Source organism: Paramormyrops kingsleyae, chromosome 5 (genome assembly GCF_048594095.1).
Source record: "Paramormyrops kingsleyae isolate MSU_618 chromosome 5, PKINGS_0.4, whole genome shotgun sequence".
Classification (NCBI taxonomy): domain Eukaryota; kingdom Metazoa; phylum Chordata; class Actinopteri; order Osteoglossiformes; family Mormyridae; genus Paramormyrops; species Paramormyrops kingsleyae.
The window spans coordinates 16,122,259-16,362,258 of NC_132801.1; the positions used below are offsets into that span (position 1 = coordinate 16,122,259).

The following is a 240,000-nucleotide window of genomic DNA, read 5'->3' on the forward strand; positions in this document are numbered from 1 at the left end:
GATTTTTTTTTTGCCTGCTAAAAAAAATACTGTCCATGGATTCCTATGCTATTTCTAGTAATGGTCAACTACTAGGCTATATAGTTGGATGATCAGATGTATTGACGAGACACATACACCAGTGCTGCATAGTTGGAACCTTTACTTGAAGAAACTGCCATTACACACGTTACTATTAGCAGGCTTATAACCAAATGTCACACTGCCCACTAGTGGTGGAACTACACATAGCACATTACATATCAATACATCTCCCCTTTTGTTGTTTTAAATCAGGGGTGGCCAATCTTATCTGCAAAGGGCCGGTGTGTATGCAGGTTTTTTGTGATAACCTGTAGGTCTGCTGTTCAAACCCAGGTGTGAGGACTCTTCAGCCAATCAGTCCTCTAATTAGTAATCTAATTAGGGAGTTTCAGCGAAAACCCGCATACACATTGGCCCTTTGCGGATAACATTGGCCACCCCTGTTTTCTCAAAGATATTTTTATTGATTTTAAAACATGAAAAAGACACCAGCAACAAAACAAAAAGCACACACGTTATTTCAAAAGACCTCACTAAATATGACCTCACTAAATACGTCAATTCTGAAAGGGTTGCATGAAGAAATCAGATAACATTGCAGTAGAGTATTATAGGAAAAAATGATAATTTAGACATATTCAAAAAACAGTAATGATAACAAGGTCTGCAACTCTAAACCCAAAAACCTTACCACATAATAACCCCATCCTCTTGCCAGATTGATTAATTAAAAAGAACACGACGACAATATTGTTTCTGGAACCTTACTGGGTATTACTAATAGACGGAGTCTGAGACCGAAGACTTGAAAAATACTCCAGGAAGGGCCCCCATAACTTCTGAAATTCTTTGCTGGTATCACTAATCGAGTAGCGTATCTTTTCGAGGCTTAAACAGGACATAAGGTCCATCATCCATTGAGCATGGGTGGGTGGAGCAGCACCTTTCCATCTGAGTAAGACTGCACGTCTGGCTAGAAGGGAAGCAAAGGATAGTGTCCGGCGTTTCACCGGGGTCAGACATGTATCAGCATCACTGAGGCCAAAGAGCGCGATCAAAGGGTCGGGGTGTATAGGCTGTTTGAGGACTAAGGACAGGGTTTGAAATATCCCCCTCCAGTATTCTTCAAGACTAGGACACGACCAGTACATGTGAATAAGCGAAGCATCCTCATTTCCACATTTGTCACAGCGGGGATCCACATTCGGGTAAATACGCGATAGTTTGACTTTGGACATATGAACTCTGTGCACAATTTTAAACTGTAAAAGACAATGGCGGGCACATAAAGATGTTGAATTAACCAACTTAAATATTGAGTCCCAAGTGTCCTCACTCAATGACACGTTAAAATCCTGTTCCCAAGCAGTTTTGATTCTATTAATAGAAGGACATTTCATACCAGCCAGTTTGTCATAAATAACGGATATTAACCCTTTGCGCGTTGGTTGCAAAGTAAGAAACATATCAGCTGCATTCATAACTGGTGACTCAGGGAAAGTCCGAATTAGAGATTTGAGAAAGTGTCTAATCTGCAGATATCTAAAAAAATGAGTATTTGGGAGATCAAATTTATCAGAAAGTTGAGTAAAAGATGCGAAGCTATTGTTGAAAAACAAATCATTAAAACACACAATTCCCTTTCTATGCCAATCATAAAATACAGGGTCGGATAAAGAGGGCTGAAAAAGATGATTTGATAAAATTGGACTCAAAAGAGAAAAACCAGTTAAATTGAAGTGTTTTCTCATCTGAGCCCATACTCTCACAGTACGCCAGACAACCGGATTATCAATTGACTTGTTTCGGGCTAAAGGAAGTGAGGATCCAAGAAGTGCCAAAACAGAAGATTCTTTAGCTGAATTCAATTCCAATGACACCCAGGATGGACAATTATCTTTGTTTTGGGAATAGAACCAAAACACAATACAGCGTATATTAGCTGCCCAATAGTAATAACGGAAATTAGGCAAAGCCAGGCCCCCATAACGCCTAGATTTCTGGAGATGAGCTTTATTCAAACGGGGATGCCTTCCTCTCCATATATAAGAGGATATATCTGAATCTAAAGAAACAAAAAAAGATTTAGGAATAAAGGTAGGTATTGACTGGAACAGATACAAAAATTTAGGTAGTACGTTCATTTTAACGGAATTAATTCTCCCCACTAAAGATACAGAAAGAGGGGACCATTGTGTCAAGGACTGTTTTGTATGATTCAATAGCGTAAGAAAATTTTCTTTAAAAGAGCCATTTGTGCTTCCTTGTAACTGTTATACCCAGGTAAGTACATTGGTCCTGTGCCAATTTAAATGGGAAATTAGAATATTCAGAAATTGGTGCTCCATCCACAGGGAACAACTGACTTTTGTGCAAGTTCAATTTATATCCTGAAAAACTACCAAATTGAGTAAATATTGAAATCATGGAAGGCAGAGATATTCTCGGGTTTGACACATAAATCAACAAGTCGTCTGCGTACAGGGATACTTTATGCTCAACTCCTCTCCTCCAGATACCTGAAACATCCCCACAGCTTCGAAGTGCAATAGCAAGTGGCTCTATAGCCAGATCAAAAAGCAATGGACTTAAGGGGCACCCTTGACGTGTTCCCCGTTGAAGATTAAAGGGTTGTGACTGTTGTGAATTAGTAAGAACAGAAGCGTACGGGCACAGATATAATAGCTTTATCCAAGAGATAAATTTAGATCCAAAATTGAATTTTTCTAAAGTTGCAAATAAATATTCAAATGCCTTTTCTGCATCTAGACAGAGGATACATTCAGGAATCTGACCGGAAGGGGAATATAATATATCAAATAAACGACGGATATTAAAATAGGAATAATGATTTTTTATAAAGCCGGTTTGATCCTCAGATATAGAGGGTATAATATTTTCCAGCCTGCGGGCTAAAACTTTGGCTAAAATTTTAACGTCAACATTTAACAAGGAAATTGGCCTATATGACGAACATTCAACAGGATCTTTACCTTTTTTTGGGACAAGGGTGATGCATGCCTCATTAAAAGATGAAGGCAGTTTACCACACATAAGGGAATCAGTCAAAACTAAACATAATTGAGGTGATAGCAGCGATGAAAATGCTTTAAAAAATTCAACAGGAAAACCGTCAGATCCTGGGGATTTACCAGACTGCAGAGAAGAAATGGCTGCCTCTATTTCCTCCTGTGAAATAGGTTCATCTAATCTCATCCTATTGTCAGAGGAAAGCATAGGAATATTCAAAGAGTTTAAAAAATTCTCCATCAGAGTACCATCTTGTGGAGCTTCAGAAGTATAGAGTTGAGAGTAGAAAGTCCGGAAAGTATCATTAATTTTAGAATAGTCAGAAGTGATGTTACCATTATCCAATCGAATTTTTGTGATATGCCGTTTTGCCTGGACACCTTTCAGCTGGTTGGCTAGCATCTTGCCCGATTTATCACTATGAATATAAAACGAACTCTTACTCCTCAAAAGCTGGCGTTCAATTGAATATGTCGAGAGGAGGCCAAATTTAGCCTGGAGCTCCACTCGTTTATCATACAGCTGAGGATTTTTGAACTTAGCATAAAGCTGATCTATTTCTTTAATTTGACTGGCCAACTCAAGCCGCTCTGCATGTGCCTTTTTCTTCAGGTTAACGGTATAAGAAATAATTTGTCCCATAAGGTAGGCTTTTAACGTATCCCATATTACCAGGGTGGAGATCCCAGGTGTAGAATTTGTTTGGTAAAAGAATATTATTTGCTCTGCCATGAATTTCAAAAAGTTCTTATCTGTCAGGAGAGTTGAGTTAAAACGCCAATGTCTCTTGTATTGGGAGACATCGGGAAAGGTCATGGATAACACAACAGGGGCATGATCAGATATTACTATGCCCCGGTAATCACAAGAGAGAACTAGTGAGATCAACTGACTATCAATTAGGAAATAATCAATCCTAGAATAAGTACGGTGGACCTGTGAGAAGAACGAGTACCCTCTATCATTAGGATGGAGAAAACGCCATACATCAGAGACACCATAATTAGATAAAAAGGACTGAATAAATGAAGCAGATTTACTAATTGTAACAGGGTTAGCAGAAGATCGATCTAGCACAGGATCCAGCCAACAGTTAAAATCACTGCCAAGTATGAGAGAGTATGAGCTCAGATCCGGTAGTAGAGAGAAAACACGCTCAAAAAAATCTACATTATCAGCATTGGGGGCATATACATTGGCCAGTATTACTTTGGTGTTATATAGTTTTCCTGAAACAAAAACATACCGACCATTGTCATCCGAGATTACATTATGTTTCTCAAAGGGAATGTTTTGGCTGATAAGAATTGAGACACCTCTAGCCTTAGCCTGAAAAGTAGAATGAAAATGTTGACCCCACCACCGGGACATAAGACGAGAGTTATCAGATCCTCGAATGTGTGTTTCTTGTAAAAAAGCAACTGCTGCTTTATACTGTTTGAGGTGTGAGAACACCTTCCTTCTTTTAACGGGGTGGTTTAAACCCTTGACATTTCAACTCACCAAGTTTAAATGACTACCCATTCTCCATCTTAAAAAAGCAGGTTAACATGTACATTGAAAGACAAGGTTCCAGATATGGATAACAAAATAGTCCTGACATAACCAAAACGATCTCCTGAGATTTGACTGGCACTAGAGGATGTCTCCCCCCCCCCCCCCCCCCCGCACCCACTACCCACCCCCCTACCCATCAACAGGAAAGCTGCCAAAAAAACTAGCAGCAAGCTCACCAAGACACCTATTGTGTACCCTCACAAAGAAACTCTTCCTGTCTCACTCAAAAAATCTCCAGCTCCCAAATAAATTTTGGGTACTCAAATACACTCCAAGGTTAACTATGAACTTCTTGAAAAAACATATCCATAACAAAACCAACGCAAAATATATTACCAAGTTTACATACTGCTGAAAATTGGCAAAGTATATTAACAATGTACCAAAATAACAGAAATACAAACCATTAGGTTCAAGACTGCCTATAAGCGTCCTTGCACAATCCGAAAACAACAGGGAGAAAGAAAGAAAAAAAAAGTAAATAAATTCAGGCAAAGTACTCACGTAACTACCATGCGGATAAACGTGGTAGCTACCACAGCAATCTGAGCGAGTCCGCCATAGACATCCAAATTCTGTACCATAAAGGCAAACACGAAGAAGGTAGTAATATTCAGTTTAATACGATCCAAGCAGACGTTCACGAAGATTCCAACGTAGTAGGTAGGCCATCCACAAATTTCCTCGCCTCGGCGACCGAGCGTAGCCACTTCCTGTCACCGTTGAGAAGGGTGATGCGGAGTCGTGCAGGGTACAACGAGGCAGGTTTGAGTCCGCGTTTATACAACTCGGCCATCACTTCTCTGTATTCTACGCGTTGACCCAAAACCTCCGGGCAATAGTCCTCCACGATGCGGATCTGCTGACCATGGTACTCGAGCTTCCCCCTCCGTCGGGCTTCTCGGATCAGAGTATCCTTTGTCTGATAGCGATGGAGGCGGATGATAACAGGCCGTGGTCTCCGTCCTGGATCCGGCTTTGCTACAGGTGACCGATGGGCTCTATCAATCTCCGGCGGGGTGGGTAGCGTACCATTTCCAAAAACGTCGCACAGTAGACCCGCAAAAAACTCTGTAGGACGCCCACCTTCGACAGACTCCGCCAGCCCCAAGATGCGCAGGTTTTGTCGTCTGCTTCGGCTCTCCAAATCGGTAACTTTGGCCAGTAGTTTAGTATTGCTGTCGCTGAGGCCGGAGCAAACATTCTCTAGTTCTTTAAAACGCTGGCTTAGATCCTCCGAGACAAGCTCCAGAGACCCGAGCCGTTGCCCATGGTCTTGCACTGCAGACCGAACTTCGTCGAGTTTAGTTTCCATTGAACTAAAAGACGTTCTGAACTCGGTCGCTAGCGTTTCTCTGTGCTGCTCTAAAAGCAAGGTGATGGCCGCCATATTTAAGCCAGGTGTCGCGTCCTCCTTTTCCCCCGCTTTGACGCGTTTTGAGGTCATTTAAGCGCAATTAAAAAACAAAAAACGAGAAAAAAAAAGAAGAAAAAAATGAAACCGAGCAAAATATAACACTTTAGTTATGGATTGAAAGATTGAGGAGTGGGGACTTTGAAAAAGTTAGCGGGAGCTCCTCTACCTTGTTCCTTTCACATCCCCCTATCGACCGAAAGTCCCCCCCTGTTTTAAATAAAGATCATCTTATACAAACCTTAAAAGGCACAAAAATAGTCATACCCACGTCCATGACATCACAAATGGTCAGATTAGTTCATGAAGGACATTTGGGTGTAGAAAAGTGCAAAAGACGTGCACGGGGTGTTATACTGGCCGGGCATGCACAAGGACATTGAAGCTTATGTACAACACTGTGAGACTTGCCAGCGCTACAGATATCGACGGCCAAAGGAGCCCATGAGGCCACAGGAAAAACCTCGAGATCCATGGAGAGAAGTAGGAATGGATCTTTTCCAATTGCCTGAATAAGGGCTACTGGTATATTCATTATAATTTTGTTATATAACTCCTTAGAACAAACAGTATCATATTTAGCATAAAAATCCTCCAGTCCAAGTATGTTACCATTTCGATCCATATGTACCACTGACTGAATACGTCTTGCCATCCAGTCATCAACACAGATCGAGCAGCGCCTCTCAGTCGGCTGCACAAACTGGAACCGCCTCCATGACGACAGAACTTTGCCCTTATTGGCTGAAGAGTTTAATTACACGAATGACGTTGGTATCCCAGGAAGTTCCGATGCTTTATCTGCTATTTCTCCCGAATATCACCTAAAGCAGTGAGAACTGGTTTTCAGTTAATTTACCTGGTAAAATAAAGTTTAAATAAATGACATAAATGCTCTAATAGTACACGTAAGTTACTGGTTTATTTATTGTTAGTTACTGCAGTGTTGCGCTGCTTTATTTGTTTCATCGTTATCTTCTGGCAGTGCTGCCATTGTAGTCAGCTCTCGCAGATTAGGAGTAGAAGTTGTCCGACTTGGCTGCAGTCAGTTTATACTCCACCCCTGCAGCCGCCGGCAGATCTCGCTCCACGTCACGTCAGCTGCAGACAGACCTAAGGCCAAGTCGAACGCACCCTTAGTTTCCACAGCCCGACTCCCAGCAAGGAGCTTCCCGCGTGGCTCGAGGGCTCCTTGCGGCAAACTGGTCACACAACACATTAACCAGAATATATTGAAGGCATGTTTACTTCGGAAGACAGAACAGAATAGGGCAGGATCGCACGTGTGCACACTGATTCAAGAAGACATTAGGACAAAACGCGCGTTTGTGCGAGAAGTGTATATAATCTGCGTTTGACTAAAATAAACTACTAATAAGCAAAGTGTGGCCCATCACTATTCTGTTCAGTTATTCATATAATTGGTCCAGCACTGTTAAAAGCTGACAGAGTACTAGAGTGAAGCCTACTCCAAATCTAGTACGTGTACTTCATTATACCAGCATAACAATTACAACACGTAGCCGAGATATATTGAAAGCAGGCATACCTGTTGGAGCCGTTCTATTACAAATTTCTTTATTTTTTCATAATCCTTCTCGAGATGGCGAGAAACACTCCGTGCTAAGACTCCTTCGATCTCAATGCAAGTCGCACCGATGAGAAGCAAGTCCTTCGCCACGTCGATGAATTCTTGTCCTTCTATAAAAACAAAAGGTCTCAAATCTTGCCTCCACATGCGAGCCATCGTGTTCCTGAGCCTGATCTTCACAATTTCTGGAACTTCTCGCTGCACTTCATTACCAAGCGATCTGCTGCTACAAGTGTGTCTCGACATGCTAATTGTCCCGGAGTCAGGTGCATATTTGACTATGACTTTGCACGTATTACAAGCAGCGTAGGGAGTTGGTACTCCATCGCACTCTACTCCATCTTACAAACGTCTTTAAAGTTGCGGACTTGCCCAACAGATCCTTAAAAGTCACGCAGGGATCATATATACTCCGACTTTACGTTGCAACGCCGTTTTCTCTGACTCCATGTTTTAAACTGACTGTCGCCGGCCGTTACCCACACGTCACGCGCTAATCAGGTGACCGCTTCCATTCGATCACCAATATTTATCATGATTTTTTTTTCTTCTCCTTTATGTCTCAGGCAGAGACCCATGTAATTGAGATTTGTATATTTATTTCATGGACATAAGGCAATAAAACGGACAGCTTCGCTATTTACTTAATTTTATGAATAATTTCAAAGTACAGTATAGGCTAGCTATTTCGAACAATTTTCAAATTACAGTGCTGTATAAATTAAATTACTGAACTGTGTATTATTCAAATAGGCTATATTAATACAATACAGTATCACTGTACATAAATATTCAATATTCAATTTTATTAACAGCGCATTTTCACGACGCTACGTTGCCTCAAAGGGCTTATTGTAGTTTCGCTGCTGCATCTCGGTGGCTTGTTTTTGGCAGCTTATCATAAGCTTTAATGAGCCTATATTTGTCACTGAGAGAAAATGACTGTCCTGTCATGTTTTCTGTGCACACCGCATTAGCTTCGGGTATCTATAGTCAGAAGCAGATGGGCTACCGCAAGGTAAAGTACTAGTAGGGCGATCAAAGTAAAGTAAAAAATAAAATAAAATACCAGTTTTAATTTGTTATCACGCTTAAAACAAACACTGTAAGCGGACTACTTGATTATTATACGCGAATTATTTAAACAGAATTTGTACAGTAATGATTTTGTCCCAATTGCTTTTTGAGCTATATATGCGACTGATCACTATATGCAGTTTCCACCGTATTTATAAATATATTATGATTCCCGGTTCCGCTGCTCCCCTTTGGATATTATTTGCTTCCCATCCCCAGTCTAGGGGAAGTAATGATTAATCTGCCGGCAACCCCCCTCACCCAAATCGTCAAATTTCACCTCATCGTCAGTCCGTGGCCGATTTTTGTCGCAGGGTTGTCTGGCCGGCACAGATTATCAGCATCGGTACAGGAAACCTTGTTATTGGATCGATTCGGACCGCAAAGAAAGTCATTGTGAGGATGGAAATGTTATTATGTTAAACTTCCCCTAGGCAAGCCATCGCTGTCACAACTAGGTATGTCATTGGCTGCATTTGCCACACGTGACGCTGTCCCGCTGAATTCCATTTCCATGGAGACGATTGTGACGAAGGCGTTCTAAGACTACGTAGGCAATAGCCACGTATAAATTCTGAGGCGCAGTTCCCGAGTCTCAGAACGACCTTTTGCAGCACCATAGCAAGACCCATTCAGTTCTCTCTCTTTAACAATCAATTAAGCATTAAAATGTGCAACCAAATGAAGGCAGTCTGGCGCGTGGAGGTATTTTTTAAAACTACTAATTTCAGCTTCACCGTACACAGAAGCAAATCAAGGTGCTTCATTGTTGAACCGGCGGCTGACATTGCCGACAAGAAGCTCAAGGAGTCTGTGGAGTCTTTGCGGAGAAACATCATTTTGTATTTTCTCCACCTGGACCGCAACCCACCTCATGGTCAGGAAATATGCACCCCTGCTGTCCCTGACGATTTCTGCAGTCCAGCTACAGCAGCCGAGACAGGTACTGTATCACCTGCGGATCGCACACCTTTCAACAGAGTGATTAGCATATGCCCATGGCCAAAGCTCAAGAAGAAGTTAAAGGAAGGTGGTACAAAGGCCTGTACTCATCCTGCATTATTGTTTTCAGGTGATGCAGACTGTGAGGGAGACGCCCAGGCCCCAAAAATTAGATTGGGCAGCAGACATAGGAGGGTCAGCACTTTTATCAAATCCCTCCTCAGGATACCCAAGATGCTCATCAAGGTACTGGGCTTAGTTTTAAGGAGTTAAAATGGTGCTGGATGCATTAGGAGTTATTATGCTTCAGGTAACACTAGTCTGATGGTTGGTGCTGGCTCTGTTCACCACAGAATTTCAAGAAATGGGTTCCATGTTCAACCTAAGAGTCTCCTACCACCAGACCAAGGGCAGCCCCAAATGAAGTCCTCCTGTCGCAGCCTTTTTGCAGCCTATGTTGTGCTGCTCTTCTGGGATATTAATATCCCCGTAACCCTGCGCAGGAAGAGGAACTGTGGCTGCCATGTGCTCAAATAAAATGCACTCTACTTAAAATGTGCATTCAATAAAATCTTGCACCCTACTGTATTGTTGTCTGGTTATATTTCTATACATCACGTAACTATAACTTTTGTCGCTGTTCTGTTAGCATCAGGACAGGTAAAATGTTGATCCCAAGCAGGATTTATCCTTTGCTTGTATTAATGGTTTTATCCATGGCCGCTTCATTTATTCCCAATGAATGCACTTCAAAGATCTGTGTTTTTTAAGGGTATCGCAGCAATTTCTTAAACTTTATCCAGTTCACACTCTTCTTTTCTCTCAAGTGCATGTGGAGAGTCTTCCCTAGCTAACTGCAATTAAAACGCTTCATACCAGAGTGAGTTGGTAGATAGGTTTGAAGTTATACACATTTGTATAATTCGTCGCACAGTGCTGTGCTTGCCACTGTTTCAGACTTTACACCCGAATCTCTATATCTGAAATATAAACATTAAATACACGCAAGATATGACAAAGGACATTTGACTGCTTGTTGTTTGATTGCTTCTCAGTGCATATTAAATATACAGGGAAGCCAACTGTAGAGGCTATGAAAGCAAACATACATCCATTCATCTTTAAATTCATGATTTTCCTCATGTATTTTTAATTCTTCTTGGTAGCCAGTGATAAATAATGTGTGTTGATCCACAGTATTAATGTGTTACATCACACTTTAAACTACTGGTGGTTTTTTAATAGACAGTTAAGTCCACGTAAACTAAACCAGATATGACTGCTTTAACAGTTACGTTTTACTTTCCTCTAATAAAAATGATTAAAATTACTTTGAGTTACGCCTATTTCTTCATTCTTTTTCAAAGCAACAAGGGGGCACTCAAAGAGCCGAATACTGCTCAGGAGCCTCGGGTTGGTCTAGGCCAGAGGGTGACTCGGGAGTGGATTTTCACTCTGGTACCATTCCCCTGCCACGAAAAATTCCTGTACCGTCCCGATCCCATGCAAAATAACGTTTAAAATCCTGTACCGCGCAATCCCAAAACGAATGATTCCTGTCCCATCTTGGTCCGATTTTTTTTTTGCCTGCTAAAAAAAATACTGTCCATGGATTCCTATGCTATTTCTAGTAATGGCCAACTACTAGGCTATATAGTTGGATGATCAGATGTATTGACGAGACACATACACCAGTGCTGCATAGTTGGAACCTTTACTTGAAGAAACTGCCATTACACACGTTACTATTAGCAGGCTTATAACCAAATGTCACACTGCCCACTAGTGGTGGAACTACACATAGCACATTACATATCAATACATCTCCCCTTTTGTTGTTTTAAATCAGGGGTGGCCAATCTTATCTGCAAAGGGCCGGTGTGTATGCAGGTTTTTTGTGATAACCTGTAGGTCTGCTGTTCAAACCCAGGTGTGAGGACTCTTCAGCCAATCAGTCCTCTAATTAGTAATCTAATTAGGGAGTTTCAGCGAAAACCCGCATACACATTGGCCCTTTGCGGATAACATTGGCCACCCCTGTTTTCTCAAAGATATTTTTATTGATTTTAAAACATGAAAAAGACACCAGCAACAAAACAAAAAGCACACACGTTATTTCAAAAGACCTCACTAAATATGACCTCACTAAATACGTCAATTCTGAAAGGGTTGCATGAAGAAATCAGATAACATTGCAGTAGAGTATTATAGGAAAAAATGATAATTTAGACATATTCAAAAAACAGTAATGATAACAAGGTCTGCAACTCTAAACCCAAAAACCTTACCACATAATAACCCCATCCTCTTGCCAGATTGATTAATTAAAAAGAACACGACGACAATATTGTTTCTGGAACCTTACTGGGTATTACTAATAGACGGAGTCTGAGACCGAAGACTTGAAAAATACTCCAGGAAGGGCCCCCATAACTTCTGAAATTCTTTGCTGGTATCACTAATCGAGTAGCGTATCTTTTCGAGGCTTAAACAGGACATAAGGTCCATCATCCATTGAGCATGGGTGGGTGGAGCAGCACCTTTCCATCTGAGTAAGACTGCACGTCTGGCTAGAAGGGAAGCAAAGGATAGTGTCCGGCGTTTCACCGGGGTCAGACATGTATCAGCATCACTGAGGCCAAAGAGCGCGATCAAAGGGTCGGGGTGTATAGGCTGTTTGAGGACTAAGGACAGGGTTTGAAATATCCCCCTCCAGTATTCTTCAAGACTAGGACACGACCAGTACATGTGAATAAGCGAAGCATCCTCATTTCCACATTTGTCACAGCGGGGATCCACATTCGGGTAAATACGCGATAGTTTGACTTTGGACATATGAACTCTGTGCACAATTTTAAACTGTAAAAGACAATGGCGGGCACATAAAGATGTTGAATTAACCAACTTAAATATTGAGTCCCAAGTGTCCTCACTCAATGACACGTTAAAATCCTGTTCCCAAGCAGTTTTGATTCTATTAATAGAAGGACATTTCATACCAGCCAGTTTGTCATAAATAACGGATATTAACCCTTTGCGCGTTGGTTGCAAAGTAAGAAACATATCAGCTGCATTCATAACTGGTGACTCAGGGAAAGTCCGAATTAGAGATTTGAGAAAGTGTCTAATCTGCAGATATCTAAAAAAATGAGTATTTGGGAGATCAAATTTATCAGAAAGTTGAGTAAAAGATGCGAAGCTATTGTTGAAAAACAAATCATTAAAACACACAATTCCCTTTCTATGCCAATCATAAAATACAGGGTCGGATAAAGAGGGCTGAAAAAGATGATTTGATAAAATTGGACTCAAAAGAGAAAAACCAGTTAAATTGAAGTGTTTTCTCATCTGAGCCCATACTCTCACAGTACGCCAGACAACCGGATTATCAATTGACTTGTTTCGGGCTAAAGGAAGTGAGGATCCAAGAAGTGCCAAAACAGAAGATTCTTTAGCTGAATTCAATTCCAATGACACCCAGGATGGACAATTATCTTTGTTTTGGGAATAGAACCAAAACACAATACAGCGTATATTAGCTGCCCAATAGTAATAACGGAAATTAGGCAAAGCCAGGCCCCCATAACGCCTAGATTTCTGGAGATGAGCTTTATTCAAACGGGGATGCCTTCCTCTCCATATATAAGAGGATATATCTGAATCTAAAGAAACAAAAAAAGATTTAGGAATAAAGGTAGGTATTGACTGGAACAGATACAAAAATTTAGGTAGTACGTTCATTTTAACGGAATTAATTCTCCCCACTAAAGATACAGAAAGAGGGGACCATTGTGTCAAGGACTGTTTTGTATGATTCAATAGCGTAAGAAAATTTTCTTTAAAAGAGCCATTTGTGCTTCCTTGTAACTGTTATACCCAGGTAAGTACATTGGTCCTGTGCCAATTTAAATGGGAAATTAGAATATTCAGAAATTGGTGCTCCATCCACAGGGAACAACTGACTTTTGTGCAAGTTCAATTTATATCCTGAAAAACTACCAAATTGAGTAAATATTGAAATCATGGAAGGCAGAGATATTCTCGGGTTTGACACATAAATCAACAAGTCGTCTGCGTACAGGGATACTTTATGCTCAACTCCTCTCCTCCAGATACCTGAAACATCCCCACAGCTTCGAAGTGCAATAGCAAGTGGCTCTATAGCCAGATCAAAAAGCAATGGACTTAAGGGGCACCCTTGACGTGTTCCCCGTTGAAGATTAAAGGGTTGTGACTGTTGTGAATTAGTAAGAACAGAAGCGTACGGGCACAGATATAATAGCTTTATCCAAGAGATAAATTTAGATCCAAAATTGAATTTTTCTAAAGTTGCAAATAAATATTCAAATGCCTTTTCTGCATCTAGACAGAGGATACATTCAGGAGTCTGACCGGAAGGGGAATATAATATATCAAATAAACGACGGATATTAAAATAGGAATAATGATTTTTTATAAAGCCGGTTTGATCCTCAGATATAGAGGGTATAATATTTTCCAGCCTGCGGGCTAAAACTTTGGCTAAAATTTTAACGTCAACATTTAACAAGGAAATTGGCCTATATGACGAACATTCAACAGGATCTTTACCTTTTTTTGGGACAAGGGTGATGCATGCCTCATTAAAAGATGAAGGCAGTTTACCACACATAAGGGAATCAGTCAAAACTAAACATAATTGAGGTGATAGCAGCGATGAAAATGCTTTAAAAAATTCAACAGGAAAACCGTCAGATCCTGGGGATTTACCAGACTGCAGAGAAGAAATGGCTGCCTCTATTTCCTCCTGTGAAATAGGTTCATCTAATCTCATCCTATTGTCAGAGGAAAGCATAGGAATATTCAAAGAGTTTAAAAAATTCTCCATCAGAGTACCATCTTGTGGAGCTTCAGAAGTATAGAGTTGAGAGTAGAAAGTCCGGAAAGTATCATTAATTTTAGAATAGTCAGAAGTGATGTTACCATTATCCAATCGAATTTTTGTGATATGCCGTTTTGCCTGGACACCTTTCAGCTGGTTGGCTAGCATCTTGCCCGATTTATCACTATGAATATAAAACGAACTCTTACTCCTCAAAAGCTGGCGTTCAATTGAATATGTCGAGAGGAGGCCAAATTTAGCCTGGAGCTCCACTCGTTTATCATACAGCTGAGGATTTTTGAACTTAGCATAAAGCTGATCTATTTCTTTAATTTGACTGGCCAACTCAAGCCGCTCTGCATGTGCCTTTTTCTTCAGGTTAACGGTATAAGAAATAATTTGTCCCATAAGGTAGGCTTTTAACGTATCCCATATTACCAGGGTGGAGATCCCAGGTGTAGAATTTGTTTGGTAAAAGAATATTATTTGCTCTGCCATGAATTTCAAAAAGTTCTTATCTGTCAGGAGAGTTGAGTTAAAACGCCAATGTCTCTTGTATTGGGAGACATCGGGAAAGGTCATGGATAACACAACAGGGGCATGATCAGATATTACTATGCCCCGGTAATCACAAGAGAGAACTAGTGAGATCAACTGACTATCAATTAGGAAATAATCAATCCTAGAATAAGTACGGTGGACCTGTGAGAAGAACGAGTACCCTCTATCATTAGGATGGAGAAAACGCCATACATCAGAGACACCATAATTAGATAAAAAGGACTGAATAAATGAAGCAGATTTACTAATTGTAACAGGGTTAGCAGAAGATCGATCTAGCACAGGATCCAGCCAACAGTTAAAATCACTGCCAAGTATGAGAGAGTATGAGCTCAGATCCGGTAGTAGAGAGAAAACACGCTCAAAAAAATCTACATTATCAGCATTGGGGGCATATACATTGGCCAGTATTACTTTGGTGTTATATAGTTTTCCTGAAACAAAAACATACCGACCATTGTCATCCGAGATTACATTATGTTTCTCAAAGGGAATGTTTTGGCTGATAAGAATTGAGACACCTCTAGCCTTAGCCTGAAAAGTAGAATGAAAATGTTGACCCCACCACCGGGACATAAGACGAGAGTTATCAGATCCTCGAATGTGTGTTTCTTGTAAAAAAGCAACTGCTGCTTTATACTGTTTGAGGTGTGAGAACACCTTCCTTCTTTTAACGGGGTGGTTTAAACCCTTGACATTTCAACTCACCAAGTTTAAATGACTACCCATTCTCCATCTTAAAAAAGCAGGTTAACATGTACATTGAAAGACAAGGTTCCAGATATGGATAACAAAATAGTCCTGACATAACCAAAACGATCTCCTGAGATTTGACTGGCACTAGAGGATGTCTCCCCCCCCCCCCCCCCCCGCACCCACTACCCACCCCCCTACCCATCAACAGGAAAGCTGCCAAAAAAACTAGCAGCAAGCTCACCAAGACACCTATTGTGTACCCTCACAAAGAAACTCTTCCTGTCTCACTCAAAAAATCTCCAGCTCCCAAATAAATTTTGGGTACTCAAATACACTCCAAGGTTAACTATGAACTTCTTGAAAAAACATATCCATAACAAAACCAACGCAAAATATATTACCAAGTTTACATACTGCTGAAAATTGGCAAAGTATATTAACAATGTACCAAAATAACAGAAATACAAACCATTAGGTTCAAGACTGCCTATAAGCGTCCTTGCACAATCCGAAAACAACAGGGAGAAAGAAAGAAAAAAAAAGTAAATAAATTCAGGCAAAGTACTCACGTAACTACCATGCGGATAAACGTGGTAGCTACCACAGCAATCTGAGCGAGTCCGCCATAGACATCCAAATTCTGTACCATAAAGGCAAACACGAAGAAGGTAGTAATATTCAGTTTAATACGATCCAAGCAGACGTTCACGAAGATTCCAACGTAGTAGGTAGGCCATCCACAAATTTCCTCGCCTCGGCGACCGAGCGTAGCCACTTCCTGTCACCGTTGAGAAGGGTGATGCGGAGTCGTGCAGGGTACAACGAGGCAGGTTTGAGTCCGCGTTTATACAACTCGGCCATCACTTCTCTGTATTCTACGCGTTGACCCAAAACCTCCGGGCAATAGTCCTCCACGATGCGGATCTGCTGACCATGGTACTCGAGCTTCCCCCTCCGTCGGGCTTCTCGGATCAGAGTATCCTTTGTCTGATAGCGATGGAGGCGGATGATAACAGGCCGTGGTCTCCGTCCTGGATCCGGCTTTGCTACAGGTGACCGATGGGCTCTATCAATCTCCGGCGGGGTGGGTAGCGTACCATTTCCAAAAACGTCGCACAGTAGACCCGCAAAAAACTCTGTAGGACGCCCACCTTCGACAGACTCCGCCAGCCCCAAGATGCGCAGGTTTTGTCGTCTGCTTCGGCTCTCCAAATCGGTAACTTTGGCCAGTAGTTTAGTATTGCTGTCGCTGAGGCCGGAGCAAACATTCTCTAGTTCTTTAAAACGCTGGCTTAGATCCTCCGAGACAAGCTCCAGAGACCCGAGCCGTTGCCCATGGTCTTGCACTGCAGACCGAACTTCGTCGAGTTTAGTTTCCATTGAACTAAAAGACGTTCTGAACTCGGTCGCTAGCGTTTCTCTGTGCTGCTCTAAAAGCAAGGTGATGGCCGCCATATTTAAGCCAGGTGTCGCGTCCTCCTTTTCCCCCGCTTTGACGCGTTTTGAGGTCATTTAAGCGCAATTAAAAAACAAAAAACGAGAAAAAAAAAGAAGAAAAAAATGAAACCGAGCAAAATATAACACTTTAGTTATGGATTGAAAGATTGAGGAGTGGGGACTTTGAAAAAGTTAGCGGGAGCTCCTCTACCTTGTTCCTTTCACATCCCCCTATCGACCGAAAGTCCCCCCCTGTTTTAAATAAAGATCATCTTATACAAACCTTAAAAGGCACAAAAATAGTCATACCCACGTCCATGACATCACAAATGGTCAGATTAGTTCATGAAGGACATTTGGGTGTAGAAAAGTGCAAAAGACGTGCACGGGGTGTTATACTGGCCGGGCATGCACAAGGACATTGAAGCTTATGTACAACACTGTGAGACTTGCCAGCGCTACAGATATCGACGGCCAAAGGAGCCCATGAGGCCACAGGAAAAACCTCGAGATCCATGGAGAGAAGTAGGAATGGATCTTTTCCAATTGCCTGAATAAGGGCTACTGGTATATTCATTATAATTTTGTTATATAACTCCTTAGAACAAACAGTATCATATTTAGCATAAAAATCCTCCAGTCCAAGTATGTTACCATTTCGATCCATATGTACCACTGACTGAATACGTCTTGCCATCCAGTCATCAACACAGATCGAGCAGCGCCTCTCAGTCGGCTGCACAAACTGGAACCGCCTCCATGACGACAGAACTTTGCCCTTATTGGCTGAAGAGTTTAATTACACGAATGACGTTGGTATCCCAGGAAGTTCCGATGCTTTATCTGCTATTTCTCCCGAATATCACCTAAAGCAGTGAGAACTGGTTTTCAGTTAATTTACCTGGTAAAATAAAGTTTAAATAAATGACATAAATGCTCTAATAGTACACGTAAGTTACTGGTTTATTTATTGTTAGTTACTGCAGTGTTGCGCTGCTTTATTTGTTTCATCGTTATCTTCTGGCAGTGCTGCCATTGTAGTCAGCTCTCGCAGATTAGGAGTAGAAGTTGTCCGACTTGGCTGCAGTCAGTTTATACTCCACCCCTGCAGCCGCCGGCAGATCTCGCTCCACGTCACGTCAGCTGCAGACAGACCTAAGGCCAAGTCGAACGCACCCTTAGTTTCCACAGCCCGACTCCCAGCAAGGAGCTTCCCGCGTGGCTCGAGGGCTCCTTGCGGCAAACTGGTCACACAACACATTAACCAGAATATATTGAAGGCATGTTTACTTCGGAAGACAGAACAGAATAGGGCAGGATCGCACGTGTGCACACTGATTCAAGAAGACATTAGGACAAAACGCGCGTTTGTGCGAGAAGTGTATATAATCTGCGTTTGACTAAAATAAACTACTAATAAGCAAAGTGTGGCCCATCACTATTCTGTTCAGTTATTCATATAATTGGTCCAGCACTGTTAAAAGCTGACAGAGTACTAGAGTGAAGCCTACTCCAAATCTAGTACGTGTACTTCATTATACCAGCATAACAATTACAACACGTAGCCGAGATATATTGAAAGCAGGCATACCTGTTGGAGCCGTTCTATTACAAATTTCTTTATTTTTTCATAATCCTTCTCGAGATGGCGAGAAACACTCCGTGCTAAGACTCCTTCGATCTCAATGCAAGTCGCACCGATGAGAAGCAAGTCCTTCGCCACGTCGATGAATTCTTGTCCTTCTATAAAAACAAAAGGTCTCAAATCTTGCCTCCACATGCGAGCCATCGTGTTCCTGAGCCTGATCTTCACAATTTCTGGAACTTCTCGCTGCACTTCATTACCAAGCGATCTGCTGCTACAAGTGTGTCTCGACATGCTAATTGTCCCGGAGTCAGGTGCATATTTGACTATGACTTTGCACGTATTACAAGCAGCGTAGGGAGTTGGTACTCCATCGCACTCTACTCCATCTTACAAACGTCTTTAAAGTTGCGGACTTGCCCAACAGATCCTTAAAAGTCACGCAGGGATCATATATACTCCGACTTTACGTTGCAACGCCGTTTTCTCTGACTCCATGTTTTAAACTGACTGTCGCCGGCCGTTACCCACACGTCACGCGCTAATCAGGTGACCGCTTCCATTCGATCACCAATATTTATCATGATTTTTTTTTCTTCTCCTTTATGTCTCAGGCAGAGACCCATGTAATTGAGATTTGTATATTTATTTCATGGACATAAGGCAATAAAACGGACAGCTTCGCTATTTACTTAATTTTATGAATAATTTCAAAGTACAGTATAGGCTAGCTATTTCGAACAATTTTCAAATTACAGTGCTGTATAAATTAAATTACTGAACTGTGTATTATTCAAATAGGCTATATTAATACAATACAGTATCACTGTACATAAATATTCAATATTCAATTTTATTAACAGCGCATTTTCACGACGCTACGTTGCCTCAAAGGGCTTATTGTAGTTTCGCTGCTGCATCTCGGTGGCTTGTTTTTGGCAGCTTATCATAAGCTTTAATGAGCCTATATTTGTCACTGAGAGAAAATGACTGTCCTGTCATGTTTTCTGTGCACACCGCATTAGCTTCGGGTATCTATAGTCAGAAGCAGATGGGCTACCGCAAGGTAAAGTACTAGTAGGGCGATCAAAGTAAAGTAAAAAATAAAATAAAATACCAGTTTTAATTTGTTATCACGCTTAAAACAAACACTGTAAGCGGACTACTTGATTATTATACGCGAATTATTTAAACAGAATTTGTACAGTAATGATTTTGTCCCAATTGCTTTTTGAGCTATATATGCGACTGATCACTATATGCAGTTTCCACCGTATTTATAAATATATTATGATTCCCGGTTCCGCTGCTCCCCTTTGGATATTATTTGCTTCCCATCCCCAGTCTAGGGGAAGTAATGATTAATCTGCCGGCAACCCCCCTCACCCAAATCGTCAAATTTCACCTCATCGTCAGTCCGTGGCCGATTTTTGTCGCAGGGTTGTCTGGCCGGCACAGATTATCAGCATCGGTACAGGAAACCTTGTTATTGGATCGATTCGGACCGCAAAGAAAGTCATTGTGAGGATGGAAATGTTATTATGTTAAACTTCCCCTAGGCAAGCCATCGCTGTCACAACTAGGTATGTCATTGGCTGCATTTGCCACACGTGACGCTGTCCCGCTGAATTCCATTTCCATGGAGACGATTGTGACGAAGGCGTTCTAAGACTACGTAGGCAATAGCCACGTATAAATTCTGAGGCGCAGTTCCCGAGTCTCAGAACGACCTTTTGCAGCACCATAGCAAGACCCATTCAGTTCTCTCTCTTTAACAATCAATTAAGCATTAAAATGTGCAACCAAATGAAGGCAGTCTGGCGCGTGGAGGTATTTTTTAAAACTACTAATTTCAGCTTCACCGTACACAGAAGCAAATCAAGGTGCTTCATTGTTGAACCGGCGGCTGACATTGCCGACAAGAAGCTCAAGGAGTCTGTGGAGTCTTTGCGGAGAAACATCATTTTGTATTTTCTCCACCTGGACCGCAACCCACCTCATGGTCAGGAAATATGCACCCCTGCTGTCCCTGACGATTTCTGCAGTCCAGCTACAGCAGCCGAGACAGGTACTGTATCACCTGCGGATCGCACACCTTTCAACAGAGTGATTAGCATATGCCCATGGCCAAAGCTCAAGAAGAAGTTAAAGGAAGGTGGTACAAAGGCCTGTACTCATCCTGCATTATTGTTTTCAGGTGATGCAGACTGTGAGGGAGACGCCCAGGCCCCAAAAATTAGATTGGGCAGCAGACATAGGAGGGTCAGCACTTTTATCAAATCCCTCCTCAGGATACCCAAGATGCTCATCAAGGTACTGGGCTTAGTTTTAAGGAGTTAAAATGGTGCTGGATGCATTAGGAGTTATTATGCTTCAGGTAACACTAGTCTGATGGTTGGTGCTGGCTCTGTTCACCACAGAATTTCAAGAAATGGGTTCCATGTTCAACCTAAGAGTCTCCTACCACCAGACCAAGGGCAGCCCCAAATGAAGTCCTCCTGTCGCAGCCTTTTTGCAGCCTATGTTGTGCTGCTCTTCTGGGATATTAATATCCCCGTAACCCTGCGCAGGAAGAGGAACTGTGGCTGCCATGTGCTCAAATAAAATGCACTCTACTTAAAATGTGCATTCAATAAAATCTTGCACCCTACTGTATTGTTGTCTGGTTATATTTCTATACATCACGTAACTATAACTTTTGTCGCTGTTCTGTTAGCATCAGGACAGGTAAAATGTTGATCCCAAGCAGGATTTATCCTTTGCTTGTATTAATGGTTTTATCCATGGCCGCTTCATTTATTCCCAATGAATGCACTTCAAAGATCTGTGTTTTTTAAGGGTATCGCAGCAATTTCTTAAACTTTATCCAGTTCACACTCTTCTTTTCTCTCAAGTGCATGTGGAGAGTCTTCCCTAGCTAACTGCAATTAAAACGCTTCATACCAGAGTGAGTTGGTAGATAGGTTTGAAGTTATACACATTTGTATAATTCGTCGCACAGTGCTGTGCTTGCCACTGTTTCAGACTTTACACCCGAATCTCTATATCTGAAATATAAACATTAAATACACGCAAGATATGACAAAGGACATTTGACTGCTTGTTGTTTGATTGCTTCTCAGTGCATATTAAATATACAGGGAAGCCAACTGTAGAGGCTATGAAAGCAAACATACATCCATTCATCTTTAAATTCATGATTTTCCTCATGTATTTTTAATTCTTCTTGGTAGCCAGTGATAAATAATGTGTGTTGATCCACAGTATTAATGTGTTACATCACACTTTAAACTACTGGTGGTTTTTTAATAGACAGTTAAGTCCACGTAAACTAAACCAGATATGACTGCTTTAACAGTTACGTTTTACTTTCCTCTAATAAAAATGATTAAAATTACTTTGAGTTACGCCTATTTCTTCATTCTTTTTCAAAGCAACAAGGGGGCACTCAAAGAGCCGAATACTGCTCAGGAGCCTCGGGTTGGTCTAGGCCAGAGGGTGACTCGGGAGTGGATTTTCACTCTGGTACCATTCCCCTGCCACGAAAAATTCCTGTACCGTCCCGATCCCATGCAAAATAACGTTTAAAATCCTGTACCGCGCAATCCCAAAACGAATGATTCCTGTCCCATCTTGGTCCGATTTTTTTTTTGCCTGCTAAAAAAAATACTGTCCATGGATTCCTATGCTATTTCTAGTAATGGCCAACTACTAGGCTATATAGTTGGATGATCAGATGTATTGACGAGACACATACACCAGTGCTGCATAGTTGGAACCTTTACTTGAAGAAACTGCCATTACACACGTTACTATTAGCAGGCTTATAACCAAATGTCACACTGCCCACTAGTGGTGGAACTACACATAGCACATTACATATCAATACATCTCCCCTTTTGTTGTTTTAAATCAGGGGTGGCCAATCTTATCTGCAAAGGGCCGGTGTGTATGCAGGTTTTTTGTGATAACCTGTAGGTCTGCTGTTCAAACCCAGGTGTGAGGACTCTTCAGCCAATCAGTCCTCTAATTAGTAATCTAATTAGGGAGTTTCAGCGAAAACCCGCATACACATTGGCCCTTTGCGGATAACATTGGCCACCCCTGTTTTCTCAAAGATATTTTTATTGATTTTAAAACATGAAAAAGACACCAGCAACAAAACAAAAAGCACACACGTTATTTCAAAAGACCTCACTAAATATGACCTCACTAAATACGTCAATTCTGAAAGGGTTGCATGAAGAAATCAGATAACATTGCAGTAGAGTATTATAGGAAAAAATGATAATTTAGACATATTCAAAAAACAGTAATGATAACAAGGTCTGCAACTCTAAACCCAAAAACCTTACCACATAATAACCCCATCCTCTTGCCAGATTGATTAATTAAAAAGAACACGACGACAATATTGTTTCTGGAACCTTACTGGGTATTACTAATAGACGGAGTCTGAGACCGAAGACTTGAAAAATACTCCAGGAAGGGCCCCCATAACTTCTGAAATTCTTTGCTGGTATCACTAATCGAGTAGCGTATCTTTTCGAGGCTTAAACAGGACATAAGGTCCATCATCCATTGAGCATGGGTGGGTGGAGCAGCACCTTTCCATCTGAGTAAGACTGCACGTCTGGCTAGAAGGGAAGCAAAGGATAGTGTCCGGCGTTTCACCGGGGTCAGACATGTATCAGCATCACTGAGGCCAAAGAGCGCGATCAAAGGGTCGGGGTGTATAGGCTGTTTGAGGACTAAGGACAGGGTTTGAAATATCCCCCTCCAGTATTCTTCAAGACTAGGACACGACCAGTACATGTGAATAAGCGAAGCATCCTCATTTCCACATTTGTCACAGCGGGGATCCACATTCGGGTAAATACGCGATAGTTTGACTTTGGACATATGAACTCTGTGCACAATTTTAAACTGTAAAAGACAATGGCGGGCACATAAAGATGTTGAATTAACCAACTTAAATATTGAGTCCCAAGTGTCCTCACTCAATGACACGTTAAAATCCTGTTCCCAAGCAGTTTTGATTCTATTAATAGAAGGACATTTCATACCAGCCAGTTTGTCATAAATAACGGATATTAACCCTTTGCGCGTTGGTTGCAAAGTAAGAAACATATCAGCTGCATTCATAACTGGTGACTCAGGGAAAGTCCGAATTAGAGATTTGAGAAAGTGTCTAATCTGCAGATATCTAAAAAAATGAGTATTTGGGAGATCAAATTTATCAGAAAGTTGAGTAAAAGATGCGAAGCTATTGTTGAAAAACAAATCATTAAAACACACAATTCCCTTTCTATGCCAATCATAAAATACAGGGTCGGATAAAGAGGGCTGAAAAAGATGATTTGATAAAATTGGACTCAAAAGAGAAAAACCAGTTAAATTGAAGTGTTTTCTCATCTGAGCCCATACTCTCACAGTACGCCAGACAACCGGATTATCAATTGACTTGTTTCGGGCTAAAGGAAGTGAGGATCCAAGAAGTGCCAAAACAGAAGATTCTTTAGCTGAATTCAATTCCAATGACACCCAGGATGGACAATTATCTTTGTTTTGGGAATAGAACCAAAACACAATACAGCGTATATTAGCTGCCCAATAGTAATAACGGAAATTAGGCAAAGCCAGGCCCCCATAACGCCTAGATTTCTGGAGATGAGCTTTATTCAAACGGGGATGCCTTCCTCTCCATATATAAGAGGATATATCTGAATCTAAAGAAACAAAAAAAGATTTAGGAATAAAGGTAGGTATTGACTGGAACAGATACAAAAATTTAGGTAGTACGTTCATTTTAACGGAATTAATTCTCCCCACTAAAGATACAGAAAGAGGGGACCATTGTGTCAAGGACTGTTTTGTATGATTCAATAGCGTAAGAAAATTTTCTTTAAAAGAGCCATTTGTGCTTCCTTGTAACTGTTATACCCAGGTAAGTACATTGGTCCTGTGCCAATTTAAATGGGAAATTAGAATATTCAGAAATTGGTGCTCCATCCACAGGGAACAACTGACTTTTGTGCAAGTTCAATTTATATCCTGAAAAACTACCAAATTGAGTAAATATTGAAATCATGGAAGGCAGAGATATTCTCGGGTTTGACACATAAATCAACAAGTCGTCTGCGTACAGGGATACTTTATGCTCAACTCCTCTCCTCCAGATACCTGAAACATCCCCACAGCTTCGAAGTGCAATAGCAAGTGGCTCTATAGCCAGATCAAAAAGCAATGGACTTAAGGGGCACCCTTGACGTGTTCCCCGTTGAAGATTAAAGGGTTGTGACTGTTGTGAATTAGTAAGAACAGAAGCGTACGGGCACAGATATAATAGCTTTATCCAAGAGATAAATTTAGATCCAAAATTGAATTTTTCTAAAGTTGCAAATAAATATTCAAATGCCTTTTCTGCATCTAGACAGAGGATACATTCAGGAGTCTGACCGGAAGGGGAATATAATATATCAAATAAACGACGGATATTAAAATAGGAATAATGATTTTTTATAAAGCCGGTTTGATCCTCAGATATAGAGGGTATAATATTTTCCAGCCTGCGGGCTAAAACTTTGGCTAAAATTTTAACGTCAACATTTAACAAGGAAATTGGCCTATATGACGAACATTCAACAGGATCTTTACCTTTTTTTGGGACAAGGGTGATGCATGCCTCATTAAAAGATGAAGGCAGTTTACCACACATAAGGGAATCAGTCAAAACTAAACATAATTGAGGTGATAGCAGCGATGAAAATGCTTTAAAAAATTCAACAGGAAAACCGTCAGATCCTGGGGATTTACCAGACTGCAGAGAAGAAATGGCTGCCTCTATTTCCTCCTGTGAAATAGGTTCATCTAATCTCATCCTATTGTCAGAGGAAAGCATAGGAATATTCAAAGAGTTTAAAAAATTCTCCATCAGAGTACCATCTTGTGGAGCTTCAGAAGTATAGAGTTGAGAGTAGAAAGTCCGGAAAGTATCATTAATTTTAGAATAGTCAGAAGTGATGTTACCATTATCCAATCGAATTTTTGTGATATGCCGTTTTGCCTGGACACCTTTCAGCTGGTTGGCTAGCATCTTGCCCGATTTATCACTATGAATATAAAACGAACTCTTACTCCTCAAAAGCTGGCGTTCAATTGAATATGTCGAGAGGAGGCCAAATTTAGCCTGGAGCTCCACTCGTTTATCATACAGCTGAGGATTTTTGAACTTAGCATAAAGCTGATCTATTTCTTTAATTTGACTGGCCAACTCAAGCCGCTCTGCATGTGCCTTTTTCTTCAGGTTAACGGTATAAGAAATAATTTGTCCCATAAGGTAGGCTTTTAACGTATCCCATATTACCAGGGTGGAGATCCCAGGTGTAGAATTTGTTTGGTAAAAGAATATTATTTGCTCTGCCATGAATTTCAAAAAGTTCTTATCTGTCAGGAGAGTTGAGTTAAAACGCCAATGTCTCTTGTATTGGGAGACATCGGGAAAGGTCATGGATAACACAACAGGGGCATGATCAGATATTACTATGCCCCGGTAATCACAAGAGAGAACTAGTGAGATCAACTGACTATCAATTAGGAAATAATCAATCCTAGAATAAGTACGGTGGACCTGTGAGAAGAACGAGTACCCTCTATCATTAGGATGGAGAAAACGCCATACATCAGAGACACCATAATTAGATAAAAAGGACTGAATAAATGAAGCAGATTTACTAATTGTAACAGGGTTAGCAGAAGATCGATCTAGCACAGGATCCAGCCAACAGTTAAAATCACTGCCAAGTATGAGAGAGTATGAGCTCAGATCCGGTAGTAGAGAGAAAACACGCTCAAAAAAATCTACATTATCAGCATTGGGGGCATATACATTGGCCAGTATTACTTTGGTGTTATATAGTTTTCCTGAAACAAAAACATACCGACCATTGTCATCCGAGATTACATTATGTTTCTCAAAGGGAATGTTTTGGCTGATAAGAATTGAGACACCTCTAGCCTTAGCCTGAAAAGTAGAATGAAAATGTTGACCCCACCACCGGGACATAAGACGAGAGTTATCAGATCCTCGAATGTGTGTTTCTTGTAAAAAAGCAACTGCTGCTTTATACTGTTTGAGGTGTGAGAACACCTTCCTTCTTTTAACGGGGTGGTTTAAACCCTTGACATTTCAACTCACCAAGTTTAAATGACTACCCATTCTCCATCTTAAAAAAGCAGGTTAACATGTACATTGAAAGACAAGGTTCCAGATATGGATAACAAAATAGTCCTGACATAACCAAAACGATCTCCTGAGATTTGACTGGCACTAGAGGATGTCTCCCCCCCCCCCCCCCCCCGCACCCACTACCCACCCCCCTACCCATCAACAGGAAAGCTGCCAAAAAAACTAGCAGCAAGCTCACCAAGACACCTATTGTGTACCCTCACAAAGAAACTCTTCCTGTCTCACTCAAAAAATCTCCAGCTCCCAAATAAATTTTGGGTACTCAAATACACTCCAAGGTTAACTATGAACTTCTTGAAAAAACATATCCATAACAAAACCAACGCAAAATATATTACCAAGTTTACATACTGCTGAAAATTGGCAAAGTATATTAACAATGTACCAAAATAACAGAAATACAAACCATTAGGTTCAAGACTGCCTATAAGCGTCCTTGCACAATCCGAAAACAACAGGGAGAAAGAAAGAAAAAAAAAGTAAATAAATTCAGGCAAAGTACTCACGTAACTACCATGCGGATAAACGTGGTAGCTACCACAGCAATCTGAGCGAGTCCGCCATAGACATCCAAATTCTGTACCATAAAGGCAAACACGAAGAAGGTAGTAATATTCAGTTTAATACGATCCAAGCAGACGTTCACGAAGATTCCAACGTAGTAGGTAGGCCATCCACAAATTTCCTCGCCTCGGCGACCGAGCGTAGCCACTTCCTGTCACCGTTGAGAAGGGTGATGCGGAGTCGTGCAGGGTACAACGAGGCAGGTTTGAGTCCGCGTTTATACAACTCGGCCATCACTTCTCTGTATTCTACGCGTTGACCCAAAACCTCCGGGCAATAGTCCTCCACGATGCGGATCTGCTGACCATGGTACTCGAGCTTCCCCCTCCGTCGGGCTTCTCGGATCAGAGTATCCTTTGTCTGATAGCGATGGAGGCGGATGATAACAGGCCGTGGTCTCCGTCCTGGATCCGGCTTTGCTACAGGTGACCGATGGGCTCTATCAATCTCCGGCGGGGTGGGTAGCGTACCATTTCCAAAAACGTCGCACAGTAGACCCGCAAAAAACTCTGTAGGACGCCCACCTTCGACAGACTCCGCCAGCCCCAAGATGCGCAGGTTTTGTCGTCTGCTTCGGCTCTCCAAATCGGTAACTTTGGCCAGTAGTTTAGTATTGCTGTCGCTGAGGCCGGAGCAAACATTCTCTAGTTCTTTAAAACGCTGGCTTAGATCCTCCGAGACAAGCTCCAGAGACCCGAGCCGTTGCCCATGGTCTTGCACTGCAGACCGAACTTCGTCGAGTTTAGTTTCCATTGAACTAAAAGACGTTCTGAACTCGGTCGCTAGCGTTTCTCTGTGCTGCTCTAAAAGCAAGGTGATGGCCGCCATATTTAAGCCAGGTGTCGCGTCCTCCTTTTCCCCCGCTTTGACGCGTTTTGAGGTCATTTAAGCGCAATTAAAAAACAAAAAACGAGAAAAAAAAAGAAGAAAAAAATGAAACCGAGCAAAATATAACACTTTAGTTATGGATTGAAAGATTGAGGAGTGGGGACTTTGAAAAAGTTAGCGGGAGCTCCTCTACCTTGTTCCTTTCACATCCCCCTATCGACCGAAAGTCCCCCCGTTTTAAATAAAGATCATCTTATACAAACCTTAAAAGGCACAAAAATAGTCATACCCACGTCCATGACATCACAAATGGTCAGATTAGTTCATGAAGGACATTTGGGTGTAGAAAAGTGCAAAAGACGTGCACGGGGTGTTATACTGGCCGGGCATGCACAAGGACATTGAAGCTTATGTACAACACTGTGAGACTTGCCAGCGCTACAGATATCGACGGCCAAAGGAGCCCATGAGGCCACAGGAAAAACCCCGAGATCCATGGAGAGAAGTAGGAATGGATCTTTTCCAATTGCCTGAATAAGGGCTACTGGTATATTCATTATAATTTTGTTATATAACTCCTTAGAACAAACAGTATCATATTTAGCATAAAAATCCTCCAGTCCAAGTATGTTACCATTTCGATCCATATGTACCACTGACTGAATACGTCTTGCCATCCAGTCATCAACACAGATCGAGCAGCGCCTCTCAGTCGGCTGCACAAACTGGAACCGCCTCCATGACGACAGAACTTTGCCCTTATTGGCTGAAGAGTTTAATTACACGAATGACGTTGGTATCCCAGGAAGTTCCGATGCTTTATCTGCTATTTCTCCCGAATATCACCTAAAGCAGTGAGAACTGGTTTTCAGTTAATTTACCTGGTAAAATAAAGTTTAAATAAATGACATAAATGCTCTAATAGTACACGTAAGTTACTGGTTTATTTATTGTTAGTTACTGCAGTGTTGCGCTGCTTTATTTGTTTCATCGTTATCTTCTGGCAGTGCTGCCATTGTAGTCAGCTCTCGCAGATTAGGAGTAGAAGTTGTCCGACTTGGCTGCAGTCAGTTTATACTCCACCCCTGCAGCCGCCGGCAGATCTCGCTCCACGTCACGTCAGCTGCAGACAGACCTAAGGCCAAGTCGAACGCACCCTTAGTTTCCACAGCCCGACTCCCAGCAAGGAGCTTCCCGCGTGGCTCGAGGGCTCCTTGCGGCAAACTGGTCACACAACACATTAACCAGAATATATTGAAGGCATGTTTACTTCGGAAGACAGAACAGAATAGGGCAGGATCGCACGTGTGCACACTGATTCAAGAAGACATTAGGACAAAACGCGCGTTTGTGCGAGAAGTGTATATAATCTGCGTTTGACTAAAATAAACTACTAATAAGCAAAGTGTGGCCCATCACTATTCTGTTCAGTTATTCATATAATTGGTCCAGCACTGTTAAAAGCTGACAGAGTACTAGAGTGAAGCCTACTCCAAATCTAGTACGTGTACTTCATTATACCAGCATAACAATTACAACACGTAGCCGAGATATATTGAAAGCAGGCATACCTGTTGGAGCCGTTCTATTACAAATTTCTTTATTTTTTCATAATCCTTCTCGAGATGGCGAGAAACACTCCGTGCTAAGACTCCTTCGATCTCAATGCAAGTCGCACCGATGAGAAGCAAGTCCTTCGCCACGTCGATGAATTCTTGTCCTTCTATAAAAACAAAAGGTCTCAAATCTTGCCTCCACATGCGAGCCATCGTGTTCCTGAGCCTGATCTTCACAATTTCTGGAACTTCTCGCTGCACTTCATTACCAAGCGATCTGCTGCTACAAGTGTGTCTCGACATGCTAATTGTCCCGGAGTCAGGTGCATATTTGACTATGACTTTGCACGTATTACAAGCAGCGTAGGGAGTTGGTACTCCATCGCACTCTACTCCATCTTACAAACGTCTTTAAAGTTGCGGACTTGCCCAACAGATCCTTAAAAGTCACGCAGGGATCATATATACTCCGACTTTACGTTGCAACGCCGTTTTCTCTGACTCCATGTTTTAAACTGACTGTCGCCGGCCGTTACCCACACGTCACGCGCTAATCAGGTGACCGCTTCCATTCGATCACCAATATTTATCATGATTTTTTTTTCTTCTCCTTTATGTCTCAGGCAGAGACCCATGTAATTGAGATTTGTATATTTATTTCATGGACATAAGGCAATAAAACGGACAGCTTCGCTATTTACTTAATTTTATGAATAATTTCAAAGTACAGTATAGGCTAGCTATTTCGAACAATTTTCAAATTACAGTGCTGTATAAATTAAATTACTGAACTGTGTATTATTCAAATAGGCTATATTAATACAATACAGTATCACTGTACATAAATATTCAATATTCAATTTTATTAACAGCGCATTTTCACGACGCTACGTTGCCTCAAAGGGCTTATTGTAGTTTCGCTGCTGCATCTCGGTGGCTTGTTTTTGGCAGCTTATCATAAGCTTTAATGAGCCTATATTTGTCACTGAGAGAAAATGACTGTCCTGTCATGTTTTCTGTGCACACCGCATTAGCTTCGGGTATCTATAGTCAGAAGCAGATGGGCTACCGCAAGGTAAAGTACTAGTAGGGCGATCAAAGTAAAGTAAAAAATAAAATAAAATACCAGTTTTAATTTGTTATCACGCTTAAAACAAACACTGTAAGCGGACTACTTGATTATTATACGCGAATTATTTAAACAGAATTTGTACAGTAATGATTTTGTCCCAATTGCTTTTTGAGCTATATATGCGACTGATCACTATATGCAGTTTCCACCGTATTTATAAATATATTATGATTCCCGGTTCCGCTGCTCCCCTTTGGATATTATTTGCTTCCCATCCCCAGTCTAGGGGAAGTAATGATTAATCTGCCGGCAACCCCCCTCACCCAAATCGTCAAATTTCACCTCATCGTCAGTCCGTGGCCGATTTTTGTCGCAGGGTTGTCTGGCCGGCACAGATTATCAGCATCGGTACAGGAAACCTTGTTATTGGATCGATTCGGACCGCAAAGAAAGTCATTGTGAGGATGGAAATGTTATTATGTTAAACTTCCCCTAGGCAAGCCATCGCTGTCACAACTAGGTATGTCATTGGCTGCATTTGCCACACGTGACGCTGTCCCGCTGAATTCCATTTCCATGGAGACGATTGTGACGAAGGCGTTCTAAGACTACGTAGGCAATAGCCACGTATAAATTCTGAGGCGCAGTTCCCGAGTCTCAGAACGACCTTTTGCAGCACCATAGCAAGACCCATTCAGTTCTCTCTCTTTAACAATCAATTAAGCATTAAAATGTGCAACCAAATGAAGGCAGTCTGGCGCGTGGAGGTATTTTTTAAAACTACTAATTTCAGCTTCACCGTACACAGAAGCAAATCAAGGTGCTTCATTGTTGAACCGGCGGCTGACATTGCCGACAAGAAGCTCAAGGAGTCTGTGGAGTCTTTGCGGAGAAACATCATTTTGTATTTTCTCCACCTGGACCGCAACCCACCTCATGGTCAGGAAATATGCACCCCTGCTGTCCCTGACGATTTCTGCAGTCCAGCTACAGCAGCCGAGACAGGTACTGTATCACCTGCGGATCGCACACCTTTCAACAGAGTGATTAGCATATGCCCATGGCCAAAGCTCAAGAAGAAGTTAAAGGAAGGTGGTACAAAGGCCTGTACTCATCCTGCATTATTGTTTTCAGGTGATGCAGACTGTGAGGGAGACGCCCAGGCCCCAAAAATTAGATTGGGCAGCAGACATAGGAGGGTCAGCACTTTTATCAAATCCCTCCTCAGGATACCCAAGATGCTCATCAAGGTACTGGGCTTAGTTTTAAGGAGTTAAAATGGTGCTGGATGCATTAGGAGTTATTATGCTTCAGGTAACACTAGTCTGATGGTTGGTGCTGGCTCTGTTCACCACAGAATTTCAAGAAATGGGTTCCATGTTCAACCTAAGAGTCTCCTACCACCAGACCAAGGGCAGCCCCAAATGAAGTCCTCCTGTCGCAGCCTTTTTGCAGCCTATGTTGTGCTGCTCTTCTGGGATATTAATATCCCCGTAACCCTGCGCAGGAAGAGGAACTGTGGCTGCCATGTGCTCAAATAAAATGCACTCTACTTAAAATGTGCATTCAATAAAATCTTGCACCCTACTGTATTGTTGTCTGGTTATATTTCTATACATCACGTAACTATAACTTTTGTCGCTGTTCTGTTAGCATCAGGACAGGTAAAATGTTGATCCCAAGCAGGATTTATCCTTTGCTTGTATTAATGGTTTTATCCATGGCCGCTTCATTTATTCCCAATGAATGCACTTCAAAGATCTGTGTTTTTTAAGGGTATCGCAGCAATTTCTTAAACTTTATCCAGTTCACACTCTTCTTTTCTCTCAAGTGCATGTGGAGAGTCTTCCCTAGCTAACTGCAATTAAAACGCTTCATACCAGAGTGAGTTGGTAGATAGGTTTGAAGTTATACACATTTGTATAATTCGTCGCACAGTGCTGTGCTTGCCACTGTTTCAGACTTTACACCCGAATCTCTATATCTGAAATATAAACATTAAATACACGCAAGATATGACAAAGGACATTTGACTGCTTGTTGTTTGATTGCTTCTCAGTGCATATTAAATATACAGGGAAGCCAACTGTAGAGGCTATGAAAGCAAACATACATCCATTCATCTTTAAATTCATGATTTTCCTCATGTATTTTTAATTCTTCTTGGTAGCCAGTGATAAATAATGTGTGTTGATCCACAGTATTAATGTGTTACATCACACTTTAAACTACTGGTGGTTTTTTAATAGACAGTTAAGTCCACGTAAACTAAACCAGATATGACTGCTTTAACAGTTACGTTTTACTTTCCTCTAATAAAAATGATTAAAATTACTTTGAGTTACGCCTATTTCTTCATTCTTTTTCAAAGCAACAAGGGGGCACTCAAAGAGCCGAATACTGCTCAGGAGCCTCGGGTTGGTCTAGGCCAGAGGGTGACTCGGGAGTGGATTTTCACTCTGGTACCATTCCCCTGCCACGAAAAATTCCTGTACCGTCCCGATCCCATGCAAAATAACGTTTAAAATCCTGTACCGCGCAATCCCAAAACGAATGATTCCTGTCCCATCTTGGTCCGATTTTTTTTTTGCCTGCTAAAAAAAATACTGTCCATGGATTCCTATGCTATTTCTAGTAATGGCCAACTACTAGGCTATATAGTTGGATGATCAGATGTATTGACGAGACACATACACCAGTGCTGCATAGTTGGAACCTTTACTTGAAGAAACTGCCATTACACACGTTACTATTAGCAGGCTTATAACCAAATGTCACACTGCCCACTAGTGGTGGAACTACACATAGCACATTACATATCAATACATCTCCCCTTTTGTTGTTTTAAATCAGGGGTGGCCAATCTTATCTGCAAAGGGCCGGTGTGTATGCAGGTTTTTTGTGATAACCTGTAGGTCTGCTGTTCAAACCCAGGTGTGAGGACTCTTCAGCCAATCAGTCCTCTAATTAGTAATCTAATTAGGGAGTTTCAGCGAAAACCCGCATACACATTGGCCCTTTGCGGATAACATTGGCCACCCCTGTTTTCTCAAAGATATTTTTATTGATTTTAAAACATGAAAAAGACACCAGCAACAAAACAAAAAGCACACACGTTATTTCAAAAGACCTCACTAAATATGACCTCACTAAATACGTCAATTCTGAAAGGGTTGCATGAAGAAATCAGATAACATTGCAGTAGAGTATTATAGGAAAAAATGATAATTTAGACATATTCAAAAAACAGTAATGATAACAAGGTCTGCAACTCTAAACCCAAAAACCTTACCACATAATAACCCCATCCTCTTGCCAGATTGATTAATTAAAAAGAACACGACGACAATATTGTTTCTGGAACCTTACTGGGTATTACTAATAGACGGAGTCTGAGACCGAAGACTTGAAAAATACTCCAGGAAGGGCCCCCATAACTTCTGAAATTCTTTGCTGGTATCACTAATCGAGTAGCGTATCTTTTCGAGGCTTAAACAGGACATAAGGTCCATCATCCATTGAGCATGGGTGGGTGGAGCAGCACCTTTCCATCTGAGTAAGACTGCACGTCTGGCTAGAAGGGAAGCAAAGGATAGTGTCCGGCGTTTCACCGGGGTCAGACATGTATCAGCATCACTGAGGCCAAAGAGCGCGATCAAAGGGTCGGGGTGTATAGGCTGTTTGAGGACTAAGGACAGGGTTTGAAATATCCCCCTCCAGTATTCTTCAAGACTAGGACACGACCAGTACATGTGAATAAGCGAAGCATCCTCATTTCCACATTTGTCACAGCGGGGATCCACATTCGGGTAAATACGCGATAGTTTGACTTTGGACATATGAACTCTGTGCACAATTTTAAACTGTAAAAGACAATGGCGGGCACATAAAGATGTTGAATTAACCAACTTAAATATTGAGTCCCAAGTGTCCTCACTCAATGACACGTTAAAATCCTGTTCCCAAGCAGTTTTGATTCTATTAATAGAAGGACATTTCATACCAGCCAGTTTGTCATAAATAACGGATATTAACCCTTTGCGCGTTGGTTGCAAAGTAAGAAACATATCAGCTGCATTCATAACTGGTGACTCAGGGAAAGTCCGAATTAGAGATTTGAGAAAGTGTCTAATCTGCAGATATCTAAAAAAATGAGTATTTGGGAGATCAAATTTATCAGAAAGTTGAGTAAAAGATGCGAAGCTATTGTTGAAAAACAAATCATTAAAACACACAATTCCCTTTCTATGCCAATCATAAAATACAGGGTCGGATAAAGAGGGCTGAAAAAGATGATTTGATAAAATTGGACTCAAAAGAGAAAAACCAGTTAAATTGAAGTGTTTTCTCATCTGAGCCCATACTCTCACAGTACGCCAGACAACCGGATTATCAATTGACTTGTTTCGGGCTAAAGGAAGTGAGGATCCAAGAAGTGCCAAAACAGAAGATTCTTTAGCTGAATTCAATTCCAATGACACCCAGGATGGACAATTATCTTTGTTTTGGGAATAGAACCAAAACACAATACAGCGTATATTAGCTGCCCAATAGTAATAACGGAAATTAGGCAAAGCCAGGCCCCCATAACGCCTAGATTTCTGGAGATGAGCTTTATTCAAACGGGGATGCCTTCCTCTCCATATATAAGAGGATATATCTGAATCTAAAGAAACAAAAAAAGATTTAGGAATAAAGGTAGGTATTGACTGGAACAGATACAAAAATTTAGGTAGTACGTTCATTTTAACGGAATTAATTCTCCCCACTAAAGATACAGAAAGAGGGGACCATTGTGTCAAGGACTGTTTTGTATGATTCAATAGCGTAAGAAAATTTTCTTTAAAAGAGCCATTTGTGCTTCCTTGTAACTGTTATACCCAGGTAAGTACATTGGTCCTGTGCCAATTTAAATGGGAAATTAGAATATTCAGAAATTGGTGCTCCATCCACAGGGAACAACTGACTTTTGTGCAAGTTCAATTTATATCCTGAAAAACTACCAAATTGAGTAAATATTGAAATCATGGAAGGCAGAGATATTCTCGGGTTTGACACATAAATCAACAAGTCGTCTGCGTACAGGGATACTTTATGCTCAACTCCTCTCCTCCAGATACCTGAAACATCCCCACAGCTTCGAAGTGCAATAGCAAGTGGCTCTATAGCCAGATCAAAAAGCAATGGACTTAAGGGGCACCCTTGACGTGTTCCCCGTTGAAGATTAAAGGGTTGTGACTGTTGTGAATTAGTAAGAACAGAAGCGTACGGGCACAGATATAATAGCTTTATCCAAGAGATAAATTTAGATCCAAAATTGAATTTTTCTAAAGTTGCAAATAAATATTCAAATGCCTTTTCTGCATCTAGACAGAGGATACATTCAGGAGTCTGACCGGAAGGGGAATATAATATATCAAATAAACGACGGATATTAAAATAGGAATAATGATTTTTTATAAAGCCGGTTTGATCCTCAGATATAGAGGGTATAATATTTTCCAGCCTGCGGGCTAAAACTTTGGCTAAAATTTTAACGTCAACATTTAACAAGGAAATTGGCCTATATGACGAACATTCAACAGGATCTTTACCTTTTTTTGGGACAAGGGTGATGCATGCCTCATTAAAAGATGAAGGCAGTTTACCACACATAAGGGAATCAGTCAAAACTAAACATAATTGAGGTGATAGCAGCGATGAAAATGCTTTAAAAAATTCAACAGGAAAACCGTCAGATCCTGGGGATTTACCAGACTGCAGAGAAGAAATGGCTGCCTCTATTTCCTCCTGTGAAATAGGTTCATCTAATCTCATCCTATTGTCAGAGGAAAGCATAGGAATATTCAAAGAGTTTAAAAAATTCTCCATCAGAGTACCATCTTGTGGAGCTTCAGAAGTATAGAGTTGAGAGTAGAAAGTCCGGAAAGTATCATTAATTTTAGAATAGTCAGAAGTGATGTTACCATTATCCAATCGAATTTTTGTGATATGCCGTTTTGCCTGGACACCTTTCAGCTGGTTGGCTAGCATCTTGCCCGATTTATCACTATGAATATAAAACGAACTCTTACTCCTCAAAAGCTGGCGTTCAATTGAATATGTCGAGAGGAGGCCAAATTTAGCCTGGAGCTCCACTCGTTTATCATACAGCTGAGGATTTTTGAACTTAGCATAAAGCTGATCTATTTCTTTAATTTGACTGGCCAACTCAAGCCGCTCTGCATGTGCCTTTTTCTTCAGGTTAACGGTATAAGAAATAATTTGTCCCATAAGGTAGGCTTTTAACGTATCCCATATTACCAGGGTGGAGATCCCAGGTGTAGAATTTGTTTGGTAAAAGAATATTATTTGCTCTGCCATGAATTTCAAAAAGTTCTTATCTGTCAGGAGAGTTGAGTTAAAACGCCAATGTCTCTTGTATTGGGAGACATCGGGAAAGGTCATGGATAACACAACAGGGGCATGATCAGATATTACTATGCCCCGGTAATCACAAGAGAGAACTAGTGAGATCAACTGACTATCAATTAGGAAATAAATCAATCCTAGAATAAGTACGGTGGACCTGTGAGAAGAACGAGTACCCTCTATCATTAGGATGGAGAAAACGCCATACATCAGAGACACCATAATTAGATAAAAAGGACTGAATAAATGAAGCAGATTTACTAATTGTAACAGGGTTAGCAGAAGATCGATCTAGCACAGGATCCAGCCAACAGTTAAAATCACTGCCAAGTATGAGAGAGTATGAGCTCAGATCCGGTAGTAGAGAGAAAACACGCTCAAAAAAATCTACATTATCAGCATTGGGGGCATATACATTGGCCAGTATTACTTTGGTGTTATATAGTTTTCCTGAAACAAAAACATACCGACCATTGTCATCCGAGATTACATTATGTTTCTCAAAGGGAATGTTTTGGCTGATAAGAATTGAGACACCTCTAGCCTTAGCCTGAAAAGTAGAATGAAAATGTTGACCCCACCACCGGGACATAAGACGAGAGTTATCAGATCCTCGAATGTGTGTTTCTTGTAAAAAAGCAACTGCTGCTTTATACTGTTTGAGGTGTGAGAACACCTTCCTTCTTTTAACGGGGTGGTTTAAACCCTTGACATTTCAACTCACCAAGTTTAAATGACTACCCATTCTCCATCTTAAAAAAGCAGGTTAACATGTACATTGAAAGACAAGGTTCCAGATATGGATAACAAAATAGTCCTGACATAACCAAAACGATCTCCTGAGATTTGACTGGCACTAGAGGATGTCTCCCCCCCCCCCCCCCCCCCGCACCCACTACCCACCCCCCTACCCATCAACAGGAAAGCTGCCAAAAAAACTAGCAGCAAGCTCACCAAGACACCTATTGTGTACCCTCACAAAGAAACTCTTCCTGTCTCACTCAAAAAATCTCCAGCTCCCAAATAAATTTTGGGTACTCAAATACACTCCAAGGTTAACTATGAACTTCTTGAAAAAACATATCCATAACAAAACCAACGCAAAATATATTACCAAGTTTACATACTGCTGAAAATTGGCAAAGTATATTAACAATGTACCAAAATAACAGAAATACAAACCATTAGGTTCAAGACTGCCTATAAGCGTCCTTGCACAATCCGAAAACAACAGGGAGAAAGAAAGAAAAAAAAAGTAAATAAATTCAGGCAAAGTACTCACGTAACTACCATGCGGATAAACGTGGTAGCTACCACAGCAATCTGAGCGAGTCCGCCATAGACATCCAAATTCTGTACCATAAAGGCAAACACGAAGAAGGTAGTAATATTCAGTTTAATACGATCCAAGCAGACGTTCACGAAGATTCCAACGTAGTAGGTAGGCCATCCACAAATTTCCTCGCCTCGGCGACCGAGCGTAGCCACTTCCTGTCACCGTTGAGAAGGGTGATGCGGAGTCGTGCAGGGTACAACGAGGCAGGTTTGAGTCCGCGTTTATACAACTCGGCCATCACTTCTCTGTATTCTACGCGTTGACCCAAAACCTCCGGGCAATAGTCCTCCACGATGCGGATCTGCTGACCATGGTACTCGAGCTTCCCCCTCCGTCGGGCTTCTCGGATCAGAGTATCCTTTGTCTGATAGCGATGGAGGCGGATGATAACAGGCCGTGGTCTCCGTCCTGGATCCGGCTTTGCTACAGGTGACCGATGGGCTCTATCAATCTCCGGCGGGGTGGGTAGCGTACCATTTCCAAAAACGTCGCACAGTAGACCCGCAAAAAACTCTGTAGGACGCCCACCTTCGACAGACTCCGCCAGCCCCAAGATGCGCAGGTTTTGTCGTCTGCTTCGGCTCTCCAAATCGGTAACTTTGGCCAGTAGTTTAGTATTGCTGTCGCTGAGGCCGGAGCAAACATTCTCTAGTTCTTTAAAACGCTGGCTTAGATCCTCCGAGACAAGCTCCAGAGACCCGAGCCGTTGCCCATGGTCTTGCACTGCAGACCGAACTTCGTCGAGTTTAGTTTCCATTGAACTAAAAGACGTTCTGAACTCGGTCGCTAGCGTTTCTCTGTGCTGGTCTAAAAGCAAGGTGATGGCCGCCATATTTAAGCCAGGTGTCGCGTCCTCCTTTTCCCCCGCTTTGACGCGTTTTGAGGTCATTTAAGCGCAATTAAAAAACAAAAAACGAGAAAAAAAAAGAAGAAAAAAATGAAACCGAGCAAAATATAACACTTTAGTTATGGATTGAAAGATTGAGGAGTGGGGACTTTGAAAAAGTTAGCGGGAGCTCCTCTACCTTGTTCCTTTCACATCCCCCTATCGACCGAAAGTCCCCCCGTTTTAAATAAAGATCATCTTATACAAACCTTAAAAGGCACAAAAATAGTCATACCCACGTCCATGACATCACAAATGGTCAGATTAGTTCATGAAGGACATTTGGGTGTAGAAAAGTGCAAAAGACGTGCACGGGGTGTTATACTGGCCGGGCATGCACAAGGACATTGAAGCTTATGTACAACACTGTGAGACTTGCCAGCGCTACAGATATCGACGGCCAAAGGAGCCCATGAGGCCACAGGAAAAACCCCGAGATCCATGGAGAGAAGTAGGAATGGATCTTTTCCAATTGCCTGAATAAGGGCTACTGGTATATTCATTATAATTTTGTTATATAACTCCTTAGAACAAACAGTATCATATTTAGCATAAAAATCCTCCAGTCCAAGTATGTTACCATTTCGATCCATATGTACCACTGACTGAATACGTCTTGCCATCCAGTCATCAACACAGATCGAGCAGCGCCTCTCAGTCGGCTGCACAAACTGGAACCGCCTCCATGACGACAGAACTTTGCCCTTATTGGCTGAAGAGTTTAATTACACGAATGACGTTGGTATCCCAGGAAGTTCCGATGCTTTATCTGCTATTTCTCCCGAATATCACCTAAAGCAGTGAGAACTGGTTTTCAGTTAATTTACCTGGTAAAATAAAGTTTAAATAAATGACATAAATGCTCTAATAGTACACGTAAGTTACTGGTTTATTTATTGTTAGTTACTGCAGTGTTGCGCTGCTTTATTTGTTTCATCGTTATCTTCTGGCAGTGCTGCCATTGTAGTCAGCTCTCGCAGATTAGGAGTAGAAGTTGTCCGACTTGGCTGCAGTCAGTTTATACTCCACCCCTGCAGCCGCCGGCAGATCTCGCTCCACGTCACGTCAGCTGCAGACAGACCTAAGGCCAAGTCGAACGCACCCTTAGTTTCCACAGCCCGACTCCCAGCAAGGAGCTTCCCGCGTGGCTCGAGGGCTCCTTGCGGCAAACTGGTCACACAACACATTAACCAGAATATATTGAAGGCATGTTTACTTCGGAAGACAGAACAGAATAGGGCAGGATCGCACGTGTGCACACTGATTCAAGAAGACATTAGGACAAAACGCGCGTTTGTGCGAGAAGTGTATATAATCTGCGTTTGACTAAAATAAACTACTAATAAGCAAAGTGTGGCCCATCACTATTCTGTTCAGTTATTCATATAATTGGTCCAGCACTGTTAAAAGCTGACAGAGTACTAGAGTGAAGCCTACTCCAAATCTAGTACGTGTACTTCATTATACCAGCATAACAATTACAACACGTAGCCGAGATATATTGAAAGCAGGCATACCTGTTGGAGCCGTTCTATTACAAATTTCTTTATTTTTTCATAATCCTTCTCGAGATGGCGAGAAACACTCCGTGCTAAGACTCCTTCGATCTCAATGCAAGTCGCACCGATGAGAAGCAAGTCCTTCGCCACGTCGATGAATTCTTGTCCTTCTATAAAAACAAAAGGTCTCAAATCTTGCCTCCACATGCGAGCCATCGTGTTCCTGAGCCTGATCTTCACAATTTCTGGAACTTCTCGCTGCACTTCATTACCAAGCGATCTGCTGCTACAAGTGTGTCTCGACATGCTAATTGTCCCGGAGTCAGGTGCATATTTGACTATGACTTTGCACGTATTACAAGCAGCGTAGGGAGTTGGTACTCCATCGCACTCTACTCCATCTTACAAACGTCTTTAAAGTTGCGGACTTGCCCAACAGATCCTTAAAAGTCACGCAGGGATCATATATACTCCGACTTTACGTTGCAACGCCGTTTTCTCTGACTCCATGTTTTAAACTGACTGTCGCCGGCCGTTACCCACACGTCACGCGCTAATCAGGTGACCGCTTCCATTCGATCACCAATATTTATCATGATTTTTTTTTCTTCTCCTTTATGTCTCAGGCAGAGACCCATGTAATTGAGATTTGTATATTTATTTCATGGACATAAGGCAATAAAACGGACAGCTTCGCTATTTACTTAATTTTATGAATAATTTCAAAGTACAGTATAGGCTAGCTATTTCGAACAATTTTCAAATTACAGTGCTGTATAAATTAAATTACTGAACTGTGTATTATTCAAATAGGCTATATTAATACAATACAGTATCACTGTACATAAATATTCAATATTCAATTTTATTAACAGCGCATTTTCACGACGCTACGTTGCCTCAAAGGGCTTATTGTAGTTTCGCTGCTGCATCTCGGTGGCTTGTTTTTGGCAGCTTATCATAAGCTTTAATGAGCCTATATTTGTCACTGAGAGAAAATGACTGTCCTGTCATGTTTTCTGTGCACACCGCATTAGCTTCGGGTATCTATAGTCAGAAGCAGATGGGCTACCGCAAGGTAAAGTACTAGTAGGGCGATCAAAGTAAAGTAAAAAATAAAATAAAATACCAGTTTTAATTTGTTATCACGCTTAAAACAAACACTGTAAGCGGACTACTTGATTATTATACGCGAATTATTTAAACAGAATTTGTACAGTAATGATTTTGTCCCAATTGCTTTTTGAGCTATATATGCGACTGATCACTATATGCAGTTTCCACCGTATTTATAAATATATTATGATTCCCGGTTCCGCTGCTCCCCTTTGGATATTATTTGCTTCCCATCCCCAGTCTAGGGGAAGTAATGATTAATCTGCCGGCAACCCCCCTCACCCAAATCGTCAAATTTCACCTCATCGTCAGTCCGTGGCCGATTTTTGTCGCAGGGTTGTCTGGCCGGCACAGATTATCAGCATCGGTACAGGAAACCTTGTTATTGGATCGATTCGGACCGCAAAGAAAGTCATTGTGAGGATGGAAATGTTATTATGTTAAACTTCCCCTAGGCAAGCCATCGCTGTCACAACTAGGTATGTCATTGGCTGCATTTGCCACACGTGACGCTGTCCCGCTGAATTCCATTTCCATGGAGACGATTGTGACGAAGGCGTTCTAAGACTACGTAGGCAATAGCCACGTATAAATTCTGAGGCGCAGTTCCCGAGTCTCAGAACGACCTTTTGCAGCACCATAGCAAGACCCATTCAGTTCTCTCTCTTTAACAATCAATTAAGCATTAAAATGTGCAACCAAATGAAGGCAGTCTGGCGCGTGGAGGTATTTTTTAAAACTACTAATTTCAGCTTCACCGTACACAGAAGCAAATCAAGGTGCTTCATTGTTGAACCGGCGGCTGACATTGCCGACAAGAAGCTCAAGGAGTCTGTGGAGTCTTTGCGGAGAAACATCATTTTGTATTTTCTCCACCTGGACCGCAACCCACCTCATGGTCAGGAAATATGCACCCCTGCTGTCCCTGACGATTTCTGCAGTCCAGCTACAGCAGCCGAGACAGGTACTGTATCACCTGCGGATCGCACACCTTTCAACAGAGTGATTAGCATATGCCCATGGCCAAAGCTCAAGAAGAAGTTAAAGGAAGGTGGTACAAAGGCCTGTACTCATCCTGCATTATTGTTTTCAGGTGATGCAGACTGTGAGGGAGACGCCCAGGCCCCAAAAATTAGATTGGGCAGCAGACATAGGAGGGTCAGCACTTTTATCAAATCCCTCCTCAGGATACCCAAGATGCTCATCAAGGTACTGGGCTTAGTTTTAAGGAGTTAAAATGGTGCTGGATGCATTAGGAGTTATTATGCTTCAGGTAACACTAGTCTGATGGTTGGTGCTGGCTCTGTTCACCACAGAATTTCAAGAAATGGGTTCCATGTTCAACCTAAGAGTCTCCTACCACCAGACCAAGGGCAGCCCCAAATGAAGTCCTCCTGTCGCAGCCTTTTTGCAGCCTATGTTGTGCTGCTCTTCTGGGATATTAATATCCCCGTAACCCTGCGCAGGAAGAGGAACTGTGGCTGCCATGTGCTCAAATAAAATGCACTCTACTTAAAATGTGCATTCAATAAAATCTTGCACCCTACTGTATTGTTGTCTGGTTATATTTCTATACATCACGTAACTATAACTTTTGTCGCTGTTCTGTTAGCATCAGGACAGGTAAAATGTTGATCCCAAGCAGGATTTATCCTTTGCTTGTATTAATGGTTTTATCCATGGCCGCTTCATTTATTCCCAATGAATGCACTTCAAAGATCTGTGTTTTTTAAGGGTATCGCAGCAATTTCTTAAACTTTATCCAGTTCACACTCTTCTTTTCTCTCAAGTGCATGTGGAGAGTCTTCCCTAGCTAACTGCAATTAAAACGCTTCATACCAGAGTGAGTTGGTAGATAGGTTTGAAGTTATACACATTTGTATAATTCGTCGCACAGTGCTGTGCTTGCCACTGTTTCAGACTTTACACCCGAATCTCTATATCTGAAATATAAACATTAAATACACGCAAGATATGACAAAGGACATTTGACTGCTTGTTGTTTGATTGCTTCTCAGTGCATATTAAATATACAGGGAAGCCAACTGTAGAGGCTATGAAAGCAAACATACATCCATTCATCTTTAAATTCATGATTTTCCTCATGTATTTTTAATTCTTCTTGGTAGCCAGTGATAAATAATGTGTGTTGATCCACAGTATTAATGTGTTACATCACACTTTAAACTACTGGTGGTTTTTTAATAGACAGTTAAGTCCACGTAAACTAAACCAGATATGACTGCTTTAACAGTTACGTTTTACTTTCCTCTAATAAAAATGATTAAAATTACTTTGAGTTACGCCTATTTCTTCATTCTTTTTCAAAGCAACAAGGGGGCACTCAAAGAGCCGAATACTGCTCAGGAGCCTCGGGTTGGTCTAGGCCAGAGGGTGACTCGGGAGTGGATTTTCACTCTGGTACCATTCCCCTGCCACGAAAAATTCCTGTACCGTCCCGATCCCATGCAAAATAACGTTTAAAATCCTGTACCGCGCAATCCCAAAACGAATGATTCCTGTCCCATCTTGGTCCGATTTTTTTTTTGCCTGCTAAAAAAAATACTGTCCATGGATTCCTATGCTATTTCTAGTAATGGCCAACTACTAGGCTATATAGTTGGATGATCAGATGTATTGACGAGACACATACACCAGTGCTGCATAGTTGGAACCTTTACTTGAAGAAACTGCCATTACACACGTTACTATTAGCAGGCTTATAACCAAATGTCACACTGCCCACTAGTGGTGGAACTACACATAGCACATTACATATCAATACATCTCCCCTTTTGTTGTTTTAAATCAGGGGTGGCCAATCTTATCCGCAAAGGGCCGGTGTGTATGCAGGTTTTTTGTGATAACCTGTAGGTCTGCTGTTCAAACCCAGGTGTGAGGACTCTTCAGCCAATCAGTCCTCTAATTAGTAATCTAATTAGGGAGTTTCAGCGAAAACCCGCATACACATTGGCCCTTTGCGGATAACATTGGCCACCCCTGTTTTCTCAAAGATATTTTTATTGATTTTAAAACATGAAAAAGACACCAGCAACAAAACAAAAAGCACACACGTTATTTCAAAAGACCTCACTAAATATGACCTCACTAAATACGTCAATTCTGAAAGGGTTGCATGAAGAAATCAGATAACATTGCAGTAGAGTATTATAGGAAAAAATGATAATTTAGACATATTCAAAAAACAGTAATGATAACAAGGTCTGCAACTCTAAACCCAAAAACCTTACCACATAATAACCCCATCCTCTTGCCAGATTGATTAATTAAAAAGAACACGACGACAATATTGTTTCTGGAACCTTACTGGGTATTACTAATAGACGGAGTCTGAGACCGAAGACTTGAAAAATACTCCAGGAAGGGCCCCCATAACTTCTGAAATTCTTTGCTGGTATCACTAATCGAGTAGCGTATCTTTTCGAGGCTTAAACAGGACATAAGGTCCATCATCCATTGAGCATGGGTGGGTGGAGCAGCACCTTTCCATCTGAGTAAGACTGCACGTCTGGCTAGAAGGGAAGCAAAGGATAGTGTCCGGCGTTTCACCGGGGTCAGACATGTATCAGCATCACTGAGGCCAAAGAGCGCGATCAAAGGGTCGGGGTGTATAGGCTGTTTGAGGACTAAGGACAGGGTTTGAAATATCCCCCTCCAGTATTCTTCAAGACTAGGACACGACCAGTACATGTGAATAAGCGAAGCATCCTCATTTCCACATTTGTCACAGCGGGGATCCACATTCGGGTAAATACGCGATAGTTTGACTTTGGACATATGAACTCTGTGCACAATTTTAAACTGTAAAAGACAATGGCGGGCACATAAAGATGTTGAATTAACCAACTTAAATATTGAGTCCCAAGTGTCCTCACTCAATGACACGTTAAAATCCTGTTCCCAAGCAGTTTTGATTCTATTAATAGAAGGACATTTCATACCAGCCAGTTTGTCATAAATAACGGATATTAACCCTTTGCGCGTTGGTTGCAAAGTAAGAAACATATCAGCTGCATTCATAACTGGTGACTCAGGGAAAGTCCGAATTAGAGATTTGAGAAAGTGTCTAATCTGCAGATATCTAAAAAAATGAGTATTTGGGAGATCAAATTTATCAGAAAGTTGAGTAAAAGATGCGAAGCTATTGTTGAAAAACAAATCATTAAAACACACAATTCCCTTTCTATGCCAATCATAAAATACAGGGTCGGATAAAGAGGGCTGAAAAAGATGATTTGATAAAATTGGACTCAAAAGAGAAAAACCAGTTAAATTGAAGTGTTTTCTCATCTGAGCCCATACTCTCACAGTACGCCAGACAACCGGATTATCAATTGACTTGTTTCGGGCTAAAGGAAGTGAGGATCCAAGAAGTGCCAAAACAGAAGATTCTTTAGCTGAATTCAATTCCAATGACACCCAGGATGGACAATTATCTTTGTTTTGGGAATAGAACCAAAACACAATACAGCGTATATTAGCTGCCCAATAGTAATAACGGAAATTAGGCAAAGCCAGGCCCCCATAACGCCTAGATTTCTGGAGATGAGCTTTATTCAAACGGGGATGCCTTCCTCTCCATATATAAGAGGATATATCTGAATCTAAAGAAACAAAAAAAGATTTAGGAATAAAGGTAGGTATTGACTGGAACAGATACAAAAATTTAGGTAGTACGTTCATTTTAACGGAATTAATTCTCCCCACTAAAGATACAGAAAGAGGGGACCATTGTGTCAAGGACTGTTTTGTATGATTCAATAGCGTAAGAAAATTTTCTTTAAAAGAGCCATTTGTGCTTCCTTGTAACTGTTATACCCAGGTAAGTACATTGGTCCTGTGCCAATTTAAATGGGAAATTAGAATATTCAGAAATTGGTGCTCCATCCACAGGGAACAACTGACTTTTGTGCAAGTTCAATTTATATCCTGAAAAACTACCAAATTGAGTAAATATTGAAATCATGGAAGGCAGAGATATTCTCGGGTTTGACACATAAATCAACAAGTCGTCTGCGTACAGGGATACTTTATGCTCAACTCCTCTCCTCCAGATACCTGAAACATCCCCACAGCTTCGAAGTGCAATAGCAAGTGGCTCTATAGCCAGATCAAAAAGCAATGGACTTAAGGGGCACCCTTGACGTGTTCCCCGTTGAAGATTAAAGGGTTGTGACTGTTGTGAATTAGTAAGAACAGAAGCGTACGGGCACAGATATAATAGCTTTATCCAAGAGATAAATTTAGATCCAAAATTGAATTTTTCTAAAGTTGCAAATAAATATTCAAATGCCTTTTCTGCATCTAGACAGAGGATACATTCAGGAGTCTGACCGGAAGGGGAATATAATATATCAAATAAACGACGGATATTAAAATAGGAATAATGATTTTTTATAAAGCCGGTTTGATCCTCAGATATAGAGGGTATAATATTTTCCAGCCTGCGGGCTAAAACTTTGGCTAAAATTTTAACGTCAACATTTAACAAGGAAATTGGCCTATATGACGAACATTCAACAGGATCTTTACCTTTTTTTGGGACAAGGGTGATGCATGCCTCATTAAAAGATGAAGGCAGTTTACCACACATAAGGGAATCAGTCAAAACTAAACATAATTGAGGTGATAGCAGCGATGAAAATGCTTTAAAAAATTCAACAGGAAAACCGTCAGATCCTGGGGATTTACCAGACTGCAGAGAAGAAATGGCTGCCTCTATTTCCTCCTGTGAAATAGGTTCATCTAATCTCATCCTATTGTCAGAGGAAAGCATAGGAATATTCAAAGAGTTTAAAAAATTCTCCATCAGAGTACCATCTTGTGGAGCTTCAGAAGTATAGAGTTGAGAGTAGAAAGTCCGGAAAGTATCATTAATTTTAGAATAGTCAGAAGTGATGTTACCATTATCCAATCGAATTTTTGTGATATGCCGTTTTGCCTGGACACCTTTCAGCTGGTTGGCTAGCATCTTGCCCGATTTATCACTATGAATATAAAACGAACTCTTACTCCTCAAAAGCTGGCGTTCAATTGAATATGTCGAGAGGAGGCCAAATTTAGCCTGGAGCTCCACTCGTTTATCATACAGCTGAGGATTTTTGAACTTAGCATAAAGCTGATCTATTTCTTTAATTTGACTGGCCAACTCAAGCCGCTCTGCATGTGCCTTTTTCTTCAGGTTAACGGTATAAGAAATAATTTGTCCCATAAGGTAGGCTTTTAACGTATCCCATATTACCAGGGTGGAGATCCCAGGTGTAGAATTTGTTTGGTAAAAGAATATTATTTGCTCTGCCATGAATTTCAAAAAGTTCTTATCTGTCAGGAGAGTTGAGTTAAAACGCCAATGTCTCTTGTATTGGGAGACATCGGGAAAGGTCATGGATAACACAACAGGGGCATGATCAGATATTACTATGCCCCGGTAATCACAAGAGAGAACTAGTGAGATCAACTGACTATCAATTAGGAAATAATCAATCCTAGAATAAGTACGGTGGACCTGTGAGAAGAACGAGTACCCTCTATCATTAGGATGGAGAAAACGCCATACATCAGAGACACCATAATTAGATAAAAAGGACTGAATAAATGAAGCAGATTTACTAATTGTAACAGGGTTAGCAGAAGATCGATCTAGCACAGGATCCAGCCAACAGTTAAAATCACTGCCAAGTATGAGAGAGTATGAGCTCAGATCCGGTAGTAGAGAGAAAACACGCTCAAAAAAATCTACATTATCAGCATTGGGGGCATATACATTGGCCAGTATTACTTTGGTGTTATATAGTTTTCCTGAAACAAAAACATACCGACCATTGTCATCCGAGATTACATTATGTTTCTCAAAGGGAATGTTTTGGCTGATAAGAATTGAGACACCTCTAGCCTTAGCCTGAAAAGTAGAATGAAAATGTTGACCCCACCACCGGGACATAAGACGAGAGTTATCAGATCCTCGAATGTGTGTTTCTTGTAAAAAAGCAACTGCTGCTTTATACTGTTTGAGGTGTGAGAACACCTTCCTTCTTTTAACGGGGTGGTTTAAACCCTTGACATTTCAACTCACCAAGTTTAAATGACTACCCATTCTCCATCTTAAAAAAGCAGGTTAACATGTACATTGAAAGACAAGGTTCCAGATATGGATAACAAAATAGTCCTGACATAACCAAAACGATCTCCTGAGATTTGACTGGCACTAGAGGATGTCTCCCCCCCCCCCCCCCCCCCCCGCACCCACTACCCACCCCCCTACCCATCAACAGGAAAGCTGCCAAAAAAACTAGCAGCAAGCTCACCAAGACACCTATTGTGTACCCTCACAAAGAAACTCTTCCTGTCTCACTCAAAAAATCTCCAGCTCCCAAATAAATTTTGGGTACTCAAATACACTCCAAGGTTAACTATGAACTTCTTGAAAAAACATATCCATAACAAAACCAACGCAAAATATATTACCAAGTTTACATACTGCTGAAAATTGGCAAAGTATATTAACAATGTACCAAAATAACAGAAATACAAACCATTAGGTTCAAGACTGCCTATAAGCGTCCTTGCACAATCCGAAAACAACAGGGAGAAAGAAAGAAAAAAAAAGTAAATAAATTCAGGCAAAGTACTCACGTAACTACCATGCGGATAAACGTGGTAGCTACCACAGCAATCTGAGCGAGTCCGCCATAGACATCCAAATTCTGTACCATAAAGGCAAACACGAAGAAGGTAGTAATATTCAGTTTAATACGATCCAAGCAGACGTTCACGAAGATTCCAACGTAGTAGGTAGGCCATCCACAAATTTCCTCGCCTCGGCGACCGAGCGTAGCCACTTCCTGTCACCGTTGAGAAGGGTGATGCGGAGTCGTGCAGGGTACAACGAGGCAGGTTTGAGTCCGCGTTTATACAACTCGGCCATCACTTCTCTGTATTCTACGCGTTGACCCAAAACCTCCGGGCAATAGTCCTCCACGATGCGGATCTGCTGACCATGGTACTCGAGCTTCCCCCTCCGTCGGGCTTCTCGGATCAGAGTATCCTTTGTCTGATAGCGATGGAGGCGGATGATAACAGGCCGTGGTCTCCGTCCTGGATCCGGCTTTGCTACAGGTGACCGATGGGCTCTATCAATCTCCGGCGGGGTGGGTAGCGTACCATTTCCAAAAACGTCGCACAGTAGACCCGCAAAAAACTCTGTAGGACGCCCACCTTCGACAGACTCCGCCAGCCCCAAGATGCGCAGGTTTTGTCGTCTGCTTCGGCTCTCCAAATCGGTAACTTTGGCCAGTAGTTTAGTATTGCTGTCGCTGAGGCCGGAGCAAACATTCTCTAGTTCTTTAAAACGCTGGCTTAGATCCTCCGAGACAAGCTCCAGAGACCCGAGCCGTTGCCCATGGTCTTGCACTGCAGACCGAACTTCGTCGAGTTTAGTTTCCATTGAACTAAAAGACGTTCTGAACTCGGTCGCTAGCGTTTCTCTGTGCTGCTCTAAAAGCAAGGTGATGGCCGCCATATTTAAGCCAGGTGTCGCGTCCTCCTTTTCCCCCGCTTTGACGCGTTTTGAGGTCATTTAAGCGCAATTAAAAAACAAAAAACGAGAAAAAAAAAGAAGAAAAAAATGAAACCGAGCAAAATATAACACTTTAGTTATGGATTGAAAGATTGAGGAGTGGGGACTTTGAAAAAGTTAGCGGGAGCTCCTCTACCTTGTTCCTTTCACATCCCCCTATCGACCGAAAGTCCCCCCCTGTTTTAAATAAAGATCATCTTATACAAACCTTAAAAGGCACAAAAATAGTCATACCCACGTCCATGACATCACAAATGGTCAGATTAGTTCATGAAGGACATTTGGGTGTAGAAAAGTGCAAAAGACGTGCACGGGGTGTTATACTGGCCGGGCATGCACAAGGACATTGAAGCTTATGTACAACACTGTGAGACTTGCCAGCGCTACAGATATCGACGGCCAAAGGAGCCCATGAGGCCACAGGAAAAACCTCGAGATCCATGGAGAGAAGTAGGAATGGATCTTTTCCAATTGCCTGAATAAGGGCTACTGGTATATTCATTATAATTTTGTTATATAACTCCTTAGAACAAACAGTATCATATTTAGCATAAAAATCCTCCAGTCCAAGTATGTTACCATTTCGATCCATATGTACCACTGACTGAATACGTCTTGCCATCCAGTCATCAACACAGATCGAGCAGCGCCTCTCAGTCGGCTGCACAAACTGGAACCGCCTCCATGACGACAGAACTTTGCCCTTATTGGCTGAAGAGTTTAATTACACGAATGACGTTGGTATCCCAGGAAGTTCCGATGCTTTATCTGCTATTTCTCCCGAATATCACCTAAAGCAGTGAGAACTGGTTTTCAGTTAATTTACCTGGTAAAATAAAGTTTAAATAAATGACATAAATGCTCTAATAGTACACGTAAGTTACTGGTTTATTTATTGTTAGTTACTGCAGTGTTGCGCTGCTTTATTTGTTTCATCGTTATCTTCTGGCAGTGCTGCCATTGTAGTCAGCTCTCGCAGATTAGGAGTAGAAGTTGTCCGACTTGGCTGCAGTCAGTTTATACTCCACCCCTGCAGCCGCCGGCAGATCTCGCTCCACGTCACGTCAGCTGCAGACAGACCTAAGGCCAAGTCGAACGCACCCTTAGTTTCCACAGCCCGACTCCCAGCAAGGAGCTTCCCGCGTGGCTCGAGGGCTCCTTGCGGCAAACTGGTCACACAACACATTAACCAGAATATATTGAAGGCATGTTTACTTCGGAAGACAGAACAGAATAGGGCAGGATCGCACGTGTGCACACTGATTCAAGAAGACATTAGGACAAAACGCGCGTTTGTGCGAGAAGTGTATATAATCTGCGTTTGACTAAAATAAACTACTAATAAGCAAAGTGTGGCCCATCACTATTCTGTTCAGTTATTCATATAATTGGTCCAGCACTGTTAAAAGCTGACAGAGTACTAGAGTGAAGCCTACTCCAAATCTAGTACGTGTACTTCATTATACCAGCATAACAATTACAACACGTAGCCGAGATATATTGAAAGCAGGCATACCTGTTGGAGCCGTTCTATTACAAATTTCTTTATTTTTTCATAATCCTTCTCGAGATGGCGAGAAACACTCCGTGCTAAGACTCCTTCGATCTCAATGCAAGTCGCACCGATGAGAAGCAAGTCCTTCGCCACGTCGATGAATTCTTGTCCTTCTATAAAAACAAAAGGTCTCAAATCTTGCCTCCACATGCGAGCCATCGTGTTCCTGAGCCTGATCTTCACAATTTCTGGAACTTCTCGCTGCACTTCATTACCAAGCGATCTGCTGCTACAAGTGTGTCTCGACATGCTAATTGTCCCGGAGTCAGGTGCATATTTGACTATGACTTTGCACGTATTACAAGCAGCGTAGGGAGTTGGTACTCCATCGCACTCTACTCCATCTTACAAACGTCTTTAAAGTTGCGGACTTGCCCAACAGATCCTTAAAAGTCACGCAGGGATCATATATACTCCGACTTTACGTTGCAACGCCGTTTTCTCTGACTCCATGTTTTAAACTGACTGTCGCCGGCCGTTACCCACACGTCACGCGCTAATCAGGTGACCGCTTCCATTCGATCACCAATATTTATCATGATTTTTTTTTCTTCTCCTTTATGTCTCAGGCAGAGACCCATGTAATTGAGATTTGTATATTTATTTCATGGACATAAGGCAATAAAACGGACAGCTTCGCTATTTACTTAATTTTATGAATAATTTCAAAGTACAGTATAGGCTAGCTATTTCGAACAATTTTCAAATTACAGTGCTGTATAAATTAAATTACTGAACTGTGTATTATTCAAATAGGCTATATTAATACAATACAGTATCACTGTACATAAATATTCAATATTCAATTTTATTAACAGCGCATTTTCACGACGCTACGTTGCCTCAAAGGGCTTATTGTAGTTTCGCTGCTGCATCTCGGTGGCTTGTTTTTGGCAGCTTATCATAAGCTTTAATGAGCCTATATTTGTCACTGAGAGAAAATGACTGTCCTGTCATGTTTTCTGTGCACACCGCATTAGCTTCGGGTATCTATAGTCAGAAGCAGATGGGCTACCGCAAGGTAAAGTACTAGTAGGGCGATCAAAGTAAAGTAAAAAATAAAATAAAATACCAGTTTTAATTTGTTATCACGCTTAAAACAAACACTGTAAGCGGACTACTTGATTATTATACGCGAATTATTTAAACAGAATTTGTACAGTAATGATTTTGTCCCAATTGCTTTTTGAGCTATATATGCGACTGATCACTATATGCAGTTTCCACCGTATTTATAAATATATTATGATTCCCGGTTCCGCTGCTCCCCTTTGGATATTATTTGCTTCCCATCCCCAGTCTAGGGGAAGTAATGATTAATCTGCCGGCAACCCCCCTCACCCAAATCGTCAAATTTCACCTCATCGTCAGTCCGTGGCCGATTTTTGTCGCAGGGTTGTCTGGCCGGCACAGATTATCAGCATCGGTACAGGAAACCTTGTTATTGGATCGATTCGGACCGCAAAGAAAGTCATTGTGAGGATGGAAATGTTATTATGTTAAACTTCCCCTAGGCAAGCCATCGCTGTCACAACTAGGTATGTCATTGGCTGCATTTGCCACACGTGACGCTGTCCCGCTGAATTCCATTTCCATGGAGACGATTGTGACGAAGGCGTTCTAAGACTACGTAGGCAATAGCCACGTATAAATTCTGAGGCGCAGTTCCCGAGTCTCAGAACGACCTTTTGCAGCACCATAGCAAGACCCATTCAGTTCTCTCTCTTTAACAATCAATTAAGCATTAAAATGTGCAACCAAATGAAGGCAGTCTGGCGCGTGGAGGTATTTTTTAAAACTACTAATTTCAGCTTCACCGTACACAGAAGCAAATCAAGGTGCTTCATTGTTGAACCGGCGGCTGACATTGCCGACAAGAAGCTCAAGGAGTCTGTGGAGTCTTTGCGGAGAAACATCATTTTGTATTTTCTCCACCTGGACCGCAACCCACCTCATGGTCAGGAAATATGCACCCCTGCTGTCCCTGACGATTTCTGCAGTCCAGCTACAGCAGCCGAGACAGGTACTGTATCACCTGCGGATCGCACACCTTTCAACAGAGTGATTAGCATATGCCCATGGCCAAAGCTCAAGAAGAAGTTAAAGGAAGGTGGTACAAAGGCCTGTACTCATCCTGCATTATTGTTTTCAGGTGATGCAGACTGTGAGGGAGACGCCCAGGCCCCAAAAATTAGATTGGGCAGCAGACATAGGAGGGTCAGCACTTTTATCAAATCCCTCCTCAGGATACCCAAGATGCTCATCAAGGTACTGGGCTTAGTTTTAAGGAGTTAAAATGGTGCTGGATGCATTAGGAGTTATTATGCTTCAGGTAACACTAGTCTGATGGTTGGTGCTGGCTCTGTTCACCACAGAATTTCAAGAAATGGGTTCCATGTTCAACCTAAGAGTCTCCTACCACCAGACCAAGGGCAGCCCCAAATGAAGTCCTCCTGTCGCAGCCTTTTTGCAGCCTATGTTGTGCTGCTCTTCTGGGATATTAATATCCCCGTAACCCTGCGCAGGAAGAGGAACTGTGGCTGCCATGTGCTCAAATAAAATGCACTCTACTTAAAATGTGCATTCAATAAAATCTTGCACCCTACTGTATTGTTGTCTGGTTATATTTCTATACATCACGTAACTATAACTTTTGTCGCTGTTCTGTTAGCATCAGGACAGGTAAAATGTTGATCCCAAGCAGGATTTATCCTTTGCTTGTATTAATGGTTTTATCCATGGCCGCTTCATTTATTCCCAATGAATGCACTTCAAAGATCTGTGTTTTTTAAGGGTATCGCAGCAATTTCTTAAACTTTATCCAGTTCACACTCTTCTTTTCTCTCAAGTGCATGTGGAGAGTCTTCCCTAGCTAACTGCAATTAAAACGCTTCATACCAGAGTGAGTTGGTAGATAGGTTTGAAGTTATACACATTTGTATAATTCGTCGCACAGTGCTGTGCTTGCCACTGTTTCAGACTTTACACCCGAATCTCTATATCTGAAATATAAACATTAAATACACGCAAGATATGACAAAGGACATTTGACTGCTTGTTGTTTGATTGCTTCTCAGTGCATATTAAATATACAGGGAAGCCAACTGTAGAGGCTATGAAAGCAAACATACATCCATTCATCTTTAAATTCATGATTTTCCTCATGTATTTTTAATTCTTCTTGGTAGCCAGTGATAAATAATGTGTGTTGATCCACAGTATTAATGTGTTACATCACACTTTAAACTACTGGTGGTTTTTTAATAGACAGTTAAGTCCACGTAAACTAAACCAGATATGACTGCTTTAACAGTTACGTTTTACTTTCCTCTAATAAAAATGATTAAAATTACTTTGAGTTACGCCTATTTCTTCATTCTTTTTCAAAGCAACAAGGGGGCACTCAAAGAGCCGAATACTGCTCAGGAGCCTCGGGTTGGTCTAGGCCAGAGGGTGACTCGGGAGTGGATTTTCACTCTGGTACCATTCCCCTGCCACGAAAAATTCCTGTACCGTCCCGATCCCATGCAAAATAACGTTTAAAATCCTGTACCGCGCAATCCCAAAACGAATGATTCCTGTCCCATCTTGGTCCGATTTTTTTTTTGCCTGCTAAAAAAAATACTGTCCATGGATTCCTATGCTATTTCTAGTAATGGCCAACTACTAGGCTATATAGTTGGATGATCAGATGTATTGACGAGACACATACACCAGTGCTGCATAGTTGGAACCTTTACTTGAAGAAACTGCCATTACACACGTTACTATTAGCAGGCTTATAACCAAATGTCACACTGCCCACTAGTGGTGGAACTACACATAGCACATTACATATCAATACATCTCCCCTTTTGTTGTTTTAAATCAGGGGTGGCCAATCTTATCTGCAAAGGGCCGGTGTGTATGCAGGTTTTTTGTGATAACCTGTAGGTCTGCTGTTCAAACCCAGGTGTGAGGACTCTTCAGCCAATCAGTCCTCTAATTAGTAATCTAATTAGGGAGTTTCAGCGAAAACCCGCATACACATTGGCCCTTTGCGGATAACATTGGCCACCCCTGTTTTCTCAAAGATATTTTTATTGATTTTAAAACATGAAAAAGACACCAGCAACAAAACAAAAAGCACACACGTTATTTCAAAAGACCTCACTAAATATGACCTCACTAAATACGTCAATTCTGAAAGGGTTGCATGAAGAAATCAGATAACATTGCAGTAGAGTATTATAGGAAAAAATGATAATTTAGACATATTCAAAAAACAGTAATGATAACAAGGTCTGCAACTCTAAACCCAAAAACCTTACCACATAATAACCCCATCCTCTTGCCAGATTGATTAATTAAAAAGAACACGACGACAATATTGTTTCTGGAACCTTACTGGGTATTACTAATAGACGGAGTCTGAGACCGAAGACTTGAAAAATACTCCAGGAAGGGCCCCCATAACTTCTGAAATTCTTTGCTGGTATCACTAATCGAGTAGCGTATCTTTTCGAGGCTTAAACAGGACATAAGGTCCATCATCCATTGAGCATGGGTGGGTGGAGCAGCACCTTTCCATCTGAGTAAGACTGCACGTCTGGCTAGAAGGGAAGCAAAGGATAGTGTCCGGCGTTTCACCGGGGTCAGACATGTATCAGCATCACTGAGGCCAAAGAGCGCGATCAAAGGGTCGGGGTGTATAGGCTGTTTGAGGACTAAGGACAGGGTTTGAAATATCCCCCTCCAGTATTCTTCAAGACTAGGACACGACCAGTACATGTGAATAAGCGAAGCATCCTCATTTCCACATTTGTCACAGCGGGGATCCACATTCGGGTAAATACGCGATAGTTTGACTTTGGACATATGAACTCTGTGCACAATTTTAAACTGTAAAAGACAATGGCGGGCACATAAAGATGTTGAATTAACCAACTTAAATATTGAGTCCCAAGTGTCCTCACTCAATGACACGTTAAAATCCTGTTCCCAAGCAGTTTTGATTCTATTAATAGAAGGACATTTCATACCAGCCAGTTTGTCATAAATAACGGATATTAACCCTTTGCGCGTTGGTTGCAAAGTAAGAAACATATCAGCTGCATTCATAACTGGTGACTCAGGGAAAGTCCGAATTAGAGATTTGAGAAAGTGTCTAATCTGCAGATATCTAAAAAAATGAGTATTTGGGAGATCAAATTTATCAGAAAGTTGAGTAAAAGATGCGAAGCTATTGTTGAAAAACAAATCATTAAAACACACAATTCCCTTTCTATGCCAATCATAAAATACAGGGTCGGATAAAGAGGGCTGAAAAAGATGATTTGATAAAATTGGACTCAAAAGAGAAAAACCAGTTAAATTGAAGTGTTTTCTCATCTGAGCCCATACTCTCACAGTACGCCAGACAACCGGATTATCAATTGACTTGTTTCGGGCTAAAGGAAGTGAGGATCCAAGAAGTGCCAAAACAGAAGATTCTTTAGCTGAATTCAATTCCAATGACACCCAGGATGGACAATTATCTTTGTTTTGGGAATAGAACCAAAACACAATACAGCGTATATTAGCTGCCCAATAGTAATAACGGAAATTAGGCAAAGCCAGGCCCCCATAACGCCTAGATTTCTGGAGATGAGCTTTATTCAAACGGGGATGCCTTCCTCTCCATATATAAGAGGATATATCTGAATCTAAAGAAACAAAAAAAGATTTAGGAATAAAGGTAGGTATTGACTGGAACAGATACAAAAATTTAGGTAGTACGTTCATTTTAACGGAATTAATTCTCCCCACTAAAGATACAGAAAGAGGGGACCATTGTGTCAAGGACTGTTTTGTATGATTCAATAGCGTAAGAAAATTTTCTTTAAAAGAGCCATTTGTGCTTCCTTGTAACTGTTATACCCAGGTAAGTACATTGGTCCTGTGCCAATTTAAATGGGAAATTAGAATATTCAGAAATTGGTGCTCCATCCACAGGGAACAACTGACTTTTGTGCAAGTTCAATTTATATCCTGAAAAACTACCAAATTGAGTAAATATTGAAATCATGGAAGGCAGAGATATTCTCGGGTTTGACACATAAATCAACAAGTCGTCTGCGTACAGGGATACTTTATGCTCAACTCCTCTCCTCCAGATACCTGAAACATCCCCACAGCTTCGAAGTGCAATAGCAAGTGGCTCTATAGCCAGATCAAAAAGCAATGGACTTAAGGGGCACCCTTGACGTGTTCCCCGTTGAAGATTAAAGGGTTGTGACTGTTGTGAATTAGTAAGAACAGAAGCGTACGGGCACAGATATAATAGCTTTATCCAAGAGATAAATTTAGATCCAAAATTGAATTTTTCTAAAGTTGCAAATAAATATTCAAATGCCTTTTCTGCATCTAGACAGAGGATACATTCAGGAGTCTGACCGGAAGGGGAATATAATATATCAAATAAACGACGGATATTAAAATAGGAATAATGATTTTTTATAAAGCCGGTTTGATCCTCAGATATAGAGGGTATAATATTTTCCAGCCTGCGGGCTAAAACTTTGGCTAAAATTTTAACGTCAACATTTAACAAGGAAATTGGCCTATATGACGAACATTCAACAGGATCTTTACCTTTTTTTGGGACAAGGGTGATGCATGCCTCATTAAAAGATGAAGGCAGTTTACCACACATAAGGGAATCAGTCAAAACTAAACATAATTGAGGTGATAGCAGCGATGAAAATGCTTTAAAAAATTCAACAGGAAAACCGTCAGATCCTGGGGATTTACCAGACTGCAGAGAAGAAATGGCTGCCTCTATTTCCTCCTGTGAAATAGGTTCATCTAATCTCATCCTATTGTCAGAGGAAAGCATAGGAATATTCAAAGAGTTTAAAAAATTCTCCATCAGAGTACCATCTTGTGGAGCTTCAGAAGTATAGAGTTGAGAGTAGAAAGTCCGGAAAGTATCATTAATTTTAGAATAGTCAGAAGTGATGTTACCATTATCCAATCGAATTTTTGTGATATGCCGTTTTGCCTGGACACCTTTCAGCTGGTTGGCTAGCATCTTGCCCGATTTATCACTATGAATATAAAACGAACTCTTACTCCTCAAAAGCTGGCGTTCAATTGAATATGTCGAGAGGAGGCCAAATTTAGCCTGGAGCTCCACTCGTTTATCATACAGCTGAGGATTTTTGAACTTAGCATAAAGCTGATCTATTTCTTTAATTTGACTGGCCAACTCAAGCCGCTCTGCATGTGCCTTTTTCTTCAGGTTAACGGTATAAGAAATAATTTGTCCCATAAGGTAGGCTTTTAACGTATCCCATATTACCAGGGTGGAGATCCCAGGTGTAGAATTTGTTTGGTAAAAGAATATTATTTGCTCTGCCATGAATTTCAAAAAGTTCTTATCTGTCAGGAGAGTTGAGTTAAAACGCCAATGTCTCTTGTATTGGGAGACATCGGGAAAGGTCATGGATAACACAACAGGGGCATGATCAGATATTACTATGCCCCGGTAATCACAAGAGAGAACTAGTGAGATCAACTGACTATCAATTAGGAAATAATCAATCCTAGAATAAGTACGGTGGACCTGTGAGAAGAACGAGTACCCTCTATCATTAGGATGGAGAAAACGCCATACATCAGAGACACCATAATTAGATAAAAAGGACTGAATAAATGAAGCAGATTTACTAATTGTAACAGGGTTAGCAGAAGATCGATCTAGCACAGGATCCAGCCAACAGTTAAAATCACTGCCAAGTATGAGAGAGTATGAGCTCAGATCCGGTAGTAGAGAGAAAACACGCTCAAAAAAATCTACATTATCAGCATTGGGGGCATATACATTGGCCAGTATTACTTTGGTGTTATATAGTTTTCCTGAAACAAAAACATACCGACCATTGTCATCCGAGATTACATTATGTTTCTCAAAGGGAATGTTTTGGCTGATAAGAATTGAGACACCTCTAGCCTTAGCCTGAAAAGTAGAATGAAAATGTTGACCCCACCACCGGGACATAAGACGAGAGTTATCAGATCCTCGAATGTGTGTTTCTTGTAAAAAAGCAACTGCTGCTTTATACTGTTTGAGGTGTGAGAACACCTTCCTTCTTTTAACGGGGTGGTTTAAACCCTTGACATTTCAACTCACCAAGTTTAAATGACTACCCATTCTCCATCTTAAAAAAGCAGGTTAACATGTACATTGAAAGACAAGGTTCCAGATATGGATAACAAAATAGTCCTGACATAACCAAAACGATCTCCTGAGATTTGACTGGCACTAGAGGATGTCTCCCCCCCCCCCCCCCCCCGCACCCACTACCCACCCCCCTACCCATCAACAGGAAAGCTGCCAAAAAAACTAGCAGCAAGCTCACCAAGACACCTATTGTGTACCCTCACAAAGAAACTCTTCCTGTCTCACTCAAAAAATCTCCAGCTCCCAAATAAATTTTGGGTACTCAAATACACTCCAAGGTTAACTATGAACTTCTTGAAAAAACATATCCATAACAAAACCAACGCAAAATATATTACCAAGTTTACATACTGCTGAAAATTGGCAAAGTATATTAACAATGTACCAAAATAACAGAAATACAAACCATTAGGTTCAAGACTGCCTATAAGCGTCCTTGCACAATCCGAAAACAACAGGGAGAAAGAAAGAAAAAAAAAGTAAATAAATTCAGGCAAAGTACTCACGTAACTACCATGCGGATAAACGTGGTAGCTACCACAGCAATCTGAGCGAGTCCGCCATAGACATCCAAATTCTGTACCATAAAGGCAAACACGAAGAAGGTAGTAATATTCAGTTTAATACGATCCAAGCAGACGTTCACGAAGATTCCAACGTAGTAGGTAGGCCATCCACAAATTTCCTCGCCTCGGCGACCGAGCGTAGCCACTTCCTGTCACCGTTGAGAAGGGTGATGCGGAGTCGTGCAGGGTACAACGAGGCAGGTTTGAGTCCGCGTTTATACAACTCGGCCATCACTTCTCTGTATTCTACGCGTTGACCCAAAACCTCCGGGCAATAGTCCTCCACGATGCGGATCTGCTGACCATGGTACTCGAGCTTCCCCCTCCGTCGGGCTTCTCGGATCAGAGTATCCTTTGTCTGATAGCGATGGAGGCGGATGATAACAGGCCGTGGTCTCCGTCCTGGATCCGGCTTTGCTACAGGTGACCGATGGGCTCTATCAATCTCCGGCGGGGTGGGTAGCGTACCATTTCCAAAAACGTCGCACAGTAGACCCGCAAAAAACTCTGTAGGACGCCCACCTTCGACAGACTCCGCCAGCCCCAAGATGCGCAGGTTTTGTCGTCTGCTTCGGCTCTCCAAATCGGTAACTTTGGCCAGTAGTTTAGTATTGCTGTCGCTGAGGCCGGAGCAAACATTCTCTAGTTCTTTAAAACGCTGGCTTAGATCCTCCGAGACAAGCTCCAGAGACCCGAGCCGTTGCCCATGGTCTTGCACTGCAGACCGAACTTCGTCGAGTTTAGTTTCCATTGAACTAAAAGACGTTCTGAACTCGGTCGCTAGCGTTTCTCTGTGCTGCTCTAAAAGCAAGGTGATGGCCGCCATATTTAAGCCAGGTGTCGCGTCCTCCTTTTCCCCCGCTTTGACGCGTTTTGAGGTCATTTAAGCGCAATTAAAAAACAAAAAACGAGAAAAAAAAAGAAGAAAAAAATGAAACCGAGCAAAATATAACACTTTAGTTATGGATTGAAAGATTGAGGAGTGGGGACTTTGAAAAAGTTAGCGGGAGCTCCTCTACCTTGTTCCTTTCACATCCCCCTATCGACCGAAAGTCCCCCCCTGTTTTAAATAAAGATCATCTTATACAAACCTTAAAAGGCACAAAAATAGTCATACCCACGTCCATGACATCACAAATGGTCAGATTAGTTCATGAAGGACATTTGGGTGTAGAAAAGTGCAAAAGACGTGCACGGGGTGTTATACTGGCCGGGCATGCACAAGGACATTGAAGCTTATGTACAACACTGTGAGACTTGCCAGCGCTACAGATATCGACGGCCAAAGGAGCCCATGAGGCCACAGGAAAAACCTCGAGATCCATGGAGAGAAGTAGGAATGGATCTTTTCCAATTGCCTGAATAAGGGCTACTGGTATATTCATTATAATTTTGTTATATAACTCCTTAGAACAAACAGTATCATATTTAGCATAAAAATCCTCCAGTCCAAGTATGTTACCATTTCGATCCATATGTACCACTGACTGAATACGTCTTGCCATCCAGTCATCAACACAGATCGAGCAGCGCCTCTCAGTCGGCTGCACAAACTGGAACCGCCTCCATGACGACAGAACTTTGCCCTTATTGGCTGAAGAGTTTAATTACACGAATGACGTTGGTATCCCAGGAAGTTCCGATGCTTTATCTGCTATTTCTCCCGAATATCACCTAAAGCAGTGAGAACTGGTTTTCAGTTAATTTACCTGGTAAAATAAAGTTTAAATAAATGACATAAATGCTCTAATAGTACACGTAAGTTACTGGTTTATTTATTGTTAGTTACTGCAGTGTTGCGCTGCTTTATTTGTTTCATCGTTATCTTCTGGCAGTGCTGCCATTGTAGTCAGCTCTCGCAGATTAGGAGTAGAAGTTGTCCGACTTGGCTGCAGTCAGTTTATACTCCACCCCTGCAGCCGCCGGCAGATCTCGCTCCACGTCACGTCAGCTGCAGACAGACCTAAGGCCAAGTCGAACGCACCCTTAGTTTCCACAGCCCGACTCCCAGCAAGGAGCTTCCCGCGTGGCTCGAGGGCTCCTTGCGGCAAACTGGTCACACAACACATTAACCAGAATATATTGAAGGCATGTTTACTTCGGAAGACAGAACAGAATAGGGCAGGATCGCACGTGTGCACACTGATTCAAGAAGACATTAGGACAAAACGCGCGTTTGTGCGAGAAGTGTATATAATCTGCGTTTGACTAAAATAAACTACTAATAAGCAAAGTGTGGCCCATCACTATTCTGTTCAGTTATTCATATAATTGGTCCAGCACTGTTAAAAGCTGACAGAGTACTAGAGTGAAGCCTACTCCAAATCTAGTACGTGTACTTCATTATACCAGCATAACAATTACAACACGTAGCCGAGATATATTGAAAGCAGGCATACCTGTTGGAGCCGTTCTATTACAAATTTCTTTATTTTTTCATAATCCTTCTCGAGATGGCGAGAAACACTCCGTGCTAAGACTCCTTCGATCTCAATGCAAGTCGCACCGATGAGAAGCAAGTCCTTCGCCACGTCGATGAATTCTTGTCCTTCTATAAAAACAAAAGGTCTCAAATCTTGCCTCCACATGCGAGCCATCGTGTTCCTGAGCCTGATCTTCACAATTTCTGGAACTTCTCGCTGCACTTCATTACCAAGCGATCTGCTGCTACAAGTGTGTCTCGACATGCTAATTGTCCCGGAGTCAGGTGCATATTTGACTATGACTTTGCACGTATTACAAGCAGCGTAGGGAGTTGGTACTCCATCGCACTCTACTCCATCTTACAAACGTCTTTAAAGTTGCGGACTTGCCCAACAGATCCTTAAAAGTCACGCAGGGATCATATATACTCCGACTTTACGTTGCAACGCCGTTTTCTCTGACTCCATGTTTTAAACTGACTGTCGCCGGCCGTTACCCACACGTCACGCGCTAATCAGGTGACCGCTTCCATTCGATCACCAATATTTATCATGATTTTTTTTTCTTCTCCTTTATGTCTCAGGCAGAGACCCATGTAATTGAGATTTGTATATTTATTTCATGGACATAAGGCAATAAAACGGACAGCTTCGCTATTTACTTAATTTTATGAATAATTTCAAAGTACAGTATAGGCTAGCTATTTCGAACAATTTTCAAATTACAGTGCTGTATAAATTAAATTACTGAACTGTGTATTATTCAAATAGGCTATATTAATACAATACAGTATCACTGTACATAAATATTCAATATTCAATTTTATTAACAGCGCATTTTCACGACGCTACGTTGCCTCAAAGGGCTTATTGTAGTTTCGCTGCTGCATCTCGGTGGCTTGTTTTTGGCAGCTTATCATAAGCTTTAATGAGCCTATATTTGTCACTGAGAGAAAATGACTGTCCTGTCATGTTTTCTGTGCACACCGCATTAGCTTCGGGTATCTATAGTCAGAAGCAGATGGGCTACCGCAAGGTAAAGTACTAGTAGGGCGATCAAAGTAAAGTAAAAAATAAAATAAAATACCAGTTTTAATTTGTTATCACGCTTAAAACAAACACTGTAAGCGGACTACTTGATTATTATACGCGAATTATTTAAACAGAATTTGTACAGTAATGATTTTGTCCCAATTGCTTTTTGAGCTATATATGCGACTGATCACTATATGCAGTTTCCACCGTATTTATAAATATATTATGATTCCCGGTTCCGCTGCTCCCCTTTGGATATTATTTGCTTCCCATTCCCAGTCTAGGGGAAGTAATGATTAATCTGCCGGCAACCCCCCTCACCCAAATCGTCAAATTTCACCTCATCGTCAGTCCGTGGCCGATTTTTGTCGCAGGGTTGTCTGGCCGGCACAGATTATCAGCATCGGTACAGGAAACCTTGTTATTGGATCGATTCGGACCGCAAAGAAAGTCATTGTGAGGATGGAAATGTTATTATGTTAAACTTCCCCTAGGCAAGCCATCGCTGTCACAACTAGGTATGTCATTGGCTGCATTTGCCACACGTGACGCTGTCCCGCTGAATTCCATTTCCATGGAGACGATTGTGACGAAGGCGTTCTAAGACTACGTAGGCAATAGCCACGTATAAATTCTGAGGCGCAGTTCCCGAGTCTCAGAACGACCTTTTGCAGCACCATAGCAAGACCCATTCAGTTCTCTCTCTTTAACAATCAATTAAGCATTAAAATGTGCAACCAAATGAAGGCAGTCTGGCGCGTGGAGGTATTTTTTAAAACTACTAATTTCAGCTTCACCGTACACAGAAGCAAATCAAGGTGCTTCATTGTTGAACCGGCGGCTGACATTGCCGACAAGAAGCTCAAGGAGTCTGTGGAGTCTTTGCGGAGAAACATCATTTTGTATTTTCTCCACCTGGACCGCAACCCACCTCATGGTCAGGAAATATGCACCCCTGCTGTCCCTGACGATTTCTGCAGTCCAGCTACAGCAGCCGAGACAGGTACTGTATCACCTGCGGATCGCACACCTTTCAACAGAGTGATTAGCATATGCCCATGGCCAAAGCTCAAGAAGAAGTTAAAGGAAGGTGGTACAAAGGCCTGTACTCATCCTGCATTATTGTTTTCAGGTGATGCAGACTGTGAGGGAGACGCCCAGGCCCCAAAAATTAGATTGGGCAGCAGACATAGGAGGGTCAGCACTTTTATCAAATCCCTCCTCAGGATACCCAAGATGCTCATCAAGGTACTGGGCTTAGTTTTAAGGAGTTAAAATGGTGCTGGATGCATTAGGAGTTATTATGCTTCAGGTAACACTAGTCTGATGGTTGGTGCTGGCTCTGTTCACCACAGAATTTCAAGAAATGGGTTCCATGTTCAACCTAAGAGTCTCCTACCACCAGACCAAGGGCAGCCCCAAATGAAGTCCTCCTGTCGCAGCCTTTTTGCAGCCTATGTTGTGCTGCTCTTCTGGGATATTAATATCCCCGTAACCCTGCGCAGGAAGAGGAACTGTGGCTGCCATGTGCTCAAATAAAATGCACTCTACTTAAAATGTGCATTCAATAAAATCTTGCACCCTACTGTATTGTTGTCTGGTTATATTTCTATACATCACGTAACTATAACTTTTGTCGCTGTTCTGTTAGCATCAGGACAGGTAAAATGTTGATCCCAAGCAGGATTTATCCTTTGCTTGTATTAATGGTTTTATCCATGGCCGCTTCATTTATTCCCAATGAATGCACTTCAAAGATCTGTGTTTTTTAAGGGTATCGCAGCAATTTCTTAAACTTTATCCAGTTCACACTCTTCTTTTCTCTCAAGTGCATGTGGAGAGTCTTCCCTAGCTAACTGCAATTAAAACGCTTCATACCAGAGTGACTTGGTAGATAGGTTTGAAGTTATACACATTTGTATAATTCGTCGCACAGTGCTGTGCTTGCCACTGTTTCAGACTTTACACCCGAATCTCTATATCTGAAATATAAACATTAAATACACGCAAGATATGACAAAGGACATTTGACTGCTTGTTGTTTGATTGCTTCTCAGTGCATATTAAATATACAGGGAAGCCAACTGTAGAGGCTATGAAAGCAAACATACATCCATTCATCTTTAAATTCATGATTTTCCTCATGTATTTTTAATTCTTCTTGGTAGCCAGTGATAAATAATGTGTGTTGATCCACAGTATTAATGTGTTACATTACACTTTAAACTACTGGTGGTTTTTTAATAGACAGTTAAGTCCACGTAAACTAAACCAGATATGACTGCTTTAACAGTTACGTTTTACTTTCCTCTAATAAAAATGATTAAAATTACTTTGAGTTACGCCTATTTCTTCATTCTTTTTCAAAGCAACAAGGGGGCACTCAAAGAGTTGCATAAATGCTCTAATAGTACACGTAAGGTAGTGTTTTATATATTGTTAGTTACTGTAATGTTGCGCTCTTTTATTTGTTTAATCGTCCAGTCTGTGAAGAGATTATTTTGCCCCTGAGGCTATTCCATTGGTGCGCTCCCCCGCAATACCTCTGCACCCCCCAGTTTGGGAACCACTGAGTTAGAGTATGGAATAGTCTTCCTACTAATGTAGCGCAAGCTAAAACCCTGGATTCCTTTAAATCTGAGCTAGATAAGATGTAAACAACTCTGAGCTATTAGTTAAGTTCTCCCTAAACGAGCTTGATGGGCCGAATGGCCTCCTCCTTTATTATGTTCATGTATGTTCTAATTCGACTTTTTGAACCTTGACCCTGTGTTACATCACTGTTTGTTGTCTGTCTGTCTCAGGACTCTTCTGTTTGTCTGCCATTTTTCTATTATTCTGTCTGATTTGGGATTGTCATGTTTTTGCCTTACTGTCCATGACCTTGGTTTCTTTCTGTGGCACTTTCAGTAAGTGACATCTCTTTCGCCTCATTGTGTTCCCATTTTCTGTGACGACTTCATATGATCTGGGCGTTGTCTCTTTGCCCACCTTAGCCAACGCTCCCCACTGCCACTCACATCTTACCCTCCTGTGCGAGTCGGTCACAGAGGCTTAGCTGTTCTCTTGTACAGTTCAGTCTGTCTCTCATCATGTGTGCTTAATGCACTCCTTTTCATCTGATGTTTTGCTGATGGAAGTCTGGTTCTTAGCTTCCGGTTCATCAGCATTTCTGCTGGTGAAAGACCATTCTCCAGCGGTGATGCTCGGTATTTCAGAATAGCCAGCTAAGGATCTTCTGCTTTTTCTGCAGCTTTTTTCAAAATACGCTTCACAATTTGCACTCCTTTCTCTGCTAACCCATTTGACTGTAGGTAGAGAGGTCTTGAGGTTATATGTTTGAACCCATACTTTTTAGTAAAGTCATTAAAGCATCGGCTCCTGAATTGTAGTCCGTTGTCACTTACAACAGTCATCCATGGCGTGCAAACATGGCTTTTGTACATGCCACGACCCATTCCACTGTCATGTCACTCAGCCCTGCAAATTCAGGGCATGTGGAGTGATAGTCCATGACTAGGAGGTAATCTTTGCCTTTCAATTGGAAAAGATCCATTCCTACTTCTCTCCATGGATCTCGAGGTTTTTCCTGTGGCCTCATGGGCTCCTTTGGCCGTCGATATGTGTAGCGCTGGCAAGTCTCACAGTGTTGTACATAAGCTTCAATGTCCTTGTGCATGCCCGGCCAGTATAACACCCCGTGCACGTCTTTTGCACTTTTCTACACCCAAATGTCCTTCATGAACTAATCTGACCATTTGTGATGTCATGGACGTGGGTATGACTATTTTTGTGCCTTTTAACAGAACTCCATCTAACACTGACAGCTCCCCTTTAAGGTGCTGGTATGGCTTTTCTAACTTCATTTGACCAGGTATCTGTTCTACTACTCTCCTCCAGAGTGTGAATTACCCCTCCATAATTGGGGGGTACTGCCTTCATAACACTTCTATGACCATTACGGTCCGCTACCGCGTCAATACGAATAGCCACCAGGATCAATGATAAGAGTGCAAGATGCACTAGGCATGTTTACTAACATGTATGTAACACACGGTCATGGTCTGGACATGCGACACAATGAGAATCAATACAGAAGATCTCATTATCCTTATGCCTATCCAAAAGAATTTGGATTTGATAACTGCCAGGAATTATCCTAGAAGTAATAAGCCTATACATTTACAAACAGCCTGGTCACGTCCAGCAGTCTGGTGTAATTCCTGCCCTCTCAGTCCCCCCAGCTCCAACAACCTTCAGAAATAAATATTTGCCTATTAGGCTAATATCTGTCTTGATGACACAGTAGATCTTAAAGTACAGCCTAATTTCTAACTCACCTCTTGGTCCTGCGCGCTGTGCTCATCCTGCCATCTTCCTACTGACTGCTCACTGTCCTGCACACTGTCCTGATCCTGCCATCTCCCTGCTAAATGGCGAACTAATTTCAGAAAGGCACAATTTATTCATGATAAAATGAGAATGAAAACATAGGGAGTTCATCTCCTTGGAAAATGACCATGATCGATTTTACCTTCTCCAAATAAGCCTGGTTTAAATAGAGAACTTAGTTTATCTTGCTAGTTAACGTAATTAACGTTGACTGTACCGGCCTCAGAAGGACAATGGCAAGTAATTCAATTTATAAAGACGTCAGCTTGCATTAGTAGATTAAACACTTAAACGAATAAATGAAGGTTGTAAAATAACACATTTTCAACAGGCTTGACTTCTGCTGGCTACTTACATTTACCAATGGACGACAAACAATACCATGACAGACGAACACAATGAACAGGTCACTCAATGAGAATGAATGATGCAACCGACTGGCTGCTTCTAGCGCTGAGGTGGTTAAAATGGTACGGTCCACATTAGGGGTGTCTGAAATCGTTTTACATAAAATTTTCCTACAAGGTGAGGTTATCTTTTTTTTACAACAAAAGAAAAATGTTAAGACCCCCCCCCCCAAACTGCTATTTTTGTCTCTTTGGGGGGGGTCTGGATCTTGATCGGGGGATACTGTACCCCCCGGTACCCCCAGTAATTCGAACCATGCCCGGAGCACCGCCAGCGCCAAAAGCCACCCCCCCCCCAACCTGAAGGGCAGTATGCACTCAAAGACTTGGTGGTGCTCTTGAGTTCACTGTCCTGTTGCATGACCTAACTTCAGCCCAGCTTAAGCTGCTGGACAGAAAGCCTAATCTTGTCTCAAGAATATTCTGGTATAAAGTGGAGTTCATCATTGGCTCAATGACTGAAAGTTTATCAGGTCATGTGGCTTCAAAACAAGTCCACATCATCACTCCTCCACCACCATGATTGACAGCTGATATGAGGTGTTTCTCATAATACACTGTTTTTGATTTTCACCAAACATGAAGCTGTGCATGATGACCATTTTGGTCTTATCATTCAAAGGGATATTGTTCCAGAACTTTGTACTTTGTTCAGATATAAGTATGCAAACCTAACTCATGCTCCATATTCTTTTTGTTGAGAAGGGGCTTTTACCCTACAGTGTTAATTTTGACAGCAGATTTCAATTTAGTCATAGTCATAGTCTTTTGACTAAAATGCAATTTTAGTTTTAGTCATATTTTAGTCATCTGTTTTGTTTTAGTTTTAGTCTAGTTTTAGTCGACTAAAAAGCATAAGATTTTAGTCGACTAAATCTACTGTAGATTTAGTTGACTAAAATATATTGGGTTTAATTTAAATGTAATTTAGTTAAACCGTGGTAATATACAAAATATTCTAACTTAAAATTAAATAAAGCCTAGTCTCATTAAATATGTGGAATATCGTCTTTCCATAAAAACCAAAAATTAGATATGCATTGTTTAGAACTTGCATATGACATTCTTCATTCTGTAAAGCAAAAGTGCAACTCCAAATTATTTAAAAGAAAAACTGTATTTGGCAGTAATGCCATTGCAAATACTGCATGACCTGAAAAAATTACCTGAATCAACAGTTCTCTGTTAATAATAAACTGTTTATTTATATCATAAGGAATACTGTATGTCCTGTGCGACCAATCCATCTTGCTATGGCCTCCTCTTTAGTCTGCTGTTCTTTAGAGTCAATTTTGTACTTTGACGCATTAAAAAGAGCTGTTGAAATACTCTGTTGGGATGTACTAGCTTTATTTGAACTCAGTGGGCCAACCTTCTCATTTGAGGTTTTTTGTATCTGTGAAGTAGAAAGACAGGGAACAAATCAGGTTTAATCATTTTCTGTCTTACTCTCCTCTATCATGCTCACATGCACAAATAGTCTCAAATACATTTCTACTCCTATCACTCCTCTTGTGGTGAAAACATTATCAAACATATAAAAACATTATTTAACAAACATTATATTTGTTAAATCCTTAAATCGTTAACCAAGACACAAATAAATTATAACTATTATAAAAGATTAGTGAACGAAAAATATGAGTCAGTGCATTAAATGAATGAGATTGTTTAGGCCTACCTAAAACTTAAAGGCAGATTCGTTTACAAATGTAACATCACTATCTTGAAAATGAATTTACATAAATTCAACAAATACCATTTATTATCTTTAGCATGTCAATCACTTTTAATGTACGATCTAATGGAGTCACCTCTCTAGTTAGTACAAGTAAGTGAGAGGCAGTTTCAGTTATGCAAAAGCACACCGACCCCGGTAAACTGACAAAACAGCATTAGCAAAAATGTTGTGCTTACCTTTGCGTGAATTTCAGAATGATTCCCTTGCAGATGTCGCTTTAGATTTGTTGTATTTTTACCAGCGATTTCCGCTCCACACGGTTTACACAAGGTCTTGTTTGTCTTGACATCAAACGTGAAATTATTCCATATATCTTCTCTTCTTTTTCTCCCAGCCATTGGCATGTCATTTTAGTTTAAGTCAGACAGACACCCACCAATGTATGCAAGATGTACTGTCGCATCTCGCATCGCAAGGTGGATCAGTATCTTAATTTTCAAATGTGCGTGTGCGTCTTACCGCGCCACGCACCAAGATTAATTCTGATTGGATCATTTCCAAAAACGTCCCTCACTCACATTTTCGTCTCGTTTTTATTAGTTAACGAAAATGTCAATATATTTTTATTATAGTTTTCGTCATCATCACTTAATTTTTATTTAGTTATCGTCTCGTTTTCGTCAGTGAAAATTTGTCGTTGACGAAAATTATAACGAAAATATTTCGTCAACGAAATTATCACTGTTACCCTAACCACAAATCCATACTTGTTTGGTCTGTTTCTGATTATGCTGTCTTGAAAATTTTCATGTGCTTACAGAGGTATGTAGGTCTCAAGATATAGCTCTTTCTTTATAACTCTGTACATTAAATGGTCTGACCTTAAACTGAATTTGCTGGGACGCCCAGTCCTGGGAAGATTTGGAACTGTTTTGAAAGATCTGAATTTGTGAGCTATCCTTATCATTGTAGAATTGTGAATTGTTTGGAGATGGCCTTATGCCCCTTCCCAGACTGATGAGCAGCAACAACTGAGGTCTCTCTGAGGTCTGAGGTCATGACTGATATATTTTCTTATTGCCCTGATGAAGATACACACCCGAGTGCTCCAGAACAATAGACTGTAAAGCTGTCTGCCCTTATTTATATAAATCACATTTCTTGATTTATTAGTCTTGGTCATTTCATTAATAAAACCTCACAGAATCCCACAAAACATAATCATAATAATTATGCTGTTTGATGCATTAGACCTGCAGCTAAAAACATTCACAAAAGCCTCAGTGTTGGTTTTGGTATATTTTTATGAGTTTGTTTTCTGGTTTAGCAAAATGTTCACCAATGTTACGGTATGTCTCTATTTCTTAGTGTTGTTTAGTGTGTGTGGGGTGTTTTTGTTCACTTTTTAGGCAGCATCCATCAAACTTCATATACATGACTGACAGTTTATTAGCTATAAGAATAATAACACTTATCATTTAATGAATGAAATAACTGGCAACAGCTCATGTAAAAATTGTGATGGATTGTGAATTATCAGATTCATAGTTTCTCATACTCTGTATAGTTCTATCTTTCTGAGGAACTAAAGAGTTGTGCAGTGAGAAATGAAAGTTGTTGGTTTGCAGAATATGACCCGCTTTGGAGAAATTTAAATTGTTCCTGGAACTATGACATAGGGACTTTTATATGAGATAATTCCTGTGTGTAAAGGGGATTCTTATCTTATATCTTTCAGTAATTACATCCTACTCTAAGATGGAGTTGCTCGCGGAGAGAGGCCCCGGGCAGGGGTGGGCATACTTATTGCCCCCTGGCTGGGTGCCTGTGCGTTTGGGTTTACCACGGTGGACGAGAGGGTAGCCTCCCTTCGCCTTCGGGTGGGGGGACGGGTCCTGACTGTTGTTTGCGCTTATGTGCCAAGCGGCAGTTCAGAATACCCACCCTTTTTAGAGTCCCTGGAAGGGGTGTTGGAGAGCGCTCCTCCTGGGGACTCTCTTGTTCTACTGGGGGACTTCAATGCTCACGTGGGCAATGACAGTGAGATCTGGAGTGGTGTGATTGGGAGGAACGGCCCCCCCGATCTGAACCCGAGTGGTGTTTTGTTATTGGACTTCTGTCCCTGTCACGGATTGTCCATAATGAACACCATGTTCAAGCATAAGGGTGTCCATATGTGCACCTGGCACCAGGACGCCTTAGGCTGCAGTTCGAAGATTTACTTTGTAGTCGTGTCATCGGACTTGCGGCCGCATGTCTTGGACACTCGGGTGAAGAGAGGGGCGGAGCTGTCAACTTATCACTACCTGGGGGTGGGTTGGCTCTGCTGGTGGGGGAGGAAGCCGGTCAGGCCTGGCAGACCCAAGCATATAGTGGAGGTCTGCTGGGAACGTCTGGCGGAATCCCCTGTCAGAAGAAGCTTCAACTCCTACCTCCGGCAGAACTTCTCCCAAGTCCCGGTGGAGGCAGGGGACATTGAGTCCTAATGGGCCATGTTCCGTGCCTCCATTGTGGAGGCGGCTGACCGGAGCGGTGGCCGTAAGGTGGTCGGTGCCTGTCGCAGCGGCGATCCCCAAACCCGCTGGTGGACACCGGTGGTGAGGGATGCCGTCAAGCTGAAGAAGGAGTCCTATCGGGCCTTTTTGACCTCTGGGACTCCAGATGCGGCTGACAGTTACCAGCGGGCCAAGCGGAACGCGGCTTTGGCGGTCGCCGAGGCAAAAACTTGGGTGTGGGAGGAGTTTGGCAAGGCCATGGAAAATGACTTCCGGACAGCCTTGAGGATATTCTGGTCCACCATCTGGCGGCTCAGGGCGGGAAAGCGGTGCAGCATCAACACTGTTTATGGTGGGGATGGGGTGCTGCTGACCTCAACTCGGGACGTTTTGGGTCGGTGGAGGGAGTACTTCGAAGACCTCCTCAATCCCACCGACACATCTTCCACCAAGGAAGCAGAGTCTGGGGACTTGGGGGTGGACTCCCCTATCTCTGGGGCGGAGGTCGCTGAGGTGGTTAAAAAGCTCCTCGGTGGCCGGGCCCCGGAGGTGGGTGAGATCCGCCCGGAGTTCCTTAAGGCTCATTTGCATAATGTGCAATATGCATGTAATTGTAATGGTCGCTGTAGGAGGGAGGAATATTGTCGTGGGAGAGACAAAAAGTGGTTAAAAACACCCTAAATATGTTTAGAACTACAAATGAACTTTCTTTTGTCGATTCTTGTTTTTTTATATATCACAATTCCAACCCTCCTCCTTTATCCGGCTTGGGACCGGCAAAAGTGACCCCAAAGAGACACTCTGGTAGAGTACATACACACAGGCTGTGCTGGCTCACAGAAAGAGTGGGTCATCATCATTTTGGTCAAGGTCCTCTATGTTAGGTTCAGCAACTGAGGGAGCTGACTTAAATGAGCACTGGCTATAGATCTAGCATCTCCTCCCTCCAACTCAACAAGCCCCAGAAATGTTGACACAATTTTCTGCTTGGTGTCACTAAAGTACCTTATCACAATCCCTACTTACATCTGTGGACTCATCGAGGAGGAGGCTGAAACGATGCTCACCCACATCTGCGGCCAACTTTTTTGGAATGTATTGTGCTAGAACACCATTCATCATTTCTGTGCACTTTATTGTCCTGTGCATTTTGAAGTGGGTAGCAGCAGTGGAGTCTGAGAAAGCAGCTCTACATGCTTCTCCAGTGTGGTCACATGCCAGCATAGAACAGTGTTCAGCGATAGCCAATGCCATGGTGACCTCTGCCTTTTCTGCCGAATCAGTTTTTCTAACAATTGATGGCAGTGTGGTTTGGGTGGAACTGTTATAAGGTTTTGCCTTTTGAGTATGTATTTGAGTTATGTGTTTTTTTACATCACTCAGTTTGGCATAGAAATCAGCCTTACAATACAGGCAGTATGCCTGTGTAGCATACTAGCATCTCCAATAAATGGCTTCAACCAGCCTTTGAATTCAGGGTTTGATTCCCACTCCCTTCTGTATTTCTGAGAGTACAGTTTAGACTGAAGCATGATGAATGTTTAGCGTATGTCACAGAGAGGCGCACACACAGTGGACGAGGTTAGTAAGTGACTGAGGCTGTGTGAGTCAAATCGGTGATTTATTTTATTGCAGTCATTTATTTTAGATGTATATCGATAAAAAGTTTTTCTTCTTCTTTAAACATGTTGGTTAAATGTAATGAATTTAAGTGCTTTCTTCTTTTAAAATACCCCGGGGCGCTTGTGTCTACTGCGGATGGAACTCCCGCTGGCCGTGTACGCGCTACCTTACATTCATCCTGCTATATGTTTTATTATTTCTTAAAACGTAATTAAAAATAACACATTAATAAACACATATTTTAATTTTTATTCTATTATTCTATTAAAGTTTAACGGCAACCCAAACCATGTGCCCCCCCTTATCACGTAGCATAAGCATGTATGATACCATATATGGACATAATCCCCATATTCGCAACCATAGCATAAGCATGTATGATCATAATGATATCATATATGAACATAACCTCTCGACCAATCAGAAAAAGGGATACGCCCCCTTCCCGCTTATGGCATCCAATTTAAGCTCCGCCCACAAAACAGGCCCTGCCCAAGATACCACATAATATCTCTATCCACATAGCAACCGCATTGGATAACATAACAATCAGCTGGTGACACCTTAACAACCCCTAGAAACTCCATAGCAACCACTTGTGATATCAAAGAAATCAAGTAACAAACTAGCAACACCTTGTGATACAAGTCATGTAAGAGTAAAGAGAGGAGAAGGATACAGAATATTTTAATCATGATGCACAAACACCAAAACAACAACAACCCTCAGGCCAAGAACTACCAGAAAACAAGAGCATGATACAGAACTTCATGAATTAATGATACTCAAAATCAAGCAAAGATCTAAACAGAAAACAAAATAAAAATAAGCAAACTAATCAATGTACAAACTGAAAACAAGCATACATGATTAAATGTCTAGCAGTGGTGCAGGGGAAGGGAAGTTCATACCACAGAAATGACCTGGCAACCACCTGCAATACTATAACATGACCTGGCAACCACCTGCAATACTATAACATGACCTAGAAACCACTTAGCAATCATCTGGAATATGAAGGAAATAAATTTGCAGCCACTTAACAACACTCTGGCAACCACCCGCTATAACACAACATCAAACTCTGAAGAACCCTAGCAGTGTCTTGGTAGACCAGAGCAGCCACCTAACAGCACTCTTTTAATTTGTTTGTGATGGTGTCCAGTGTTAGGTCTGTTAAGGTGGAGTAAGGGAATGGGAGTTCCCCTAACCCTAACCCTAACCCCGAGGGCAGGGAGTTTGATGGCTCATCTGATGTTTTAAGACGTGTAGCAGCAGCACTTTGACCTTCTGTCAGTCTCGGCACACTTACTGAAACAGCTCATCATTAGCGCTGTAGATCTTCATTATAACACACATCACTGTTCTTCCCTCTGTGGGTAATTTTGTAATGCACATGAAATGAATCATAAATAACAACTTTCTCCTTCTTTTTATTATGTGACTCTTTTTCTGCATCATACGGAAGAGTGACACACGATACTGAAAGAGGTGAAGAAAGTAAAAGAGTCAAATAAGCTTGAGCTTGAAAATAAATCCTCCCCGAGGGGGTGCAGATTATAACTTTGTCTGACCCTCACATTTATTACATAGAGCATTTACTGCACTGACAAAATGTAGTTTATTGTACATAGTTTATACACATACAGGAAATACAATCTCTATTACGTAATATAGTATCATTAGACATGTCCAGTGTATTTCCAGCCCAATTTAATGAATAGGTTTTGTGTATGATGCACTGAGTTTCCAGGTCTGTTAAAATCAAAACCTGCTGACAGCTTGGGATATGAATCGAAAGTGGACGTTTGCTGGATATAAAAACTCCTGATGCACCTTTTCAGGACACAAACTCAAACTAACGCTAAACTGAAGCCATCACAGGAGAGAAAACAGGTAAGAATCAACACATTTCTACTTTTTATTCAGCACCAATAATATAGTTCAAAAGAAATTAAAAAAGAAAAATCAGCTTTACAACTCACTGGCAGAATGCTGTAACTTAATGAAAGATAATTCAAGTTTAAGATCAATGGTCACTTTTCCCAACAACTCATTTATGTGAATGTTTTGGTGTTAAAATACTGAATGACGTGCGATGATGATGAGTGGTGTGATTTATTTCCCTATAACATTCTGTCCATGAGTGTTTCATTCTCCTTAAACTGCTGCAATTTATCAATGATTAATATTTTTAACTATCAAACAACACACCATACATTATAACCATGTTGTGGAGTTTCCATGAAAGAAAATAGTTCTTGTTCTACTTTTACATTATAGCAACTATAAACAGTCATTCCCTGACCATCTTTCTTTTTCTCTCTTATATGTATTAATAATGAAAAAAATAAAACTGTTCCTCTGTCTGAAAAATGTCAGGAACCTTAAAGTTACAGCTTTCCTACAACGGGCTGACACAGGAGACTCCTTCCATAAATGTTACATAAACATCTCCTTACATAATAAGTGCGTATTTTATTCCTCTTATTAATATAATTACTATAAAGTTGTGATTTGCAGCTGAACTGCTGAATTCAACAGTAAGGTAGTACAATAAAATAATTAAATAACTGTTTAAATATACAAATTTTCGGTAAGTTCTTTATCCCAGTCTGGGCCGTGGTGTATCCGGGGTCTATACCAGGAACTCTGGGAGTGTGGTGGGAGATCACCTGGGATGGAATTTACACACCACACACTCATTCACACACTCATTTATACAATCATTTATACTCATTTATACAATCACGCACTCATTCACATTTAGGGGCAAAAGGCCGACACCTTATCGTGGTGGAGGGGTTTGCGTGTTCCAGTGATCCCAGGAGCTAAGTTGCCCGGGGCTTTATGCCCCTGGTAGGGTCACCCAAGGCAAACAGGTCCGGGGTGAGGAACCAGACGAAGTTCGGCTCAAAAGACCCCATATGATGGAAAAAATTATGGAAACACGTTTTCCCTTGCCCGGACGCGGGTCACCGGGGCCCCCCCCTGGAGCCAGGCCTGGGGTTGGGGCCCGATGGCGAGCGCCTGGTGGCCAGGCCTATACCCATGGGGCCTGGTCGGGCACAGCCCGAACAAGGCACGTGGGTCCCCCTTCCAATGGGCTCACCACCCGTAGGAAGGGCCATAGGGGTCGGGTGCATTGCGAGCTGGGCAGTGGCCAAAGGCGGGGACCTTGGCGGTCCGATCCTCGGCTGCAGAAGCTAGCTCTTGGGACATGGAATGTCACCTCTCTGATGGGGAAGGAGCCTGAGCTGGTGCGCGAGGTTGTGAAATTCCGGCTAGATATAGTCGGGCTCACCTCGACGCACGGCTTGGGCTCTGGAACCAGTCTCCTTGAAGGGGGTTGGACCCTTTTCCACTCTGGAGTTGCCTGCGGGGAGAGGCGCCGAGCGGGGGTGGGCATACTTATTGCCCCCTGGCTGGACGCCTGTACATTGGGGTTTACCGCGGTGGACAAGAGGGTAGCCTCCCTTCGCCTTCGGGTGGGGGGACGGGTTCTGACTGTTGTTTGCGCTTATGCGCCGAGCGGCAGTTCAGAGTACCCACCCTTTTTAGAGTCTCTGGAAGGGGTGTTGGAGAGCACTCCTCCCGGGGACTCTCTTGTTCTGCTGGGGGACTTCAATGCTCACGTGGGCAATGACAGTGAGACCTGGAGGGGCGTGATTGGGAGGAACGGCCCCCCCGATCTGAACCCGAGTGGTGTTTTGTTATTGGACTTCTGTGCTCGTCACGGATTGTCCATAATGAACACCATGTTCAAGCATAAGGGTGTCCATATGTGCACTTGGCACCAGGACACCCTAGGCCGCAGTTCGATGATCGACTTTGTGGTCGTGTCATCGGACTTGCGGCCGCATGTCTTGGACACTCGGGTGAAGAGAGGGGCGGAGCTGTCAACTGATCACTACCTGGTGGTGGGTTGGCTCCGCTGGTGGGGGAGGAAGCCGGCCAGGCCTGGCAGGCCCAAGCGTATAGTGAGGGTCTGCTGGGAACGTCTGGCTGAATCCCCTGTAAGGAGGAGTTTCAACTCCTACCTCCGGCAGAACTTTTCCCATGTCCCGGGGGAGGCGGGGGACATTGAGTCCGAATGGGCCATGTTCCGTGCCTCCATTGTGGAGGCGGCTGACCGGAGCTGTGGCCGTAAGGTAGTCGGTGCCTGTCGCGGCGGCAATCCGCGAACCCGCTGGTGGACACCAGTGGTGAGGGATGCCGTCAAGCTGAAGAAGGAGTCCTATCGGGCCTATTTAGCCTGTGGGACTCCAGAGGCAGCTGACGGGTACCGGCAGGCCAAGCGGGATGCGGCTTCGGCGGTCGCTGAGGCAAAAACTCGGGTTTGGGAGGAGTTCGGTGAGGCCATGGAAAACGACTTCCGGACGGCTTCGAGGCGATTCTGGTCCACCATCCGGCGGCTCCGGGTGGGAAAGCGGTGCAACATCAACACTGTTTATGGTGGGGATGGGGTGCTGCTGACCTCAACCCGGGACGTTTTGGGTCGGTGGAAGGAATACTTCGAAGACCTCCTCAATCCCACCGACACGCCTTCCGATGTGGAAGCAGAGTATGAGGACTTGGGTGTGGACTCCCCTATCTCGGGGGCGGAGGTCGCTGAGGTGGTTAAAAAGCTCCTCGGTGGCCGAGCCCCGGGGGTGGATGAGATCCGCCCAGAGTTCCTGAAGGCTCTGGATGCTGTAGGGCTGTCTTGGTTGACACGCATCTGCAGCATCGCGTGGACATCGGGGGCAGTGCCTCTGGACTGGCAGACCGGGGTGGTGGTCCCCCTCTTCAAGAAGGGGGACCAGAGGGTGTGCTCCAACTATAGGGGGATCACACTCCTCAGCCTCCCTGGTAAGGTCTATTCGGGGGTTCTGGAGAGGAGGGTCCGCCGGATTGTCGAACCTCGGATTCAGGAGGAGCAGTGTGGTTTTCGCCCCGGCCGTGGAACAGTGGACCAGCTCTATACTCTCCGCAGGGTTCTGGAGGGTTCATGGGAGTTTGCCCAACCAGTCTACATGTGTTTTGTGGACTTGGAGAAGGCATTCGACCGTGTCCCTCGGGGAGTCCTGTGGGGGGTGCTCCGGGAGTATGGGGTGCCGGGCTTCCTTTTAAGGGCTGTTCGGTCCCTGTATGACCGGTGCCAGAGTCTGGTCCGCATGAGCGGCAATAAGTCGGACTTGTTTCCGGTGAGGGTTGGACTCCGTCAGGGCTGTCCTTTGTCACCGATTCTGTTCATAACTTTTATGGACAGAATTTCTAGGCGCAGCCAGGGCGTTGAGGGTGTCCGGTTTGGTGACCTCAGGATTAGGTCTCTGCTTTTTGCAGATGATGTGGTCCTGTTGGCTTCATCAGACCGTGACCTTCGGCTCTCGCTGGGACAGTTCGCAGCCGAGTGTGAAGCGGCTGGGATGAGAATCAGCACCTCCAAATCCGAGACCATGGTCCTCAGCCGGAAAAGGGTAGAATGCTCTCTCCGGGTCGGGGATGGGATCCTTCCCCAAGTGGAGGAGTTTAAGTATCTCGGGGTCTTGTTCACGAGTGGGGGGACGATGGAGCGGGAGGTCGACAGGCGGATCGGTGCGGCGTCCGCAGTGATGCGGGCGCTGCATCGGTCTGTCATGGTGAAGAAGGAGCTGAGCCAAAAGGCGAAGCTCTCGATTTACCAGTCGATCTACGTTCCTACCCTCACCTATGGTCACGAGCTGTGGGTAGTGACCGAAAGAACGAGATCGCGAGTGCAAGCGGCCGAAATGAGTTTCCTCCGCAGGGTGGCTGGGCTCTCCCTTAGAGATAGGGTGAGGAGCTCGGTCATTCGGGAGGGACTCAGAGTAGAGCCGCTGCTCCTCCGCATTGAGAGGAGTCAGATGAGGTGGCTCGGGCATCTGATTAGGATGCCTCCTGGGCGCCTCCCTGGTGAGGTGTTCCGGGCATGTCCCACTGGGAGGAGGCCCCGGGGAAGACCCAGGACACGCTGGAGGGACTATGTCTCTCGGCTGGCCTGGGAACGCCTCGGGATCCCCCCAGAGGAGCTGGATGAAGTGGCCGGGGAGAGGGAAGTCTGGGTTTCCCTGCTGAGACTGCTGCCCCCGCGACCCGACCTCGGATAAGCGGGAGGAAATGGATGGATGGATGGAGGTGAAACCAGCGGAAAACCCACACGGACATAAGAAAAACATGCACAGAAACTCTGCTTCAAAATTTTTTTGATAATTCATTTAAATAATAATGCTTTTGCCAAAGCACTTGCTGGCCCAAAATGACACCTGATATTCAGTTTTCTGCTTTGCAGGGGTGTTGACATGGCCAGCAAGGGCAAACAGTGGGTTCTCCTGGCAGCAGGTTCTAATGGTTGGACAGACTACGGTGTCCAGGTGTGAATACTACAGTAAATGCAGTGGCTTACATTTAGTGTTAGATATTGTACACAAGTAATTTTAATATACGTTATATGATAGAATTTTTAAATTGTTTTTATGTTTAAAACTCAGTAAAATAATATCTGTTATTTTATCATCTCTGTTTCAGGCCAATGTGTGCCATGCTTACCAGGTCGCTCACCATAATGGTGTTCCAGATGAGCAGATTGTGGTGATGGTCTATGATGATATTGCTTATAATCAACAGTGAGTATAGTGCAGCAATGAGTGGTCCAAGCAGTCCTAACACCCTGATTTACAGATTTGCCACTGGTTTTGATTGGCAGTGATGGATGAACACTATGCAAATTGAAAAGTCGACACACAACTTTTGTGAGCGTTGGTTCAAAGATCATGTCTGATAAATTTGGTGAAGATTGGCCAAAAATTTGTGGCTTGTGAAAATTTTGTAAACCTTTTGATATAATGCAATATGGTGGCCTTGAGGCCTGCCATGGTATTGCCAGACACATTGTAAGTATTTTGATTCAGGTTCAAATCTCCACCATACTAAGCAACCTTCTCTCTCTCTTTCTTTCTCTCTCATGTGAAGTGCTTGGAGAATGAGCAAACAGACACAGGTTCTCGTTTTTATTGTCAGAGTCTAGAGCAGGGTTCTCCAAATCTGGACCTTGATTCCAAATCCAGGCCTTGTTTTCAGTTCTCCCAGGTAGTTAGTTTAATAATTACTGATTCTGATTGGCCAGAGGCTTCACACCTGACTGACAGGTAAAGGAAGACTGGAAAAGCAGCAGTGCTCGGACCTCGAGGACCGTGATTTGAATAACCCTGGGTTAGAGGCATTTATAGTAAAAAGATCATGAGTCAGGGTACATCATTAAAGGTTGTAGATAACATGTACTTGAGTAATGTGTTTAAACAAGGAACTAACGCAAGTAGAGAATAGATCAAAGATGATTCTAAAGATATTCTAAACATGTCCTAAACAGAACAAAGTCAAACATCGTAGCACAAGATATTTGATGTGAGATATGTGATCTTATACAGGTCAGAGCGCTCTGAGTCATATGGAGAAGAGGTCTCCTCACTTCCTGTTTGGTAGCTTTGGTGATTAATTTGATTTGCTGTAATGGATGAACACTTTGGGAAATCAAAAAGCCAATAAATAACTTTTATGAATATAGTCTGAAGATTTTCAGATTGGACAAAGTTTGTGACCTGTGGCAATTTTTATGTATTTTTAAAATAATCTAAAATGACAGAAAATGCTATATGGCAGAAATGGATGTCATGGTATGTTAATGAATTTGACAAGGATTCCAAAGACATCTGTTTTATTTTTTTAACATCAGGCATATGGTTCAAAAGCTACATTAATACATGCACCTCCAAATTTAACCTTTGGTGCCGCTAAAGCACTCAAGATGCAAACATAAAACATGGAAAGAAGAATCAAGGAACTGTTCCAAACAATGTGCCAAACTTTTAAACGTTTTACTATACAGGTCTATGGGCTGCCATATACACCCTCTCTAGATGAAGAAGATGATGAAGAAGAAGATGATGATGAATAAGAAAAAAGTAGAAAAACAATGGGTGCCTATGCTGCATAATATTGCATAATGTAACATAATTACAGTAATTAATTTATCCTCAGTTATTTATATTAATAAATGGTTTTATTTATAACCATTATATGATGAATATTTTTTAAAAAACATAATACTACTTGTCTATCTTATATTTTTGTGCAGAAATCCCATTCCTGGAAACATAATCAATGTACCAAATGGTCCAAATGTTTACCCGGGGGTTCTAAAGGACTACACTGGAGAGGTAATGACTGTGTTCTGCAACATGTAATAAATAAATAAATTCTCTGACCAGGTTATTAATCATATTAAATGGTCCATTATCAGGAGGTATCAGCTGGAAACTTTCTGGCTGTACTGTGCGGAGATTTGGCTGCTGTCAAGAAAACAGGACCAAAAAAAGTAATACAGAGGTAGAAACCATTTCAGCTTTATTCACCAATTCCACATCGAATTCAGGTGATATTTTAGCCCATAGAAGAAATTTCATATAAGTGTGATAGCTTCTCCATTTCATTTTTGTAGTTTGTAGATTTTGGTTCCTGCAGAACCAAAATCAGCCGGCTCATGAGCTGTTTTATATCTGGGGGAAACGATTTTTCATTTTTTGTATTTTTGAATGATAACATAGCAATGTTCTCTGACAACAAATTGTGGAGTTCCTACTCAAAATGTGGGAAACTTGCTAGGTGTTACAGGAGCAAGGACACTAGGAATCTAAAGGAAAAAGAGCTCATTTACACTCTCCAAACTTTGGAACCTCATGGCAACAATTGTTACAGTATCTTTTGGTTATTTGAATATTTTTTTCTCTTTCAGTGGTGAAAATGATTCTATCTTCATCTACTTATCAGACCATGGAAATAAAGGAATCTTTCACTTTCCTAATTCCACAGTAAGTTTAGTCAGATTTCTCCTACTTATACTTTACTTCCATACACGTTTTGTACATGTTGTTGTAGAGTTGTTACATCATCATGTTGTTTTGATTTCATCAAAAATTTATATGAGTAATGAACAATTTTCAGTAACGTATCCTTATAATTGTATGCATCTGATGTCATAAAAGATTTTTTTTTTCCTGGTACAGCTTTACGCACATGATCTCATTAACACAGTGAAGGAGATGTCAAAGAGTCACAAATTTTCAAAGGTACGTATTTCAACTACTAGTTTACATTTCAGGACATCTCTGTAACCCAGTGTGACGTCACAAGGACCTGATCCATACACACTTTTCCTCCCTATCTCTCTCATGGAAATATTAATGACCATAAAATAAAAAAAAAATCCTAATTATCTATATGTATTTCTATTTGTTTTTATGTTTGTTTGCTGATCTTTTGTACAACCTGGTCCATGTTTGCAGATGGTCATTTATTTGGAAGCGTGTCATGCTGGATCAATGCTGAATCAGCTGTCTGACAGCAACGGTTAGAATGATACCTATTTACTGAAAAGTCATAGTTCTGACATGTTTATCTGTGTTCTTCTCATGTGTCTGAAAAGCCTTTATCCTTTTTTTCCAGTGTATGCAGTTTCTTCATGCAACCCTGATGAATATACCTATGCTTGTTTCTTTGACAAGAAAAGAAATACCTTTCTATCTGATATCTTCAGCTTTAACTGGCTACATCACATGGACACAGTCAGTTATTTTGAGGAATTAATACTTTAATAAAATATTTTTTACACCACAAAGTTGTACTTTGATTTCTTACATCTTAGTAAAGTATTTGAATTAGACACCATTCATTTCTTTTCTGTTCTTCTCTTGACTCTAAAGATAAAACTTACTGCGACTTCATTTGGAGAGCAGTTTTCCTACCTGGAGAAAAACGTGAGTAAGGATGCGAGGAAGGCAGGAGTGACTATGACACCATGTAACTATGGGGACAAGGTATGTACAACAAAAATAAAATGAGCACTTTTAATTTTATTCATAAAAAGTAAATTAAGTAATGTAAATATAGAAAATTCCAAACAATACAAATTCCTTAAAAAATTAGTTTCATAGCAAAACAAATTATTAACACTGACAATGTTTAAATGCATCAGATGTTAACTTCTTTGTAATGTAGTATTTATTCTTCCTTACGTGATGTTATTTAGATCATGCTGAAGTTAATGTTGAGTGAATTTCTTGGAGAATCCCCGGCCTCTGTCAGAGAGACCTACATGTTCCAGCTCCAAGTGTCTGATGTGGTCGACACTACAGAAGTTCCACTGATAATCCAAAAAAACAAGATAAAAAATGAACAGGACCCAGAAAAAAGACAGACCCTGGAAAAACAATATGATGATCTTAAAAAAGTGAGTAAGCCTCTTCTACTGTACTCCATTGTTTACAGTCCCTATTAGTCACACAGTATCTATACCCTGATTCTTATTCATCAACATAGTCCTATATTGTGATTATACACACTGTATGTAGCTGTTACTAAGTGAAGAGGTGGTCTGATAAAGTGGAGTGATCACTAAAAAGTTGATTATTTTCCAATAACAGCACATCCCCAAGTGTGTTATTTCTCTTATACAACATCAATATACCACTGATGTGAACTGCAAGGAAGTGAACCCAAACATAGAACACAGAGAAAGATTAAAGGAATGAAGTATTAATTTTAGTATCATTAATTTTAGCAGTATTAATTTTAGCAGTATTAATTTTAGTTTCATGGAAAAAAAGGGGTGCAGGAGGCATGAGCTTGGCTCATGTGAGGACTGAACCCAATTTCCTAGAATCAGAGACATTCTACAATAAAATGTAGGATATGGTTCAGGATGGACTAGACTAGGATGGGGTAGAGGTGAACTTTTCCTTGAGCTCAGAGAAGTCCAAGTCAGCTCTGGAGTCCACCAGAAAGGGGTAGCAGGGTAGGTGAGTTTGGTAAGGGGAACAGCCTCCCCACACACAAATATACTCCATAATAAAGCAATGACAGCTAGTGAATCGTAAGAATCTGTTTGAGTTATGTGGGCTCTGCCCACTCAGCCACCACATGTATCTTATCTAGATCTGCTCTCACCTGCCTTTTCTCTAGGATATACACCAGAATGCTCACTGAGCTGGCATGTAATCTGGATTTTTCAGCTTTTGTAAAGAACTGATTTTCCAAGAGTTGCTGGAGGACTTAGCAGGCATGAGATATGTGCTCCTGAAGGTTTTGGGAGAAAATCAGGACATTTCCTAAGTATACAAAGACAAAATATTTTGATTAAGTCCCTAAGGATGTCATTCATCAAGTCCTGGAAGACCGCTGGGGCATTGGTCAAGCCAAAGCACATCACAAAATATTTTAAGTGCCCAAGAGGGAGTTAAAAGCAATCTTCCACTCATCTCCCTTCAGTATCCTGAGCAAGTGGTAGGCATTGCACAGATCTAACTCAGTAAAGACAGCAGCTCTCTGGAGAAGTTCCTAAGCAGAGTTGATCAAGGATAACAGATACTTGATTTTTTATGGTGATTGATTAGACCTTGATAGTGAATAAAGGGGCAGAGCGTGTTCTCTTTTGCCACAAAGAAGAACCCAGCACCTATGAGAGAGGAAGAGGGATGAAGAGGAAGTCCACAACTTCTTTTTCCTGCCAGGACAGGTTGAAATGTTGACTGATTGGCAGTGGGGCTCATGGTTCATGGTACAGTTGTAGAGTTGTACTTGTACAGTTGTGGAGGCAGCGACAGGGCCCATTCTTTACTGGCTACTTCCCATATACGATGCAGAAGACGGGCTCAAAGGCTCACAGAGTGGCAGTGGCTCTGAGCAGAGAGCGGGTCGATTGCAAACAGTGGAAGTGGCAGTGTGAGCTCCAGCTGATTATTATTCTCTTGGACCATTCGATGTGAGGACCATGGCGGCATCTGGGTTGCAATTTGCAGGACGTGGGCTAACAATGAATGGAGAGATTCTACTACGTGCTGGAGGATCTGTCCATGCTGGTCATGTCTGCTGGGTCCATGTGGGCCAGATTGTTCTGTGAAATGGGACCCAAATACAGAACACAGACAATGATTAAATACTAGAATTGTAGTTGAATTTTAAATACTTGAATTTTAGATTCGGGGAAGGTTAAGGGAAGAAGAATAGGCAGAGGGAGCAGGTGGCATAAGCTTGGCTAATGTGAGGATCAAACCTGATTTGCTGTGGTAAGAGTGTGGTGTTCAACAGCTGAGATAACTGGGATTGCAGACAAGACTTGAGTGGAGATTGAACTCTGGCCATGGTGGCGAGACCATGACAGACAATGACATAGCCATCAGGAAGTGCAGAGCAAGGTACAGCAGGAAATGCAGAGCAAGGCAGAGCAGGAAATGCAGGGAGAGGCATAAAAATCCTAAGCAGCCAAGAATGTAAGCTACAACATTGGCTGAAGACAACAGACTGGGAATTCATAGGTGAAAAGCAAGGGAGCTTTATGTTGCCATTAGAAGAGGTTCTTGTGCACCACATCAACAAGTGAAAGGAGTGCCATGCACATAATGCTGTTGCACATACACACACAAACACACAGGAAGTGAAACAAAGGGCTCTTTTCCACCGCACCAGGTACCGTACTTTCGGTACTTCCATAAAGTACCAAAAGTATGCCACTTCTTTTCTGTCGGTTTTCCACTGGCGTAAAAACTGGTACCGGCGCCAAATGACATCATCAGTGACCACCCCTGACTGACATAATCACAAAGCGCGGCGTGGTATTAACAGTTGTTATTTCGCTGAATTCAAACATAGAAGACGTGCTGAGACTGGTGTTGTTGATTCATAATTAGAAGCTCGGTCAACCAGCTTTTTGTGATTGTTCGGTATTTTTCGTGTGCCCCATTTCTTCCAAGCAGCTTGTTATTACGGCAAATACTTTTTTATTTTGAGTCGTGCCATCCAAATCTTGCTGGATCTGTTCATCCAATCATATGGCGATTAAGCCTGTGTTTCCTCGTTTGTCCATCTTTCCATTTTTACGTTTTTTTATCTTTTTGCTTCTACTGCTTTTTATTTAATTTCTCACTGTTTGCTGTGTGTTTCGGTTGTATTTTGTGTTTCAGCGGCAGGCTATTTGCATAACTAATCGACAGCAAATAAGTTTGCAAGTCCCACCCCAAAGTACCGAAGTACCAAAGAAGTACCCCAACTGGTTTTCGGTACTGGAACTTTCGGTACTGGATCTCGACCGGAAGTCAATGGAAAAGCGAAAGTACCGTAACGACAGTACCGTACTTTGTGCAGTGGAAAAGCGCCCAAACAGAGGAATAGGCAAACCACAGGGAATATGGAGGATAGAGATGGGACTGTGACAAATTATATTTTTTTTTTAGCAAAGATTGGCAAGACAATTTTGTAAATGAAAATGAATAGCAATAGTTTTGTGATGAATGAATGTAATATAAAAAGACAATTGAATTTTAGAAACAGTTACTTTAGATGTCTTTATAGATTAAATTTTCTGGTCACATTTGTAGAAGAGGAAGACAGTGGATGAAGCACTGCAGAAGATTGCTGAGCGCACAAACACTTCAGGAGCTCTGACTGAAAAACGTGAGGTGACTCGCACATACGAGCTCAAAGTCGTGGCTGAGCATTTTAGGAAAAATCTCTTTAACTGGGAGGAGGAGCCGGTATGTATACAGTACATGTACAGCACGGATGTGTGTGTGTGTTTGTTTGTTTGACTAACATGATTTGAAGGGTAATTGAGTAAGAATGCTAACAAGAAGATAAAGACAGATTAACATTTATGTTCCACTGCACAGTGTTCATCTAATATCAGCAATAATACAACATTAGCAGACTAACTGACACTTTTATTTAGGTTTTTTTTACACTCATACAGTATTCTACAGTTCTTATCATTTTTACACTCATACAGTTCTTATCATTTCTTTCATCACCAAATCAAACAACCAGCATGTTTTTGGTGGTAAAATTTCTAAATGAGGCTGAAAGATGTTACGATGTTTAGACCTGAAGATCAGAGTTGGGTCAGTTAGCTATAGTAACATAACTAAAGGTAATTTTATTTATGCTAAATGAAATGAAATCTTATTAATATACAGTACATGTGAATTAGAGGTGCTGTGATTAATGCAGTGTTTAATTGGTTTAAATGTCACTCTGATGTTCTCCTGCTTGGTTCTTTAGGCAGGTGGGTCATTCTGTGTTCATTTGAATAACATTTTTGCTGCAGGTCTCAGATTTTGTTAATTTTGTTCTATTTGTTTGTTTGTTACTTGTGACTTAAAACCAAAGTATTCTGACTGAATTCTTACATAAAAATATCATATTTTCCAATAAAAAGGCATCTTAAGTGGGAAGCCATGTTTAGGATTTAATATCTCCAGAAATATTATCCAGTCATATGAAACATAAACGTAAAGCAAAGAGAAACTTGTTTTCTATCTATTTCTACATGCTCAGGAATCGCCACAGAAGGCCAGAAGTTTTTTTTTTTGTTATAGGGTTATCAGAACGGCAAAATATAAAAATATGGGTGATATTAGGGGCTTAAGCCTTGCTCACAGTACCTGATTTTAAGGATGTATTTGATTTGCTGACAAAAGCCCTCTATTGGGCACAACTCCAAGTTTGATCGGCAATCAACAATGTCTTTGTGTATAAAGACGTGATCAAACAAGCTCACCGACTGACCAGATATCTAAACAGATCAAACTTTTCATTACAGTGTTGTTTTGCAGACCAAATAGACCAGTCATTCTGAAAGATAGTGTAGTTGTTTACTCCCTGTTGCTGTTCTCTTCACACTACACAACAAAAATCATGTCAAATATGTTTAAAGTATAGTCATGTTATGTTCCAAGTTCAAACTTCCTTCCATGTTGTCTTTGTTCTCCACCTTCAATAAGATACCAGCCCGTGTTCTGCCTTCTGTGGGCCAGAAACAGTCAAGCAAACAATAACAGAACATCATAAAAGTCATGACTACAACATATGGTGTAGTAATATTTCAAGCTCACGTGCAGGAAGTGAATTAAACATGGTGTGTGTTTTGGGTTGCAGTGTTTTCTTGTAGATGTGAGCTGCTAAACTGAGCCAAAGGGCAGAGCTGTAGAGCTGCAGGAACAATAACTGTGAAAGGTTCAAAACTAAAACGAAACAAATACCAAACCAAAGAAAAGAGTCAATTTCACTCTGATTCATAATCAACAAACAGCTCCTGATTTATTAATACATTAATTATTATTATTAATGTTAAAGTTTATGATTTGTTATTGTATGGACCTTAATGAGTTTTCATGAACCTTAACACAAAAAGAAAATTAATATACAGTACATAGTTGTTCAGATCATACTAACTTAATCTCTCTCTCCCTCTGTCTCTCTCTCTGTCTCTCTCTCTCTGCAGTTTGTAGTCACTCGTTCACACCTGCAGGTTTTAGTGAATCTGTGTGAATGTGGGTTGGAGCTTGAGAGGTATGTGACAAGTTTCACTTTTTCAGTACTTAATCTGGAATTAAACGTCCAGTTATTTCTCATGTTATCACTAATTCATTTTATTACTTATTTATTTCCTTCAGCATCACTGACGCCATCACTCACGTGAGCCAGGAAATTACTTTCTGAAGAACACATACACGACTGCACAATGGTCTTCCTTTATGCTTTTTTCAATAATGTGAGGATGTCCTTTAGATCATCTCTCTAAAAGTGATATTTTTTCTTTTCCTACTTTTTAAATGCTGTTACTTTTAAACCAAAAATAGTTGTGATGTATTTACATTGGAAAAATCAATAGAAAGGCATAGGCGTAGTTGGAAAGGCATAGCTTTACAGTACCAGTCAAAAGTTTAGACACCTAGTCATTCACAGGTTTGTCTTTGACTATTTTCTATGTAGAACAACACTGAAGACATCAAAAGTATGAAATAACACATATGGAATGATGTAGTAAATGACATTCCATCATTACTTTAAGAAAATGCATTGATATATCTTTGCAATTAGACATAATTACAACTGGACTATTAATTAAAAAGATAAAAAAGTGAACAGTTTGAATGTCATTAATGTGTGCTCATAATTACTTCTCAACATACTAAAGTGGATTAATCCTATCGATTGGCAATTTATAATTATTTGAGAAGCATTATTAGATACAATATCTCAAAAATCATTAATTGTTTTATAAACACACAAGCAAATTTCAAAAATAATATTGTTTCTCTTCTAATAATCAACATTAGCATCATTACAGTATTATTATTTACAGTGGTATCTCAGATCTCGAATTTAATCCGTATGCCAATATTTTTATTTTGCTTTGTATTAATTTGTATTAATGTGTCTAATAATGCTTTTCAAGTAATTATAAAGTGTTACTTGATATAATTCATTTAAAATATATTAATAATAAATTTTTTAAAACACATTTGGAGGAATGCTTCATTGCTTCAGAAATCTTTATTTTGCCCTGAAGAAAGGGCTAGGTCAAATGCAGATGATCTGGAATCAAACTGTAAGGCTTCATAGTGAAGTTAAGGTCAAAGTTCACATTATACATACATAAAAACAGGAAACTATCACAACAAACTAAGATGTTTACAAATCAAGGGAGGGCAAGGAATTTCCCAGGCTGAATGATCTGCATCATTACATTTTTATAATCAGATTTTTATCAAAACTGGTATAATACTTTACTATTTGAAAAGAGCTAAAGAGCTGTGAAGTAAAAAGTAACTGAAATCTGTACTTGATAAGATAGAATTGCAGAAAAGCTTTAAAAAGTACTTCAAAGCCACAGTTAAACAGAAATCATCAAAGTTAGTCAATGTGTAAATACAAGAAGTCATAAAAGATTAATTAACAACAGTTACATACTTTTACTGTTACAATTCTTTTACCATAACCTAAATTTCAGTTCATTTCCAAAAAAAGAAGCTCCCATCGTTCTGCCGATTGACATGCCACAGCCCAGGACTTTCACTTCTGCGCCATCATCACCAACGCGAGCACCGGTTTCAACCCCAAGACCAACCTTCATTCCAACTGGACCTGCAGAAACTGAGGCACTTGCAATCTCAGCTCCGACCATGATCTGTGCTTCTTTATTATTAGCCACAAACATGGCAGAAGCATTTGGACCACTAGCTTCAGCTGAAACGTCATCCTCTGTTACTCTTATCCGTCCTGCACTAACTTTAGCTCTGGCCTTAGCTAAAAATTCTAGATTTCTTTGTGTTCTTTCAACATTCATGTTTGCCTCTGCCTCAGAATATGGTCCTTCGATATCAACTATGGAGGAACTGTTAGCTTCAGCTGAAACGATGCTCCGCTTTGCTCTGACTCGTCCTGCACTAACCTTAGCTGTGGCTCCAGCTCCAAATCTAAATGTTCCTTGTTTTGTTTCTAAATGCACATATGCTCCTCCCTCTGCATACTTTCCCTCAGCATCAATCTCTGTCACAACTATCTCAGAAGCATCTGAACTGTTAGCTTCAGCTGAAACGATGCTCCGTTTTGCTCTGACTCATCCTGCACTAATCTTAGCTGTAGCTGCAGCTCCAAATATAAACGTTCCTTGTTTTGCTTCTAAATGCACACATTCCTCTGCCTCTGCATATGATCTCTCAGCGTCAATCTCTGTGGTGTTAGCAACAATCATCTCAGAAGCATCTGAACTGTTAGCTTCAGCTGAAACGATGCTCCGCTTTGCTCTGACTCGTCCTGCACTAATCTTAGCTGTAGCTGCAGCTCCAAATATAAATGTTCCTTGTTTTGCTTCTAAATGCACACATTCCTCTGCCTCTGCATATGATCTCTCAGCATCAATCTCTGTGGTGTTAGCAACAATCATCTCAGAAGCATCTGAACTGTTAGCTTCAGCTGAAACGATGCTCCGCTTTGCTCTGACTCGTCCTGCACTAATCTTAGCTGTAGCTGCAGCTCCAAATGTAAACGTTCCTTGTTTTGCTTCTAAATGCATGTGTCGCTCTAGCCCTGCATATGGACTCTGAGCGCACATTTCTTCTGAGACACGTGTTATCTTGGCCTTGGTTCTGGCTCCATCTTTACATACACGCTTTCTTGGTTCACATCCATCAAGGTCTGAGTTGAAAAAACGAAAACATATAACAAACATTTATTATATGTGGGAAAAAATAATATGCTTAATTAGTGCTGATGTAGTTAATGTGTGTTAACTTGACAACACTTTTTAGACTGTACTGAATCACTACTATTTTATAACTGGAATTTATTTCAACTACACTTTATATATGCTACATAGTATACTACACATCCATTACACAATTGGTATATAAAGTTATATACATCCAGGCAGTATATATTAACAAATACATTAAAAAATATTTGCACATATTACTATATTTTGATATACTGAATTATATACGTTCTTTAATGTACTATAGTATACAGTAAACAAGTGAGTAGTGTAAGTCATATACCTCTAGTAAATTTATAACCCATAAAAGCATTTATGTTATAGTCTACAGTGGCCTCCACAATTATTGGCACCCCTTGTAAAGACGAGTAAAATGTTTCTGAACACTTTAATCAACTCAAAAATGTACAATTTAAATTGGAAACATGCTTCGGTTACATTGTGGTCACAATAGTTTCCTGGGGTGCCAATAAATGTTCCACATGCATTTTTCATGAAAATTATTTTTTCAGAGATCAGAGATTTGTTTTTTCCCTGAATCAATTTATTTCAGTTAAAGGCTGGATTTAGTAGATGAAGGTACTTCACAAAAAGTTGCGTTTTAACTAATCTTTAACTAACTGTTTTTTTCTAATCTTCAACAAGGTGTGAGAGTAATTGTGGAGGTCACTGTACTGTACTGAACAGTGATACACACAGTGAAACGTCCCCGTGTAGTTATAAAACAAATATTGGCACCCTTGAAACACAACTGGACCAATCAGATTAGTGAACTGGAATTATTTGTTCTACAACTGAAACAAAATACTTCAAACATTCTGCATACAATTCAAGTAGACTGTCATTTTAAATATACAAGGTAATGTATATACAATAGCACATAGACTATAAAACATGTATTACTATACAACTCTGCTGCATTAATGTTCTTACGTTTTTACTGGATCTGTAAAAGGAAGAAATTTGTTGCTGTGTTTACCTGCTTTTCTCTTCATCTTGATCACTTTGAGTAAAATACTAGTAACTGGGAAATGTAATAACAGTGAAAAGGTGTGTGTCTGAGTGTGTTTGTGTGTGTGTGTGTGTCTGTGTGTGTGTGTGTGTGTGTGTGTGTGAGAGAGAGAGAGAGAGAGAGAGAGAGAGATGTTACTAAAAGCATAACATTGCACAATGCAAATGCAGTTAATTAATAAAGAAGGATATTTTGTACAGATTCTTACCCGCCTCTTCTGCTGGTTTAAGGTCAAATGCACCATCATACAAATCTCTCCTCCTGCATTATTCTCACTTTCACACGGAGTCACTGAGTCAAATAACAAGAACAATAAGATAAACAATATGATCAAATTATCACGTAATTAGGAAGGTGTGTAAATAATGGACGCAATCGCAGGGATCATCAGTGAGAGTTAACAGAAACAGGAACAAACGGAAACTGAAACTGAAACTAGAGGCGACAACTTATCAATGAATGAACATCAACAGGAAAACTCACGGCGTAAGAACACTAGACCTTCGTGACTGAACTCAGGGCATAATCATAAACTAAGGCGGTGGCAATACTGACAATAAACATACAGTACATACAGAGTAAAGAGGGAAGCACTGAGCATGAAACGCTAGGAACTGACGCACGGGCGCGATAGATAGATATATCAAATAATAATTAACGGACATCGGGTGGCAATACGGCATAGAAACGTTAAACATACACATGCAACAAAACCAGCGGCAGAGAGACGCTACAGAATAAACACAGATTACAAACCAGACAATGATAGACAGACAATGCACACGGAAATCGTGCTCGAGCGCGCACAGAGGGCTGCGAAGGGGAGGTGAGAGCGACCTGCGCGCACCGGCTGCACGACAAAAATCCAGTGTTCAATAAATATTTCAATGTATTATTTGAGTACTATATTACATATAGTCTTAGTCCAGACTGATGGTTTGTAATTGTTTTTTCTTTTCACATGCACATGAGTTTGACATGTAAATCCTTCTTCTAGAGAAAATGTTTAAAGTGAATGTGTAAAGGCAAAAAGCCACATAAATTCTGATCAGAGTCTGATCTCATTCATGTTGCATGGCCTCGAATCGGATGAGTATTGGATTTAGGATCACATATGAAAGTGACTCATATCCAATTTGAAAAGATTGGAGCATTATGTGTGCTTTGCCCTGATGAAACTATATCTGAGTGAAATTATTGAATATTTTTCCAAATAAAAACTCCACAGTGCACATTTTTAAAGACTTAGTGTTGTAATATAACCAACAGGAGATCACTGATGTGTGAAGTGATTTTGATATCCTGAGACATGTGGGTTTTAATATCTAATTATCTCTCACTTTCACATTCATGTTCACGGGAATTCAGGAAAAAAATCATTTACACATTAATTTCCATGGAAACACAATGCACTGGGATATACACACAACACTCATACATGCAGTCATACACACAACACTCATACACACAGCACTCATATACACACAACACTCCTTAAAGTAGGCTGGAGATTTTCTCCATTTCTTGAGACATTAGGCTAAAATACTTAACACTTCATCTGCTGTAAATGTATACAACACAGATATCAGCATAACACAATGTATTAAATGCTATAATGGGACAAATGTAAGGCTCAGACAAAGATACAAAATTCACATCCTCTGGGAACAGTGAGGAAAGAATTACAGATTTACTGTATGTAGAAAAATAATACACTGCAAAAACAATGATAGCAAGTTGTCAAGCAGCAGAAACAGACTCAGATGCAGGTAAACAAAAATTACATATAAAGCTTGCAGACAAATCCAAGCCAAGAGACAAAAACAAGGTCAGAGATCAGGCAATGGATGGCCAATATTCAAACAGCAAAGACATGCTCCCTGTGCTTCTCCAGCACTGCTTGACTGATCCCTCCATCTGTCAAGGGACAAGGAAGACATGCATTTAAACTCTTCTCTGTTTTGGCACCTTGGTGGTGGAATGAACTTCTCCTAGATGTCTGAATAGCTGAGTCACTGGCTGTCTTCAAAGGAAGACTAAAGGCCTTCCTCTTTCAGAAATACTTAGATTAGCATTCCTCCACAAATAAAATAAAATCTAATACTTTATCTTCCAATAGAGTCTCTTAACAGATTGCATCCTTAACCTGGGTTCTAGTGAACCAGTATCTGAATGTATTCACAGATCGAAACTTTAAAGCACATATTTAAGTCGCTCTGGATAAGAGCGTCTGCCAAATGCAGTAAATGTGAACTGGACTAGGCCAAAAGCAAAAATGAGGAGACCATGACCTATTAGGGTGTTACATAAGTTGGTAGCCTAGTAAATATCTTTATTTATCAAAACTTTTATTTATCATAACGTTTATCAATCAAGCACAGAGCCAAACAATTTTCATATTCAACATTGCCTTCTATTCTTATTCAATAGTGGAAAAAACTCAACTGAAGCAAAAGACCAAGTTTTTGAAAAGGTGAATTGGAGGTCGATGATAAGCCAGGGAGTGGTAGACCAAAGGAAACGGAAGACAAGGAGCTGCAGACACTGTAGAACGAATATGCAACACAATGGACTCGAGAGGTGCGAGATGTTTGAATATGGATCATTCTACTGTTCTAAGGCATCTGAAGGCAATGGGGAAAGATTCTGAAAGTTGGTAGCTGCTTCCACATGCACTTTCAGAGAGAAATATCACTCAACGACTTCACACCTGCATTACAGGAGCATTAGGGTGATTTAAGGGTGATTGGGACATAAGGTTGAATGGGACAGTATAGCCAAACAGATTTTATTTTTTTGCCTGATGAGTGAAAATATATGTTTTTTTGGCCAAGTCCTTGCTTTGAGACTATTTAATCAATATTGCATACCCTCATTGGTGTGACATCATCTCACTGGGCGGGGCAAGCCTCAAACAGCAAGTTGATGCTGCAGCACATGAGGTGAGGAAATGACATAAGCTTTTGCTAGTTTTCATAATAAGGTAATAAAATTGTTATATCTAAAATATAACAGAAACCTTTGATGGAAACATGAATATGATGTACTACTGCAACAAAATTAGTAAAAAGTTTGTTAATATCATGTTTTCATTTTTAGTATTAGGTGGGTTTTATTTTGTCCCATCCACCCAAACGCAATTTGGGTGGATGGGACAGCATGGTTTTGGGTGATTGGGACAGTGCTAAAAAGCTATGCTAATCAAGAAAAAGATTAAGCTTTATATAGAAAATCATTGTGTATGCTCTGTATGCCTCCTCATTTGTGCAACCCCTAATCAACCACAAAAATCTTACAGTAGTACACCGTATTCATGTTGCTATCAAAGGTTTGTGCAATAGCTAGCTGTGCTAATTAGCCCTAATAAACACACCAAATCTAACAGTAAGTTTTGCCTTGAACATAAATAAACAATCCTAACCAGCCTAGTCTTAATTATGAACAGAACAAATGAAATTCTGGCCTATAACACATCAAACAGCTAACATGAGGAATAAATATGTGTAGATTAATGATAATACATGATGTCCCAATCACCCAAAACCTGTGTCCCAATCACCCAAACATTCCTAAAAAAAATTGTTTTGGCTCAGTTTATACTAAAGTGTATGTCACACCACCTTCTCTTCTGACATAATTATATTTCTTTCACAAATGGATAGATAACATCTGTAGGGTTACAGAAATATATCATACATTGGGCTGATGTTTTTAATTCATTGCAAGAATGATTACATAACGCAGAATTTAAAAAAATGTCCCAATCACCCTTAAATCACCATACGCCTTTATTACCAGCTGCTCCATCCTGGAGAAACTGACACTGATCAACTGATCAAATTAAGTGGAAAAAAAATCAATGAACTACGATCATCCAGCGGCCATTCACAAAAGAACATCATCCTCCTTCATGACAACACAAGACCACATGCTGCAAAAGACACAATTTTAGGTCACTGTAACATACACTCTCTGTACAACATTTCAAAAAAGTCCAGTATACCAAACTGTACAGATTAATTCATTTCCTCAAAATCTGAATTCTTCTTTCATGATAGTATTCATATTTTGCCAGGTAAATGGCATAAAGCCTAAGAATCTGATGGCGATCAGGAATAAAGTTTGATAAAGTCTTATGCACCACGCTCAGAGATCAAACCCAGAGAGACTCTGATTAAATAGAAGACTTGGTAATGAGTAAAATACTTTCTGAAGTAAAAAGAAGTAAAAAGAACTAAACACAAACTTTGCAGTAAATTCTGCAAATGTTAAGGCACAGGTACTTTATATTCAATTAACAGAGAAGCTAAACTAAACTAAACAATTAACTGGATGGATGGATGGATGGATAGATAGATAGATAGATAGATGGATGGATGGATGGATGTCATGTGCAATAGTCTAAACACCCTCAATAAACATGTATTCCTCTAAGCAGGAACTTATTAAACTTATGCCTATAAAAAAGGGCAAAACTATAGAAAGATATTAGTGTGTTTACAGCTCACAATTTCCAGTCAGTTAAGGTGAAGTCATGGCAAACCTTTAGATTGAACTAATCATTTTCATTTCATTTCAGTCTATGCAGTTAATCTCAATATTGTGGCTTTCACATGACACACAGATAAGCATGTTTGAGTGAATATTCAATAAGAATCTGTACACTGTGCTTGTGCACATGAATAAACCTGAACTGAAATGATCTCTGTTAGATTATAATGGTCATGTCGGCTTGTTATATAAACACGTCATTTTGAGAAAGGCCAGAATCCTGTGTGCCTCAGGCTCCGAATCAACACAAGAATTTTTATCAGTCTTTGTGCTCCTTCTCCTAGGCCTTTTGCCTCTCTCTTTTTTTTTTTTTAAATAAAACGGCTTTGCAGAATCTGATATTTGTATCAGTAATAGTTCTATCTTGTGTTGAAATATATGTTTTATATGTGATTAATTATCTCACATAACCTGCAAATCAACAAAATGTAGGTAATAATGAAACAATTCACAATAAAGACTCATATTTTTATTTTTCTGTTTGTGCCTGGATAGACATTGATGTTTTTATTTTTTTTATACAAATAGTAAACCTATTACATTAAATCCTGGTTTAAATAACCTCAACATTTAACTTTATTTATTATGTTAAAACTAATGCTGTCAAACGATTAAAATTTAATCAGATTAATCACAAATGAGAAGTAGTAGTTAAACAGTATAGAACTACAACTTTCCCTTCTGTTGATAAATTTTCTCGGATCTCCGAGAAACGGGAGCGCGCATGTCGTCACTTCCGGCTTCAAAACTCGGAATCCGACTCGGAATACGAGTTCCCAGGGCAAATGGAACGTACCAAAACTGCCCGAAATGGGTTGACAGAGACATTTCAGGGATTTTGAGTCATTCTGCGCTGCAGATAGGTTAGTTGCATTAAAAATTTTAATCAGATTAATCATGATGATGGATTAATCCGCGTTAACCCGTTAATTTTGACAGCCCTAGTTAAAACATAAATACTTGATATTGGACCGCTCTTTTATTCTGACCTGCTGCAGCTCATGACCATAGATTTGGTTGGTTCAGGAAAAAATTAATAATGAAATAGCTCCAGTCAAAATGAATTACACTAGGCTTACTATAGATACTGTATATTACTATAGATTATATATACAGTACTGTACCGTGCCATCCAGAATTATTGGCACCCCTTGTAAAGATTAGAAAAAGGGTTAGAAAAAATCCACCTTCTAGTGAAGGAGCTTAATCTCACACTGAAAAAATGAGAAAAATCCAACCTTTAATTGAAAAACAATTATTCAGAGAAAAACAAATCCCTCAATAATTTTCAACAAATACACATGTGCCACAATTATTGGCACCCCTGCATTTAATACTTTGTACAATCTCCCTTTGCCAATAAAACAGAACTGAGTTTTCTCCTATTACATTTTATTAGATTGGAGATACTGTACAGAGCAGGTCATCTGAGACCATTCCTCTGAACAGAATCATTCAGGGTCCTCAGCCCTCTCTCCCACACAGGTTTCAGGTCAGGGGACTGAGATGGTCATTACATCTTGATTTAAACTGTCCTGGAATTTCATGGGGTCCTTGATGCCATGTACCCTAACAAGATGTCCAGGGCCTTTGGAGGAAAAACAGTCCTCCGCTATTTTACAGTTGGGATAAGGTTCTTTTCATTATAGCCATCCTTCTTTTTATACAAAAACCTATCTTAAGTGTTTGTGGGCAGAAATCTCAATTTTTGTTTCATCACACCACAGACCATTGTTCCAGTCAGTTGTAGAAGTGTTTTACAAACTCCAGAACTATGTTTGTGGTTGACTGACAAATAAAAGGCTTTTTTTTCTGGCATAAAAATCTTGGTGTTCATCAAACCACTTGTGGCAGACTCCCCAAACACATGGAAGAAGGTTCTCTGGTTAGATGAGCCTAAAATGTAACTTATTGGCCATCATGGGAAACTCTATATGTGGGGCAAATCCAACACATCCCATCACCACAAGAAAAAAAAATCCATTTTTATTCCAAGTTGTAATGCAGCAAAACAGGAAAAACAAAAAGAGGGTTGTTGTATTAGTTTATGTAATGAATTTTTATAGTGAACATTAAATAACTGAAATAATTTAAAGCTTTTGTTTGTTTATAAGGTCTATGGTTATAGGTCTATGTTATTACTTTTTTTATCTTTGACTTTCTATGTCTATGTTAAAGGTGGTTTAGGTTTTGCACATACCTTATGTTAAGAATATTTATGGAATAGGTTGATTTAGAGCTTATGTTCCTGGGTCGTTTATAAAGATGTAATTCTTCTGCTTTGGTACATTTGGTACTTTGCTCCCTCCCTTCTTCTCATATATACTACTCCAGTTCAATTCTATTGGTTAAAAGCTGAAGAAGCTTCAAACATGCAAAAAAAAACATGTGAAGGTCAACATGCTCCTGACTCATTACTGCTAAAGTTATATCTAAAGTTCTAGCAAACTGTGTAGTAGACAGCTGAGAATCATCTAACATGCTCGGAAACTCATTTCTGTACTGTTACAGTAACTCTGTTGGTTATAAAGTTGACTGAGCTGCATCCAAGGAGTTTATCCAAGATAGATTAACTCTGAAACTGAAACATACACAGGAGAATAAATCCAAACATGCTACAATATCATTCACTCAGGATAGACCCACAATAACTCAATCCACACCAAGCTTCTCACACAAAAATGAGCACAATAAACAAGGTTTAGTAGGCCTGAGTCATGTTCCTCTCATCATAACTGATACAATTGGATTAATCACATATAGCACCAATCAGATTTGCTCTGTAAGCCCAAAACAGGCTTCCAGGTTTTTCACCTGGCGGAATCTTCAGTCAAAGACAAATTTAACTCACATCTAACATCTATCAAATGATTTCTCCAATTTAACAAGTGAGGTCAGGGAAATGATTCTGAATGGACCATTGGACCAAGCTGCAGCCCTAAGAAGCAAAAATTACCCCAGAACTTCTCAGTGAGAAGTTGAAGAAGGAGGCCTTCAAAATAATGCTCATGGAGGGAGGGTTTAGCATAGAAGGAGTTTGTCTAGACCATGGAAAGACATTTGGGCGGCCCAAAACATGTTCTGGAAAACTGATTGGTGCCTCAGTAAAAGGAATTATTCCTTGTTCTTCATGAAGTACTTGACCTGTAGCAGGAAGAATGGGTCACATATGGGGGTAAATAAAATATACCCCCAGTATGATAGGGTATAGCCGTATAGAATGGAAAATAAACAGAAAATATTTTTTTATATTTTTATATTGTTTATTATATTGCATACAAACTATTTTATAATGAAGGTCTTAATGTGACTTAGGTCTTAAAGCAGAGGGCAGCGTTACATAAAACAAGTTCATAGTTATCAAATGGCCTTTCTTCCAACCTCCAGTACACATTTAAAATACGTGCATCAGCTATAGATAGAGAGAAAGTCGAGCCACATCTAGGGTCAGTTTGACTCATCTCATGGCTTGTGGTTTAAAGAGTTAGGAGACATCTAGTGGCAGTGAAGGGAGTTAGAGTGAGAGAGATAATGAAAATTAACCAGTTAATATCCTCTATATGCAAAATATGAAGGCATACCGGTAACTATTAAAAATGTAAATATCAATTTATTCGATTAGATTTCGTATTACAGGTAATCGTTTATGTGGAAAGGTTTCTTTATTTAATTAACTGTTATAAAAAAAAATCACATTTGGTTACCAATACGGTATTATAACAATACTGGAAATAATCTACTGATTTTTAAAAAAAAATATCAGGGCACGTTAGGCCTACCTGAAATTGATAAATAACTACAAGCGTGAAATAAATGTTATAACAAGACGTTAATCTGTTTAACTTTATTTAATCAATTCGAGCTGTTATGTTTGCCTTACATATGTTTCACAAGCTCGCTGTCACATATAATTTTACTTAAACATTAATTTTCCTCCAAACGGGAATACCTGGGCTATACCTGAGCACGCGCCGACTCCGCAGTGTCACGGCGACGCGCCGGGGACGCGCCGCTTCCGTGCAGTGCCGTGCCCCGGATGTGATCGCGTTCGCGAGCTCCGTCTCTCAGAGACAGAAAGGAGGGGATGCCTCTGCCCGTGCAGGTCTTTAACTTTCAGGTAAACCGGTGCTTCTCACTACTTTCCCATAGAGGGGCTACTCGCGTTAGCGGGCGTCGGGCTGAGCGGCCAACATTTTTCAGTCCTGCCACGACTTAGTTGATGTTGTGGCTGGTAAAAGTTGAAATAATACCAGTAAGCATGACGGCCTCTGACTCCTGATAGATAATGCGGGGGGACGCGTTCGGGTAACTTGTCGGCAGTCCGGTTAAAGCAGGTTCACCACTGCGGGCCGGTGCTTGTGGCCATTGCGAGGAGACGGTCGGCATTTGTCCTACTTCGACAGACATGTTTAGGGGGCACTGTTATGATGGGCAGTACGTCCTGTTAGCCGGCTAGCCGGCTAGCGGCATTTCACAAGCCCCTCTTGGTAATTATGGAGGAAGGAGGCAGGCTGCGGCGAAGCACTGCGACCGGTACCCCCAGCAGCAACCGGGCAGCCCGTTGAAACCTTCAGCCGGCCCGGCTGCCGATAAAGGCGGATGCTAAAGCCACCGCGTCTCCGGCCCACTAAACGTCCATTAGCATACCTGTAGCAGGCTCCTTGGTCTAGTTTAATGTGCTGCTTAGTGTAGAGATGCGACTGTTTGGTAAAATTAAGCCAATCTGCACCTGCCGCTTACGTTAGCCAGTGGCTAACTTGGCCGCCTGAAATGTATGGATTTTTTTCTTAAGCCGTTCACTTTCTTACTCGGATGCGATTAAAACACATACAGGCTTCCTTAAACTCGCATTTTATGTACCTAGCTACCTATTCATGTGTGTCATTGTTAGTTATCCGAGGTACTGTACATAATTGTCTTTTAATGAGTTTTTAGGATAATTTGTTGACGTAAACCAACAGACTGCTATATATATATATATAAATATATACAATTTTAAATCTGGCATTATGAATATTAAAAGGTTTAATAAACGCTGAGTGGTACATATATTATTTACTGTTCAAACTGGATAAACGAAGAGGTACCTTTATTTTGGTTAACTGTGTCCGAGTGACCATGTGCAGGATATGGTGTGACATCTGTTGATGGTCTCGGCATGTCTTACCTAAAGGAGGAATGTGCAGTTCTGATATTGGTCTAAGACTACACCTTACAAGTGTCATCGTATATTATTAATTTTATTATTTTGGGAATCAGTCGGTTGCGGGCTCTTTTTAAATACCGTCGTGGTTCCCTTAACCTGTTTTCATATCAAGATTGACCCTATTTATATAAAGTTTTACAGTCACTTTTTTACATAACAGAATCGTTTTAGTGAGAATCAGCATCTGTTATTGTCATTCATGTATTCATATCACATGTTAAAAAGGCAAATATATATTCCCAAGTCAGAGTGTCTACACCTTTGAGGTGGTACATAGTGCTGTAACATCCCCTTAATATCGCTGTTGCCCTTTGTCATGTTGAGGACGGAATCAGGGATAACTCTGTAGCCTAGCTCTGTCCCCACCACAGGCGCAGACCTGAGCTATGCTGTCCACAGCAATGGGGGATTGGGTAGATGGTGGCTGTTAGATTTGACTAATTGATGTTTTTTTCTGTTATCCTTGGAATGAAGTGTGAAATCTGTTGGGGAAATCAGGACACAACTTGGTTAAGTACAGAAGTGCTACTCAAGATAAATGGGTTGTACCTATTGTTGCAGCGTTTGTTCTGAAAGTATTCAATGTGCCAGTTTTTTTGGCTTTCTGGCTTAAAATGGCATAATGGTTTTGACTTATTCCTCATACTCCTTGCTGTTATTTTCGTGAGGAAGAATGTGTTGCTTTCTTTTCTTTAAGGGGGCTGTGGAGCCTATGCAAATCGATGCAGACCCCCAGGAGGATCAGCAGAATGCACCAGACACCAACTATGTTGTGGAAAATCCAACTCTGGTATGAAGCGGCTTAAATTACATTCATTTGGCTTATTAATAATCTTGCTGGATGAAACGGTCTACATACTAATGATTGCTACATTGATTTTTGCAAAATCCCTGCAGCCATGGTCAGTAAATTAGAGAGATGATCCCCACTCCCCCAAGGCAAAAGAACACCTTCAAATTAAAGATTTTATTATTATTATTATTATTATTATTATTATTATTATTATTATTATTATTATTATATCAAATGCACAAAAGTATAGCAAACGCGGACAGATGCTTTGGTGTTTATTGGTACTTGGTGTTATGTTGATGCTTGTCAGTAAACATTTTGAATTAAGAGAGATGCTGCTGTAAATGCGGGGGGTGAGTAATTTGTGAGATGAGTATACAGTGGAGATCGAAAGTTTGGGCACTCCAAGTAAAAATGTGTATTAATGTGCATAAAGAAGCCAAGAAAAGATGGAAACATCCCCAAAAGCCATCAAAATGCAGATGAGACATTCTTATAATATGTCAAAAAAAGTTGGATTTTATTTTCATCATTTACACTTTCAAAATAACAGAAAACCAAATAATGGTGTCTGCAAAAGTTTGGGCACCCTGCAGAGTTAATACCTTGTACTGCCCCCTTTGGAAAGTATTACAGCTTGTAAACGCTTTTTGTAGCCAGCCAAGAGTCTTTCAATTCTTGTTTGAGGTATCTTCGCCCATTCTTCCTTACAAAAGTCTTTCAGTTGTTTGAGATTTCTGGGCTGCCTGTTATGCACTGCTCTTGTAAGGTCTATCCATAGATTTTCAATTATGTTAAGGTCAGGAGATTGTGAAAGCCATGGCAAAACTTTCAGTTTACGCCTCTTCATGTAATCCACCGTTGATTTTGATTTGTGTTTCGGATCATTATCCATTTGTAGAAGCCATCCTCTCTTTAACTTCAGCTTTTTCACAGATGGCATCAAGTTGGCATCCAAAATTTGCTGAAATTTTATTGAATCCATTTTTCCTTCTACTCGTGAAATGTTCCTTGTGCCACTGGCTGCAATACAACCCCAAAGCATGATTGATCCACCCCCATGCTTAACAGTTGGACAGAGGTGCTTTTCATTAAACTCTGTGCCCTTTTTTCTCCAAATATACCTTTGCTCATTCCGGTGAAAAAGTTCAATTTTAACCTCATCGGTCCACAGAACTTGTTTCCAAAATGCGTCGGGCTTGTCTATATGTTGTTTTGTGAACTTCAAACGCTGATTTTTGTGGTGTGGACGTAGAAGAGGTTTTCTTCGGATGACTCTTCCATGAAGACCATATTTGTACAAGTATCTCTTTATAGTGGAGTAGTGTACCACAACTCCAGTGTCTGCCAGATCTTTCTGGAGGGATCGTGCAGTCAGACGTGGTTCTTGATTTGCTTTTTTCACAATCCTGCGAGCTGTTCTGTCTGATATTTTTCTTGGTCTTCCAGTTCTTGCTTTAACTTCCACTGTTCCTGATGACTGCCATTTCTTAATTACATTCCAAACAGAGGATATTGACATTTGAAAACGCTTTGCTATCTTCTTATAGCCTTCTCCTGCTTTGTGAGCGTCAACTATTTTCAGTTTCAGTGTTCTAGACAACTGCTTTGAAGAACCCATGGTGCTGATTGTTGGAGCAAGGCCAAATGAGTCTGGGCATTTAAAACCTTTGAGATTGACAACGCCTGGTCTTTCCACACAATGATTGTGAACAGTCCCTGACACTGTCAGGTCTCAGCTTGCCAAAGGGGGCAGTACAAGGGATTAACTGTGCAGGGTGCCCAAACTTTTGCAGACACCATTATTTGGTTTTCTGTTATTTTGAAAGTGTAAATGATGAAAATGAAATCCTACTTTTTTGACATATTATAAGAATGTCTCATCTGCATTTTGATGGTTTTTGGGGATGTTTCCATCTTTCCTTGGCTTCTTTATGCACATTAATACACATTTTTACTTGGGGTGCCCAAACTTTCGATCTCCACTGTATATATCATGCTTGATGTATCATTCATCATTGCTTACTGTAATACACTTTTGCTCATGAATTAAAGTGCATGACTCATATTACTTGTATGTGACGGCATAGAAATCTCGTGGGATTGCTGGGTATTATAAGAATACAGGTGGTAGTGCACATGATGGTGGGGGTGTATGAGATACAGTAGGAAGAGTAAATCTCACTTTGTCAGTACTTGTTGTCACCATTCTTGTTTATTGTCAAATGGCATAAGTGTTGGTGAGAAGGCTGCTCTCGGACGGCCAGGCCTTTCACTGAAGCCCCGTGTTCGGCTGCCTGCTGTTTCCTGTTTTAGGACTTGGAGCAGTACGCCTCCTGCTACAGTGGGCTGATGAGGATCGAGCGGCTGCAGTTCATCGCTGAGCACTGTCCCCAACTCCGCGCGGAAGCACTGAAGATGGCCCTGTCATTTGTCCAAAGAACCTTCAATGTCGACGTCTATGAGGAGATCCACCGCAAGCTGACCGAGGCTACAAGGTACTGTCTGCCCACATGCTATCACATAAGCTGTTAATCGTGCGTCAAAATGCAGTGTCAAGAAAATATTTCATTAACCACAGATATAGCAAGTGCTGCAGATGTTTGTGTTTCCTCATCAAAGGAAAACAGTCGTAAATGTGGTGCGTGTGTGAACAGATGTGTGAATTTGCTGTGTTATTGGCACAGAGAGGTCCAGGGGGGGCCAGATGCAGTTGCAGAGGGTGAGGCAGTGCTTCCTCCTCTCGACACGGCGTGGGCAGAGTCAACCAGGAAAAAGGCTCTCCTCAAGCTCGAAAAACTGGACACTGACCTGAAAAACTACAAGGGAAATTCCATCAAAGAGAGCATCAGGTATGTGTCATTGGTTATTATTTAAATTTTTTTTTTGCTAATTCCTCATATTTTTGGTATCCTGGCTTTAGTAAAAGGTGTCAATAAATGAAGGAAAAAAAGGTCAGTTTTGCAATTTATTAAGCTTAAAATTAGGCTTTACATTTGTGTGATTTATAATTTTAGGAATATGAATTTTATCTATTGCTATGGTATAACACAATACAAATCTGTATTAGTCCATTAAAAAGGTAAAAAAAGAAACAATTCTCCTTTAATTCTGAGGAATTCAATTTTTATTTGAATTTAATTTGCTTATGAACTTCAGTGGAAATGTGACGTAGTTTGGCATTGAGTGAAAACTAACTTGCTTAGATAGCCTCTAGCGCCTCTTGCTGGCAATGGTGATGGATACCAGTCTTGATAAATCAGGGGAACATTAGGTGAAGTCACTGTGGCTTTTTTAACCAGTTTTACTTGTGACTTTGTTTTGCTTTAAAGGGTCAACTATCATGTGAGCTTTACGTGAACTACAGGAGCTCATTAATGCTAAAGCCTTGTTACCATGTTTCCCCCCCCCACATAGGAGGGGTCATGATGACCTTGGAGATCACTACTTAGACTGCGGTGACCTCAGCAATGCCTTGAAGTGTTACTCCCGTGCCAGAGATTACTGTACCAGCGCCAAGCACGTCATCAATATGTGTCTTAATGTAATCAAGGTACAGTCACATTGACAGGCAGTGTGAGCAGGGTTGACGTGACTCCTGGTTGACGTGACTCCTGGTTGATGTGACTCCTTAGGCACAGGTACAGGGTATGCTCTTGGACATGGACTGCACATTAGTGATGTGACCAGTGAAAATTTGTCATGGTAGGTGGGTGGCATCGCTCTGTGCCGTCTGTCAGTGTTTTAAATTAATGAGCAGCTGACTGAAGGTCTCTGCTGGGTCTCGCAGGATCAGCTTCCTGTTGGTACTTACAAAGCATCACTTATCAGATAACAAAACAAGTTTTCCCCCACTGCTTTTATGATAGATTTGTAGTAGTGCATATTGCAGTCCAAAAATCTGTAGCATTTACTTATTTAAGGTAGCTTTAGTGTTTTTGCAGTAAAGTAAGGCTTCACTGTGTGTTATGATAGCAGAAAGCGGTGTTGTTCACTTGATTGTATTAAAGTGTTCTGGTGTGTTGATCACACTGGTAAAATGTAACTTTCTGCTTGTCTCGTTTAAGTGGTCTTATGAGAAAGGAGTTACTTGTCCAAATGGGTTACAGCTAAGGTTGTAAACTTGGGTGTTTTTGTCTTCCCCTCACAGGTTAGCGTTTACCTTCAGAACTGGTCCCACGTACTTAGTTATGTCAGCAAGGCCGAGTCCACTCCAGAGATAGCAGAAGTATGTTGTCATCGTGTATCCTAATACGGAGTTTGTGGTTAGAATGATGGCGAAGAGACGTGCATGTCGCTATAAGTTGTTTTCTCGTTTTAGCAACGAGGAGAAAGGGACAGTCAGAACCAAGCAGTCCTCACCAAACTGAAATGTGCTGCAGGTAATGGCAGAATTCACTGTTCAGGATTTGATCCCTCTTCCTCAAGGCTTTTGCATGCTTCATAAATATTGAATGTTTTGATATGTGACTTCTATTCATTTTCAACGAGGCCTAGTTTTATATTTAAAATAACTCTCAAAAAGGTAAATATAAAAATGTTGCTACTTTTCAAGACGACATTGAACTTTTGCTACTGTGATTTGTGCTAAATATAACAGTTTCCATTATTTGTTTCAAACTAGCAAAGTCATGTCAGCGAGATGTATCCATTTCAGATGCTCTTTTATGTGCTCCATTCTGTTATGTAGTGCCAGGTTATTTTTGCATACCTCACACTTGCACAAAACCACCCCCACTTGTGTGTGAAACTGCCAGACCTCTGACTGTTTTGCTCGTTGATGGCGGGCTTGACGTTTCTTTGCCTTTCTTCTGCTGTTTCTTCCTCAGATTTTAATTGACCAACCGCTAAGTGTTGCTGTTTCCACTCTGTGTTAATAATAGACTGAAAGTGGCAAGTTCTGTTATCCATTTGTGGAAGAGTCCAAGTAACTGTTATGGATTACTCAAATGCCTTTTTTATTTGCAAGTTGATCTAATATTTGTTGCAGCCCCATGTAGGTGGGGGCATCTCCCTAACAGTTTTTTTCCCTCTTCCACACCAGGCTTGGCAGAGCTCGCCTCTCGAAAGTACAAACAGGCAGCAAAGTGCTTCCTTCAGGCCTCCTTCGACCACTGTGACTTCCCTGAGGTCAGCTCCCCTACCGACCCAACCACCATTAAAGCCCCTAAGAGCTTTGTTACCCATCCAAGGAGCTCTCTCTACCTCTCTTATGCTTCCCTGGAGTGGTGCGCTACTAAGTGATCCAGAAACAAAGAAATTGTGAGGGCACTGCATACATACAGTGGGACCCCACTATCCACGGTTTCAGTTACCTGCATTTACCGTGGTCTGAAACAAAAGCTTAAAACTGGACTGTTCTAATCTTGGTTCTCATGGTCCCAGCACTGCTCATTTTCCAGCCTTCCTTTACCTATGAGCCAGGTGTGAAGCCTCTGTGGCCAATCAGAATCAGTAATTATTAAAATAACCTAGGAGAACTGAAAACGAATCCTAGATTGGGAATCAAGGTCCAGATTTAAAGAGTCCTGGTTTAAAAATTCCAGAAACGGTTCAAAAGTTTCAAACTGTGTGCCAAGTGAGTACAGGCTGTAAATGTTTCCCATTATGGGTTATGTACTGGTACATGATACAGTATTTTATATTGTAAAATATGTAACAGTATCCGATGTTTCATTGTTTCTTCGACCTTTGACCGGTATAAATGTATGATGTTCATTGCTCCGTCATCTCTTGATGTATATTTATTACTATATCATACTTTGAGAATTAAGCTAAAATTTCTCTTGTTCGAGAGAGTACAGTATTGTACAGTACAATATAATGTACAATGTACTTTTGCTGTATTTAATGTTGGTAATATCTCACTGTGCATAACCAATTAAACGCTACCATATGTATGTACATAAAAAACACGTTTTAGATATCAGCGTCCGGGGATTGTTCACCGTTATCAGCAGTTTTGGCTATCCGCAGTAGGTCTTGGAATGCATCACCCATGCATATGAGTGGACTGCCGCATTTGTTTTATTATGTAGAGTTTCGTATGTTATAGGATGACCAAATTTGCAGAGAAGAGTGTGTATAATGGTAGAGATGTGGCTTGTTTGCAGCATGGGTCCTTACGCTGGTTTCTTCTCGCTGCAGCTTCTCTCTCCCAGTAACGTAGCGGTATATGGGGGGCTGTGTGCCCTGGCCACTTTCGACAGACAGGAGCTGCAGAGGAACGTCATCTCCAGCAGGTCAGCTCACGGCCACGGAGCTCGCGTCTGGGCATGTGACACGACGTCCCGGCTCTCATCAAGGCCTGCCCCGCATTGACCCTCTCTTCCTGTCCGCTTTCAGCTCCTTCAAGCTGTTCCTGGAGCTGGAGCCTCAGGTCCGCGACATCATCTTCAAGTTTTATGAGTCGAAGTACGCATCCTGCCTGAAAATGCTGGACGAGATGAAGGTGAGGGTGGGCGTGGGCTGTGTGTTGATATTACCAACCTGGCCAAGCCGTTTGTTCATCATTAATATGTAACCTGTAACAGTGTTACTTTTTCTTCTCCATATTATGAAAACCAACCCAATAGCAAACTGCAGTTTTATACATGATTGGATTAGTGACGTGCTCTTGGAGGACTCCATGATAAAGGAAATGTGGGGCTCGGTTCTTACATGAGCATCAGGCAGAGCCTTGTTTAGCGGGTATGATCCATACTGATACAGGTCTCCTTATCGCTCACCCATCTGAAGCTCATTATGGGTGTCAGATACTGAACCTGAGCCATCCTCTAAAATGGAGAGAGAACTGTGAACGTGGGCTGTGTGCCGTCGGCGTTTTTAGACATCGTGGGCTTACCGAGCAGATCTCGGAGGATCTGCGGATTTGCATTTAATAATTTAGGAAACGAGAATAGATAAAAGTTGTCCAACCTGTTTTGTTCTGGCATTCAGTTGCATTTCATAAATCTCCCATCCTTTCACTGACATGACACGGGGCTTGTTTATCACTGGTTGTAGTGCAATCAGCTATGCTTTATTTGGATCAGATCAGGTTTCATCCCTCAATTTTAGAAAGGAGACAATGTTTCTCTCTCATTCTGCTGCAACAGTCGCTCCAAACTGCCCAAAAAGAGAAACACCTGGCTTCAGATGAACATTCTTTTGACTTCTGCGGAACATTTTTTATGGTTCTCTATTACGTGTGTAACAGTATACGAAAATCTCTGTTCGGTATGTATCGAAGTCTCGGTTTGGTACATTTTCGGTACAGTGGGGCTAAAACAAACGAAACATGAACTTCTTTTTTTTTATTTAACATTTTTCATTTACTGAACAAAGTATGACTGTCTTAAATAACAAGTCTCTCAATACTGCTGCAACTTACAAATAAAAAACTAAAATTTACTTAATCAAAATAAATATTCTCTCAAGCAAATAAAATAAATATCCATCAAGGTGCACATTTAGAAAATCAGCCGTACCTGATCTATACTGTATTCACATTAGCAGCTTTCAGACATATTGTCTCAAAAAATACAAAGCATAACATAAATATCCATTATGGTGCAGCATTTAAAAATACATGTGCTGTACTTGTATTTACATGAACTGCTTCCAGTTTCACATCAGGACATACGTGTGCTTGCACAGCGGCACGGATTCATCCTCCCCTTTCCGAATGTTGCTCGGGGGAAACACAGAAAGGTCCCTCATTTGCTGCATTAGTTCGGTACATATGCGTAACAAACCAAAAGACACGTACCAAAAATTTTCGCCACAAATACGTGTACCATTACACTCCTATTCCCCATACTCTGCACTTGAGTAAACAAGGTTACAAAAGGTCACAGTGCTTTGTGAAGCAGCCTGAGCTGGCACTGGACCTTTGCTACTAACTGTGAAGGTGTGGGGAGAGTCGCATTCTGCTGCGTTTGTATTTTTAGGTAGGGCACATCAAAGTGTTCCGCTACCCTGCTCTTCCTAATCAGTCCTGTTACAGTGCAGGTTTGTTGTATTTATAATCCTTGTAAGCTGCAGTTCATGCTTTTAAAATAACTTATTTTGTTTACTGCTCCAGTGCCCCCAGGACAGGATAATACCCTTGTTTTAATATAACAGCTTCTGACTGTGTGCTTGGTAGCTGTCTACAGTTTCAGATGGTGCACTTATGTAATACATTTCTGTGCTTCTCTTGTAATGCTGAGAGATGTATTGAATGTGTCTCTCTGTTATGAGAGGTAAGAGTGGTAGCTAATCCCTTTTGCTTATTTATCATGCTGCGGAGAGGTGGTGATGTTCTGGGCTTTACCATCTTTCAGGATAACCTTCTGCTGGACATGTATCTGGCTCCCCATGTGAGGACACTATACATGCAGATTAGGAACAGAGCCCTGATACAGGTGAGACAAGCAGCTTGATACTGCGGGACGTCAGACTGCATTCACACTCTACAGGACTTTTTAATGTGGTGGAATTTCATTCACATTTTAAAGATACATTTTACTTAGACTGGATTTACCTCCCTATACCCTTCAAGACTTTACAGCAAAGAACATATATATATATAGTTTTTTGTTTTTTTGTTTTTTTTGCATAAGTCCCAGATTTACACAAGTCTGTTTTACACAAGTCCTGAGTTGCCTGCATTTGGACCTGCATTTTTGTCTCTTATGGATAGCTGAAATGTGCAGATACTTGAGACACAGAAATCAGAATCCAAATAAATGCTTTATATGAATTCAAAATTAGTTTAGATTTAACTTGATTTAGAAGTCATATTTTATTACTACTTTTAATTGTTGAATCAGGTTCACTGATTGATGCTGTGGTACTGATTACCATTCATTGATTTCCATTATGAGTTAACTGTACATCAGTGTTTCCCAGTCTGTTCCTCAGGGACCCACAGTCGATCCATGTTTTTGCTCCCTCCGTTGTCCCTGCCAGACAGTTCACATTTTTGCTCCCTCCCAGCTACCGGTGGGAGCAAATACATGGACTGTCTGTGGGCCCCTGAGCACCGAATTGGGAAACACTGTTGTACGTTAAGGTAAATTGAAGCTAACTGTTTGTTATTCACATCACCTTTCTTCAGTTAGGAATTTATCATCATAAGGGGAAAACTTCAGCCTCTGTCACACCTCAGCTAAGTGTTTTATTCCCTTTGTCCTCTCCTGGCATCAGTACTTTAGCCCCTATGTGTCTGCTGACATGAACAAGATGGCCATGGCCTTCAACACCTCGGTGGCGGCTCTGGAGGACGAGCTGACGCAGCTGATTCTGGAGGGACTGATCAATGCCAGGATCGACTCCCACAGCAAGGCATGACCCGTCACCCGGCTACAAACCCTCTCTTGACAGCCCTGTCCTTATTTTTTTGAGATTGTATAGCATCATCCAAAAACTGGGAAGGTTGTCTGGCGCTCAATCAGCTGTCACTTTCTCCCAGAATGTGTGATGATTTTTTTTGGTTGAGCAGTCCAAGCGAGGTTTGCAAAACATTTTCAACAAAACATTTATACTTCTTGTGTGTTTCTCATTGCCTCCTGTTGCTAAATTTTGTATGTATGCCCCCCAAACTGAAGTGTACACAAGCATCATTATTTGGCCTGTAAGCAGTAGTGTGCCGCCTACTCCGCTGCTACTGGCAGCAGCCCTAAATGAGCTCTCTTGTAGATCCTGTATGCCAGGGATGTGGATCAGAGAAGCACAACCTTTGAGAAGTCTCTTCAGATGGGCAAAGAGTTTCAGAGAAGAGCCAAAGCTATGATCCTGCGAGCTGCTGTGCTGCGTAACCAGATACACGTCAAGGTAACCGGGTCTCCAGGGTGATGTCTCTTGATTGGTTCCTAACCTTGTGCCCGCCCCTCCGTTTGGTTTGCTTCCAGCAATGCTGTCCAATGCACTTTAGCTATTTTAGTGTCAGAGTAGCTGTCTGGAAACACATTTTTAAAAATGTCTAGTGACTGTCGTGTCACCAGCTGCTGTAAAACTAAACAATATCACGCTTTAAAACTCGACGTTTTCTGAGTGGAGTAATTTATACGCACTATTACTATTAAGAATCAAATCTACTTTCTTAATTTTGCTGTCTAAATTTTGATATACAGCAGTAATATAGTAACTTCAGTCTTTCGCTGAGAAGCAGACGCATGAAGACTAAATTTCCTTGGTTGTTTCTTTTCCTTCCAGTCTCCACCACGGGAAGGCAGCCAGGGCGAGCTCACACCTGCCAACAGCCAAACGCGAATGAGCACCAACATGTGAAGATGGCGGACGTGCGCGGCGTCGGCAGGAGTCTCCTCCCATGGCCCCTGTCCCAACTGCTTCCCAAATTACCAACTAAAGACTTTTATTTAAGTGGGAATTTGTGTGTTACCTAGATCAAACGTGAGCTCCAGTCAGAACCTTTCATTTGATTGTTGCATACGGTGTGTCAGCGCTTGCAGCCATTACTGCCATTCGGGTCTAACGTGCACTGCTACACTCAACTAACAGGTCCCATCTCGTGTTTTGTTTCATTTCTCTGGAAGCTGTAGAAAGTTTATGGGGAAAGCACTCTCCCTACACCTGCAATAACTTTTTTTTTTTAGACGGTCGTGTATTCTGCGGTATATCTCAACTCCATATCCATGCATTTTTTTTAGGATGTATCAGAAATGTACCAGATGATACATTTTTGACAACATCTGTTAAAGTGAGAGGTGACGTAACAGCTGAACTGTTTGGTTGCCCTTTGTAAACGATGCCCTACCCTTTGTGTCATATGACAGACCCTGATCCTGCAGTCACCTCCATGCTTGAAATACGCAGAGCAAGCTAATTTTTAAAATGACTTCACCTGCAACAATTGATGTTTTTTCAGGTTTGTTCCCCCAACCATTTCCATCAGTTTAAGATTGCTAGTACCAACTATAACGCCTTATTCAAGCTGTTTGTATAAGGATATATTTCATAAGCCTTCAAAATAAAATGTTTGTCTCTTAGGCTAATGTTTATGTGAGTATCTCATATTAATTGTCTTCTTTAAAGTTATAATTATCATAGACTCTTTGGGGGGGTGCATTTATTATTTGATGCTCATTTAACTTGAACACGCATAACCTTATTTTTAGAGTTTAATAATCAGTTATTGTGAATTATTACATAGTCTCACTCGTCAATACTGGAAATGTAAAAAGATTTACTCTCATGTTACAACTATTTTGTCATCTATATGTAATCCCTTCAAGAAAGGGATTTAAGGAGTTGAGGGTGCCTGACGGAAATCTGATTTGACTGAAATACAGCAGGTTCTGCCGGAGTCTGTTTCAACAGGGAAGACTTGCCATGCTGTTTGCAAATTGCAGGCAGCGCATATTTGTTACATTGGTGCTCACTGAAATGTGTGTGAGGGTGAAGCACAGTGGTCCGGTGTGTAACCATTAATCAGTAAACAAAACCTTCAGTCCTAATTTTTTTTAGTTTGTGCATTGCAGTGTTTCCCAACCCGATCCTTGGGGACTCCCAGACCGTCCCGGTGGAAGGGAGCAAAAACATGGACTGTCAGGGTACTCAGGGCCCAGTTTGGGAAACACTGGTGTGTAGAATGGTCTGTGGAACTTGCATAACGCAGTGGGGGGGGAGACTTTTTGTACCAGTAAATGACAACTGGATAATGTATTTAATTGCTCAGTTAAAATACTGCTCATTAAGCAAAAATGGGAGGTAGCGACATTCATTGTTTGAGCGAGATTCTGACTGTTAATCAGAATGGTACCCATCATTGCTTTCATTGTTTTCAGATAGCACCAGATGGCTGTTTAGAGGGTACTGGAGGGATGACTAAACCGGCGCTAAAATTTCATACGTTCCTGTGTTATATTGTACCGGCATGTATAACTCAAATAGAACAGCTCTGACTAAGTGCTTGTGAAGCTGTTTTGGCCCTACATTAGTGGTGCAAAAGTTATCCATAAATTTTGCTTTGACTTCAGAGGTGGTCATTGCTAGAGGGTGTCAAGCGGAGGCAGCAGGTTTGTTACCCGGCTGGTCGCGTGGCTCGACGCAGGAGAGCCACTGCAAGAGGAGAGCATGAAAGGAGCTCGACACATCCCTGGAAGGTGCTTGTGCAGCAGCCAGCCAAGGTATTAGATATGCTGCTTTCGGCAGAAAGATTCAGCCTGCACTTTGCTGAGCTAATTATCTGTTATTAATACTGATCGTTGGAAATCAACCATTTCCTTCAGTTTCGTCCAGTTGCGATATAAATTGTATATTGGATACCTTTCATTATACTTGAAATTATTGAGCCGTTACTGAATGCAATCAAATCAACACATTATTAAATCACCTGCATGTGGGAATGAACTTTTTTTTAAACAAAAAAAAAAAAAGCTCTGAATCTGGTTATTACAGTGTTGTTTATGACCATGATCCTGAAGTATTGTTTCTAGTGTTTGAAATGATCTGGTAATCGTCTTCCTTTCTGCCAAAAACAGATGGGAAGAAAGAATGTAAGTTGTCATTTTTTTCTGATTATTCATCTTCAGAATATAGCCACGAAGTATAGACTTTATGATTTGGATCAATGAATGGAATGCAGATATGTTTAGAGTAATTGCCTCGCCCTAGAGGCAACATAGGCAATCGCCTAGGGCGTCATTTGATTAAGGGGTACAAAGAGAGAGTGACAGAATCAGAAAAAAAATACCCCTGCATTCCATGACATTACTTATTCAAACTGATGTTTTATTGCTTTCTTGTGAACTACACGAGTTAGCTGGTCCGCAGCCAGATACTCAGTGCTACTGAAATGTTTTTAATTTAAATAAACTGACAAAATTTGTTTTCTGCTGGGGGGGGCAGAGGTTGGGGCACTCAGCAGAATCTGTCATAGAGTTGCAGAAAACCCATGGCTGGCCCTACATGTTGATCATGTTGAAAACCTGTTAAAAACACAATACACTTCAGACACCAGAATGGTCTAAAATCGCAGAGTGAAGCACAAGAATAAGACATGAAAAAGTGCAATATTTTCTTTGTTCAAAAAATCTGAGATTGCCTAGCTGCAATAACTTCGGCTGCTGTCTTAGGCTGAAGGATGGCTTCTCTCTGGATTCCACTTTAGCCATACTTGTGAGGCTTGAATCAGCCGTTTAGTTATTATTTTTGTATCTTTGAACACTATTCTTTCTGTTGTTCCCACTACTGTTGAGGGGTTTTTCATGAAAACCATGCATCTTTTGAAATTTTCACGGGAAGAATTTCTATAGAGATCAAACAGAACAAAGGCAAACGCTAGTACTAAAAATATGAACTATTTTTAAAATTGGAAAATAGTTGCTGATATAGGCCTACTTTTTAACGTTCAAAAACCAGCTTCTATCTGTTATGTGCAATGTATTTATGCTTTATGCTAATGGTCATTTATTCAGTATGATTATTGATTTCATTATGCCGGTATGGGCAAATTTATATAATTTCCGAGGTAAAATGAGACGGGCATGCGTAGTATCCTGTATATTATAGGGACTGTGTGGCTGTCAGTCTATTTAAGGTTTTTAAAGCTTTTCTTGCTTTCCCCCCACTTTACCTGCTGTTTTGCTTTGATGCTTGGCTCTGATTCCTGCACATCATAATAATCATTCGCCGAACACCCTCTCAAAACATTTTAAGTTCTAAATATCGTTCTATCCGAGGAACTAAAACGGGACCCTTTACCCTTTTCTTCTCTCGAAAGCAATGGACAGCGCAGGATGAGTCAGTAATTGCGTTTTCTAAAAATAAACTGTTATAATAATGGCAAGAATGATAGCAATTTATAAGTATTAGATATTGAATGATCTCTGGGCGAACTATTTTCACAAAACGTATAAATTCTGTGCACATGTGAGAATGGTTTTATCGAACGTCGCAGTGCAAAGATCTGCACTTTGACTTAATCTCAGCCTCAACCACTGTTTCCTGGCCGCAAGTTTGGTTGTCCTTCATTATTAATTTATTTAGGATTCTAACTCTTACAGATTTCCAGTCTTCTTTAATTTCAACTCCATTTTATTAATCTAAAAAAAATTTTTTTTACAAGAATGTGAAGTAGTATGCTGGCCAGAGACAAAATGTTAACGTTCAATATACATTTACAAAAACCTTCGCCGATGTATAACACACACGATAATAGGTGAAATATTTATAATTGCACAGAATTTACAACGGAATTTCTAACAAGGCGTCAACCAGTTATTTCATGGAGTAAATCGAAAATATATCTACGTAATATAATTTTTAAACCGCTAAGGATTCCGCATGTCATCATTCTCTTTCAGAAATGTAAAATACACTAGGAAAGACGGTGGAATGGTTAAAATGTTAAGTTTGAGTTAGCAGCTGTACACCTATAGCCTACCCATACAGCTAGGTAGATTTGCAATTTACCTGAATGAAGGACTGTCGACCAAATAATTACATTTCTCTTCGCTATTTTGTCATACAAATTGCAGGGTCACGTATACAAAAAAAAATACGACATTCAAAATATTTGCCCTTTATTCTCTAATACTCGCACTAAATCTTGTGCATGGTCTCTCAGTCATTTAATCAATATACATTTGTATAATAATAAATAAACACTGGCACAGACAATTCGTTTTATATATCACATAGTTTCTCATTGACAAATGTATTTTGAAATATATAAGCCACATAACTATGAGGATGTTTTCTACAACAAATTTACATGAAATTAGTACATCTTGAATGAATGTAATTTTACTGTACACTGTAATACGCAGCCGTCTATGCGTGTTATAAATTAAAACCGTAGGTAATAAAATAATACGTAGTATAGAGTCCATGTTTTAACAAATCCAAAAGGGTCCCAAATGGAACGTAGCAGATGCAGCGTTAGAAGTTTAAGCACGACTCCCTTTGTCAATCAAACACAGTTTCGCAAACTGTTATGGAGAAGAGACTGCGGGTTTTGGAGAAGCTTTCCCTGAAGCTGGCTTGTCTCCTCCAGCCACACGCTTCGGCGGGACATCTCTCGGAGGAATCGCGTCTGCAGCTTAGGTGCATGGGCGCAGACCTGGTACCCGGCGCCCCTGATAAAGGCATGCTAAAGACTGATGACAGCTTCTTTTTGTAGCTCTTTCTAATTCTTTGAGCCGATCTATAAAGATTTCCCACAAAGCAGTAACAAAGCGGGTTGAGAGCCGAATTGGTCAGACCCATCCAAAGCGCAAAGGGTCTACCTTGCAGGATCCATTGGTGATTGACATGATCCATGTCATATTCTCTTTCTTCTAAAGCATCCGGCATGTTGAAATCAATCCAGATATCCACCACATACAGGGGCAGCCAGGAAAGCGTGAACAGCACGACAAGTGCGACGACCATCTTGGCGACTTTTTTGCGCACCTTGAGTCGGGACGCGGACTGCGCGAAGTAACACTTGTTACATTCTTTGAATTTCTCGTTTACGCGCCACAGTTTGCGCCCCGTCATGAAGCAAATAGCGAGGTTAAATAAAACGGGGAATCCGTATAGGGTGCAGAACAGCAAAAAGTTATAGCCTTGTCGCAGCCTGACTTCCGGCCAGCTCTCCACGCACACTGATATCGCATGGTTGCTTCCCAACAGCACCAGTGTCTTCGTCTTATTCATGAAGATGATCGGCGTGCAAAGTCCCGACGACAGTGCCCACACTGCACAGATCATGCAGAGTATTTTTCTCCCAGTAAAGAAATACCTGGCGTGAAGGGGGTTGTGGACGCTATAGAATCGGTTGAGACTGATGACAGCCAGACTCAGCACACTAGCGGCGACAGAAACGGCTTGGACGAAAGGGACGACCCGGCACAGAAAGTCCCCGAACACCCAGGCGTTGTGCAGCTGGTGGCCGAGATTGACTGGCATGCACACACACACCACCATCATATCACAGACAGACAAATTTATCAGCAGTCTTCTGGTTGCTGAACCGCCGACAAGACGATTTCTCCTCCTGGTTAAAACCATCAATGCCATAACATTGCCCCCTAAGCCAATGAAGAAGGACAAAGTGTACATCACTACCAAAACGATAGTGCCTGGCTCGTTCCCCGAAAACAGCACATCATCCGTGAACAGAAGTGCATCCTGAAGGCTATGGTTCATTTTGCCATCATTTCCCCAAAACGAGAAGTTCCTGTAGAAAAGGTGTCCAAATTTTAAATATAACTTGGTTAGATTCATCTTCACTTCTTTTCAGGTGATGCTTCTTTGCATGCTTTATCCTCGCCCGGAGAGTTGCGTGCGCGACTATCGTGAAACGTATTTGTGCATTTCAGCCTTTCTAAAGAGGAGCTCAGATGCACTTATCCGGAGGGTCGTCACGATGTCTGGTGGGGAACAAGGGGCTGCTCTGCGCCGGAGGGACGAGCTCATTCTGCAACCGCAGACGGCGATCGAGAGCTGCGCCTAGCAGCCTCTTTTCCTGCTGTTAACTCGCCCTTTGTTAATTGTGAGAGTAAACGAATTGCGCAGGCCTGTAACTTTTCAGAGAAGGTCTGGGCTAAACTCCGCTACGTTTACCGTTTAAGTAAAAACGCCGAGTCATTAAAAATACACGTACATTTAGCACATCATCGGACTGCCACGAGAAAATATTTATAATAATATGTATATTCCAATACTAAAAAAAGTGGAATTACCTTAGGGATCAATAAAGTATTAGCCTACTACTACTACTAAACTTAAGTCGAGAGCAAATAGGCGTTTGAAACAAAAGTATTTATCATTTGGTTTCAAATGGGCTTTTCATCAGCTGAACTTGGGTACTTCATTTATAAATAGCATAGCTAATGTATTTCTTGGGGTTTGGGTTAATAAACCCATCTATACTTTTCTGATGGCTGTAATATCTACTGGTGAATAATTGCAGCTCCCCAAACACCAGCTAAAGTTATATTCAACATTACACTGCAGAATATACGTCACATAGTAATACCATAGTAGCAATTTCACATCTATTCTCTCCTGTATTCCTTACAATTTTGCCAAATCCTTTAAGGTTGTTTACAATAGATCTATCAATCATCCAGTAGTCAATGTATTGTGTGAAATATATTGACCTCAGATAGTGTATTACTGTAATATATCTTATTACTATTAAACTCTGGGCAAAAATTAAAAGTCAGTCTGTTTCCAACTACCCAGCTATCTACCTGTTCATCTGTTTATCTATATATCTTTCTATTAACCCATCCATCCATCCATCCATCCAGGTTAGGGTCATGGGGGACCTGGAGCCTATACCATGCAGCAAAGGGCATAGGGCATGGCAGTGCTCTGAGTGGGATGCGAGACCATCACAGAGCACAAACTCATACACACATAAGCCCCATTTTTTCCCTTCACTAAATTACAAACATGACTAAAGTCACAGACAAACGTCTTAGGGTTAACATACCAGGGCTTTCCCAGCATCACACAAAGGTCCCAAGATAAGAGTCTGACTTCCTGCAACAAGAGAACAGCTGCAGTACCCCTTGCAAACAGGCCCTCTCAGGCTCTCATCAGGCAGGTTTGGACCCGGTAATGACGGGCCAGCAACAGAAGGACAGAGAAAGGAACACCTATTGGAATGATCCATCCTACCCAGGCATTGACACGTCCAATTTATTTCAAGAGTTTCAAATCACACGGTGTGAGACATTTCATCATCACACAGAATTACAGCTGGGACATTGTCTTTTTATTTTCATTCTCTATTCCCAAACCTTACCTGCAAAATGTGCCCTCTTACCAGAGCACAGGGATACAATGACTGGTTTAAATTGTTTTTGACCATACTGACAGTATTTCAGTTCATGAAAAACTTTTTTTGTGCAAAACAAACCCATTAAGCAAAATACCAGCATTTTTAAAGGCGTTCAACTGGTATAATTAAGCCCCTTAAAACCTTCAACATTTTTATCCACTGACGTCAGAAACTGAAGCAAAAAACCATAGAAAAGCTTAAAAAAAAAAATCAACAGTTCTGATCACTGTAATCAGTCTGTTGTCCCTTAACATTCCAAACCCTAACCCTCATCTGCGTTACAGACGTAAGGAATATAATCCCAGAGACCAAGGCTGGAACATCAGTCCATTGCAGGGCGCACACACACATGTAGTTGCATGCAAAAGTTTGGGCACCCTTGCTTAAAATGTCTGTTAATGTGAATAGTTGTAAAGAAGAAGAACTGATCACCAAAAAGAATAAAGTTAAAGACGACTCATTTCTTAAAAATATAATCTTGCTTAAAATTTTAATTTCCATCAATCACAGGTACAAAATACCAAAAGAGTTAAAAGGCTCTGAAGTTTGGGCACCCCAAGATATTTGAGGAGAAAGATACAAGAAGATAGCAAAGTGTTTCCACTTTCCAAGTAGATGTTTCCTCAGTCCGTATTGTTAAAAAGAAATGGCAGTTAAAAGAAATGGTGGAGCTGATGTTGAGGTCTGTCAGATCATGAACGCTTTCTGAAAGAACTGCTCGTAGGATTGCTGCAAAGGCAAATAAAAAGCCCCATCTGACTGAGAAAGACCTCCAGGAAGATTTAGCAGACACTGGAGCGGCGGTGCACCATTCTACTGTGCAGCAATACCTGAATAAATATGACCTTCATGGAAGAGTCTGCAGATGAAAACCTTTCCTGCATCCTAACCACAAAACTCAGTGTCTGAAGTTTGCAAATGAACATCTAAACAAGCCTGATGTATTTTGGAAACAAGACCCGTGGACTGATGAAGTCAAAATAGAACTTTTTGGCCACAATGTGCAAAGGTATGTTTGGAGAAAAAAGGTGCCGAATTCCAGAAGAACATGCTTTGGGCTTGTGATGTAGCCAGTGGCACAGGGAACATGTCATTGGTAGAGGGAAGAATGGATTTGATTAAATACTAGCAAATTCTGGCAGCAAACATCACAACATCTGTAAAAAAAGTTGTTGTTAAATAGAGGATGGGTCATACAACAAGACAATGATCTGAATCACACCTCAATATCTACAATGGAATACCTCAAGAGGCACAAGCTGAAGGTTTTCCATGGCCCTCACAGTCCCCCAACCTAAACATCATTGAAAATCTGCGGATAGATCTCAAAAGAGCAGTGTATGCAAGACAGCCCAAGAATCTTGCAAAAACAGGAGCATTCGTGTCAGAATTGAAAGACTTAGCTGGCTACAAAAATCATTTAAAAGCTGTGATATCTACCAAAGTGGGTGTTAAGTACTGACCATGTCGGACGTCCAATCTTTTCATTCAGGTCCTTATCATTTTTTTGGTATCTTGTACTGGTGATTGATGGAAATAAAAATGTAATCTTGTTTACAATATTAAAGAAACATGTGATCTTTAACTTTACACCTTTTGGTGAACAGTTCATCTTCTGCTGACTTAACTACTCACAGTAACAGATGTTTTAAGCAAGGGTGCCCAAACTATTTCATGCCACTGTACTGTGGGCCATTCAGCAGCTCCAATTAGTCAACCTGGAAGGCTTTGGACGGTGCAGGGAAACCCACACAGCATGGTGAGGACAGACAGACAAGGCAGGATTCAAACCCCTGTCTCTAGGGATGCAAGGCAACAGTCCGAGCCACTGCGCCACCCACTGGCCTATCGAATAATAACATAATTCCCAAGCCTGCATAAAACCAACAGCCCCCAAAATGATCTGGCCTCTAGACAAGGCTCAGGCAGAGGGACCTTCTCTCATAGCCGCTTCTACTGGAGCACAAACCTGTAAAGTGAAACGTGCACCTCCCGCTTTATGAACATGTCCTTCATTTCACAGGAAAAAGCCCATAAATCCTCTCCCTCATATCGCAATGCCTCTGATGCTGATCAACGGATCCAATAATCTAACAATATAAGGTTTCTCTAAATATTGCGTTGGAAAAATTTAGTTACAAGGAATAGAAAGAAAAGATGATCTACATTCTGTTTTTTTTGAATAATTACCACTGTTGAATATTATTTTTTTGGTTTAATGATATATTCATGATATTCAAGTAATTTAATACATGCAATAAAGACTTCTCCAAATAACTGTAATGCAAAGCGAAGGATCCCTATATTGCAGAATAAGACACTCACAGGGGAAGGGTGTAACACTACCAGCTTTCTCCGTTTTTTTCATTTATACTGGGGATGGTTGGTTATTGCTGTCTATCCACTAGCTGTATTAATAGAGTGTAGCGGGTCCAATGAAGATGTCGACCTCTCCTTCATCATAATTAAACATATAAAAAATAGCCTTTGTTAATTGTATTTACCTGTTTTGTTGGTAACTGATGCAGGCACGTGTATGCTGCACTTTTACCATGATGAAGCAAGGGAATAAATAAATAGGTCAGATCATATATATATATATATATATATATATATACTATGTCAGGCACATTTCTGTTCTGTCATTTAGAGCAATCAATCAGAGAGGGGTCTTGGGGCCAATGTCTTTCGAAGGTCTTCGAGTCAGGGAAAAAAAAAACACTTTCACTGATTTCATTGCAGGGTATAAATTGAAGCCTTTGGGTTATGGGAACGACCTATGGCGCAGAACACTGACAGTAGAAAGAGAAAGGAAAGAGAGCTTTCTTTCAAAAATTTTATTCCGATCGACAGGGACAAATATTTCTACAACCTGAGGACCATAAATACTACTGTAAGAAATATCCAGCAGGATTAAAAACAGAGGCAGGCATTATTTAACCTGCACTTGGCGGACCATCTTCTTGCATAAATTACAGGCTAAAGGCGCAGTCAGTTAAGCCATGGCGCAGGCTGATGCTGCAAAGAGCGGCTTAGCTACTGCACAGTGCGATCCACCAAGTGCAGTGCACTGCATGTCACTGAGCCCCAGTATTAACTAGACACTGTTACCTACAGTAAAGCCCCCTCAACCACAGGCCTCGGTTGGACACATTCCTGTAAAAAGTGGTAAAACCCCCTGACACACAAGGAGCCCCGCAAGTAGATTTTGTTCCAAAGCTTTGCCAACACCATCCATGACGTGACGTTCGTGTGAAACATTCAGGATGTGCTAACTTGGCAATAAATGCATTAAAACAGTTGCAATCTTTCAATAAGAAGCTGCAAATGTCAAACTTCCTGCAATAAAAAAACGGACTGGATCTGACAAGACGTGATAGAAAAGCTGTCAGAACAACTAAACAACTAAGTTTCCCAGCAACTGATTTGTGTTACTATAGCAATCCACAATAGCACACGTAACCACATCCATTGTATGAAAGTCTATTTCCTTAATTTTTTATTGCTAGCTTAACTGGAAAAAAAACAAATTAAATGGTTTTTAAAATGTGCAATTGGCTGTCCATTTGGCTTTAGCTGTGAATTGCTTTTCTATGTGACTTTCCCAATCACCGGAACATTCTAAGAAGCTCACAATCCAGTTTTCCTTCGTGTTCACAGTGTAGTTTGAAGGGAGTGTTTCCTATCAGGGAAAAGCACAGATCTTTTGAAATCCTACAAAATTTCCAAAGATTTTTACCAAGATTTTGTTCAAAATGAAGTCTTCTGCGATACATACTTATGCTTTTTTTGGAGTGAAGCTTATAATATGTCAGGTGTTTGCTTCCGGCTAATGTGCCGTAAGAATGACCCTCCCCAACATCATTTAGCAAACCCCAGAACAAAAGCCAGATACTAGAATAGCCTCCAATTTGTCATATTCAATTTGCTTTTTTAGGGATAAAACTGAGGTGAAGTACATTTTGTTTAGAAGAAGTGGCCAATTTTTTGACCATGAAGTACCATCTGTAATAGCAAGGAGTTGAGCCAACTTGCCTTTGGCTGAAATGATTCAGCTGAATGGGCAAAAAAAAAAAATGGTGACAGAAGCAGCCATACTGATGTCCTGTCAAACGTACGTCATCGACGCGTCATCCTCAGCAGAACCTGACTGTCACGCTCCTTTCCCTCTGTCTGGGGACAGCTCTCCCTGTTCAGCACCCCTCAGGGGTGTGTGGTGGCTCACATGTCCTTAGGGGGGGGCGCCCTCAGGCCACAGGGTCTCTGCTGGGCTGCTCGGGTGAGGCTGGGGGCAATGTGGGGCACGTCTGCGTGACGGACTCCCCGTTGGCCTGTCTGTTGGGCTCGCTGGCCTTCTGTCGCTGAGCTTTCTCAAACTTGGTCTTAAACAACAACCCATGGCCTGTGGGGAAGAGAGGAGAAAGGATTTTTTAGGAAGGTGGGGAGTTACTGATTCAGAGAGCAATGTGTAGATTTGTTAACCTGGCCAAGTGGCAGCTTGATATATAACCTGAAATAGCACAATGACAATTAAAGATAGCCAGCAAAATCTGGTTGTTGTTGCAAAATCTGACCACTAGCTTCTGACAACCATTATTATAATGGGAATAAACAATGAATTTCTACCTTTGGATTGACTTTCTTATTCATCGTAATGAATTATTACAGTTTAGCCTAAAAGACAGATTATTGATAGTATTCTGCTATAATCCTCCATCAACAAGATAAAGATACTTCGGAATTTTGTAAACTTTCCTATCTTTTATTCATTTTGTATACATTATTCTGTCAGATTAATGTATCAATAGCATCCCCTTAATGTTCCAGCCACTAATAATAGACCAATGTTTTATTTCTCTTGGTAAAAAAAATGGATGCCTCAAAAAGTCAGTTTAAATGACCTGAGCGAATTTAGAGAAACTTTTCTATTGCATACAGATATAAGGTGACCATTGTTATTCGGAATGTGTTTCCTTGTGGAAAAAATTTCCCAGGAGACACTCAGTTTGCAGGAACAAGGGTGGAAGACAAATGCACAGCCAGCAACACAGAGTAACATGCAGTCTGTGAACAGCATCAGAGCTTTTGGGGGAAAAAGACAAGGTGGAATGGTTATGCTCTGTGTGTGGTAGCCTGCCTCAACAGCTTGGGGGGGCACTCATTGCATTTTTAGCAGGCACTTATATCCAAAGCAATGGACATTTCTGAAAAAGCATGGACAGACAACCCCAACTTAAGGGCCTTGCTCAAGTCCCCAACAGTGTAATCACACTGCAAATTGAGAGATTCAAACCAATGACCTTCCAACAACAAGCACAGCCTGCTAACCCACTAAGCCACACAGGGCCTCACAGTCATCCTTAGCTTGCAGCCCGTCTAAGTGCCACAAAAGACTGAAGGACACTTTTGGCATTGATGTTATTTACCACACCCAGGTGAGTCCATCTCAAGTCAAGTCCTCAGAAGCTGTCACTTAATGCCCCCACATCAGTCATCCACCATCAGTCATCACCCATCAGTAATCACCCAGCCAGGGTCTCAAACAGAGGAACAGTTCTTGGACCACTTTCTGTTTATCCATCATCATTTATTTTGTCAACAGAGTGGCATTGTGCAGAATACCGATAAATGGCAATGCACACTCATTATATTCCTGCCGTTACAGGACGATGGCGCACCACAGGGGCGTTCACACAGCACACAGCTGGCCCTTTCTATATAAGAAGCCCTCTCTGGGAGCGTAGGGGGAAGAGGCCGAGCGCACTCATTTTATGGGTGAAGGTTGTCTGGAGGCAGAGGGTGTGGTACAGCACACTGGTGAAAGGGCTCACCTGGACAATCAGCTGTAGCCTTGAACGCCGCCTTCTTACAGCACCCCCGACACAGGTTGAAGACACACTTACTGCCCTGCAGAAACACAGAACGGAAAATGTTAGATGTTTCATGTGCCATTTGTACAAGTACATGAGAGCTCACCGACTTTGACAGATAATCAGACAGTCAGAGCACAGGGTCAGGCATCATGTTAAGGACAGATGGCAGTATGATCACTCAGCCAGATGCCAAATTTGAACCTGTGACCTTCAGGAAGACAGCAGCGATTCACAACAGGCTGAGCCACTCATCACACCAAAAAGGAACAACCCATGACTGGGTTAGAACCGCGAACGAAACAATGACAATGCCACATGACTAATAAAATATCAGTCATGTGACTAGCTTTATGGCAGACACAAGGTCTTCTAATGGGTTTGTGTGTACAATATATGCACATATAACAAGTAACATATATACAAATACACGTATCTTCACCAAAGCCACAGATAGTTCATATGAATGGAAATCGCCACATTAGTGTCTAATGGAAGTTCATTAGGTTAAGGCATGCTTCTAACCTAAGGGTGCCACACACTGATGTAGAGCCGTCACGATTATTAGATTAAACGATAATTAAAACGCATCGATTAAAAAATTCCTTCGCGATTACTTGGCAATATGGCGGAAGGAAGACGGCGCACAGCGGACGGAGGTTCAAATAAAGAGCAAAAGCATCAACTGTGTGGGAGCACGTCACATTAAAAGTGAATGAAGGTGCAGTTGTATATAAGTATTGCAAAGCAGAACTTAAACATCACCACAGGACAACTGCAATACAAATACATCTTAATTAAAAGTAGGTATTTAGGTTTGACAAACTCACCCAATAATGCGAGGTTAGCCATATATAGATACGTGCCATTTAGCCTCTCGGAGTAGCCTAGCCTGACTTTGTCATTATTTTGACTTAATCCATTTCGCTTCATTTACTTTCTACTATTCCTATATGTGAAAATAATTGCCTGCTAAAACATGATTTCCCCCGTCCATTAGCCACACCATTACATTGTACAGTATATAATAACCATATAATATACTTTTCTTGTGAACGTATTGTGCGTTCTATGGCTGCACAATATTGAGAAAATATCATATATTTGAAGTTTTTAGTATATTTAGGAGTTGAAAATATTACTATATAGCCAAATAGAATTTATGTAGCAGCAGAGTATCTAATAAGCTGGTGATGTTGCCGTAAGTTGTGCCATTAATACACACAAAGCGGTGTCGACAAATTTCTTGCTTTTGCTCAATATCGTCTCTTTGAAGTGCAAAACAGCGGTATTCCCATTAAGCGAAAGACAAAATGTGTTTTCGTGACCGCGTCCTTGTTCGACTCTCCTTCTCACTCATTTTAGTTTCTCACTTAAACACGGACACGCCGCACGGTCTATGAGCGAATCGCTCAGCAAGGACGAGAATGATTCTCGGAAAGTATATGCAAAAGAACGGGCAGTAAAAATGTACTAGATAATGTTGAAAATGAGCCATTATTAAAATTGCATAGCTTGGTAAGTTGCATAGCGAGGCCAGTCTCCCTTAAAAGAAAAAAGTCACGCCCCAGGTAAACTTGACTTAATCCATGATTTTTTTTTCCAATGGCCAGAAACGCCCCTGGTTTGAACCCAGCAGACAATCGCGGTCCCTGCGATGTCAGTTGCACGTGCATGAAATGACACGTCGATATTAACATCGCACATCATGCAAACCCAAGGCAGCCAGGCACAGTGGCGCACTGGGTAGCGCTGTCACTGCATACCGACACTTTGTGCGTGTGGACTTTTCATGCCTGTGTCTGGGTGCCTTTTCAGCTGATTTGCCGGTTTCCTTTCACTGCCCAAAAATATGCTACTTAAGTGAACTGGAGTGCTTGTATTATATATAAACGATTACTCGAACTGTCATATTAATCGATAGATTTTTGGACGTTTTGCTTCTGAAATTCTTTAAAAATGTGAACACAATAAGAAATTTGACATTTCATGAAGAACCCAACATGCCAGAACAACAGCACTGTTAAAATGTACCAATCAGGGATATCCCGGGGAGATAGAGGCTTTATCTGTGTATTCCAGACGGTTCACAGTACTTCTGCAGGTTCATGAATGAAGCTCTTCCAGCACTTGCATAATCACTTGCTTACCGACAAGATTCAGCAAAGCTGAGGGATTTTAGTTGACCAGACGTCTGCACAAAAATGCAGACATTTACACTGAATGATAACATCAATAATAAATTGATGTCTCGCAGGTGAAAGAGTAAAACCCCAAGAGACCAATGTTTAAAAGTCTGAAAAGGACTGTTTGATTCTCCAGACCTTCAAAAGCCAAGGTATCTTACCTGTTCTCCTATCTAATCCTACAGTTACAAAAAAACCAAACACCCCCGCTTACTCTGTCTGGTTTTGTTCATGTTTAAAAAAAAAAAATCATAGAAAGGAATTAATTTTGTTCTCAGTGACTTCAAACACCTCAACTTCTGGAAAGTCATTCACATTTTCTTAAACTAAGAGTATACTGAAAGTATACCATGGAGCGCAGACTTTTCAAGTTCTCCTTTTAGTTTAAGCGTTTTTCACTCGTTCAGCCCTTCAGCTGGCAGTTGGCTCTCAGGCTTTAATACGTGAGAACCACGTCTGGTTCTGTTCCTCTCATGGACACTTCCCAGAGTCCTTACATCAAAAATGACACCCAGAGAAAGGGCATTAAGCGGTGACCCCCATTTCACGGTGACGCTGCGTTTCATGACACGGCATATGAAGAATCTTATAAAGTGACACATAAACACTTCTTGTAAGATTCGGTGTTAAACACTAAACAATAAATCAGGGGTATTAAGATAATGTTATAATTAATGCTTCAGAGTAAACAAAACTGGTCACATTTACTTCCTCCTGAACACAAGGGGGCACTGTCTTTGTTCTACTTGGGCGGGGCCCTTTCAGCATCCATCCTGCTGCAGAAACGGCCACCTGTCTAGCTATTAGCCAAAGCACCCCTTGAACACAATTCCACCTCACAGTCACTTTTAAGAGCTCACGTCTGGCTCAGGAGCAACAGGTTTTTTGGGAAGGCAGTATGTTCAGGATGGTATCAACCAACAGGTCCAGTGTATCACTTAACACCCTCCCAACTAGCCAAAGGGGGCTCGACCAATCTGATTACTCTGGCCAAGCTACTAAATGCATTTAATGCACATAGTTATGGACTATTTTAAATTAGGGGGAAAATGTCAATGAATCTCTAGAAACACAAGTTTAAAAATACAAATAAGCACCAAAAGCTACTTAACAACCCGCATAGTGCGACGGGTCTGTGAGTAAGGTGGCTATCCTACAGTGCTCAAGGTTGTGGGTTCAAACCCAGCCTAAGACTCCTGGAGTGGGTCTTTAATTTGTGCAAAGCAACATCAACAAATAGTCCTTATTGTCAAAAGGCCTTTAATGCAGCAACATAAATGGATTAAATTTAAAGCATCCTTACTCTGCCATCCTACATCGGGGCAGGAGCTGGCTAATTGTCTTACATTCCCCAGTTAATTTAATCGCTCGTGAAAAACATAACTAGTTAATTATGATTTTTTTAAATTTGGTCATAAAAATACCAGACACTCCAAACATATCAACCACTGATCTACTTGGTGTTAATCATGGCTACATGATCAACCTTACAAAGAACACCTTACCTTAAACTTCAAATTATAAGGCTGTGCGCATAAACACAACAATATCTTAATCACCACATTACTGGTAAATACCAGTTTCAAAGCCAAAACAATGTATTTTTAAATAGCCCTCAAATCTTTAGTCTACTTTCATGTAGATGTAAGTCAACAGGCCTGCTGCAGTCACAATTTTTTATGCTGAAAAGGAAATTATTTTCAGGGAACTGAAGAGCGAGAGAGTGATTGTGGAGTACTAGTTGGAGAGCACTACGAGGCTACTTTAGGGCTGCTGGTGAAATTCTGGAATGTAATTCTGAAGCGTGATAGCAGCGAGCAGGATGGTGGAGAGCGGAGAAATGACTCCTGCTTCATTCAATAGCTCAATGGAGACCATTCTATTTTCCGAGGCTGGCACAGACGACCGCATGAGGGTAAACAAACCTTCAGGTCCGCGTTGGCCAACGTGGGCAGCACTTGAGTTCAGAATGAAAAGCGCTCGGCCGCAGGAATCAAACCAATCACGGCACGCAGAAGACAATGTGTGTTTACATGCTGTAGCTAAATCTGTCAAATCCAAGTTCACAGGACATTCTCTTGCCATGTTAATATTGTAATGTCACATTGTTGTAAAAGGCATTTCATAAACAACTGCAGGGGGAAAAAAAATCAAGCAATGGAAATATCCATGAAATGCATTTGTTTGCCATTGATAGCACATATTCAGAAAACTATTACTTGCCCACTGAACAGTCAACTAGCTACTTTTCCCCCCATCATCTGCTTATGTCAACACGAGAGAAGATTCCATGAAAAGTTTGATGAAAGCAGCATCTATGCACTTTGTGAATCACACTTTTCAGTTGTGTTCATTGTTTAAAACTACATTGTATTAATTTCAGTCAGCACTGTGTTCTTCTGAAAGGGCAGATACACAATGCTGTAAATATAATTGGGGATTATGCGAAAACAACATCCACTTCACGTTATAAACGTCCCAAGAAATCAGCAGGAAAAGCTGGTTTTATTACTTAAGAAAGACAATAGCGTTTTAAAGCATGAATCACCAGAAGCAATAATGTCAACAGCGTCAGAGCTTTTGGGGGAAACAGACAAATTAGAAGGGTTACACTCTGTGTGTGGTAGCCTGCTTCAACAGTCTGGAGGGGGGGCACTACATTATTTATTTAGCAGGCACTTATATCCAAAGCAATGGACATTTCTGAGAAAGCAGGGACATACAACCCCGACTTAAAGGCGTTACTCAAGGCCCCAACGGTGTAATCACACTGTCGACCGATGGATTTGAACCAATGTGAGACTTCGTAAATAAATATGTTAAGAATTTTACACGCACACATACAGTTCACGCACAAAAGTATCATGTACTACAAATTACTTTCATCTTTCCTAACTAGTTTGGCAGTAAAATAATCATGCTAAGTTTTGAAGTGAATGGATTTGTCACCAAGTGATGAGAGATCCATCTGGACACAGATAGCTTTGTGTACAATGTGGTGACGTATCGGAGAGCTATCTAGGCATAACTCCTCGATCATTATGAGGTGTTTTTCCATTATTTGAAGAACACCTCTGGGATCTTCCCTGGCCTTTATTGACACCACCTGCTGCTCTCCATGAGCGCTGATTACACTCCTGAGTGGAGTGGCACGTTTGAAGGGTCTCCATATATTTATTCCAACTAGTAAAACATAACAGTCTGTATCTACAGGCTGTCTGAGTGAATCTTGGATAGTCGTCTGCATTCAGTGTGACTGGCCCGTAGCAGGACCCCGACTCTGCTACCCACCACAGACTCCGCCAGCCAAGTCCCAGGAAACCGATATCTGGCGCTAACATTAACCAGATTATGCTTTATTCATACCTCCTTCAACTGCATATGGGCCCGATATGCATCAAGGCTCAAAATCGAATCAGGCAAAAGGCCCAGTCCAATCAGTGACAGCAAGCTAAATCCGCTCATTTATCCATCGCCCGTAATAAAGATTCATCAACTGCCCGCCGTCGCAGTGCCGACTCAGTCTTAAGCTGAGACATCGCATTCATTAATTAGCCGTTGAGCGCTGGGGTGAATGTTCAAATAAGGGAACTGTTCACATTTTGAGACCTAAGACTAAACAAAAGTATCAGATTGCAAGTATCAGATTTTACACTCTGGTACCCAGAACTACAAAGAACCAAAGCCAGTGTCAAACACATCACGCAATATAAATGGCTTTTTATGACCCTAGTATAACTACAAACTGCAACTCAAACTAGCTGGTGAAATAAGGAGCTTTCAGGTGATGTACTGAAGTCCAAATTCAACAATTACAATGGCAACCTATTTTGTAAAATACTAAATTATGTAATGAGTTAGAATATGGTGATTATTCACTTTGAAAATACTATGATATAGGTAGGTAGATACAGTGACTAAATCTTCCTGAAACTAAATTGCGCATTAACGCAGTATATATATATATATATATATATATATATATATATATATATATATATATATATATATATATATATATATATATATATATATATATATAAATAAACATTAACCCATATTGTACTATGAATCAATAACTTCAATAAAGCTCTTTAAAGGTAAGTATGTCTCATTCAAGTTCGTTGTCCATGTTTGGGAGTTTGACTAAGGCAGCTACCAACAGCCAACCTGCTTAGTGCTAAATGCTGCGGGACACGTTACATTAGATATCGTTCCTGGGACAACGTGACCATGTTCAGAAGACAGCGGTCTGCCCTGAAGCTGTTCTGACACCTCGGTCTTGTCCCTGTGCTAAACCTCATCTTCACAGCAGGCCAAAAGGACACGGCAGCAGTTTCTGGACCGGCTTCTCTTTCAACCTGAGATGTTTGCAAAATCCCAATATATCAGGCCTGAAGCTGGGAAATAATACACTTTTAGATCACATTTACACAACATTTTTATTCTTTTCTATTATGCCATCTTTCTTCCAGAGCCACATTATTTGATACACGTAGCAAGAACTGGGTCGGACCCGCATTTGCCTCCAGAAGTGACGTGTTTCAGTTGTGGCGCAACCGTCAGCTTTAACGAGTATGGCCATGTTCCTCTGACCTCTCATTAACAAGGCGCTCTCAGCCGTTGTATCCCAGTGCAATCTGTTACCATAGATACCCTTAATAAATCTCCATTCTTATGCGGCTGGTACTTTACTTACACCTCATGTCTGAGGTCATCAAGGTGCACAGCAGCCGTTTTTAATGAAAGCAATTAAAATTTAAATATCACTCTCACAAATTACTGAGAGCAACTTTTTAAATCAGGTACAAACTGATTATTGGGAAGTTACAGCAGGCCTTAGATTACACTTAAAATTGCAGTTAAATGCCTAGAACAAAGGCATGATTACAGTAGCCTACCGATAAAACAAGTAACAACACACTGTGTTGCCCCATTGAACTCCTGTCCTGTTCATCAAAGCAGCCAAACAGCAGGACAAGTGAGGTTTCATGGTTCAAATCAGCTTCCGCCTTCAGAAGGTGCCCCGCCGATCAGGCCGGAATCCTCTCAGCACCTTCCCGGAACTCAAATCATCGGTACTCAACTCTATGTAAGCAATACACGTTGCCGTAGCGACAACCACTTACTTCCCATTATGAAGGTGCACTGCTGATTACTTAGGTTTCAGACATAGGCCTGCCCACTGCATTACCTATTCAATTACTTAATTACAGTGCAATCACTTGCAATTACTTGATTACAGTGATGGCCTGGTAAATGATGATGATAATAATAAATAACAATAATATCACCTCTATACTGTTGACTATACCAGTAATTGATGCATTATTTACATATGCATCTATTTAAAAAGCCACTTATCTAGATAATGTTCAGGCCTGCATTATTAATTTAACTTTGTGTTTAAGTAACATTAATTCATTACAGTAATGCTGCTCTTTGCAGAAACAGACCTAAATGCAAAATGTCGACCAAAAAAAAAAAAAACGTTTTCCGGCTGAAGGCCGAGCTGCAAATACTACACGTCTTCCCACCAAATGAACGGTCTCATAGTCTGGAATAAAAAAATGTAAGGTTTTCCCTGTTCTAGAGAAAACCATAATGACCTGACACAGCGAGGTTTTGGTTTTGGCACAAGCAAAGTGTTCTTAAGTTGACAAGCTTTCCATCCGCAAGACCCTTCAAGCAGTGCCTGGGCACAGGAAAAATGCTTAGGGTTATATTCTGAAGGCCTCCATGACAAGGTATCCTGTGGAAACTTCTAGAATGTAAATGATGCGTACAGCAAACTGTCAGCAACACATGGTGACTCACACTCAATTTCTCACGACTCTAACGCACGGGCAGCCTAAAAGAATGGAGTTATAATTAAAAGTGCTTCTGATAAAATGGTGTCTTGTTAGAGTTAGGAGGTGGCCCCTGAGATGAGAAATCCCATAATGCCCGGCAGGACAACAAGGCACAGGTGGGACAGTGTGTGTTCATAAAACACCGTGGTGCTTTGAAAATTGGAGGGAAATACTAGAGGGGCACATTAAGCCAGCACTGTTATTTTCCTCCAGAGCCACTTACTTAGTACAGGGTCACAGAGAGCCTGGAGCTTATCCCAGGAGACACAGGGCAGGGGACAGGCAGAGAAGCCAGACTGTCGCAAGGCACACACACACTCACACACACACGCACACACACACACTCACACACACACACATGCTAGAGGCGATGTCCAGCCTGCAATACGTACATCTAACCGCATGTCTTTGGATGAAACCCAAATGAGCAGAGGGAACATGCAGCAGCCATGCAGAGGCAGGAGCCGGAATCGAACCCCCAACCCTGAGGGTGCTACCCGCTGCACCTCTGTCCACCTATAAATGCAGAAAGGCTACCGGCTGCATATAAAAATGTCATTTCGCTTTGCAGTGTGTCTAAATGCTGCTGTAACACTCAACCCCCATTAAATAACGGGAGTTTATGTTTTGCATTGTGGTAAAAGCAGGAGGGTGTCGCAATAACAGCTCAGATATTACTGCACACCCCCAGTTTAACGGCTTCCTAATTTAGCCCAGCAGGCGAGCTACCCTCAAACTGCTGCCAAAATGGCCACCCCCCTCACCCCACAAAGCAAGCTCGTGCCAGCTGGATAGAAGCAGCCAAACAGCTGAAGCCCACCAGCCCTCAACAAGACGAAACGCAGCCACCATCACCTCCCCCCGTTGGCAGAGAGACACCACATTTGTCCCTCTGCCCGCACGCTGGTGACAGACACAGTGCAGATCCAGGCCCGGGGGTAGGGGGCCACGTCTCGGCCACGGCGACCCTCAGCTTGGGTCCACATTCACAGAGCTGCTAAAAGGACTCACCTTGGGGTTTCCGCACTGCTCGCATTTGATGTATTTGGCTGCAGGGGAGACAATAAGGCAAAAGGTCAGGCTGGATTCCTGACTGATGGTCATTTAACGGGCAGCGGGGAGGGGGCACAGGCAGGGAGGGGGCAAATTCTTGTGCCACGTTCAGTATAAACACGTGTGGAACTCGCCTGGAATTTGGGACCAATGAGGCCTTGGGAAAAGCCCAAAGAACGTTATGAGGGAACGTAAGGGCTGAGGAAGGTGGTAAGCGGGCCGAGTGGGGCAGACGGGGGCATGGGGCAGACGGGGACATGGGGCATTCGGCTGCGGGCAGCGAGACTCAGGGCTCCTTACGTTTCTGCTCCATGCTGAAGTTCTTGTTGGGGTTGCGCGCCTTCTTCTTCTGCTTGTTTCTGGAGAGGTACTCTGGGGGGGCATCAGCATCCGCCAGGGCCCTCTTCACACACACTGCCTTCGGCTGAGAGCCGGGCTGCCCGTTCTCACTGCCAGGACCCTTCGGGCTGCAATGCCAAGGGTGGGGGGGCATGGTGAAGGGGGGAGAGGGGACCCTATCAATGATCTGACAGACTTGGCAAAAAGTGTATATATCTTGGCATGGCGGGCGTTTCTAAGATGGCCTGAATGAGATCACCATCCAGATGAATAAGAGCTCAGCATACTGAAGCAGTAAATCTGAGAAGTAAATCAGTTAATCCACTAGCAGGCTGTCAGAAACCGGCCCTCTATCTCTGACGCTCTGGAGAATTCAGACTGGAAAAAGTTCACAAATTCAACGACAAAATAAAAACTATGGAATCCAATACGTTCCCTCATGGTCAAGGATAAAAAAAAAAACTTGAAGAAGTGATTACCAACCAGATTCATTATGCTCTGGTGAGACACTGTGCATCAGGTCAGGCAGTGACTGCCATTACTGGAGAGTTAGGGAAGACTCAGATGGGGATTAGTAACAGCGAGAGACACTGGACGACCTGCCAACAGATGGCATAGTGAAGAATTCAAAGCAGCAATGTGATGCCAGTAGAGCAGGCAGAGAGCAACAGAACTGGGTGTTTGGCAGGAAGACACGCCAAGAGCCAGGAGGGTATGTTAGACACATCAGTGACCCCTAAGCGTGACCCTCCCAGCTCTCGCTGGGCAGTCAGTCAGAAGGAGGGACGGAGACGCTCTCTCACGCTGGCCGGACGTAGGGCTGGCATATCCAGTGCGGGAAGGGCAGGCTGCCGTGGTCCTCCCCAGCTTCCTGACGAGCCATTTCCTCCTGACGGTGAAAAGGGGCAGGCTTTCAGCAGGCTGGTGAGGAAGGTGCGTGTGTGTGGAGGAGGAGGAGGATGAGGAGGAGGATGAGGAGGAGGACGCCGCGTACCTGGCAGCGCCGCTTCAGCTGCGCGTTCAGCTCGGCCATCCCCTCCAGCGTCCGCACTTTGGCCAGCTCCTCCCGCAGGTCCGTGTGGATCTGCAAACTGCAGGCACACCACGTCCTCACTGCAGCCCCAAATCCTCCTCGCTGATCTTCTTCACATTTAATTCTTCAAATCTCTTGCTCCTCAATGAGTCTGACTTATGGGTCCTGGGTAACTACTGGATAGGCTGATAAATTTTTCTGCTAAAAATTTCAATAAATTCTATTGCTTTACTTTTCCCCCTTGAAAATAGATTAATAATAAAATAGATTTATATATATATATAAAAAACTATATTTATGGTGACAGTGTGGCTCCAACAGAGTTCCATGGATTACAGCTGCCCCATTCTCTGGGGTAAACAAAGTATTAACCCAGATCACATGACCCAGACATTAACCCCGATCACATGACCCAGACATTAACCCCGATCACATGATCCAGGTGGGCCACTCACGTATGGTGCCACAGCTTGAAGAGGTGGGCACGGACGAAGGACAGGGAGCAGGGGTACTGCCGGACCACCTCCAGGTACTCCTCTGCCATCTCCCACACGGGCGGGCTGTGGCCCTCGAACAGGGCTGGGTTGTGAAGGTTACCTTCTGCAAGGGACAAATGCAAACGGTGAGCCAGGGACCAGCCGCTGACAGCAGAACACCTCAGAGTTATGCAGCAGTTAATCTGCACTTACCAAGAGACTGTTTTTCTTGCTAAGAGAAACAGTGCTGTGAGGCTTTAACTACCTTGAACCGGCGCGGCCAATTTGTCAATAAAGCTTTGCAGGCAGTGTGGCCAGTTACGTAAAAAAAAGAGATGCTTAGAGTCCATGGATAAAAGCACTAATCCAATAATTACCCTCCAAAGGAAAAACTATTTGTATCTCCAGGTTGAAATTAAATACAAGCGCCAATGAACACAGCACAAGGCAGCCCCCCACTGTCAAGAGATGGAATAGACTAAAAATAAACATACACAGCCGCAGAAAAAATTAAGAGACCACTTAATTTTTAAACAAATCTGCATTCTTAAATCCTGTTTTTATCCTGGTTCTTCTGGCTGCAGGATGCTTCCAGGTTCATAATTTCCAAGACAGCAGCACACAAGAATAAGGCGAAGCAGGAGACACTGAGAACGACCCGAAACCAGCCAGGAAAAAGACCAGAAGCGACTGTAGGATGACATCAAGTGACCTTCAAAAGGAATGGGAAACATTAGGTGCAGGTGTGAAGTGCACGGCTTGGACAGTGTGTACCAGGCTCCTAGAAGCAGGACTGAAGTCCCATAAAGAAAGGAAGAAGCCCTTCATCAATGAGAAACTAGGCTGCAGTTTGGGGAAAAAAAAAAAACACATATTATGCACAGACGTACACCTATAAATTGAGAATTTTTTTCTGCAGCTGTCTATACACTTCTCGAGAGTCAACACTGCAGGAGAGTAAACACAATCACACCCACGTTTGTTGATGGTGGTTGAGCATCCCATAATAATGTTATTGAACATCGCTCACGTCATTCCAGCACCCCACAAAAAAGCTATTTCAAGGACACTGGAGCTTAAAATATTAGGATTTTACCCTTTAAATTTTTTATATGGGATCTATCAGTTTAAGCACTTCTATCAGATCAGCACTTCTAAAGTCCTGTAAACTGCAGGATGAAGCTTGTTCATCATGAGCAGGAGGTGGCGTGAGCTGATTAGAGCTCAACTCATGAAGTCGGTGTAGAAATTCAACATAACGGGGTCGTCCTGGATGCCAAGCAGCCGCTGATATACAGCACTCCAAGAACATGGTCCACCCACCCCCCTCCCCCGTGGCACTTGGTTCGGACCTCAGAGCCCCAGAACCTGACCTCTCGCAGGTGGTGCAGCCACCCCCCTCCCCCGTGACACTTGGTTCGGACCTCAGAGCCCCACAGCCTGGCCTCTCGCAGGTGGTGCAGCCACCCCCCTCTCCCGTGGCACTTGGTTCGGACCTCAGAGCCCCACAGCCTGGCCTCTCGCAGGTGGTGCAGCCACCCCCCCTTCCCCGTGGCACTTGGTTCGGACTTCAGAGCCACAGAGCCTGACCTCCCGCAGGTGCTGCAGCCCATACCTGCGCTCATGACGCCCTGCACACCCGTTTCTTCCATGCAGCGCTGCACGTCGCTCAGGTGCTGGATGTTGCCGTTGGCAAAGACGGGGATGCTGACGGCCTTCCTGCAAGGGCCACATTTACACAACATGAGTTGGGGTTTCCATCACAAAGGGCCGCCTACAAACCCATATGCACCTGCTCCCACCTTCCATCCCACAAACAGGGTGACAGCCAGGAGCCGGGAGAAGCATGAGGGCACCTTGGCTGCGATGCTACTCAATCACAGGGCTCACAGACACACACAAACCAGAGGTGGGTAGTTCAGGTCCAGAAAGTAAAAATCTAGACCAGGATTTTGTTGCAACCAACCAGCTGAGTATAAAAAGTCAAAGAGTACTCAAGTGGTGGAACAAAATCCCGGTCTGGATTTTTACTTTCTGGACCTGAACTATCCACCTCTGACACACACACGCACACGCACACGCACACGCACACACACACACACACACACACACATACACACAGAGTAATGCAGAAAAGCCACTTAACCACATGTTAACTATAGGAGCAAACAAAAGAGCAATACAGAAAGAAGCTATAAACTCCACATATACACAGAGCAGAGGAGGGATTCCAACATCCACCCCAAGAAATATGAGGTAGCAGTGTGAGCCACTGAGCCACTGCACCACTGCACCACTGCACCACTGCACCACCCAGAAACTTACACTACTGATTTCCACCTGGAGGGACTGAGCCATTGAAAAGTAACCCTGAGATCTTGGCTCTGGAACGTACCGGACAGCAGTAATGTGCTCCCAGCTCGCGACGCCTGTCATGGCCCCTTTCTGCTCCTTGGTCCGGCCATGGACGGTAAGCAGCTGGCATGACATGGGCACAGGCTATGAGCTCGTGGATCTCACGCTACATGCGACCGCGCCCCCCGACCTGCCGGCGTGCGCCATACCTGGCACCCGGCCTTCTCCAGCATCTTGGCGTACTGCACGGTTTTCTCAATTTCCGGGAACACTCTGATCTTGCACGTGATGGGTACTGAAATCTTGTCATTGGCCAGTGACACTAGACACACGGGGGGACATTAAGATATGAGGGACAGGAACCATTACCCCGATACTGAGGCAACAAGATGACCATAAGCTCACCCATCTTCTCCAGAAGACTCCACTCTTCTTGCAAGAAGGCACCGTAATGACCTAGGAAAATGCAGAGATAGGTTTAAACTAAAACATATGTCCGCTTGATGGTAAAAACATAAATCCTCTGCAGTTTAACAGCTTGTATCCTCCATCCAGTGAGTCCTCTACCTCGCTTTGCGATCATCTGAGGGCAGCCCAGGTTGAGGTCGATGGCATCGCAGTAGTCCTGAGCCAGGAGTGCAGCCTTGATGAACATTTCTGGGTCATTCGCACAAAACTGCACAGAGGGAAGTCACATAAGGGCCATGTAGGAAGCACCGGGCACGTGAAGAGCCGGAGGCGCTGCTGCGCGAGCTCACCTGTGCAATCAAGGGCCGGTCCTCTGCGCAAACCTCAGCATACAGGTTCTCGCGCCGGTAGTTGCCGTCCCGCACAAAGACCTGCGCGTGCAGCATGGGGGTGTAGCAGACCTGGGCGCCGTGTCTGCGGCTCAGGAGCCTCCAAGCCAGCTCGCTCTGATCCACCATCGGGGCCACCACGTAACGTGCCCCCTTCAGGGTAATCTTCCAGAACTCAAACCCTTGCAGCTTATTCATGATGAAAGCTTACGGAGGAGAAAGCGTTAGAAACCAGGGTGAGTTTAGGGAAATCGCAAACAGGTTCAGTATTCAGGAGGCTTAAAAGTAACCTTCAGTATAACGTAATCAGATATATATTAAGCGTTATTAATGGTGAAATACTGACTGTATGACTGCAGAACATGAATTTTCCTTTAAACTGTTTGTTTTAAAATCAATTGCGACAGGTTGAAGATCTTTACGAATATAAGTAACAATGTGATCATTTTAATTGTTTAAATCAATATACGTACAGAATATTACTACATAATAAAACTGGAATTGGCCGTAGCGGCGAAATCGTTTAAAATGCTTAGATCGAATACTGAAAGGGAACTATAAAACACGCAATATTACAGCAACTTGTAGCATGGTTCTACAGGTAGTTATTTGATTTAATTTTGCCCCCTGGTTTTGTTCTGTTACACGATCTGCTCCACACTATACAAAGGGGAAAATATTAAGTGGCTTTAGGTACAAAACATGTGGATAACATATGGACGGATTAGAAGAGATCGTCTGGTACAAACCCCTAATTTGACTTTAACTTGTAACTGGAAGACAGTGACGTACTAGCCTACTAGGGATAGTGCTTGTGCCCATGACTAGACAATGTACCATGCTGAAAACTGCTAGCTTACCAACAAGATCGACACACTAGATATTACAATGCGAATGTCAGGACGTCTCCTGACTTAACCAGCGACCCATACTAATGTCACTGAAGCTACTTCCGCAAACGATCACGTTAAAACTACAGATATAAATCTACAGGGGATCGGAAGTTTGTGCGCACATGTTAAATGTAATCCAGCTTCCAATTTACTCGCACATGTGGAGCAGTTTTATTTGTTCAAACGATTCTTAGAATCAATATCCGATTATCGGAATACAAAATTTCACATAGTGAAGAAGACATGAAGTGTCATATGCAAATACTGACCAGATCTCACAGCTGGCTTGCACTCGTAACCAGGCGTCCGCCGGGTGCGCGAACCACCTCGGCGTCAGTCACAGCTCGATTGGTGTTACATGTATTACACTTCGGGTTTCGCTCGCGACATTTGTGTCACTTTCAAATATGACCGATCGGAAACCTCATCTAAAAAGATGTATGGTGCTTATTACAGAAATTCTTTCTTTTTTCGTATTCCAGTATTGAAACTGGTAAATATTTGGAAGTTAGTGCCTCCTAGTGGGTATATTTAAAGGTATTTAATTTATATAATTAATTAGTTAATTTATGAATATATGTTTCTATGTATTTTGATCATATATTGTTCAAAGTGAATAGTGATCTTTTTTTTTTCTCAGACATAAAATTGTATACAGTACATTTTTTGTCACTGGAGATTTTGCTAAGTGATATATTAAATTATTGTGGGTGGTGTCCCTTGATCCTGGTCATGGTGAAGTAATAGAAAAGTTCTGCAGTTGATCTTTACTTTTTAAATAGTTTTACAGGTTGATAAATGTCTCATTTGTTAATTTTTTCCAGTGAAACAATAACTGTGAATGCTGTGCAGACATCCTGCACAGTGAGACTCCACTGGATACGGTACTGGACTGGTTTGACCTCCTGGGTTCTCCTGCTCCTGTGGTCTGACATCCTGGACTCATCTGAGCAGGAGAACCCAGAATGACTGGCCACAGAAGCAGGAGAACTCATAATGACCAACCAAAAGAGTAGGACAGGGGTGGCCAATCTTATCCGCAAAGGGCTGGTGTGTATGCAGGTTTTTGCTGCAACTCCCTAATTAGAGGACTGATTGGCTGAAGAGTCCTCACACCTGGGTTTGAACAGCTGACCTACAGGTTATCCCAAAAACCCGCATACACACCGGCCCTTTGCGGATAAGATTGGGCACCCCTGGAGTAGGAGAACCAGGAGGTCAAACCACAGGAGTAGAACCCGGGCCATCAAAACAGCCCAGCACCATATCTAGTGGAGCCTCAGTGAAGCAGAATGTCTCCTACTCCTCTGATCAGCCCTTATCAGTTCTCCTGCTCTTCTGGTTTGATCTCCTGGGTTATCCTGTTCCTCTGGCTAGCCCTTATGGGTTCTCCTGTTCCTGTGGTCTGACCTCCTGGGTTTTTCTGCTCCTCTGGCCAGCTCTTATGGGTTCTCCTGCTCCTGTGGTCTCACTTCCTGGTTTTTCCTGCTCCTTTCACCTGATTGCCTGGGATTGCTTGAGCTCTATTCTTCCTCCACCTGAAAACTTCAGAAAATTCTGCCCTGCTAAACATGTAGTGTGTTTCTTGATGAACCGGTGACTCTCCACTTTATTTCAAACCACTGGGGCCTGATCAGTTACTGTCCTGCACACACCTGCATACTTCCTGTATTTTGATTACTTTTTTTTAATTCTCCTCTTTTATCTGCGTCCTGTTCCTCTATCTTCATCTCTTTCCTTCTTACCCTTGTCTGCCTCTCTCTTTTTCTGTATGTTCTAACCCCCACATTTCTCATTTTACTTTCAGGTATCAGATTCCTCCTTCCTGTCATTGATCTCCACCCTCTGCCATGCAAATACCCTGTAAACTGTCACCTGAAAGCCACCCAGAAGGCTTCCTCTGAACTGCTCACCCTACCATCCCAGTTTCCACGGTGAATCAATTCTGCTTCTTATTCTTAATGGCTGCCTTTTGTATCCAACCGAATCATTATCTTTGTTAATACTTTTTTGGTCAGTACATAATTCCACATATTAGTGTTGATGTCTTTGTAATTATGGTGAAATGCAGAGAATAGTACAAATACACCATTCTGACAATATTAAGATTATAAAGCAATTGTCTTGATGGAAACTCAATACAAACTACGGAATATAAATTTGCATTTGGAAACATAGCAGGTGAGTCATACCAACCCAAGACAGACAGACACTATACACACGTTAAATAAACAGACAACTGCTAAACTGTCCAGGATTACTTTGAAGCTGAAATTACACATGTATGTATGTTTAATGCTCAGAAATAAAGACAAGGAATCAACATCATTTTGAGATGCTATTTTATTTCAACTAGTACAATAAATACTTCAGAAATTACATAATAGAATTTAAAAAAAAATAATAAAAAACTTGAGAGGCAGTCCATTGTTTCTCCTTTACGCTTTAAATTGGAAGTCATCTAATTCTTCACCGACTTGATTAAAAGTCTCAGAAATCAGATCAGTCGTTTTGGGACCCTCCTCCCCTTACATTCTCCAGTTTGTGGGTCACTGTCAGGAAAAGAATGTTTTCAGGTAACGCTTTATTCTCTGTGAAAGGACACCTCTGGGCTCACCAGGCTAGTGCTGTGTGATGCACCAGCCCTCTGCTATCCAGCTTCCACGATCCACCACTCTGCATCGGTGCAGCTTATTCAGACTTCAGGCATATTTTCAAACAGCTTCAGTTTAGTAACCTTGGTCCAGCTTATTCTTCAAATATCATTAGTCAGTTTTTTTTTTTTTTTTTTACATTCACAGAATTTTGCATCAAACAAAAGAAAAAAACACTAATGAAATACATTTTACGCATTAAATAGCCAGAAATACCGTTACATTAAAACAGCAGTGTGACCTACAGCAGTATTTTTTTTAGAGCATGTACCATATTTTCCAGACTTTGTCAACACACAAGGTAGAGAAGAACAGGTACAGAAGATCAACTGGTCCTCCTAAAGTTTAAGTCATATGAAACAGACAGTGCTGTTCAGAAACACTGAGGGGGGTAACACTGCAAAGCAGAGTAATTTGGCAAATCCTCACTATCTGCACCATGCAAGCCAGAGAGGTCAGTTTCAGTCACTTCACATATGAGCTCAGCTGCTTGCACACGTTCATTAGAGACAAAACCATTCCAACCATTTCTGTTACTCCCAAGATGCTTCCTGGGCGCTGTACTTTTCCCCATATGGAAATACTCTGATCAATAGCCCACATGAAATTCTGTACGGACTCCAAGACTGTGCAGCACCTTTGCAAGGCAATACAACCAACACAAAGTGGTGTGTATGTATTCAGTGACACCCAGAAAGACAAAGATGCCCTCTTAGTAAAATAAAGTCTTCATGCAAATGCTACTTTTGACTGGTCTAATCACACTTTACTTTAAGGTCGGGGTTAATGACGTCCGCATCATCAGGGCTGGCGGAACGTTTCCTTACAAAAGTTCCATCGATTGAAGCAGTGTCGCCCTTTAGCAGACAGTCATCATCGTAATCTGAGCATGTGAGTGGTTAATAGGTGGTCATGTGACCATGCACCATGAGTATGCTTTCAGAAGGTGAGCTTCTAAGCTGTACCTTTACAAAACCAAAACAGACAATACAAAAAAGAGGGATAAAGGAGAACATGGAAGGAGAGCAGAGGCGGAGAAAGCGGACAGATTAAGGCTGAAACGTATGTCCGGATAACATCCTTCCAGGAAACCACAAAAAAATAAAACAAATACAGCAAGAGAAGGAAGAGAAGGCTGATGACGTAGCAGACCCGCTCGCTGCCGTCCCAGTGCCCGTCCCCCCCCCTGGCCGGGACAGGACAGAGCAGAGCTAACCCTCTCTGGCACTTACGCGGGGCTCTGCCAGTGAGCTGTGAATGATGCCAGTGATAGAATCCACACCCTCGCCCTCCAGGAAGGTGCGGTGGTCCCCCTCGATGACGTGCACCGACAACTTCCCATCACAGACCTGGAGGTCAAACGTGTGACAGGTGAGGAAAGGAAAACAACACCGACCCCCCCCCCCCCAAAGCCCTGCAGGTAGGGGGCCTCACCTCATGCAGCCGGTAGTCGGCGCCCAGGCCGTCGCCATACTCAGTGCTGGTCTTGGCCCTCAGGAGGGCAACGCTGCCGTGGTACTTGGCTGCCGGAACGTAGCGGTCGGCGGCCTTCAGCTTGTAGTAGAAGGCAGAGGCGGCGAAGTGCAGCGAGGCGCGGCTCACGTGCTTGTGGCTGGACGTGATCAGGTCCACGGCCACATTCACTCTGGCCTCCAGGTCCGACAGCGGCAGCAGGGTCTCCAGGAGCTGTAGCGAGGCGAGTGGGCTGTCAGTGCACGGCGCCCCCTGGTGGGAGAATGTGGAAACACACTGCCTGCATTTGTCTGGGGACTCACCTTGTTATACTCCATTCCAGTGAACTGCTGGATAAAAGCACAGAGGGCCTCCGTCTCAGCTTCAGACTCTTTACCCGGGGTCAGCTTTGCTCTGTAGCTCTGTGCACAGAACATGGAGAATCAATAACCCATAGCAGCCACTTCGTCAGGCTTCTGTTCTTTTAAACACAAAGAATAATATCTGGGCCGAGGATGAAGGGCAACGAGCAGGAAGGAAGAAAAGGAAAATTACTATTAGGGCTATCAAAATTAACTAGTTAATTATTTTAATCGCAAAAATTAACGAGTTAAAATAATGCGATTAACGACATCACGCAGTGCATTAAGGGGCAACCATATAAGCCATATAAATAAGCCATTATATACACCATTTCCCGGAGGAACCTTCCCGAGGGATTAATAAAGTTTATCTAAATTGTCTTTCATGACCTACTACATTGTTATATGTACATCCTTTGTGATTATTCATTAATTCATTAATCATTAATGAATAATAGTGATTGATTTTACATTTAAAAATATGCATAACAAGCTTTAGTCTTGAGAAAAACGATTCATAACAAAATGTATGATTAATTAGTTTAACTGATTGACAGCCATAATTACTATTAACCAAGGCTGATTCCGGGAGGGGGGGGGGTCCACATCCACATCATTTGTACTAAATGTGTAGGGAAATACAGGACAATTTGCTACTACTGTATTTCGGGGGGGGGGGGGGGAAATGCCCTGAGAATCACCTATGCTGCCAAACAACCTAAGTAAAAGGTAAAGTAAAAAGGGAGTGAAAACCAGCCCCCCCCCTCACCTGGGTGTACGCCGCCACGTAAGAGTGCGAGCCGTCAAACAGGAAGAGCTGCTCCACGGATCGACCAGCAGCCTGCAGCTGCGAGCACATCTCAAAGGCCACACAGGCTCCGAAGGAGTAGCCAGCGACGCGGTACGGGCCGTCCGGCTGCACCTGCCGCACGCACTCCACGTAATAGGAGGCCAGACTCTGGATGCTGTCCAGCGGGGCCGCTTGGGGGGGGCAGAGGAAAGGAGCAGTCATTCAGTACGGGGAGGGGACACTGCTACCATATAGTGCAAGCTGACGGGCTAGACCTCATCACCCAAACAAAGCATTCAACAAGGTTACGGTGAAGTTTCCATCTGACAGCTCAGCTGAGAAATTTAACTTAAGTGGCTTTTTACCCATTTATACATTTTTCTGGTGAAACACTAACACCAGGGACCTCGCTTGTACTGAAGTAGCTGCCTTCGAGATACGAGTCCATTTCCTACTTCCTGTTTTTGGCAGAATTAACTGATTGAGGTGATTACCGCACCACCTAAGCGGAGTCACGGCTCGGGGTGGGGGGTGGGGTACCTTTGGTGCACTGCAGGCCGTAGCAGGGCACGCTCAGCTTGGCGGTCAGCGTGCGGAAGGCGGTGATGGAGCCCTCGATGGGGTGCACCAGGAAGAGAGGCCTCTCAGCGCTCTCAACCTCATTCAGTCGCGTGACCGTGGGCCCGTCGGGATTCACCAGGAGCTGGCTCAGGTCGGCGTCCAGCAAGGCACCGGCACCGCCCTTCCTCAGCGGGGAAGCCCGAGAGTCTGCAAGGGGGCAGAGAGAAGACACGTGTATCTCCATACCAGGTCCAAGACTTGTGGCTAGACTCGAATCGGCGTTGACCCTCACCCTCGGTGCCTCCCTGCTGGCTGGATAGCTCACGCAGCTTGTTAATGGTCAGCTGGCGGATCTCCCGCATCGCCATGACGATGTCGTAGTCCCGCTCCAGAGTCTGCCGGACCTCCACGCCCATGAGGGAGTCCAGACCCAGGTCGGCTAGGGAGGCGTCAGCATTCAGGCTGCTCACGTCACGCACACCTGTGGCCGAACGAGGAGGACAGAGTGTGAGGTCAAAAGTGTATGCATGTGTGTGTGTGCGTGTGCCTGCGTGACAGAGTGCAATCATGTAACTTAATTCACTGTTTTTGACCAAGCAGGGCTTTGAAATATTTATATTACATACTCAAAATGACACATTAAATGTACAATGCAACTCAAAGAGCACATTGTTCTACGGGTCAGATTTCACAGCAACTGCAAAAATGGGCGCATTTCTCCGATGCAGCTTGATGCGCGTTTTCCCCTCAGATTTGGATGTGAAAACACCTGATATTTAAACCGGAGGAATTATGACTTGACTTCAACGCCAGCGGAGGAGAGTCAACAGGGGCAGGGAGATGCTCGAATAATTTCAGAAGGATTAGGGACATTCCACTGCGAGTGGGGAGTGCCAGACTCTCCATTACACCACTGGCTTCAGTACAGTACGGGATGTGTACCAGAGTGTTCCAGGACCGACGTCCCTGCAGAAGTTCATCCAAGGTCACAGAGAATCATCCTCAACATATGCTTTTAATTTGCAGGTATATTATAAACTGCCTCTCCCCCCACACACATCAGTGGTACATCCCAGATTGGCGCCCACGTTCAGGGGACTCCGGGTGAGATGCTCACGTACCCAAGATGTGAGCCACAGCCTCCACCAAGTCCCTCTGGCCTCCACCCTCGCCCTTGGCGGCCGCCACCCGCTCGGCCAGCACGAAGCTGGACATGACTGGCTTCGGCTGGTTCAGGAAGCGGTCCAGCACCTCCAGGCAGGAGGAGATACGCTGCGGCAGGGTGCCGCCTATGACTGTGTCGTTGCTGCCCATGGTCTCCAGGACCACGCCCACGTCGCCGATGGCGCCCCACTGCACCGCCAGGCCGGGCAGCCCGTCGTGCCGCCGCTGCTCGCACACGCGCTCCATGGTGGAGTTGGCGAAGCCGTAGTTGCTCTGACCGGCGTTGCCGCGACCGCAGCTCACAGAGGAGAAGGTGACGAAGTGCCGGAGCTCGGGACAGCGGTCCCGGGTCACCCTGTGAAGCAGAGGGACGCGGTCAGGTCCCGCTCAGCAGCACTGAGCGCAGGCAGGGCGGGAGCGGCACCCTACCTGTCCAGGTAGATGGTCCCGTCGTACTTCGGCTGGCAGACCTGCTGGAAGTGCTCCGGTGTCAGGTTCTCCAGCATGCCGTCCTTCAGCACCTGGGAGTGGAATCAGGGTCACATTTGAAGTACTAAGCTTCCCTCAAAGTCAAAAGGTGCCAGGCACTCCTGGGCTGTGGCAGAAGATGGCGCTCTGTACCATGGCGAGGTGAAAGATGCCCCCAACAGGACCAAGCTGGGCCGCCTCAGTGATGAGCTTCTGGGCGCCCTTCAGGGAGCCAACGTCCCTGGTGGACACCAGCACTTGGATACCCATGGCCTGCCACTCCTGTACTCTCTTAGCTTGGTACCCTAGGGGGAACAACAATCATTTTACTGGGAAGGCCATTTTTTATTTTATTTTTTTAAGTTTATGACAAAGGCTCTACAGCCAACACCTTTGCCAGTCCACCTTTACCGTTGCGGATTCCTGAGCGAGACGTCAGCACCAGTTTACGAGCTCCTCTCTCGGTCAGCCAGTGGGCCAGCTCCAGGCCGAAGCCACCCAGGCCTCCAGTGATGATGTAGGAGAGGGAGGCAGGGCAGTAGGTGCGGCAGATGGCGGGCAGCGAGAGCGGGGCGGCCTCCACAGCCGCGGAAGGTTCCTCTGTGCGTACCTGTAGAAACACTGGCGTGAAAAGCTGCGTTGTCCTCGCATCGCCAGCGGGGAAAGGCGGAGCCGGACAGCAGCCTTACCTGCAGCAGCACCTTGCCGATATGCCTGCCCTGAGCCATGTAGCGGAAGGCCTCTTCCACCTGGTCCCTCGCAAAGACAGTGGTGCACAGTGGCTGTACCACGCCCGCCGTGATGCCCTCCCGTAGGAGCTGTGACACTTCCTCCCACTCCCTGTTGCCCTCCTCGAAGAGGGCATCCAGCAGGATGCCATGGAAAGCCACATTCTTTAGGAAGAGCGCCATCCCTGTGGTGGGAGGCCAGAACACTGGTTGAGGGTGCATCGTCGGGGGTGAGGCAGAAGCAGGGCCTGGAAGGGAGGCTTTGGCTCACCTAGTGGGGAATTGTTGGACAGGTCGTACTTTCCGATCTCCAGGAAGCGGCCGTGCCTGGCCAGGCAGCGAAGGCTAGCCAACAGCTTCTCCTCAGCCAGAGAGTTGAGCACCAGGTCCACTCCTGAAGGACACACACGCAGTCAGCGGCCGCTCAGCAGTGCCGGGATTTGTCTTCATTGCCAGCTGTGCTAGCCAAGCGCCGTTCCACCAGAGGAATCTTTACTCACCCTTCCCTTTCGTGTGGAGCAGAACATGCTGCTCGAAGGAGGTGTCTCTGGAGTTGGCGAAGGACTCGGCCGTCAGCTGCGGGAAGCGCTCCTGCAGGTAGGCCCGCTTCTCGGTCGACCCTGTTACAAAAGATCAAAGGTCAGGAGGTCGACTCCGACCAGAACTTGCACAACACAGATATCACTCTCTCTAAGATTGGTCGACTTAAGATATTTCAATTTTACGATTGACAGCGTTTGTTTACCCATTTATCATATCAAACTCGATATTTTCCACTTAAGATTAATTCATCGGGACATAACCCCGTCATCAGTTGCCGAGCTCGAACACGAGAAGTGTCAGCACTGTTGTACTTTGATCACGTTTCACCATCGCAGGATGACTGGAGGCACCCACCCACTGTGGTGAAGACGCGGCAGCCCTGGCTCAGCGCGATGCCGATGGCGGCCTGGCCCACGCCGCCGGACCCTGAGTGGATGAGCACACTCTCGCCGGGACGCAGTCTTCCGCGCACCACCAGGGCGTAGTAAGCAGTGGCGTAGACCACAGGCACCGAGGCTGCCTGCTCCAGAGTCCTGCCAGGGAGAGCACACCCCCATTAACATGTGGCCACACTCGGGGCCCACACCAGCCGGGTCACACCCTTCGGCGCCGCAGTTAGACGGCATGCCAAAGCCGTCCTGCCCTCACCAGCTGGAGGGCATGTCCCACAGGAAACGCTTGTCCGCATCCACACAAGTGGCCAGGCCCTTGGCGGGAAGGAGGCCCATCACGCGCCGCCCGCTGGGGTCTCGGCCTGAGAACTCCATTCCCAGCATGCACTGCTGCAGGGCCAAGTCTCCTGTAGATGATGGAAGGCGTATGAGAAGACAGACAATGCCAGGCGCTTAATGAGGGACACGTGAAAAGGTTGAGCGAACCTGGGATGGCGTCTGGTGGCAGTTTGCCGGTGGCCAGCATGATGTCACGGAAATTCAGGGAGGAGTAGTAGACACGGCAGAGCTGCACATGGGGGCTGTCGGGGGTGAAGTGGCGCAGGGGGGATACGATCCAGCGCAAGGATGACAGGTCCCCACGAGTCAGCACATTGACGTAGGCCTGTTCTGTGGGCTCCTCGCTCAGCTCTGTGGGCGCGCGCACACACACACACACACACACACACACACACACACACACACACTGTAAAGCACGACATCACAGCTGCACAGCACTGGTCTAACTGCCCACAGCCTGGTCCTAACTGCTTAGTGAGCTCCATATCAGCAAGCAGACAGATCCTCACCCTGGGGGATGAGCTGGTGCCTGAAGACGCCCCACTGACCATCACGGTACACATTGATGCTCAGGTCCCTCTCCAGGAGAGACTGCATGTCTTTGTGTGACGGAAGCAGGGAGGGGGCCGCAGAAGACCGCATCAAGTTGGACACGAATGCGCACCTTCGGAAGCAGAGAAGAAGCAGGTCAGTTTGTAACATGCATGCGGTGCCCCTTATATTTTGAATGTACAGTAGCATTAGCATTCTAAGTGTAGCATTATCCAAGTGTAAAGCCCAGTCTAAAGCTACATACAATTAGCAGAGCAGTATTCATGCATTAGCCTAGCATTAGCATAATGTAGCATTCGCACCTTATGCGGTTGCCGCCTGGTTCTTGTCGGAGGCAGTTGACCATCCCCACCACCCCAGAGTGTGCCTGGGTGGCAGTGAGCCACACGCGGCTCTCTGAGGGCTCAGCCAAGATAGACTGGGGGGGGGGGGGGGGGGGGGGGACAACAAACAAGGTGGCTAATGAGGCAAAAGAGAGAGAAAAAAAAAAAAAAAAAAACTCATACTACATCTCACTAGTTACCTTGAGTTTTTCCACCCATTGATAGTCGGTGGAGTCCACAGGCAGGAAGAGGGGCTGTGTGCTGGGGCTCTGACGGCGGCACAGGAACAGCACGGAGCCATAGAACGATTTCTTCATGGCGGCCACATGGAGGGAGGCCTTGCTGAATACCTTCTCCCACTCAGCCTGGTTAGCATGGAGCATGAGCGTTAGCACCTTACCACGAGGCACTGGGAGGGGCCAAAGAGAGCGAGGAGAGGCCTACCTGGGACAGCAGGGCCTGCTGGCGGCCCAAGAGGTAGGCCACCGTCTCCCCCAGCGTGTCCCCCTTAAGCATGGTGTGCAGCAGCAGGAAGCCGCCCTCCTTGGTGGCCGACGCCAGGTTGCCCAGCACCTCCTCTGGGCTGGACAGGGGGCTCGTCACACAGTTACACACCACCAGGTCGGCGCCACCAAGGCCACCGGGGGCGGGGGCTGCGTGGGGGTCCCACTGGCCGGTGGCGACACCCAGGTCCTCCAAGGACGACTGGTGGGGGGTCAGCAGGTCTTGGGTGACGTCGGTGGCCGTGTACTCCACCCGCAGCATGGGCTGAATGTTCAGGAGGCTGACGGCGCGGGAGAAAACGTGACCGTCTGCAGCGAGGGCCTGGGGGCGGAAGCGTGAAAACGGCACATTACACGCAAAGCACTGTCACACATCCCCGTAAAGTCACCCCCCCCCCCCCCCCCCCCCCGAGAGCACACACTGCATCAGTGCACAAACACATCAGGTTACATGCTCCATCCTAAATGGCACCACAACTGTTTGAATTAAACTGCAGCATTATGGTCCACAAGGGTAGCAGTGAGCACCGCTCCTACACAGGAGACCCAAAGCTGCCGGTTTTCCCTTTAATTGCCCTTAATTACTTATTTGAGTAGGAGCGATTAATGCCCAATAATGACATTACTGGGTTCCTGTGAACCAAAGTGACCAATTTTCACTCTCTGCCAAGAGTCTGAGAAGCTTCACAGTGGCAAAGTCAACAGTTTCTTATGCACAAATTAGGTTATTGCTGCTTGCAGCAGAGTGGAAACTCCTCTTTGACTCAGTGTTTGTGTTTATGAAGTTCTTATTTTGTTAATAAGAACTTAACAGTAATTGTGTAGCTGTTGGGAGGAACCCGCTCCAATACAGCTCACACTTGTACCTGATCATTCATTGGACTCTCTGCCTACCTGCACTCATGCTTAGTTGAATCCTTGATCGCACATATTTGTAATGCACTATATGCCTCACTTGGACTAAAGCATCTGCTAAAAATGTAAATGTAAAATGCTCTCAGGTACAGCTGGCTGAACACATAGTAGCCCAGCAGGAGCTCAGTTCTCCAGCGTGAGTTAACCCAAAGCCCAGCCTGGTGGCCATGCAGATCCTCCCTACCTCCAGCACCCGTATCTTGCCGGGCGTGGCGTTCTCCAGCACCGTGTCCAGGCAGTGCCGCAGGGCCACAGAGTCCAGCAGGCCGCCCAGCAGCGGGTCTTGCAGCAGGCAGTCCTTCTCCGCCCGCACCGTCTGCTCCAGCTCTGACTGCAGGTTCCCATTGAGCTCCAGAGCACACAGGGCTGACAGCAAGCGCGGGAGCCCCGGCTCGGCCTCGGCCCCGGTCAGCTGGGCCTCCATCGCCTCCTCCAGGCCGGGTATGGACAGCTTGGCCCCCTGCTGTGCGAGCTTGTGCTGCAGCCGGTGGATGAGACCTGTATACCAAGGGCCACAGGAAGTGTCATATATATATATATATATATATATATATGTTAAAGTATTCATAGAACATTCATAATGCAATCATAGAACATTCATAAGCAGCATGTAAGTATACCTTAATGTCCTAACATGCCTGCACTGCTTTAAAATACATGAATAACAAACACAATAAGTTATCTTCGTTTGTTAAGGATGTTAAGGTATACCTACATGCTGCTTATGATTGTTCTATGAATGCATTATAAAGGCATTATGAAGGCGCATTAATGTAAAGTTTTCAGAATAAGTATCTAAGGACTAAAGAGCAGGCAGCCGGCTTTGCAGTCTTTCTACATGACGATCCCAGAAGAGCTTCCGGCAGACATGTGACCTTCAGGTCCACCAAGGTCACCCCCGAGTCGTTATCATATACCACCTCTCCGCTTTCCAAGGCTGACGCATCGCTCAGCAGCAGAACTAGCAATTGGGTTTCTCGTGGAGAACCTGCGAGAGGATCACGTGCCTTTGCAGTGCCTCAGCTGCTCGCCGAGCTTCTCGCTGGTCCTCAGGCACTGCGTGTCCATGTATGGCACGAAGACAAACTCCTCCAGGGTGGGGGGGCTCTGCTGCTGCTGCCGTCGCGGCGCCACAGTGGCATGCAGGCCGGAGATCTGCACTCCGCCCGCGATAATGCTGTCCAGGTAGCGGTCCACCTGCACATCAATGGCTGCGAGAGGAGATATGAGAGAGAGATTGAAGGCTTGTCATTTGGCAGTAAGTGCAGCGTCAAAGAACACGTAAATGTTCTTACAGATTTAGTTAACAGAAATAAAATACGAAACTGCAACTAAAATTATAATTGTCGCTTCTCTAACTGAAAATAAAAACATCAGAACATATAGTTAAAATACTACTACTAGTTTTAAAATACTATTTAGCTAAAATATTGATTTGTACCCCCCAATGCCAGTTATTTTGAGGACATTAGTTACACTGTGTATTCATGTGGGAGTCTCTAAAATGAGAACTAAAAACAACTCCACAACTTAAAGTTATTAGAAATATATATTTAAAATTAAAACTAATACATCAAACACTGAAAACGAAAATAAACATAATATATAAAAATGTAATATAGAAACACTAAATTACAAATAAAATTGAAACACTGCTGCAGATATGTTGTGAGGCAATACTGCCGGGGGACGGGGGTGGGGGCGGGCGTACCCTTCTCGTTCTCCCCATACTCTCGGAACTTCTCCTCGTGTAGACGGGGATCGACGCAAACGGACCGGACCCGAGTGGGCAGCCGCAGGCTCCGGCCCGAGAGGCCCAACACCAGCATCTGCAGCATGGTGTCCAGGAAGGTCACCCAGTTACCCGTCCATCTCAGCTTGCCGCGGTCTCCTGCAGGACAGAGAGGAGGGACTCGCTCGGTTGCCGGTCAGGCAGCGAAGGGCTGCAATGGTGGGTGGTCTTAAACGATCCCCGGGGGTCCCTCACCGGTGCCGCTGGCCTCCAGGATGCCCTGGAATGTCTTGGCATAGTCATAACCCCGCAGGCGCAGCTCTTTGTAGACGTCTCCAGCCGTCAGTCCCAGTCTGGGGTCGTCCTCTGAGGTCGCTTCGGGAGTCTGGGCCACCTGAGATTGGAACGCTTCCAAAGCCTTATCCTCAAGGATGCTCACTTTGCCTGCAGACAACGGTGCCAGTGTTACCAGCAGGGGGCGCTGGTGCAGACAGTCCACGAAGAGCTGTGGTTATGGTCACTCAAGGTAGAAATAGCACGGCTTACCACTGACTGTCAGATTGCCATTCTCAGAGACCTCGAACCTGCTGGTGGCAGGCATGAGTCGGACCTCCAGCTGGACGGTGCCTGGGAGGGGTTCTGGAGTTAGATTCTGATGGGACAGTAACAGGACCCGACTCGAAGCTGGTAAGTAGTCGTGTTGCACCCTCACCGGTCTTTGGCAGGATGGTGGCCCGGTGGATGGTGATGTCCTCGAAAGTGACAGGAGTGTGCTCCATCACCGCCCCCAGGCTCCTCAGCAACGTCCTCCAGGCCAGCACCAGGTAGCCCGTGGCCGGATACAGGACGCGCCCGTCGATGCAGTGGCCCGTCAGGTAGTAGTCAGGGGACTCTGGGTTCATGTCTGCAGGAGATCATGATACATGTCATGCAAGAGACCACACACTGGACAGCAAGCGGCTCAAGAAATTCTGAAGCCATGAAGACAATCAGGCCCCGGCAGAGATTTAGGACTCTGGATCCATGACATGGTCCCTCAGAGTGCTGCTGTCGCTCACCGATGTTGTAGACTGTGGCTGAACTGGAGCCGCCAGACCCAGAGGGGAAGTTATCAGCGACCGGGACGTCCCAAGTCTGTGAATGGTCCCAGAGGATGTGGGGAGAGATGAAGGGGGTCCCGACCTGAACGGGGTACTCTATGGCCGGGTATAGCTTGTTGCTGTCCAGGTTGATTCTACCGGAGAGATGAGAAAACCAATCAGCATCCAGTGTCCAGCAGAGCGGCCAATGACGAGCAGCCGGAAGAGACAGGCGGGGAGGTCAGCGAGGAAGGCGGACCCGTTCATGTAGATCTTTCCGACGTGCGAGAGGAAGAACTCCAGGTTATTGGGGTGGCCCCTCTTCATCAGGGGCAGGATAGAGCAGGTGGATTTGAGGCTGCGTTTCAGGACAGCCTGCAGCAGGGTGGGGGGAGGGTGGACACAGAAGGTCAATGAGGTGGAGAAGGCAGCAGCAGTAGTGGATCCCAGGAGGAGTGATGAGCGTCGTTACCTGCAGTAGGGCATGGGGTGCGATCTCCACCACCACAGCGTTGTCGGGCACCACGTTCAGGCCCTCCTGGAAGAGCACGGCGCTCACCAGGTTGTTAACGTGGTACTCTGCTGAGGAATAGTGTGCCAGGGGGCTGTCCCAGTCTGCCTGCGGGATGGAGGTGCTGATCCAGCGAGCCGACCTTGGCTTCGGATTCTTAATTACCTGGGGAGATGGAGACTTTGGTTAGCCTACAGATAGTAATGGTCCAGGTGTACTTTCCTCTCAAGCAGTTCACACCTCAATAACAAGTTTTCTCTGAAGGGAAGCCCACAATGCACCAGTCCTGACTGTGCTGAGCAAGAGGATGCATGACCTTGCGGCATCCGGCCAGCAGGTGTCACTGTTGTAAAATCCAGTGTTGTATGAGGGCCGGAGAAGCTCTTACCTTTTTGAGTGCGGACAGCAGGGCAGGAGCGATGGAGGCCATGTAGTAGGAGTGGAAGGCCACACCGGCACTGCGCACTTCCTTGGCAAACACCCCACTTTGCTTTAGCTGAGCCACAAACTGGCTGACTGCTTCCTGCATACGCCGACACACGCACACAATTAATTGCCTGAGTTCGCAGACTATTTAAAAATAACAGTGAAAATGAACTGTTCTCTAGAGACAAGTGATCACATTTATGACCTCTTTTCAAACTCCATTAACAAAAGGCAGAGAGCAGGTCGGCCCAAAACGGCACAGCGCCGGTTACCTGAGGACCCGAGATCGTGACAGTGTCTTCGGCGTTGTGGCAGGCGGGCACCACCCCCTGTGGGCACTGGGCCTTACACTCCTCCCACGTCAGGCCTGTGGGGGGGGTCCATTACAGTCATGAGCTGATATTCCCATACCCTGCGATTCCTCGAGTTGTGGTAAGAAAGCGAAGGAGATACTAGAAGGTGACAGGCAGATACTGCCGATGCCCAAGTACTAATATAATTTTTGGGGAATTAGGGACACGAGGCCCTTTGGCTGTTGGTTAACAGTCCAGGTAAAACTAATAGGCTGTTGCTGCCAGCTGAACACAAACAAAACCGATCTAACAATCCAGCAGAGCGCGAGAGGGTGGGCGTCGAGGCTGGGACCCCCTACCTACGGCAGCCATTCCCCCTGCTGGCAGGTTGGCTTCCTTGATGCACCGTCCTCTCCAGTAGGCTGCCAGGATGGCCTCCTTGTGGCAGAGGGAGCCGTCGGCATAGCCGCAGGCCAGCTCGCCTACAGAGTGTCCAACGATGCCGTCCGGCACCAGGCCCATCTTCTGGAGCAGGTCGATTTGGCCGATCTGTGAAATGCAGGAGGCACGTGAGGAAGAGTCCACAAGACATTAGAGCCCAGAGACACCAGGTGAAGGGCACCGAATTCATCCATCCAGTCATCTATTTGTCTGAAATGAAGGCATTTGAACCTTTTGGCTAAAAGTTAAGTGTGCAGAACTGTGCCAAGTGTACATTAACTTAAAAAGCCATACTAGGCAGATGTAACATGATTAAACCAATTTTTCTTTGGCAGGCCACCTGATTACACAGTAAATCCTTCTGATAAAGACACTAAATAAGTGTGACTGTATAAGACAGCGGGACAGAGTTTAAATCTGGACTATTCTGGCAGCGGTCAGCAATAAAGTACATTAAAAATTAACGACGGCTGATTAAAACCCCCCTCCTCGCTGAGAATGAGCAGCGAAGGCCTGGGCAGGTCCATCAGGCCGTCTCACCTGTATGGCGGCGAGCCCCACGAACGCGTGCACCGTGTCCTCGAAGGTGCTCTCATCAGCCTCCATCAGCAGGCGTGAGACGCAGAGCCCCGTGTCCCGCAGCGCCTCGTCTGAGCGCAGGACGGACTCGCGGAATTCGGCCAGCTGCATGAGGCTGCGGCCCATCCCTGCCCACTGTGTGCCCATCCCTGCGGACACCAGGAGGTTTCAGGGGCCCGTCCCACTCCGCACACACCCAACACTGACACTCCTTCGCTTAACTTGCAACACAGGGCGTAAGGGTGGAGTACTTTACTCTTTATGGTACATTTTTACTTGACTAATTTTTTCCAGCCAAACTGGGTCAACTGAGGTGAAGCAGAAGGTGCTTAAGGGTATAACAGCAGCGCCCCTCCTCGGAGTGCTCTCCTACACCACCAGCTGCCCCAGTGTCATCATGGGAAATGCAGGATCAAGTCTGGCAGTCCTCACCTGAGCAGATGTACCAGAGAGGTCTGGATGCGGCCTGAGCTTGCTGCACCTCCATGGCATCCGCCTCGCTACCAATCAGGGCATAGCCCCTGTAGGGCATGCTGGCGGTGGGCACGGTAGAGATGTCGTTGAGGATGCTTAGAAAGCCGGCATTGCTGGCGTTGTCCCGGGCCTTCCGGACGAGCTCGTTGACGGCCTCTTCTGTGCGGCCGCACACCTGCAGGAGCCGGGGAACCGCGAGCGGGGGCTTTGTGTCTTGAGGCGCGGCCACGGGGCCCGCCGGACGCAGGATCAAATGGACGTTCGAACCTCCGAAGCCAAAGGAATTGATGCCTACGATGCCACCCTTGACGGGCAAAGGTTCGGTGACGACTCGCACCCTGCCGTCCAGCAGTGCCGGGATATCGGGGTTGGGCTCCTTGAAATGAATGTTGGGAGCCCACATGCCGTGCTCCAGGGACAGGACCACCTAAACAGCAAAGAACCCCCACCCATCCATTAGTGAAGCAGAAAGACCACCGACCTGCTTACAGCGAGCAAAGCGTCCAGCTTGTTACCTTGGCGAGAGCGGCCAGGCCAGACGCCGGCTCGGGGTGGCCCATGTTGGACTTGGTGGAGCCAATTAGCAGAGGCTCTCGCTCGGATTGACAGAAGACGCTGACAATGCCATTAACTTCTTGTGGGTCCCCAACCTGAAGGGAAATCCACAGGTTAACTTCTCATGGGACATTCACTTCTACGCGGTAACTACTGAAGTTAACAGGTGATGCTTCTGCCCGTACACGTCACGATCTGAGAACAGGGGTATCCAGCATTCCTGGAGTGACTGGACTTAAGGGCCTTGCTCAGGACAATGGTGATACAAGTGTTCTGTGGGGCACAAGATCTGAACCCACAACCTGTTGGACATGAGCATAAATTCCTAACCTAACAAGCTGCAGAGGGTGAAGATTGTATTGGAGATCAGCTGTAGGGGACCATGGAGTTGGGTCTACGGAGTCGGTGCAGCGCTAGGCTCACCTTGGTGCCCGTGCCATGGGCCTCGACGTACTCCACTTGCTCTGGGGAGATGTTGGCCTCCAGGTAGAGGGAGCGTACCAGGCGCTGTTGCATGTCGCCCGAAGGGAAGGTAACGCCTGAAGAGGATGGACACAGTGAAGCAGATTTCCTCCCATGGTTCAAAAATATGGTTGGGTGAAATGGTGACCCTAAATTCTCCATGTGACTGTGTGCTCTGCAAAGTACTGCTGTCCCATCTAGGTCACCCCATCCTTCCCAAGACAGGCTCCAACATTATCATGAATGGATACTGGATAAGCAGTTATGGTAGATGGATTGATGGATAGATGTATGGATGGACGGATGAGTGGAAGCTGGATTAGACTACTTATATCTCTTAAAAAAAAAAAATAGATGACTTCTAGTGGTCTAAACTACAAGAATAGCCTTCTAGCCTACTGCCATTTTATTGGTTAAAAAACATTTTAACCAGTAGCCATCTTAGGACACTTAAGGTCATTTTAAGGACCCTTAATTAATGAGAAAATTAGAAACTTTGACATCTAGCCATCACTCAACAGCGGTAATTTAACAAGACGACAGCCATAAAAGGTGTGATAAGCTATCGACGCGAGCAGATTGTCTATCTGCACACAGCATGTGCTTTAATTTTGACATCACGTGATTAACATATACAAGCAGCCAGAATGAACACGCAGGAGCACGTGCACATATCTGGTATACTTCAAACCATGACGCACAAGATATCACATTAGCACAAAAGGTGGAGGGGGGAGAGAGACAGGACTGCATGCAGACATCAGAGGTAATGCGAGCTGCCGGTGTCCTGGGACAAAGGCCACTGCATTCCGGACAGACGCATGATCTATGGTTGGATTTGTTTATAAACACGGCCTGCGGTGGCATCCGTGTCAAGAGTGACTGGGGAAAAGTTCTCTGTCTGTAGGAGATTGGTCATACATTTGGGGCATCAAACATCTGCTTTAAGGAGGTTTCAGCCACATGCACGTTGGCTCAAGTTTGCGCTGAGGCTCCCAGTCACTGATTACCTTGTTCTTTGTAACCATCTGTGTTGTTACCCGCGTTGATGATTGTGGCGTAAATCCTCTTTGCCATGGACCTTCTGGTCAGCAACACGGCCACAGCAGCCTCGGACCGGCAGTATCCGTCACCTGAGAATAATCGCAAGGCATCATGCTTGAGGTGCTGTGCAATTTCAGTTGATTTTCCAAGTCAATATCGCTGCCCCTCCTCCACCCCACATCCCAGAGCGACTCAACCCACTACCTGAGGAGTCAAAAGACTTGCAGCTGCCCCCAGGACTCAGCATCCCCAATTTCATAAACTGCACGGAGGTGTTTGGTTTGAGCAGCAGATTGACCCCACCCACTAGGGCGGAGTCACAGTGTCCGTGGCGAATGGCGTGGAAGGCGTTCTCCATGGCGAGCAAGCTTGAGGAACATGCCGTGTCAATGGCGGTGCTGGGACCTGCAGAACGAGCAGAGTGAAGACATACTTTGGACCGTTGACCAACAACCTCTTAGCCTCAGAGGTGAAAGTCTGTTGGTAACTTTCCAACAAGCTTAGCAAACCCTAAACACGCTCTTGGGAGGTGATTCACGTTTATTTCCCAATACAGCAGCAATACAGTAAGTTGTATACCCCTGAGGCTTTCAACAATTTGCCCCCTGCTTACCGTTAAAGTCAAAGAAGTAGGAGAGGCGGTTGGCAAACATAGCCCGCTGACAACCAGTCATGCTGTAGCCCAGGAGCTCCTCTGGATCCCGGCTGAAAGCTTCCCCAGCTTCTGAGCCACTGACGCCGATGTATACTCCTGTCTTGGACCCACGGAGGGCTACTGGATTTATGCCTGCGGACAATGAATTATGGGGGGGGGGGGGGGGGGGGGGGGGGGTGATTCTTTTGAATCTAGTTTGCAAATGATACCTAACCATTATGTTCAAACAGGCAAGGAACCATCCTAGCAGCTACAGATGTTCGATCTTGTGCAATTCACCCCAAGACCACTGAGACAGGACAGGCAACTGGTGCTTCAAGCCCTGGTGAGCTTCAGAGGAAGCCATCCAATACCTCTACTGTTCAGTATGCCAGAAGCACTCACCTCCATCTACAATGGCTTCATACGAGATCTCTAGCAAGAGTCTGAGCTGGGGGTCCATTGTGTGAGCTTGCTTTGGATGCACGCCGAAAAATGAGGCGTCGAATTTACTGATATCCTTCAGTTTTCCGTTTCTCCTGGGCAGGCCGTACAAACCTACAGGAGGCAGGAAGAACGTTACAGCCCAGCTAAGGAGCTTCATTCAGAGGTCCCTTGGCTTTTCGGGGCATCTAGGGACACAGAATATGCAGATCATCTTTCCTTTTAGGGTTTGTCTCAGAGGAGCAGAATGGATCCCTTCAATAAAGGGAAGTGAAAAGCGAACAAAGTGAAGCTCTATTCAGAGAGGAAACTACTGCCAACACTAAGGGCAGAGTAGGGGAGGGGGAAAGGAAGGAATAAAAACCCATAACAATATCCCCTACCACTGAAACGCTTCCAAACACATTTAAAATGATTTTGCACAAAGAATGACAGACGGTAATGTTATACACATGGACAGAGTACTAACTAAAGAGGAAGATATCAAGCATAACAACCAGCTCCGAGCTTCACCTGGCTTCCACCTCCTGTCGTCCTCTGTCACCATGTCCACCCCATTGAAGAGGTTCTCCCAAAACTCCTGCAGGTTGTCAGACTCGGGGAGTCTGCCCGAAATGCCAGCGATTACAATTTCCTCCATGGCGTCGAGTTCCCTGTAGGCGACAGGAGAGGGGAGTCACAGCGGTTCACCGGAGGACGAAGCAGTGTGAGAAATGCCCTCTGCGCGTGAGCCGATAGAGAACGCGCTCATGTCAAGCCAGGGAGGAGGGAAATAAATGAGTAGCTGAAATAAAAAGCGTCCCCTTTCTCCGGGAGATCAGACTGTGGGTCTGTAGTAGCTGTTCAAGCAGCCAGTGGAAGTGGCATGGGAGTCTCGCTGACCTTTGTTCCCCTCTCAGCGCTGAACAATGTGTGCTGCGGCTCGCCAGAGAGCCTCAGCTGACAAAGGGGGCACAGAAATGGCATTCCCTCTCTCACGGGGATAGAGGCCATTGCCACACAGCGTCCAGCCCCCTTCGCCCTTGTTATCCGGCCACCCAGACAAGGATAGAGCCACTGGGACTTCCAAGTGTAGAATCACGACTCGTCGTACAGGTAAATATGGAGATGCAAATGGCAGAAGATTAAAAACTGACTGTTGGGCTATTTCCCCTTAAAACGCCGAGATGCCATACAAAACGGGTGACTATCATTGTGCATATCTAATGCGGGACAGCATTTGACACTAATTGGCCAATCATCCAAATCAACGCTGTTAGTTAAGAAAAAAAATCGAGAACAAGTATTTTAGCATTCATTTGGAGAAAAGGCAGGACACACACACACAGCACATCTTGGATTACTTCATAACCCAGTTTAATGCAACCCTACATATTGCCACAGAAGATTACGACTCCTTATTGATCCAGTTTTGACATGCAGCTTTTACATGGGCCACAGTTCACATGGCCCAGCTACAGACTGACCCACAGGGTAATTCGCTTAACCAAACTCTAACCAGTAAAATCTATTTTCCATATGTACTATTCACACCCACATGAGACCCACATGTGAAATACCAGCCATGTGGTCAATAGGACTAAATAAGGTAATGAAATTGTAAATCAGTATTCGTACAGTACTGGGTGCCGGTAAAGGATTCCCATTGTGGATGAGTCACCCTTCCTTGTCTTGTCTTTGGTTGGCTCCAGAGAACAGCAGGGAAGCGGAGGAGGTCCAAACAGGTACACACAGGCATGAGGCCACACATTCCAGATACCCAGCGGGGACAGCGGCTGAGTTGAGTTGCCAGCGTGTGATCACATGGCAATTACGCACGATGCACGTCTTCAGCATGCATTCAGCAAACAAGTTTAACTGGCCTTCCTGTGATGCATTTTAATGGTGAAAAAATGTACTGTGCACTCATACAGACAGTAAAAATCTGATGGATAAATGCCCCCAATTTCTAACAAAGCACAATGCAGAGGGAGCAATGACCCAGCATCCCAATTATGCAGTATGACAGTGTTTCACTTGAGTGTTAATTATTAATCAAATACGTCTATAGTGTGTCCAAACAATAGGGAACATTTGTCATAACCAGACATGTAAAAAGATGGTGGCAAGTCACAAAAAGTAGCCATTTAAACAATCCAGGTTTATTCAGGTTCAAGGCCAGTCTGGCATCATATCGTTAAAATCTGTAACAGGTGTAGCAAATTAAAATGAACACAAGGGAAATTAAATTAATTTAATAAAACTAAAGGTCTTAATATTAAAAGTTTGATAAACTGCTCATTTTTAAAAGATGTTAAACATTAAGGGCATAAAACAAAAAAAAATGTGAAGGGACTTTTTAAGAATGTAACATCTTGAGAATTTTGTGCCATTGAGGGTCATTGTAATTCCCGTCTGCGATGCAGAATTCAGCACTTTAACACAAAGTTGTCCCCCCTCCATGAATTCTATCTGACATACTCAAGGTGAACAACTCTGCTCATCTGTGTGTACAAATTTACTAGTCATATTTTATATCAGGTGAGTAGTAACAAGCTCACTGACATGTTCATAGGTCACAGGATCACCACATGGGCGAATTTTAACGGAAACTTTGGCAGATACAATACATCTGCAGATTTGGCACATGAATGGATTTCAGGGTGCAGCATGCAGTCAGTGTGGGCAGGGCTGGTTCTAGCTATAGGCAGAATGGGTAGCTGCCTTAGGCCCGCAATTTACCAGCATTGCAGCGGAAGTGAAATGATCAATTATCTTTACAGGGGGGCCTCCCAACTAAAGCTTTGCCTTGAGCCCCTGAAAAGGTAGATCCAGCCCTGAGCATGGGCCGTATCTCGAAAGGTTGAGGCTTACTGCTACTCCTTGTGGGTAGCAATCTTCACCAGTCAGTAGAGATGCATGTGTTACATTACCAGCTGTGTAGTAAGCAATTCCAGTATATATATATATATATATGGAATGGATGAAATGTGTATGAGGAAAATTTTCGGAACAGACACCATTAAGCAGAAACTAAGGTACCAATAATTGCAATTCCATAAAATTTAAGAAGGCTCGACTATTAAATGCGCCCTCACGTTAAAGTAGATTCAGTCGGCACATTGATGACAGACGGCGCGAGAAATTCCGCACGCAACTTTTAAAATGGCCCATGAACAACAGCTCTGCAGAAATGGCTCGGATAGGCACAGACAGCACATGCCATATGCAATCATAAAACACTATATTAAAACTGCGCAGGCGTTGGTTTAAAAAATAAAATAAAAGAAACATAGGACACCTTGCATGAACTTTGCTATGCTGACGACCCTCTGGTTCGGTTTACTTTTACCGCCACTCCAGGTGGCGTAAAAAGCATCTGGAATACGTCACTTCAAGTGTTACAAATCCGTCATTGTAAAGCAGTTGATGACACTTTATTATTAATATTGGTAACTGGCATGATGCCTTGATAAACGTCCTGCAAGTCTAGATACTTAATAGGAAAGAACCATTGCTTAGATTATAGTACAGATAAGATAATTATAGGGCATGAAACTATTGCTAGTTAATAGTTAAATATTTTTTTATTTAAGGACTGACCCGACGTCACAAAAATCTGAAAATTCCCGTATCAGTGAAGGAAATTGTCAAGATTCGAAGATTCACAGTTTTACAAAAAAAAAGACACCAATTACCAACTGCAACCAACCAACGGGATCCATAAGCAAAATTCACCCTAAAAACTGCGCCACAGGGAAAAACGGGGTATAAGCAAAGTGCGATGAGAGGCGGAATCCATTTTGTTCAAACCCTTCTCAGGGATTCGGCCGGTTATCGCTTCCTCTTTGCGCTGAAACAGTTCACTTCTGTTTCTCTGCTATCCGATATTAAACGATTGCCAGAATATATACATCAAAAAGAAAGAATTAAAAACTTACCAGCGATGCACTAACATATCAAATTATCAGCCATTTTGTAGTTGAACTGCAGTGTTACAAACATGAGAATATATTTTACACGTAGTTATTTAGCGGCTTGCTCCGACATATTTGAAATTTAACATTCGGCATCAGATGTGCATAAAGAGTGATGGGCTGCGGAGAAAGAAGCTGCATTATAGATTAGTTAGCAAACTAGGAGTTGGCACTTATTCTCAGCCCAGGTGTGACTTGATGCTTCCATTTGGTTGGGATGCGCCACTTTTCCCAATATGTGTATATATATACACACAGCAATACTGCGTTGACTGCGCCCATATGTTATCCTGGGAGGGTTTTTCTTATGCCACTACATTTTTTTTTAACAGAGACCTATATTTATTATAAAGTGACTATAACACTACAACCTGATTCATCGACTAAAGATGCGAGCTGGCCTCATCTCCAGAATGTGCAAATTTGAAGGATTTCGTCGCATCGGGGTAGCCAGAAGCCTGCTTGTACATACTCGAATTACCCCCCTATTATCATTATTGATTTTCACCACTAGTTAGGCCTACATAATTCATTCATTCATTCGAGGTACCCAAAGCGGAATATCATATTCGTAACTGCGCCAAGCCGCAAGCTATCCGGCTAGCTCGCCACCACGGGGTTAGCAGATAAACAAGTGGAAGGGTGCTTATTTATTTAACAGCGACCGAATACATCTATCGCTTATTTAGCTTTAAGCATCGTCTTAGCTCTGGTTTCAACGCGAAAACACATCCTACGTTACCAATCGCCAAAACACACATTCCCGTTAAATCGAGCATCGATCTTTCCATGTCGTTCCTGTCGGTAAATAGCTACCATCTGGCCGGAGCTTTAGGAAACCGGTATTTTGGCCGCGACATGTTACCACTCCTTTAGAAATGAATGGGGATGCGAATACACTCACCTGCGGTAATATCCTTAACCAGCGCAAAATATATATATATATTCTTCAAAAACCGTCAAAGGAGATAATGTCGGAGCCTTAATCTCAGGATGTTTCTTCTTAGGATGAGACTAACCTGGATCCTCGCTACAAACCGGTTACAATCGGCTGCCTCCTCCTGGATTTCTCTCGCTGGCTTGATTCTCTTTCTCTGTTTAATTTAAATGTCTGACATGCTCTATGGCCACGCCACATGGGCTGACGGCTTGGCTCTGCTCAACAGTCCAATGAGAAAGAAGGCTGGGCTCCCAGACAGTCGGCGATGGGGTGACATCCAACCGCCTCTGTGGATTCATTAAAAAACTCTGAAAACCCCGTTTGACACAGGTTACTCAAGTTCGACGCTGAGTAAACGCGGTTCTACCCGGCCGCACAAGTATTTCAACAGTCAACGCCAAATTCAGCCCAAATCGCGGTTGCGAGGTCAAAAAAGATCATTCAGACTGCATTTCGAAACTGCGATTACGTTGTTATAGGGGCTACGAAATCACTGATAGGATTTTCTGTTTTAAATTTAACGTACATCATTCGACACTCAAACAGCGAGTTAATAATACCCGCACATCAGTTACAGTACTTTTAGTTTTAATTCAGTGTTTTTCTTTTTCGTTTTAATTGCAACGGCGTACGTACCTGGAAGAGATTCAACGTGACTACACTAAAGGTACTTGTTTAAAATGAATTTATTTAAATGGAATATTTAGGGAACTCTAGTGTAGTGTACAAGTTTTGCAAATTCTCATGCTTTTAGCTGTAAGTTGTCATACTCCAGAAGGCCTTTACTCTGCTAAATCTTAGTATTACGGTGCAATATGACTTTACGAAATAGAGTATGAGGAATATGTAGCAAAGTTAAGAATATTGTGCTGCTTGGTAAATTAAACCTTTTATAAATGATTCCTGGTGGCGTGTAGACATTTCCTTTACGCATCTTAGACAGAATATTAACATTTTAAGTAGCGACACATTATAACTAGTGTCAGCTGTAAAAGCAAGCATGACATTTGTTTTTCTTTGTTGTGATCAATATTTAAGCCATGTCCTACTTGAGGAGAAGGTATTCCAAAGATACTTTGGATTTGGAAAGGTTTCATTGTAAATTTACTCGGGAAATAAGGCTTAGAAAACTCTTCATGGAGCACATTGTGCCGCCCTCTAGAAGCTGCAATATTCCTATCAGGTGCACAGATTAACCAATCAGAGCATGGGGGTGTGTAGGCTTATCCAATCGCAGTGAATGCAAGGGAGTTGCTAGGAGATAGGGTGATGTTATGACATCACAGTATAGGAGGAGCTTGTTACCAGGACAGCAGTGTCAACGATGTAATTGGAGAAAGCTGACACTAGGGTTACTGTAGTTCAACTGAATCTTCATGAAAAAGTTAAATAAAACACACCACACATACATAACATAGCATGTTTTGCCTACAAAATTAGGGCAAATGAATATGACCACATTTAAAATATATTCCCAAACTGTACCACTTGAGGTACATCCATCATAGTTTTTGTTTTAACTATTTTATTATTTATGTATTATGTTGAGCATCAGTTTCCAACATACAGCATCTTGTCCAGTAACGTTTCACCAGCACCCGGGATTTATGTGAATGAGAAAACAGACAAAAACAAGCTGTCTGTCCTGTCAGAATAAACACGTCAGCCAGTAATGCATGTTGCAGGCCTCATCACTCATCTCTCGCTTTTGGTGTGCATAATAAGGTAATATTGTCTAGCACAGAACAAGCATAATTTGAGATTATATTTTTTGCTACAATTCTGTTAACCTCAGCGGTCAATCAGTCCAACTGATTAGTCCAACTCTAATCTGTACCTCATTCTCAAAATATGCCTTTCTGGTACAGTTAAGTAATCAGAATGAGCACACATTATGTGTTCATATCAGCCAAGGTCCTTTTTATTTAAAGTTGAAAAACTGCACATGTTTTGGTTTAATTATAATTATAATTATATATATATATATATATATATATATATATATATATATATATATATATATATATAATGTGTGTGTGTGTGTGTTTCTGTGTTTCCAATTTACCATAAAAAATGAGTTATATTACATTAAATTAACTTTTCATCCCAGCATATAAAAATACAGATGCTTTTCAGTCTTTGATGTTGTAGTTTCTTATACCAGAAGCCTTCCCATGACTTTTGGCCTTCATGCTGGGCTTGCCAGCTGCCCTTGTCATTTTCTTCCTCTCCTGAACAGGTATCTTTGTACCCTGGAGAGATACCCTGTGTGCTGGGCCTGGTCTGCCTCCTCCGGCTCGCTCGGAGTCCGCCCCTGCTCCAGATGACACCCAAAAAGGACAGAAAACAACAGGCTTGCCTCTTATTTTACAAGTAACACACAAATTACCCACTAGGGTTATTTGCCAGATAGTAGCTGCCAAAACGGTTAACATTTTTTGATTAATCCCTGAACAGCAGAAAGTGAGGAGGAAAAAGGACTAAGGATCACAAGTGTTCCTTATGATAAGAAATCGCTGCTTTGCCCAGGAATCAGGAGAGTATTGTAAAATGGAAACGATTCCTGTTCAAGGTTTTTGTGCTGAGGATGACCTGCCAATGGGCAAAGCCAGCGAGAGACGACGTTGGGCTGACCAGAGCACATATGCTCTTTTGCAACCACTGATGCAAGTCTGTGGCTGGGCGAAGCAGAGCATTTAAGCACAAAGCAAACATTGTTGGACCCATCCAGGATAACCTCTGACCTGTAACGCTCTACAACACAGTGCTGCTATCTGTAACCAGCTCATCTCGAGCATCAGCACACAGGGACTGTGGAACATGGACAGATTTTAAATTCAGTTAACCTGAGCTCAACAAATTCTCTACTCTTTCATTTACATATCCTTCATACAAAAAAAGTAATATGCAAGTCACTAATCATCATAATGTCACGTTAGCCAAAATACTTCCAAGTCTAGAGAGTACAGTCTGTAAATTATCTTTGCTATGCCACCGGAGCCTTCAAATATAGATGAGAATTTACATTCCAAAAAAATCAAAGGAGGATGGAATTAAGAGGGGAGATTAATGCTGGAACTTGAATGCATATTGTATTTTTGGAAGGAAAAAAGTTGAGTAGATGTGATTAAGTCCTAATTTTTTGTTTAATGAAGATTTTCAACTATTTACTTTAGCCTTGTGAGGGGTGCACCTCATGCTTCTGTAATCATGCTTCGTATATTTACAATGTAATATATTGTAAATCAATTATCAGATTTCAGATATGCTTATTATTGATGTAATGTAAAACACCTGCAGCCCTACCCTGAGTGGGGTTCTAAGCCTTTTATCTCCCATCACCAGTGAAATACAGAGGGGGGGCTCACCGTGAGGACATCTCCATGGGAACAGCAACAGGAGGCAGCCCCTGAACCTAGAGGTGAGTCTTCTGCTTGAGTAACACCGGGCCCAGACCCAGATGCCATACTTCTTGGGGCTGGGCCCAGATACACAGAGGCAGCGCCAGTAAGCGTCCATTCCAGCCTCTGTCAATAAGCTGACTGACAGGGGACACAACAGGCCACTGGGGTAGCCGACCCTGACCGGACAGCATCAGGTTACTGCCGTTCTCAGCTTCTGCTTCCTACCGAGGATTCATACTTAGCTATAAAGTACGTCAATTACGCATTTCAACGTTACATCATCACGGGCGATTACCAATTAAGAGGAATAATGGGATAATTAGTCATGGACTGGAGCAACCAGCAAAACCAGTTACCTTAAAGCAGAAGGCTGTTTGAAAAATGCACAACCAGTCTAGAAAATGTGTCACTGGAAATGCCTGAACGTGGCCTCCTTTAACGATGAAGGCAAATGACCTGTTACTCACCAACAAATGTCAGTTAAAACTAATTGTTAAGCATGCATGGAATCAGATGCATTACAGTCACACGCCATATAACAAAGTTTTGGTCAATGAAGGACTATATATATGACGGTGGTCCCGTAAGATTATAATAGATCTGAAAAATTCCTGTCGCCTAGTGATGCATTACTAATGTGTTTGTGCTGATGCTGGTGTAAATAAGCCTGCTGCACTGCCAGTCGTGTAAAAGTATAGCATGTACAGTTATGCACAGTACATAGTACTTGATAATGATAATAAACCACTATATTACTAGTTTATGCATTTACTGTACTGTACTTTTTATTATTTTACAGTGCACTCTTTCTACTTATAAAAAATAAGGCTTTGTGTAGCCTAGGTGTGTGGTAGACTATGCCACCTAGGTTTGTGTAAGTACACATCCCCACAACGAAGAAATTGCTCAATGATGCATTTCCCAGTATATATCCCTGTCGTTAAGGGACGCATGACTGTAGAATGAAGAGCTGTGTAAAAACGGGATTTCACGGTATTTGTAACATTCAAACAGCCTGTCCTGTAGCACTGTGACTTTAAACCACAGCACAAGTATAAATCTTCCTAAATAGGTCTGGGAATTTACAGTAAAACTGCAGCACAAACACGTGGGAGGTTGATCTCATGGACTCCACATGCACTGCGTGCTTCCAGATCTGGCAGCCTCACGGTGGTTGAGAAACCCTTCGCCATGCCGTTTCAGCAGACAGTGGACCCTGGCTATCTGATACAGGCGTGAAACAAGGCCAGTCCCTAGGCGACCTCTGTCCCTGAAACCTGGCCTGGGATCAGGACACACATCTCACCCCATTTTCATAACTTCATGTGTACTCTTGTCCCTAGGAGACTGTCATTTCTGCTGATGCCCTTCTCCCAAAGGACCTTTCCAGAGTCATGTTGCGTCCACCATTCTCTCCCATAATGCCTTGCAGGCTAAGAATTCTAAACCAAGCTGTGATAAGTACATCTTTCACAGTGGCCCTTTCATCCCCATATGCTGAATTACATGACCGACATACTAGACTGTTTGTTGCTGTTCGGATATCCTGCTGCTTCATTTAATCTGTGAGAAGTTCTTTGTTCGTAAGTTCGGGTCGTGAAAGTGATTAAAGAATATTATTTGGAAGCAACGTTAAAACGAATTCACTGCAGGATTCACAAAATCTAATCTAAGAAAAATTTAAATCGCTATGACAACATGGGCTCAGGAATCCAGGGTAAGAGAGAAAGTTTACAAAGGATAAAATAAATATAAAGTTTCTTCATTTTATTTACTGAGTATAACTAATATGAAATGTCATGCAATATATATGCAATTCTGAACGGGGGGAAATATTCTTAAAGTAATTAAACCAGACAATGTTAGGTACATTTCGACTATTGCAGCTAATGATTAAAGTTTTACTTAACTCCTATAGACTTTTTTCTTATTTATATTTAAGTGACTTACTAGTTCAGTGGAGGGTCATCTTTTCATCCTGAGGCAGCTTGGGGAAAACGGCGGAGCAAAGGGGATGGAGGTGACGGTGTAAGCGTGTGCACCCACCTCCGTCAGCGCCATCCCCGGGGGTGAGGCCCGAAAGGCTGGAGGCCACCTCCAGCATGTGCCAGACGTCCTGCAGGGAGCTGTCTGTGCCCAGGGAGGACATGAGGGCCCGGGGCGCCCCGGGAGAGTGCCTGAGTCTTTCAGGGAGCGCATTCTCCTTCTCTGCCCTGGAACGCTGTTTGGTCAGGGAAGCGGAGCTGTCAGACCTTCCTGCGGGCTACCTGGCTATAATGTCATTAGATTAGTGCCGCCGTACCTGCTGGCCGACACGGACGCCCTCATCCCGGCCCCTGCTGTCGGACTCAGACGGGCGCACCATTGCTCTTACAGGGGTCTTCGTAAAATCCTCTTGCTGTGCGTACTGCAGATCCTGACAACAAAGGAGACGACCATCCCCTTAACAAGGACGACATGAATCCTAGACTACCCTCTTTTGGGCAGCATGCTCAGTACCCATAGGTTGCTGACAGACCTACAGTTCCCTACTCCTTGGGCTCCCTCTAGTGGATGAAAGAAGCCATCAGGCTCTTGGCCGCCATAGCGACACAGTGACGGAGCTGCCAGCTCACCTGCTTGGTGAGCTTATACTGTAGCTGCTCCAGAGCAGACAGGGGATTCTGCTGCTGCTCCGGGGTGTAGACCTCAGGAACCCGGTCGGGTCTGTTAGCGGGACCAGGGGGCTGAGCGACTGCCAGGGAGTATAAAGAGTGGCACCATTATTCAGGCCGGACTGCCTCAGTAATCAGAACCAGTACCTGTATGGTGTCTGTCCATTTTTAACTGCAAGCAGTGAACAGAACTCTGGGAGAGGAGACAGTCGCTTGCACTTGACAGTAAGAACTACACAGACTGTCAATCAGGCAACATTCTAGGGACCCCGAAACACCGTCAGTGCTCTCCTATATCTATATCTATATGTCTAGTCTCTAAAACAGGTGAGGCTCCTGTCTGACTAGATGGCCAGGAGCAACATACAACATTTAGTAATTATTAAAATGATTAAAAACCTGTAACATTTTTTTTGTCCACAAGGATAACATCAGTTTTATAAACATCTGTGGATGCAATAAAAAAGCTAAAAGTGCTGAAAGTCTTGTATTGTGTTTGGTTACTTATTAAGTTGGTTAAGGTTGGTTAAGGTTAGGGCTTGGTATGGGTTAAGGGTACCATAGTTGGGATTAGGGTTATGCCCAAGGAGTCCCCACAAAGATATGAGTACAGGTCTGTGTGCCTGTGTTTTAAACTGTGCACGCTTGTTTACACTTGTCAATAAAGTTGCGGGTGTAACCGTGGAGACCGGCTGCGACGAGCTGCCCCCTCAGCCGGTTCCCCATCTCGATGAGCCTCTGCTTGTCCTGGCTCAGCTGGGAGATGCACCGCACTGCCTTCTTTAGCTTGGCCTGCAGCTGGGCGGGGCTGGCGCCAGCCCAGGTCTCCATGGCAACCACATCCTCGCTCCCCCGCCCCAACAGCTGCTGCCTCAGGTGCAGGTTCTCCTTCTGGAGCTCCTGCAGCACTGTGCTCTGGGGACAAAGCAGAGAGCGGTGTCCTGCTGAACAGAGGGCAGGATTTAATAAAGACCCTGTGGCCTTTGTTGTCCCAGAGGGAGGCAGAGTTGAACCTGAACAGAACTAATCAATAATCAACTGTATAAATTAGTAAAATTATGCTAAAACTGAGTAACAAAATATAGTCAAAGTCCCCTTGCAGAACATTCACATTTTTCAATTTAAAACATCCTTCTATCTTTACCTGTTCAACAACAATGGGCTCTCGTCGGCTTGCGATATCCAGCTTGAGGGCGGAAACCTAAATATCAAACCCAGAGTCGACGATTTCCGGTGATGTAATGGCAGAGTGTTAAACAGCTTTTATGTCTGTCAAACATGCTGTTCGTGCAACAAACACCTCATGCAGGCATGTTTCAGAGCAGCTCTACATTGGGGAAGGGGCCAGAGGGTGGATGGATGGATGAATGTCGATGCCTAAACTGCACTAAACGAGCTAGTAAAAGTGATAAAGCTGTTACTCCTGAGATCTCAGACTCGACATATGTAACTGTTATCTGCCATACTAAGGTGGCTATGTTAACAGGGACCCTAGACAGCAAGCTTTCCCTCCTCTACTCCACAACCAGTCATGATATCTGATGACATCAGAGGCCGGGGGTAGCAGACCCCGGGAGCCAGAGAGTCAGGCTGGACTTTTCTAATACACCTTTTAATGGAGTTACTGCCGTCATCATTCAGATAATTGCCTGGCACAACATTTCAGCTGTAAATCAGAAGCCACATATAACATTTTTTAAGGAAATGGAATTGAACAGATGGGTTTGTTACAGGTCATTCTCTACTGGATTGGATCACCTCTAGGGTTTCATAGGTCAGGCTCCACTACACTGGATCACCTCTAGGGTTTGTTCATGGTTCAGACACTGGCTCACCTGGTTGCCCAGGGCTACAGCCTCCAGGTTCTGCAGCAGGCTGCCCCTCTGGTACTCCTCGGCCTCCCGCTTAACCTCATCCAGCTCCATTTCCACAGCAGCCAATCTCTGTCGCAGCCCCGCCTCTTCTGCAGCTACTCGCTTCTTTTGATTGGCTAAATCAAAGTGCAACTCATCACACTCCACCTGCTTTGAATGGAGCTGTGGAGAAAGTGGCACGGTCCATCAGTCTGACTGCTGTCTACGCAAAACTCCAGACAAGCATTTTAGCGAGAGTCGGACATGTTCAAAGACAATTAAGACGTCTTAATATAACTATTTTGTGTTACCAAAAACATTCTAATTATTGCATAACAAAACAATTTAAAAATCATGAAATCATACATTTCTACTCGAGTAAATATGAGGAACAGGTAATTTCATCAGAATTGTCCCTTAAGGAAACATATTAACGCTAATTAGCTTAGCTGCTAACGGCTAAGTGCAGGCTGACTGAGGAGAGCGTGTCCGTACCTGCTGTGTGACCCGGGACAGGGAAGACTCCAGGTGCGCCACCCTCACTTCCAGTTTTCTCAAGGCAGCAGAACTGGACACTTTTTCTACTCGCAGCCCACCTGCCATCATGCGTTTTCATTGTGCTCAGTCAGACAGGGCTCAGAAGCCAAGCCGTACTACATTTACCAACAGCGTATCCAAGCCACAAAAATAACTGCTGAATTATCGGAAATAAAATGTCCTTTTGTTTTTTTAAATGAAACAGTCAGGCTTGTGTGTTGGGGGATGGGATGCTGCTTTTGAAGAAAAGCTGTAAAAGAGTGCTTTAAAAATCACTGGTGAGTATATCGCCATCATGTGGATCAAAGGTGTAACTGCTGCTGCACACTCTACCCAACAATGACTTTATTCAGAGCACAGCACTGAGATTTCTTTCAGAAAGGACCAGACAGACAGACACCTGTTTTTTTGGCATTTTAGGACCGTCATGTCTCCTGCATTCAAGGTTACATGTGTTTACATACAGGATGTCAGCTCTAATCCCCTCACCGATTGTTTCGTTGAGGCAGCGGATGTGATTTTGGAGGTAAGCGTTGTCAGCGGAGACGGGGAGAGCTGGAACGGGTGCGGGGCTGGCGGCGGTGGGACCGGAGCTTTTGAGGGCCTCCTCCAGCTGCTCCTCCAGGCGCCGGCAGCGGGTCTTCAGCTCCCGCACCTCCTCCTCCAGAGCCTGACTGTACTCCGGGCTGCCCTCGCCAGTGCCTGAAGTGAATGCACCCAAGATGTCTGTCCCCATACAGTGCGAGCCATCCCACCCAGCCTATAATAAAGTGAGAGGGGCGATCTGTGTCCACATATTCTTCTCATGACCAAGGGCTGGTCTGCACTGGTCCATTTTGGCTCTGCTTCACCCCGTCAGTCACAGTGACCTGCCCACCCCCAGACATCATCTACAAATGAATCTCAGATACTGCCGTATGTCACCTGAAAACTGAACATTTACAAATTTGATCCAGTAACATATCAAAAATCAGGAATTTCTTTAGAAAATTACGGTAATGAGATTATTCTCTACAAGCTACTACAAATAGCAACTGATGAACGTGGTGTGTGTCCATAGGCATCTATATGGAGTTGATCCCACCTTTGCAACTATAACAGGTGCCACTCTTCTGGGAAGGCTTTCTGCAAGATTTCGGAGTCTGTCTGTGGGATTTTTTTGCCCATTCAACCATGAAGAGCATGTGTGACGTCAGGCACTGATGTTGGACATGAAGGCCTGGCTCGCAATCTCCATTCTAGTTCATCCCAAAGGTGTTTGATGGGGTTGAGGTCAGGGCTCTGTGCGGGCCTGTCAAGTTCTTCCACACCAAACTCAACCCAACCATGTCTTTATGGACCTTGCTTTGTGCACTGTGGCACAGCCATGCTGGAACAGAAAATGGCCTTCCTGAAACTGTTCCCACAAAGTTGGAAGCATAGAATTGTCTGAAAATGTCTTGGTATGCTGAAGCCTTAAGAGTTCCCTTCACTGGAACTAACATTCTGCTGGCATCGACCAAACCCATACCCATCCATCAGACTGCCAGACATAGAATCGTGATTCGTCACTCCACAGAACATGATCCCACTGCCCAGAGTCGGCGTGCTTTACGCCACTCCATCCGATGCTTGGCATTGCGCTTGGTGATGTGAGGCTTGCATGCTGCTGCTCGGCCATGGAAGCCCATTCCATGAGGCTCCCAGTGCACAGTTTTTGTGCTGGAGTTAATGCCAGAGGAAGTTTGGAACTCTGCAGTTACTGAGTCAACAGAACCCTGGAGACGTTTACGCTCTATGCACCTCAGCACTCCTCAGCCCTGTCACTTTACGCTGTCTGTCACTTCGTGGCTGAGTTTCTGTTGTTCCTAAATGCTTCCACTTTGCAATAATACCACTTACAGTTGACTGTGGAATATCTAGTAGGGAAGAAATTTCATGAACTGACTTATTGCAGAGATGGCATCCTATGACAGTACCACTCTTACATTCACTGAGCTCTTCTGAACAACAAATGCTTTCACAGATTGTGCTAACCTGACTGCATGGCTAGGTGATTGATTTTATACACCTATGGCAATGGGTCTGAATGAAACACCTGCATTCCATGATTAAAAGGGGTGTCCCAATACTTTTGTCCACATAGTGTATTACGTTGCGGAGGACCAAATATCTCCACAATGTGATACAAACCTTTAATTTTGACATTGTGGGGACCATTTTTTCAGTCTCCATAAGGGAAACTCAATTTTATAAAAATCTGTGACTATGATCAAAAAAACTAAAAATGGCAAAAGTCTCGTTTTTTTTTGTTGGTTATTTATGGTTAAGGTTGTCATAATTTTTCCCATAGAAATAAATGGATGATCCCCAGAAAGATATGCATACAGACGTGTGCGTGCGTGCATGTGTGTGTGCATATTCTCCACGTGTCCCACAGGTTTCCTCCCACAGTCCATAGACTGGCAGTTAGCTCAAACAGAGCCTCCACATTGCCCACAGTGTTTGTTTGCCCCCCAGTGGCCTGCTACCTGGAATGGGCTTCAGACTGCCCTGTAATCCTGCACTGGATAAGCAGCAAGATGAATGGATGTACAATGTTGTTCCATGGCTGAGTATCAATCACTATTATAAATGGCTGGAGACCATGCTTTCACCAGGAAAATATAAAGGCTTTTAAGCAAATTGTGTTAATCGCTTTTTTCAGCATGTTTCCATAAGCTCTCATCAAGCTTAATTTATTGCCTCTACCAACAACCCCAGGAAGCGTCATATTATACACTGATTCTATTTCCACCCAAATGAATGCAGGCAGAAGGCAATCTTCTGTTAGAAGATCCCAGCTTCACTGCATCATCTGAAGTCGAGACGCACCAGCCAGCCAGGCCAGCTGAAGACGGCACTCAGGCAGCAGTTAAACCTCCCAGCGTGTCCTGCATCACACTCGAAAAGCAGACGCCGGCAGGGAAAGCACCTACCCGCGGGGGGGGGCTCTGTGGGGAGCTTCTCGCTCAGGTTCTCCATGTCCTTCCTCATCTGGGCGATGGCAGCGCGCAGACTGCTATTCTGCTGCTGCAGACGCTGGATCTCCTCGGAGGGGAAGCGGCCGGCACCGTCCGCAGGACCCTGAGCGAGCAGGGGGGGTGAGAGGGGCGTGTTCTCTGAGACAGGGCTTCACAAAAGGCAGCGTGTGAGACTATTTCCTTCCAGCTCATTTGCCTAATTTGACCAAATAGCAACTTCTTATACCTATAAGTGCTCAAAGCTTTGTCTTTCTCCAGAATGCTTGAAGTAAAGCACTGGCTGTTAGCCAGGATCTGTAATGACCAAAGCGTTCGCTCCATGCTGCACGACCGCATGATCATGAGCACTTCTGATTGCAAGCTCTACCCCAGCATATAAATGCAAGACTCATGCGAATCCACCAGATGGAGACAGGTATCAGGTCACGGTTAAAGGTTAGCAAGCAGGGTCAGAACATATAAAATTGTTTTATCCTAACCCTCTCACTTGGCCTAATGGTTAGGGGAACGTGCTTGCGAGTGTAATGTTGCTGGTTCACGTCTTCGACGAGCAAGTTACCACTGAGGTACTCCGAGCAAGGTACTGCTCCCTGGGTGTTGAATTAGCGGCCCCCTGCTATGTCACATGTGGGTTAAATTCAGAGGATGCATTCTGTTGTTGTGCACTGTGGCGTATCGACAATGACAATTAATCACTTCACTTAAAATATTACAAAACAGATCTGCCATGACTCAGACTATATGGAAGCTACATTCAGGTCCTGTTTTGTACAATGCCTGTAGCAGATATTTCCACAGCATATTTCAACTATGGAAACTAACAGCGTAAGAAGGCAGAACCTGACTCAGGTTCTCACTTCCCTTTTTGTGTCTCGTCACCTGCAATAAAAACAATAATAATACAGAGACTATTATAAGAGCACATACTTTTACCCTTTTCTGCTACTTTGTGTTAATTGAATATAAATATAAGCTGTCCGTGTATATTAATTTCTTATTAATGTTATGGTTTTTCCAGGTATTAATGTGGCCAGATTTAACTGCACAGCAAAACAAAGATCACGCCAACATGCGGTGGAGGGCACAATCTCCATTTGGAAAGCCCTCACACGGAGCGTGAGCCTGAGTGCTCTTGGCTGCCTGCCTGCACGCCGGTGTTTGTGTGCCAGTGTGAGATACCGGAGCTCCGGGAAGCACACTGATGTTCAGACGGCCATTTTGTTTCCAGCACTCTCTAAGAATAGCCTGCTGACCCATCTGGGTCGAGTGGATTCCTCGGATAAGCCTCGGCACAGGTCTGCTCCCGCTGGAATGCATCTCGGCAAAGTGCGCTCTTCTTAGAAAACCCTGTTTCCCTTTATATCTGCTGACACATCCAAGCCCCCCCCCCCCCCCGCGGGGACGGAGCGTGCGGGCAGGGTCTGATTACATAGCTGACGGGTTGGCCCTACAGGATGCCCATCAGATCATCCACAGAAAAGACACCCTCCAAAATTAAATCTACATCCAAATGGGGGCTGTCAGGTTTCTCTGTAATAAGTCCTAAGAAGCACATGTCGGTTCCATGGCAAAATGCTTCTGTTAATGATACAGGACTGTGACAGAGTTAATAGTCACTTCTGGAAAAATCGGGCCTACGTGCCGAAGACAACGACCGTCGGCAGACAGTAGGCAGGAAATGACACTCCATTCATGGGGCGTGCTGATTCTGCGAGTCAGCTGATTACTCACTGTGGAGAGTTAATTTCCAACTAAAGGAAGTGGCGCAATTATGGTCTCAGTTACCAGCTTTGTAAAATGTAACTAGGAAATTAACCAAGACAAGACGCCAGAACGTAGAGTTTCGGGGGAAAAGGTACGAAACTTGGAAAAAAACTGGCCGCAAAAACCTACAGTGTCCTGGTGTCAGGGACAGCGTGCTGAAAAAGCAGCAGAGAGCAGAAAGGAAGGGACAAAAGGAGTGAGGGGGACGATCCTCAAAAGCTGTGTGACCAGTTCAAGCATGAGCAAGGCCTAGGGGGGTGGGGGGGTGTCGAGCTTTAGCCTGTCTGGAGTTTGGAGTTACAGCTTCTTATCCAACAGGCCACTTCCCTTGTCACTCATCAAGTGGAGGCAACCGAAGAAGGTCAGGCTGCGTGCCAGACTGGAGGGTCCCGGATAAGTGACCGTTCAACCAGCCGGACAAGGGGATCCTGTGTCAGTGGACAGCCCACATGCAGTGCTGGCGGACGGGGGCTAGTGGAATCCGAAACATGCCCCTCACACCGCGGCTCCCTATCTGGCACGAGGGAAGCGCAGCCGGGCGCAGCCTTACGTGAGCGTCCACGCCAGCAGCAGCCTGCGTCCCTGGCGTCCCGCGGTGGGCCTGCTCCCTCTCCGCGGTGACGCTGCGCAAGAGGGCCGCCATCTCCTGTAACTCCCGCTCCTTCTCACGCAGCTCCGCCGTGACCTGGAGAGATGTCTGTCAGCTCCTCCCGACCCCGCGTCGCCCCCTCAGGCCCAGGGAGTGGGCGTCCAATACCACAAAGTACAGCAGAACATTTGCCGAATCTGATTAGACTCCCCGTTTTTCTAAACAGATGTGACGTTTCCATGTATGAATAACGTGCTCGACGTGCCGCTTTTCAGTTCGGCCTGTGGGAGGTGATGTTATGATGTAATGACGGCAGCCCTGAAGATGGGAGACCCAGCCGGCCACGCCCTTCCGCTTGGCCACGCCCTCCCGACGACCACACCCTTCCGGTTGGCCACGCCCTCCCACCTGGCCACGCCCTCCCGGCCAGCTATGCCCTCCCAGTCCATCACCTGGTCACGGGCCTGCATCAGGCCCTTCACAAGCTCCTCATTCTGTTGGTACTGCAGCGTCTTGGCATCCTCCATGCGGCGCTGCCAGTCCAGCTCGGCTTGCAGACGTGCGCGCTCCAGGTCCTGCTCTCGCTGCACCCCCTCGCACAGCTGCAGCCGGTACCTAGGCCCCAGTGAGCGTATTAGAGCCCGGCAGGGCACTGGGGGAGCGAGGGTGTCCACGCACGGCCCACACCTTTCCACATCCTCCGTGCGCTTCTGCAGCTCGGCCCTCAGCTTGGCCTCCCGCTCGCCCAGCGACTGCAGCTCCAGGTCCCTGGACACCTTCTCCTTGGCCGTCTGCTTGACGTGAGCTTCCCATGCCGCTCGGCCGGCGTCCAGCTCTGCGCGGAGTCTGATCAAAATGGCGGCACAGGTCACACCGTGAACATGAATGGGATCTCGCTAATCGTACCGACACAACCCTCTAACTAACTACTCACTGATCTTAATGAAAGACATGCAACATGCTCAGAGAGATAATCGCGAGCATCGGAAAAGGGGGTTTTATGTGTATTCAGAGTTATCCCTTCCCCGCTTAAAGCCTTCATCCAGTTAAATTTGCACGTTTGTTTGCCAGAGAACAGTCTAATCGCTGGAGCGCTGCTGAGCACGCAGGAGCGCTGCTGAGCACGCAGGAACGCCGCTGAGCACGCAGGAATGCCGATGATGCAACGCTGTCCCTAAGATTACGGGGCTATAAGAAAGCAGGGACGCGATTAAAGTTGCGTGACACCAGCGGCCATAACGGAGCGGATCGCGATAAAAAAGACAGCGTGGACATGACCGGGGGGGGGGGGGGAAGGCTGTAGCCACTTCGCCAGGTGGGGCTGGTTCTGGGTAGGCGGGACTGCAAGTAGACACTGTGAATGCCAGCTAGCATGACTGGGCAATAAACATCTGCTGGAGACCAGCTATGGCTTGCATATTCCACACTGAGGATTAACTTCCAATTACATTTATATAACTATTCACTTTTAATATTATGTATTTAAAGAAATACAACAAAAGTCTTAGACAGTCAAAGAAAATGTTTTAAGTGTTTTATCTGGGTGGTGAGTGCATAATGCTCGAAGAAAAAAAATAATTTAGCATTAGAATATATGCAAATGAACAATAACACAACGAAAACTAACAAGAATTTCTTCTGTTCTCCAAAAAGTTACTGATATCTTCTGAAACATCATTTCAGTTCCCAAACCTCTCTTCAATGAGGAATGGTTTAGCCAAATGGTGTACTAGAGTGTATTGGATGGTTGCTGCAAAAATTGGGGTGACTTTAGGAGCGGTTTTGAAACGGTTAAGCTGACACACTTTGACAGGCATAATATCATAGGTTTATACCAAGATGAAGGTCATTTAAACATCCTTTTCTTTGATTGCCTAAGACTTTTGCACAGTGCCGTATCTATGTCCATTATTCATTATTAATCCTTTATAATTAAATTCAGCACGGTTGGTGCCCGTCACCGTCACGCAGCCCAAGCCAGGAACGGCCAGCTGTACAGCGCCCCTCCCGGGCTGCAGTGCGCGTGGGGCTGCCTGCGAGGCCTCACTCTGCCAGCTGTGCGTCCCTGTCCCCGAGGAGCTCGGCATGGTCGCTCTCTGCCCGCCGCTTGTCCTCCAGCGCTGTGTCCAGCCCCGCCTGCATCTCCTGGGCCCGTGCCTCCGCCCGGCGGAGCTGCTCGCAGCGCACGTCCCTCAGGGATGCCACGGCGGCCTCGCGCTGCCGCACGCGCCGGTCCAGCTCCTCATGCCTGTGGGCGGAGCCACACACACACACACACATCCCCAGGCGATGACATTGTCACAGGCTCACAGTTTTATCTGCCGGGATTATTTTCTAATACCTATGAAGCGGCCATGTTGGCAATGGCCCTATATATAAATGATTTTAAATGCAAACTTAAATGAAACCAATTTAGATTTACAGTAACCTATAATTACACAAACACTGCTCAGAAACCCATTAAGTGTGATTAGAAGCATGCCCGGAGGAAGCTCAGTGCACACAGCGTACTGAAGGACCCCCCGACTGTGACGGCACTGTGAGACACTCACTTCCTGTTGTACACTTCCTCCTCCTTCTTGCGATATACCTCAGCGGCACTCAGCCTGTCCTCCAGCTCCTTTATCCTGTAGAAACAGGCCATCCCTTCACGTCCCTGCACTCTACATTCGAAGTGCACTGACCCAAACCTCAGTAATCCTGTTTCCAAAAACCCATGTCTGTCCTAAGTTTTCTTTTCCTTCAAGTTTAGCAAGCACTCAACTGGTATTTTGTTCACCAAAGGAGTCAATCACTCAAAACTCGGAACACACATAATAATCAAATTCAAAGGACTTTTTAAGGATTATGCTGGTTTTCAGGGCCAAACGTGGCCTTGCAGTTTCTCGATCTATACTGTTATTTCTAGTCAGAAGTCAGGGTGTACTCTTACGTAAATCTGGGTATAGGTCCATGCAGGGGTGCCATAAAGGGGGAAGAAATTAGAACGATTCTGAAGGCCCCTGAATGACAGGGGCCCTAAAAAATTTGGAACATAATTGGATTGTTCTGGGTTGGGGCCCATAATCTTCAGCGGTGCCCCAGGGCTCATGTCTCTTGCCACAAAGCAAATCCAAAAGCTGCTTACTGAGCACAATTTTATTACCGTGCATCCTTGACAGCACAGACATCCTCCATCTCCCTCTCCTTGTGCTGGAGGTCCCGGCGGGCGTCCTGGAATGACCCCTGACACTCCTTCAGGGCCTCTTCTGTCTGTTTTTGGGCCTGGGCGTGTGCCTCCACCTCTCGGCTCAGGAGACCAACCTGGGCAACAGGAGCGCTAGGCTGAGAGAGCAGGATGGGGAGCTGGGCCAGACCTCTGGCGATGGACGCGCTCGCTCACCTTGAGCTCGTGGGAGTAGACCGCACTGCTCATCTCATCCCTCCTCAGGCTGAACTCACGCTCCCTGCGCTTCAGCTCATTGTCAAATTCCATTATAAGTTCCTGCCAATGAGGGATAGCAAGCAAACTATAATTTTTGCCACAGGAATGTGGAGCTTGGTGCTCCAGTACAACGCCCTAAGCCATCGACTAAAAGCACGTAGATGTATGTTACACACCCACCCCATAAAGACAAGACACATTCAGACACATTCCATTACTACATTTAGTCACATGACTTGCAAAGTGTACAGCCAATAACTTGGTTCCCAACCAGGGGATCTCCAAGACATTTTAGCGAAAATATACCGTCGCAATTCAGTAGCTTTTCTTTGTAAAAGTAGCTCTCAAAGTAAAAAAAAGGTTGGCGACAGCTGGCCTACAGTTTCATTTCATTACTTTTGATATATATAAAAAAACAATAACTATAATCAGATGTACTGATTCTACTTCAATAAAAGCTCTAATAATAAGCCACATTCCTTTGCTGGGGGTGACGGAGCCGTTCTGCTGCTAACCGTAATTAGCGACAGCTGCCCTTGCTCACTCACAGCCCTGAGAGCTAGCAGAGCATTTCCCCCCCCAACAAAAGGACCTGCGCTGAAACGCTCCCCAGGCACCTGCGCCCTGACCCTGCTGCCTGCGAATCTCTGCCAGCAGGGTGGCCTTTCCTGCGGCCTTTAAATATCACACCATGTCACGCCCTTTGAAAGCTACGATGTCACGCTTGTCCGCCAAAGCCCTGTCAGGCAGAGGGCAGAGCGTGTCTTTAAAGGCCACGTCTCAGAAGTGGGGCGACAGTCCACTCTACAGTGCACATCTGAGCTGGGTTACACCGAATACAAACCATAATACAGACCGACTTGCAGAAAGTTGGTCACGGAAGGTGTCATGCCGAGTTTTTAATTGGTGAGATGCATACATCACTCCCTCCTGTAGGGGGCGCCGTTCCGGGCAGCAGTACCTGTTTCTGCAGGGCCAGCTCCCCCTGGACCTCCTGGATCCTTCGTTCCAGTTCACGCTTCAGTACCTCGTACTCTTCCCTGTGCCTCTCGATTTCACGATCCTTCATGCTGAAATGTGAGACAGGTGGACACACATATATATATATATATATATATATATATATATATATATACACATACGAACGAAGAGGACTGTAAGTCCAAATTGTGTTCATTGGGCTCTGTCCGCAACATCAATGTTTTTTTTTCCGCGCACCAATTCCGGGTAGTACGACTTCTGCCCGCTACTCCAGCCGCGTAACGTAACATGCGTACTCCCAGCATCCTAGTTATCTGTACTTGCGTATACCCTTAAAATGATGTTGAATAACGACTTACATTTCAAGTTAAGAACGGCCGTTTGGAATGTATGTCATTTGTAAGGAGAGGAGCGTCTGTATACATATATATTGTATGTATCAGTCACATATCCATAATGCGGAATCCCAGCAGTACTACAGCGTCAGGATGGCACACACAGCCGCCCTATCCTGACCTGACAGTAGCATAATAGTTCTTCAGTCCTCAGGGCCTCAAAAAGCAAACTACTGAATCATCCCAGCAGAGCAGAAAATATTAGACCCGTGAGTCCCCCCTCCCACACCATGAAAACTGGCAAATTGCCCACTACCTAAATGCCGCTCAGTTATCCAGGATTTTCACCAGACCTCCATCTATACACTCCAGAAACCTTTCTCTGAGCTATCTGCCTTCGGACATGCATTTTTCCCCATGTCCAGCTGCAGGGGCCTTACCTCTGCACTCTCTCCAGCCGAAGCTGGTGCTCAGCCAGCTTCTGCTTGTGCTGCAGCTGCAGCTCCTCTCGAACCCGGGCCTCGGTGGCCACGGCCTCCTGCAGCTTGTCGATCTGGATGCGTAGCTCGCTGATTTCGGCCCTCCGGGCGTTTTCGGAGCTGCCAAGCCGGGCTGCCATGGCGTCGTAATGGTCCAGTTGGTGGTCGCGCTCCTCCAACACCCGCAGGTTGTACAGGAAGTCCTCCCTGAGTTGCAGGAAGCGTGCCCTCTCAGCGGAGAGCTGTGCTCTGGTGTCCCGCAACGCACCCTCCAGCTGCTGGATCCACCGGCCCTGCAGCTCCTTGCACTCCTTCTCCTTGTGGGCCAGCTGAACCTCGAGGTCCTCATCCTGCATAGCTGTGAAGATGTATGACATACAAGTTATGAAAGTAGCATAACCAGGTACCAGAAGGAGACTGGCTTTAGTACAACTGAGCAGAACAGTGGTTTTGATTGTGGTGGCCATCGGGGGCCAGTTACATTTATGGGGGCGACAGCGCTACGCTCTGTGATCGACCCCAGGAGCACGGTGCAAAACCAGAACTGCTCCAAGAAAACGAATGTTGTAATGGCAAACGCAAAAGTAAATTCTTATTAATCTCCATTAACCCTACAGCAAGAAAATGACAAGCCTCATAATTTTCTAATATTCAAAAATCCCAGCTGTATTAATATTCAGCAAATTTACAAAATCAGAATTGGTTAGGGGAAGCTGAGGTGTAAAGGGACACGTGAAGTGTAATCAGATCAGCCGGGATAACACAGATCCATCCTAAGCGTCCCCTTCGGGGAACCGTGTCACCTGCGCACACATGAAGAATTTAACTTTTTACTAGTTTCTCTGTTGTTATTATGGGAATGCTTAATACTGCAGTGGACGCTGGTTTAGAGAAGTAATGCTACCTTATCCAGCTACAAACCATGTGCCTGTTGTATGACAACACGGCTAGATAGTTTACATTATGCAAAATATACCAATTGTGATAGGGTGATAAAAGCAGGTGGTAAATAACAGCAGTGCCATTCAACAGCTGTTTACTGCAAGGTAATTGATATATCTAACTATATTAAACTGAACTAAACAATCACAATATATTCAAAACGCACTATTTCCACAAACTAATTTTCAATACGCTACATGAAGTTTAGCGACCTAGTATACTAGAAGAGATTACTTTGGAATTATCGTTTGGAACAGAGGTTGCAAAAATTAAAGCTTATGCAAAAAGAACTTACTAGCTAAGAAACGGTTTACTTTATTATATATGTTTTTCCGTCTCTAGCTGTTCCGACGACCGTGCTTGATTAGTTCGCGCTGCACATAGAGAGCACGGTTTACATGGAAACGACGAGCCAGCGGCTTACGGAGAGTAACGGTGAAAGTTGTCCGGGCAGAAAATTTCCTAAAGCGGACCAAAATACGGTACTGGTTAATGTATAGACTATAGACCCTTAAAAAACAGAATAACCTATTATTAATTATAAGCGAACAATTTTAAATTTTCTCTTCTCTTGATCGTTTTTGGTCTTCATAAAATGAGTGAAATGTAATTATCTATTTCTTCTTTACGTAGATGTGAGGTAATGGTGTATCAAGTTTCCGATAGGCACATTTACAATGTTGGAGGTCATTCTTTGTACAGTATTTGAAATATCCAGTACATTATCTAATTCAAATTTTAGTTCATTATCTAAGCATAGTTACAAAATACAACGCAAGTTACATTGTAAATTAGGCAACTTCATCTTGGCTCAACTCCAGTGCTGTTGAATAGAGAAGTCAAGAGTTACAAAAAAACACCTTAACAGCATGTCACTAGGTATTAAAAGATATAGAATGTAGAATGCAGACGTAGATTTTGACTTTAAATGCCATAAAAAAAATCTTTAACGCTTAACTCTATTAATTAATGCTATATGCCCAATTGTCTTAGAGAAGGCTGGAAATCTGCACATGCTGGGACTTGCCAGGACCGTGTCGCTTCTGTCTTCCCCCTCCCCCGCTTTATGAGGGGCATGAGGAACACCGCATTTCTACCTGCCATAGCATGAAAACTAATTGCAATGACTGTCAATCCAACAATAACAACTTTCCTCTTCCATCATGACTGGTTCCCATGTATCCTAATCCCATGTCCACCTAAATATATGCATTATATCATCACACACACACTCCTACAAATATACATGTATGTGTATAAATAATATGATTATATGATGAGTTGCAGGAGTTTTCCAGGTAACCATGAACTTTGTAAAACACACATGCAGATGGAGGGGGGGGCTGGGGGTGCCCCTCTTACCCGAACTATTAAAAGTGTCTCCCTTTGAAGGTACTGAGAGTCACTACCCCCATCCGCGGTCAGTACATTTGATCAAGGGCCCCTCAAAAAGTCTCTGCACTACGGGGTCAAAATGATTGATTTTGCATAATTTGCTTATATATAATCAAGGGGAACCCTTCACCATTGATTAATAGATGCCTTCACACTTGAAGCTGATCATATTTCTAGCAGGAATGACAGATATACATAATATTAAGATCAGAAGATTCAAATAGTCCTGGCAGAGGAGTCCTATGGTCTGTGACCTCACCCCTGATTATACAGAGGAGAGTCCCGCTTGGCATCCGTATTATAATCGGTATTAGAAGTAACCTGTTAATGTTCGCAAAAAGTGCTTAATTATATCTTTCTCTGGTGCCACGTTGGCATGTCACATAGCTGGCCATGTCCCTGAATTAAAGAAACACTGACATGTTTCATTTGAAAGTGCTGACTTTTCTGTTTCAGTCGGGTTGCTAATGAAATGATTATATTATCCGACGAAGTTAGTTCTGTGCTCAGGACAGCAATGTCCCGCACTAAAAATAAAGACACAATTGTAATAGGAAATAAGCCCCCAAAGAACTTGTGTGTCCTTATGCTGTCACTAAATGTCCCTTTTAGCCATTTAGCTTATAAAATTATTCATCAGTGTTAACATCTGAAAAACGATAAATGCGTATAACAACATTCCAGAAATTGTTATTTCCTGTGCTAGGAGCATAAATCCAGGAAACCTGGTGACATGGGCGTAATATCCAGGGGGGTTAGGGGGGTCATGACCCCCCCAATAATCAGATCCAGCCAATATAACCCCCCCCCCCAATAATCATGTTTCCCCTGTAATGGGTGGAGACCTCGACGCCCCCCAATGTTCCAGCCAAAGTTACGCCCTTGCCTGCATGGTGACGTTCAGACAAACTGGAAACAAACAAGCCTTGGCTCCTTAACAGCGACGCTCAGTCAGACTGAGCCGCCAGGTGACCCCTAGAGGTTCTGATGCAAGACCACAAATGGAAAGAAAAAAAAGGTTCACACAACAGCTTTATAATCATTGCTATGCACTGTCACTATCGCTATTAGCATATCGTTCTCTTCCTCGTTTTAACCAGCATTTTCAGAAAATGTTGTATAAAAATTAATAAAAACACTATCGTTTCAAAGTACAATAGGCTTGGTAAAAAAAAAATCATTTTGATCACAATATCTGTCAGATTTCGCCATGCTGTTGACCATGGTTCTGATCAAAACTGAAGCTTTGTAATTAGTCATTTCTAATAAATTGAAGTATAAGCAGATTTTGAAGTGTAACATTTTCTGCCCATGGTTTCCATTTTTCCATTTCTCACTGGACTCTAAAGTTGGTTACGAGGGCAGAGCGGATGAGATGATTGTTTGATACGGCAGCAATTAGAAAATTAGTTACTTAGTTAATTTCAAAATCTAATGTGCCTCAATAATATATTGATGTGCGTGACGTTTGATATATTGATTGCTGAATATAACATTGCGATTACCTGTTTCCTGTTCAACCCATAATAAAACCTCACCCAAACAGATGGAGAATAAAAAAAGACAATACATACTTAAAGTAAGATAAAGTGATACATAGGGGCAGGGAGAAAAAATAAATGAACAACTCGCCAATTTTCATACGTGCTTGAAAAAATAAATAAGCTACATTTTCACAATGGTCTAGGCGTCTAGGGTCTGAATTCACCGTGGATGCTCCAATAGACCTGAATAACACTTTGAAATGGTGAGAGTTAGTAAGATGTCACTTCGGTGTCACTGTGATCATAGAGTGAGCGCGTTTCACAGTAGGTAGTCGACAGGACGTGCTGTGCATTTGAAAGAAGCGTGTGACATCCTTCTTTTCACCAAAGCGTATGTAAGCTCCATAAAATGCATGGAAACTTTCATTATTACCCAAATAGCTCAGTAAGAGGTGTCTCGCGAGGAGATATATGAACTACATCCTAGAAAACATAATTAATATTTCACTTCTGAAATGGATGTTCCTGTGATTAAGTCAAGATAAGACTGAGAGTATTTGCATTTCTTTTGTGTCAAAATCATTCCACATAATGCCGGTTATCTGACTAATAGAAAGAATGTTCAAAGGGTTCTATACTATTAAAATTGGCAGAATATTAGATTTTACGCCTAAGATTTTTTTTTAATTCAGTATTTTATATTTAATTTATTACTGTGCCGGATCGTTCGACGCCATAAGCGTTGACAGACACCGAACAAACGTGTCTGGGTCAGTCACTGAAAAAAAAGCCGCGCTGTACTAGAAACGTTACGTAAATGAAACCGTCAAGTGCAGCTACAGGTTACTCACCAGTGATCCTGTTCTATTTCGCAAGGGGCGGAGTTCCTACACACAATGTGTTTTACCCTTCAGACGTGCGGGAAGAAACGTGATTCAATGGTATTAAACCGTTAGTTCGGGAGAGAGACCGGGCGAGACCCGCGGTGTACAAGCATCCTCAAGGTAGGTGATTCTTAGTTCCCGAAATGAAACTTATGATGGGAAATAATGTGCGCTGCATCACTCTGTATAATTAATACGAACACTTCCTGGCTTCTGAATTTATGCGTAGTTGTTATTAATAATAAACTTGTTTTACCTTTTTTCTTTTATAGGACAGTCTTTGGTCGTTAGTATAATTGTTTGTAGAATGGCGATAATAGAACGTGGCAATATAACATTATATTTACGAACACATCTGGCACTAAAGACTGAAAGCAATCAGTCGACTGTGGAAAAAAATAACAAAGTATGCTTAGAGCTCACAAATTAAGCCAATTAAAAAAACGTGGTTTATCCTTTAACGGAAATGCTCTATAACAGGTTATTTAGTCGGAGAGTGAATCTCGTGTCTTGATGAAATCTCAGAAGTGGGGGAAACCCCTAAAGCACGATTTTCCCGTTTTCTGACATTATGTTCGTATATTTCGTAGAAGAGCGATGTTATATTGTGCACATGACTTTAGTGTAAATCAATAAGCATGCGACGCCACTAGTAAAGCTGGCAGCTACATATCGCGATCACCAGCGGGAGATGATGCTATGCACGCAGTAGCAAGGGATAGTCCATTTAATAAGAGAAAACACCAGTATAGTCTGCCAACGCACCGAAAGCATCGCGAGCTACAGAAATGTTAATTACAATATTGTAGATTTGCCTTCAGTCATCGAGAGCGCGTCGCGTTCCACACGTAGCCTCTTAGGTGATGCACCTTCATACACCTTCTATTTTAAGTGCTGTCTGTTTGTATATCACTCAAGGCAGACCTGCTAAAATAAGAATTAGTAGGTACGTACAACCTCATTTTCCACGTAAAAATAATCCACTGATGTTGTAGACACAGCTGGTATATTTGAATTCCACAAATAAAAGTAATCTCAAAAATATCTAGGCTAATATATTTTGTATATAGTATAGTCGTTTATTGTGAATATAGTTTTTTGTATAATATCGTAAAACATCTATATATACATCTATATTTTATCTCTTACATGCCTTATCCTGTACCTCAAGCCATCCCCGTATTAACCAAACTACAAGAGCCAACATGCATTGCGCGCCTTGATGTTACGTGCCTTGGGCTGCATCCGCACATGGTGACTTGATTTCCCAAGTGGTTATTTTTACTATTTTTAAAAAATGTGCTTATATGGAAGCTTAAGTACTTTACGCATTATCAGTGGTATTAACAAATTTATTTGGGTACATCTCCAGCTTTCCTAAAATTTAACGGGTAATTTTAACACGTAGTAATTTATGACATTTCAGGCCGCATCACGGTGCACACTCACGTTTTCGGAACGTGCAGGTGGCGGTGTGCCGCTTTGAATTGTATACTGTACTATGAAGCTCAGTACGCCAAACATTATTTAACCATTAGATATGGAAAAAGAAAATTACGTATTCGTTTACTCAAAAGTATAACCATTTTATAGATCACATATACAATTAAACGGTCTTAAAAGAGCAGTCATAATTGGCTTATCATTCGTGCCTTCATCGTTAGCTTCCTGTATGTATAGTACGCATTTATTAAAACAGTTTGTCCTGTGATGCTAATGTGATTTGAACATTTATTAATGTGATTTGACTGCACATTAATTAATTTTACAATTGTAACAGAAGCTGGAAGGGTTTACGCCATCTGTTGTGGCAGGTGTTTGTTTTAGCACTACAGGTGAATGTAATTTTAAGTGTATCACAAATTTGTTTTTGATTGTGCTAACGATCTTATGAAACTCGTTCTGTCTTCACATATATCTTAGTCTATGTCAGCGTGTGGTTGAAGATGTGTTCAGTCCGTGTTCTCCATGATGGCTATGAGAGACTATCAGTGGAAATCCATTGTTCATAAGAAGCACGTCTGCCAGCCAGGTTAGCAAGTTTTAGTAGCTGTGCTAAAAAAGATCCCGATTAACAGGTGTCCTGCCTGAGACTTATAGCGGGCAAGGAGTTACCAAAGGAGGAATCGCAGGGGAAATGGCAAAAGCTGGGGACAGTGTACAGGGTATAGAGCTAACATACACATGTAATATTTAGGCAATTAATAAAAATCATTATGTTTTGTTCTGTTCAATTAAGTTTTTTTGTTAAATGTATGTGTGTTTATATACAGCTCTGGAAAAATTAAGAGAACACAGCACAATTTAGTAACACACACCAATAAACTGAGAAATGAGGGAAACTCAAAATTGTGCTGTGTTCTCTTAATTTTTCCAGAGCTGTATATAAACACAAACTGCAGCCTGGTTTCTCATTGATGAGGGTCCTCACTTTGTGGGACTTCAGTCCTGCTTCTAGGAGCCTGATACAAACTGTCCTAGCAAGGCATTTCACACCTGCCCTTTCCCATTCCTTTTGAAGGTCACTTGTTCATCCTCCGATTCATGAGAAACTGGATGAGTTAACAGTCATCTCTGGCATTAGAAAGTCGCTTCCGCTCTTTACCTGGCTGGTTTCTGGTCGTTCCCAGTGTCTCCTGCTTCACCTTATTCTTGTGCACTGCGGTCTCAAAGATTTTGAACGTGGAAGCAACCTGCTGCTCAGCGTAGCCTCCTGCCAACAGAACCAGGATAAAACCAGGATTTAAGAATGCAGATTTTTAAGTATGGAGTGGTTTCTTAATGTTTTCCAGAGCTGCATATAGTGATGTATATATGAAGCATATATGAGTTATAGTATTAGTTACGGAAGAGCTTGTGCATGCCTATAAATTTGGACTGGAATTCCCTCATGAAGCCACAAGACTGCTCTATGTTCCATGTCAGGCCTGACATTTCAGTGCAGACAAATGGTCATACTTGCATATACACAGCTGGCTTGCACTGGTTTGGATATGAAAATGTCAGTTGTATTTTCGGAGGGGCACATGTATGCTGGAAGAGGCTTTGGGGGCAAAGAGGGCTTGGGCTGGGTCATTAGCTGGGGGGAATATGCATGACGGTCGGAGAGAAGCAGGGACATGCCTGTGAGTGGGGGGGGGGGGGATGGGGGGTGGGAGTGAGTGAGAGAGAGAGAGATTTATGGAGAAGCTGAGTCAAGGACGGGTTGTCCTTCTGGATCAGCCATGTTATTGCATTTTCCTTCCTCATGAATAAGCAGCATGTACTGGTGTATGGATTGAACTTGTGATCAGTGTTCAAATTAAACGCTAACCTGGGAAATGTGCAATTTACAACCATGAAATGGAGCTGAAATGTCCCCACACTGAATCATTTGGTGACAATGGAAAAAAATATATTTTCTAGGAACTGATTTTCTGTTTCTTCCAGAAACTTGCTCAGTGGTAGATATTACTAATAACAAAAATTCAGCAATGAACACGTTGTGGTCATTAAATAGCACTGCATTTTTTAGGGTTGGATTGTTCTGACTCACAGGGGAATTCTGGTTATAAGTTACAGAGCAGGACTCACAAGACATTTGGGGCCAGATTGGGGGCAGAATTATGTACAGTGGTGTTATAAGCCAGTTAGAGAGACGGCCGCCCATGCTCGACCTCACTTTGACATCCATGTGAATATTGTGCAGTGGGAAGGCAGCTTCTGGCCGGCCCTGCACTGCGTCACCAATGCTCTGTATGCCAGCGGTGTATTATCTTCCAGTGTGGCACTGGGGGGCCATTTCACAGCCCCAGTGGGTGGGTGATTTCTCTGGGGTCTCCTTCCAGTAACACCGGGCCCCTGAAAGCTGCTCAAATATAGAAAAAAGCCACAGTCCAAGGGCCCGCGGCCAGGAGGTATGAGAGGTCATGGTTTCTTAGGGGTGTGGCGGTTGGCCCAGGGTAAATTAGCATCCGGGCATCTCACTTTCATGGATAACTGACTTTATCAGGTGCCTATGCTGTGAATCAATGCAAAGTTCACAGCAAGATGGTTTCGCTCTTTTTAAGGTCACACATGCAGAATAAAGTGCTTCCATTGTGTTCCTGAGTGAATAAAATATCGGTTGTGCAGCCAGTAGTGTCTCGAATTCTTAATCTCATGTCAGACATTCATCCATTCGCCTTAGGGTCACGGGGTAATGTCAGGCTTATGGAGAGCAATTCCCAGTGTGTGATTTAATCAGCTTACACCAAACAGAAATCAACACCTAATGCTGATGCAGACACAAAGACACTTAAAAAAACAATAGAGTTGAATATTTAAAAAAGAAGAATGATCTTAGCAAGATTAATCACCAACATGTTTATATTAAAAAAAGAAAAGGATGGCTGTTCACAGTCCTTCATTAATAATTGGGGGTGATCTGTTTTCATGTGGTGGTTGTTAGGTGGGGTTGTTAGGTGTAAATCAGCAGCAGTCCATTGGTGACTATAGGAACTATTCTACAGCTGCAGCAATTGCAACATTAATCATACAAACAACGGTGTGTTGGCAGGGTTGTACCAGGCATGGAAAAAGCTGTGAGGTGCCCCCTTACTAACTCAGAGACTAAATTTAATATATTATCATAAACCCTGTGACCCTGGACGGGATAAGTGGTTATAAGATGGATGCATATTGTGCAATCTTGGAACATGTTTGTTAATCTTGGAACATGTTTTTACTCATTTTCTCAAGCATTTAACCTTGTTTGTAACACTTCTGGGTGCAGGGTAAACAGCAAAGAGGATCATGGGGGGAGTGGTTGTGGACGACGGCCCCAGCGGAGTGAAAGCTCCGGATGGAGGTTGGGGTTGGGCGGTCCTATTTGGCTGCTTCGTCATCACTGGATTCTCCTACGCCTTTCCAAAAGCTGTGAGTGTATTCTTCAAGGAGCTGATCCGTGAGTTTGGCGTTGGCTACAGTGACACAGCGTGGATCTCCTCCATCTTGCTGGCCATGCTCTATGGAACAGGTATGTCCTCAAACCTTCCAGTGACAAATGAATAGTTCTACACTACTCTTTATGTAGGTAATACATCAACTACTTGACTGACTCATATGGGCATTTGGGCATGTGATCAGGGACGACATATCCTCGGGGGGGCACCAAGCAGGGCAACCCCCCCAAAAGCCCTCCCAGGCACATTCATCAATGTCTTTTAACAAGTTAATGTGATTTAATATCTAATACAGGTTTTCCCCACTGTCCAAAAGTGTATATATAGTGTTCCTGTGAAACCTTTCACTAACTGAAATGATGAATTGATTTATATGGGGAAAAATTGAGTGTTGCTAGACCAAAAAATGATCTACCAAATCATACCAAATAACACACAAAACCTAAAATAATCCCAACATTTAGTAAAAGCAAGAACGACCTGATAGACTATATGAAGTAGAATAAATGTATGTACAATATAGTTTTGCTAACTAAAAGGAATCAGAAGAGGTTTTGAGATAAAGCACTGATACTCAGATGCAGTTTAAAGCTGTGCCGGCTTGATGCTGAGTGTAGTTCCCAGGGTAGGAGTTTGGTGGCGCCACTCTCGCTGCTCTGGACAGGCACTGCCTCTATAACGGCTCGCTGCCGTTAGCAAAAACGGGTACTAATGATGAACTAAGAGCAAAGTGGCGTAGCCTGTTTCATGTTGGATGCATATCTGAATTTCGTGAGCCACCTCATGTGTGCTGTTGCCCAGGGGCACTTAATGCTCTTAGTCTGGCCCTGGGGAATTGCTGAGGTGTGTGTGTCCTGTCTCTGTTTCCTGACAGGTCCTCTATGCAGTATTCTGGTGAATCGCTTTGGCTGTCGCCCAGTGATGTTGGTGGGGGGTCTGTTCGCCTCTTTAGGAATGGTCCTTGCATCTCTTTCTACAAGCATCATTCATATTTACCTGTGCACAGGGGTCATCACAGGTGAGTTCTGTCCCCTCTGTCTGTTTTTGGTTGCACTTAGTCTGGATATGGAGCGTTGAAACCTTTGTGAAGCATTGAAACCTTTATGAATGTGCCTGTAGTTTTGAAGTACCCTTTGGATTAATGTTTGCTGAGCAGCAGTGTTTATTCAGAGCAACATATCCTTGATCATTAGTTATTTGTGTTTTGCATAACTGAAGCAAAACCCTGCTTTAGCGTGCAATCTTTTTCTGGAAACTCAACCCAGACCCTTTTGTTTACAAACACAGTTCCCGACCGATGTGATCTTGTATGCTTGCGCCTTAATCGATGTTCAGAGTTGTTGTGGCTGTTGTTTATCTTCAGGTTTGGGCCTGGCTCTGAACTTTCAGCCGTCCCTCATCATGCTGAACCGATACTTCAGTGAGAAGCGCCCTCTTGCTAATGGGCTAGCAGCCGCAGGTAGCCCAGTTGCCCTGTGCTGTCTGTCCCCGCTGGGCCAGGTATTACAGTACAGTTATGGCTGGCGTGGAGGCTTCCTCATCCTAGGTGGGATTCTGCTGAACTGCTGTGTATGCGGAGCCCTCATGAGGCCCCTGGTGGACCCAAAGAAGCCAAAGGACGACAAGGGTCAGGAAGCTGCAGCGGTGGAGAAGAAGCCCAAAGCTAAGCTTCTGGATTTCACTGTGTTCAAAGACAGGGGCTTTCTCATTTACACTGTGGCTGCCTCCATCATGGTGCTGGGCCTGTTTGTGCCACCAGTCTTCGTGGTGAGCTATGCGAAGGAGCTGGGCAATGAGGACACCAAGTCAGCCTTGCTCTTGACCATTTTGGGTTTCATTGATATCTTTGCCCGGCCCACCTGTGGCATCATCGCTGGCCTCAAATGGGTGCGGCCGCGTTGCGTCTACCTGTTTAGCTTTGCCTTGATCTTCAATGGCACCACAGACCTGATTGGCTCCATGTCCATGGACTATGCCGCGTTAGTCGTCTTCTGTATCTTCTTTGGCGTCTCCTACGGCATGGTGGGTGCGCTCCAGTTTGAGGTGCTGATGGCCATTGTGGGCACCGAGAAGTTCTCCAGTGCCATCGGCTTGGTCTTGCTGATGGAAGCCATTGCTGTGTTGGTGGGACCGCCCTCTGCAGGTGAGTTTTTATTGCATGCACTTTTTTTTTTTTAATTTTAAAGTTATTTTGTACCCTCAACTTTACCTAATGCAAATTGCCAACTTTGACAGAACGTAACACAAAACCTACCAGCCGATCATGATGTGGGATTTTCAGGTTCTATTTGGTTGTTTTAGGTTTGTTTTGAATAATTGCTCTCACTTTCTTTGCAGGCCGTTTGCTTGATCACACCCATAAATATATGTTCGTCTTCTTGTTGGCTGGCACTGAGGTGGTCCTGTCTGCCATAGTGCTCGCCACGTGCAACTTCTTTTGCATCAAGAAGAGCCCACAGGTTTCAGAAGCTAAGCTGGAGATGGCCGTGGCAGAGACGGAGACGGAGCAGCTCAACAAGCCGGCGGAGGATGAGCAGCAGAGAAGCAAAGAGGCGGAGAAAGAGCAGCAGGGGGAGAATGAGACAGAAATGGAGAAGGACCTGGAAGACAAGCAGCCCAGCAGCCCCCAAGCGCAGTCTGAAGCGGAGGAAACCCCAAAGGACAGTGAAGAGCAAAATGGAGGTCTCGTCGCCAACACAGAAACCTATCTCTGAGAAGCAAGAACAGCAAAAAGGAGGAGAAAGCAAGCTGAAATTTCACAACCTCCCGCTGACGAAACGATGAGAAAACCATGTACGTGTTACAACAAAGGGGACTCTACTGCCTCCTTTGCTAATAATTGGTGTTACATAGTGTTTTGTGTGGTGTAATATGCTCTAGTGGGTTCTGTCAGAATGCCTAGCAGACACACGTGCTGATGATGAATCAAAGAAGCATCCCGAAATGGAACAAACTATTACTGCCTCTCACATAAAAGGAGGCGAGATTCTCTCTGTAGAAGCACTCCAGCCTTTTCCCTCACTGCGAAGATGCTTCCAAAGCATTGTTAGAATTTCCAGAGATTTCCACCTTTCCTGCAATGGTATCCTGAAAATCTTGAATTCACCTTGTAGGCTCGAGTCTGAATCTGACTGTTTTAGCTTGCTTTAACCTTGCATCTGGAGTGAACGCAAACTCTATACTGCGTGGACCTTGTCAGTATGTTCGTCGTGACCCCCAGTGGTATGACCGTGGCCAAGAATGCAAGACGAAGACAGCAGGGTCCTGCTTCAAATCCTGAATCACTGTTCCAGGTAATATTCACACGGTATATAAATATTTACACTTAATGGAGCTAGAAAGTTTAAGGGACTGTAGCCCTGATAAATAAAAATCAAAATGCCGAATATTGCGCACGCAAGCAAGTTCGTGCTTTATGGCTGTAGCGAATAAGAACATCTAGTTTAAAGGTTATACGCAGTGCACAGAATCACCTGATACCTACATTCTGTGATATTGTGAGCATAGTTCATAAATGTCAGCATAAGGATACATTTTTTGCTGTCAAACTAAAGAAGAGGCGACTTGCAGGCTCTTAGATTCTTGATTATTTAAAAAGGTTCACAGAGAGCTTTTGTTGAACCTTGATAAGGCAGTACAGTAAAACCTTTAAGTACAGTCACAGAGGGAGACATGATGTGCTTATTACTCTCATGCATTTTTTGCTTTTTTTTTTAAATGTATTTTTAAATGAACCGTTGAGTTATTTTCATGATGCATGTCATTTAGGATCTTAAGTATATTTCTGGTTTGCCGAGAAACTGGTTAAAATGGGCATTAGTCACTGTACATGGGACACACTGTTTTGTTTTCACTGTCCGTAGGAACTGAAAAACAGTTTTTGTTTTTTTTTTTTTTTGTTCCTACATCTACATACATTTCCCCTGATATCCTTTATGCAAAAGTGGGCTTGAAAATGTTGGTATTGAGTTCACAGACAAACTACTGCCTCAGTTTATGGTTTAATTTCGAGATCCATAGCTAGTTAGTGATTAAGTCTAAGCTATTAAAATAATAAACTGGTTGATCTTCAGCCTCCTGTTTAGTGTGAGCTGGACCATGTATTGGAACCCGGTCAGAAGTCCGGCAACAAGACCAACAGGCTTCTTTAAAGTGCACATTAGCTCATCCTGTTCCTTGGACCAATTCTTGGATGCCTTGCCTGCTGCTTATTGCTGAGTGTGACATCACTGCTTGTAGGGAGCACTGGGAGAGGAAGATGGGTCACTTTTGGGGAAAGCCTTAAAGAAGAAACTAGAGGGCGAGGCTGGCTTGTAATATTTTTTTTTTGTATAACAACAAAAGCCCAGTTTATCCACTGTGTCCTGTTGGTAACTAAAGACCATTAAAGAGTCTTTCCTTCTTTTCGGATGTAAATGTCACAGGCCTTTCATGCACTGGATTGCTGAAATTATTTTACGGAAATTGCATACGTGTGAAGCTGAGTTTTAGTCTGGCCTCCTGTTGAATGTAACGCAACAGCAATTTGCAATCTGCACAGGACCCCGTTTCCTCGCACAGGTACAACCTCCATCCTGCAGTGGCCCTGCATTTGTGTCTGTTTGTGCACGTTTGTATGGATATTTCTGGCGTGTGACCCATAGTACTGTGTTGCACCATCATATGTGAAGCTGTACCGCTCTCTCAGTTTCGCGAGCAGAGGGGAGGGACGTCTAACCACCAGAAGCATACAATCTTAGGGACTAAAGGAGAAGTTATTTAAAAAAAAAAAAAAACAACATTTGCATTTCACAAGTTCAAACAGAGCACAGGGACTCTGCTGTTTTGCCTCCTCCCAGGCTTAGAGCAGAATGATAAGGATAATTGTCACACGGTTTCAAGAAATGCTACTAGTAAAACGGATACAAGTAGGTGCTTGTGGTAAATGGTAAATTGTTGAGCAACTAACCTCAGCTATTTCAGCGGCAGATGTGTTACTGTCATACACTCTGCAGCAGTGGGCTTAAGGCGTCCAGCTGCCACTTTCTCGGTCCGTATTGCTGCAGACTGTCCTCAGCATTTAGGTCCCCAACCCCCCCCCCGATCTCCACATACTTCAAGCTGAGTATTGTGAAATGCACCTTTGTGTCTCCATGTATTTTATTATATTTAAACCAGACAAAAAACGTATCAAGTGTACTCAGACAACCAGGCTCTTCCTCTCTGGTTATTTGTTCTATGAAGGTACTTTATATTTCACTGGGAGAAGAGATATATTTTTTTTACGTGCCTTTACCTGTTGCTGACTTAGTGAATAAATATTTATTCTGTGGGATGGATGTTTCAGTGGTCTTTTGTGAAACGAGATAGATCAGACACCAAAGTGAGCTCTGGGGTCAGTCCCAGATCTGCCGTATGAACATAGGTGACCCACACTCCCATCCAGATTTTGACACTGGCCAAACGTTATCGGTTTTCATTTTGCAAATGAGGGATTGGAAGCAGTACAACACTAAAAGGTTAAAAATTAATTTAGCGTATCACAAAAAAACCTTACCTGCTGTTACACAAATATTTCACAGTCAAATATTTGCTCACTACAGAACTGAACAAAAGAACGACAACAAAAGAAAGAAAATTTGACTGTGTGCAAATTCCTTCCGTTTCATTAAACCTGGTTCTTTGCATAGTACCGACAAGTGCAAAGGTCACCAGGCAAAGATTATCAAGCGCATTACCTGTAAGTGTAGTAAATCTTGTGCTGCATCGCTATATTTGTGAAAAATAGTAAAAGTATAATGTCTAAGTGTCTGCATCAATCTCCAGCACATGGTTACAGGAGAGGATGACAAAGGATTTTGACAGTTGTTGATGCAGCTATACACTATAAATTTCTGCACACTAAGCACCATCTCCAAACATTGGGTTTCATGTTTTACATGCTTTAGAGAAGGTGCTAGAATTGGCCTCTGAGAAACACGAAACGGCGCCGTGATCAGAATTCCAGCCTCTTGACGACGTCACATACCAAGGTATAACCATCAAATTATTCAATCTATCTTCCATTGTAAAAAATCCTGTTTTCAGATCACAAGTTTCCCAGGACAGTTTGCTATATTGAAAGGAATCTCAATAGACTAATCATGCTAATTTCAAATATTACGTCAAACTTGGGGCATTAACATCTGCCCCGGGGTTAGTTACCTACCACAGTGCCAGGCCAGCCCAAAGACACGGCTGGGCCTCCCCCCCAGGTTGGCCTAATCCTTTTACCCCTAGCATCTGGGTAGGGTTGGGCAATTTGGCAAAATATTTTGTCTCAATTTTTTAGGAGGTTGCTGGTAGAGTTGTCACCCATCCCGTAATGAAAAATAAAATGCCATGTTTTCATCCAAAACGTAATGTGATTTGTCCCATACTTCTTTAGATTGAAACTGGAATGCAAACCTGCAGCTGTCTGTGACTGCACGCACTTGCATTCCGTATGTTCTACTGGATTGCAATGCTGCAGGTAGTGAAATATTATGTCCAGTTTTAATTGACAAGTTTTCGGGCATAGAATACACAGTACCAGCCTGTCGTGTGTCGCACCTTTAAATTAGTATTGCCAGACCACCAACGTGAATCCACAATATCTCCTTTTTAAAAATATATTGTGGCTGCTGAACTGTCACTTTCTTGGCCAACACAAAGTTTACTCTGAGGGAGTTTCCTATTGACAGTTAAAGTTACACATTTGCTTATATAAATTTTATGAGTCATATTACGATAAGCTGATATATTGTCTACATCGCCCAGCCTTTAGTCTGTGCCACTGAATGTCATCCCCTTTCTCTCCCATTATGGGCAGACTTGTCAAATTGTAGTATGGGCTGTAGCTAGATACTATTTTATTGGTCAAAACATTGTCATTAAAATCCTTTGAAACCAACATGATGTAATTTAATCACACAGACATGTTTTAAGCACAGGGGTCCCTTGCATCGTATTTCAGTTCCTTCTTGAGGGCTACAGCAGTGACTTCAAAACACTCAGGGGACAGAGCAGCGGGGCTGAAAAATGACCGTACTTCAAAAACATGGACACGATCCAAGAAATCCTCGTCAAGTAAAATATCTCCTTCTCCTGGGAGATGGAGTTCTGTACACCAGGGAACCGAACATCTGATAGCCCCCTTCCACTCTCTGAAGCACTCAGAAGGCTAAGGGGTGACAGATGGGCGAGGTCGAGGCATTTGGAGACCATGTATACGAAGAGAATCAGCCACATGTTTTATCCAGGGAAGGGTAGGGCATATGGATAACTAAATGGAGGTCGTGGTGATGTCATGTAATAAGCAGTCATCCGTCTTCCAAACATTTATCCAGTACAGGGTGGCCGGGGGCTGAAGCCAACTTGAGGCAGCATGTGGCACAAGGCAGAGGAGACCCAGTGCAGGATGCCACTTCATTTAGATCTGATCCTTAATCTCAGTCACTATATACGACTGAGTTTTCTTTACTTGGTCTATGCAAAAACCCAGATGACCGACCCCTGAACCCAGGTGTACATGAATTCCCTCTCTGTAACAATATCTCTGTCCAAAGAACAAAGATTGGAAATTAAGGAAGTATCTAACAGAAATCATTCAATTAGCTGATAAAACTAAATGACTGGTCATCTGAGGAGAAAGACCAGGCTCACAGCAAGCAAACCCTCAAACACAGTACCTTCTGGAAAAGAACAGAGGTGTGCTATTTACTCAGCAAAAGCCATTTTTAATTGATTTAAAACTAGGGATTTTGATTTATTTCAGTACCATGTTGTACATACCACCACTACCTGCTTAGAAGATTTTACCTTAAATAAATTTATTGCAAACTTAAGACTGAATTAGAAAACCAGCACAAAACATGGTAGTATTTACACAATAGTCAGTGCAATTTAATTGTGTTAAGCTGCTTTTATATGGATTGTTTTCAATATCTTTTCACGACGGGCGTCACCTGTGCTTCAGCTCAACATGCTATCAGCCGTTTTCGTCCTGCCAATCCCAAAGCTAAAGATGTCCCCCATGGGAGGAGAGTAAGACCAATGCAGGGACGCAGAAGAGCGCATCCGAATCCTCTCAGAGTGAGATTAGAACGCGTTGAGGGTGCACCAGCTGGCGCGTGTGCCTAACTTAATAAGGTGGACAATGCACCAGTGATTACATGGGGAAGCTGCTAAATAAACCCAGACCATTGCAGGAAGCAGAAAGAGGTCATCACCAGTGAGAGTGAGAATTACAGCTTGGTAAAGATTAGCTTTCATCCCACCTATACTAACCCATTTCACAGCCTCTGCTGCACTCTATGACCCCCCCACAACCCCCCAAGCATTCCCTCTTGTCATTTTAGGCTGACCTTATTGCTCAGCCCCCCCCCCCCCATTGATTGCTGGCACAATGCCAGCGACTCCTAAGTGATTGACGATCCCGTATGGTCACCATGGTTACAGGGCCTTCTGGACATCTCTCCACCCCTGACTGTTCTGCTAAAGCCATCAGTACTATATACCTCTACAACAAACCATGGCCCTTCGTAGCCTGGTAGCTACAGTGTTCGTTCGATGAAGAGCCAAATGCTCCCAGGCTTATTTTGTGGAATTTTACTACAGGATCAGCTGTTTTTCAGCTGGAATAACAGGGAGGTAATTCTAGTTAAAAACAAAACACAAAACAAAACAATCAGCTAGTAGTGGTTGCGACCTGCTTGGGGTGATGAACGACTACACTATTAACCACTACTCATCTGAATATGTTTATACACATTCAGCGTGTATGTTGATGCTTCCATGTCCCACTCTCGCCAGTGTGGGGAAGCAATTAAAAAAAGCCAATAGGATGTTGGGTTACATCTCTAGGTGTGTGGAGTTTATGTCAAGAGAGGTGATGCTAAGATTGTACAATTCCCTGGTAAGACCCCACCTAGAATATTGTGTGCAAGTTTGATCACCATACCTTAAGGAGGACATTGCTGCCTTGGAAAGGGTGCAACGCAGGGCTACGAGAATGATTCCTGGTCTTAGCGCTCAAGCAAAAGAGACTAAGGGGGGACATGATCCAGGTGTATAAGATTCTAACAGGTCTGGATGCTGTTCAGCCAAATGGCTATTTCAATATTAGTTTAAATACTAGAACTCGTGGCCATAGGTGGAAATTAATGGGAGAATATTTTTAACTGCATTTGAGAACGCACTTCTTTACACAGTGTGTAGTTAGAGTATGGAATAGTCTTCCTGCTAGTGTAGTGCAAGCTAAAACCTGGGGTTCCTTTAAATCAGAGCTAGATATGACGTTAACAACTCTGAGCTATTAGTTAAGTTCTCCCCAAACGAGCTTGAAGGGCCGAATGGCCTCCTCTCGTTTGTAAATTTCTTATGTCCTTATACAATGGTAGGAATTCTTCCAAAAGAATGAAACACTATTTTTTCTCTTACCAAACTTGTAATACTTGCTAAAACAAGGTAGCAGCTGATCCTGAAAACCACTAGAAACATGGTATCTACTGGTTACCAATGCCTGAATTTCATGGCACCATCACCGAGCAACCCTGATGCATTTGCATGGGAAAAGTTTCTCCGCTGTTGGGTAACAAAGGAGTACCCTTGTTACAGGGGCGTTACATGAGGCTGAGTGCGTCATACGCAGACTCAAATGCTGCTTAAGGAAATGAGTTTGATTTACACATTCCAGTCATCCTACAAGAGGGAAAAACCAGATTTCATTTTCATGTTCAGACATGTAACAAAGTTTGCTGGTCTGGATTTGCTTCTGCTCAGACCAGCGAAACAAACTGTGTCACACACCAAATCAAAGTACTAAACATACTTAAAATTGAATCTGAATTAAATCTCATTCTCAGTTGACCTACTCGCTAGTGCAGTGGTTCTCAAACTTTTTCAGCAGGAGGCCCCCTTGTGTAGGGTGAATCCTTTTGTGGCCCCCCTCCTCAAAAAAAAAAATCATGACGCAAAACATCCTCAAACTTACAATTTTACTTAATTTTAGATTCTGTTTGTAGTCTTTATTTCTCTGGTTTGTTAAATTTACATTTCACAAAATATAACATTGTATTAACACAGTTTTGACAGTAAAACTAACATTGTCTGAAAAGTGCAACAAAAGCACTGAATACTGAACAGTAATTTATGATGTCCATAGCAGCGTAGTGTGCTATGTAAAATTTATATTTACATTTTTTTTATACTTCTATTTTTTTTTTTAAACACATATTTTACATAGGTTGACAAGCCTGATTTACATACAGGTATTTTTTTTTTTAGATTCTACAATTTCGATGCGGCCCCCCTAGCGCCATCTGGTGGCCCCCCAGGGGGCAGCGGCCTCCAGTTTGAGAACCACTGCACTAGTGCTTTTAAAAATTTGGCCATGGCAAATGAGTCTCCATATACAACTCTGGTAAAACTTAATAGACCACTTGACATATTTTTTTAAAGAATCTGCATACTTAAAGCCTAGTTTAGTTCTGGCTCTGTTGGCAGAAGGCTACGCTGCAAGGCAGGCCACTTTCAGGCTCAATGTTTCCAAGAGTGCAGTACACAAAAAGAGAGACACTAGGATTGACCAAAAACCAGCCAGGTAGAGGAGAGGCGCAACTTTCTAATGTTGGAGATCTGACACTCATCCAAGTGTCTCATGAATCAGAGGACATCATCAAATGACCTAGAAAAAGAATGGGAAACATTAAGTGGTGTAAAGTGCACTGGTAGGACAAATTTGTAACAGGCTCCTACAAGCAGGACTGAAGTCTTATAAAACAAGGAAGAAGCCCTTCAATGAAAAACAGTAGAGCCAGGTTAGAGTTCACAAAAAAAAAAAAAATACAAAGCAGCACACCCATAAATTGATAAAATGAAAAAAGTCAATTATTTTTCCCCCAGAGTAGTATTCGTACTGTAAAATCTGGAACAATTAAACGTTCACTCCAGTGAAACAAGGGAATTGTATATACACACACAAGCACCAAGTAGTCCACCAGAGGTGAAATATTTTAAGACCACCAGAGGGCACACCTGCAGAGCAGATAAAGCACATGATCTTAGGAAATCCACAGAATTGTTTGACTTGGCAGAGCAGCGGCACTAAAACACTGTTAGCACATACCTGATAAGCTACCGAAACAGCCCAACTGGTGTTTTACCGGCTCCCCTGCATTAGAATGAAGAGAAACCCAAATAACTGAATGTTGTCACGAACAGGAAGGGCTTGCAAAATGAAAAGGGTAACTGCCAATAGCTTGCCTTCTTAGGAAAAGCTTTAAACACACGATACACAGAAGTATGCATGCTAGAAGACACACCCATTTCCATTGTGCAATCTAGAGACTATCTTGCTGTCCTTTTCAGTAGAAGTTGCGTTGGTACAAGCTACTTTCATTTACACAGGATTGGGGGGGTTGAGGTCACAGGCACAGACCAGTTTACCAACTATATTCCCAAATTGTACTGCCATCTACTGGTTACAACTAAAATTACAATTAGCAATAAAACATCCAGTGCCCCTCTACCCCAACTAAAAAAAACACAACAGAGATCAAGGAAAAAGTACAAGTTCTTAATTTATTTACACAATTTTAAAGTACACAAATACAGTGGCAATACAAATGAGGAAAACAAAATTACAAGGCTAGGAGATTACCATAATTACACAAGATACAGCAGTGTGATGGTGGGAGGTGGGGCCTGACTGTCCCACGGGGCCTAAACTAAGGAATAAACAGAGGAGGGGCAAGGAGGAGAAACACACAGCGGAAGCCCCAGGGACCAGACGGACTGCATCGCCTGTACAAGCTGCTTGTTGCAATACCCATCGTGTACCACTGGGAGACGGCAGAGGTCCAAACCCAAAGCTCTGAAATCTGCCACCATTGAACAAAACCCAGAAAAACTAAGAACGCAAAGACTTAGTGCATGTGCCTCTTAATCAGTGCAGGAACATTCACTGAGAACACCGGCCGGCCAACTACTAAACAAGACGAGTATGGAGTGAATCACCCCCCTAACCCAACAAAAGCACCGCTCCTGTTCCACTCCAAGTGTCGACTCCACACTGGCGATTAACATCTTCAGACTACACACTAACACTTATCCTTACTAGGCAATGCCCTCGCTAAATGGCACCAAGCCATCACAGGCCCTATATGCACACTCACATTCCCCGACCACAACCAGAGATTCGATAGCCACTCACCTGCAGTCAGACTGGCTTTCAGTTTTCCCCAAACACACTTACCAGCCTCCACGTGTAACCAGCAGTGGTTCAATGAAGAAAAAATAAAAAATCTGCAGTAACTGAAAGCCTCTGATATGCAAGAATGTATCTGACCCCAAAAAAAGGAAATTAAAATACATAAAAAAAGGGAGGGGGGAAGATGGCGTGTATTTGTTTAATGCTACAGGAACGTGTGCTCCACGCCTCTGCCAAGCTGACCCTCAAAAGCCCAAGTCTTCATTCGCCAGCAGTGTAGAGACATGCCCTCCATCAGTGTGGCACTGAGGGCAGTGCTGGTGGGGCTGGGCCAGTACGCTCACTCTGGGCACCCCTGCTCCACACGGTGGGCCCAAGGAGACACGCCAGCTCACCACAGAGCCAGTGGAAAGCATGTACATTTGTATATTACAGATATTTCACAGCTTTGAAATAAAAAAGGAATGCAGTATATTTGTACAGCAACAGTCGAAAGAACTGTATCCGATGTGGCATCAGTTCGATGGAGGCCAAAACCCTCAGGATTACCCAAAATGGGTGCTGGAAAAGCAGGGGGGGGGGGGGGGGGGGGCAGTGCGGGAACCTGTTTCACATTTGAGTTCCTCACACCACTGAGGGTCTCCAAGATGAGCATCCATCAGTCTGTGTCCATGGTTTACAGGCTTTGCTGAACAGTAGTAACCACCAGTGCCTGGAAGAGGCACACGATCCTTAACAGCAATGGAATTACGGGGGGCTAAAAACAAAGGTTTAAAACAATAAATAGTGTTAAAATACTTAACCTGAAACACAATCTTTCTGGGTCTTTGGAGAACTAAATCAGAAGCAACAATTTTAATGAACCGCTTTCAGTTCTCTTCATTCAGACAAAAGCCACACACCAACACGCTACCGATCTAAATAGAACATGGCTTGTATAATTTAATACTTAACATGGGGGGGAGGGGGATGGGGTGGGGGCAAAAGAAACTGAAGGAGATTTCATTTAACGTATCAGGACACAGCAGGGTTAGCATGGCTGGGGACAGAAATGGCGCCGATCATCAGTGACTGGAAACATGGTGAACCTCCCTTGAAGGTTGTGGGTGGCAGCCGGCTCTCAGGTCACCAGTGTGGAGAAGTGGAGGAAGAGGAGGGAGCTGAGACTGTGGCCTTCTTCAGAGCACACTCAGCGATGACAGGCGAGCGAGCGAGCGTGTGCGTGTCCCAAACGAAAGGCCTTTACGTGGTTCCATTTAGTCGGGCTTTGAAGACAGACTGGCTCTGTACAGGACTGATGTTCCGTGGTCGTTGCAGAGTTGAGGCTGTAGGGGGAGGAGTAGTGACCATCAGCCATGCATTGCCTGCCCTCTTGTGCGTGGAGGTGTCTCATCGAGGTACAGCAGAGTGGAGAGCGCTGGGGTTCACGCGAGACAGGATCTGCACATAGTGAGCGGAGGAGACACCGGCATCAACATTCCGCCATGTCGAGATGAACATCACCATCCACAACACAGGTCACCTTTCAGCTGCTCCACACTCTGGTCGTGACATTCATTCTCAATCTATATTACAGTTTTGTACTGCACCCTATATTCTGGAGTAACCCTTTAACACAACATGGCACTGTTGCTTCTAATAGTCCTTGTCATCTCAGTCCTTCCGTAGGTTTTCATCCAGGTGTAATAAAGGACAGTCACCCTTTAAACTGAGACCACACCCACGGACTGAGGTACATAAAAGGCCAGTATGAATGAAGCAGAGCCGTTGCCGGCTGAGATGAAGGATCATGCTGCGGGTCAAAGGCAGGCCAGAGGCAGCGAGAGATGAAAGCATTCAGCACCAGTTAAATGCTCTGATATGGTGATCAAAAAAAAAAAAACTCATCAACTGCATAGTTAGTGTGGTTACGTGTCTCAGGACCCCCTGCGTAAGAGCGTAAAGGCGCAAGGCCCCATGAGCAGACTGTAATGGATATTAGCATGGGCTGTGAAGGCCGCTGGGTTGTTTTCACCCTGAGCATGATGTCATCATGAAAGGTAATGCTCAGAAAAGCCACTGGGTGTCCTCCCCGCAGAAGCTGCAAGGCTCTTCCAGAAAGGGAGGCCCACAGACGGGGCTCATTCGGCCTCTTCCTGGTATTAGGCACCTTACACAGCATCAGACAGGCGCCGCGGGGAAGTAGTTTAGTGAAATACTTCCTCACATCACACACAAAACGACGAGTGCTACATTCTGGGAGGCCGGCGCCCTTTAGACTGGCACCATGCCTATGGACCGGTAAAGGAGGAGGAGGACAGTCTGAGCGGGCAGCATGCAGGAGGGAACGAGGGCATCAGGCAGAGTCCAAGCGGTGTGGAAGAAAAGCGGTGAGTTTAGGCACTGCACACTATTGGAGCACCACACACAGCAGCTTAGTGGGGGGAAACCAAACCACTCAACGCCACACCTACAGCTCTGCCGTCATGCCAGCGGCCCGCGCAGAAACGTGCCAGCAGACCGAGACCTGTGGCGCTAGCGGCAGTAGGGATATCATGCACGTGCGTCTGCAGTGGATAACGGCGCTCAACAAGCCACTGGCCAAGATGCTTAACGCCGCTCTGCTATGCCTGCAGTGACGACAGAGGCCAAGCACTACGTGGATGAGTGTGGATGGAGTGATGCCCGGCTTGGGGCTCATGGACGCGAACTGGTCTTTTGTCATGATGTCTTCCTAAATAATGTAGGGTTTCGCAAGCCTGGGGCTACAAGGGGCATCGCAAAAAGCATGAACTGTGACGTGGGAGACGCGAAACCTAAGCTCGCAGTCGCCGCACGTTTATAGGAGATGGACACGTGGGCGTCCGGCGGGGGTTGGGGGGGGGTGCCGCGCACGAGGGACCCGGCCAACACTCACCCAGTGCTGCCTTCACACGAGAACGTGGAGAGCAGCTACTTGCCGTGGTGATCGAAGGGAATGCTATTCTGAGGTGGGGGGGGGGGAGAAGAAGCCATTTGTGAAGACAGGACACATCACAGCGTGGCAAACAATCAGAGGGCCGCCTGCACTCAGCACTGTCACATCTCCATGACTTCATAATCCAACCGTAAAGGGAGGAACAGAGGACGACAGGCCGACTCCAGATTAACGGCACAGAGGTACCGCTGCGAAAAGTGGGGAGTGCACGTTAAAACCCTCACGCAGAAGCAAGAGGAGAGGGAACAAAAATGGGACGTTTGGCTCCACAGCGATCAGCAGGAGGCGCTCTCACAGCACGGGTTGGATTACCAAATCATGCCAAGCAATGTGCGGCTCCCTCAGCCCGTCCACCTTCCCCACGCTGGCCAGCCGTCCACGCTGACCTCTGAAGTGCCCGCACCCAAACGCGCCCCATTCAGAGTCGCATGCGGCCAGGCGCTTCTGCAACATACGGTTTCAAGCCCAGAAAAACAGCCGCGTCCAGGCTGATGCATGCATGTCCTGCGCTGTCATTGCAGGGCTCAGACACGCTATCGGGCGCTAAGCTGATCTTGGGCCAGGCAGACGGGGGCTGGTGCGGCTTGATGGGAGGCCTTGTCAGAACTGGCCCACACCGGCAGCCTCCTGAAGGCGGCCGCTCCCCAATAAAAGGGCTCCAGGGTAATATTAAAACCTGTATTTAACTTAGAAGAGACCAGGCAAAATGCAACACTACCTATTCATTTACCCTCGACAAAATCCCATAATCCCCAGCTACGCTACCTTGATGAACCAGTAGACGCCACCAGATCACAAACTAGCGAGCGAGATCGGGGCCAGCAGACATTGTCCCCCCCCACCCCCGCGTGAACAGGATGGAGCACAGGAAGTTCTGCAGCTGTGCAGAGTGGGAGACGCCGTCAGTGGGCACGGCATGACACTCGGATAGCGACTATGGGCGACGCGGATGGCGCGCGTCAGAACGGTGGGGGCGACGCGGAAAGGCGCGCGTCAGAACGGTGGGGGCGTCCCGTACCTGTGAGGTGGACATGCGCGAGGTGTCCTGCCGGCCGGTCAGGTCAGACGACGACATGTTGACGGGGGCACCGCGGTGCAGCCGCATGCTCACCTTCCTCTCTCGCTCCACGCCTGGGGGGGGGGGGAGATGGAGAGAGGAGAACATGTTGACAATGGCTGTACCGCACACCTCCCATAAAGCGGAAGCACCGTACGGACGCCTGATTGAAGAGCATCTCACAGGCCCCATATTAGAGGCGGCCGGAACTGAGCTCTGAATATCACTTTCAGGGGCCACAGCAGATTTTATTGCTGGGTCTTGGGGGAGGGGATGAGATTTGACGTCAAAGCCGTGTATCGAAATGGCGCATTTGCTGAGGCCCTAACCTTCAGCCCTGCGATGGCCACAGCTACTGCCAGACTCAATGGACTAGGCCAGTAAGTGGCTCAGCTGCAGACCCCTCACGGGCCAGCAGGGGGAGCATGTGAGGCACACACTCAGCCCTATGTAGCAGAACAAGGCCGGTTGATATTTATACCTGCGGCCGCCACTGGCATGATATTTGGTTCAGGCTTGAGAACGAGCAGCTCAATACGAGTTATCGATAGACCATGTGACTTGACAGCTGTAGGGGGGCCGAGTGCCTTGACTTAAGCTACTCGGGAAAACAGACAGACTGTCAGGGTTGGGCTCGCCGGCGGTGTCATGTGGGAGCAGTGCTGACCGGTGTGAGAGGTCGGGGTCAGCGGGGTCGCCGGCGCTCCTTCCTGAGTGGGCCTGGGCCGGCCGGAGGCGGAGGGGACGCCCCTGGCCCCGGGGTTCCTGCTGTGCCTCAGCCTCTCCTCCCGCTCCCTGCGCTCACGCTCAGCGTCCTCCGCCGCTCTGTTGGCCCCCTGAGGACAGAGACCGGAGACCTGAGCTCAGGAAGCACCCCCATATGAGTGGGCACACGCACGGTCGGTGTCAAGGGCCCAGCAGAACGTGAAGGACCTCCATGGAGGGTTACTTTATCTCAACAGCAGACAAAGTGCTTCTCAGTTAAGGTCATTGAGACATTCAGTGATCTATGTTGACCTTAGTAGAATGTACCATATTTCTGTAATGTTCGAGAGAAGGACTCCCAGTGTCCCCCAAACGGCTGGCACACTCACAAACTTCAGCATGTTCCAGTCAAACACGTAGTCGTAGGAGAAGCCTTGTCTGTGGAACAGGTTCCGGAAAAGCTGCCGCAGGTACGAATAGTCCGGCTTGTCGTCGAAACGCAGGGAGCGGCAGAAGTTGAGGTATGTGGCGAACTCGGCTGTGCGGAGAAAACCAAACATGGCTTAGAAACGCAGCCGCGGCGGGGCTGGCAGCCAGCTCCGGCGCGCTCACTCACAGGGGTAGCCCTTGCACAGGACCTCGATGGGGGTGGACATTTTCTTCTCGCTGATCCTTTCATACTTCTGCCTCTTGGTGGCGGCCTTGAGGCCCTGCCAGGGCAGCGAGCCCAGGTTGAAGTACATGAGCACGTAGCCCAGGGACTCCAGGTCATCACGGCGGGACTGCTCTGCTCAGCGGAGGAAGGGGAGTCCAGACGTCAGCTTTTAGAACCACAGCGTCTCAACCACAACTGCTCTTCAGTATTGGATTTTCTCAGGTTTTTCTCTATATTTATATTTCATAGCAATTTGTTTTCTGCAGCCCTTCAAACTGACTGCCCTTCTCTAGTTTCCATGAGCCAGAAAATCCCGGTACGTCTCTATAAAATAAATACTGTTTCAGAAGACCGCAATACTGATGCTAGGGACCACCCCCCCCCCATCAGGCCCCGCCTACCTATCCCCAGGTGCGTGTTGATGGAGGCGTAGCGCGCCGTGCCCGTCAGGTTCTTATTCTCGCGGTAGGGGATGTGCTGGTGGGTGCGAGCGTCGCGGTACTTCTTGGCCAGGCCGAAGTCGATGATGTAGACCAGGTTGCCCTTCTTCCCTAGGCCCATCAGGAAGTTGTCGGGCTTGACGTCCCGGTGAATGAAGTTCTTGGAGTGGATGTACTCGATGCGGCTGATCTGCAACGAGCAGCGGAGCGGGTTAATACAGCCGCTGCCCTTTGCTTCACATTGTGGCAGGTGGATTTAAAACAGAGTTAAACTGGAGGGTCATGACACAGCACAATGATGTCACGTTTCCCCCTTGGGTAAGAAGATGAAATCTGGCACACTGCATTCCTTAAAGGAGCCCTTAAAATTGTTGCATTAAACACTGAATGAAAATTCATGTTATACATAAACCTGTTAAGGTTCGCTCTGTTAGGTGTTCAATGAATTCTGCAAAAACGAGACACCTAACTAGCTACTTCATTGCCGAGTTTCTAAAATAAAGCTACAGCTTTCTCCATTTTTGGAAATGGCATCCAACACTGGTCGTCCTGTAGCACCTCATCCAGCAGGGGGCAGCAAAGGTATCTAATGCTGGATCCTCACAATGCAGTTGAGCAAGCACAGCTTGTTCACTATGCAAAAACCAGGGCGTGAGGAATTCATGTTCACTTAATTGAGGACATGATACTGGATAAACCCCATCATGCATTCTGCTAACACAATGGAAGTAATGAAGCAGTACTTCCATGTCACTGTCAGAACTACCGACTTGCTGCTGGACACACATGCTTGAGTAAAACCATTGTCTACACAAGTAGCTCTGAACCCTGAATGAGAACCAAATTTATTATATTCAGTCGCACTTAATTCTGGCTTGCTCTGGTCCATCTAGAACCTGTAGCCATTAAAACTTAAAACCAAGACAATGAGTTCTGTCTTGTGAAACAGGATGTCCAAACAAATCCTCAGACGCCTTTGCTCTGTGAAGCTTCAGTGTGGCGCCTGATATACTCAGACCTGGCCAGACGGAAACTCGCCCGGTACATATTTGACTAAGCGTCACGTGGACGGCTTCACAGCTCTCTGCCTGCCCTCCGCAGATCGAACCCAGCCCTCCTCCGGGTTAAACAGGCCCCCACCAACCGCCGTACCATCTGGTCGGCCAGCAGAAGCACGGTCTTCAGGCTGAACTTGCGGGAACAGAAGTTGAACAGGTCCTCCAGGCTGGGCCCCAGCAGCTCCATGACCATCACGTTGTAGTCGCCTTCAGCACCACACCATTTGATTGTGGGAATGCCGACTGCAGGAAGGACAAGCAGATGCAGAGTCAGACACGCAGCCGGCTACCTCGTGACAAGCACCACACATGCGGCACAGAAACCATAGCGCACGGTTTGTCCGCCTTCATATGCATGCATCACAAGTGGGGACATTGTGCAGATCTGCTGCAGGAGCAGGCTCTCTGTTTTGCACCCATTTCAGGAAGCTGCTTCAGAAGTGTGCTTTAAATTAACAACGTGGGTGTTAAGACCGCAATGACTATGGGGTGGGCGGGTGGGGTAGCTGGTGTTTGTTTACACCCAAAAAATGGTCTGATTAAAATATGCTTCACATTCAGAGAAACAACACAGTGCACAAACACTCCCACACAGAGGTGACTTACAAGCACAGTTACAAAGGATGGACCGAACCCTGGAGATGCCACAGGGGTTTGCAGGTATAGGGACACAAAGGGCTTTATAATTCAGCTATTAACAGACCGATCTCATTGATATCCAGGCCGGTACGGCGCTCCACAGCTGAGTAAGGGGGGGTAACGATACCTTCGACGCAGCATGTGGCTTCACGCTAGCTAACTTCAGGCCGGGTCCTGAGCTTTGGGACCACAGGGGAGACTGCGGCTAAAAGAGGAGGGGAAGGGGAAAGCGCGAGCCGCAGATAGCGGGTTAATCAGAGCCTCCCGCACCCAGCGGCACTCGCAGCAGCTGCCGGGGGCCCTCAGGCCGAGGGGCCTGCGTAGCACCGGCCACAGGGACGCTTCACACAGCTCAGCGTTTTGCGGCAGGCTGCCTCCAGGTCAGCTATTCTTGGCTGTGCACAGGGGTCAAATTTATCCCCGACACAGCCCCCAGCCTCAGGTCAACTGGGGTGTACTTTCCCCGTGTGCAGACACACAGCCAGATATAGTTAACACAGCTAACAGAGACCTAAGGGGAGAATCCATTCCTAATTTGTTGAAAGCACTGCTGCAGTCGAACGGCCATTTAGGGAAAATTATGAAACTGTGGTAACAGCTTGAGGGCCCCGCAGTACGAGCGCCCGAGGGAAGGGGGGAGGGACGAGAGCAGGCAGACAGCGGGCAAACTTAAAGCCCAAGCGGTCAGTCAGACACACGAAGCAGGACACACGCGGCAGGATGGGCGGCCCCTGAATATTCATCAGGACCCAAGCTCGCTCTTTAGAGTGCCACAGAGGCAGAATGCCTGGGCCCTACCCCCATCGACATGCCAGGACTGGCTGGGGCGCAGACAAAAGGGGGAGGGGATGGGGAGGGAGGACGTGCTGGGTAGGAGCACGCTCAGTGCACACCAAAGCAGTGGTCACATGGTTCACAGCTGGCAGCTGCTCTCAGCTCCAGGAACAATGAGGGGCAAAACAGTAAAAGCAGTATGAATAAGCCAACATTGTAACATTTATATTTTATAAAAACCAGGACCAAAATGAAGCTTGGGGGGACGGGGGGTTATTTTTACCCCTTCAACACAGTCAACTATTAAAGACATCAACAAATCCGACAACTCCAAACCATTAAGCAGAGCTAAGGCAAGAAGGGTTAAGAGGATTCACATCGACCAAAGCTACCTCAATAATTAAGCACATTGGGGTCTGTCAGAGTGATGTTTACGAAGCGTTACAAAGATTGCCGTTTCAGGAAAGCACAGAGTAAGCTTTTAGCAGGAACTTCAAGAGGAATCCTTCAGTGATCGCGGCTGCAAAATGGGCAACCCAGGCCTGGGCGCACTCGAAACTCAAACAACGCAATTCTGCACACACCTTAACCCTAACGGACTTTCCAAGAGCGTTTCTCTGTCATAGCCATGCATTGCGTGCTCCCTGAAGACACGAGCCTCCCAGCCAAAGCAGCACCGCTGCAGGGAGGGATCTGTCCTGATATCGTTACAGCGATGCTCCACACATTGAAGGCTCACTTATCGCTTGCACTGGAGAATTCGGCAGCAGAATTCGGCAGCAGACACGAGATGCTGTCTGGCCAACTAATTAATGGAGGAGCGCTACACAAATGACCAACCCTTCTGCTTTGTTCACTCCTTTGTGTCATTGCGGATTATGCTTAACTCCAGGATCTTAAAACCTAACCACCTGTCCGGGAATCAACGCCGGTGCTGCTGTCTGCCTGGACTCGGAATTCACTCTGTAAATGTCACTCGGCACTTCAGCTATACCAATGCATCCATTATAAATGGGATTCCACTTTCCAAGGACTCGCTTGGGTCGGCGCGCCGGCGGATTGAGACTATTCAGGACCTTCGCAGTTCTCACAGCGTGCAGCTGGAGAGCCCATTTACCCTGTAGCCAGTTTCATTTCCAGCAAAAATGAAGGGTGTTGGCTTAATGCAGCGCGCAGTGAATATAGGCACGGCCTTCACGCAGAAAGCCAAGATACACACTCCGCTGGGTCTGGGAGGGTGTGCTCCAAACAGTTAATACTCCGGTTTGCCCTGGTAACGTGCAGACGATGCCTGTTTTTCTTGCATGAGGTAACCGCTACTATCATTATACATGCATCTGACATTACATAACATCATTAGATGCTTGATGAAAAGAGCACCAATCGCTGAATGCGAGAGCCTCCCCATGACAGGTCGAGCATCCATGCAGACAAGCACGAAGGTGCTGTTAACTCTGGTTCACCCTTTGACATTGAGAATGGGTTTTAGGGTGACTCACACCAAGCCACTCCACATGGGAGAAACCTAACATTGGATCACTTAGTGTAAACCAGTTTTTCAGTGACACTGGATCCACAAGGAGAAAAATGTGTATGGCGTGATGTATCAGATCGAGCCCTCATATATCGCTTTGCAGGACTGGCGTGTGAGGTCAGAAGGGTGTAGAGATGAAAGTATGGGGGTAACAGGACAGAAGTGCAGGCCTTGCTTACCACCGCCCTGCATCATCTTGTAGATCTTGCTCTCGATGTGTAGCTGAGGGTGTTTCGTCTTCACGCATTCCAGCTTGATGGCCACCTCCTCCCCGACTGAAATGTCTGTGCCTGAGGAGGAAGGGACACGGCTGTTAGTGCACAGCTGGGGAACGGGAGGAGCTTCTTCACTAAAAAGATAACATTTACATTCAAATTCTAAAGTGAGCAAAGGATACATAGTGATTACTCCCATATACAAACCCCATAGCGAGGCTTGTGAGTCACTCATACTCTCCAGATAGCTCGGCCATGACAAGGCGGCCAGCACCTCCTGCCAATTTTATCAATTATATAAACGAGCAACTGTCTAATTTTGTGGGGTTTGCTGGCAGCAAAGTGGGAAAATGTGATCATCACCCACCAACATCAGCGTGTCCTGCAACGACATGGAACACAATCTTATAAGGTGTCCAAGGCAGAGGAGCTGGACCAAAATTTATCGTCAGCATACCAATAAGCATGCTGCCACATTGATGTGAGCATAAGTGAGAGTGGCTTCTTCAAGCCACCCACCCTCCAAGGAGAACTTTGACCCTTCAAAACAATGTCAATGTATGGTTTGCTCCCAACTTCAACCAACAGGAAGCTGCTCTCTTCCCACCGTCCTTCACTCGGAGCCCCAAACGCTGTCAGATGGCGACTGCCTTCAAAATTCATTTTTGAAATCGGATTGTCTTAACACCCTGAAGATGCAATGTAAATGACAGCAATACTGGAACTGAAATATTAATTATAAGCAGTAATTAGCATATCAATTTTAAATCAAGGTAAAGCAAAATTTAATGCATATTACCATATAGAGACTCGCCACTTGGCAGTGAATTCTGGGAACGATTTTATGGCAGATGGGAAATGGGGGGGGGGGGAATGAGACCTCTTGCTGACAGAGACAGGAAGTCACAGCAAAAGAGGGGGTTGCGGTGCATCTTAAATGAAGGATTTCATAGGCTTCTCACACATTAACAGAGTCTGCTCTGAGTCACCTCATTGACTAAAGCAAATGCCCAATGGATCCCATTATATCAGGCCAGCTAAGCAACAATAGCGACTGCCAACATTAAAACTCTGGATATTAATAGACTGATGTAAAGAGGGAATGACTATAAATACCAAACATTTCTTTGGAAGGAAAAACAACCTGGAATTTATTGAGAAGTGGCCTCAGACCACAGATCCACCGTGCTTCTGGGACCACAGAGCTACGGTTTGCATCCTTCTGGATAGTAGAAGATATTTGGCTCTATTAACATTAAGCACTGAAGACCGCGAAAAAGGCTGGATTTTTAACAAGAGGTCCTACCGATTGTGAAAATGGACTGTAGGTACACTTGGGAATCTCCAGCTGAAGAGGCCAGAGCCTTTAACATCTATGACATAAGAGCAAGACAGACTCCTAAGGCAACTTCATTTTCACGTTCCTCCTGTCCTACTTCACTCCAGCATCTCAAATATGTTTGGGAAAGCTATGCTCCAAAGACAATGACCTGAGAAGTATCAATACACTCCAGGGGATGCAAATTCAATGAGGGGGACCTGTCCAGATTTCAAATCTCTCACGGTTATGCCCTCAAACACTGCAACCTTCTGTGAACACTTCAAGCCTAGTTTTCATGTTTTGTAGAAAAGACACCATACAAAATGGGGAGGACAGAGGGGATGGCAATACACAGATTTAATGAGGGCCACATGACACCCACGGGGACACAAACAGGGACCCAGCCTTCAAGTTTCATACCAGTTTCCTTACAAGCAGCAGCAGCAACATTTAAAAAAATATTCTTATACAAGGCTGTGTTAGAACTGAAAATCCCACAACATGGGGGGGGGGGTGACCCTGATAACTGCATGGATATGTGGTGAAAGTGATGTTGCTGATGTTACTTCTTAAGATCTCATAAACGTGTCGGGCGAGCGCATCATAAAAAGCAGGCAGTGAGACGTCAGAGTAGCGCTGCCTCCAGAGACCGCAGCAAGGTTCTGAGTGCTGAGTGGGCCAACAAAATCCCTCCTCCTGCACCGCGGAAAATGGCTGGATCATCCAATGCAATCCATTATTTTAGCAGTTGTGTCTTTCGCTTTGGTGCTGCTAACTTTGAATACTGATTTGAAGTTTAAATATCGGTTAAGATTGACACATCACAATAAAGCCGATATTTTTGGATAATGATCAGTTGCATATCAGATGCTAATCTGTAAATCGTGTATCTATTAGGGATGGGCCAATCCACATTTTTTCAGTTCCGACGCGATTCTGATACGCAACTGCTGACACCAATAAAGATTCTGATACGAGATCTTTTTACTTTAATATTTTAAAATGAATAAATACTGATGAAAAATGCATGACAAATCACTAATTAGGCTACTAGAAACATACATGACATACTGTGCCACCTCGTTTCTCCATCTTAAGCATTTGCTGTTCAATTTGAACGTCTTCCAAGCGACTTCACGCAAGTGGGAAATACTTAAAAGGCCCCACAATTTTTCACCCACTAGCGGCGTCACTTCAAAGTGATAGCAGCCCCTCGTGTATCACAAGCTGTAGCAAGTGTGCAAAACAGCCCAAGCTAGTGACTCTCAAATCATCCACTGCTTTTTTCATATTCCTCGCGTTGAGTCTGACAATTTGTGCACGTTTAGTGGGATTTTCCACTAAATGTTACTCCCACCTCTCAAAACATTGTTTTTACAACAATTGCAAATCGCTGTGCTAGTAGTCGCTGTCAAAAGCGTAAAATACTTCCAGATTGTAACCCCCCCCCCCCCCCCCCGTCTGGTGTTCCTAAGCTCCTCGTACTATGAAGGGTATGCGCATGATGTCACAGCATGTGGAAAACACTGCACACACACCCACTGAGTAGCAGACAGTGTTCAGCTTGCATTTGCAAAAAAAAAACATCCAAAATGTGAAAAAAACTGTCATGCTTGTACAAATACATTTAACACAAAATAGGAGTCATCTTTTTAGAGACTGTCGAAAACTAAAATAAGCATTGGACGTGGATTGGTCATGTATGGCCGATACCCGATCCGTCAAATAGGTCTAGATCAGCACAGATGACAATCCCAATATTAGTGCACCTCTAATCTTTACCAGAAGGTTAGTAAAAACCATAATAAAAATCATCCAGTTGAAATACAGCAAGGGAGGGGAAAAGCTAATATTCTACATTAAGTGAAAACATTCATTATGAAATAATGCAAGAATTAAGAAATAAACGCTTTGAAATTTCCCTTGGAATTATCTACTGGATATTAAGAAGGTCTCCTTACACTCAAGGCAGCACTGTCAACTTAATGCCATGATCTATACATTTACTTAAATATCCCTTTAAACTTTTTTTTTTCCCTAAAACTGAAAAACAGCGATATTCTTTGCCCAATTTACTCATCAATAATGTACGAATATACCACTGCATTTCTACCAAACATTCATCTAAAATATATCCATGTGTGTAGAGCCTTATTTGTGATCGTGGTAAACTTGTCATGTGACCGATTACTTACCAGTCATGTGGTATGTAGACACACCACCTGACGCCTGTGACGCGAATGCAGGGCTTTAATTGGTTGATAGAGCACTGGGGAGGTTAGATGGTGAAGAGGAACAATTTCTTGACCGCAAACGAAAGGAAATATTACTCTGTGGAATACTTATTTTGCTGCTTTATTTTGTTTCTTTCATCCTTTGTTCACAACCTGAAAGTCAACCGGATTGTTTTAATGGAATAAACCGACTTTTAATTTCATTTACTCTCCGTGCGAGCTTTATCTGGATTGTGTGTCGGGAACCTTTTCCATCAACCTCACGTGGCAACTTTTGTTTGAATTGCCACTTGAACGTGTAACAGTTCAACATCAAAAAGTCTTGAATGAGAACTTCAGATCAAGATAGATTTGGAAAAGTATTTAAATGAAAGAAAGAAAAAAAAACTAGCAATTTCCCCATAGGAAAGAGCAATTGAACATTAGTCAAGTTAAGATAATTCTTAAATTGCAGGCAGGTACACTATACTCACAAAAACGGCAGACACTCCCGAAGCCACATTAGATCAGCACTTCATAACCAGAAAAACTAGGACAGAAAGGATGAGTGAAGCATCGTTCTGGATTACTAGCTTCTACTGTGATTTCAGTAAGTACACTGCAAATGGTCTCTCTGTGGCCACACTGAATAATCTTACGCAGGACGCTCAGTGCCTGCAGGAGTGAAAATCGTGGAACTCTACAAGCGTGTCGTGTTCAAACTATTGAAGCAGGGCTACAGCTTGACCTTGAAGATTTAAATAGGGCACAAATTAAAAGCTCCTCCCCCAACACATTTCACAGCAGCTGGAGTTAATCATGCTCAACCATTGTCAGTCCTCTGGGGCCACCGAAAACAAAACCAGAAGAAAAAAAAAGTATGTGCACAAGCTATTTCCCTTTCTGGGTAATACAGGGAACATTTAATGTATTCCATTCCTTATGAAATGCTGAGCGCACATATACACACAGCCACACAAACAGTTCTAAAACTCCACCTGGATCTTCTCTTCAACCCCGAACTCCAGAGACATGACGTACACAGAACAGTATGTTGCTAATTTCACATACAATCACATGTCAGTTTCACACTGTAGAACCAAGAACACTTCTGCTTCTTGCAATTTGCATGAGGTGGGGAACAAAGCTTCAATGCCTATTGATGACTCAAAAGCAGTTGTGCTTATTCTGGCCTACCATCTCAACCCAAAGCTGGAAATCTGCATATGTGAACGACAACTTTGCCCTTGCAACCTAGAAGGGCAAACAGAACTTGCTCTCCGTAGGACAATTCCAGACTAATGCGATAACAGGACATTTATAATATCCCGAAATATTCTGTGCCTACATGGGATATCCTTCCAGCTAATGCACAAATCATATGCCGGATTCCAGACCAACCAGCCATTAAATTAAACCAACAAATACAGGTTCTAGGGTCTCAGAGAATTAAATTCTGCTAGGAAGCTGAGGACAGCCTGATTAGATGAGATATGTAACAACCAGCAGACCGAAGCAGCCAGCATCAACACACATCCCCAGTTCAAAGAGAGAGATTCACCAGGTCTGAGTATAGTTTAAACACAGGAAAAAAAACTCTCAACCAGTCCTACTTAAAATATACCTGTTATAACATTGATACATAGGTCACCACAGCCCCTACTGGCTGTCAACCAAACAAAGCAGACATCATGAAAACAGTAATTCTATGAGAGCGATGCACCATCAGACAAATAAGATACTTTTTTTGATTGGTTGCCAAGGCTTGCAGAACTATTTAGGTATTTTGGGGTGGGTGAGTCACACCACACCTGCGATCGCCACCGGAGGGCAGTCATGACTGACCTGCTGTAAGGACAAGCTGCTATGGGATGGGGTTATGCCAGGAGTGTGATAAAGCAGAGGCACAACAGGAAACGGACACTACTTAATCGCACACAGCACCGAGCGAGTTAACATTCAGATCTGACTCCCCACTAACACATGTTCTTGCTTACAGGACAAAATCTTGTTGCAACACTTCCTGGCAACAGCTGAGCAGCCGCCTAAGACTTATTAAATGCTGTTATGCAACTATGGTGATTTAGCTGCCGTACGGAAAAACCACCACGTCCAGCTACTTATGCAAAACAGCCCTGCACCTGGGAAACCATTACGATGGCAAGGAAGACTGAGCTAGGTCTCACTGGAAACAACCGTTTCCATCACTGGCCCTTAAAACCCCCAATCTCTGTCTATTCATCCAAGGCATTTGTCGAGCACTGATAGTGCTTTCAATTATTTCTCTCCAAGTCGGAACTCGGATGAAAACATCACTTCCTGTCGGAAACACGCCTCTTTTATGACGTTGAAGTCGGAATTTTGTTGTCAGAGTTGCCCCTGTGACGTAATTTCAACATGATGACTCGGTTTGTTTGTAGCTTGTTTACAGTTCGAAAAAAGAATATCGCTATGAATGTACTAAAATATTTTATAAAGCTTTTAATGTGGTTTGACTAGTTCGTGTTTCTTGTTTGTCTCTCGGAAAAATCTCCATTTGGAAAACTCCAAATCTGCTAAAATATAAAGCAACAACACAAAGCAACGTGTTCATGGAGGCAGCCATGTTTGTTCCGAGATGTGGGTAGCTCGAACGGGAGATTGTCGGATGTGATGTCACTCAACTCGGAATTTCCGAGTTCGAGAGAAAAACGAACGCACCATGAAGTCAGGCAGTGTGAACAATGATGTCATAATGGTGGCCGATCAGGCATGCCTGCAGGAGAACAAGAGTGTGGTAAACAATAGTGACATGCCTGAGAAGTTACACAGCCAAGTTAAATTCTATTTTACAGCTTGTTTTCAACAGAAGACACCTGAAAATTATAGTTTCATCACCACCACCCCTCCACACAAACAAAAACAGCCACATCTATTACTTTGGCCTATCAGTAAAGGCATGCAGCCCATAACCAACACAAATGTCCTCACTCAAAACAAAATCAGATTACTTTTGCGTCATGAGGGCAACAATGAAACTGTATAAGAAGCCAAGCGTTAAGAGGAAAGAGTTCTGAGGATTACTACTTTATCAGGAAAATACCTTTTGGAAGGTTTTCCAAATATTAAATAGCACTGCTTGAACATAAAGACAGCCTGAAAAATGTCATTCAGCAAGCTGTCACAGGTGCTTCAGACATGATACATAGCCAGGCCGGAACAATATCCGGACCGACAAGGACACTGGATCTAGACCAATCAGACTGTGCTTGAGTGGTTATATTACCAATTTAAAACTAAACTGCCACATTTTATTGATGTTTGGGCATTTAATTGTTTTATTTTGAGATGTCCTTGTGATTCCAATAATTTCATCCTGCATGATCTTAGGACAGTCGTTTAACAACACAAAGACCACCAATAAAATTCATGACAAAAAATCATGACAAATTAACTTGCATTATGCAGAAATGCCGATTCCTCACCCTGCAAAGATGCAAACTCACTATCAGATAATGGGACACAAACACAGTTTATGCACTGTTACTGCCAGCCAGCACTCGTGTCAATCAGCACGGCTCTCATCTACTATATGAAATGAGTGCACTATGTTCTAGTGCTCGACCCCTACAAGCACAATCGGTTGCCATATTGTGCGCCTTTAACAAAGCTCCACTGCACTCCACCCTGTCTACCTGCCCCAGGGAGTGCAGAACCTCCCCCACAAAGGCACATTGTTCCATCATAAATAAGGGAGGGGATCCCAGCAACTGACAGCTCATTTGCATAATCTAGTCAAATCCCACAGTGACTCTCATACTGAGAACCCAAAGGCAGTGTATTCAGGCGATACACATTTGTCCTCAAACATGGCCCCTGACTGTTCTCTTTAAAACAGATCTCTAAGACCTATTAATAGGTTTTAGTACCATTGGCCATGCCTTCATTCAAGCTGCTAACAACCAGCAAAAGGATGTATGTGGGAGGCAGGAGCTAACATTATAAATATGAGCGCAAGATTTACCTCAGATGCCGAGTAAATAGTAATGCACAGAATGCAGAACCCACTAAAACAGTCGTTTAAAGGAGTAATCTCTGGAATCACACCTTACATAATACTGCACTCCATATTCTATAGATTCTAAGTGTGCATTTTGACATCCACTGTGACCCTCAACCACACAAACCACGCAAACATGCTGGCCATCCCAGTAGATTACAAAACAGAGCAGACCTTTATCACTAGCATAATTACACAGAATGCAATTTGCCCAAGTGGGACAAAAAGCAACAGAAAAAAAAGCCCTGTTTACACCAAGAACAGCATTATCTAGGAAGCCTGCCTTTTCAGAATGAGAAGCCGCACACTTAACATTTCCTTGTCTGGTGTCCTTCAAAGCAGCTGCGTACTGGGTGTGTTACCACACAAAATCCAACTTTCTCATTTTCTCCCCATAAAGTATGTATTCTCCCCAACATGGCTTTCAGGCTGTCTAACAGTGATACTTCACATGAAGCAGACTCTTAAATAGAATATCCAGCCAGCTGCTTGTAACATTACACTCTGCCTCGAGGTCTCCAGGCAAAGCCAGTGTCCAAAGCTAACATGACATCATACCCGTCTTGCAAAATCAGACTTCTGCTCTAAGAACATTTCAAATAAACATCTAAATGCGCCACTTCTGTTTGTCGAATTGGGATGCGTTAAAACATGCATGCCTAAAACACAGCAGCTTTTACCATTGAACAGCCAGACCCAAGTCACAACATTTTCTCCCCCCCATCTATCCATCTGCATGGCTGTTTGACCAGGAAGCATTAAAGACGTAGCATTTCCCACTCTGCCAGAAAAGCGTTTGCATTCTGGCTCAGCTGCTTTGGCAACAAGACTCCACAACACAGGGGTATGGTTCCTGTAACCGTCTGAAAGCATGGAAGGTTATGATCCCTTAAATACATTGACAACATCATTCGCACACCCATGAAAACAAACCACAAATGTCCCCAGCACTTCAATAGCTTATCAATGCTACATTTGTCCATTAGAACATTTTCATTTCAACTAAAGGTAGGTAACAACATATAGGGGAATCATCGCACTATCACTGAACGATGTGATCTATGCATATTATGCACATATCCAGAACATTACAGTTGCACACAAGTCTGAATACATTTTTGTAACATTTAGGAACAATTCCTCTGCCAATTTAAAAAATAAAAATTAGATTTAAACACCACAATGGAAGACAGGCAGGATGTAAACTGTTAATGCCAAGATCCACTAACTGAATGTGCTTTAATTACATATTAACTCATCAATAAATTATTTTCCGATGAAGTCCATCTGAGCACCAGACTGAAAAAAGACAAGCTGAAGGAACCACAGGACTGACTACGATATTAGCAGGGTTTCTGTAACACTCACCAGCTGCAGTCTTATACGGGGCAGTTACACCAAAACAGTAAACAGCACCAACATGCCACTACTGACAGACCAGGATAATCTGAATGTGTCACACATATATACACACAACTGTGACTACATGGTAATGGGGATCTTAATAATTAAAAAATAAACTCAATCCACAGGAATTAGAGTGTGATATTACAAATTATCACAAAGTAACCACAGTGAGTAACAAGGCAACAACACACTACAGTTCTGCCTTTTGAATGATTTAAAAATACAAGACTTCAAATTGGAAGGAACTAAAACTAAAGTGATGTTGCTTCACAACTGCCAGGCTGTCGTTGTAAATATGAAACTGTTCTTAATGCTTTGCCCAGTAAAATAAAGGATAATGAATTAACTGCATACTGTATCAACCCACCACAAATATACCAAATACTCAACACTGTTGCTCATGCAAATGCAGACTTCTTTAATTTTACAAGAGCAAGACTGCTTCTATGCTGCTGAAAATTCTAACAAACCTTTAAAAAAAATCAAATCAGTTTCAGTTTAGGTGATTCACAAAAAAATTTCATTCACTATTTACAAATATTCACTAAGCAATTAACAAGGCAACCAAAAAAAATGACTAACCATAGATTACAAAGAAATAGCTGAGCAGAACCGTTGAATCCTACAATAAAAAAAAATATTTAAATTTTCCAACAAATACCCACACATACAGGCAGCATTGCACCTCAGCATTCAACTGGTCCTGTCACAGTACTATATGTGAGGCCTGTCTGCCAGACAAGCACCCAGTGAAAGCCAGTGAAGCCAGTAAATTACTGAATGCAATGTCCCAAAAATAATTTTGGGCAGAGAAGCTACCCTGACATGGGCAGCTGCTGACACACGTACCTACAGAGCTGCATTAAAGCACAGGTTTTGGCATTTACAAACCGGGCCTGCCAAGTAGTCCTACACACTGCATTTAAAGCCATAGAACGGCAGAACAGCACAGAAATATCTTTTAAAACCAGGGTGAAATAATAGTTTACCCAAAAAAACCTACCAGCACTGAGGCACTTCACTCTAACAAGCCCCAACACGTTCCATTAGCTGTCACTTCACTTACAAACATATGTAACGTTTTACCCCCATTTTAAAGTCCATGCTGTCATGAATCAATCCATAACGATCAAAATGTTAGAGATTAATTATCGCGTTAGATATCAATGTACAGCTTGTTTCGCGGATTATTAAAATAAATGCGATTACGCACCACTTTAATCATATTTAGAGTGTATTGTCGACAAATAATTTACATAGTAGCCTCAGAAACCTACAGCCACGGTTTCATTAGATATCCCCAGTTTGATGGTTGGTTATTCCCAGTTTGATAAGCATGATTGATACAGCACTCACATTTAGTTTTAGTTGCTTATTCGCAGTTTATTTTCTGACAAAAACGAGGAGACACTTGACGGCCGGCATCGGCCTCAGAGGCTGGAAATCCACGTCGGACAATCGAGGCTCTGAATGCGGGGGACGGGCCGTAAGTGTCTGCGGGCTGGGGGGAAGGGAGAGACAAGCCGAAAAACGGCACGGGACCTGCCGGTGTCCATCCTACTGCCGACGGTCACCCGGCTTACGGGACCCGTGCCATGATACAAAGGAAACGGCGCTAGCGGCGAGGCTACAGAGGACGGCCAAACAGCAAAGACGGCCGTCCGCCTGCTTATGGCATTAAAACGACGGAGAAAAGGCTGTGGAACCTGGGACCTTGTCAAGAAAATGTTCGACACATCCGGGAAAAAGGGACTCTGTGCAGCTCTAGCTACTACAACACGGCTATTACCACGACGAGGCAGCTAACTGCACGAGACGGAACAAATACTAGTTGACCACCCTTTTCCGTGAAGGGTAGTAATCGTCGCTTAAGGATAATTATAAAGGTTAACTTACTGAAACGTTACCGTTCGATATGACTACTTACCCAGATATATATCGCCGAATGACCCGCTTCCAATCTTCCTCCCGAGTCTGTACCGATTCCCTACTCTCAGTTCCATGGTTTTCTCACTATTTACCGAATTTCTTAGCCAGCAGAGTAACTTGCTGAGGAAAAAACGTTAACCGTGTCTTTCTTTGGAACCTTGGTTTAACTTCCTCCAAACACTGAAACCCCAGCGACTACACAGCGATCTTCTTTCCGATATACTCCTCCCCCAACTCCCAGATAAATTCGCCCTTCTTTTCACAGTCCAATTTTCACCATTGCTTTTCTTTCGCCCCGATTATCGTAACACGACAATACTGCACTCAACCGAAAGCCTGAAGTGTATATATTATGTTCTGGTGCTTTTGGATGGCATCGCCGTCAAATTAAAAGAGGATGGAGATGGATTTTAATGGTGATCCTCTCCTTCTTCTACCGTAGCCTAACTCTCGGGAGAATTTCCTCCCTTACCCATGCAAGATTACTACAGCACGCTCCAGTTACGTCACTTCCTCTAGTAACGAGAGGTCACATAGAAAAGGAGGCATTTGGGCAGATCCAAACGGTGAGGGGGGTGTCAGGAAAAACTGTCAACCTAACGCAAGCAATGCTTTTATTCAGCTAGTAGAACAAGTATAACTTTGTTTCTGTTGTGGACATTAAATAATTAGTAAGGAAACCCGCGAATTTGGTATTCATTTCTCGATGTTTCTGTTTAACAGAATGGGCACAGATCAGATTTTATCATCCATGGTGATATCATAACCTGTCAGGATCATGGGGGGGCCTGGAGCCTATCCCGGGCAGCATAAGGCACAAAGCCGGTTACACCCTGGAAGTGATGGCAGTGAGATCAAATTTTATTTTTTGTTATTTTTAAATGACACCCTGTGTTCTTAATCTCAAGGTGACATACTTAATGCTAAGATAGCAACGACTTTATACTTAAAGATGAATAATTTATAACTTAATTATACATATCCTAGTAAATACTCAGACAAAAATATTTCACGTGCTTTCCATACCTCTTTAGTACCTGTGCATAGATCTAAAACAAATACCCTATAATATAACTATGAAATGTTGACCACAGACAAACTGTACTGGTTTAACAAGGTCAGGATTCCCTTCACACTGAAAGGTTAGGCATCATTTTGCATGTATGAATAAAAATTAACAATTATATTTTGCAAGCAAATATTACTGATCTTCCTTTAAAAAAAACAAAAAAAAACAACCGTTCCCGCAGTGCAAGGTTGACTCGGTTGATTTCCAGTACAGCCTGTTGTTCCACATTCTGGCAACTCTCTGTGACCGCGGAGGCATGCCACAGCTCAACACAGATACATACTGCAACTGAGCTGATGTCTATCTGATAGTTATGCAAAGGTGACTCACGTCACCGAGAGCTTCTGTCTTCGGAGGAATCAAGTCCTGGTTTTATGATAAGAAATGGCAACACAAATGTTACTTTCTCTTCTTTGTGGTGAATAGTGACTGTAGCTGGGACCAGAACAAAAATCCTGAATGAAATCATTTTCAAAGGAAACGGCAAACACTTGTAGGCCAGGTGCCAGCGAAGGAATTTCTGCACTGATTCTTTTAGTCAAATTTGTGTCATATATTTTCTGTCATTCCACCTATGCCAGATTCATTATAATTACACTTCTCAGATTTTGTATTTCTTGATTTATACGCACAGAGAGCCGTATCATAGGTTTTGGGAGAAGGACCAGCACAACTAGCGCACAGCTGAAAACATCTTTGGTTACACCTGCAGCGGCTGTCCCCCAAAATTGGGAAAAGGATTATGAATTAATATGGCACAACTGATTTTTTAATGTGTTTGTTTTCTTTTTGTGTGAAATACTTTTACACCAGAAACCAATATGTTTTGCATGGACAGATAACAGACAATAAGTGATCAAAAGGTCATTTTGTGACTCTTCATGGATCAAAGGCTGCGTGGATGCAACGTGGTGAATTAGTGTCTGCAGGAACCAATGAGGGATTAGCAGTGATTGCATGAAAATCATTATTGCATTATTCAGAACTTAACAGCCTATGCTCATTGGAGAAGACACCTCAGATATAGGCATTTCAGAGGGGTTATGAGTCATAACAGAAACAAAGCCACAATGTCCAGAAATCCATAAAATGACCTTAACATTTCTAAAGAATACTCATGGCCTACTCTGAACTCTGCACACAGCCCTGTACCACTACTCTACTGTTTTACTTTGCAATCAGGACTGAAAAGCAGCATGTGCTTCTGCTTACTGAGAGTCCGCTTTTCCTCCTTTGTTTCCCCTAAGCTGAAATCACCTTTGAGGGGGTTTATTGTGACCATGTGATGCAAACAGAGGCAGCCTTATTCAGTGAAACCCCTGCCGCATGCAGTAACATCACATTGGACATCGCTGAGGTCTTGATCAGAACTCATTTTGATTATTTATATGCAGAAAAGCACACGCAATGGCATAGCAGCTCTGTCGGTATTGCTGGTGCCTTACACCACTAGGGGTGGGGGTTTGAATCCCACCTCTGTGTTGTATGGCATCAGGCTGACTAGCATCTCTAAATTTCCCATAGAATATGACTGTGTATGCCTTGAGCTCTATGTTTTATATTACTGGTTCCAGGACCAGGATAAGTGGTTAGAAGATGGACAGAGGAGACTTCGGGGAAAAAACATTTGTACTGCTTAGATTATAACAATAAAGCATGTACGAAATATAGCCTCGACAGTCAAAAAAAATCAGCAAAATGTAAGGTAGTAAGTTATGATTTTACCCCCACCGGCTCTGCCTTTTCAATGTCCTTTAAAAATTGTGTACGCTACATTTATAGACTTCCTTTAGCAACCTTTGCATCGTCTACAAACTTGCTGCGGCGCCGTGTTGACGTGTTGGAGCGGGACTGTGATTGGTCAGTAAATAGCCAATGAGTGCGCGTACCCTGGAAGCAGTCACATGGCACGGCTGCTGTCGGATTACGCAACTTGGCCTCACGTGCAAGTCAATGCGCCGAACGGGAAGCTTCTGTACAGTCGGGCTGTAAAGCTTAGCTTGACTCGTCGGAAAGTTACATCCTGTGTTATGAGGATCAGTCCTCCGTGGTCTGTTCATTGTACGTGACAATGTTTATATTTCCGAAACCACCGTATATTTTTCTTTTGGTAGTTTTTTTGTTATTTTAAATTTCAAAAGTATGCTTAAGGTTCACATACGAAGAAAGAAAAAAAATAATTTGTTAAAAAATTACTACTTACCCAATAATCATAAAACATAAAACATAATCATTAAACGTGGAAAAAATGGTTAACTGTAATTACAATTTTAAATGGAAAAATAAGAAGTACATAAAACTAAATATTATATAGTATATAAAAAGGTATCTTGCATAGGTAAAGCTACGCTTTAAAAAAACAAAAGCATTAAGTTATTTTACTAACTGATGACTGAGCAGCATTGACTAGTAGTGTTGTCTCCCTCTGCCGGGATACGGAAGCCTTTATACGCAGCCATGTTCTCTAAATCACCAACAGTTGCATATAGTATTTATTAAGCTCTGGCTGTTCATAAACAGATCTTGAATTAACAGTAAAGGCATGGTATACAGAAGTATTAATCTTTTTTTCTGCCGTAATATTCAAATAAGAACTAGTGTTTTATGTTTTGGCTATTACCCTCTAAGGAGCTGAGTTAAAACCTCTTTTCATTGCAGCTATAATGACATGGATTCTAACCTTATTTACGTTGTTTTTGTGTTATTTGCTTAAATTGGTTGTATTCTGAACATTAAGCCCAGGAGGACATCTAGTGGTCGAGATTAGTATTAACCGTGAGCCATGAAAAAATAATGCCGTTCCTGTGTTGTATAGAATAGAATAGAATAGAATAGAATAGAATAGAACAGTGGTATTTTATTTATCCCTGTGGGGAAATTATATTTTTATGCTTAAATACTTGCTCTCCATCCCTGGAGCAATTGGGAACTGTGACATCATTCTTTCAGCCCTGGGATCTGGACCGGTGACCTTCCCATCATGAGCCCTAACCTGCTGAACAACACAACACCCACAAAAACGGCAGTGTTGGGAACTGAACCCATGCCATTAAAATGCCTGTGACCTAAACCTTAGATCACTCAGCCACACTAACAAATCCACCAAGCCTCTTAACACAAATCATTAAGTTTATCTCACCTATTGCCAAGAAAACTCTTTATAATTGCAATTTATCTTAATGCCAGAGAAAACAAATTTGTAAATGATAAAAGTGCCACCACGTGAATTTTAAACTTATGAAGAAATATGACAGTATACTAGTATTATTTTGCTGAAATAACTTAGCTTCACTTTGAACTGCTTCTGGAAAAAGTCATTTATTCACATGAGATAAACCACAACTGTGTTACCACTGCTGGGAAATTCCTTCATACGGAAGTGGTGACCCATACGGGTCTCCATCTCTACCAGTTTTTTCTTCTGAAAGAATCTGCCTTTGGACCTTAACTCACACATAGGACCGCCCTCTTTTAAACTCCCATGACCCGACTGACCACAAACTCGTACAAAGAAATCTCTTTGTGGAGTGGAAACAAAAAATCATTAAGGATAAAGAAAAATATACATAAAAATCAGGACCAAATAATGTAAACTAAATATAAGAAGTTTTATTTTTCTTTCATATAGATAATTCACAAACTTTATTCCAGAGATGCATTTCTATCTACGTTTCCTAGGTTGGATGCATTTAGGGTTTCTGGGAAATTAGCTGCTAAACTGAATTTTCAGTTACAAGTTCATATACATAAAAAATCCAAGGCCAGTCTAATTTGTATAATCAAAATACATTTTAAACATTCCTTTCCTCTCATAACTGACACCACTATTCATTAATAATAATAATAACATGGTTTAACACGTGATGCACATGAGAAAATGAAAACAGGATATCCAGGAAGAAACACTTCAATGATCTGTAGTTCAGACACTTATCTGTCCCTTTTCCATAATCACGTGTCGGATGCAGGGTCACGTGACCTTGCAGCACAGGAATCTAAGCAGGGTGTATCCTGGATGGGGAAGTTGTCATGCATGTGCTCACACACAGGTTTAGTCTTTGGGGAACTGGGAGCTGGATTGTCTAACGAGGCTTGCAGTTCACCGGCTAGTCTGTGTCCCATAGTCATGAGATGTGGGCACAGACTGAGAAAACAAGGCTGCATGTACAGTTAGCTGATATAAGAGTTTGCTATAAGGTCGCTGGGCTCACTCTCCAAGGTAGGGGTAGAATAAAACTGCTAAGTGAGATAAGCTGGGTTGGGCATCTCACGAGGATGCCATCTGGTTGGCTCCCAAGGGACCTTCTCTGAACACGTCCCATGGACGAGCTCGGGACATTATACAGCCCTGGTTGGCTTTGGAACATCTGAGAATCCCACAGAAATATTCTGGAGTCGGAGACCTTGGAATGGGCGGCCTGGTCTGACATATTTGGTACCACCACTATAAACCTCCTATCTGAAGATGGATGGATGTCTTCCGATTGTGGGGAGACACTGCTTGAAGCTCATGTGTGCATGAGGAGAATGTGCACTCTCCACATGTCGGTGAGCCAGGGTGAGAATGAATATGTCATTCCTGGGGGTGTGAAGCCACAGTGCAACCATAGAATCACACATCGGAAACACCATAATGCTAAGATGATGAAAGTGTACTGTGGGTTTGATTAAAAAAAAATATTCATAAAGAGGTAAGGAGAACAGAACAACAACTGCGCACTGCCAATAAGTAATTTCAACCACTTTTAGACAAGAATTTACAGCCTGTGCTGTTTTCCTTTAATGCAGACCAACTTCACAACTCCCACAATAAGCATCAAAATGTTTTTGAAAACCATGGTTAATGAAAAATAAAAATGAAGTATTTTGGTTGGAGTAGCGTTCATCAAATGTATTTGCGCAAAGACATTTAGCCCTTGCGGGTTAGCCTGTGATAGTGCGATGATGGAGTATGTGAGCTATGTCAAGTTTGATGGGAGTCACAGGAGTCTTGCTGCAGACTGTCACTCTGGTTAGGGCCCAGGTTTAACAAATTCACTTCTCTGCTATTAAGCCATTTGAGTGACTGACTCTGTGCTTCACGTTGTCATTCTGCTGAAAGGTGAATCTCTGTCCCTATCTGGGGTCTTTTGCAGACTGAAGCAAGTTTTCTGTAAGAATCTGTCAGTGTTCTGCTATTATACTTCGTATCCTGACAGGTTTCCTTGTTCCTGCCAATGAAAAACGTCCCCATAAGAGATGCTGACCCATCGGCATTCAGGGACACTACGCCTTTGGAGTAATACACTGTATTTGGCATTTGTACCTGACAGTTTGACTGACATTGCTTGGGTGGGGGGTGTTTGTGCCCCTCCCCTAATCTGTGTCCTTCCACAACATCATCCAGGAGTTGTTTTGCAAGCTTCTTGGCCATTATGGTTACATCATTGCTTGGAATTCTTTGAACCTAAATGTGGGATTTTACAGGGCGTTCTCAATGCAGGAGCATGTGGTCCCATTTTAAGGCAGACAGATGGTCACCATTTCATTTACAGTGTGACTTCCAAAAAGTACCGGAACATGAATTTAGCACGGTCAGGAAAACGGAGGGAGTGATAAGGTACATAATTATGACCGTCGTTTTTCATTAACCATTTTGCCTCTTCAAAGGGTTGCGTGGATTGTAAAGTTTAGAGGAAATTTCAGGCTGTAACACATCACAACATAAACAAATGAGGCAGAAAAGACCTATAATTCCCAAGAGAAATGAGATGCCAGGACAAAACACAGATCCAAATTAGCCAAACAAGCTAAATAAAGACTGTGCAGTAAATTAGCGCACAGGCCAGATGGTTGAGGGAGTTTCGCCTTTTTCCCCTTCAAACAAAGCTGGAAATCTTTTTTACAAGCCTCTGGTGTCAGTGGAAAACATGTTTTGTAGGACGGGACTCACATAATATCTACACTGTTCTTATCTGTTGCCAATTATTTTGCTAGCATCGAGCCAAAGGTTATTGACCTCCCTCACGACACCGAGACCATCCTTCTCAAAACGACATCACACTTTTTCACAAGATGTTTAAGGGTGTATTTCACGAGGCTTCAGACAGTGGTTTATAACCGCCATCACAACGATCCGAGGGGCAGCAATACCAGCAGGTCAATAAACGCCCCAACGAGAAATACCGGACGAATGCGCTGAGCTGCGTTCGCTAAAAGTGTCAGGGAAATGAATCAAACGTAAAAAGAGATTAGACCCTGTTTTCTCAAGACAGCAAATGGTAACAGACAATAGCAATAACGAAATACATCAAGCGGACATACGAACCGGAAAGGCATTTGTCAACTCTAGAGAAAGCTATGAAATTTAACTTCCAGACACTATATTCCCCTGTAGTCTGGACGAGAGACCTAGATGCGGCTTCTCCTTATGAGAATATGTCCCCTCCGTCCCTCTGGTGTGTTCAGTGACGGAGCAACAGGATGATTTTTAGAGAAGAATCCCAAACATGCAGAGTAGTTCATACATGGCTGCTGCTGCTGGACTCTACGTCATTCACTCAACACCCCTGCCAGCTCTTGCTTCCTTCAACTTGTTGTCCCTTTAAAACCTCCTTATTTGTTCATTCTCCCTAATATGCAGTGACTTCCCATGCCTCTGTGATGCTGATCGTGGTTTTAATGGACAGTACATATATCCCCCCCCCCCATCCCACCCCTAATGAATTGTGGTTCTCTCCTTCTCATACATGAGGCCGGTCGTTACGGTACTCCTCGTTTAACTCATCAGCTTGAGAGCACCTGGCACCGTGTGCCTATATAAAGCAAGGCCTCCCTCCCTTACTCCCTCCCTCCTCCTCTGCCCTCCTTCTTCTCCCCTGCACTTTCTCTTGCCCCATTTCCTTCCACCCCGGCTCTGTTTTTATTTTCCATTCTGCCCGCTCCATGCTCCTCCCCCCCCCCACCCCCCGCCCCCCCCCCAGCTCCCGCCGCTCCCCGTTTATCCCGAGGCCCCGGCTGCTCGGCAGCGCTCGTGCAAGTCAGAGGGACATGCCTCAGCGTGGCTGACCCAGGACAGGCAGCAGCGGATCGAGGGGAGAGGCTCCAGCAGCATCCTTCACAGCGTAAATCAGACCCGAGCAGTGGCACTCTGACACAGGTAGGCCTCCAACCAGAGCTCCGTATCGGCTGCTTCTGCCTGATTTTAGACTGTCAGCAGAAAAAAAAGTATGCATTCTGCTCCAGAATGAGACTCAGCTGTTTATATTACACATTGAAATACAGCAGAATGACTGCCCTCCCCTTCCCCGGTACCGTCTGACTCATATCCTACCTTTAGCAGAAACCACCAGGAGACATCTAATGCGAATAGCTTTGATGAACTGCAAGCCTTTGTGAGTCTTACTGCTCTTTTACCAAAGAATTTGCCGCACATCCTGGTGGCAGGGCAGTCTGTTTTCAGCTCTCCGACCTCGCTTTGCTTTATGTAGCCAAACAGTAGAGCGCCGCTGCTGCAGCCAGATGTTTGTCTCCAGCTGTCAGCGGCTGGATTACTTTAAGGCCAAATTAATTATTCTGTATTCGCTTAATGAAAAATGCAAATCACAGCCGCTGATTCATTTGTTGCAGGACAGAGGTTAATTGACTTTTTTTTCCCTTCCCCAAACTCAGCACACTGTTTATTAGCTCAGGGTTATTCCACTGTACTAAGTTGTATTCCATACCGTCGACACTATTGTTTTGATATCTGATCCTGGAGCACAGTTCACCCTGCAAATGACCCCAATTTCAAACTCAAAACAAAAGGCACACAGCACACAATCGGCATGTATGTGGTGATGAGCCATGCACAGAGCATTACGCCGGCTTTCCACATCCCGTGTTTATGGTATTATTATCATCATTATCAGAGGATGGGGATTATGAGAAGGCATATACCCTGCAATAGCTCCTTCTGGGCAGCCTGTTTACAAGTTTAGCTCTAACAGTGAGCGATGCATCATTTTAGTTGGGCAACACATCAAAAGATGACATTTCTGACAAGTGTCTTGTTTTCTTGTATTCAGAAAGTCCCCCTTTCATTTCGGATGTGCTCTGCGCAAATCTAGAGCAGAGGGGAAAATTCTAGGGCAAAAATTCCTTAGACATGCCATCACAGCTCCCCACTGAAATTACTTCATTTCCGCAATTCGGTTTAATGCTCCCAGAAAGAAGGGGACAGGGGGAGAAGCGGCGTCCCGTGTGGCTCCTTAAAAGAGCTTTGCGATTGCACCCTGCAGCTTATGCCGCG

At 43.5% G+C, this 240,000-nt stretch overlaps 9 protein-coding genes and 8 long non-coding RNA genes across 35 annotated transcripts in view; 11 read left to right on the plus strand and 6 right to left on the minus strand.

Moving 5' to 3' along the window:
• Positions 1 to 9,497: 9,497 nt before the first annotated feature.
• On the plus strand, positions 9,498 to 10,218 carry LOC140590866 (uncharacterized). Its single transcript, XR_011991740.1, has 3 exons — positions 9,498 to 9,636; positions 9,766 to 9,881; positions 9,989 to 10,218. It is a non-coding gene; the product is annotated as an uncharacterized lncRNA (long non-coding RNA).
• A 10,486-nt stretch (positions 10,219 to 20,704) lies between these two features.
• LOC140590868 (uncharacterized) lies at positions 20,705 to 21,425 on the plus strand. The gene is made up of 3 exons (XR_011991741.1): positions 20,705 to 20,843; positions 20,973 to 21,088; positions 21,196 to 21,425. It is a non-coding gene; the product is annotated as an uncharacterized lncRNA (long non-coding RNA).
• Positions 21,426 to 31,909: 10,484 nt separating this feature from the next.
• LOC140590869 (uncharacterized) lies at positions 31,910 to 32,630 on the plus strand. The gene is made up of 3 exons (XR_011991742.1): positions 31,910 to 32,048; positions 32,178 to 32,293; positions 32,401 to 32,630. It is a non-coding gene; the product is annotated as an uncharacterized lncRNA (long non-coding RNA).
• Positions 32,631 to 42,397: 9,767 nt separating this feature from the next.
• LOC140590982 (uncharacterized) lies at positions 42,398 to 43,837 on the plus strand. Its single transcript, XR_011991867.1, has 3 exons — positions 42,398 to 43,255; positions 43,385 to 43,500; positions 43,608 to 43,837. It is a non-coding gene; the product is annotated as an uncharacterized lncRNA (long non-coding RNA).
• A 10,489-nt stretch (positions 43,838 to 54,326) lies between these two features.
• Positions 54,327 to 55,047, plus strand: LOC140590870 (uncharacterized). The gene is made up of 3 exons (XR_011991743.1): positions 54,327 to 54,465; positions 54,595 to 54,710; positions 54,818 to 55,047. It is a non-coding gene; the product is annotated as an uncharacterized lncRNA (long non-coding RNA).
• Positions 55,048 to 64,992: 9,945 nt separating this feature from the next.
• On the plus strand, positions 64,993 to 66,254 carry LOC140590871 (uncharacterized). Its single transcript, XR_011991744.1, has 3 exons — positions 64,993 to 65,672; positions 65,802 to 65,917; positions 66,025 to 66,254. It is a non-coding gene; the product is annotated as an uncharacterized lncRNA (long non-coding RNA).
• A 15,258-nt stretch (positions 66,255 to 81,512) lies between these two features.
• On the plus strand, positions 81,513 to 86,304 carry LOC111849632 (legumain-like). Its single transcript, XM_023822687.2, has 10 exons — positions 81,513 to 81,638; positions 81,793 to 81,890; positions 83,399 to 83,480; positions 83,564 to 83,649; positions 84,056 to 84,131; positions 84,327 to 84,389; positions 84,606 to 84,669; positions 84,766 to 84,884; positions 85,023 to 85,136; positions 86,281 to 86,304. The coding sequence occupies exons 1-10, from the start codon at positions 81,567 to 81,569 to the stop codon at positions 86,302 to 86,304; spliced, it is 798 nt and encodes a 265-aa protein (XP_023678455.2). The 5' UTR covers positions 81,513 to 81,566.
• A 2,433-nt stretch (positions 86,305 to 88,737) lies between these two features.
• Positions 88,738 to 91,088, plus strand: LOC111849623 (uncharacterized). Its single transcript, XR_002839593.1, has 3 exons — positions 88,738 to 88,847; positions 90,593 to 90,660; positions 90,765 to 91,088. It is a non-coding gene; the product is annotated as an uncharacterized lncRNA (long non-coding RNA).
• A 1,001-nt stretch (positions 91,089 to 92,089) lies between these two features.
• Positions 92,090 to 102,988, minus strand: LOC111849629 (uncharacterized). Of its 3 annotated transcripts, none has more exons than XR_011991746.1 (4): positions 102,891 to 102,988; positions 94,588 to 94,670; positions 94,347 to 94,453; positions 92,090 to 93,291 (listed from the first exon to the last, which is right to left on the minus strand). It is a non-coding gene; the product is annotated as an uncharacterized lncRNA (long non-coding RNA). The 3 variants fall into 3 exon arrangements; XR_011991745.1 differs by lacking the exon at positions 102,891 to 102,988 and adding an exon at positions 95,136 to 95,217; XR_011991747.1 differs by lacking the exon at positions 102,891 to 102,988 and adding an exon at positions 94,863 to 95,006.
• LOC111849626 (COP9 signalosome complex subunit 1) lies at positions 102,933 to 115,902 on the plus strand. Of its 2 annotated transcripts, none has more exons than XM_072712251.1 (14): positions 102,933 to 103,047; positions 104,834 to 104,926; positions 107,246 to 107,427; positions 107,617 to 107,781; positions 108,347 to 108,482; positions 109,080 to 109,157; positions 109,251 to 109,311; positions 109,974 to 110,059; positions 111,077 to 111,171; positions 111,275 to 111,380; positions 113,236 to 113,316; positions 114,101 to 114,238; positions 114,593 to 114,744; positions 115,109 to 115,902. In XM_072712251.1, exons 1-14 carry the CDS (start codon positions 103,015 to 103,017, stop codon positions 115,167 to 115,169), a joined length of 1,467 nt encoding a protein of 488 aa, XP_072568352.1. In that variant the 5' UTR covers positions 102,933 to 103,014; the 3' UTR covers positions 115,170 to 115,902. The 2 variants fall into 2 exon arrangements, with proteins under 2 accessions (XP_072568352.1, XP_023678436.1); XM_023822668.2 differs by having other exon boundaries at positions 114,593 to 114,727.
• Positions 115,903 to 117,298: 1,396 nt separating this feature from the next.
• Positions 117,299 to 125,422, minus strand: LOC111849628 (galanin receptor 2a). Its single transcript, XM_023822670.2, has one exon. The coding sequence runs from the start codon at positions 121,124 to 121,126 to the stop codon at positions 119,825 to 119,827; it is 1,302 nt and encodes a 433-aa protein (XP_023678438.1). The 5' UTR covers positions 121,127 to 125,422; the 3' UTR covers positions 117,299 to 119,824.
• A 93-nt stretch (positions 125,423 to 125,515) lies between these two features.
• On the minus strand, positions 125,516 to 143,928 carry dus1l (dihydrouridine synthase 1-like (S. cerevisiae)). The gene is made up of 14 exons (XM_023822669.2): positions 143,817 to 143,928; positions 142,616 to 142,860; positions 142,425 to 142,533; positions 142,263 to 142,313; positions 142,067 to 142,179; positions 141,898 to 141,980; positions 141,118 to 141,221; positions 139,482 to 139,626; positions 138,988 to 139,084; positions 138,797 to 138,882; positions 137,955 to 138,121; positions 137,613 to 137,650; positions 128,525 to 128,600; positions 125,516 to 127,095 (listed from the first exon to the last, which is right to left on the minus strand). The coding sequence occupies exons 2-14, from the start codon at positions 142,850 to 142,852 to the stop codon at positions 126,941 to 126,943; spliced, it is 1,461 nt and encodes a 486-aa protein (XP_023678437.1). The 5' UTR covers positions 142,853 to 142,860; positions 143,817 to 143,928; the 3' UTR covers positions 125,516 to 126,940.
• A 1,944-nt stretch (positions 143,929 to 145,872) lies between these two features.
• Positions 145,873 to 169,332, minus strand: fasn (fatty acid synthase). 6 transcript variants are annotated; one of them, XM_023822683.2, is made up of 43 exons: positions 165,585 to 166,828; positions 164,481 to 164,620; positions 163,929 to 164,081; positions 163,503 to 163,676; positions 163,094 to 163,294; positions 162,856 to 162,978; positions 161,807 to 161,922; positions 161,344 to 161,478; positions 160,787 to 161,255; positions 160,316 to 160,503; positions 159,694 to 159,883; positions 159,314 to 159,408; positions 159,004 to 159,138; positions 158,577 to 158,780; positions 158,364 to 158,479; positions 158,084 to 158,259; positions 157,738 to 157,929; positions 157,572 to 157,652; positions 157,281 to 157,469; positions 157,005 to 157,184; positions 156,301 to 156,504; positions 155,478 to 155,791; positions 154,320 to 154,700; positions 154,076 to 154,240; positions 153,855 to 153,970; positions 153,510 to 153,664; positions 153,148 to 153,351; positions 152,918 to 153,068; positions 152,624 to 152,802; positions 152,227 to 152,346; positions 151,998 to 152,120; positions 151,688 to 151,911; positions 151,410 to 151,608; positions 151,152 to 151,303; positions 150,960 to 151,051; positions 150,488 to 150,885; positions 149,653 to 149,847; positions 149,346 to 149,573; positions 148,785 to 148,996; positions 147,977 to 148,075; positions 147,636 to 147,887; positions 147,434 to 147,550; positions 145,873 to 146,099 (listed from the first exon to the last, which is right to left on the minus strand). In XM_023822683.2, exons 1-43 carry the CDS (start codon positions 165,611 to 165,613, stop codon positions 146,097 to 146,099), a joined length of 7,569 nt encoding a protein of 2,522 aa, XP_023678451.2. In that variant the 5' UTR covers positions 165,614 to 166,828; the 3' UTR covers positions 145,873 to 146,096. The 6 variants fall into 6 exon arrangements, with proteins under 6 accessions (XP_023678451.2, XP_023678453.2, XP_023678452.2 ...); XM_023822685.2 differs by lacking the exon at positions 165,585 to 166,828 and adding an exon at positions 168,943 to 169,332 and having other exon boundaries at positions 145,873 to 147,550; XM_023822684.2 differs by lacking the exon at positions 165,585 to 166,828 and adding an exon at positions 168,828 to 169,331 and having other exon boundaries at positions 145,873 to 147,550.
• A 1,545-nt stretch (positions 169,333 to 170,877) lies between these two features.
• Positions 170,878 to 195,633, minus strand: ccdc57 (coiled-coil domain containing 57). 5 transcript variants are annotated; one of them, XM_023822662.2, is made up of 21 exons: positions 195,549 to 195,633; positions 195,196 to 195,303; positions 187,847 to 188,243; positions 187,052 to 187,160; positions 186,049 to 186,150; positions 185,812 to 185,969; positions 185,219 to 185,293; positions 184,714 to 184,914; positions 183,354 to 183,512; positions 183,119 to 183,281; positions 182,628 to 182,762; positions 180,269 to 180,416; positions 177,801 to 178,013; positions 177,270 to 177,370; positions 176,757 to 176,957; positions 176,066 to 176,122; positions 175,602 to 175,836; positions 174,883 to 175,001; positions 174,570 to 174,683; positions 174,314 to 174,488; positions 170,878 to 171,177 (listed from the first exon to the last, which is right to left on the minus strand). In XM_023822662.2, the coding sequence occupies exons 1-21, from the start codon at positions 195,616 to 195,618 to the stop codon at positions 170,996 to 170,998; spliced, it is 3,222 nt and encodes a 1,073-aa protein (XP_023678430.2). In that variant the 5' UTR covers positions 195,619 to 195,633; the 3' UTR covers positions 170,878 to 170,995. The 5 variants fall into 5 exon arrangements, with proteins under 5 accessions (XP_023678430.2, XP_023678429.2, XP_023678431.2 ...); XM_023822661.2 differs by having other exon boundaries at positions 175,575 to 175,836; XM_023822663.2 differs by lacking the exon at positions 176,066 to 176,122 and having other exon boundaries at positions 175,575 to 175,836.
• Positions 192,577 to 202,826, plus strand: slc16a3b (solute carrier family 16 member 3b). The gene is made up of 5 exons (XM_023822667.2): positions 192,577 to 192,710; positions 197,344 to 197,586; positions 198,387 to 198,530; positions 198,876 to 199,655; positions 199,850 to 202,826. The coding sequence occupies exons 2-5, from the start codon at positions 197,364 to 197,366 to the stop codon at positions 200,224 to 200,226; spliced, it is 1,524 nt and encodes a 507-aa protein (XP_023678435.1). The 5' UTR covers positions 192,577 to 192,710; positions 197,344 to 197,363; the 3' UTR covers positions 200,227 to 202,826.
• Positions 202,827 to 209,073: 6,247 nt separating this feature from the next.
• csnk1db (casein kinase 1, delta b) lies at positions 209,074 to 231,163 on the minus strand. Of its 6 annotated transcripts, none has more exons than XM_023822673.2 (11): positions 230,661 to 231,163; positions 220,121 to 220,135; positions 219,718 to 219,828; positions 216,686 to 216,834; positions 215,495 to 215,723; positions 215,055 to 215,225; positions 214,828 to 214,976; positions 214,401 to 214,569; positions 213,695 to 213,807; positions 212,617 to 212,679; positions 209,074 to 211,160 (listed from the first exon to the last, which is right to left on the minus strand). In XM_023822673.2, exons 1-10 carry the CDS (start codon positions 230,734 to 230,736, stop codon positions 212,629 to 212,631), a joined length of 1,233 nt encoding a protein of 410 aa, XP_023678441.1. In that variant the 5' UTR covers positions 230,737 to 231,163; the 3' UTR covers positions 209,074 to 211,160; positions 212,617 to 212,628. The 6 variants fall into 6 exon arrangements, with proteins under 6 accessions (XP_023678441.1, XP_023678444.1, XP_023678445.1 ...); XM_023822676.2 differs by having other exon boundaries at positions 212,617 to 212,684; XM_023822677.2 differs by lacking the exon at positions 220,121 to 220,135.
• A 7,548-nt stretch (positions 231,164 to 238,711) lies between these two features.
• The window catches only part of c1qtnf1 (C1q and TNF related 1), a 10,837-nt gene continuing 9,548 nt past the window's right edge, over positions 238,712 to 240,000 (plus strand). For both annotated transcript variants that reach the window (XM_023822697.2, XM_023822698.2), the window contains exon 1: positions 238,712 to 238,869. The gene's annotated coding sequence lies outside the window, so the exon portion shown is untranslated. The remainder of the gene's footprint in view (positions 238,870 to 240,000) is intronic.

Excerpts from the sequence above, each read along its gene's own strand:
- LOC111849632 (XM_023822687.2), top strand. The coding sequence starts at position 81,567 with ATGGCCAGCAAGGGCAAACAGTGGGTTCTCCTGGCAGCAGGTTCTAAT. Across the intron at positions 84,132-84,326 it reads TTCACTTTCCTAATTCCACA|CTTTACGCACATGATCTCAT; the intron begins GTAAGTTTAGTC and ends TTCCTGGTACAG. Across the intron at positions 84,390-84,605 it reads AGAGTCACAAATTTTCAAAG|ATGGTCATTTATTTGGAAGC; the intron begins GTACGTATTTCA and ends CCATGTTTGCAG.
- LOC111849626 (XM_072712251.1), top strand. The coding sequence starts at position 103,015 with ATGCCTCTGCCCGTGCAGGTCTTTAACTTTCAG. Across the intron at positions 103,048-104,833 it reads TGCAGGTCTTTAACTTTCAG|GGGGCTGTGGAGCCTATGCA; the intron begins GTAAACCGGTGC and ends CTTTTCTTTAAG. Across the intron at positions 114,745-115,108 it reads AAGGTAACCGGGTCTCCAGG|TCTCCACCACGGGAAGGCAG; the intron begins GTGATGTCTCTT and ends TTTTCCTTCCAG.
- LOC111849628 (XM_023822670.2), bottom strand. The coding sequence starts at position 121,126 with ATGAATCTAACCAAGTTATATTTAAAATTTGGACACCTTTTCTACAGG.
- dus1l (XM_023822669.2), bottom strand. The coding sequence starts at position 142,852 with ATGAATAAGCTGCAAGGGTTTGAGTTCTGGAAGATTACCCTGAAGGGG. Across the intron at positions 139,085-139,481 it reads TTCAAGCTGTGGCACCATAC|TTTGCAGATCCACACGGACC; the intron begins GTGAGTGGCCCA and ends GTGTGCCTGCAG. Across the intron at positions 137,651-137,954 it reads CTTCAGCATGGAGCAGAAAC|CCAAATACATCAAATGCGAG; the intron begins GTAAGGAGCCCT and ends TCTCCCCTGCAG.
- fasn (XM_023822679.2), bottom strand. The coding sequence starts at position 165,613 with ATGGGAATCCTTTACCGGCACCCAGTACT. Across the intron at positions 158,781-159,003 it reads TGCTGTCCGCACTCAAAAAG|GTAATTAAGAATCCGAAGCC; the intron begins GTAAGAGCTTCT and ends CCATCTCCCCAG. Across the intron at positions 151,052-151,151 it reads GCATCTTTCACCTCGCCATG|GTGCTGAAGGACGGCATGCT; the intron begins GTACAGAGCGCC and ends TTCCACTCCCAG.
- ccdc57 (XM_023822661.2), bottom strand. The coding sequence starts at position 195,618 with ATGTGCCCCTCCGAAAATACAACTGACATTTTCATATCCAAACCAGTG. Across the intron at positions 176,958-177,269 it reads TGTCCCGGGTCACACAGCAG|CTCCATTCAAAGCAGGTGGA; the intron begins GTACGGACACGC and ends CTTTCTCCACAG. Across the intron at positions 174,684-174,882 it reads AGTATAAGCTCACCAAGCAG|GATCTGCAGTACGCACAGCA; the intron begins GTGAGCTGGCAG and ends CTTTGTTGTCAG.
- slc16a3b (XM_023822667.2), top strand. The coding sequence starts at position 197,364 with ATGGGGGGAGTGGTTGTGGACGACGGCCCCAGCGGAGTGAAAGCTCCG. Across the intron at positions 197,587-198,386 it reads GGCCATGCTCTATGGAACAG|GTCCTCTATGCAGTATTCTG; the intron begins GTATGTCCTCAA and ends GTTTCCTGACAG. Across the intron at positions 198,531-198,875 it reads GTGCACAGGGGTCATCACAG|GTTTGGGCCTGGCTCTGAAC; the intron begins GTGAGTTCTGTC and ends GTTTATCTTCAG.
- csnk1db (XM_023822672.2), bottom strand. The coding sequence starts at position 230,736 with ATGGAACTGAGAGTAGGGAATCGGTACAGACTCGGGAGGAAGATTGGA. Across the intron at positions 214,977-215,054 it reads CCTGTGCAAGGGCTACCCCT|CCGAGTTCGCCACATACCTC; the intron begins GTGAGTGAGCGC and ends TTCTCCGCACAG. Across the intron at positions 214,570-214,827 it reads ACTGGAACATGCTGAAGTTT|GGGGCCAACAGAGCGGCGGA; the intron begins GTGAGTGTGCCA and ends CTCTGTCCTCAG.